This window comes from Equus caballus, chromosome 19, assembly GCF_041296265.1.
Source record: "Equus caballus isolate H_3958 breed thoroughbred chromosome 19, TB-T2T, whole genome shotgun sequence".
NCBI classification, from domain to species: domain Eukaryota; kingdom Metazoa; phylum Chordata; class Mammalia; order Perissodactyla; family Equidae; genus Equus; species Equus caballus.
Genome location: NC_091702.1, coordinates 60,801,520 through 61,060,593, shown reverse-complemented (window position 1 = coordinate 61,060,593; position 259,074 = coordinate 60,801,520). Strand labels below are relative to the sequence as shown.

The 259,074-nt window shown below is 38.0% G+C and overlaps 1 protein-coding gene and 1 long non-coding RNA gene across 12 annotated transcripts; one reads left to right on the top strand and one right to left on the bottom strand.

Annotated features, from left to right (window-relative positions):
* Positions 1-49,407: 49,407 nt before the first annotated feature.
* Positions 49,408-244,287, bottom strand: CBLB (Cbl proto-oncogene B). 10 transcript variants are annotated; one of them, XM_023623831.2, is made up of 19 exons: positions 242,913-244,287; positions 241,396-241,577; positions 228,025-228,275; positions 156,127-156,273; positions 140,068-140,224; positions 134,704-134,825; positions 131,758-131,895; positions 128,279-128,366; positions 125,560-125,691; positions 113,931-114,134; positions 95,903-96,088; positions 93,949-94,314; positions 85,591-85,685; positions 73,111-73,257; positions 69,967-70,064; positions 69,720-69,851; positions 66,990-67,130; positions 62,303-62,422; positions 49,408-53,146 (listed from the first exon to the last, which is right to left on the bottom strand). In XM_023623831.2, exons 1-19 carry the CDS (start codon positions 243,514-243,516, stop codon positions 52,887-52,889), a joined length of 3,570 nt encoding a protein of 1,189 aa, XP_023479599.2. In that variant the 5' UTR covers positions 243,517-244,287; the 3' UTR covers positions 49,408-52,886. The 10 variants fall into 10 exon arrangements, with proteins under 10 accessions (XP_023479599.2, XP_023479601.1, XP_070098987.1 ...); XM_023623833.2 differs by lacking the exon at positions 242,913-244,287 and adding an exon at positions 242,602-242,886; XM_070242886.1 differs by lacking the exon at positions 242,913-244,287 and adding an exon at positions 242,257-242,313.
* Positions 90,011-96,822, top strand: LOC138919005 (uncharacterized). Of its 2 annotated transcripts, XR_011428880.1 has the most exons (5): positions 90,011-90,330; positions 91,464-91,777; positions 92,342-92,462; positions 93,087-93,463; positions 94,307-96,822. It is a non-coding gene; the product is annotated as an uncharacterized lncRNA (long non-coding RNA). The 2 variants fall into 2 exon arrangements; XR_011428879.1 differs by lacking the exon at positions 93,087-93,463.
* Positions 244,288-259,074: the final 14,787 nt, after the last annotated feature.

The window sequence follows — 259,074 nt, the reverse complement described above, 5'->3', positions numbered from 1 at the left end:
TAAGATTCCTTCAATAGGTAACAATAAAAAGTTTAAAATGATAAAACACTGTGTGATGGTTTAATTGAGAACACTTTTCTTTCTTGGTACCTGAAAGAATTCTAAGTCTTGCAATGGATGACATTTTTTGAATCAATGAAATGTAGTATGTGATAAATAAATAAGCCAAGGACAAATCACAAAGAGCTATTCTCATTAGCTGGAGAAGTGTAAGCAATCTTCTCTTCAACGAATTCGGTATTCTACAGTCAAGAAAGTAAAGACATTGAACCTTCAAAACCTCTGCTTGCAAGTGTGGGGCGTCCTTGGGGAAGTTATGCAAACCTTTCTTAAGTCCCAAGTTCTTCATCTGTAAATCAATGAAAATAATGCCTCCCACAAAAGATTTTTGTGAGAACTAAATGAGTACAAGAAACCCAGTACCTTGTCCCTAGAAAGCACTCATAAGTGATTGCCATTATTATTTGTTTGTGTCTACACACTTCTCAGCCAGACATTCAAGGTCTTTCAGAAGACAGCTCAACGCCTATCATTTCCACAGGAACCACTTGCTCCTCCTTTGCTCTTGTGGTTTGTTCCCTGCTTCTCACACTTTCCTCTCACCCCTCCCTCCTCCCGTCAAACTTCAAATCCTGCTTATCATTCCAAATTCAACTCATTCATCATTAAAAACATTCACATTGTTACACAACCATCAACTCTATCCTTCTGCACAACCTTTTCATCTTGTCAAAGTGAAACTCTACACCTATTAACCAATAACTCCCCATTCTCCCCTCCCTCCAGCCCCCCAGCAACCACCATTATATTTTCTGTCTTTATGATTTTGACTGTTTGAAATACCTCATATAAGAAGGGTCATACTGTATTTGTCTTTTTGTGACTGGTTTATTTCACTTAGCATAATGTTCTCAAGGTTCACCCATGATGTAGCATTTTGCAGAATTTCCTTGCCTTTTAAGGCTGAATAGTATTCCATTGTATGTATACACCACGTTTTGTTTATCCATTCATCCTTCAACGGACACTTGGGTTGCTTCCACATTTAGCTATTGTGAATAATGCTGCTGTGAACATGGGTGTCAAATATTTCTTCAAGCACCTGATTTTAATTCTTTGGGGTATATACCCCAAAGTGGAATAGCTGGATTATATGGGAGTTCTATTTTTAAGTTTTTGAGGAACTGTCCCAGGTCTGGCTCAAATCAGCTATTTCACGAAGAGTCCTGGAATATTTTAGCAGAAATCATATTTACAACCATACGAGTCCTCATTGCTACTAGGCCTTTTCTGTGGACAAAATCAGGAAATGTGGCTTTTGTAAGAGAAAAAACTTTACAATTTAAATGTAAGATTTTGCAGCTTTTTATTTAACTTGTTTTACTTTATGTAGGTATCTCTTTTCTGTCTTATGCTGAAAATTTCCTTCCTTTGCTACAAGAATGTAATTACCTACTTTTATCTTAAATATACCTGTTGTTGTTTTAAAATAACAATATACTACTAAAAGTAGTCACTTGAAGTTTATTTTTAATCTGAAGTTACTTTTGTCTCTGTGTTGTTATATAATCAACAGTTGAGGTCATTTGTTTCAGTTTGTTTTTAATTTAAATTTTTCTTCCTATTTAATATACTATTTTTCAATTATATAAAATATTTACATGGTTCCAATGTCACAATTGTAACACAAGATCATATTTCAATCCTCTGCATACCTCCTCCTATAACCTATAACTTTCCTTCCTGAGAGGTAATCATTGTTATTGGATTTTTTAGTTATCCTTCAATAGTTTCTTTTTGAAAACAAATGAATATGTGTGTACATATATGTACATACACACGGGTACATACATGCATACATACATATATATGTTTATATTTCCATGTTTCCTCCACTTTTACAGAAAATGTAGCATACTATCAATACTATTCTGCTCCTTGCCTTTTTTCACCTGACAATACAGCCTGGCAACCTCTCCAGAGAAGCGTGGAGAGAGCAGTCTTCTCTCTTTTTACAGCTACACTGTACTCCGTTATGTGATGGCATCGTGCATGATTGATTCATTCAACTCTCTATTGGTAACTATTTTGATTGTTTATACTTTTTTGATATTACCAACAAAGCTTCAATGAATAGCCTTGTGCACACCTTACTTCATATTTTTTACCGGTGTATATTTGGAATATATTCCTAGAAGTCGGATTGCTGAGTCAAAGGGTAAATGTGGGTGCAGTTTTGCTCGATATTGCTACTACTCATCACACAGTTGTGTCATTTTTTAAGTCCTGCCAGCAATGTATCACCGTCCTGTTTCCCCACAACCAATGAGTGTGACCAAGTATTTCATCTTTGTCATTCTGATATATAAGAAATATATCTTAATTTAGTTTTAATGAGAATTCTCTTATTTTGAGCAACATTAAATATCTTTTGCATATCTTTTTATGTCAACAGTCACAGAGCAGTCTCTTTTTTTTTTTTTTGAGAAGTCTGTCTTGATTGGCCGAGCAGACTTCCTGAGGGGGAAGAAGTGGGAGGAGAGGTGGCCCAGATGCCGCGGGTCCTACCGGGAAGCAAAGGCTTGTCGGTGATGGAGAACTCTCCCAGGTAGTGGCCCATGATCTCAGGCTTGCTTTCCACCTGGTCAAATGTCTTGCCGTCGTAGACGCCCACCATGCTGCGCCGACCTCGGCAGGATGCTCAGGACCAGCAGGTGCGTCTTTATCACCTGGGCTTCTCCACCCGGGCACCTCCTTTTCGGCGTTCGGCAGGCGCCTCAGGAGGGAGCAGAGGCTCTGCCGCGGGCGGGGTTCAGCCATGACGCTGCAGGCGTGGGACAGGGGCATGGACTGCCCTAGGACACCGCCAATAGCGATCCACCTCCAGCCATGGCTAGGGCGACATGCGGAAGGTCCGCTCCGGCTTCTGCTCCACTTCCACAGCTCATTTTATCCTTGGGTTGTCGGCTTTTTCTTCTCAATTTTAGATACTCTTTACATTTTACAAATATTGTATTAGTCAAGATTCTCCAGAGAAACAAAACCAATAGGATATATATATATACACAGAGAGAGAGAGAGAGAGAGAGACTTACTTTAAGGAATTGGCCCACATAATTGTGGGGCCTTGCCAGTCTGAAATCTGTAGGGTACGCTGGGAACTTACGCAAGGTTTCCATTCTGCAGTCTCGAGACAGAATTGCTTCTCTGAGAAACCTGTCTTTGCTCTTAAGGCCTTCAACTAATTGGATGAGGCCACCCACAGCATGGAGATTCATCTGCTCTACTCAGTCCACTGATTTAAATGTTAATCACATCTAAAACATACCTTCACAGCAGCATTGAGCCTGGTGTTTGACAAACGACTGGACACCATTACCCAGCCAAACTGATACTTAAAATTAACCATCATAAATACTAAGGACGTTTTTCCCAAGCTGTCAACTATCTTTCGACATCGTCTAGCTTAAATCTTATGCATAATGTTGTCGAATATTTGTTGAGTTAAAGTGACATCTAATTACAGATAGCTATTTTTACCTAGCTTACGATGCCCATTGAGAATTATTAAATCTTAGTCTTCTGTGCACTTCAACTGGAATATTAATAATTTGTTTATGTGAAGGTTATTAATAAATAATACTTTGCATTAATTTTTGTTATAGGACTGAAGTTAAATGAAAACTTTTTACATATTCTCAGAAACATTGGGTTTCTTTACTTTAAGAAATGTCTGTCACAAGATATTTCCACAAGAGGAAGCATCCTTTTAATTCTCAAATCTACAGATAATGTGGTTCTTCTATGGTGAACAAAAACCTTTGAAAATCTGAGAGAGAATTCCCACAAAATAATCCATATATTTGAATTTTGTCTCCCCAGAACCACACTCAAGCTCCTTTTGTTCCAGGAAGTGTTTTTTTGTTTTGTTTTGTTTTGTTTCCTGCTCTATGACATGCAAGTGGTCCCCACTAGCATCTTAAATACCCTGCCTGTTGGACGACGTGATAGGTTCTGTGATAGAAGGGATGATGAGTCTCCTATTCTGGGCCTTCTTGGGAAGACAGAAGACAGTTTCAGTTCCTCTCTAGAGTGGGTGAAGTCATCGCCCAAATCCGTACTCCTCAATGTATTTCCAAGAAGCTGGTCAGCTGTGTAAAAGTGGATAATGCCCACCTAAGGAGGACAAAGAACCACTAGGTGGAGGGAGTGCCTTGGCTGTATTCCAAGCCCTGGTTCCGCCTGTTCCCAAGGTACCCAGGCTTCCACCTGTACTTTCCTTATTTAAGCTCCTTCTTGGATAAGCTAGTATGGTTCAGTTTCTGTCACTTGCAAACCAGGGAGTCCTAACATAGACAGGTGACCAGAAGTTTTCTCATTGTTTCAGGCGATTCATGGGCTTCCTGAAGAAGCCATCTTTGGATCCTTAGCCACAGTCCTCAGATATGAACCTCTGTTCAAAGCTATCCTCCAGTTCTGTGAACATTAGTCCCTATGTGCTATTTATCTGGGAGAACACTGATTATCATAAATTCTTTCACCTGGTAGCTTTCAGACCCTCGATTGCATTCAGTTCTTATAACCACAATTCAGTTGAATAGGCATCTCCATCCTTGTGTTATATCTGAATATATTGAGGCTGGAAATGTTCATATTTTCTAAAGTGGTACAGCTAAACTAAACCTAGTATTTTTGTCTCAAATCTGGAGTTCTTTCTTCTAACCAATATTGACTCTGTTGGTTGTTTTTAATTATTATTTTAAGTTACAACCTTGAAACTTGCCTTTTAAAAAAATATAATTAGTTGAAACAGGAAAGTATGCACTGTTGGCAATATAAAAATGTAATAATGGAAACATAAAATGTAATTTTAAAAGAAAGTTTCACATTGCTTATTTGCATTCACCTTACACCAATTTTTAAATAAATAAGCTGTGATGAATAGCAATAACTTTCTAAAGCACATTGAAATCAGCAGATCCTTAGGAGAAAAGAGCCAAAGTAATAAAAGTGCCATTATAAGTAATTAAAAATGCCTGTCACACATCGACCTTCAAAGGTCTGTATAAAATGACTGACATGGAACCCATCTGGATTAATCTTCCTGCTTCAGTTTAGTTTCTACAAGAATCTAGTATCTCCAGGGAGAGTGAGACCCTCAGAAGATAACCACGAAAGCATAGCCCACGACTGTGTGCAGGACCTTGGGTCTTTTTCCTAAACGCAAGTACGTGAATTGGCTCTTGCAAGATTGCATTTCAGAAATAATTGAGACAGCAGGGGAAGTCATGGTCCACATTATCTCAGAGTGGAACAACCCGCTCTTCAGAGTGCTCTCTGGCCAGGCAGAGGGACAGATCCCCGGCAGAGTGCCACCAGCCCACCCTCTGCCTCTGCATGCCTACCCTGCCACTCCCTCCAGCCCCAACCCTCTCTGGGGAAACAAGAGATTGTCCTGATCAGGCAGTATCCACAAACGACAAATCAGAACATTTAAAAAGGACTGAGTAAATAAAGACAACAGGAGGACTTTGGCTTCGCTGTGGCTTTCTTGTCACTGCTGTCCTAGATTCTGGCCTCTGTGTGATGCGTTTGCAGAGCATCCACCTTCACTCGGTTTCCAGAAGGCTTCTGTGCTCCTTTGTGACTGACTGGAACACATCCTCTCGCTGTATCAGCGGAGTTTTCAGGTTGCTCAGCAGGTCTGTGATTTACAAGGCCCGCCGGTGCCCTGGATCTGGTTAACTCCCCATTCTCTTACTCCAGGAATGAATATTTTCTGTGCTAACACATAGAATATTTGCCAGCTTAAAATTAGCTCCTCTCTAGTAGCGCGCATTGTGCCGTGACATCCTTCCAGCTAACCTTGACTTCCCTGCTTCTCTCGGGCTTCTAAGCGGTAGCAGACAGAGCAGCCAGGCAGGAGGCCCTCTTCTCCTGCTTTTTCCATCCCTCATGGAGCCTAATCAGGTGCTTTGAGCCCAGTGGGTGCCCAGGAAGTGTTCTTGTCTGTCAGGCCGCCTGGGGTCTCACAGAAGGTGGCACCATACTGTCACCCCTCCTTCCCAGAAAAGCTCTATTCCCATCCCCACCACCAAGCGCTAAAGCTTTGGAATTAGAAGCTGGAGGCGTTTCTACAGCCACTTACTTACCACGTGCTTCTCTGAAGCTGTGACAGCGCTAGCTGAAATAAGCAATAGGTTCAGAGTAAGAGATTTCAACAGAAGGCGGATCAAGAAGATAGACTGAGCAAGTCTATGTGTAAAAAAAGAAGGAGATTAAAAAGTTGAGCACCAACTCTGAGCTTGTCATTTTCCATTCATGCATTCACTTAAGCATCAATAATTCTTTACCAGAAAGCATTATTATCTCCAAGTCACAGTTGAGAGAATCGAGGCTTTACTGATGTAGGCCCCACACAGATAGAAATAAGAATTCACCATACTTTAAAACTCAGGCTCTTGCCTCCAAGATCCCTCTGCCTCTTTTAAGAAGAGCTAGTCCAGGACCCACGTTAGTATTCACCTTAAATCTAACAGCCAACATCTGGGTGGGAAATAGAGCAGGACAGGATTGCGGAAGGAGATAAAAAGTCATACAATAGCTTAAATCCAGAGAGTGGCTGGAAATTTCTTGGAAGAAGATTTCCAAAAAAGATTTAGGGATATGATTGGCTTTAGAGATAAATATAAAAACTACAGCAATTTTTAGGTGTGCAGTTATAAAGAATGGGTTTTTCAATACTACGTAAGCACGCAGAGTTGCTGGAAATGGGATAGTAAGGATGTGATCCCTCTTGTATCCATCCAGGACCATATTCTGAATAGGTTGGCAGCATTGGTTCACACACTTTATTTGGGTTTCTCACTCCTCCAGAGAAATGGTCAGCTGACTGTAGGCAATAAAACATCCCTATCTGCTCACAGCACATTCCGGGGAATACTTGTGTGGCAGTCAACAGCAGCTGCTGCTCGGGAAGAGATAACAGGCTTCCATCAATCACTCGGAGTAGCAAGGAATGTCTGGGGCTAGAACCCACTTAGTCAAGTGTGGCATCCTCTTGTCTAGAGAGGGGGCTGTCATAGGAAAGACTTAGGAGGAAATAGTGAAGGGTACTGACATTTATCAATTGCCACCTGCTTCCTGGTGACTTTACATCAATTCCTTACAACAATCCTGAGGGAAATTTTACTGCCCCATTTTACAGAGGAAGGAGTAGAGATTCAGGGAGGTTGAATAAGGTAGCCAAACTCTCCGTCATCAGTAAGTGAGTTCAAATCCAGGCTGATGTGATCCTAAGGCCAGCTCTTTTCATTATACCACAACTGACTCATTACAGGTAATTGTTAACCCTTCGATTATATATTAGCCAGCCCTGGTGGTCTAGTGGTTAAGATTCGGCGCTCTCACCACCACGGGCCCGGTCCGTTTCCCAGTCAGGGAACCCCGCCATCCATTTGTTGGTTGTCATACTGTGGCGGCTGCATGTGGCTGTGATGCTGAAAGCTGTGCCACCAGGATTTCAAATCCCAGCAGGGTCACCCACGGTGGACAGGTTTCAGTGCAACTTCCAGACTCAGACAGATTAGGAAGGAGGAAGTGGCCACCCACTTCCAAAAAATTGGCCATGAAACCCCTATAAATAGTAGCGGAGCATTGTCTGATAGAGCGCCAGAGGGGAGAGGGTGGGGCAGAAAGACAAGGCAGGTTCCACTCAGCTGTCCACAAGGTCCCTAGGAGTCGGAGTCCACTCCATGCCATTAACAACAGTGAAGATTATATAGTGCCTTGGAGCCAGGCCGCAGCAACAGCAGCAACAGTTTGTATGAGATTTCCACGTGCTAAGCATTTTATAATGATTGATTCATTTGATAATCAAAACAACCAAATGAGGTAAATATTTTTTATTATGATTCAAGACATGAAGAACTTTGTCATTCTTCCCCTTGAGGCTGGAGTGAGTGTGTGTGTGCGTGTTTTGGAGCAGAGAGGGATACAGATGACTGCTTGGGCTGGAGCTGATAGCAATGGAAGGGATCTGATGAGCTCTGGGCTCCATCATTGAGAACTACATAACAGGAGGGTGTCTTTTTAACCAAAATTTGGAGTGTCAATGAATCTATGGAGCTTTTCCAACCTAGCATGTCTTGCTTGTCACGTAGGACATTGATAGTCATTTGGGTCTATACATATCATGGTCTTGTTCATTTTCTCCTACCTTCTGGGCTATGAGCATTAACATAAAATTCTTACTTATTACTACAGATTATTTCTTCTGGTGTTGTGTTGGTCTTATGTATACACTTTAAAATACATATATTTCTAAGGGCCATTTTCTAAATAAACAGTACTCCCTAAGCACGTCCCGACAAGCCTCTGTATTGACAACTATACATTACAAACCCCAGGGGATTATGTGACATCATTACCTAGTTTTGGAGAGGCTAGAGATTCCCATCAGTGGACAGTGTCCCTCCTCAAGTCCTGTCACAGCCCAGCTCATCTGTCAGTGTCAGCGTTAGATGCCGTGTCTAGTTAGGGTCCTGGCTTTCATTCTCTTCCAGGTGGGTGATAGGTATCACTCTCTGTAGGTCACTTGTGTTTTTCTCAGCTAATGTAGCATTAGCTTTGCACTCAATGTCAGTTGTTACCAGTTTAAAACTCCACCATAGGTCGTGTACCAACCTTACACATATCCGTTACTCTGTCCTAATTATCAGCTGCCTTCTGCTCAGATGGGAGCTTTCCTGAAGAGGAAGAGCCAGTACCCCTCTGAGACTCATCCACAAAAGCGATTTTGACTTCTGTTCTCAACTTGCCCTGGAAACACAGATGCTGTGCTTAAAAAACTAATTGATCATTTTATTTCAATTGCACAGAAATGATGTTGAAAAAGTGAGCAGGCCTTAGGCCATTGGAGCTTAGTACTTGGCAAAAAGCAATCTGCTTATCAACGAAAATTAGAAACTCAAATCCCCACTGTTTCCAATAGTCATAGCGATAAAGCAAAATGGACCCCCAAGTGGTACAGGATTGACTACCAGATTTATTCTTATGAATTTGTGTCTAAGGCACTGTTTATGATATTAGCATTGTCAGTTGCAGTAGAAATCTGCCGGCTCTAATAGATAACGATTTATACACATTCTCCTTCACGGCAGTCCAGGAGTCAACCGTGATGTTCTTTATACACCACAGATCTGCTTTCCCTTTCTGCCACATACTTTACATGAAACCATTTGCTATTGTTATCATTTGTGTAATTTAATGACTTTCTCCTCAAATTGGTATTTATGTTTTATAAGTGAAATAGTGTTTGGGTCATTAGCCATGAAAGAAGACCAGGAAATTCAAATGACTTAGGAAAAAAGGCAAGAAAAGATGACTTTCCTGAGTGGATTATCACATCTCTTCTGTATTTAATTACTATTTCCAATCAGCGTTCACTCTGTTCCGGTTATATGCCTTGCCCCATGCTTAGCATTGTGGTTGAATCAAAGAAAGTTAAGACAAGGGACTGGCCTTCAAGGAGAACAGATAGAAACAGATGGGAAGACTGAGTACAATGAGAGGCCGACCAGAATCAATAAGGTCCTTGCAAGGTGTCGTTGGAATGCAGAGGAAGAAGGAGTCTTTTTGACTAAAGTATACTGACAGGATGTGTGGAAGGAGTAATCGAGTCTGGTGAAGAAATGAAAAGAACTTTAATACACAGAGAATGGGAGGTTGGGAGCTCCCAGCTAAGGGAAGAGCATCAGAAAATGCGCCGGGGTGTAGAAATGCGGTTGTATTTAGGGAATGGTTGGGAATTTCTAGGTCATTGGACGGGGTGGCCTGGGGAGATGAATTAGAAGATACGTCTGGAGAGTAAGCTTTGGCAGATTTTGAATGGTCTTAGATGCTGTGATAAATTGCAAAAGCGGTCGTAAATTTTTCTTATTCCTTTGTGCACACCCCCCTCCTTTTTTTAAGTAGGCTATTTTTTAGAGCATTTTAGGTTTACAGAAAAATTGTGCAGAAAGAGCAGAGATTTCCCACAGACTCCCTTTCCTCCCCTCCTCCCACTCTCATACACCCACACACATGCACACACACACACAGTTTCTCCTGTTGTTAACATCTTGAATTAGCGGTACATGCGTTAGAATTGATGAACCAATATCAACATGTTATTGTTACCTAAAGGCCATAGTTCACATTAGGGTTCACTCTGTGTTGTACATTCTCTGGCTTTTGGTAAATGCATAATGTCGTGTGTCCACCATTTCAGCATCATACAGGATGGTTTCACTGCCCTAAAAATCCCCCGTGTTCCACTCATTCATCCCTCCTTCCTCACATACCCCTGGTATTCATCGACTTTTTACTGTCTCTATAGTGTTGCCTTTTCAAAAATGTCATATATTAAAATCACACAGTGGGGCCAGCCCTGGTGGCCTAGTGGTCAAGTTGGGCACACTCTGCTTCAGCAGCCTGGATTCCCAGATGTGGACCTACACCACTCGTCTGTCAGTGGCCATGCTGTGGTGGCAGCTCACATACAAAAATAGGGGGAAGATTGTCAGTGGGTGTTAGCTCAGGGCAAATCTTCCTCAGCAAAAAAAAAAAAAAACAACAAAAAAAAAACAGAGCCAGCTCTGATCGCCTAGTAGGTAAGTTCAGCATGCTCTGCTTTGGTGGCCTAGGTTCAGTTCCTGGGCATGGAACTACACCACTCCTCTGTCAGTATCCAGGCTGTCACAGCAGCTCACATAGAGGAACCAGATGAACTTACAACTATACACAACAATGTACTGGGGCTTTGGGGGAGGGAAAGAAGAAAAAAGGAGGAAGATTGGCAACAGATATTAGCTTAGGGTGAATCTTTCCTTGCAAACAAAAAGAAAAATTTAAAAATCACACAGTATTTAGTCTTTTCAGACTGGCTCCTCTCACTTAGCTCCATGCATTTAAGTTTCCTCCATGTATTTTTATGGGTTGTTAGTCCATTTTTTTTGATCACTGAATCATACTACACTGTCTGGACGTACCACAGTTTGTTTATCCATTCACTTATCGAAGGGTGCCTTGGTTGCCTCTGATTTTTGGCAATTATGATAAAGCTGCTATAAACCTTCATGCACACCCCTTTTTAATGTGATTTTGCAGTTACCCCCAGCAAGACATGGTGCATGTTTCTCTACCCCTTGAAGCCAGGCTTGACCATTGACTAGTTTTGGCCTATGGCCGTTAGGAAATATGACAGACACACATTGGGACCTGCCTGCTTGCTGATCTTGGAACCCTGCAACTGCCATGTGAGGAAGCTGGGCTAATCTGCGTGGTGAGACATGAGGCTCAATTGTCCATTGTCCCTGGCAATCCAGGCTGACAGCCAGGGAGGCCACCCTGAGTCATTCAGCCACAAGCTGATCTGTCAGCTGCCTTCGAACACATGAGAGAGCAGCAGAGACCTGCAAAGCCAGCTCAGATCAGAGGACTCACTCGAATGCCCCAAGAATCTGTCAAGTAAACGTATGGCTGTATTTTAAATCCCTAAATTTGAGGGTATCTGTTACCTAGTGAAAGTTAACATACCAATGCCATGCTAAATGTAAACTAGTCTGTGTTTTATGATGAATAAGAAAAATTAGACCCTAGAAATAATAAGATTATTTTGGAAGCTATTGCCACTAGGAGAGATTATGAGGATCAAAACTTTTGGAGGATCATCAGAAAAATGGCATTAAAGAGATTGTAGGAGAGAAGAGCGGACAAGAACACTAATCCATTTCTGCATGGAGTTTAAAATAATGCCTCATTCATAAACGAGAAAATCTGCAATATCAGTGTACTATATAAATATCAGTCTCATCTTATTCAAGAAGAAACATAGGACTATGACAAGAACATTCCCACGGGACTTCTTTAATAATCCTGACCAATTTTTTTTGCATGCATATGGCTCCTGGTATTGGAGGACCTCTGCCAGTTTATTGTGGAAATAAGCATTTCAAGGCAAGTGCAAGATATTATCTACGTTCAGACAGAAGAAAGCTTGAAATGCCTACTATGCTTTATCCCAGAGGCCAACCCTAGGGCAAGATCAAGAGATTAGAGTTTGCAAAGTGGTATAGAGAGATTAATAATTAGAAAATTAATGGACACTTTGGGGGAGGACAGATTCCCAGGGGCAGAGTTAGCCACAGGATGGGGGAGACAAATAAGGCAAGTGGTGCACGGTAGCACAAGAGCAGAGTGAAAGGTGGCAATTGACCACTGGTGTTCTAGAAAGGTCAAGGGAGTCCAATAAGGGCAAATGTGGCACCTGGCACGCAGACCGAGCCTGGCCACAGAGAAGCCTGCTGATGTTTAACAGGCAGATAAACAGAACTGAGTTGGTGATAAGGTGACCTGGTTAATGAAAGCCCACCCACTGGGTCACTGAATCAGATAGATATTGGGTCTGAGAGAGTAGCTTAATCCTAAATCTCACACTGCCTGCAACGTCCTCCCTCCATGTGGGCACATGGGCACTCTGCTTCGATTAAATGGCCTCTCAAATGTCACCTATCACAGAGACCTTCTTTGACTATAGTCTCTAAAGTGTCCCCCACTCCCCACAGACACAGTCTTTATCTCAACCCTGCTCTGTTTGCCTTCACACTTAGCCCTTCTGGTATATATTTTCATATGATTCATTTATTGTCTCTGTCACATTTGTCCCACAAGAATGCAAGTTCCATGAAAGCAAGGGCATGGTTCTCTGGTATGTTGTCAGGGTCCAGTACAGGACCTGGCCTTAGGCACTGAATTATTGATCAAATAAAACAATAATAAGTTGATGAATAGGGAATTGAGTGCAAGCCTGGCAGGATGTGGAGCTCTGTGGTACCTGTCAGGAGTGGCTCGGGTCCCAGCAAGCCCGCATACAGGCGGCATCTATGGGTCATCTGTGATAAACTGAGGCAGACTGAATCGGGGGCTGATAGGACAGACAACAAGTAATGATAATCAAATTTTCACTCACCAATTTTATGATTCTCCTGGTAGTAAGACACATCATGTGGAAAGGTGTGTGTGGAGGGGTACACCTCCAAATTGGCAAAATGCAGTACCATCAATTTTATAATAAATCTCTTAGTTAATTATTATTAACTGGAGGTTGAAGATGGTGAGAGAATTCAGATTGACATCAGGTACCAACTGTGGCAGAAACTGCCATTGTCTTATACAATCTCCATTCTTCCCGTCCTCCTTGGAGAAAAATAACTGAGTTTTACCTTGAGCACATTGCCTCTCAGAATTAAAGACTACGTTCTCCAGATTTCTCAGATTTCACCCTTCTAGTGAAACGTGGTCATATGTTAGCTTCTGACCAATGAAACATAGGTGGAAGTGTTGGGGGGGACTTCAGGGAACGTCGCTTGAAAAGAGCTGACTCAGGTGGGAAGTGCTCATTTTTATCAGTATTCTGAGATTCTCCATGTAACCCTGAAGTAGGAGGTGATGGTGGGAGACCCTAGAAATCCAGCTGTCCTCTTGAAAGTAAAGAGACATTAAGGATGGCAGCCACGTGCTAGGGTGATGAGGAAGAGGGATAGGAGCCTGGTCCCTCACGATTCCAGAGGCACCAGTGCAGCTCAAGACCGCCCACCTCCAGATGGAGGCCCAAGGTAAAGAGAACTTCCTTCCCGCCGTTGCTGCTGCTGTTGGCGTACGCAGCTCTCCTGCTCCGAACTGATACACTTGGCTTCCAGACTGATAACAGCCAGATTATTGATGGGAAAAAGACTGGATTTATATTCAGAAAACATGAGTTCCCGTGGCAGGTTTCCCAGACAACTGTTGTCACTTACAACTGGGAAAATAATCTTTCTGAGAATCTGTTCCTCACTTTAAAACTGGGGAAAATAATACGTACTTGTAAACTTGTGGTGAGAATTAAGTGTAAAGCTGTAGATGAAAGTACATTATATACTTTAGAGTATTAATAGTAATTACAAATTAATGAGAGGTTTTTGCAAAAGAAAATTTAAAAAGTCCTTGCTTCTGCTGGCTCACGTAAACATTCCCAAGAACGATCAATCAGGGTCCCACCATACAGTGTAACTGACAATTAGGAACCCCATTATGTGCAAATCAGTATTGGATGCTGGGGTGAAAAGAAATTAATTATGATACAAGCCACCAGTCATGGCCAATAGAAATAAAAAGGAGAAATTTTTTTAGACAACTGTAAGCTGGTCATGAACTACTACTGCTCCCTTCACAAACAGACTAAATGATGCAAGTGACGAAAATTAATTTCTTTCCCATTCACCACAAATCTACATCTGGCTAGCTCTTATCATTCCTTGGAATAACTGACTGGAAGAGACTGAGAATCTGCTTTTTTTTTTTTTTTTTTTTTGAGGAAGATTAACCTTGAGCTAACATCTGCTGCCCATCCTCCTCTTTATGCTGAGGAAGACTGGCCCTGAGCTAACATCTGTGCCCATCTTCCTCTACTTTATATGTGGGACGCCTGCCACAGCATGGCTTGCCAAGCAGTGCCATGTCCAGACCCAGGACCGAACCGGCGAACCCCGGGCCGCCGAAGCGGAATGTGTAAACAACCTCTGCACCACAGGGCCAGCCCTCTGCTGATTATTTTTTGATAATTCTCATGCAGGGAAGCTTTCAAACCACATTTTACAATGAACTTGGCAAAATTCCACATTTCAACCTCAGGCTCCTTGATAGCGTGGGTAAAATATCTTGTTGATAATCCTTAGAAAAAGGAAACCAGAGACAAAGGAGAGAAAGAGGAGGTAATATGGAGGGCAGAGTAGAAAGAGCTGTTTTTGCAATGCATCCCTGCAAGAAATAAAATAAGTGGACAAGGGACAAATAGTGCCATGACCTGAGAATGACACATCCGCATCTGTGGGGGAGAAAAATGAGAGGTGAGTTGAGAAGTTACTAACAGTGTGGTAGTCACTCGTGATGTTTACAAGTATTTCTGGCTTCCCACCTTTGGGGCACATAGAACAATGGGCTTTTTGGCCCCTTTATGGATGGGTGATGAGGTATGAGAAGAAGAAATATGTCACCTCTGAGCCTAAGCATTCAATTATTGTGGCCAGGCTCCCCCCCAGCTCTCTTTCCCTCTCCAGTGTGACACCCGTGTTTGAGATGGTGATTGCTTCATCAGGCTAGGTTCTGGGGTGTGGTCAAAAGGCCTGAAACTCCAGTTGACCCACAACAGAGGTTTAGAATGAGCAAGACAAGGATTTAGATTTTTTTTTTTTTTTCTGTCAGTGAGATTTTGTATTTCTTTCTTACTGCAACATAATCTAGCCTTTCCTGACTAATCTATACAATATTAGAAAGATTTCCATAATATGCCATGGAGAGACCATAGGTAGATGTAAGGCTATGAACTATATAATTAATGAAAGAGACAGAAAAAATTCATAACTGGCTGTCAATGGAGATTTGGTCCACTAGTTACGTGAAGCTGAGTAAGTTAAAAACATGATAGAAAAAATTCTGATGGAAAAATAATCAGCCATTCACTGACTTCTCAAAGGAATGGAGTATAGGGAGGTTGTATTGTTTGCTGAGCAAATGGTGAGGTGGGGCATGACTGTTAAATTGCTCTCTACTAGGGAACAAAGAAAGGGAAGAATTACAGCCAGACCTGGGGGTAGGAGTGGTGGGAAAACCGAAGCCAAGAGAGCTGGGAAAGCCGGGTTCCAGAAGGGTGGGAGAGAAATGAGAGGCTATAGAGAAATTAGAAATTTAGAAGTAAAACTGAGATGTCTAGTGGGGAGTTATAATAAATATTTTTGTGTGGCATGCAAATGCAACTCCCCCTTTTCTCCTACAAAATCTTTACTGAATCCCCCAACACAAATGTAATTTCACGAAGCCTTAGAAGCTACTATGGGTTTGATGGAAATGTTGAGTCCTGCTTCCAGGTGGGTGTAGGATAGGACAAGTAAGTCCCCATGAGGCCCAGACATAATGGCAAACAAACATTTCATCCCTGTTTCAAGCATTCACATTACTCGGTGCTTCTAGAATCATAACTGAGACTTTTTTGAGACTGCAAAAAATGAGTCAGGAGACTTGTAACTACAAAAGTTGTCAAAGCTGTAGAAGAAGAATTTATAACTACTACCATTTTATAGTTTTCAAACATTTTTTGGGAAAACTTAGGTTGCCTTCCATTTTAAGTGAATATTATTTTTTAAAAATGCATCAGTGATCTTGCTCTCAATAAAAACTTGGACAAACACAGATGGTTTTCAAATCAGTACAGCTTAAGGGGAGGGAGGAAGACAAGACAAGGGCACCCTCAGCTTCCACCATCCCTCCCATTCAATCAGTGTCTTTGCTTTGATATATTTTAAATATTAAAATTCCAGATAAAAACTGATAGTGTTTTAAAGAAAAAATTTAGAAGTTCAGTGCTTTTGGGAAGGTTTGAATACTTCTGTGTGTAGTCTCTTTATCAGATAAGAGTCAATAATATCCAACCTAACCTCAAATTTCTTTTTTTTTTTTTTTTTTGAGGAAGATTAGCCCTGAGCTAACTACTGCCAATCCTCCTCGTTTTGCTGAGGAAGACTGGCCCTGAGCTAACATCTGTGCCCATCTTCCTCTACTTTATATGTGGGACTCCTACCACGTGGGACGCCTACCATAGCATGGCGTTTGTCAAGCGGTGCCATGTCCACACCTGGGATCCGAACCGGCGGACCCCTGGCTGCCGAGACGCAGAACGTGCGAACTTAACCGCTGCCTGGTCTCTTCTGAGAAATCTTCTGGTAAGTTCTTTACGTACGTTTTCATCCCAATCAACTTTGCTTTACCTGTCATGAAGCTCCCATCGTTGTTCCCTCAGACAACTACAGATCTGCCCCACTGACTGACCTGTGTGCTAGGAACATCTTGCATTTATCCTGACTTCTGCATCCCTCTCTATTTTCCATTAACAATTTTCATTTCACATTTTGATTTTAGACTTTTATTCCAGGTTCGGTATTCTCCCACACGTCTCTGACCCCTTCAGCCTTGTGAGCGGTCTGTGAATTTGTCAAAATCCAGCACTATGACTTCAGCGACTCCATCTTCTATTATAGAAAACCAAAATCAAAATGTTATCTTTAAAGCAGAAATTAATTACCAGTTTATACATGTGCTTTATGGCTCAAATTAGAGCTCTGAGAAGGGATTCTGCTGTATTTAAAATACAAACAATTCCCATGCCAGGAAAATTCTGCCAGGAGAAATAACAATAAAGGGACAAATCTTCCAAGTCTTCCAGGAGGACATCAGTAAAGCAGGCTGCCAATATTTGTTCTTCAGTCAACCTGTTGTTGGGAACTTCCTCATGGAACCAAAATGTAGGTTGAAAGAGAGAAATCAATGTGTCGGGTTTAAGTGTGCTGTGAGTATCAATCACTTATGCAAATATCTTGTGCCATGAGGAGCTGCTCAAGCCGAGTCTCATACAAACCACTTCCATTGGATAATGGACAGCTGCTGCACATGCCCAGATACAGCTTAGTGGCATAAGTGACACTCAAGACAAGATGGGTAGCTCAAGTTCCTGGTCACTTGTCCTGTGGTGACTGATTTCTTCAGCCTCTACCAGGACCAGAAACAATCCAGAGCTACAACTCAAATGGAGAGGAGTTGCTGAAGAGAGCGTTTTACTGCTCAACACTCTGAAACACGCAAATGGAGGCTTGTGGCAGGCTCCATTTAGTGTTTCAACAGCCCACAGGAAATTTAAGCACCATTAGATCAGCTGGGTGTTAAGGCTCAAGTGACAGAGCACTTGTAACGCAGCCTGGGACCGCCGGGGAGCCTCCTCTAGGCCAGATTTCAAGTTGGACAAATTACTAGGTAAATGGTCAGAGCAGTGCATCCAAATATGATTTATGTTGCATTCAAAAGCAAAGAGGCCTAATAAATGTTTAACTTTCTCTATGGTTGGTAGGACAAAGTGCGGCAATTGTCATCCCTTTGAAGAATATAACTAGACGTGAAAACCAGACATCCAGAAATTTCACTGAACTGGCATGGCCTTAAATTTTTTCTCCCATTATCTGATGTGCATTTTTCTTTCAAGAATACTATGTGTACTACGCTCACCAGGTCCAATATGCATGGTGTCTTAATGTAGTGGACAGCGTAACATTCTGTGGAAATGTGAGATGATCAAAATGCGTGTGGACTCAGTTATGATAGAGAACCAGAAAGTTCACAAAGAGGGGAATTAAGCTTGTAAGAAATATTGTTGGCTCTGCCAGGTGAAAGAAAATTGATTCTGCTGGTCTTGGTTTACTATTATTAATAAAAATCATTTGCCATCTCAATAACTTCACAGCAGTTGCTAGAGGCTTTATTGATTTTCCCCAGTCAGGTGCCCAATTGAAGTTACCACCTGATCTGTTAAGATATTCCAATGTTATTCTCCAAGACTCATCTAAATTTTTCAATGAAGAAAGAGGAAAGTTAAAGGAACATGTGAAAGGAATACCACCTGTAGTAGTTTCCTGGGGCTGCTGTAACAAAGTACCATAAACTAGGCAAAACAAGAGAAATTTATCTTCTTACAGTCTTGGAGGCTAGGAGTCCAAAATCAAGGCGTTGGTAGGGCCATGCTGTCTTCTTTGCCTCTTCCCAGCTTCTTGTGGTGGCCATCAATCTTTGACATCCCTTAGCTTGCAGCCGTGTCACTCGGATCTCTTCCTACATCGTACATGGCATTCTCCCTCTGTGAGTGTCTGTGTCTTAACACAGCATTCTCTTCTCTGTGTCTCTCTCCTCTACTTATAGGGACACAAGCCATACTGGATTAAGGACCCACCCTACATCAGCATGACCTCATCTTAATTTAACTAATTATATCTGCAACAACCCTATCGCCAAATAAGTTCACAGTCTGAGGTACTGGAGGTTAGGAGATCACCATATCTTTTTGGGGGACACAGTCTAACCCATAACACCACCCCTATATCTTCTCAAGACTTTGATGTTGGTGCTCATTTCTAGAGTTTCTCTAAAGATTCAATATTGTGCTTTGTGGATAAGAATTACTTCAGGGGCTTCAAATAAGCTCTTTCTATTTTAATAGTGTCCATTCCACTGGTCAGGGAGCCAATATTGGGATCCAGCTAGTTGTGGTTTATGTGTATACCAACTATGCATTTGGAAACAAGAAAAATAACCTCAGAGTGTATTTCCAAACTCACTAGGCCTATTATGGTATGGACTCATGCTGAAATTCTGTTTATCTCCTGACCCCATGCTCTAAGGCCTCAGTCTGACTTGTTTCATGGTGGCATTCTGCCTCCCAGAGCCAGCATCTGAGTGTTGCCCTCTCCTAGTTGACAGTAACTCCAGTAAAAACATGCAGGACCTTTGGAGGAAGGCCATAAAGAAACTTCATATTTCACAATTGTGGCAATGTCAAAGGGACACGTTATCTCTTGATTCGAAGGTCTCTAGATAAATCAGTCTCTAGAACAAGTCTGGGAAGAGGGTGTGAGGCAATGACACTTCACCAAAGTGACAGCGATTCAAGTTAGAGGTACTCTGGCCAGACCTATAGTTTGATAGTTTTTTTGTTGTTTTTTATAAAAATCTGTATGGCAACAGTCTTCTGCCCGAATATTTTAAGTTACTGCCAATGATTCCTAATTATCAAAGAATTTCAATTAACAATCTGGACTTGATTTCCATTACAGCAGCCATGCTTATGGATTCTGGTGCTGTCATTCATCCTCTTTCTGCCAGAACCAGCAAGAGAAAGAGATTTCAAAGACTTAGCTTCCATGACTGTGGGGGGAGGAAAGTCTGAAATCTGCGGGGCAGGTGGGCAACTCTCAAAGCAAGAGTTAACTGCAGCCCACATGTGGAATACTTCAGTTTTGCTCTTTTTTTTTTTTTTTTCCAGTTTTGAGAAATAATTGACATACATCACTGTATAAGTTTAAGACATACAGCATGATGGTTTGATTCCCATGTGTTAGAAAATGGTTACCACAGTGTGTTCAGCTAACATCCATCATCTCATATAGGTACAATAAAGGAAAGTACAAGAGAAAAAAAATTTTGTCCTTGTGATGAGAACTTTTAGGATTAACTGTCTTAACTTTCCTACGTGTCACACAGCAGTGTTAACAATAGTCATCATGTTGTTCGTTACATCCCTAGTACTTATTTAGCTTATGATTGGGAGTTTCTACCCTTTGACCACCTTCATCCAGTTCCCTCATCCTCCACCCCCTGCCTCTGGTAACCACAAGTCTGACCTATTTTTCTATGAGTTTGGTTTTTTGGGGTCTTTTGGGTATTTTTAGATTCCAAATATAGATTATATCATACAGTATTTGTCTTTCTCTGACATTTCACTTAGCGTAGTGCCTTTAAGGTCCATCCATGTTGTCATAAATGGTAGGATTTCCTTGCTTTTTATGGCTGAATAATATTCCATTGTATTTATAGACTTCAACTTCTTTATCCATTCATCCTTCAATGGACACTTAAGTTGTTTCTATGTCTTGTCTATTGTAAATAATGCTGCAATGAACATGGGGTTGCATATATCTTTCCAAGTTAGTGTTTTCCTTTTCTTCAGATAAATACCCAGAAGTGGGATTGTGGGATAATAGGGTAGTGTTATTTTTAAATTTTTGAAGGTCCTCCATAGTATTTTCCATAGTGGCTAAACCAATTTACAACCCCACCAGCAGTGCATAAGTGTTCCCTTTTCTCCACATCAGTGCCAACACTTCTTATCTCTTGTCTTTTTGATGATGGCTATTCTAACAGACATTAGTTGATATCTTATTGTGGTTTTAATTTGAATTTCCCTAATGACTAGTGATGAAAAGCATCTTTCGTGTACCTGTTAGCTTTTCAAATATCTTCTTTGGAGCAGTGTCTCTTCAGGTCCTTTGCCCATTTTTTAATTGGGTTATTTGGTTTTTTTGCTATTGAGTTGTATGAGTTCTTTATATATTTTGGGTATTAACTGCTTATCAGATATATGGTTTGCAAGTATTTTTTCCCATTCTGTAGATTGTCTTTTCACTTTGTTTGTTTCTTTTGCTGTACAGAAGCTTTTTAGTTTGATGCAGTCCCATTGGTTATTTTTTATTTTGTTACTTGTGCTTTAGGTGTCATATCCAAAAAATTATTACAAGACACATGGCAAGGAGCTTTATTCCTATGTTTTCTTCTGGAGTTTCATGATTTCAAGTCTTACATTTAAGTCTTTGATCCATTTTGAGATAATTTTTGTGAATGGCATAAGATAGGGGTCCAGTTTCATTCTTTTTCATGTGAATATCAATGACCTCAGCAACATTTATTGAAGAGACTGTCTTTTCTCCATTGAGTATTCTGGGCTCCCTTGTCACATATTAGTTGACCGTATATGCTTGGGTTTACTTCTGGGCTCTCTATTCTGTTCCATTGGTTTATTTGTATTTTTTTATGCCAATACCATACTATTTTCATTACTTTAGCTTTATAGTATAGCTTGAAATTAAGACGTCTGATGCCTCTTACATTGTTCTTCTTTCTCAGGATTTCTTTTGCTATTTGGAGTCTTTTGTGGTTCCACATAAATTTTAGGAGTGTTTTTCCACTTCTGTAAAAAATGCCTTTGGAATTTTGATAGGGATTGCATTGAATCCTTAGATGGCTTTTGATAGTATTGACGTTTTAACAATATTAATTCTTCCAATCCATGAACATGGAATACCTTTCCATTTATGTGTGACTTCTTTGATTTCTTTCATCAATGTCTTGGAGTTTTCAGAGTAGAGATCTTTCACCTCTTTAGTTAAATTTACTCCTAAGTATTTTAGTGTTTTTGATGCTATTATAAATGTAATCAATCTCTTTCTTTCTTTTTCAGAAAATTCATTGTTAGTGTATAGAAACCCTACTGATTTTTGTGTTAATTTTGTATCCTCAAAATTTACTGAATTCATTAATTAGTTCTAACAGTTTTTTGATTGAGTCTTTAGGATTTTCTGTATTTAAAAACATGTCATCTGCAAATTGATACAATTTTACTTCATTTCCAATTTAATACCTTTTATTTCTTTTTCTTGCCTGATTTCTCTAGCTAGGACTTCCAGTACCATGTTAAATAGGAGTGGTGAGAGTGGATACTCTTGACTCATTCCTGATCTTTAGAGGAAAAGTTTTCAGTCTTTCACTATTGAGTATGATGTTAGCTGTGGGATTGTCATATATATGGCCTTTATTATGTTGAGATATGTTCCTTCTATGCCTAATTTAAGAGATTTTATCATGAATTTTTCCAAGTACTTTTTCTGCATCTATTTAGATGATTATATGATTCTTTTCTTCCATTCTATTAAGTGATATAACACATTCATTAATTTATTTATGTTGAAACATCCTTGCGTCCCAGGGATAAATCCCATCTGATCATTCTGAATGGTCCTTTTAATGTGCTGCTGAATCTGATTTGTTAGTATTTCATTGACAATTTTTGCATCTGTATTCATCAGGGATATTGGCCTACAGTTTTCTTTTCTAGTAGTGTCCTTTTCTGATTTTGGGATCGGGATAATGCTGGCCTTGTAAAATAAGGTTGGGAATATTCTCTCCTCTTCAATTTTTTGGAAGAGTCTGAGAAGGATTGGTGTTAACTCTTCTCTAAACGTTTGGTAAAATTCACCAGTGAAGCCATCTGGTACTGGGCTTTTCTTCATTGGGAGATTTTTGATTACTGATTCAAACTCCTTGCTAGTAATTTCTTCCTGATTCAGGCCTGATAAGTTGTATATTTCTAAGAATTTTCCCATTTCTTCTAGGTTGTTCAGTTTGGTGGCATGTGGCTGATCACAGTAGCCTTTTATGATCCTTTGTGTTTCTGTGGTCTTAGTTGTAATGTCTCCTTTTTCATGTATAATTTTGTCAATTTCAGTCCTCTCTCTTTGATCCTTGGATAGTCTAGCTAAAGGTTTGTCAATTTTGTTTATATTTTTAAGGAACCAACTCTTAGTTTGGTTAATCTTTTCTATCATTTTTCTGTTCTCTATTTCATTTATTTCTGCTCTAATCTTCATTATATTCTTTCTTATAACTTTGGGCTCAGTTTGTTCCTTTTTCTTTTAGTTACTTAAGGCATAGAGTTAGTTTTTTATTTGGGATCTTTCTTGCTTCTTAATGTAGTCATTTATTGCTATGAACTTCCCTCCTAGAACTGCTTTGGATACACCCCACAGCCAAGTCACCATGAGTTTGGAGCTTCAGCTGAGTGGTCCATGAGCCCTGTGCATGGTAGGCCACATAGGGTGAGCACAATGCCCTCCAGAGGTCCTGGGCTGTTGCTGATGCTGAGGCAGATATTCACTAAACTTCTTAAAGAGGATTATTCTGAATTCTTTATCTGACAGTTAACCGATCTCCATTTCTTTGAGATCGGTTATAGAGTGTTAATAGTTTCTTTAGGTGGTATCGTATTTATGTAATTTTTCATGATCCTTGATTCCATATGTTTCTATCTGCGCTTTTGAGTGCTTAGACTCCTCTTCCATATTTTACAGGTTTGCTTTGGCAGAGACAGATCTTCCCTGGTCAACTCAGTTTGGGTTTCTGAGCACGTCTGCTGATAATGTCCTTGGGCAGGTGGGGCTTGCTGTTATGGACTATTTTGTGGGCAAGTCAATTTTTCAAGCTCTGAGGTCGGGGATGGGGGTCTGCCTCTGGCTGAGAACAGTTGGATAGGATTGCTGGCTTGGTTCACTGCCCAAGTGAGGCTATAGGACGGGCTTCATGGTTGCCTGGGTTTTCTAGTCTTACTAGATGGTTGGGACTGAGTACTATATTCAGTAGAAGATGGAGCTTTGGATTAGCTTCCTTGTCCTGGCAGAGCAGTAGGACAGGCCCCAGGAGCTGTACAGCTCATTGTTTTGGGACTGAAATCAGGCAAGAGTGTGCACTAAATTCCTTGGTCAGGTGAGACCACCAGTTTTGCCCTGCAGACAGGAAAAGCCACAGGCTGTGCTCTCTGTTCAAGTGCCAGTGCAAGAAGGGCTGTTGGATGGGCTACACAACTTCCTATTTGCTCTGATTAGGTCCTCTGGTTGGGAAGGCTGGAGGGTGTATTATTCAGCAATAAGAGGGGCTACGAATTAGATTCCCTGCCTGGACACAGAGGGAGAAGCATCTCTAAAGCTAGGAAAGCTCTTTGTTTGTTGTCTTAACTCAAGCCCCCCCATGCCCCAAGTTCCCTGGTAAACAGGTCCACTGGCTTTGCTCTGCAAACCGTCAGTTCTACCTTCCCTTCTCTTGGCTCAAGCACTGCTGGGATACACAGCTTCCAGGTGTTCTCGCCAATCTTTCTAGTCCAATGGGGCTGGGAGCCACAGCAGATGGGGTCGCGTCTCAGTTCCCTTGCCTGTGTGTGAAGAAGAGGGGCTGCTCCAGGCAACAGTCAACTTTTTGCAAACAAGCTCTCCAGGTGGGAGGGGCTGGGCACTACCCTCAGCCATGGCTGTGAATAATCTCCCTGCCTATGCATAGCAGGGGAACTCTCCACACCTGGTACTGGCTTTGCTCTGGGGGCAATCGGCTCTGCCTGCTCACCTCTTGGCGCGAGCGCTGCTGGGTTACACAGCATCCAGGTGTTCCTACCAGCCCCTCTAGTCAGATGTGGCCAACACTGCTCTCCACAGTGAGCGGGCTGTGACTCTACTCCTCCCCTGAGTGTGGGCAAACCGGGCTCTAGAGCCGGCAAAACTCCTCGTTTGAGGATCCAAATCAGGTAGACATGTACCCCACTGAGTTCCCTGGTCAGAGACTTAGTTCTGTGGATGAGCAAAGCCTCTGGTTGGGATTAGTACTTGGGCACTGCAGGTATGAACTCAGTCTGCCAAGATCTCCCTGCGGGTTGTTGCAAACCCCTCCCCCTTCTCCATCACAGTCACATGCCCAGTGGTTGAGCCCCACAGATTCCCTGCAGTTCCCATGGGGTGAGATCAGAGTAAGGGCTCCCACAAAGTGACCCACAATGCTGGGGGTGGGCTGGTTGTCTCCCATGGGTTCTCTTTTCCCACTGGAAGAACCAGAGGCTCAGGGGAGACCTCTCCACAGGGTGCTGCGCTGGCCTCGGGGAGGGGCAATGCAGTCAACGTGTAGTTAGTTCTCTTTCCTTTCTTTTTTTTTAAGATTGTCACCTGAGCTAAGAACTGTTGCCAATCTTCTCTTTTTTCCTTTGTCTTCTCCCCAAATCTCCCCAGTACTTAGTTGTGGTCCTTCTGGTTGTGCTATGTGGGATGCTGCTTCAGCATGGCCTGATGAGCTGTGCCATGTTGGCGCCCAGGGTTCCCAACCGGTAAAACCCTGGGCTGACGAAGAAGTGGAGCTCTCAAACTTAATCACTCGGCCACGGGGCCGGCCCCCTCTTTCCCTTCTAATGCAGTCTGTCTTGGTCTCTGTGGCAGAGAGAGGTGCTTCAGCCTCACCTGCATGTTCTGGGATTCTCTCAGTGGTGTCTTGTTCTTAAGGAGTTATTAGTTGTTCTTTCTGTGAGGGGAAGGGAAGTCAGACTACATCCAGGTGCTAACTGTGATCCTCCCAGGAGCCCAAAAAAGCCAGTGTGAACTTCCCCTGCCTTCCCTTCTGGCTCTCTCCAACAATAAAACCTAGACTCCACCTTCTCCCTGGAAGGACCTCGTTCACACATCTAGTGCTCCAACTTTTGAGCAGCCGCCTGAGGGACAGGCCGTTAAATCACCTAGCTCTGATGGCCAACAGTGTCCTACAGTACCATGTTAAACAAAAAAAGGGCTTTCAAATGGGCAAAGCCTTCCTGCAGCTACCCCCCAGGGCAAAGCACAGAGGAGCAGGCACACGTGTCTGGCTCAGTTTCTCCCTGGAAGAGGTTTGACTGCACACTTTCCCAGCTGCTGCCTGAGGTTCAGGCTTCCACACGCTGCATGTGCTGACTAGGATCCTCCAGGGCCTGATGGAGCTGGTGGGCACATCCCTTGCTGTTTTCCCCAGGTTGCTCCAACAATAAAATCAGATGTCTGGTTTTTCCCTGGAAGGAGCTTGTCTACATATCTAGCACCCCAACTGTTATGGCTGTCACCCAACTGTTATTGGCTCCCACATCATCTGGCACTAGGAGCTGACAGGCATTGACATTCATGAGTCCCCAGGAACCACACAAAACAAAGAGGCAGCTCTATTTGGGCACATAGCAAGTTCAGAGACTATTCTCTCTGGCTCAGCACAGAGTGAGCAGGAAAAACACCCAGCTCACAGTTGCTCCCTGATAGGGACTAGACTGTGTATCTAACATCCTGACTTTCCCAGCTGCTGCCTGAAAGTCAAGCTGCCAATTAGCCTGCATCAGGGAGCTGAAGGAGCAAGCAATTAGTAGTCATTCTGGAGCCTGCACAGGCATACGGGTATTTCCCACGCCTTTGGGAAACTGGTGGGTCTTGGCACATCCTCAACTTCTGGGAGCCACTAATAACAAAGACGTAGCTTGGACAATCACAAAGTTTGGAGAGGCAACCATGAGCTCAGCTGGGCTGAATGACGAGTTTCATCTACACGAGGCCAGTCTGTCAAGATAGAAGAAACTGTTTTGTCTAATGTGCAGAAACTAATTCAGAGAATTATAGAAAATGAAGAAACAAGAGACTATGTTCCAAACAAAAGAACAAGATAAATCTTCAGAAACCAACCTTAATGAAACAGAAATAAGTGATTTACCCAATAAAGAGTTCAAAATAACAGTCATAAAAGTGCTTACCAAGGTAAGGAGACCAATGCATGAGCAAAGTGAGACTTTCAACAAGGAAAAAATATTAAAAAGTACCAAACAGAGATCATAGAACTGAAGATAAAAATAACTGAACTAAAAAATTCAATACAAGGGTTCAGCAATAAACTAGATCAAGTGAAAGAAAGGATCAGAAAACTAAGGACCGTATGTTAGACCACGAAACAAGTCTTAATAAATTGAAGAAGATTGAAATCATATCAAGCATCTTCCCCTACCACAATGTTAAGAAATTAGAAATCAATTACAAGAGGAAAACTGGAAAATTCACAGATATATGGAGATGAAACAACATGCTCCTGAACAACCAATAAAAGAAGAAATCAAAAAGGAAATAAAAAAATATCTTGAGACAAATGAAAATGGAAACACAATGTACCAAACTCATGGGCTGAAGCAATAGCACTTCGAAGAGGGAAGTTTATAGTAATAAATGCCTACATTGAGATAAACAAAAGATCTCCAATAAACAACCTGACTTTAAACCTCAAGGAGCTAGAAAAAGAACAAACTAAGCCCAAAGTTGGTAGAGGAAGGAAATAACAACAGAGTGGAAATAAATGAAAAAGAGACTAGGAAGACAAAAGAAAAGACCTATGAAAGTGAGAGCTGCTTTTTGAGAAGATAAACAAAATTCACAAATGTTTAGACGAACTGAAAAAAAGAGAAGGCAAATAAAATCAGAAATGAAAGAGGAGACATTACAGCTGATAACAAGAAATAGTAAGGATCATAAGAAACTGCTATGAATAATTATGTGCCAACAAATTAGATGACCAAGAAGAAATGGATAAATTCCTACAAAGATACAAGCCACCAAAACTTAATCACGAAAAAATAGAAAATCTGAACAGATCAATTACTAGTAAGGAGATTAAATCGGTATTCAAAACCTTCCCAACAAACAAAAGTCCAGGACCAGACAGCTTCACTGGTGAATTCTACCAAATATTTCATGAAGAATTAATACCAATACTTCTCAATTTTCCAAAAAAATAGAAGAGGAGGGAACACTTCTGAACTCATTATATGTGACACCAGAAGCCAAAGATGCTGCAAGAAAAGAAAATTATAGGCCAATATCCCTGATGAACAGAGATGAAAAAATTCTCAACAAATTTTAGAGAACAAAATTCAATAGTACGTTAAAAGCATTATACACTATGATCAAGAGAGATTTATTCTTGGGATGCAAGGATGATTCAACATAAGCAAATCAATAAATGTAATATTCCACAAAATAAAATGAAGAATAAAAATCATAGGATCAACTCAACAGATGTAGAAAAAACGTTTGACAAAATTCAACACCCTATCATGATAAAAACTCCCAACAGATTAGATATAAATGAAATATACCTCAACATAATAAAGGCCATAAATGACAAGCCCACAGCTAACATCGCACTCAAAGGTGAAAAGCTGAAAGCTTTTCCTCTAAGATCAGGAACAAGACAAGGATGCGCACTCTCGCCATGTTTATTCAGCATCGTACTGGAGGTCCTAGCAGAGCATTTAAGCTAGAAAAAGAAATAAAAGCCTTCCAAATTGGAAAGGAAGAAGTAAAATTGTCTCTGTTTGCAAATAACATGATATTATTTGTATATATAAAACCCTAAAGACTCCACCAAAAAAACCCTGTTAGAACTAATAAATAAACTCAGTAAAATTTCAGGATACAAAATCAATACACAAAGTCAATTGTGTTTCCATACATTGACAATGAATTATCAGGAAGAGAAATTAAGAAAATCTCATATACAATAGCATCAAAAAGAATAAAATATTTAGGAATAAATGTCACCAAGGAGGTGAAAGGTCTATATACAGACAACTACAAAACATTGATGAAAGTAAAATGAAGAAAACACAAATAAATGGAAAAATACTCTATGTTCATGTATTGGAAGAATTAATATTTTTCAAATGTCTACGTTTAAACTACCCAAAGCGATGTACAGATTCAATGCAATTCCTATCAAAATTCCAACGGTATTTTTCACAAAAGTAGAAAAAACATTCCTAAAATTTGAATCCAACTTCAAAAGACTCCATTTAGCCAAAGCAATCTTGAGAAAGAATAAAGCTGAAGGCATTCTTTATTTCAAACTATATTACAAAGCCATAGTAATGAAAACAGTATGGTATTGGCATAAATACAGACACATAGGTCAGTGGAACAGAAGAGCCAAGAAATAAACTCATGCATGTATGGTCAATCAATTGATAACAAAGGCACCAAGAATATATAATGGAGAAAATATAGTCTCTTCAATAAATGGTGTTGGGAAAGCTGGATATCCACATGTAAAAGAATAAAACTGGAACACTATCTTAACAACATACACAAAAATCAACTTGAAATGGATTAAAGACTTGAACATAAGACATGAAACTAAAACTCCTAAAAGAAAACATAAAGGATAAGATCCTTGTCATTTGTCTAGCAATTTGATACCAAATTGCAAAGGCAAAAAAGGCAAACATCAACATAAAAAGCTTCTGCACAGCAAAGGAAAGCATCAACATAATGAAAAGCTGGCCTACCAAATGAGATAAAATATTGCAAACCACATATCCAATGAGGAGTTAACATTGAAAATATACAAGGAACTCATACAACTCATATGAGTAAAAACAAAACAAATAACCCAATTTAAAAATGGGCAAAGGACCTGAATAGACATTTATCCAAATAGATACAAATGGCCAACAGGTACATGAAAAGGTGCTCAGCATCACTAATCATCAGGGAAAGGCAAATCAAATCCACTTCAAATGAGATATCACCTCATACTCGTCCTCTTTTCCCACCTTTAAATTGCTATGATGTATAGAGAGCTATGAATTTCTCCAAGAGAGACAGAAAAGAAATCTAACCAAAAGATAACCTAAAATTAATTTCAAAAACATTTACTGCAAAGAGTCAAAAGTAATAAAGAACACTGGAACAGCGGATGAAAATGCATATTGATTGTCAATCTCATCAGTTCATCATAATTTAAAGATTCTAAGAAAAATTCAAAACACTTTTGGACAAAAATTTAGCCTTACAAACTAAATCTGAGCAACTCAGTTTGTGGGCTCAAACAGTCTCTTCCCTATGTTGTGTCCCCTAACAAAGACAACAGTAATTGATCAAGAAACTTTGTAACTGTAGAAAAACCGTAACAGGTAAAAATCTTACAATACGGATTGACCTAAAACAGAAGCCAAGCTCAACTGAAGTTGGATTTGCAGTATCTGGGGATATTGGGGAAAATATGTAAGTACTAGATGTGAGGTTGATTTATATGATTTATAGAGCACTCTTCTACCCTAATATTCTATCTCCACACAAAAAATGAAATGATGGATGTTTTAGTCAATGGCCTGTATAACAGTATCTACCCAAGTGGATAGAGTTACCTGATTGTCGACACGTCTTGACGTCAATTTATAAGCTTCATAGAGTCATGGAATGTCCAGCCCCCTTATTTTACAGATGAGGAAACTGTGCTTCCTCCAACTTCGCATCATCACCTTGAGGCACTCTCAGGGCTATAGAACCATACGCAATTACAGTGATAGATACAGACCAGATGTCCCGATTCTAACACCAGAAGTACAATTTTTCTGCTACTCCCCCTTTCATTTTAAGTTATGGTCCCTTAAAGAAAAGAGACCATGTTTATTTAACTTTCCATGCTTTCAGAAAACAAAATATGTTTGCCACTCCTGCTGCTGCTGAAAACGTTAGTGTTTTTAAATTTAGAGTTGGGAATTTTGAACGAGGCAAATAGATCCTCTCAATCCTTACCCCCGCAGGACCTTCTGTGATGCTGGAAGGGAGTTTCACTGCACAGCAGTGTGGAGGATGGGGCTAGCCCAAGCGTATAAGATACCAAGACCAGTAAGTTCAGAGATAAAAAATGGTTATTTGTGAAAATTACTGTAGAACTTCCTTTTGTTTTGGAAACTCTTGAAAGAGCTGTTTAGAAACTTTGCCACAAGATAAAAGAGGCTCTCTAAATACACTTTTAAAAATACAGTGCCCTGAGAATTAAATCACCAGGCAGCTCCAAACTATAAGGCAAATGAAACTACAAATTACATTTATAGGATCCATTTCATCCGGAGGGATCCCAGAGCCCTTCATAACCTGATTAGAAAGCACACGTCTAGGAGTCAGCGCACCTACAACTGAAATACTGCTGCCTCTGGGGCCTGTCTCGGCAGCTCTTTAGCAAAAGCCAGCCATGTCACGCTCAGACAGGGGCACGGAGGCCCAGTCCTAACCCAACCACACTTCAGCTCCTGAGTCAGTGCCATGGAGCTGTGTATTACAAAGCACGGTCTTGAAGGGAGAATGTCTAGGAAATTGCATTAGGACCAGCCATCCGGGAAATTAGGGCGTATCTCTCTCATAGCTCAGTGAATGGAGTACCTGCTTTGGAGTCAGACTTTGCTGGGGGGCAGAATCCAGTCTGACCATCTACTGGCTGTGTAGTCTTGGGCAGGTGATCTAACTGCTCCAAGTCTCCGTTTCCTTGTATGCCTTACTTTTTATAGTCAAGAGATGATGTAAGACCTTAGCCTAGTGCTTCGGACGCAGCAAATGTTCATTGTTCGCTTCTTCTGCTTACTGATTAGAGGAATTATCTTTTCTTTTTAAATATGATTATATACCAAAATTTGCTTTCTTATTCAAGTTGGTATCTTCCTCACCACTTTAGATACACACACACTGTATGACACATGATGTATGTATATCAATATAATATTATTTTACTACATATGAATTCATTTATATGTGTGTGTATGTGAAATATGATGTGCAGATATGTGCGTGGGGTGGGCTTCTGTTTGTACTCTTGTCCTACACCCCACCATTGTTGGAGGAAGGCCTAGAAAGAATGAAATCTAACATACATGTAGAGGGATTAACTTCACCTAGGAGCTAAGGGAACTCTCCTATGTTGTCAGGTAAGGAGGCTGAGTCTAAAAGCGCAGATGCTCATACAGGGGCAGATGCTCATAGGTGGGCAGGTGCTCATGGAGGGGCAGAGGCTGATAGGTGGGCAGACACACAGAGGTGGGCAGATGCTCCTGGGTAGGTAGACGTAGTAGTGGGAATGTTAGGGAGTTTTTACTGATTGCTTCAGTTTTCTCATTTCTTCAAGGGAAGTAGAAGCAACATCTTCAGCTGAGAGTATAGGTAGTGCAGGAGGCTTTGGATGTTTGGGGAGAAAGAGAGGGATATAAAAGAATTGTCTGGACAACAGCGAGAATAATGGCCAGGGTAGAGAAGACAGGACTCACGGCCAGCGTTAAAGGCCCTCTTGACATTTGTAGTCACGATTTTAAAGTGAGACCAGTCAGCATGTTTATATGGGGGTTTTTTTGCCGTGTTTAGCTGCTTGGCTACAAACATGGAGTAGGCAAAGAATCTGATCTAACCAGGTCTAAATTTAATTTAATCAGGGTTTAGATGACCAAGAAAATATAATGATGAGAAGGATAAGGGAATGGAGAGTATGTGCAATGAAGGGATTCTAAAGTTGGGCCTAGAGGGGCTGGCCCCGTGGCCGAGTGGTTAAGTTCGCGCGCTCCGCTGCAGGCGGCCCAGTGTTTCGTTGGTTCAAAGCCTGGGCGCGGACATGGCACTGCTCATCAGACCACGCTGAGGCAGCGTCTCACATGTCACAACTAGAAGAACCCACAACGAAGAATACACAACTATGTACCGGGGGGCTTTGGGGAGAAAAAGGAAAAAATAAAATCTTTAAAAAAAAAATAAATAAAATAAAGTTGGGCCTAGAATTTAAGGTTTGACGGGAGAGGAAAAAGGACACCAAGGATTTGAGGGAAAATAGGGGAGTTAGGTATTTGTCCATGCGTTACGTACACACATAATTTATCCCATATGTTTTCTGGCTTTAATGTCTTGTTTCAAAAGGTCCTCCCCAAAACAAGATAGCATATTTTCCCACATTGTATTCTAGCACATTTATGGTTTCATCTTTCATATGTAAGTCTCTATTCCAGCTCAAATTTGTTTATGAAATAGCAATTTAAATTTACGTTTTAAAAGTTCTTAGTTGTCCCGAAGCCATTTATTAAATAGTCTAGATTTTCCCCATTGATTTGAAATCATACCATATATAACCCAGAAATGAGAAAAGGTCGCCTTGTCTTTTGGGCATCAAGTGAAATGGTCATGAATTGGAAACATAGAAGCCCTTCTACACCCTGGATATTTTTGTGGAAATTTATGTTCTTCTGGTCCTCTTGGGCTTAAATTGAATGACCTCAGCTTTTGTTTGCCTGAAAGAAAATTGTATTCAGTTTTCTTTTTCTATTTTGGCGGTATATAGATTTTAGATTGAGAGTTTATTTCTTTTATCACTTTAGAAATGTCATTTCTCTGTATGTAATGTTCTTTTTGGACAGCGAGGGAAGTGTAAGATTTTTCTCTCAATATTTGTTTTTCAGAATTGAAAATTGTGTGACTTGGTTTGATTTTCCTGGTGTTTATCTTACCTAGGATTTGTTGAGCCTCTTGAAACAGTGTCTATAGTTTTTACCAAATTTCAAATTTTTCAGACAATATTTCTGCATATATTTTTTCTATGTCTCTCTCTCCTCTCCTCCTGAGTCTCCGATTATATACCTGTTAGAACATTTGGAATTAGACCCCAGGTCAACTGATGCTCCTTCTTTTTCAGTCTTTCTCTCCATGCTTCATTCAGATGTTGATATATCTTCAAATATTATGTTTGATTTGCTGCTAAGCCAGCCCAGTGAAGTTTTCACTTCAGATATTGTAGTTCTCATCTTTAGAAGTTCAATTTTTAATTTTTTAAAATGTATATTTCTCTAATTTTATCCATATTTCCCTTTAAATACATAAATAATATCATATATAAAGTTTTGACAGCTATTATAATTTCCTTTGTTCTTATTCTGTCATCTCTGACATTCCTGTGTCTGAGTCCATTGAATGAATTTTCTCCTGGTCATGAGTTATGTTTTCCTTATTCTTGGCCTAACTAGTAATTTTGATAGGATGCTGGACATTACGCTGATTACTTTGTTGAAGGTCTGGACTGTGTTGTCCAACTTGAAAGACAACTGGGCTTCCTTTTAACAGTAATTAAATTATCTATAGATCAGTTTGATCCCTTTGAGTCCTGCTTTTAAGCTTTGTTAAGGTGAGTCAAGAGTAGCCTACACTCTAGGGGTAATTCAGCCCTATTGCCAAGGCAAGATGCAGCTGTGTGTCCACTGAATGACCTCATGACCACTGAGAACTTTCTATTCTGGTTGGAACTCAAATAACCCCCTACCCATGGCGAGCTCTGGCAATTGCTCTCTTTACAACTCCCTGGTCATTCTTTATTCTGATTTGTGGACTTTTACTCATACATGTCAGGTGTGGTGCTTAACAAAGACTCAAGGAGGAGTAATGTCTGGGGCACTTTTTCTGCAAAACACTCTCCTTTTCTGGAACTCTGCCCACAAATTTCATCTGCTTTGGTATCTCTTAGCACTGACCTCCAACTTCTCAGCTCTCTAAGACCACCACACACTGGTCAGTTTCCACCTCTCTCTGTCCCTGGTCTGGAAACTGCCTGTTGTCCTATGTCTGCAAACAGTTGTTTTTCAAACATCTTTCAAACATGCAGGCTTAACTTTCTGGTTATGGACGTCAGGAGGTTAATTCTTGTTCTTGTTACATCTTCATCACTGGAGCAGAAGTCAAACATTTTCTATCACTTTGCTTGTCTATTTGCACGTGATCTGTCTTTCTGCTCTGTTTGCCTTTAAACTCTCTTCCACGGCCCTTAGGAATTTCACTGTAATGTATCAGATTCACCACCAGGTTATTCAAATCTATTGCTGGATGTTCTAACTGCTTCTTATTCAATTTTTTTCTTTTTCTTTTCTCACTTTTATGGTTTTTAGTTTTTCTTTACTTCTATAAATATTATCTGTATTTATTTTGTGCTGTTTTTCAGATTATATCCTATCAATTTAAAGGTATTTTCATTTCAAGATCTCAATATACAGGATTTTCAAAACTCAGCTCTTCAAATTTTCAAGGGGTCCTTGTTTTCTATCTGGAGTGTAAGTCAAGACAGGTAAGCTTCCTTTTCAATTCCCTGTGTTTATATACAGACTTCTTCTTATAATTTGCCTTTTGCTCACTTTTTAGCCCTTTGAGATCCTAGTTTTATGTAGGAGTCTCAGATTTAGCTGTCACTTTCCATGGGCCCACAGTCCTGTTAACTCTCTCTGCACGAACCCCTCCATGGCTTAGAACAATAACAGCCCCTTGGGCAGGGACAATATAAGGTCACATGTTTATTATCTTAGTTTTCATCTCACTATTTGTTTCTTGCACCTTGAGATTTTCTTTCCTTTCTTGTAAGCTCTGTCATGAATTCAAAATTATTTTTATTTTATCGTGTTCAGCACCTCTACTTACTATTAGAAGGAAATGTTTGCGTTCCATAGACAACCACAGTGAGTGACCAGAAATTCTATATTATTTTCTAAAGCATCAAAAATGAAAATTGTTTCTTATATTAATTGCATATAAATATGAGAGTCATAACGGGAAAGGAAGATTTCCTAATCCTTCTTTATCTTTAGAATTATCTAATTAATTTTATTTTGGGAGAAATATATTCACTACCTTTTTTGATTAATAGAATATCTTACAGAAGTTGAATCTGCATGTGTGTTTTGTGTTCAGTTTTTGAACGCCACTGTGCAAATTAAGGAGTGATAAAATACAATTGCTGGTTTAAAAAGTGGTTTGTGAGACTCTACGTCAGGAATGTTTTGAGAGCTTGGGGAAAATAATTTGAGAATGTGATTCAGTAAATCTGCAGCCATGTAGAAACGGACAGAAGTCTTAATCCTACTTCAAACAACGTGTCCTGAAACCCTCATGGCCTCAAAACCCATGTGCCCCACTCAGTCTGAAATATTACTGACCAGCCTCCAACTAGCCCTAGAATTTGATAACGGGAAAAAAGGAAATACAGAAAATTCTCAGTTGAACCATAACACTTTTATTTAGGGCATGCAAACTAGTGTGTTCTGTCCTACCACCCAATGTGGTTAAAGTGCACGTTGGCACGATTCACTTTTTAGAAGGTGAGGAAGTTGAAAATTTTTATCCTGTTGATACTTGAAACTAACTCTCCTGCTCTTTCATCATTCACTTCAGCAGATTTCAAATGGAGATCGGTTGAAGCTCAGCATGCTGAGTTCGACTTTGTCCTTCTTTCAGAAATCATACTATTGCTATTCTAAACTGCTATATAGCCCTTGAATTTTTATTTACAATTTTCCATTTACTCTCTTTTTCTCAAGAATGCTATTAACTTCTTGGGGTCAAATACCCCAAAATAAATAGCCTTCAGTTCTACCACTATATCTCGTATAGCACTTAAACACATTTTTAAATGTTTAATTGACATCATGGTCTTTATTTGACACGCATTTTCCACATAATTATCAACTTCCTACTCTCTTTCCAGTTCATTTACTCATCCTTTTTCTCAGTGTACACTTTCTCAAAACCCTAGCTATGTGATTATCAAGAGGCTATTTCATGTATGTCTCACCAGAACACTATCCCTGAGGTCACACCCATCTAGCATATTCCCAGAAGCACCCAGAATTTCCACGAAGATTGTCATAGTACCAGAGACTCACACTCATTCACACTATTTGACCAAGGCAATAAAGTCAACCTGCCATTAAACTTCAAATCGAATCTGCAGGGAATCACACTAATACATTAAAAATAGGAGCTGAGAAGTAAGCACTCATTCTAGTCATGAAGGAGTAGCTGATATTGGATCAACCCACTGGCCAATAAACCACAAATGAGAAATGGAAGGGGTGTGTGTGTGTGTGTGTGTGTGTGTGTATTTGATAATGCCGGAGAGCAACTAAGTAGGAGAATAGAGCACAAACCAAAAGGCTAGATTTGAATGGGCTGAGGATGCAGACGTCAGGCTACCAGGGGGTAAAATCCAGAGAGAACGGAGCCACAGAGAAGAGAGGATAAAAATCCAGGTACAATTTCCCCTTAAGTTATTGACTCCTAAACTTCACAGATGTAGAGAAAGATCCCACAAAACCAGGAGGAGAGCAGCAGCTGGAGGTTGAAGAGCTGAGCAGAGACTTCAGTGCTATGCAGCGGGCATGTGATGGATGCTCAAATCCCATCAAATTCGGGGGCCCAGTAAACACCGAGGCATTCTTTCCCTTGAGGCCCTGAAAGATCGTATCCTAGAATTGAGAGCAAAACCCAAATAGCAGACCTATCACAGACTAAAACTAATCTTCAAAAGAATAAGTGATCTACTCAAACTTGAAATACTTGTAAACAGCATTGTAATGTGTTTTGGAGAAAGAGTATCATCACAGGCTCTGCACTTCCTCCTCCACAATGTCCGGCTTCCAATCAGAATTATAAGGAAAGGCAGAAAAAAAGGCCAGATTGACTGTATACCAAAAAAACCAACAGATAATAGGAAGAGACATATAGATGATTCAGATATTTATATTTTCAGGAAAGAATTTTAAAACAAATGCAATTATTAGTTCAAGGAAATACAGGAATGTATTTGTAGTTTCAGAGGATACCTAGAATTTATAAAAGAAAATCAGAGAGAAATTCAGTTTTAAAACAGAAAAACAGAGTCAGCCCTGGTTGCCTCGTGGTTACATTCAGTGCACTCTGTGTCAGCAGCCCGGGTTCGGTTCCTGGGCCTCGTCTGTCAGTGGCCATGCTGTGGCAGCAGCTCACATACAAAAAAGAAGAGGAAGATAGGCAACAGATGTTAGCTCAAGCAAAATCTTCCTCAGCAAAAAAAAAAGAAAAAAACCCAAAACAAAACAAAAAAAACCTTAAGTATTCAACAGTTGTAAAACATGTGTATTGCAATCTCTAAATTATTTTTAACTTCCAAGACAATAATGAAAGATGAGCTCATTAAAAAGCTGATAATGAAAGAAAAATGGAATAATTTTTAGAAACTTGATTCATGCAAAGGAAGACAGGTAAATAAGAATCACATAAACAAAACCATATGAAAAAAAAGAGCAAGACAGTAGACTTAAATCCAAGTGTAAGAGTAACTAATTGAAATTCCTCCGGACTAAATGCTCCAGTTAAAAGACAAAGATGATCACTTTGGCTAGTAAGATAACTATATACATTTAGATGAAATACACTTTAAATATATGGACAAAGAAAGGTTGAAAGTAAAAGTATTGAAAAAATATATCATGAACACATTAAGCAAAAGAAAGAGCATGTGGCTTTCTTAATATAAGAAAAGCAGGTTTTAAGGGAAAATATTACTAGAGATAGCGAGACATTTTATAATGACAAAAGTTAATTCAATAAAAATATGTAACAGCCCAAATTTACATGCATCTAATACCATAGTATCAAAATATATAAATAAGGTTAATAAAACAAAAAAGGAAACAGAAAACAACATAATTAGCTAGAGTCTTTAACAATCAAGAAATGAGTAAATACATATAAGATTGAAGAAACGTGACTAACCAATTTGACTTAATTGGCACCCATTACATTCATAGAACATGGTAGTATGCAATTGCAGAAGGGCATACTAGGGTACGTGGAATACTTATAAAAATAGTCCATACATAGGTATCAAAGCAAATATCAACAAATTTCAAAGGATTAAAATTATTCAGAGTATGTTTCCTAACTACACTGGAATTAAACTAAAAATAAATAAGAAAAAGATACCTAAAAAATTTCATTTGTTTTTAAATTAAGCAATACACCTCTAAATAACAAATTCCACTCCAGAGAAATGAACGCATGTGTTCACTAAGAGACATGTATACGAGCATTCATAACAGCATTGTTCATAATACCCCAAACAGAAAATACCCCAAATGTCCTTCACTGGGTGAATGAATAAACAAATTATGGTGCATTTATACATAGCAATTAAAAACAAGAAACTGCTATATGGAACCAACGTGGATGAATTTTATAGATATATTGTTAACTAAAAGAAGCCTGACACTAAAGAGTACACACTGTACGATTGTATGAAGTTCAAGGACAGACAGAATTTGTCATGATAGAAGTCAAAATCATGATTATTTCTGGAAGAGAAGATAGTACTGATTAGGACAGCACACGCTGGAGCATTTGGGGTGAAGGAAAAATTTCTACAGCATTTTCTAGGTGGTAGTCACACAAGTGTGAGTGTTTGTGAATGTAGATTTACTTTACTGTAAGCATGTTATACCCCCTGTTATAGACTGAATTGTGTCCCTCCCAAAATTCATGTGTTGGAGTCTTAACTCCCAGCACCTCGCAATGTGACTGTATTTGGAGACAGGGCCTTTAAGGAAGTAATTACGGTTAAATGAGGTCCTATGGGTATGGCTGTAATCCAATCTGACTGATATCCTTATAAGAGGAAATTTGGACACACAAAGAGACCCCAGGGTCATATGTGCATGGACGGAAGACCCTGTGAAGAGGCAGCAAGAAGACGGGCATTTGTTGGCCAAGGAGACAGGCCTTTGGAGAAGCCAACCCTGACGGCATCTTGATCTCGGACTTCTAGCCTCCAGAACTGGGAGAAAATAAATTTCTCTTGTTTAAGCCACTTGGTCTGTAGTATTTTGTTATCACAGCCCTGGACAACTAGTATAACCCCCCAAACAGAAAGTAATAGCTAACATTTTAAGCATTGACTGTACGCTCATTTAACCCTTTCAACGATATTTTGAAGGAAATACGATTATTGTCTTTATTTTACAAATAATACTTAGAGGAGGTGAGTAACTTGTCAAAGATCAGGAAGGTAGTAAGACGCAGTCCAGTGACTGGACCGCATGTTCCTGACTCCGAAGTCCACGTGTTTAACTCCAACCTTATAATTCACCATTTCTTTTATGTAGTTAGTAGCAGACAGCGATTGTTCTGTAGAAATTTCCAGGACTGTTCTTGGACACCAGGCACTGAATAAGAGAGAATTCCAGAGCACGGAGCATTGTCAAAAAGAGTAGAGACAAAAGGACCTCTCACGAGAGTGTGGGTGAGGTTAGGCACCTGAGAGCACCTACCCTCTGGGTCATGTGTCAGCACTAGTGAAGAGGCTGCTCACACTGGTAAGTAGATGTCTGCTCATTCCCATCAGTTATGAATGTTTTCTGACAAAACCCCACACTCTGAACTCTGTGAGGTAAGGCCTGAGTCTCATTTCCATGATCTTCTATCATATGGGACATCGAGTAGACACTCAACAAATGTGTGTTGAAGTAACTGGAAAGGCCTGACAGACCTTCCTGAATGACCTTGCCATACTTTACATTTTTTCCTTGAAACTCCTCTCAAGTCTCTAATGGTAGAAAATAAACTGCAGGCTCACATCCTACTTCTCAAATTCTAAGTTTTATATATTAATGCTAATCAAATATGCTAAATCTGCCAAATGCACATGTTGAAAATAAAATGTGATCTAGCAGTGAATTTTTGGTGCCATATTTTCTCTGTCCTTTTAATATCTTTATTCTCTTCTGGAGCTTTGCCTTATCTCTGTTTCTTGCATTCCCCTGCTCCCTTCCTCTCCATGCAGTTGTCTCCCTGTCTGTTTCTTCAATTTCCACTGATTTACTCCCTTTTTGGGGCTGTCACTGGTTCTAGAGATTGATAATAATGTCTTGTTCCTGCACTGTAATTGCTGTGTCAAGACGGCGGGCGCAGCAGGCTGCCACAATTTCAACGCTGACTAAGGAGCAGATTTGCTGCCTGCTGATTAATTTGGGGGGGAGTGCCTCAGATGAGGATGTGACTATCTCTCAAAAATACCTCCTTTCCTCACTTGAAAGACAGGATCACTAACCATATACTGGCACACTCATTGCAGTGGTCAAAGAAGTGTATCTCTCAATATATTATTAATTGGTTTTGAATAATCTTTTCAGAACTTTTCAAGATAGTGCTTGTTTAATTTTACCCAAGTTCTTTTAAGTGAGAGGCTGTACTACCACTTTTCCTTGTAGATAAGAAAACTAGGTCACAAATAGTTCAATTATCTTTCTCACTGTCATGTGAAGAATTGTTAGTGATGACACAGCTAGAATTGCAGAGTATTTTTCCATTAAATCACTTTCAGACTATGAATTCCCCCTCAACTCACACACACATACACATAAAGAGTTAATTGATATACAAAATAATAAGGAGATAGAGATAATTTATAATGAATTGTCTTTAACAATAATATTAAAGTTCGTCAATAAAGATCTTTAGTGTGGAAATTTTGGGGGCTGAGGCACACATTCCATTCCATCAGACCATCCCTAAGGTGGATATTTTTGAGTAAAGCAATTCCCTTTGGGGTCTTCGACAGTAGAAGTTGCATTTGCAAAAATGAAGCATGAGACTGTAACTGGTACCATGTCGTACTCATAGTTTGAACTAAAGTTTGACAACATTCACTGATAATATTTGAATTATAGTCAGCCAGAATATATATTTTAACCTAAAGGGAAACTTAATTGTGTCTAAATATACGTTACAAATTTGCACACAACCAGGATGTTAGATCTTGCAATATGTCAAGAATATGTCTTTGTTTTCAGTTTACATGACTGAAAACATATTGTGAGTGCTTTGAACTCTCCTATAGAGATGGAGGCAAGTTATGAAGTGACCAAGAATAGCAAACAGCTCTTACTCAGAAATCCAGGCAAGCTTGGGTCTGGATGGCATGTGGTGCGCATATCCCTTGAGATAACAAGGACAAAGTGATGAGGTCAGGAGTTGAATAGGATGAGCTCTTGAGGGCCCCTCCAGTTCTATCCATCTATGAAAATCGTGCATCAGGGATGCCCCAAATGAGTTCAGGGGCTTTAAAGGTTTCTTCAAGGGGCAATGTTTTGTACTATGTGCTGTGGGTGTCTTAAGATAACAGGAGAGAATGGAAAGCCCTCAGCAGCTGCTTATCTCTAGGTTCCCAGAATTTAACACTTAGGGATTTATAGCAAACCCACTGCCCTGATGGAAGCAAAAGGTCACTCATCTCGCTCAGAACTAAACCAGTAAGTGCTTCATCTCCCTAATAACATACCAAAGACAGCAGTGTCACTGGTGCAGGAGTCTCCCAGGAATTCTGCCTTAAATTGTGTTGGCTTCCAAATTCCTGTATTGCTGAAGTTCAGCTGAAGTATACCCTTGTCTAAAAAGCTTCCCACGTATTGCTTCTGGAATTTTATTCTTGGGGGTACCAACAATCAGATTTAGGTGTATTTGTCCCATATGTCATTAAGCTAGCTCCACCAGGGCTCTCATGGAAAGGAAATACAAGTTTTTAACCTCAAAGAAATGTAAAGTTTGACTGCCTTCAGTCTTGTCAAGAAGTTAAGCTGTTTATACAGAGTATTTTTTCCCATGTAGATTTGTTTTTTTATATCTCTAGTTTTTCCAGCTTTATTGAGGTACAATTGACAAATAAAATTATATTTAAAGTGTACAACATGATGATTTGATATACATGGACATTGTGAAAGGGTTCCACAATTGACTTAATTAACACATCCATCTGTCACATATTTACCTTAGTTTTTTTTGGTGAGAACAAAAGTTCTACTTTGTTAGCAAATTTCAATTATTCAATACAGTATTATCAACTATCGTTACATTGTTATACCTTAGATCCTCGAACCTTATTCATATTATAACTGAAACTTTGTTCCCTTTTACCAACTCCTTTGGTCTTCAGGGAGGAGCTGGGAGTTGGAGTTCCCTCCATATTGAATGGTGCTGTGCCAGCGTGAGGTGGATGGCAAGAGTGCATCTTAGGCTTTCCCACCTGTTTAGATGTAGGAATCTTCTCATTGCCCGATGCGTAGGAGTCACTTAACTAATTTTTGGAACTCTCTCAGAGAGAAGTGATCCATGTGCGGCTGTATATTCAGTGGGTCTGTGGGAGGAGGGAAATTCAGGAGCCTCTTATGTCATCATCTTGGTGACATCCTCCTCCCCATAGAGATTTAGATTTGAAGAACCTATAGACAAGACTTGTCCAAACTTCCTATGTGGTAGGTGAGGAAATGGGCCTAGATAGATGACATGAGTTACTTATGTGGTTCAAAACCAAAAATGGCAGTCACCGATCTGATTTCAGTGAGTATATAAAATTTCTCCAGTGTCTTTATTGATGAGAAAATTAAGAGTAGAATGAGATCATGGACTAATGATTTCTGAAGATATGTGTTAGAGGCCAGAACTCTTTCTGGGGGCTTTTCTCCCCGAGATGAGTAAGTTTCTAAAACTTCCCTCTAAGAACTTGGGTGAGATTGACCTATATATGGAAGCAGTGTATTAGGGCAGTTGGGAACAATTGGTCTGTAAACAATCAGTGCAAGAGAGTTCTGGTTCCTGATCTTTGTAAAAAATGTAGGGAATCTAAGAATATATTCTAAAAGATGTAGAGAGCATCACAAAGCCATTTAAAGTCTCTTAACTTGCCTGTGGATTTTCACAATATCCTGTGGCATACATTTACTCTTCTTTCTAGGTGAAGAAATTTGAGCAGGAAGTAAAATCTGACAATACTGGAGTTTCACTTAGCTAAAGAACACAAAATTAAATAAAGCTTGAACATTGCTAAGTCTATGCTGCGATTTAGCTTTTATTTGTAATGTTTTGTCAAATCCCTGACCATTCCCCTGAGGAAAGTGAAGCTTGAATCTCCTTATTGAAATCAGAACAGGTTTTAATCAACAGTGGAGGGTTTGAATACTTGTGAATTTTCCAGGTGGAATGATGGTGTGTGCTCTCTAAGGTGAAGCAAGTGCTCTTGTTCCCATCCACAGCTCCAAGTGAGTTTAATTTAAGGAGTTAATGTCACAAAGAATTGACAAGTCACGCGCTGAAGTGGTAGTGGTCCACTGAGAGCAGAACAAGAAGATTGGTTTTCTGAAGGCGCTGAAGTGATGATGAGAGGCATAAGTGTCCTTACATGCCATTAATGTGAAAAGCAAAGTATATTCAAGCTGAATTTGCAGTGTCCTTAATATGACAAGTTTATAGCCTCTCAGAGATTAATAGCGAGGCGGCCAAAAGTGCTTCTGTGCTGCACATTGGAGCTTCACAAATGAAACAGATGCTCCTTGATTTAACCAGGGAGACTATTTATTTGTTCCCTTTCCCTATTCCCTGGCTTTCCACTGAATCAAGCAATTAACTGCTTTTCTGTTGCTGCAAAATGGCATGCTGTAATTTTTTCTTTTCTTCTTTTTAATATACGCAGTAAATTAATAACAAGATAGGTGTTTCTACCTGTCAAAAATGGCTAGCTGGAGTGATCCATAGTGCTCAGCCACTTCGGAACGCGGACTAACTCCTGCGCCTCTTCAAGCTGCTCACCACTTCGTGGAACGTGCAGTGTGTAGTTCAGCTTCAGCTGCTTGAGTCTGTTTACTTCGCAGGATAGTGTTGACGAATTACCAAGCCAGTCTTAATAAAACGCACTGCTCAATAAGTAAACAAAACATATTTATCTTTCTGGCCCACACCTGCTGCAATTTGTAATAACGGTCACAGGTGAAGGTCACTCGCTCATTTTCAATGCCCTTTCTTGCCCACAAAAGGATTGCTTAGATCATGCCTGATTGTGTTTTAGGTGTAGAGTGGGACTAACTGATGAATTACAATTCTAGCTCTTGTGAATTGTTGAGTGACCCAGGGAAAGTTATTTTTGCTCTCTGGCTTATAAATTATCTTTATGTGCAAAAAGAAGATACCAAGTGGGATATACATATTTCAAAAGAGTTCTGAGAAATATAACTTTGAAAACAAAGTATAAAACTTTCCCAAACCCAAAGTGCTATATAAATGTTTAATTATGTTAGCACTGATTTAAAAGCCCAATAGAGATACATTAGTCTTGCTTTGACCATCTATTCTCCCTTATTTTGCAAGAAATTCCAGATAAATAGCATTGTGCATCGCTCTTGATTAAACATTTATGCAAATAAGTGCCTTGGTACTGCTGGTATTGATTCATGTCTGAATAGCCCAGGGCGTAGGTACTTGTGGTTAAGCTTAATTTTTTGCAAAGATACTTTGCATCCTACATTGGAACATTTCTTCAGGGGAACATGTATTTCCTTTTGAGAGTAATTTCAGCACAGTCACTGATACTCTAGGTAAGTCACTGCCAGATGTTTTATTTTGTGCCCCACATATTTACTTGATAAATAAGCTAACAAATGAGGTTTGAATAGTTTACTGGAGGGGAAGGAGTTTGTGCAGAGAAGGGAGAGTTGGGGATAGGATTGGACCCTGCACTGTGGATGACAAAGAGGAGAGGGCCTCTGCTGGAGACTGGGAGGGTTAGCCAGAAGTGGCAGCTTGAGAGCTGGACAGAACTGAGCTCGCTAGGCAGGAAGTTTTTCCAGAGAAACAAAATGGATCAGCCCAGCTCACAGCATGTTCCTGGAAAGCGACCCTCTGGTGATGGCCATCTGACTTTGAACTTTTGTTTCTAAGCTCAGGAAACCACCGAAGTCCATTTGAAATGAAATTATTTTTGTTTTCTTTTATTCTTAGTAACCAATTTACTAAATACTTTGAAACTGATGGACTGCCAACATAGGAAGGTGTAGGTTTTGTCAGTGATCACCACTTTTGACTACTGAGTCGCACTTTTCTTGTGTGGTCACCAACATTCTAATCCAGTGTAGTGTGTCCACTGTCTCCCAGGCCTGGCCAGGCCTCAGCCTCAGGGGCGAGGAGAAGAGAAGGAGCAAGAGCTACTGTTTACTACATTGCTCTTCACTCTCAGGTTTCTGCTTCTTCAGGATTGGGACAGGGGAGGAAGAGTTATAGAAAGGGAGCACAATTCTCTCCACATCACACGTGCTATTGTATTGCATCTCGACTTTTTATTTCATCTGCCTGGTGAGTCCCTAACTGTGGATTCTGTCACCGACTTCATGTGCTAGTTCTGCAGGAGGTCACTCGCTGGCTTATGTGTGACACACAAGCTCTCCACTGGCTAGACGCCCTCATGCCTGGTCTGGTGGCATACACCCCAAAGTCCTTTGTTGCTTGGATCCTCGTGCCTGGCAGGCAGCCTTCGAGGGCAGGGCGGGATGGCTCAAGCTTGACAGGGTCTGCTCGTCCTGTGGGAACGTGGTGTATCCTCGCCCTCCCAATGGTGGGGCTGCTTGTCAGGTGACTTACTGCAGACTCCTCTCAAGCATTCTGTGTTCACTCTGCTCAAATACTCACAGATGGCAGATGAGAAAGTCCACTGTGTAAGTAGACATCCAAGGGAATAAAATGACAGTTCCCTAATCTCCATGATTGGCTCTCTTCTGATACCATTACTTGGATTGGAAGAGACGGATTCAATTCAGAGCATTCTCACTCATCACTCACTTCTCCAAGGTCAACCCTCAAATCCATCATCTTCTGCTTATGTACTTTGGGGACTGCAGAAGAGAGTTCTGCCACCGCCCTCTTAATGGGTCCTGCAGAGGTTTGCTAGGTGGGTTTTTAGACTATGGAGGTACTTAGCATCTGTTGTCTTCAGCTTTGGGACTTTAGCCTCATTTTAGAAAGAGAGGAAAAAGTCTTCAACACCCAGTTACATTTGGTATGAGGAACAAAAAGAAACCAATAGTTATGCCACTTTTCTCTATAGCCCTAAGATAAAATCATTTTTGTTCCTGAACTAGATTTTAAAATTAAAAAAGAAAATCCTTCCATCTGCTAATAAAATAGAGATTGCCTTTTGGTCAAGGTAGTGGTCAATATGGAAGAAAGCAGCTCCCGAGGAGCCCAGACTGGCCTTGGGGGTCCGGCCCACCATCTCTAATCTCTACCTTCATTGCACTGGGCTTTGAGTAGCAAGTATAGGAAGAGTGTATGATGGGAGTAAAGGTTTTATGTTAAAAACTAAACACTGAAATTTGTTGGCAGAGTGTGTAGCTCACTACTCTTCAAAGTTTCAACTTTCCTCAGTTTAGCGAGAGCCATCTTCTTCCACTGTTGTCTACCCTTGCCATGTGAAGTAACAGGACAAATCAGACATGGTTCTCTTTGCTGTCTACTCTGGGGATTCTGGGAGATAAAATGTAGCTGAAGTTCCCTGGGTAGCATCCATGGTCATGAGAGGTGCCATTTACTGCACATCCAATGGTACTAGGCATGTTCTAAATTCTGTCTGTATTCACCCATTGACTCTCCCTATTAATCCTTTACTGTAGATGTGGTTGCTATTCCCATTTTACAAATGAGGCTAGTGCACAGAGAGGTTACGACACTTGCCTCAGGCCACATAGCTTGGAAGTGACAAAGGTAGGAATTGATTCTAGGCAATGTGGCTCCGGAGCCTGTCCTCTTCCCCACTATCACATTGCCATGGGAATCTGTGAGTAGTAGTCTCTTGAACAGACATGTTTGTCATAACCTCTTTATGAAGAATTAAGAATTCTCTTAGCTTCTCGTTACTAAAAAAATGGTTTGAGCTTTACCAAAACAAACTTTAAAATCTCCTAGCTTTTACTTTGTGAATCTGATTTTTTTGTTATTACATAATTTTTCCTGCCCATCCAACAGTGAATAAAAACCAAGGCATCTACCGTAATCACATTAGTGAGCAGACTCTATCTTCCAGGCCACAGGTGAGGTAAGTAGGATCAGAGAGATGCCATTGCACACAGGTAACTAGTGGCAGAGCCGAGACCAGAACTCAGAACTGTTTCTACTACTGGCTACTTCAGGGCACAATTTTTATGATTTGAAGCATTTTGTTGTGTACTATGTGCTGGGCTCTGTATTAGGAGCTTGGGACCCAGACATGAATTCGACACACTTCCTCTACTAAAGGAGTTGTCTAGTTGGGGCCATCTGTGGAATGAAGTCCTTGCAAAACCACATGGTAAGCATTATAATGTTGGTGCCGTGTGAGACATAAACGGTGGCATGGTCAACCCAACCTGTGGGATACACTAGGGAATGCTCCGCAGAGGCCACGCTTGAGCTGGACTTTGAAGAATAAGAGTCGCCTAGGCTGGAGAAAGGGAGAGGACTGTTCAGAAGGATTGGCATGTACCTGGAGCATGGAGCACATTGGGCCATTGCAAGCTCGGCAGGAGTGAAGAGGGGCTGGGGCGGGAGGTGACGATGAAGACAAATGCAGACAAAGAAGCCCCACCGTGTAAAGCCGTCCAGGGTTTTACACTGAGGAGCAGCATTGCATTTGGGTTCAGAAACTTCATTTTGTCTTGCACTTGAGCCATGGCAGTCAATTAATTAGAAGGTATTTAAAATTCTAGGGGAGTCATAATTCAGACCCAAAAGGGGGTAGTGGCAGTAGGGATGAAAAAGAGGCAGAAATAGATAATTAAGAATACTGCCCAAGTTTCCTTTGAAAATCAAACAAAAGAGGGACATGAAGAAGAGTGATGAAACTTAAATTTCCCTTGGCTTGTTGCCTGATTGTCATTTGATGTGGATTCCTGGTAGGCACACCCTTTCCTCTGGGTGTGTTCATGGCTCCTGTCACCTCTGATCCCAGCCAGGGATTCTTCATCTTGCGGACCTGGGTCATTGAGTGGCTTGCATGGTCCATCAGGCACAGCTGAGCCCCCCCAATCTCTTCTCTTCCTCAGGCCTCACGGCTTCTTGCCTGTGCCTAAATAACAGTGTCACGTGTGCTGATCCTAGCTGAAAAGCTTTACCTCTCGAGTTCTTAACAACGACAAAAACCCTGCTCCTCTTTTAGGCTGACAAAATGCTATTCGGCCTTGTCACATGGCTGCCTTTCCAGAAGGCATGTATCATGCTCTATTCTCCTTCCACAGTCCTAGAAGAGGCAGGATGGTTGCTGACAGGATTAAACGCTTTAATACTAAGTTCCTTGCATACAGTAAGGGCCCAATAAAAGTTCTTAAGCACTTACCGTAAGCACGTAATTCCAGTAGAATGTGATGACTTGTGTACAGCATTTCTTGTATTGGAATTACTTGCTTATGTATCTCCCATCTAATTCTATGCGCTTTGAGGGTATAACTATTACTACTATGCATGGGATTTTGGATGTACCACGTACTTTCACAACATTCTGCTGTGGTTCTTGATATAAAAGCAGTTATTAACATTGTTCTCTCTTCACTATATTCTGGGAGTAACAAATGGTTAGAAAAATCAAGAATTTAGAGAACAGATTCCTTGTTGATTAGGAATGATCGACTATATGCTATGTCAGCCGAGGACCTGAAGCCTTTCCCAGATCGGGCATTCCTTACTTGGAACCTTAGTATAACTTTGACTTTCAGTTCGAAGACATGGGAGTAGCTCATCTATGTAGGATTCTTAAAATGACATGGTTTTGATATTTAATAGCAAAATCTTCTGGGATGGGTACTTTGTACCACTTGGTCCAGTGAGCTTTTAAATCAGATGTCTTTTGCTTAAAATCAAGAAGAAAAATCACCAAATAGAAATGCTCTGAAAGAAATGTTTGTGCTCATTTGAAAGACAAAATACCAATTCTGCATTTTGTTAACATTCATTTTATAAAATACCTTAAAAGAACAGATAAAGTACTTGAGTTTACATAATAACCAGAATTGAAAAAGGGTGAATAAAATATAAATTAATTGAACACATAACTATTTGCCACATTAGACAAGTTTAAAAAAGGCCTTTAAAAAAATAAAACAGTAATTGGGAAGAAAACCCTTCACTCTATTGCTGTCTTTTTCTGGAAACTTCTCCCAGAAGCACTAAAATTCCAGGTCAACAGGTAGTACCTGTATTTTTGAAACACACTGTAATTTGCTTCCAAATCTGTCAGCTTAATAAGAGGAAAAATTAAAATTTTAACCAGGTTAGGCAATTCAGTGCAAATTAAAGCTTCAAGTTGAAAATCCGAGAGGAAAAGTAATGTCCAAACTGTAGGAAATGCTTCTGGAACTGAAAAACAAAAAATTCACATTATGAAGAAATCTTTGCAAGTGTTCTTGTGTGTGAAACATTGAGTAACAAATGGGCCCTTTGAAGTTGCCATTAGGGATCTATTATTAAGACGTTTTGCAACGTGGGCAAGGGGAAACGGATGGAGAGGGGCTACAGGTCGTCTCTGTGGAGGGAGGTTCAAGGCAACCAAAAGCATTGCTCTGATTCTAGACAATTGGTCAGGATATTACATGAAAGGGAAAAAAAGAGATTATGGAGATTAATTTACTGGACTATCACTGAGGATCAGTACTTTCACCCCCAGAACATGTTGCCGGGTGGGGGAGAGCAGGTTACTGTTGGCCATGCTAAGTTTTAATTTTATGGACATGGCACAGTGGCTTAAAAAATCATCTTATTACCAAGTCTGGAGAAATGGGAGGAATGTCTCCTTTTTGGATCACAGTGCAACTAAGTCTGCTTCATTTACAACCAATAATAGGTAGTCACTTTTATAATTAAAAAAGCATTTTGGATTAATTATTTCTTCAAAAATTTTTTTTTGGAGTTTGGTAAGTCATAGGTAATAGGTAGCAACGGGTTTCCATGACAGTGTTGGATAGAAAGTTTCCTTCTTTCCATTTGATCCTGTACAACTTTCTGACTCATTCTTTTTCATGACAAAACTAATGGTTGCTATTGAGTACAAGATGCAGAGAGATTTTGGTGGAGGCTAGTTTTCTTTGCAAAATAGATTTTTAAAAACATTTCAGGTCTAAATTTACTACGTCGTTACCAGTCTTTTTCTAATTCTCACGGGAAATTTTCCATATTACTTGAAAATTGTTTGAGAATGTACTAAGTTTTCTAACATTCATAATTTTACATCATTTCCTACTCTATTAAGAACATCATAAATATGAAGTGGCAACTTCTGGCTTTTAGACTATACCTGTAATCAGCAAGTCAAAAAAAGCCAAAATATACAGTGCTATTCCAATGTGACATCAGAAACTGAGAAAACAAGTGAAAGATCATGAGGACAGAACATGGAGTTCACAAAGTCATGGAGAATTAGCCGATACGATTTTAAAAAATTGTAAAAAGCTATACTCGAATATGTATGTACTCACAGGAAGGACTAAGGCAAATTGAAACTTCCCCTCTAGGGACCTTAACCAGCTCAGAATCATCTGGAGAAATTAAAACATGAGCACAAACTACCCAAGGCCTGTGACTCCTCAAGTCCCCCAATCAAGACAGCCAAACTGTCAGGAAAGGCCACTGTCACTTGGCAAAGGAACGCAGTAGCTCCCCTCCCCAGGTCGCCCTGGCTGATGACAGTCTTGAATGGCATTCACTCCCCCGGGGTCTGCTAGATGTCTGGTCATGTCAATTCCTGAAGAGAGGCTCGCTGTCGGATGCATTTCTTGGCATCACACTGTGTTTGAAACTAAGAAAGGAGTGGCCGAAACAGGCACAACCCCACAATTAGTCCATATTTAGAAAACCTACTGTTGGTTCAAGCATTTTACACAGACCTGGTTTTGTTTCATTTCTCTACTAACTTCTCATTAGGAAATAAAAATAAAAGCAAACTGCCTGAAAATTCTGAAGCCCTGATGGGAACCTTCTAGGCTTTGTCCATCAGAAAGACTTACCATCGAAAATGCAGATAAAGAATCAGAAAACATTATATTGGAATCAGCTTGCAACAGTTTGTGCTTTAAAAATACAGTGCCTAACAGCGCCGAGCACATCATAAATGCTCAATAAATATTTGTAGATTTACGAAAGGTAATAACACGGTTTCTGAAGAACCAACCACCATTTTGCAAAAAAGGCAAAACTCTATTAATTTCTTTCACCTGACTGGATGGAGCAATGTGGAGCAATGAATGAGAGAGTCTACAAGTTAGATATGAACTCTAATTTGATTGCAGAGAGAAGATGACTAAGGACTTTGCAAAACACATTGCCACAGTAGCATCAGCACTTAACAGTGCATCGAAGAGTTAACGTTTCCACTGAAATAGGAGCTGGTTCCTAAGCCGGTTAGGTACCAGAGTGTAATAAGTCAAACAGGAAATGAACTCTATTCCACTTCGGGGAAGGAATGACCATAATTTTATCTGCAAATTATTAATATATTTCAGGGAGCTGGCCCTCTTATTCAGCATGCCTCAGAGTAATGCGGGCATAAATATCAAGGGACCTCATCATATGACTTCAGTATGGCATTGTCATGTGTAAGTGTATTTCTCCCATATCTGCAGTAGTTGCTTTCTAATATTTTAGATTTTTACAGAGTCGTGACACGCCTGAGATGACAGAGATGAGAATATGGAAGATTGAGAATCACAAAACTTACACTAAAAAGGGAAGCTCCTTTATATTATATGAAAACCCCTTATAAAAGGCAATTCATTGACAAAAAAAATGCTTTATACATTCAGATTTTCTCCATCTCTCAACAGCGATGGTTTCCAAAAAAAGACTCAGTAGTGAAGGCCACACACTTTTTTTTTGCATTAGTTTCATGAGTCGAAAATCAGAACTTTTAAAGCATCTTGTAAATGAGAGAAATGGAACTAGACCTGGTGGGGGTGGGATGGGGATATGATGGGAGAGACCAAAATGAAGAGGTGACTAGCTGCTGACATGGACGGTGAAGGAACGGGTGGGACTGTTACAGCAGACCTGACCACGCTACAAAGGGTCCGGCAAGAACACAGTACAGGTATCAAAAAACCCAAAACAAAACTAAAAACGAGAACAAACTGCAACGTCGCCAACTTGTAAACAAGGAAAAGCATTTCACAGATTCAAAGTTGAAGGGAAGTAAACGTCTTTAAATTATTTTTGTCAGTTCAACCCTGATTTAAAAGTATGGCTAGCAAAAGAGGAAGCCGCGGCCGCTGGCGTCCTGAGCGCGCAGCTGTCTTTCGGGCGAGGCAGGACGTCCAAGCCTCGCTCTTCTCCAGATGCCACGTGAGGCGGCGACGCCCCTCTGGAATACTTTCCACACTCCTGGAATACTCATCGATTGCTCGATGTTTTGGTGTTTAGTCCTGGCTGCTATAGATTTAAACGTGGGGAGACTGGAGGGGGGAAGGCAAATTCTCGGAGGATGCTCCGGGCCACTTCGACATTATTCTGGGCTATCTCTAAGGCTCTCTTCACTTCTTCAAAGGCGTAACCCTCTCCCATGAGTTTTGCAATTTTTGCATCGACGTTTTCCAAGGCAGCCTCAGGCCCATGGGGTTTTCTGTGGTGAACTTCCGGTGCAGTCCTGCGGGGCCGGGGTTTAGGGGGTCTGGCTGGTGCTTGCGAACCATCTGTAGATTTTCAGAGAGAGATCGTTTCAAGAATGAGATAAAGAAAAGACTTAACATATTAGTATTGTCTCATTATTTTATATGAAAACACTATTTTTCATTACCTCTACAAATAAACTTTTTCCATTTTTACATCCTATTGAGGGTAAGTTATATTGTTCCCCTTTGAAACATTAGAAAGCTGAAGTAGAATGTGTTGGAAATTCAACTTAGAAATTAACACACATTTATTCCCAATTCCACATATTATTCTTCAAACCACATGAAATAAAAGAGATACAAAAGGAAAAAAAATAAGAACAATTGTCTGAAGAAGAAAGGCTTCCACTCAGTTTGGTAATACAGCTCCTCCTCCTCTGCTGTGGCGGAGGAACTTTCTTGGGTAGTTTCCACCAGAGGAAGAAACTCTATTACAAGCTCGTAGACATCGGGGCAGAACATCCCCACAGGGCGCTCCATCCCGCCCTCGTCACAGCAGAAGTGCTCTGAGACATAGGCTTTGTAGTGTCTCTGCCTGTCTGATTTTTCAGGTTAATAACGCTAGAAAGTGATGCCTTATTCCGATGCGGGGGTGGGGCGGAACGGGGAGGAATAGAGTAGATGTCTATAGTCTCACGTTAGTAGGTTGAACAGAAATAACCTCCGTGCTTTGTTCAAATGCTTTATCCAGATCCCAGTGTAGGAAGTTCTGCCTGAGAAACAGCAAAGCCAGCAGAAACGCGAGCAGTGGAGAGCTAGCTTCCAGGTCAGTCCCCTGATGACAGTGTCTTAAAGTTAAACCAAACGACACTCGTGCCCATGAATAATCTTATTAAGAGGAAAGAAAATTAATTACAGGCCATCACCCCACACAGATCACCAGGGTATGGGCTGGTAACTTGAGAGGGTACTTTTTATCGCCGATTTCCACGATTCTACGTTTGGTGCTTTACTTCAAGAGCCTCCATTTTAAAAAAACGTTAAAATAAAAACTGTCAAATTTGTGCCATGAAACATTTATGGATTTAAGACTAGGCAGATATCAACACTTATTTAATATCTTTCTTCTTAGAACACTGACAAATGATACATCTAAGGACACAGGTAAGTAAATGAGGAAGTGAGGCTAGAAGCCAACTGCCTGGTGACTCTTGTCCCCACCCTGCCCCTCCTGGTCTCTGCTGCCTTGCCAACTTTCCCAATGGCTTCAGGAGATATTGTAAGTTGATATTTTCAATAACAATCAAATCTAAATCATAAAAAACTATTATTTTATTATTTTTTCCCTAAGTATGATATTTTTCTATGAGGAGGTAACTTGTAAAAAACAACATCCTGTTCACAATTCTGGCAGTATCAATATAACAAACACAAAATAAAAGCCTTGAGGATGAAAATATTTGGCTCCACCCCAAATTGGATGATAGTTCTATTTTTAATTTTTCCTTTCTTCTAGGATAATGTCCAGTTTGAAAAAAATATTATAGCTGTAGATAAAGCTTATTAAATTATGCTTATATACAAGAACGCACATTAATTTCTGTTTCTTGCTAAAGTCTGTACTGTTTCTTGCATCTGTACCTAAACATCTCAAATTATTATGGTCTGCTAAATTACATTTCTTACTGTTTTGAGGTTCCATTTATTTTTCTATTAAGTATTTCCATTATATCATGCAGAGATGGACAATAAATTATACTTTGCTTCTAATCATTTCCAAAACACATTAGAAATTCTAGCAAGCTTTCCTTTACTCTAGTCAATTACCACAGAATTTATACATTGAAATCTTGTCTGTCCTGATTTACTATTAAGTGAGAAAAGTACCTAGACTTAAATACAAGTCTAAATTTCTTGCATTCTCCTGGTAATTTTCTAAGAGTTTTTCTAATATTATTTTGTTTCTGTCCAAAATACTAAGAAGGGCACATGAATGTCAACCATCTTTAAAAAGAACAGCTATGTATACTACTTGAGTGGGAAGGAGACTATGGCAGCTGGAGGCACATGTAATAGCGTAATTGGCAAAGAAGTCTTAGATGTAGAACTTTTAGATTTAATAAACATAAGTATTTTTGATCTTGGTAGATGACACTAAAAAAGATGGCACCTGTCACCAGGAAAAAACTCCAAGAAACCTATCTACTCTGTGAGGCTGCTACAATTCATACTGGCCAGAGCAATCTTGAGAAAGAAGAACAAAGCTGGAGGCATCGTGTTCCCTGATTTCAAACTCTAAAATAAAGCTATACTAATTAAAACAGTATGGTATTGGCATACCAAAGGACACACAGATCAAGGAAACAGAATAGAGAGCCTAGAAATAAACCCACACATATATGGTAAAGTAATTTACAACAAAGAAGCCAAGAATATACAGTGGGGAAAGGACAGTCTGTTTAATTAATGGTGTTGGAAAAGCTGGACAGCCACATGCAAAAGAATGCAATGGACCTCTATCTTACACCATACACAAAAATTAATTCAAAATGGATTAAAAACTTGAATGTAAGATCTGAAACCATAAAACTCCTAGAAGAAAACATAGGCAGGAAGCTCCTTGACACAGGTCTCGGTGATGATCTTTTGAATCTGACATCAAAAGTAAAAGCAAAAATAAACAAGTGGGACTACATCAAACTAAAAGCATCTGCACAGCAAAGGAAATCTTCAACAAAATAAAAAGGCAGCCTACCAAATGGGAGAAAATATTTGCAAATCATATAGCTGATAAGGGGTTAATATCCAAAATACATAAAAAAACTCATATAACTTAGATTAAAAAATGGGCAGAAGATCTGAATAGACATTTTTCCAAAGAAGATATACAGATGGCCAACAGGCACATGAAAAGATGCTCAACATCATTAATCATCAGGGAAATGCAAATCAAAACTGTAATGAGACATAACCTGTTAGGATGGCTGTTATCAAAAAGACATGAAATAACAAGTGTTGGTGAGGATTTGGAGAAAGGGAACCCTTGTGCACTGCTGGTGGGAATTTAAATTGGTGCAGCCACTATAGAAAACTGAATAGAAATTCCTTGAAAAATTAAAAACAGAACTAGCAAATGATGTAGCAATTTCACTTCTGGGTCTTTACCTGAAGAAAAGGGAAACACTAACTTGAAAAGATTCTTCCCATTCTTCACTGCAGCATTACTTAGAACAGACAAGACATGGAAACAACCTATGTGTGCATCAATGGGTGGATGGATAAAGAAACTGTGATATGTATGTACAATGGAATATTATTCAGCCATAAAAAAGAATGAGATCTAGCCATTTGTGACAACATGGATGGAGGTCAAGGGCATTATGCTAAGTGACATAAGTCAGATAGAGAAAGACAAATACCATATGATCTCTCTTATATGTGGAATCTAAAAAAGAAAACAACCCAGCTCATAGATAGAGAGAACAGATTGGTGGTTGTCAGAGGCTGGGGAGTGAGGTTGAGGGAACGGGATGAAGTGGGTCAAAAGGTAAAAAAAGAAAAAAAAAAGTTGGTTAGAACTGGAGTGCCATCTAAAGGTATTTAATTCACATTTAAATATATCTATACATATATCTATGTATGTATCTATCTATCTATATTAATTTTGTGCCAGCAAAAGAAAGAGATAATAGAGTGGATCCAGCGGCCACTGGGCCTCCAGTCTGTATGCCCCGGTCTAGCCTTGCGGGTTGCACTAAAGGGGATCAAATGCTAGCTCAATTCAATCACTGGTTTGTGTGATAACAGCAACACTTACACACCCTCCCTATGGGCCAGGCACTGTTCTGTTTTCTATCTGTTAGCTCATTTAATCCTCACATCTGCTCTAAGAGCTAAGTGTTCTCTATTTCATGTAAGGAGAATTAAGGCTCAGGGAGGGTAAGCAGCTTACCCAGGCTTGCACAGCTCATAAAGAGTACAGCCAGGCTTTGACTGCAGGCAGCGTGGCTTCAGAGTCCATGCTTGTAACCTCTACTCCACACTGCCCGTTCTGGAGTGAACAGCACAACCACCACCACCACCACCACGAAAATCGTAGATGCTACAAGGGTTCATGGCTCTCCAAAGGGCCATGAACTAGAGATAGAAAGTATATCTGCACCCTTACACTTTCATTGTTGCAGGGGGGCAGGAGACACTAGTGACAGAAGTTCTAAAAGGCCCTTAGGCAGACTATAATTAAAAAGAAAAAGTGAACACGTGCTGTGCGCCTCCATCCACAGGAGTGGATGGTGCTCCCCTCAGTGGCCGCCAGCGGCTTTACTGTAAGAGGTCCTTCTTACTTCCCTCAGCATCTAAACTTTGGGGGGATTTTCTTTGGTCCAGGAAATATCATCATATTGATGAACAAATTTTCCTATTTTCTATTTCTGTTATATTAAGGCTTATTTAACAACAACAATCACACCGAGTTTCTAGATTTCTAGACAAAAGAAAAGGGATTTAATGTGTTAGTTTTCATGCATATAAAGTTAGAGTTTGTTAGAGTTTTAAAATATTAGTGTTTGACAGCACATACAAATGATGGACTGTCATACAATAACTGAAAATAACATTTACTTGAAAATGTAATGATGTGATAAGGTACTTATGATACTACATCAAATGGAACTGAGGCAGAATCGACATATTATGATCTCAACTATGTGCAAACGCACACAGACAGCACATCGGAAGGAAGCCCTCCACAACGGTAACGATGTTCCTTATTGATGGGACGGTGATGGATGACTCTCTTTCTTCTTGTTTTCCTGTAATTCTTTTTTATTCTCCAGTGTACGTATACCCCTTTCACAATTAGGGAAAAAAATAGCCTCAGGTCCCCTCTGGGGGTTTCACAGCTCTGAGCTGCTCGAGGAGCTAAGATGAGAAACAAAGACTGATTTTGCTGGTACAAAATGTATAAAAACCATAAAAACCCTACAGTGAGTGGCTTGCTAAGGTCACGTGAGGAGTGATCAGAATCCAGGTTCTGAAATTCCTGGTGGAGCCAGGCTCCCTCCAACGCCTCCTCCATCCTCTCATCACTCTTCCTTTGCTACTCTCTACTTGATCTCATCATTGGGCATCTCCGGGTTCAGTTTAGCGATTGCTGGTATAGACACATGTGACTGTTCAAACTTAATTTTGGCTTAGCTACTGGTGAGATAACAACAGCAACCTTGCGAACAAAAACATATGTGTGTGCATAGTTGACTGAGGAAAGACAGAAGTGAGTCAAATCCTGTCACAGTGATACTTACTAGCTATGATGCTGTGGTAAATTACTAAACTTTGTTGTGTCTTACTCTCTTCTATACATTGACATTAAATTACCTATTTCTGATTGGACGTGAGGAATAAAATTACATCTATATCTATATTATATATAAAATTTATATTGTATATAATCATATAATGTAATATGCATTTATATAAAATATTCAATATATTATCAATGTACAATGTAAAATATATAAATATATTTCATATGTATAACTATGTAAATTATATATGTTATATATGTGAAATTAACTTTCTCTATATAATCTGTATATCTATATCTAAAGTACTCATCATAGAATCTGACCCATAGTAAGTGCTTATTAAAAAGTTTTAAAAATGATTACTATGTACAATCTGAGACATAATCTCTAAAGTTATTTAGTAATTCAGTGACAATACTTGGGATGGATATCAAGATTCTTAGACAACTGATCCTCTCAACTATAACAATATCTGAGAATTAAAAGAAAAAACATAAATTTCACTGATCAAAGCATAAAACAAATCTCAAACACATCATCATTATGACTTTGTTATTACTATAAGTTGAATCAATTAATTCTGGAACTTAATAAACTCGAATTGCTGCCACTATAGATATACTGTCTACTTTTAGAGGGACATGTTTCATAGTTTTCCCTAACTACGAATGAATAAAATATCTTCACATATACTGTGGTAGGTAATTATAATAGTTAAAGCTGAAGTTATAACATACAACTTTTTGAATACATCCAGAAAGAAAATGGTCATAAAAGAACTACCTTTGTATTAGATATGTTAAAAAAAAAAAATCTAGGTTCTACAGCTTTAAAACTGAAGCTATATGTAAGGAAAAACATTTCAGGTTGTTGAATTGTGGTAAAACTCTATGACATTGCAAATTCCTTTGAGACACAAAACAAAACAAAATCTTAAAAACACATAATTTATCATAAAACTTATCACTAATGACAATACACAATTCGAACCCTTGTATGAAGTGCAGCCATGATTTCCAATTGAGATCTTAATGGAGATAACTACAGAATATTTGGTCTTAATATAAAATTGATTAAACATTCCATCACTCTTCCTTTCAATGAGTAAAAGACAAGTAGTATTGGAACCAATTCCTTCTATAATGAGACCGCTTTTATTTTGTTGGTGTACTCGGCAATTAGATCTTTTACCAGCTACAAACACACATAATATGAGTCATGTGAGGAAATTCCAGCATTGTTTTCGAGTGTCACCTTGAACTGCCCTCTAAAAACTAAGTCTATGAAAGATCTCCTCAAGGGCTAATGCTGGCCCTTCAGCAGCATGAGCACAAACACGTCGTCATTATGACTTTGTTATTCTATTATAAGTTAGATTCCCTGGGTGATTAAAGAATGGTATTCAAGTTGTAGCACATTATATCTTACCATAAGAGAAAAGTAAACTGGAGAACTTGTAAAAACTCACACAAAGCTAGTATAGATTTGAACACCATGTGAATAACATACCCATGTGAAGAAATAATCAGATTATTAGCAAAAAGGTTTGCCACATATACAGTTATATGTGAATTTAACACAGTCTTGTAAAATCTACTTATTTCTAATTATCATTCTGACATACTCATATCATTAAATATCAATTGTTATATCTAAAAAACTTTAAGGAAATTATAGAATATTTTTGGGGGAGGAATAAAACATTTGGAAGGCTCTTTGTATATGCTACATACATATACATGCACAGGTCTTTTTTAGATAAGAGGATAAGCAAGATACTTTAAACCAATGAAATTATATTTTTGAATTCTTTAGAAATATTCTATTCACAGAAAGCTTATACATAAAAAAGTCACCATCAATTATTTAGCCACCATAAAAGATAAGAGAAATTGAATTTCTAAGGTGCAGCAATTATATTTGCTCAATGGTCATCTTAAAAATGTCTTATTAAAAACATGTTATTGCCTAGTAAGGGTTATTAGAGTCCTAAAGGCACAGAGCACTCCGTCTGAGGTTTTTGATGCAAAGACCTAACCAAGAAGGCTATCCCAGTCCCCTGCTGGGATGAACTAAACTCATAGACAGCATGGAAGCCCTGCAAACTGCATGTGAGCACACATCTTGTTGGATAAGAAAGTATCTTATTTTCTGTGATTGGACTGTGTTTGTAAAGAGAGTTCAGGGAGAAGGGTGAAATATTTGATGTCACAGGCAGCTGAGGCTCTCAGGGTAACAATCAAGACGATTTTAGCACTCAGGTAGAAGCCAGTTCAGGCTTCTGGTAAATGCCTCTTTGGGGATATTTCAACAAGGTACGTGAGTCAAAGTTCTTCCTTGAAATTTCCAGTGCAATGCTAATCAGAATTCCTACCACTTGAAATCATATATACGCATGATGTTCCTCTGGGCTCTACAACCCACAGATTACAGAACAAACTGCAGAGGAGCTGTGAAAATAGTGTTTTGGTCCCAACTCTTCCCATAACCTGAGTCTATGTTTCTTTTACTCCAGAGTTGGTGGTACTGACTATGTTATCTTACACTACTCATGCTACCTTCCTCAAAGTTGTATCTCAACGTTACTTCCTTCAGGGATTTGCTTCCTTCTCTTACACAGAGGCTGTCAGATATCATCTCCCCTTCTTCTTGACTTTCACATTTTTCCATTGATCTGGAAATCTACCCTTTGGACTAGAACTACAGTGTTTCAATGCCTACACGTGGCTATATCTGAAATCTTGAAATGACAAGAGGTATATTGGTAAGAGATCATGGATCAAAATTTGAAAACTTTAATAACATCTTCTATGCTTTCTTGAGTTATATTCAAACGTGAGAACTTATAAAACTCTAGAGGGATTCTGCATCTCCCACGCATGTCGTCACGTACATAAGAACTACCATGCTGATGATTCTCAAAGCAGCTCATTAATGATCTTGATTCAGAAGTTACAGAATGTGTGGCTATCACTACTAAGTCTTCTGTGACTCGGTTTGAGCTTAAAAACAGAAAATAAAACTCTTGAAATTGGACAAAAATCCACATAGGAAAAACTTCGGCTATTCACAACTATGAGACAACAATATTGTTCATATTGCTCGAAACGTATGTGTGTGTTCACCATAACATAGACATCAGTTACCCTTCCTTCTACTCATCCACCCACCCACGAAACATGTGCCAGGCAGTCTTCTGGACACTCGGGGACACAGCAGTGAACCAAACACGCTCCTATCTTCAAAGCATTAATACTCTAACAGAGGAGATGGACAAACAACAGTCAAGCAAAGAAAATGAGCGACATTTCAGGCTGTGACAGGTTCTACGAAGAAAAATAAGGCACAAGAAGGGGACAGAGAGTGACTGTGGAAGATGGGGACTGTTTTAGACAGGGTCTCCAGGAGGGCTCTGGAAGAGGCAGAGACGCAGCATTTCATAATTCATGGCTATGAGTAAGACTTGTATTTCCTAAAATGAGACTTCCTTCTACCCAATGGCTGGCAGTGGAGCACTGCACAGGAGCCATAAATAAGCGATGAAAATTAATAGTTTGGTGCTAATATTAATTCTGAAGAGATTTCTTCCTTTAATGGAGAAATAAGAGAATTCAGCATTTCAATGTACAAAGAGATTTCTCATATCTAATAAGGCAAAACAAAAGTTAGAGAATGAACAGATTTCTAATCAGAGAACGTGCTTGACTAACTGATCAAAGATGGTATTAAGGCCTGATTTTTTCTCTTCCATGAGGCAATTTTGTAGGTAGTCCTCTCATAATTCAAGCTTTATAAGCAAAATGCACAGGCAATAAAAATACTTCCTTAGGCTGGCGGTGCTCATTAAGTTACATAATGAAATGGTGCCCTGAAAGGCAAAAAGTGCTCTGCAAACATAAGGTTTTATTATTACTATTATTAGCCAACTCACCTGCAGATGAAGGAAGCTGATCATAGTCCTGCGACGTTCTGTTGGATTTGACATTTTCGCCTGGTAATCTCCTGGCAGGAGGCAAAGGAACTTGGTTGCTTGCAGAATCAAAAAAGGGATCTTAAAAATAAAAATAATTTTCAAATTAAAACGATGATCTCTGCCAACTGGCTGAAGAAAAAAAATTCTAGAACTTCTCTATAAGGATCACATTTTTTAAAAAATAAATTAGAAAACAGATGACTATTAGCCATTTTCTAATTTATTCATCACTTGCTCAAACATGCTCTTCTCATTCATTCCTAGGTGATACGGACTACTGATTTTATATTTTTATTTTTCAGATCTCTTACTTATTGTAAATTTGTTGATAGAATCTGCTTCTAATTTTTATTTTCTCTCCCAATCTGTCTTGTACAATGAACAGAAACTGTTCTAAAATAAAAGAAAAAAATGGGTTTTGGATTTTGCCTGTAAGAGGTATCAAATCACTTGATCTCTCCAAGTGGTAGGCAGACATCATCTCTAAAACGGTCCTGACATTTGGAATTTGTGAGGATTAAATGAATTCACATATGTGAAATTTCCTGTACATATAAGGCGCTTTATAAGATAATATTACATTGGGCATCACGTGCTAAAAATCATTGTTAATTGGCTCACTGAATAGAATAGTAAATTCACTTGTTAAAAACTGTGCCATTATAAAGATTAAGGTTTGAATATACAATAAAAAGTGATATTTTTTAACCATTTGGCACTCAAAAGAGGGGAATCTAAAATAGTGAAAAATATGAATTGTAGACAAAAACTATTTTAACACTCCTAGTGATATTTATTAACTGGAACTAAAGGCAGAAAAAAGATTTTGTCAGTGCCACTATATTAAGTCATTAGGACCATAAACCTAACGGGTTTAAAATTAGTAGAAAATGGGTTTAAATCTACAGAACTGGTCCCCTGATGAGCAGATGAACTTTATCTCTGCAGTCTCTGGTTCATGGTCATTTATGTGCCACCACTTCCATCTCAGGCTCCTCTCTTCTCCTCTCTCACATTGTTCTACATTACGTCTGCCAGTGTCTCCAAAGGCAGCCTATGTTCTTCTGAAGGCAGGGACTCTCTTTCTCGTCATGTTTGAATTATGTCTCTTATCACAACACAGTACCAAGCACATTGCTTGGCAAATAGCTTGCACTTAATATCTACTTTTCTTTCTTTTTTTTTTTTTGAGGAAGATTAGCCCTGAGCTAACATCTGCTACCAATCCTCCTCTTTTTGCTGAGGAAGACTGGCCCTGAGCTAACATCCATGCCCATCTTCCTCTACTTTATGTGTGACACCTGCCACTGCATGGCTTGACAAACGGTGCGTAGGTCTGCACCCGGGATCCAAACTGGAGAACCACGGGCCGCTGAAGCAGAATGAGTGAACTTGACCACTGTGCCACCAGGCCAGCCCCAATATCTACTTTTAAATGACAAAAATAAACCTAGACAGATTCAGATTTTTCATAAATTCAAAATCAGTGAAATTTGAACTGCTAACATAAACCTAAAACTGCAAATATTAAAGATCTGATTATATTTCATTATTTTAACTTCCATTTAGTTTGACCTTAAGAATATGTAAGAATTTCGTTATTTAAGAAGTAAATCCATGCCTATACTAATTTTTGACTAGACAGTGGAAGGCAAGAGTTGAAGTCATTGATTATTTTCCCCTATTGGAGTACAATAATTATCCTCAGCTTTGCTGGCAACTTTTTGGCCTAAGCAAGGCTATTTAACTTGCTTTCATTAATTTCAAGATTAAAATGAGCCTTAGATTTTGAGCTTTCAATATCTGAAGAGTCAATGGTTCAGCCTCATTAATTTTGCTGAAACATTTTAGGAAGGAATGAGAAGATAAATCAAATTCCATGCAAAAAATGTTAATCTTTTGATTTGGAAGAGTAACCAAAGGAACCAATCATGGCGATTTCTCCATAAATTTAGAAATTTCCCAAAGATTTAGATTTAAATACTCAATAAAATTTACTCTCACTTCTTGTGTATTCTAAAACATCACTGATACATTAGGTCAGAGGAAAAATTGTCATTTATAATACATACGCTTTATTTCGTTGGGGTAATTCAGAGGTTTGTCAGCTATACTTATGCTATTTCTAATCAACTATTATCTAAGACTAAACATCAGATTCTGGATACATCGCAGAGTCATACATAGACCACAACATATACAGCTGTATGATATTGCTCCAATAAACTATTTCACTTAAAATGTTACTAGGGACACGAAAAACATTACTATAAATAGCAAAAATACTTCTTTACACTGTAGTTCAACTCTGAACCATGGTAATGTTCTGTCTTGCTTCATGCTAAGTTTGCCACTGGTCAGGCAGAGTGTAAACCAGGCTTCTGTGTAAACTTGTAAAGTTGGAAGCATTCACGCTTCGTTGGGAAAAGATATTATATACAACACAATTACTACATGGAGTACAATAATTACCAACTGTCTCCTGACAAGGAAAATCTGAAAGCAATAAAGTTTTTAAAAATAAATTCTTTAAAAACTAATTAAAGTAAAATTTCATATCTACACTTAGGATTAAAACATGTAACAAGAATAAAAATATTTCGTTTGAAAAGGAGGAGAGCTAACACATGTGGTTTAAAACAAGAGAAACAGTTGTCTCAATGGATCTCATAAAGAATCTGGCAATGGACTAGAAATTTGTCACATCAATGACATGAAGGATTGGAAAAGGAAAAAAGTTGTCATTTTTTCTTTGAAGTATTTATTATTAAGGATGTCAATGCTATTGGGAACGGAATTAGAATACTTCTATGTATAAAAAGAGGTCAAGAGAGCAATAGGTCCAAATGACACCGTTCTGTCCATGTTAGCCCCACACCACAGACTAAGGAAAACTGCTGCTAAGCGTCCTGGCAGCCAAGTAAAACCCAAATGAGCAAACTCTCTGGAACAGTTTATACGACTTTTGTTTTATCTAGACAAAAGGAGGCATTTTCATTTTGAAGTAGTAATTTTTTAAAATATTTAATCTTGAGAGGACTTTTTATGAAGACTTCTACATAAAGCACAATGAATAACAGAATTATGATAAAGAATTAAAACATTTTACACTTAGTTCTTTCGATAAAAACAGGTAAAAGTGTGTACCTGTGTAAAATGTTTGTTTCCAGGTCCTGGAAAACTTGACTTAATTGTAAAAGAAGGCACTGCATTAAGCTTCCATTTAACGGGGCTTAAATCACATACATAAAAGGTGATAGGTACATTGTAGGAATCTGGCCACAAATTATCCAGAAGTCAACCTTGTGAAAGGTTAAGTCAACTAAGATTCAGAATGGCTTATTTTATTAAAATGGTAAAGTTCATGACAAGACAAAGATCTGAATAAGTGTATGTGAAAAAGATAGCAAAATGTTAGTGTTCTTAGATTGCTATACAAATAGAGCCCAAGAGTTATCCGTGCTTTCTGCTTGGAACAGAAGGGTGACAACCCTCCTCAGCTGGCAGCATCCAGTGAGTTCCTGTGCTCCACGAGGGCAGGGAGCATCCAGCAGAGTGGGCGACACAGGGACAACTCAATCAATATTTACTGATGAAAATTAAAATCAAAATTATTTCTTGAAAATAAACTACTTTTAGAAACTGAAGCTACGTATTCCAATTATATGTCTATAATTTTTGCATCTTATCCACAAATCACTTTCTAAGCTATCAAACCAAGTGAAAAAAAACCTGAGAAAAATGAATGCTAAAGGTGAATGATCTTAGCTAAGATGTCCCAGTTTTCAAGGAGGCATCCAGGTGCCAAAGCACTCTTTAAACACTGCACATTTGCTCTCATACAGAAATGTAAAGCAGTTGCTAATAAGGGAAATCTTCAGCCTGTGTTTAACCAAACCAAATGGAGACAGCACACGTTCCAGAGCACAGGTCACAGTGTCACCAACAGGACAGACTGGAACAGTTCCTGTCAGCAAATCCAACACAACTGAACTCTTTCTTCTGACTGAGGGAGCGAACGGCTTACTATGTCTCTTTATTCTTATTTCTACTCCTCATTTGAGTTAAAAAAAAAAAAAAAGCTATGTAGTAATTTTTCCTTGCAGATGAGTAATTTTAGTAGTTACCTTGACATATTAAAAATAACAGTATCAAAACAAAATGCAGACATTTCAGAAAAATTTGTCTATTAATGTTACAACGCAATTTACCAAAATATTATGTTTTTGAATAAAATTATGATCCTAAGGCATATCTAGTAAAATTGAAAAATCTTATTAATAGAAAACAAATACTGCACTCACAATCCAGAGACAGAGTCTAAATTTTGTCCTCATCACTCTCCCAATCACAGAGCCCTCTGGTTCTCGGGACACCTTCTGAGACATAAGGGTGTTATTTGAACTGGATCATCTCTATAGCACCACTTCCAAATTCTCTGATTCCTCTTGCTTTGCCACTTTTGTGATCTTTTTGGCATTAAACCAACTAATTGACAAACAAATCTGCCCACTGCGGTTGCCCCACCCACGGATTCTCCTGCTAGGGAGCTAGAAACCAAGAATTATTAATACATATTTGACAGTGTGATGTTAGAACTATTTTTCCTTTAAGTGAAACGTTTCCCTTGGCTTTTCTCTCCTACCTGAAGGAAGAAGGAAAAGCTCCTGTCCTGAGGATGGTCGGCTACTGGAGCCAGAAGGTTTTGAATGTTCGACGAGACTGTGCCTTGCGGGAGGTGGGGGAGGCGGGAGGGACGGGGGGAGGGCATCGAAAGCATCTTCACCTGCACGTGAAGAAAGGTCAGTATCAACAGCAGAACTTCATTAATCAAAACACAGTATCAGCCAAAGTAATGACTGACTTTCTCTTGCCGCTTATCAAGAACTTCCCCTGCAGGGTTTATCCAGCAGTTCACTGACTTTGATAGCAGAAGCCAATTATTTTGTGGGAGTGTTCGGAGAGAAACACAGACACACAAACACACATGTGCAGGTGTCAACTTTTCTATCTCCCAGGCCTTTCTAATAAAAAGAAGCATTGCACGTTATGAAACAGCTTCTTATTCGCTTGCAATCTTTATATTAAGACACTGGAAGCATGCACTAAAAATTATAGGTCATACCATTAAAATAGAATTCTTTGTGTAACAATGAGAGTTCACTGCCTCTAAATAGAAAATCACACCATGCACAAAATATTTAATGTCACAGAATACTTCAGATTATCTTTTGAAGTTTATTCCACTGGATTTTAATTCATTTAAACTAATGTTCCATATATCTTATTGTCAAAACATATAGAAAATGCACCTACAGTAGGAATCTGGTACTTGTCTACTTATCAGATCTAAAGAGAAACAGTTAAATATAGAACTACCTTTTGTGGTGCCAAAGCTAGTCACTTATATTTGCATATTTCCCAGCTTTAGTAACTACAGAATATCACAGCATGCTTTTATGTCTACTTATTTTTCCCCTGCTACATCTTACTATTCTACTCAGAGTTTCCCTTGACTCTAAAAAAATAAAATAAAATTGCGGCGTATGTATTTTTGTAAGTGATCGCAAATATCTGTGAATGAAACAGAGTATAAACAAACACCTACATATTACAGTTAATAAAAATTTACATGCATTTAAGTTTATTGACTTAAACACAAAGGTATATTTAAAAAAATGGTTTTACCATTCATCCAGCTTGCCTTGCAAAAAATATTCAAAATATTTTCTCCAAAGATCACAAATCTTTTTCTAACTTAAAATATTTGAAGGTACAGGAGGCAAGAGTGAGCTTCGTTATCATTCCAACCTTCAGCTATCTGCTACATTATTTTATTCATTCAAATCCTCTTTCAGCCCCTCAGTGTCAGGCACCAGGCTAGGCACATGGGTAACGTGAAGATCAAAATCACAGGGCCTGAACCAAGGAGCTTAGCTTCCACAAGGAGATCTAAGAAAAGTTCACAAATGATTCACCAGTGAATGGCCCACAGGTCCCACAGAGAGTGCTATGCCCTGTACAAGGGAAGGGAAACGCAGAAAGTGGCATTCAGCAAGGTGTCACCAGGAACAAGGTGGCCTGGGATTTCAGGGGCTCAAAACATTTCCTCATCAAATGCGAGGATGGTGCCTTCTGGGCAAAGTGACTAGTATAAGTAAAGCTTGAGATGCACATGAAGAGCTAGAGGAAGGCCGGGTTAAGAAGACAGGTTGGAACAATTATATGTACTGTGCAGTGTGGTAGTCACCATCCACATATAGCTATCTAGTTTCAATTAGCTAAAGTTCAGTTCCACGGTCGCACAGGTAAATACACTGATCCTTCACATCACCACATAAAGTTCTACCGGACCGTGCTCATCTAGGTCATGAAGCCTGGGGAACAGGCCAACAACCAGCGTATAAGAGGATGTGGAAGGGAGAAAAAGACTGGAGATAAAGAAGGAAGTTAGTGGGCTCCTGTAATTCATGGAGGTGAGAATAAAGCACTGAACTACAGAAAGAACAGGAGCAAAAGACATTGCAGTTATATGCTGGAAACACTGGTCGATGGCGTTTGTGGAAAACATCGAAAGGTTCATTTCATACTTCTAGGAGCCTAGTAACCAATTCCGATAAACTAACAAATGGACTTTCATCATACATTATTTCACATTAGGGTGACTTGTTATTGCGAAGCCTTAAGGTGCGAGGAAGTTCTCACTGTCTTCCTTTAAAAATAAGGTGAGAAGCTTCCTACTTAAAATTAATGAAATAAACACAGACACCTGCACCAGCCACCTGTAACATACACACCTGGGTGTACCTTCACGTGTACACACACAAACACACGTTACAGTACTTCATATTAAAATTGGAAACAAAGAAATTGAGATTCTTTGGGTGTGTTGTAGTTGCAATGATTATAAGACAGAGTTTATTCTCAGCTCTCGACAATAAAATATATAATTTTCCATAATGTAATTAGCTTAGTGGAAATGGGTCATTTTATGCTGAAAGAAAAAGTAAGTACACATTCATTAAGAACTGTACTTAAAATCTTAGATAACACTTGAAATCTACTATAAGAAAAGCACCTGGGAGAAGGAACAATACTCCCACAGGTTTTATAGACTGCATTTAGTACATGAAGAATATGACTTGATAAAACACTGACTGATGCCCAGCTATTTACATTATTGCTTCAATCATCTAAATGGAATAATGGTCACATGAACTTGAGAGCCAGCAACACGTGGAGAATCCATTCTAATTCAGATGAATTCACAACCCTGTGAGTCTGCGTTACACTGAAATCTGAATTCTGATAATTCAGATATTAACGGAAAGAAGAGACAGGGTGGCTTGTTTGAAAATTTTTTAAAGGTTTCAACCTAATGGAGGGATGAGAAGATCATAATCAGAGGGCGTCCTGTTGAGTGAAGAACCATGCTTTGGACTGTCGCGAGTTGGAGGCCTGGCAGGTGGTAATGGCACTGGATCAGAGGCTGAATCAAAAACATCTCCTAGAGGATAACACAAAATCTTAATGTATTTTCAGTACAACAATGGGATGAAAATTTGCCTTTAAATTCTGACCATTAAGATGTAGAACATAAAAAGAATACGTTGCATACATACCCTTTAAATAGATGCCTAACTCAGGGATGTTTGATTTCTTCATCTCTGAAGATGTACCATGTGTTCCATTCAATATACAATGACCATTGTCACAAGACCTAAAGCACAGATCAAAGGACAAAAATCATAAGGAGAATTACTCTCCGTTTAAAATTCAGGCGGTGGGTGATGCGAACTAGCAACTCTGTTCATATAATAAAATTTGAAAATAAATATAATTAATTTCCTTTTCTGCAAAAAGTACAAGTAATATTATCTAGATACTCTTACTCAAATACTTTTACAGAAGTAAATATTCCATGGAAGACAGTGCCTCTTTTTTTTTTTTAAAGCGAAACCAAGAATTCCAAGGGCCACAAATATTGTTGATACCCTAAACATATCTGCGAAATTCACACATTGTTTTGCAAGAGTTCAATAATACTTTGTCAAGTTTTCGGAAAAAAAAAATGTAATAAAGTAAAAAATACATAGTCCCAATGGCTTCATTATTTGCTGATGGTATTTAACATATTTTTATTTCTCTAATTTAAGCTTTCCTTATAATAAACTAGAGGCCATCAAAGGAGAATCATTAAACGCTAAGTAATTTATTAAAATTCTGACGGGCATATTCAAAGACCTAGAGTCTAGGTATAATTTCACTGCTGCCGTGAAGAAAACTCTGGCACTTCTGACAACTGTAAAAAAACGACTTTAGCAAAGGCCTTGGGTACATGACAAATATTTCAATCTGGTGTCTGTAAAGGATAATACTCACTAATAAGTATTTTTGTTGCTGGTATGAATACTTTGGAGTCATACTATGAACCACAATGAACAAAACTGGGGCATGGGAAGACAGTGGCAGGAAGAGAGGACACAGAGTGCATTTTGTCTTCAGGACACAGCCAGGAAACAATGAGCTCTCTGCTCACCACACCATTTTGCTCACAAAGAGCGATAGAAAGCAGAGTTCATATTTTACTTTTCTCTGATTTACTCTGAATTCTTGGGGCAAAGTAAAAGTACACAAACAATGGAGGAGACTGGATATTTGAATAGTCAATGCAAGTGTGCTGCATTGGAAATTCATTTCCATTCTCTCTGGTGGCCTCGTCTCTTTAAGGGGCCAGAGATGGTTCATTTAAAAAGATTTACCATGTACTGAATTTTCATAATACTGATAGATTTTTACTGAAACCGAATTTAATTATTTACCTACTGTTTAACTTTTCCACATACTGGCAATTTACTTCTCCTGATGTTCCACAGGGGCAAAAAAAACAAAACCAGAAGGAAGGAAGTGTTTAAGCTTAAAGAGTGCTTTGTAGAGGACACAGAAGATACCTCATCCATCACTTTTCAAGAACAAATTAGACAAAAAATTCACTCCAATTAAATTTAGGGATTATCAACATTTATTACTTCTCTATAACAGCAGAAAGATGGTAATGGTGGTCATAATTCAAATTTACTTTCAGGAGTTGGGAGGCCTGCCACTAAAAATCTCATCCTGTATGATATGACAAATAAAATTTAAAGTATTAAAATTATCTCTCTCACTTCTCCACCAAGGAAAAAAATGAGACTCCAAAGGAGACCAAAAAAGCCCAACTTATCTCAGTTTTTAAAAATTGCTACACATTTGTAAAAGCCAAAGGAACGGAAAGTTGTAACAATTATATTCGATGTCAAGGAATAACTTTCTTCTCTAATCAGAGCAGTAGACATTGGTTCTTCTGATATAACAAATTGACTCTCAGTTATTTGCCTTCTCGATGATACTATTTTATCAACAAATGCCTTAAACACCAGCAACTAGGGAGAAATGCTTTGATTCTTGCTTTGAAATATGAAGCCCTGGACTGCAGAGTGTTAACAATCCTGGTTAATAACTCTGCAGTGTTGATAATGCTAACCAGGATCACTCATTAAGACAGATTTCTGGCTAAAATGAAGATCTACCTCTCTTTTCCTAGTATTGCATTTTCTACCTCATTGCGATACTCAAAGAAAGGCCTTAAAGTATTTTTTATAGTTTTCATCTGAAAAGAACATTCCACTCATAAAACACTTTCCGTTGATTGACTTGACCTCAAAAGGAAGTGGCACACTAAGTAAAGATGACACAGACGACTGAAGTGCTCAGTGCTCTCCTATCCTCCTGTCAACCAAGAGATACTGGGAGGCAGGAAGGCCAGGCCACCAGCTGTGGTTGAGCACTAGTCTGTGTGCCGAGCACAGCTCCAGAGATGTTGTTATACAAAGGAAACTGGAGCTCAGAAAGTTCAGAAGCTGAGACTGGACTTACTGAGTACCTCATATATGTCAGATTAAAAAAAATAAACAGAAAAATATTCGGTTACAATTTACTAATTCAATTATATAAATGCAGAATCACCCTTCTACTTAAAGACAACTAATATTTCAATACACAACACTCATTTTTAATAACTCCTATATACCTCAATGGGGCAGGCACTTCAGAGACCAAGGATATCGCCATTATAGTGAGGATAAACAAATTGTCAGGAAGAAAAGAAAAGAAAACACTATTTCTCAGATTCTTATCTGATCCAAGGAAAAGTAAAACAGTACGTGATGAGAAACACTTAAAACAATTTTAGGTTTTTGTTTTTACTTCTTTCTTCAAGATCTGAATAGGAGGAGGTAGCATATCAAGAAGGGAAATGAATATAAATTACACTGGTCTTTACAGCATGAAGAAAAATCCTAAGGAAGGGTGGCATAATACCTTGGTTTCTAAGCACTAAGTTTTCTTCATGACATATGTGTTCAGAACTGATAAAATGCATTGAAAATAGCTTACTGAAAATTCTTGAATCAATCACCACTGTATGTAACCTAGAGCACAGTTTTATTGAGTATAATTTGTTTTTTGGGGGGAGAAGGGCCACAAAATGTTCCGTTAGACTCACTAGTCAACTAATTTGGAGAAATGACTTTCTGATTAAGGAGAAATCTCCATGTTTTAGTTCCGTCTGAAAGTAATGCAGAAAATAGTGTATAGGAAGAGGAGGCTTTGAGCAAGAAATCAAGGAATTTTAATTAAATAGATGTGATTCCATTGCTAAAAACAACCACCACAAGTGATAATGCTCATGCAGATGTGAGGTGACAAAAAGCCGCGCATTTTCTTACCTAAGAGAAGGTTTCAGGTTATGACAGTGAGACGGTTGTGAGTTCAGGGGAACGGGGTGGGATGAAGGAACCTTGTACTCCTCATCCTCCTCTTCTGCTGGGTCTCTTGTTTTCTCTGAAAGCGAATTTGCTAATGGACCAGTACACCTACCAGAGGAAAAAACAAATCCAGTCTAACTTAAGCATTGTAATTTAGAATAGGCAAGGCTGACGTCACAGACTAAAATCAAAGAAGCTACTTTGTCACTTGTGTCATTTTCCAATTACAGGGTAACATCAGAAGAACTGTTCTTATACTAAAGACAGACGAAGAGGAGTTTCAATCTTTTGTGAAGACTCTATTGATGGAATAAAAGAATTTCGTACTTATGATTTTAAATGGCACACTAAGGAAAACTAGTAACCTGTCAAAAAAATAAAAAGATCTTGGAGCAGCAAGAGAACGCATAAAATTATTCAAACCAAAGCTATTAAAAATATTACTATTTTGTTCCAATGTAACTTAAATGGGCAAATTAAGATGATAAATAAATAAATAAATAAATAAATATATATATATATATATATATATGCACTGGAGTTTTACGTAATAATGAAGTCTTTATAGAAAGGTCAAACTGTTTCTTGTGAATATTACCTATAGTTGGAAAAAAAATTCACTTGAATTAAATGAATCAATACTTTCTCCTGTGAAGTTACAATTCAAATTCTTAATTTTCTTCCAACAACTAAGAACTAAAAATGACTGGAACAATTAAAAGAAGATAATAAGAGAACTTGAGTCTTTGAGGCAGAGTACATTATTTTCTGGATTAAATTCTATGGCTAAAGAAAAAAAGAATGAAAATGAGTAAAACAATCAAGTAATATCAAAAGAAACGTTAAGCATTTTACTCATCCATGAGAGTAAATAAAATAAAACAAAGCCAAACAAACAAATCTTCCTGGTTTCACAGTTGTTGCTCCTGGAGTTTACCCTACCCCTTGCTGAGGCCAGTGAAAACACCACAGCGGGAAGGCAGACAGCTGCCCTGGGCGACCAGCGAGTCTGCAAGACCCCAGGGACACATACGGACCCAAAGCTTTTTGCTCATCATCACGAAACTCAAGATAAATCTGTTTCAGTAAAAAAATCAAAAAAAAAAAAAAAAAAAAATCTTTGTGGCTGCAATTTTGAAGCACTTTCTGTAGAGGGAGCAAGAGGCCTTTGGTATATGAGCCATTAAGCCTGAAATAACTTTTCCATTTTGATTTCTTCTCACTAGTTAGAATGAAAACACATTTAAGGGCTTTTCTCTGTGCCCATTACAAGACCTTTTGAAAAACCTGAAGGTTTGCAAGTTTCAAATACATATCTGAGTCTCTAGGAAGCTCAGGATGAAAGAAAAATCTCTCCTAAGATTTTTCTGAAGTGTATTTTTACCCGTCTTGGAAGACTTTTTCAACACTGATTCTTGAATTCTTGTTTGTTTGAGAGACCTTGGAATCCAAATGACAGTTTATGGCGTGATGAAAGCACAGTGATGCAGTGACAGAAAGTCCACCATCACCGCCCAGAGCACAAGCTAATAACTTTATTGATAACCTAAGGGTTACAGCAACTATGGTGTAGCCTTGGAAGCTGGACATCCCAGATAAAGGCCATGAGCACATGGACTGCAAAATAGTGACCTGATGGGCATTAGAGAGGGATTTCAAATATTACTTGCTCACAAATTCTTATAAACATGGACATCAATTTAGCTAACTCAAGAATGGGTTCTAATAGCAAATAAGAAAAATATGCATGCTTTCTATGCCCTAATATACTTTCATTCATAGCCAATCTTTCTTCCTATGCAATTCAATCACATACTGAATAAAAGAAAAAGACTTACTGAGCAAATATTCAACAACTACATCAATGTCAGGAATCTTCTACTACCTGCCTGTTGCAGGTTAGTTCCCAAGATTTAAGACTTTTCAAAGCAGCCCTGCACTACGAAATAAGAATGGACAAATTCTGAGATCACATCTGGTGTGGCTGATTCTATATTTTCTCTTCAGTGATAAAGAATTTCATCTGGGTAATTTCCCCCTACTCTTTTGCTTTGCTGCAAATCAACGGATGGAGTAGGTCTGAAGGAAATGAAAAGCAAAACCCATCTAATACTTTATGGAATAATAAGGGCTTACCACTAAAACTTACGAGTCAGAGATTACTAGCGTAAATGGATTTTAGTGAATTGTATCTAGAAATGAAAAAAATTTCCAAGTGGCATTTGCATTTAAATCTGAAAAAGAATGCTTAGCTATCCCCTTTATCATCATTTTAATAAAGTTCTAAAGAGTCAGATTTTATTTTTCATTATATTTTTAATGCAAACTTCTTATATCAGTATAATATTCTACTGAGATTAAAAATATGCCAATTTATAAGAATATCATTCCAGTGTACTTTATTCAATATTACATAAATTTTTATACAAAATTGATCTTATCCAGTTCTGAAGGGGAAATAAAAGCAGTTCCTATCATAAAAACCTTGGAATATAGCCTATGGATTTAGGATAATCATGTGTCAATGTAGGTCCATCAATTTTAACAAACATACCACTGCAGTGGAGAATGCTGATAATGAGAGAGGCTAGGCATGTGTGGGGACAGAGAGTATATGAGAAATCTCTGTACCTTCTCTTCAGTTTTGCTGTGAATCTAAAACTGCTCTAAAAAAATAAAATCTGAATAAAAAATAATAGAAGAGGAAGGTAGAAACAAGATTAAAAAGTTGTATATAAAGTACCAAAAAAGAAATCTCAATTCACGTAAATAATTACACTATTTGTAATTATGTGTGGGGTTTTTTCCCCTTCACAAACTCATGCAAAAAGTAGGTTCTATTTTACCACTTGCAACTAAATAAGTGGTAAAATAATTAGCTTGAGAAATTTCATAAGCTATCATGTATGTTTACTTTTGGCAGTGGAGAAAATACCTAACTTATGGGACATGGGAAAATTTTCGGTCATTGATTTAGCTTATGGGAAATTTTTAGGATACCAGAAATAAAATAGAGCAAACTGTATTTGGCTGGTTCCAAGTTAAAGCTGCCAAGTAATCCATCCTCTCATTTTCACCCATGACTTCATTCCCTTTCTATTATCATCATGTATGCACAGAGTGTTCTGCATTGTTGCTGTCATTCCTGAGTCAATACACTGGTAATGCACAAGGACACATACTCCCAAAGAGGCTCAGCCATCCCTGCTGTAACTGCTACCTCTTCTTAAATTCACTGTGTGTGTGTTATTGGAGCCTTCAGTGAGAAATACATCCATTTTCTGCACGTGCACACTTGAAACAAACCAAGAATATATTTTCTAACGCCGTTCTTAATTAGTGGTTTTCCATTTTGAAACTGAAGGCTCACAGAAGCATTCCTCTACAGCTTCCTATATTCCTGATGTGAGAGGCACAGAAATCAGAGGGGTGACCTTCGGCACATCCCACTGGCTTTACCTATACAACTTGTACCTCAAACGTCACCCTTGACAAGTCCTTTTCTTTCCTTCATTTGAGTAATTCCTGATACCTCAATTAATCCCATAAACTTTTTCAGAAAAAAAGCAAAGTAGATATATCTATCTTTATTGTCTATATATGAACCTCCTGCGACATCACCCTACAAAACAATAATGTTCTTTCAACTTTAATCTTTTCTATTACGTACATTTAGTGTATGTTCATTCACTGATATTGTGTTTTTTATACATTCATCTATGTCTTTCATCTATTTCTGTCTTGAGTTGCAAAACGCTTAAGGGTAGACCCAGACTCAACAAAGGCCTGGCATGGTGTGTGTCCAGGGGAGCACTCACAAGCTTTCAGACAAAAATAATGAGTGATGATTAAGGAAATACATGACCAAGCTGTTAAGGAAAAGAGGTCACTGTTAGGATCCTTTCATAATCTAGAAAAGCATTTTAAATGTGATAGATTATTTTGTTTTATACATGTAAGAATTTTTCTTTATTTAACAATATCTGAAGGCAAGGTTTTAAAAAGTATCTTTTATTAAAATCAAACTTTCAGAGCCTGCAGCATACATTAGCCCATATTTCTTACATTAACTATCCCATTCTAACATGGACAATACCTAAATCAGAGACATGAGAGCCAAGAGAGGTGGTAACAGAAACCATAGCTCTATTTGAGATGACAATTACACATGTGCCACACACAAGCCATTTCCCCAAAATATCAGAGTAAGTTTTATAATAGACATATTAATTTTGATAGTTCTTTCATGATATCAAGAAGAGTCAGTGTGGTATATTCCTGGGTTTAATATAAACTTTAATTATAAGCATTTTCACTGACTTGTTTTTAAATTGGAGAAACAAATTTTGTTACATTTTTAAATTAACTTATTCCAGAACAATATTCGTTTCTAACACTTTTTGGGGTCTGCTTTGGAAATCAAGAGGATAGGTGTTGAGGAAACTCATACTTTTCTTGAGAATCTAATTTTCCAATACATGTTGAACATTCAAGACTTTATGATAATATTTGAAGTGGCATTATTTGTAATTGCCAAAAACTGGAAACAACCCAAATGTCCTTTAGTGGAGGCATAGATAAAAAAAAAACATGGTGTGTTTTACAATGGAATACCTACTCTGAGTAATACAAAGAAACAAATGATTGATCACTTGGCAACATGGATGAATCTCAAATGCATTATGCTAAGTAGAAAGAAGCCAGACTCAAAAGGCTACATACTGTATGATTCTATCGATATAACCTTCTGGAAAAAGCAAAGCTATATGGACATGAATCAAATTGGCAGTTTCCAGGGTTTAGGGTGAGGGGGGAAACTGACACAAGGCACAGAGGTTTTAGAGTGATGGAACTCTTCTGTATCTTGATTGTGGTGGTGATTACATGACCATGCATTTGTCAAAAGTCACAAAACTGTGCATTAGAGTGAATTTTACTGTATATAAATCATGCTTTAACGTAAGTGGAAAAATTTCATTTTAAGCTTAAAAACTCATTTTAACTCATTTAAGATATTGCAGATAAGCATATTTCACAGACAAATATGCTTAATATTCTTAGTGGCCTTGAAATCACTTATTTAATTCTATTTGAGCCTAACAGAAACATAAGAGACGCTTGAATGTGGTGGAACACATGAAGATGCCCTCACTTAATATGAAAAGAAAACCTCATTCTAACGCTACATACTTTCTATCAATAGATCAAAATGTTCATCGAAAAATGGAGACTATATCGTAGATTATGTCTCTAATATGACAAGAAAGAGACAGTATAAGAAATATAATTTGGATTGTATATTTAAGTAGAATCTAATGGCTCACATTTCTGTTGAAGGCTACTTAAGTATTTGTGGTCATTAATCAGTTTTACGGTAAATTACAAGTAACAGATTTGTCAGACTACTGGGATTAATGTTAATATCAGTTCCCCATCACAGCTTTTAGCCAGAGAAAATGAAAGATTAGTTGAATTAGTGGCATTCTCTGACCCAGATTATAGCCATCCTCTAAATGTTATTTTTCAACAAAAGATGACAGGGGGATTACAATTCTATCTGAATTTAGAAATTATAATAATAAAATGGAGAAAAATAATGCCCACAATATTTATTTTTTACTCCTTCCACACATTACTGCTCTTTCTTTTGAGACCAGTTTAAAACGATATACTTGCAGGCCTCAATTCTTTTCGTCAATGAGTCAACACGTAGATTCTAGAGATTCACCAGAGAACACTAGAAAACCTGTGTTAGGATGGTCAAGCTGCCTTTACAGGAGATTTTAACAAAACTTTATTTTTTCTGCATAATCTCCCTGATTTATAAATTAAGTCTGAGTTTCAAACACTGAGTCATACCAATAGGTCAAACCAAATGTACACCATTTCTACACGATGCATCAGTGAGAGGAGGCCACAGTGATCACAGCGAACAAACTGAAGGACCCGTTTCCACACCATCCCCTATATATCATGTCAATGCTACTTACAGGGGACTGCCATCTTCGATAATAGCCACTCTTCCATCTACCCGAGGTCAGGCAAATAAAAATAGTGCATCATCTTGGCAAGTCTTAAAAAGACTTCAAGGTACTAGAATGAAAGCTGGTGAAAAACTAATAAAGAGCAACAATCTTCACCCACTGAGTCAAGAAAATAGAGTAGCTCTTAATTACAGCTCTATTTCCACTAAACAGTTTACCATTTTTTTAAAAATTTAAATCAATGATACTAACTTATCACTGAACATAAACAAGATTAATATAAAACTGAAGCAATTATTGCCTACACAAATCCTCAGGTGAACAATAACCGAACACGTTTTCCTGATCTTCTGACATTAAGTGCAGGTAATGAAGCCTGGTATGCACCATACACAAGATGAAAATTTCCATCAAGCTCATTCCCCTTAAGTTTTTTTAGATTACAATGTGATATTTGTTTTAATAGCTCCTGTGGCTTAGCACTTTTTCCTCTTTCTCTGTCATTTTGCTCTCTAGTTAAAAATAAAGCAAAACAGAACAAAAACTTTCCCCTCTATCATGAATTTGTCCATCATTTCAGTCAAATTGGTCTAGCTTCACAGTTTTACATTTATCTATCTACAGCCCATTTTGGCCACTAGTTAAAGATAACCAACTCACACACGCCCACACGCACAGATGCCGAGGTCGTTTGGGGGTGTGGACCTCCTTGATAACTCTCACGGGAAGGTGGCAGCAGTTGAAGCTGCATTCACAAATCCACAGGTCTAGTTTATTTCCCCCAGCAATTCGGCATATACAGAGAGAATATGATGATAACCAATAATAGATAATGTTTACCAAATTTTACTAAACAGAAATGTTCTAAATACGTTTTCCACAATATCAACATTTTAGGGGTAAATAGCCTTTTTCAAGGTAATACTTTAATATATAAGTTCTTATATTGTTAAAAATATCACAGACTTACATTCATATGTCTAAGAGCGTAGCCGATCTACTAAATTTGAACACTGGGCACGTAGAAATGCATTTATCAGCTTTAGATAGCACCTAGTGAGATATTTGCCTGAATACAACATAAAGTTTAAAAGCTCAGATGATATGTCCACCTGTCCCCACAACATCTCTAATTGGACGTGTGTATGTAACAGGATCTCAAACTCAACAGCTCCATAAGTCTTCATTTTACCACCTCTGCCCCTTTCCCACACCTGCTTCTTCTCCAAGCTCCCTCACTTTGGTAAATGGCATCAGCCATTCACCCTACTTCTTTAGCCAAAAACCTATGTAAGGGTCATCCTTGGCTGTCACACCCCACAAATAGCCAATTTATTAACTGGTATTGTTGAATCAAAATACAACCCAAAGCTGACCATGTAACTCCAGTCAAGCCCCGCCTGTCTCTCACTGGCCAACCACATCACATGACCACACTCTCCACTGGTCTACCCGCTGTCACTTCTGCTGCCCTAAAGACAATCTTCCACATAGCAGTCAGTGAAACTCGTTAAAAACGCAAACCAGAATCATGTCATAATGCTGATCAAAACCTTCCAATGGCTCCTAAAACTAACCAAAGTTCTTACCATAGCTTTAGAGGCAGTGTAGGATTCGCCTTATTCAACTCCAGCCACTTTCCCTTCTCGCTGTTCTTCAGATACGCCAAAGGGATTCGGCTGCCTCACTGTTTTGCACTTGAGCTCTGTCGAGCTTTCATGCTCTTCACCTGCTAACCTCGTGGCTCGCTCCCTTCCTTCTTTCAGGTTTTTGTTCAAATACTACGTTTTCTGATGACCTCATCTATCACTATTTACCCCCTTTCCTGCTTTATTTTCCCTCCTAGTGCTTACTACCACCTGACAACATACAATCTAGTTATCTGTTCACTTTCTGTTCTCCCTAAAGAGAGCCATACATTCCAATGAGGATGGGATCTCATCTTGTTCATGCTGAACCTCCAGCCAGGGCGTGCAACTGAATGAAAATAGGATACTTAGGAAAAATCTGGATTCTCTATTCATGGAACCTGAAACATCACCACCCGATCTGTTTAGAAAAGCATATATAATAATGATCACCACCACCACTTCCAACAACAAAAAACTTTTTACAAAAATATGAACCAAGTAATATTGGTTCACAGGTATTTGAAAAATTAAGATTAATATGTCAAAAGTACAAAAAGTCCATTTCTAAAGGACAAGGCAGGAAACAAAATTCTAAGGAAAAAAAAAAAAGACATTCCTCAGCTTTCCAGAACATTATCTTACCTGGAAGGAATTACTCTATTATTACTTGCAATAATTCCTCTGCTTATTTGTCAACATCTTGCGTCAAGCAGAATAAATATTTCTAACTGTTTAAGGTTCATTTGGTTTAATTTTCAAAGATCAAATTACTTCAAGATAAATATAATTTAGTAAAAATTTACACTGTAAAGTTAAAATTTCATTCTGCCCCTGAAAAATATTACCCATGTTTCAAGCTTTTACTTAAAAATTTATATTTATAGTTTAAATGTCAATATTAAATAGAAACCATTTAGAAAAATAATTTCAGAAAAAAATTAGTAAATCTATACACAGTAGTTTTAGCTTACTTTCACAACAGTATATTTTTTAAAAATAAATTCTATATTCTAAGTTACATAATTCTAAATTACATAATAAAAGTCACCTAATTGCAAGCTTATAGTTTTATAAGAAAGTAAATACTATTGCAGAGTAGCCTCCTACAGCAAGTAAATGGAAATCAGAGTAACAATATCAAATAATTTAACACTTACACTTCAGTTAGTATTTATAACACCAGGGTATAGATTTAAAGGTAAATACTAGCTTTGACATTATTGAATTCAACACTGGGATTTTCAACATCTGTGAGAATTGCAAAAGTCTATGTTAGGTAGTAATTTGTAATTTTGTTTGGCCTGATTTTGAAACATGCACTAAGAGTCTAACATGGAAACAGGTCCTTGAACACTGACGTGTCTCTTCAGTGAATGACATTTTGCTAAGACCTCTGTTCCGCGCCCCTCCAGGCCTGAGGGTCTATACTCAATTGTACTCTGCTTATACATGCTAATGAGGCCAAAGGAGACAAAACATAAAAAACAAATATCAAACAAATATAAAGAACCAGGGTACTAATCCAGCTCACACTGGTTTCAGCAATGGGTTGAAATCAACCAAATATAAACGGACATTCAAGTTGCCAAATATTTTCTACATAATTAACACCATGGATGAGCACTCCTTAAAAAACAGGTGTACTAGGGCCGGCTCGGTTGTGTAGTGGTTAAGTTCATGCACTCCGCTTCAGCAGCCTGGGATTGGCAGGTTTGATGCTGGGTGCAGACCTACACCCCACTTATCAAGCCAGGATGTGGTGGCATCCCACATACGAAACAGAGGAAGAAGGTAAGAGATGTTAGCTCAGGGCTGATCTTCCTCACCAAAACAAACAAACAAACAAACAGACTGCATAGGATCTAAAAAGTTGAACCTCAAAAGGATTTTTGAAATCATTTAAGGTAAACAGCTTCCCTCAATTATCAGATGGAGAAAGTGAGGCCCAGAGAAGTTACCTTGTTCAAATCAAGAGAAACACTTAATGCCGGAGTCAGGTCTGCGACCAAGTCTGATTTTACTTTAATGTTCATTTCAAAATTCCATGCTGGTTTCATAATAAATACAGTGCATACATGATTAAGAAAAATATTTATTAAAAAAATTTTTTTTGAGGAAGATTAGCCCTGAGCTAACTACTGCCAATCCTCCTCATTTTGCTGAGGAAGACTGGCACTGAGCTAACGTCTGTACCCATCTTCCTCTACTTGATATGTGGGATGCTACCACAGCATGGTGTGCCAAGCGGTGCCACATCCGCCCCCAGGATCCAAACCGCGAACCCTGGGCCACTGAGAAGCGGAACGAGCAAACTTGACCGCTGCGCCAACAGGCCGGCCCCCTATTTATTAAAATTTAAGTGACAAAGGAGGGCATGAAATTATCTCTACAGTCAAATCATGTAAAAAGAAGTGCAAAAAGAAAAAACGTCAAAATGTTAAAACTCTTGGCATTGATATTTGGGGTATATATATACCTGTGTTTTTGACTTTAATTTTTCCTTTCTCTTCCATACTTTCCATATTTTCTACAATGATGTGCTACCCTATATTGTCAGAACCAAAAATAAACTGGAGAGATAAATGTGCCATTAAAAGCCAACACTTGGCTGTTAACTAAGGTTAATAGTAAAATAGAAAACTAACTTGCTGCTAAGCATGCACTATTAAAATACTTCTCTGGTTGAGTAAAGCAAATGCATTGTATCTGAGGGAAAAATCAAGACTAAATAGGGAGAAAGTATATCCACCTGCACTTACAAATTGAAGTATTAAAAAAAAATCAATAAAATGCATTTTACTATGAATTTGTTCTTCTCTCTTTATAGGAGAAACAAGGACTTAATATTAAATACAAACGAAGCAAACTGCAGCTCAGCTTCTTATGCCTCTCGCCAACATGAATTTAATAAACGGAATGTGAAAATTTCATATCTAATTAGCAAGATTTCATTTACTTCATTTTCTAACATTCTCTGAATTATCAGAGGTATTTGAGCTTAGATGTTTTATTACATATAAATATACCAGAAGTTCATTTGGGGCTAAAATATCATATGTTCTTACTGGTTTAGAGGCTACTACACGGAATATGTCTATTTGCTTCCAACTTCTATGTCTGCTACATATCTGGCAGTTCCAAGAAAAGTTCCCACTAGAGAATGGTCCAATTAGCTTAGTTTCCCACTATCCCTTGAATGATGTCAAATTTCATATTCTTGCTTTTTCTCATATACTATCTTTTCCAATTGTGCCCATCCTTTGTGACTCAGGAAATTTCCATCCTCTCTATGAAATATCCTTGACTTACAAAGTCTATAACAGCCTCTCCTCCAAGCTTATATAAAAAATAACAAAGTAGAATCATACAATTTAGTGCATAATGTTCTCTAGTGATTTCATGTACACTAATTTTATATCTTAAAGTAGACTGTAAATTTCCTGGGAGCTGGGAGCCGGCTTATCATTCTTCTGCATTCATATGTACAGTGGGAGCCCAGAGACCAGCAGAGGAAGGAGTGAAGAAGCTCCTTCAATCGGAAATGAGGATCTTAAGCTGATAAAATTAAAGTCAAGCAACCAAGTATTCTCGGTGTACTCAATACAAAGCAAAAACAGGGAGGTGTTACGGGAAAATCAGAGAACAGCAGGCTTTTGCCCTCAAAACCTTATAATCTTTTTAATGTGGAGAGGCACTTTAAAATTAGAACAGAGTAGAGCACAGTAAATAATTAAATGTGTAGAAAATACACTCCAGGAAGAGGAATGAGAATCAGTCTTACTATCATCATTCTGACTGAAGAAGTCACAGAAGTTTCCTAAAGAAATAGAGCCTGAGACACAGACCTTTAGAATAAGGATTCTGAAAAGGTAATGCAAGGGAGGGAATAGTATGAAAAACTCACAAAGCCAGAAAATTATCAAGACACTAGGAGTTACTGAACAACATTTTAGTTGAATAAAATTCTGTGGCTCTTACTGCTAAGCAGGAGAGCATAGAATCAATTTAGAAGGAAAAAAAACAATGTTGGGTTTTGAGTAGGAAAGTCATCAGGGGAAAGCAGAATTTAAATTAAATCAGCTACATGAACAAAATATACTGGAGGAGAAGCAGGCAGCCAGATTTAATATAAAGAATAAGAAAATGGAAATCAGGAGAATTGCTTTACCGTGGTTTGACTTGCACAGACATATCACTTAATTGTCCAATGTGCCTCTTGTGCCCTCGTTTTTCAAATGAGACACCCAGGTTAACTCATTTTCTAGGTTTAAAATCCACTGTTATTACCTCTGAGACCATATCATATGATCAAGTATAAGGCTCTTTCAGTTGTCTAGCTATGAGGTGAAGCTAGGGCAATGGGCAAGATCAGCTGAATATGAAAAACTTCCAAAGAACAGTCAACAGGACTTAGTGGCTGAACAGATTTGAGAAATGAGAAAACGGGAGGAACCAAAGATTATTTTATATCATATAGGGTAGTTGGGCTAAATGTGACCTGTCTGAGGAAGAGAGGCACACTGTGAGGGAGAGCTTGCTGTGCTTGCTACGCTATCCTCTTCCTGGATGTGGGGAGAGTCAGCTTTCTCTCCCGGTGGCTCTACGTGTAATCTCAGGGTTTAGGTAAGTCTCATGGATGCTGTGGTTACCAGCAACGAATCAGGAAGGAGCTTGATTACTGGCACTTTAGTTTATAAATCAGGCTGGATCATTTTTATTGATGCTTTTTTTATTCACCCTGTACTTTCTGTACTGAGAACCTCAAAACCACTATTTACCGTATCTTTATGCATGGACAAGCGGTCACCAAATTCAAGAAAACTCACTTGATGCTAGGGAGAAGGGTGGTAGCTGGAGGAGGAGGAGAGAGCCGGGGAGGAACATCATATTCTTCACTTCCCAGGTGGCCATTGGAGAAGACCTGAAAGGAAATCAAAAGGTTAGTTCGGAATTTAACTTCTGGAGGACCTGAAAATAATAGCAGCTCCTAGAAAATCTATACGTTTGAAAAGAATACACAATTTCAGTTTATTTAAACAAGTGGAATACCATATAATTAACTTAGGAGGCAGGTGCACCACAGTGATTACTCACCACAACCCAAAGCAGTACCACGGTATATGGGAAAAATACCATACAACATGGTTCTTAAACATCTGGAGAAGGAATGCTATAATTTCTATAAATCAGATCTAGATAGCTAGATAAATAAATAGTAAAATTCCCCAAACATGATGAGTTTTCAAATGATTCAGTAAAAAAAAAAAAGGCAGCACTGATATGATTCTTATTTCAACTTCTCCCAAATAAAAGTGCTCTAAATTATACGTCTCTGGGGTTAGCAGAACATTTTCCAACTTCTCCATAAAACAGTGCATGAGTAGAATCAGAAATGCCTTTGTTCTTTCGAGGGCGAGGCTTTGGCACTACTGGGAACTAGAGACCTGTCTGGCTTTCGAAGTGCAGACAATTTTAAACATAATTTTCAGTGTGTGGACAACACACACCAAAACTGCTACCTTGCTCATAAGGTACCACTGAAAGCCAGAGTTTAATTACTCAGAATTCAGAAATTCTGATTTCCACCTTGCTCAGTTACACGACAGGAACTGTCTGAATCACTCCTCTTTACTAATCCAACAACTGGAAATTAAAGCAACTTAAAAAAAAAGAATAACTTTTCAGAGACATATTTACAAGAAAAGATTAAAGATATTTTAAGACCTTTAAGTAATCATTGGAGTTTTATTATGGGGCTCTTTCCCACACCCTTATTAACTCATATTTAAAAGGTATAGGCTGATGTTGGGGCAAAAAGTATGTCACATGGCTTGAAGAGTCCTCGATAATCCAATCAGTGACCTACCAAGTGCTTCTCTTCCCCCTCACATTTCTAAAATGGTGTTGAAGCTTTAGAATGCAAAAGTGAAAAGGCCATGTCTTTCTCTATCAACTCAAAATAAGTAAAGGAATATGTTTAAAGAATACTTTTGAAATATATCAATGTTTGCATTTCAAAGCTACACAATCTAAATTTTATAGCATTAAAGTTTCACTCTAAAAACTAGGTCCTATGCCATAGTGTAGATTTTTCTTTTTCATGTCTCCTTTCATTAGATTCAATATATGACAATTACATTATGACAAAACACATCTTTAAATGAAATGATTTTATCATAGGTTTCTGACTATGGACCACATAACAGAACAAGGCAGAGTTTTTTGAACTTTGCTAGAGAGAAGAAATTTCTAAGCAGATATTAATCATTGCAAAGTTCAATGAAAACCTTTAACATAAAAAAATGCCTTTTATCCAACAAATACATGTATCAAATCACAAATGCTCATTGTGATAATGAGCATTTAAAGCCATCCTTAGTTGGGGTCCTGTGCATGTTGCCAGGATGGATACAATGTAAGATTTTTGCAACGGAATCTCCTCGATGTTACTGTTTCACAACACATTTAAAGTTCATTCTGTAAAATGTAATATGGGTTTTATATGGAATAATTTGTTTTATTAGGAGAAAGTACCTAATGTACTGTTAATACCTAATAAAAGTTCAGCAATTATTAAAAAAAGGGGAGACATGGGAATATTTCTGTTGTATTACCTCTAATTTAACAATAAGACAACCATAATTTTATACTCAGAACATCGTGAACATATCTGAAAAGGAATATCAATATATCCAAACATTTACTGATATTAAAAATGCTTTCACCTTGCACATTAGGTAAATAGGAGAATAAACATATTAATAACAGAGCTTGCACAATATTTTTGCGTACTACCATAAATTTCAACAAGTCATGCAGGCAATGATGTCTATCATCGGTAAAAACCACGAAGCACAGTTAATGACGCAATTTATTGTCTAGGAAAGCAATAACCGAAGAAAGTTAAGTGACTTATTCCTAATTTTGTGAAACAATCTACTAACGTGGTTTAAAACGCAAATAGCACTTTCTCTAACTGCTTTAGAAACACACCGTTATTAACGCACAGTAACTCAAGGATTTCTCCTGCCTCTGAAATGCCACAGTGTCTCTTCTGAACCATTCATTTGGCACTTGGCCTCTGCTGATATTTTGCTTATTTGTGTAGTTATGTTCTGTGGAAGAGCACTCAGGCCACACTGAATCTCTTTCAGCACAAAGACTCTCTGATTTCTTCATTTTATAGGACGTTCCTCAGCGCTTTACACACAGTAGGGCTTAAACGAATACTGACTGCTGATGGGCTTAGATGACCTTATTAATGGAGGCATTAACCAATGGAGTGACTTTCCTTTGGTACTGCTGGAAGAAACTCATTAGTTTACTGAGCTTCTCTTAGCAAATACATCCAATTTGTTAATGGCTAATTTTGTATACTGTTCTAAAATATGTACTGAGAGTTAACAATATGCCTAATACCAAACAAGTAATTCTTCATAATTCTTTCCTAATTGGTAGACTGAGATTACACTATGTGCAAACGGCAAAGGACCTAGATATGCAGGTAGTACTATAGCGATGTTCGTATTTGTGTTCATTTAACGTGCTCATTGACATTACTTGATAGTGGTTGGATGACAAGATTTATTTCATTCTGAATTCTATGTTTCCACCTGCACCCATTTCATTTGACTTAAAATCATTTTTGTTGCCACTAATTGAGGGAGTGCAGTAAGTCGCAACCTTTTGAGCGAAGAATAAATAGTTTTTGTTCTCTGGAAATCTGAGAGGCCTGTTTGCAAACAGGGGAAAACAACAGTTCCTCAAATATGAAGGCTGATACTATCAACTGAAGCAATTCACACTGAAATATCCCTGGGTCAAGCCTCCTTAACTCTCAATTAAGGAACCATCTTTTTCTTCTGCCTTCCCAGCTCTCGGTCACAAATCTACCACAATTCCATTGCAAATGCTACCAACTTAAATGTTCTGATCCTATCACTCCTCTGCCAAAAAACTTTAAAAGCTTTCTCCTGTCTATCAAATTAAAGATAACTTAGTGTAGAGGAGAAGACACTCCATTACTGGTTTCCCTCTACACTGCCATTGTTTGACTGGTCCTTCTTACTGTATGTCCTATACTCTATCCAAACTTGACTTCCTACACTATGCATGTTGTCACACCTCCATGCTATCCGTTCCTGTCACATTTACAAAAACAACACTTACCAATCTTTGAATGTCTATAGTCAGTGACCCTCTTGCATGAAGCTTTCCTTATTCCTTCTTTTACCTGCACCTCAATCAGAATGTCTTCTTCCTCTTGGGGATCCCACACTCTATTTTCTGGATGCTTCTCCTATGCCTTATCTACACATACACCTGACTCCTCCTCATCAGATGGTGCTTCATTCATTCGTACTCCCCACCATGAACAATGAACAGCCTAAATTCTCATACAGCTGACACAGGCTAAAGGGATAATAATGTGTTAAGGGAAGTTTAGACTTGTGGAAGAAGTATAATCTGAGTTATCACATAATTTAAATTCTAGATTACCCTAGATTAAAAGTTTTCTACATGCCTCAAGATGGCATTTAATCCTAATCTTGAAGTTTGAAATGTTTTCTCGTGATCCAGATACTGTCTAAAAATTAAGGTTAAAACATTTGGGACCCTTGAGAGACAGGGAAAAACAGATACTTTTGTGATAATCTTGCCAAAATTAAGAAAAGCCTTTGTATTGGTAAAGAATCCCAAGCACAACCCTTTTCCCCATCCCACGTATATAAACCCACACATACACGACCACAAAAATATTGCTATAATTCTGCCTTCAACAGTATCAGATTGGCAATGAAACCAGTGTACACAGAGGACTTATTTTCTGAAAAACAGTCCTTGAGATTTATAGATAAGTTTAAGGTCATTCATATAAACATGTGCCTTTCCACCAAAACAGCAGAAGCCACAATCTCAAAAAGGGGAATTGTTCGGTGTATTTATCTAGTGGCATCTAACAGATTATTGCATATAGGGAAGGTCACTTTAGAATAACGTCACTTCAAGTAACATGAGAGGTCAGAGATAGTTTTATCACATAAGAAACAGCAGTATTCTTAATCTTTCAAGAGGAACGAATAAAGATAGATGGACACAATGTTACTATCTAGATATAAGTAGATAAATTTCAAGTTTCCAATGACATTTTAAAACACGTTAGTGCAAATATTTTAACCTCAGGTAATTAAAACACACAAACCAACAACAACAATAAATAAATATCTAGCTGACAAAATATTTATTAAGGAACGGGTTTATAATGTGGCTAGAACCTGAATTCCAGAGGATGGAAACCGAACCACAGGAAAGAAATGTCTTGCATGTAAAACAGATAAATAAACCTAAGGCAGTAAATGAAAGTCACAGAAAATCCTCACACTTCATTTTAACTATGAATTACCGGGATTTTCCCCTCAGAGCTCTCTACAATTACCAAATGGAATAATAAGAACTGAATTTATTCTTGTTCTCCTTACCATTTATCTAGTGAAGATGCAAATAAAAAGGGCAATAGTTCTAATGGACGTTGGGAACTGGCACACTGACAGATGACAAATATGAAGGTGAGTGAATCTTTACTCCATTAATGGGGGGGTTTCGGTTTTGAAGTCCCCTTATGGTATTCCATATGCACATTTAATTTAAATGGAAACTTTTAGTACTTACCCAAGTTTACGTGTCTTTAAAATGAGAAGATATTTAATTTGAAGCATTACCTCTGATGAAAACAAGTCTAAATGATTGTTGTTACTATTTGACACAAAAACGTATTTGCTTGCATTTGGAGACTGATGGGTTATTTGAAAATAATAGATCAGCCTTCAAATATATAAATCCCCAAACACTTTATTCCTATGATAAAATTTTTAAAAAATTGCACACTAGGTATGGCAGGTGAGAATACATGGTGACATTTACCATTTTCATCAAGAATATGAATCCTTTTTCATCAAAATAATTTCCCTTTCCTCTTCAGGCCTTCTACAGAAAACTACTATTCTGGTGTAAGGAGGAAAAAAACATTCTATTTTAAATAAGAAAATTACATTCTACCTTTGGTTGAAGGTCACTGCTGGAACAATACATCAAAAACTGTCTATGCCCCTTGTGTATCATGGATGTCCTCTTTCTCCAAGTCCTTTCCTGCCTTACCCAAGACTCCTGACAACCCCGGCACGCACACAGCCTTTCACCTCTATCATCCGCTTAAGTACTGGAATAACTCAGCAACCAAGTTACTGAGTGCTGACCACGTACTCATTAGGAAGGACGCTAAATAAAAGGAGAGAGGAAGGGCGGAATGAAAAGATGATTTGGGTTTTAAACTCTAAAAAGAAAAAGCACAACTATTTTGAATGAAAATGTCAACTGTTCCAACTTATTCTGATACTCCGTGCCTAGCTGTTATTTTGGTTTTATTCAGAACCAAGAGGTACGGGGATTTAGATATTTGGAGGGTAACTATTTTAGATACTAGGTACTCGTATTATTCCATTTTATAAAGTAAGGAGAATAAGTGGAGTTGGGGGTGAAGATGTGGCAAGTTGCTCAAATCCACAGAGCCAGTAAATTCTAGTGCAGGAAGTAAAATTCAGGTGTGATTCCAGAGCCTGGCTAATCTATGTTGATAAGATGTTTTAGTTCTGTTAAAACGCAGCTGTCAGGTTTGCCTTATCATTTTTACTTCTGCCTGAAGGAGCTGAACGGTTCCTCTTCTATGAAGACACTTTGTGAAATTTGAAAGGGGAGAGAACACTGGGACTCTGGTTATCCCAAACACCAGGAGAGTCTTGCCTATAGAAGGGCCTTACAGATGTGTAATTAAACCCATTTGGACTGAGGAGCTACAAAGATAGAGTTGTGAGAAACAAACCCCAACCCAGGATCACAGAAACCAAGAACTCAGGATCCCAGATGGACTGACTCAGTCTTTCGCTGTTGTTGTTACTTGAAGCCAGCCTCTTCAGTCTCCCACCAGTGAATTGAGGAATGAGGCTTTTTCTACTTTATGTAAGTTGTGATATTCTCTGTGGTCTGCTGAAGTGGGACCATTTTTTCTTTCATAAAGATAATGAAAAAGGAGAAAAAGAAGAGACATGGTCTGTTTTATAGCACTTAATACATTAACTATATATAAATCCTTCTTTATAATCCACTTTAGAAGTCAAACAGCTAGATTAAATTAGAAATCTTAGAAGTCTAATTTTCTTTTAAATGCTAAGTCTAGTTGTAACATGAAATTAACTTTGAGAATATAAGCACTGCAATTTCATACACACAATGTATATTAAAGACCTTAAAGAATCTTGATGAGGATTATTTCCAGAGAAATAAACAAGATTAAAATCCAGCTTTCAAGGAAGAGAGAAATTTGGCAATTCACTCAGTGTTCTCTGGGATACTGATATATATCAATGATCAGGACAAAAAGTTCACATAGAAAACATTTAAAGGGATGTTCATAACTGAAGTCCCTATTAATATTTCATAGCTACAGTTAGTATAATAAAAATAAGCTTTCATCCCTATAACCTAAGAAATTTAACCCCAATTTTGGAAACTCTAACTTTCTAGACAAAAATTAACAGCCAGCGTCCCAGGGCTTATGAGAGCAAGTCTGTTATGAGCGCTAGAAGTACATAACGTATGACGTAAAGGAACCCTGAAACAAGAGGTCTTCAACCAATTGGCTAAGGTAATTATTCTAAGTATTTCTAAAGTCCTTTCAGAAAATAAACTGTAACATGCTGCTGAGATGTAACCAGGCAATTCTGTCGGAGCTCACTCCACCACTCTTCTCAAGACAAGTATGATCATATATGAATGAAAAGTGATAGAAGCTAGAGAGAAAAAAAAAAAATCACTGAAAAAAAAAAATAAAAGACTGGCAGGTCCCTCCAAGCAGGATTCTAGTCTGTGGAAACATTGTTCTAAGGCTGAAAAGCTCTCCATTTTCAGAGAGCATTACAAAAATTTCTTTTCTAAGTGCTTTCTCTTCCACTTACATCGTATTTACATGACCTCGGAGGAAAGCTTTAGAGCTTCTTGTATATAACAGACGAGGAGACTGACAGTACCAAGCCGAGTCACTGACAAAGAGTCACGGCAAACCACCAGCACTTCTCGCCTCTGTTTTGAATGCCATACTAGACGGTTATGACTCTTCCTATCCTGGCTACCCTAGAATATCACTGAGGCTAAACATTATCATACACAGTTTTCATTATCACTTTACCTTCACACGTGCACACATACGCACGTGCACACAAGAGTCGAGTACATGTCACACTTTACACTTCATTTCTTGAATATCTTATAGGATTAACTCACCAACTGCAAGCCATTATTTTGAAGGAACAGATCAGTCACCTCAAGTAACAATTTAAGATCAATAGAGATGAGGTCACTTTAACATTGCAGTCTTCAAACGAGGCAAAACCCCCTTCAGCTGAGAAAAGATGGCAGCGATCTGATCGCAGAGCCAAAAATGTCATCGAAGCAGATACCAGAAAATATTATACCTCTGCCAAAGGCCTACAAAGAGTCATAAACTCAATGATTTCTGCTGCTGCCTCTTTGGTTCCCTCTACACTTCAATTCTTTCCTGGACCTATGAACGACAGTGGTGATGTCCTTCACGTAAGAGCTCAACAAGTGTGAGAGTCTCGCTGAGTTTTATGGAGGAATACTTGCTCGGTAAGAGTGCAGTGGACTTGGTGTTTTTAGGTATGTGAGAAGTTCATTTTACCTGGCTGCCTCAGGTATACTGTGCTGGGCAACATCAACTCCAGTGACTGATTTATGATATACTATAAATACACAACTCTTTTTCAAATTAGATAGAGCTAGGAGAGTTAAAAAAAAAAAGAGTGCTGGTTCTCCCACCAACAAGTTGTTAACGGGAAAAATTTTTGGCAGATGAAATAAGGGAGAGTGAAATAAATCTCTGGCAAACTGTCTAGTGTCTTCACATTAAAATTAAATCATTTCGAACCTTCTTCCTGACAACTTCTTTTAAGTTCAAGTTTTAATGAGCTTCTGATTATTTATAACTTGGAGATAATTAAAGACCTGCAGGGAAGTGCCACACTGGGCAAAACGACACTGTCCAACCTTTGACACTACCTCCGATCAGAAGAGTTTAAGCAGACTGTTTATCTTCTGCTTTGCAGATTTCTTACCTTGGCTCCTTCTGCAGGCAGATCGTGGCGTCTGTGTTTCCTGATAAGCACTGGGTCAGTGCCCATTCTACTGTGCCTTCCATTTACATTCGAACTAGCTGTGATTCCAGGCTTCGGAGAGCCATCCCCTAGCAGTCGACATCCCACAGATTGATTAGTCCCAAACACATCCCGAGGGCACCAGGCTTCTAGAGGCATAGGCTGGTCTCTGGAAGGCACACTTTCCATGTGATGGAAGTGACGACTCAGTCTATTGTCAGGTGGGACGGGGGGAGGTCTCTCAGGTGGAGGGGGAGGAGGATCTCTCAAGGGAGGAGGTGGTGCTGGCAGCGGTTTATCTTGTTTTCTCACCATGCAGGGAGAAGACTAAAGAGACACAAGAGGAAAAAAGAAAATCAAAAGTTGCCCCATGCACTGAAACGACTTCCAGACCAGTATATCATTGCTTTTGTTTTCTAAGGCCTCATGGAGCTTTATTAGCTTACTACGCCATCTTTCCATAAGTTTCTTTTTATCAGCAGTTAATGAAATTTTAAAAATTTAATGAACGACTCATATAAATATATTTCTTTAGGAGTTTTGTAGAAAATGAGTACACAAAGTCAAATAGTAGGATTATAGAGACCATACAAGAAAAAGCAGAATATCAAAATTATTTGATGATTTTGACTGGTTGACATTAAAAGAATATTGAGTCATTAATTAATTTATTTGCACATTTCCATGATTTAGGAGAGAGAGAAGAGGCTCATCAAAGTCATCGTAGTTCTACCTTTTTAAAGAGCAACCTAATTTGTAAAGTCTCTGGAAGACTTAGCGGTTTTGCCATTTTTGCGTCCGCCATGGCAATACAGAGCAAATGGTAAGAAGCAAATTTGCTATGGTTCTTTCTTTCATCAGTTATTAGCAGAATAGTGAAAAATCACAAATAATAGAGGAGCATCATTTATAGATCTTACTTGAATTTTATGAATCCTTAAAATGAAAAGAAAACCCCACAACAGTCTGATTCTTCCATGGAAATATGAAGGTATACGCCACTGAACTGAACCCCTGTGACTTTTTTAGCTTTTATTTTTATTACTATGGTTCATTTGATGAATGATTTGTGCCTTTATTGTTAGAAAATACCACAGAAAAAAGGAATGTGTTGTGTACTTACATAATTCTGACTAAATAACATTCCAAAATGTCTTAATACGATCTTAAAACCAAGTTGACTATAATGTAGAAAAATCAAACACTACTAAAATATTGTGCTTCCAGCTAATTTTAGACTATAAAGCATATTACCAAATGGAATTAATTTCTAAAATCTTGTATTTAATAAAGCAAAATGATGTGCTCTTATCAAATCTGGAAAAAATTTGCACAGAATTAGAATAAACTGTGGGCTTAGATTCACAGAATTAGAATTATGTCTTTAATATTAAACAGTAATGTAATTACTTTGCAAATATTGTAATTCTTTGTAATTAATTCCTTCAGGTATTAAAAGTACATATAATTTCCTCTTCTGAGTCACCTTGAAACATGGGTGATAATTTATCACACCTTAAGCTCTTATGCAAATACACTGCCATCATATTTTTCTTGTCCTGACACTACGAAAATGAGTGTAAAATATCATTTGATAAGAGCATGCAGTTTATTTTAATACATATAATGACTTTTAAATCCATTTTATAGAATAACTATTCTGACTCTATTTATTTTAGCAAATCAGGGGGCTGTTACAGACACATGCTCTCTCTGAATAACTCTGTTAACTTTTATAGTAATAAAGCCAGAAACACGATCGTGGGCTCACCATCAACAAAATAAGAAACCCATCAAAGTTATTCATAAACAATTAAGAGCACAAAAAATATGAGCCATGGAATTTAAAAGAAGCTGAGCAGTCGATAATTGTCACATAAAATTATCGTGTGTGTTTCTAATAAAATTGATTTACCTTTGGGGAACCAGTTGGGCTGCCACAGGGAGACCGCACTATGCCCTTCTGAATCAGGTCCAGGCGAGGGGGCACGGGGGGCAGGCTCAGATGTGGGATCTGGAGAGGGTCTGGATGTGGTTTTCTTCTCTGTGCAAGGGGAGAGGATCCTGGTGATGTGACCGGTGAATTCTGCCTGTCAGTGCACTAAAAGAGAAAAACGTTGTTTATTCAATGTGGAAAGCGTATGCCTTTCAGTTCTTAAAGACAACATTTAGTTTTGAGAAGGTGTCTGCCACTGAACGTCTGTTAAACTCAGTTTACTCTGATTAATAGACGGAAAGAGCTCACGTTGTCCCTCAATGGCAGTATTACATAAAGAATAAATGAATAAGTTTCTCCTAAACATTGCTTAGAAAGGGCTTAGGAAAAAAGAACAGCAAAAGCACAGTTTAAGAACAATCAAACGCAGACATTCTTCTGGAAACCCATCCACGTTTCATGAAGAATCCCAGAAATTCACAATGCAGTAATGCACATTGCTCTTGGTTATCCATATTGTAGAATTTTCTTCAGTCTTTGATTTGTAGTACATTCTAGCACTCTAGAACTTAGAAATTATTTCGTTCCATACAAAATATATATCCAGTGCATTGTGTACTTTCCTACGAACCAATTAAATCAGGTAGAGTTTAAAAAAAATAGTGATTTAAAATAAACAGATTTAAGCCCAAATGTTTTCTTCTCAAGCCTTCACATGGGAAAGAAATCCTCAAGTTTAATGTTTTTTTCCTTTAAAAACAATGAACTAAATCTAGGAAAGTTTGTACTTCTGGTAAAAACTGATACAGTTCTATGCCACTACAGGTTTTCCATCTTGTCTGATAGACAAAATAGCATCAAAAAGCCAACAAAAAGTACTTTGATTTGTACATATGTAACCCTTTCTATTTTGGAAGCTTGTTCCTGTCTTTTTTTTTTAACGCGATATAACCTGATTGCTACTTGGTATAAAAATCATACTGTTTAATCAAATAGCCTCACTAGGATAAACAAGAATCTGTTCTGAAATCGTGGGCAGTGTCCTTTTCAAGGCCACATTACTAGCTCTTTGGAGATCCAGGCTTAATTTTTAAACCTACTACATTAATCTATCACGCTTTGATATTCAGCTGTTTCCTAATGCTACTATTTATAAAGAACTCTAAGCTTGTTGTTAAGCCATTTCCCTCTAACATTACTCACATTTATAAGAGTAGTTGATGTCAACAATTGACACTTTAATTCGAACTCTAACAACAGTGAGAAAGATTTAGCCATAGCGTCTTTAACTAAGATGGGACAATAGATTTGTCAGCAATCTGCGCTTAGTTACACGGCGTAAGGCTTTTTCTCTAACGAACTGAAACTGGGGTTTCCCTGATGTTTTTCTCATCATTAGACTGGGGTTATGGAATTTTGGAAGGAAGACCTGGGAGGTAAAGTAACATTTAACCACAGAGCTTCAAGGGTCCTTGTCATCCCTGTGACTCGTCACTGTTGATGCTGGCCCTGATGAGCCGGCTGAGGGACGACCACCCAGGTTTCTTCTCTGTAAAGTTCCTCTCTTTTCTCCCCCTTTCCAAACTGTACTCTTTGCAAGGAAGTTACTATGTGCAGCCTGCACTTAAGGAGTGGGAAGTTATGCTCTCCCTTGTAAAGGCTTTTTAGAAATAAATTTGAGTAGCTAAACAGAAGCTACTCAATATATTTAGACATAATTTTACACGACAATTTTAAGAAACTTCTCCTTCAGTAATTTCATGATTCTTTTTCATATCTCTTACCTATGATAAGGCAAAACAATTTCAATTGCTACTAAATTGAAGAAGAAAAAGTAGAAATTCTACAGTCATAAAATGATTTTAATGCAGCCAGTGATTCTTAAGACAATTCTACCCTAAAATCATGGGGCCCGACATGATCATGAATTTGAAACTTAGGGAGTAAAACCAATCCCAACACGATCATCAACAGAACAGAAAGATCTCCTGATGTAAAGCTATGTGCGTCACAGAATCGTAGCATTTCAGATCACATGATGTCTAATTCTCCACAGTTCCCAGTAGCATAAATCACATTCTCTAAGAACTAGCAAAACTGTTACCTGATAAAAATGCTTTGTGGATCTGTTTACTATCCTTCACAAAAAAAGACTCAAGAAGCCAAGCCGTCCACAAGTTCCTGTCCCAAACAGTTTGTTATATATATACAGAGAACGCATAGTACTTCACTCAGTCAGTCACCTGCAGAGAAATCGTTCCATGCTTGGTGCACACCCTGCAGAGACTGTCAAACCAGACCTACTCTCCTCCAAGCACGTTTATTCCACAGCCATCTTCCTGCTTCTCTCATTACTGGAGATAAGAAAGAGAATTCTCACAGAGCCAACAGCCCACCCTCACTATCAGAACTTGACTTCTAGCTTTACACTGAATTACTTATTACCATTTAAGCAATTACTAAATTCTTAGTTTGTTCAAATAATGGAATGGATTTGATTCGAAATGAGTGAAGGACTTGTTAGATAGTGAAAGGGTATACTGAAAATCCTCAGGACAGACGTCCAAACTAATGTGTGTGGTGCAGCAATAACCTTGAACTTCTAGATACTTCCAGAAGAACACACTTTGTGAACGAAGAAGAGCAGCTTTGTGAATGTAAATGGAAGCAGACCTTGCTTAGCACAATTTATATTGTGTTCTCAAGGTGATTCCACACTGTCCTTCTGAAGAACTAATTCATTTTGAAGCACGACAATATCTGTAAGTTGGCTTAGTTAGAAGGATTTTATGGAGGATATGTTAGTATGTGAAGCATCAAAAAACACTATCTTTATTGATTATTTGGACTAAATTCACCATAACTTTTTCACTTTCCCAAGTTCTCCTAAATACAGTAAAATTCCCATGTAAGAGTAGATAATTTAAGAATACTCTATTTAAGATATTTAAGACTGTATTATTTTTTGCTGAACCTTTTGCGCTCTCTATCAACTATTCTGCAACTAGAGCATTGCAACTTTACACTAACTTTTATTGCTGATAAAACTGAATGCTAACTATGAACATCTGGAAACATTTTTAGTAGACGGTGTCAGCAGACAGTCACATGAAGAGGTCACTTCTCATTTATTTGAATAGCCTCCCTTTTTCTTTCCTTCCTATTTGAAAGTCTAAGGTGGAAAGAAGCCTAACACAATGCTTTACTCTCCAGCTCATAATTAAATTCTTAGATGAGACATTAAAAAATCACTGGAGCTGGGCTGGGCAGGTGGTGTAGTGGTTAAGTTCACGTGCTCTGCTTCAGCAGCCTGGGGTTCACAAGTTCCAATCCTGGGCATGGACATACACACCGCTCATCAAGCCATGCTGTGGTGGCATCCCACATACAAAATGAAGGAAGACTGGCACAGATGATAGTTCAGGGACAATCTTTCTCAAGCAAAAAAAAAAAAAGAGGAAGACTGGCAACAGACGTTAGCTCAGGGCCTCACCAAATAAAAAACAAAAATGCCAAAACAACATCATCCAAAAAATTCATGACATCAAAATTTATCAGTTCAGGGGCCGGCCCGGTAGCACAGTGGTTAAGTGTGCACGTTAGGCTTTGGCGGCCCAGGGTCCGCTGGTTCAGATCCCGGGTGCGGACATGGCACTGCTTGGCACACCATCCTGTGGTAGGCGTTCCACATATAAAGTAGAGGAAGATGGGCACAGACGTTAGCTCAGGGCCAGTCTTTCTCAGCGCAAAAAGAGGAGGATTGGCAGCAGTTAGCTCAGGGCTAATCTTCCTCAAAAAAAAAAAAAAATTATCAGCTTAACTTTAAGAATAGAGAGTTTGCCCATTTTTGCCTTCTGAAAATAAAAAGCAAAATAGATTGATTTAACATAGATTGATAGTATTTCTTGCATAAACTACACCTCTGTCTCCATATAATATTTAAATATTTAATAGCCTTTTAAAGGACTTTGATTTCTAGAGTATCACAATTTCCATAGTTATCAGGTATAAAACATATCTTAAAGCTGAGGTGTGACAAAGGGATGTGACCAGTCATCTTTAGTCTATGCATTTATATTATTCCACACGTAGATTCCACAATCAGACATTTCCCCCAGGCTTCTTCTCTGCCTTCTCCCACAGAGCTAATCCCCAGCCGAGGAACACACAGGCCACTGATCTTTCTCTACTTCTGACAGGCGACAAAGAGAGTTGTTGGGGAAAAACAACAACAAACAAACCTGGACCCCATCCTCTGGCTCAGGTTTAAATTCTAAGACTGTGAACTGTGCTAACTTAATCACCTCTTACTGATTTATCCAGCATGCCTCATAATCTCTAATGTCCATTATGTACAGAAACGCAGATTTAATACATATACATGAAACATCTTGAGTAGAAGAGTAGGAAAGCACATGTTTAAATCCTGAATAACACCAGGTGAGTGTTTTGTTGATAGGGATACACTGGATTGGAATACGTGAATTACAAGTGTGGCTATCAAACTGTAATGCCAACTGATTACAAAGAATAAGGATGTTTTCTTTAATAACCATATAACTAAACATGTAGTCTGACTTCATATACACATATTCCCTATGATATTTAAGTTTCAGCCAGAACTTTAAAATGACATGTAGTCTTGTATAAATCACCACCTGTTGATATTGTTACCTGCAGATTATAGAATAAGGTTAATCCGTTTTGTGGAGACTTTATGGCTTAAGATAATTAAATGAAGTATGGTAAAATAAAGGCTGCTATAGAGCATTTAATTTTTATTTGGATGACACAGTTAGGAACACTGACTATTTTGATATAGAAGGGACAGAATGCCACCTATTACATCTCCAAAGTTCCAGAGCTTGCTCATCTTCACTCCCAAAAGATAACTCTATTGGAGATATCTTTAACTCTATTGAAGGTTCCCACCCTTCTTATTTTGTCATAGACAATCTGTCTCACTATCAGACCCAAAAAAAGCAAGAGCAACAAAATCAAATATTTAAACAAATAATTAGACTAAAGTCTCACAATGCATTCAAAAACCAAACAGAAATGTCACTTGGATTATTTGCTGTAATTAACTCTGACCATTAGCACAAAAATCTAACATTGCATTTAACACCAATTTTTGTTTTTTCATCTTGATCTAGACAGTGTCTAAGTATAGAGAGAACAAATAATACGAGGAAGAGGAGCTGAAGAGTGTAAGTAGGTCCATGAGTTTAGGGGATGCCTGCTGTCAAAGTGTTTACCACAGCAAATGAGTTTCACAGGTGTGGGCATGCCTCTCCTTGTGTCTTTTCAATGGTGTTTTCATTTCACTTTTTTCCTCATTATTAACAACACAATTTCACTGAATAAAATTTTGGAATTATAGGAAAATATAAAGATGTTTTGAGAACATCTACACAGCCATTGGTGATGGCTCCTAACCACATACACAATTTTTAATCTGCGCTATATTGGTCAATATCAGACCCAAAGAACTTTAGCACCATTAAACATTCTTCATGAATATAATTTTAAAGGGTGAATTTTATGGATACATCAATATTTACATAACTCTTCCCTTGCTGTGAACATTTACCAATTTTTCTCTTTTAGAAAGCAACAATATAAAGAAGTCTTTGACCATACATACTTTAATTTTTAAGGACAAAAATCATAGAATTTTTTGAGCATAGGATAATATACTCATAACTATGTCAAAGTTCATGAATATCTCTAAAACCCTTTTGCTGTCAAGATGGTAAAACCAATTTATTCCTCTACTAGTCAGGTGTGATGGTTACCAGTGTACAAACTTCAAAGGCATAAGAGTAATTCTAGTTTTGATTTTTTGTTTGATACTTGATTGGCATTTCAACGGCCCAAGTTGATGTGTAAATTTGAAGTTTTTTGACAAATAATTAGCAAAAAAAAAATACACTGTTTGCATTATTTCTTCTTTGGATTATTGGCTTTTTCTGTTTTATTATCTATCATTTTCTTTTATTTACCCCTCAATGATTTCAACGAGCTCTTTATATATTAGGATAGTGAACCTCTATGTTACAATTGCTGTAAATTCTTTTTTCCCAATTTAATTCATTTTCTAATTATTTTATGGTAGAGATTTCACCTCCACTCTTGTGGTTTTAACCTCTTAATGAATAAATAAAATCTGATTAGTATAATAAAAAAGGCATATTAATCCAGAGATTCTTAAAAGGATCATGTCCTTTTTGCCATTGCCTTAAATGAATTCCTTCTTTTGTCACTCCTTCATCTTTACCTGTCCGCTCTGTTAGGTTAGGATAAAGAAATGGAAAGCTTCAGAAAAATTAATTAGTAAAGTATGGGAAGTAGGATGTGGACACAGAACTAACTGTTACAGAATTCACTGAACAATATTAAAAAGAATCATTTATATAGAGATAACTGCAAGAGTTTGGAAGAATGGAGCCATCCTTTCAAGTTACAGGACAGCTGATTTATATAATTCCATTCCTTTACTTTGATTTTCAGTAACTCTCACTTTTTTCTAGTATTATGCTTGTTCTCAGAACTTTAGAAAAAATTGTCTTTTTTCGTTTTAGCTCTTTTCAAAATACAAAAGCTGGGCGCCTTAATTCCTGCCTACATCATTATCATACCAGCAGACTTGTCTAGCAACTTCTCTCAAGTTCTTTAATGCTGGTAGCTGACGAGCGCATCTTGAACAAACTGGAATCCTGGTGCTCTCGAAGTTTAAAGACCATATTTCATTATTTTATGTCTACATATTCAAAAATTTTTCCCAGCCCTTTTCTTCATGAAATGAATAAATGCTATTCCTCATTTCTCTGACAAAATTTACAGAATTCTTTAGTACTTAGAATAGGATGCTAATGACTACCATAATGAATACAGAAATATGAATTTGCAATTTTGACAGAAAATCCTGAGAGAAAAGGCCCAAGACGTAAAGTAGTCAAAAGCCCATCTCAGCATGCTCAGCAATTACCAATAATAATCGGGGACTTGTCCTATTTTAGTCACTCTTCATTTTACCCACACCTTTTAAAGAGTGATTTTATAAAAGCTTTAATAAGGTCCACTATTATGGAAATGGAAAAACATTTGGTAAGAAACTTCAAACCCAGCCAGGCTATTATTAAAAACAAGACAAGAGAAAACCTCTCCAATTACTAATAAGATGAGAGTTCTGACAATCCCAGAGATAATCAAAGTCAACTTTGTACTATTTCTAACAAGATTTTCACTTAATGAATTTTCATACCTGCACAAAGTAGATGCACATATAAGGATGATGAGAAGGACTCTTACAGGATCAACATTTTGCTCTAAATGCATGAAAATTAATGAAAGATACTGATAAAACTTTTATCACATAAAATATAATATTCTAAGTTTATTTCCCTTGTGAATATTCTCTTGGTTCTTTTTTTCTCATATTAACTTGTGAATATAAAATCTAAAGTCTCTAAAATAATACCCTATACAGGATACTATTCAGAAGGTATCTATTACAAAAACAATTACAGACACACACACATATACCCATATGTAATTTACAGTATAAGTGACTTACATTATCTATTTTGGAGTACCTATGCCTTTGTTCCCTTTAGACAATAAACAGAAGCTTATATGAGGAATGTGGTGTAAGAACAATACAATCATTTCCTGCTTATCCACAGTCACACTTCCAGAAGCCTTATCTGCAGGAATTTAGGGAGAAACTCAGAGTGAAAAAGAAAAGTCCTCCCAACTTGATCTGTAGATTCAATGCAATCCCAATCGAAATCCCACCAAGTTATTTTGTGGATATCCTCAAAAGGATTCCAAAGTTTATACGAAGACAAAAGACCTGGAATAGTCAACACAATATTGAAGGAGAAGAACGAAGCTGAAGGACTGACACCACCTGACTTCAAGACCTACTACAAAGCTACAGTAATAAAACTGAGTGGTACTGGCAAAAAAAAGAAAATAGCTAAATACATCAGAGGAACAAAATAGAGAGCTCAGAAATAGATGCATACAAAAATAGTCAACTGATCTCTGACAAAGGAGCAAAGGCAGTCCAATGGAGCAAAGACAGTCTTTTCAACAAATGGTGCTGAAACAACTGGACACCCACACTCAAAAAAAAGAAATCTAGACACAGACCTTACAGCCTTCCCGAAAATTAACTCAGAATGGACCACAAACCTAAATATAAAATGCAAAATTATAAAACTCCTAGGAGATAACACAGAAGAAATACAGATGATCTTGGGTTTGCTGATCACTTTTTTTTTTTTTTTTAAAGATTTTATTTTTTCCTTTTTCTCCCCATAGACCCCCGGTACATAGTTGTATATTCTTCATTGTGGGTCCTTCTAGTTGTGGCATGTGGGACGCCGCCTCAGCGTGGTCCGACGAGCAGTGCCATGTCTGCGCCCAGGATTCGAACCAACGAAACACTGGGCCGCGTGCAGCGGAGCGCGCGAACTCAACCACTCGGCCACGGGGCCAGCCCCTGCTGATCACTTTTTAGATACATCACCAAAGGCATGACCCATGAAAGAAAGAATTGATAAGCTGGACTTCATGAAAATTACCAACTTCTGCTCTGCAAAAGAAACTATCAAGAAATTAAAAAGACAAGCCATGGACTAGAAGAAAACATCTGGAAAAGACACATCTGATGAACGACTGTTATGTAAAATATACAAAGAACTCTTAAAACTCAACAATAAGAAAACTAACAATCAGATTAAAAAATGGGCCAAAGACCTTAACAGACACCTCACCAAAGATAGACAGACAGCAAGTAAGGATATGAAAAAATGCTGCACGTTCTATGTCATCAGGAAAATGCAAATTCAAACAACGAGATCCCTCTATAGTAGCGCCCCTCCTCCATGGTTTCGCTTTCCGAGTTTCAGTTACCTGCAGTCAGGCGGGGTCCGGGAGCAGACGCTCCTCCTCTGACATATCTGATACATCATCAGAAGGTCAATAATAGCCTAACCCTGTGTCACAAGCCTATGTCATTCACCTCCCTTCATCTCATCACGTAGGCATTTTATTATCTCCCATCATCACAAGGGTGAGTACAGTATAATAAGATATTTTGAGAGAGACAGAGACTACATTCATAACTTTTATTACAATATATTGTTATAATTGTTCTATTTTATATTAGTTATTGTTTTTAATCTCAGACTGTGCCTAATTTATAAATTAAACTTTATCATAGGTATGTATGCATAGGGAAAAACATAGTGTATATAGGGTTCAGTACTATCTGTGGTTTCAGGCATCCACCGGGGGTCTTGGGACACATCCCCAGTGGATACAGGGGGACCCTACTGTACACCTTTTTGAAGGGCCGAAATCCACAACACTGACAGCATCAAGTGCTAACAAAGATGTGGACCAACAGGAACTCTCATTCATTGCTGGTGGGAATGAAAAATGGTACAGCCAGTTTGGAAGACAGTTTGGTAGTTTCTTTCAAAACTAAACATACTCTTACCACACAATACAGCAATCAGGCTCCTTTGTACTTACCCAAAGGAGTTGAAAACTATGTCTACACAAAAACCTGTACAAAGATGTTTATAACTGCTTTATTCTTAATTCCCAAAACTTGGAAGCAAACGAGATGTCTTCCAGTAGGTGAATGGATAAATAAACTGTGATACATCCAGACAACGGAATATCATTCAGTACTAAAAGCTATCTAAATGAGTACTAAATGAGCTATCAAGCCATGGAAAGACATGGAGGAACCTTAAATGCATATTACTAAGAGAAATAAGCCAATCTGAGAAGGCTACATACTATATGAGTCCCACTGCATGACATTCTGGAAAAGGCAAAGCTAGGGAGACAGTAAAAAGATCAGTGGTTGCCAGGGGTTGGGAGAGGGGAACAGAGGATTTTTAGGGCAATGAAAATACTCTGCATAATAGTATAATGGTGATACATGTCACTAAACATTTGTTCAAACCCACAGAATGTACCATACCAAAAGTGAACCCTAATGTAAACTAAAGACTATGGGTGATTACGATGTGTCCACATAGGTTCATCAATTGTAACAAATGTCCCACTATGGTTGGGGATGTTGATAATGGGGGAGGCTTGGGGTACGTGAGAAATCTCTGTGTTTCCTTCAATTTTGCTGTGTACGTTAAACTGTTCTAAAAGTCTTAAAATACAAAAACAAAACAAAATGAAACAACCACCAACCAAACCAAAGAAAAGCCTTCTAAATGAGGGGAAAAATTCTGCTGCATCTCTCCCTGTAGGAACGGAATGCAGGCACCTTGCTCCCTTACTAAGAACATGGATATTTGATCTGTGTATAAAATGAGGTTCACTATTTTAAGTAATTATTATTGTTTACATTCCACTAATAACTTCTGGAAATTTTCGATACTACAAACAAGAAGCAATGAAGAACAGGAAAACGGTTAGAAACTTATACTTGGAGAAATACTGACGGGAGTAAGAGCTGACTTCTCCCTGAGGTTTGACAGGAAGGCGGTCAATAAAATTGCCAATAGGGTCGACTTTAAAGAAGTGCAAACAGCCTCACAGATGGAATAATCCCAAGGCACCGCTCCATTAAAAAGTTAAACATTGTTAACTACACAGAATTATACTGCTTCCTCTTGAAGTACCTTTTATGAGAAGGACATAATCTCCTGGCTTGTGACTAGCCTCCATAACCCTGAAGTTTCTTTGAAGTTTCATATTTCACTTTAAACACTTATATGAATTTCGCATCCTGATCCAAATATATATGTGATTTTAATTTAAATTTACAGTTCCTTTCTCTTTATGCAACTTTCCCTTAAATCTTGTTGTGAAATGTAAGCTTCAAGAAGTCTGTCATGTGGACTGTCGTGGCTTCTTATGCCCTTTGGTTCACTCAGCTGCACAGGCAATTTTGAGAAGTCAGGGAAGGGTGACATATAATTCAGAAATATTTCCATAAAAATGGCTGAGAAACAAGAACATTCTGGGAATTAAAGGAATCAACTGCAGTCACTGAAAAATGCTCTCATGTGAAACCCCTAGCACTCCCCAAATACCAGGTACAGCTGGTTTGACCAACAAGCAATTACTACGTACTGTAGTTCTTCATCCTTCTTTAGAGAATGCTTAATCATTTCCATTTACTTATGTCAAAAATAAGACTGTTAGAAGCTTATCTAACTTACTTAGTCACTAAAATAGCATTTCCGCTGACATGTTGGCAACTGTGTATTTTCTCTGAGTTTTAAACCTAAAGATTGATTTGATAGTAAATTACTTAATGTGACTAGGCAATGAAATAACTATGTAGATATTAACACATTAAAGAAATCAAACCAAGTGCTTGTCAACCCAATACAGTTTTGTCTAATTCTTCCCAAAGAATGATAGGTAACAGTAGCCAAAAGAAAAAACTTTCGTAGACATTTCAAAAATACTGATATTTAATGCTCAGAAATACAACAGTATTTCAAGAGTCTTAAATAATACTATATATAAAAAATGTTAATAACAACTAATACTTAACATTCACTAGGTACTAGCACTGTTCCAATGATTTCACATATATTAATTCATTTACTCTCAACTCTAAGAGGTAGGGTTTCAGAGACAAGGTCACTGAGGCAGAGGGAGTTAAAGAAAACCAACAAAAGGGGCTGGCCCCGTGGCCAAGTGGTTAAGTTCACATGCTCCGCTGCAGGTGGCCCAGTGTTTTGTTGGTTCGAATCCTGGGCACGGACATGGCACTGCTCATCAAACCACGCTGAGGCAGCATCCCACGTGCCACAACTAGAAGGACCCACAATGAAGAATATACAACTATGTACTGGGGGGCTTTGGGGAGAAAAAGGAAAAAAATAAAATCTTTAAAAAAAAACAAAACCCAACAAAAGGCGCATAGATACTAAGTAGCAAAACTTGAACATGAACTCAGGCAGCTGGAGTCCAGGGACCACAGCTCTCCTTGAGTGCAGTGAAGAACAAGTGTCACCAGTGATCATGCAGGAAAAAGAAATCTTTCTCAAAGGCAGACTGTGCGTCAGGCAGCATGCAAGGCTCCAAGGACGAAGAGGAAGGCCGGCCTCTGCCCTCCAAGGCTCCCAGTCTACACAGGAGGCTGACCCCAAACTGAGAAGCAGAGTTCTGTGCTTCTCTAACTACTACACATTCCAACCACTCTTGAGGAATATGTAACAATGTTTACAGGGTCCCCTATAACATCATATAGCACTCAGAGGAGGCAGTATTTTCCCTTGTTAATCACATACTAATAAAGAAAATGCTACTCTTTTGCATGGAGAGCTTTAAGAAAATCAGTAAACAGAATGCATTTAAATGGCAAACAAGGAAACCTGTACCTTTGGATTGTTTACTGTCATCAATGACTCATCCACGCACAGCTGGAGAGGTCAGGACTACTGGCATCGTGATTGGATTCATTCTTCTTGGGTGGGGCTGTTCCATGGGCTGCAGGATGTTTCCCACTTCTGGCCCTGCCCACTAAATGCCAGTGGTTTCTCCCACCACTCAGCCACTGTAAAAATCAAAAATGTCCCTACATATTTCTGAGCACTCAAGAGGCAGAACTGCGAGTAGCTGAGAACCATGTTCTATGATGTGAATGTCTACGTTTATCTTTGTATCTCACTTTCGCTGTAATTTTTGTCCTTACTGTCCGAGCATGGACTCTAGCCCTGTGGCTGAAATCTAAGTCACAATAAAAAGGCAACACTCTCCTAAAAACACTGTGACCTGTACACGTGAACTCTTTCCTCAGGATCACGGACATGATGGATCCTTTTTTCACACTTCTTATTAGGAAAAGCAAGAATCAGATGACATGTTAAGTTTTCAATTAGCAATATGCATTTTAATTGGTGACAGCAACATTAGGAGAATGTACCAAAAAAGACAAAAGAAGAATAGGTCCCTTGACCTCTGGCCATACCCGTTTTTGTTCTTATATGGCCATTCATGCAGATTTTGAATATTGTTTTAAGAAAATATAATGTTTGAGACCAAAGGAATTAATTTCGGTTCATATCCTAGGTCAGTCTGTCAATATTTTTGCTTTGTATGAAAATCTTTATCTGTTTCTAATTTTATGTCTTTGGTGAATAATATGTTCTATCAGCATAACTGCTAAGGAACTATTAAGACTCCCATTACACCTTTGGCCAAATGAACAAAACTCTGACTAGCAACACCTTTTGCTAGCTCTGATCTGACTTAAGTCAGAGAGAAGGATGTGACCGTACCAGTCACACCCCAGACTTCATCCAGGCTCACATCAGATCCAGTTATCCTAGAGATTCTGACAGCTCGGGAACTCAGCCAACAGCACAGTTCCAAGCAAAATCTAAAACCTCTATTCAAAATCATAAAAGAGCCTATATCCAAGAAGGCAACCAATACACCGTATTACGGATTTTTTGGTTCTACTTGCTTTTATAAAGATTAGCATTATTAGACATACCTAACTTCTTATAAAAGAAATAACAGAAATATATTCTATATGTCCAGATGCTACTATTTATCCACTCCAGCTGCAGGATATCTCCATGGTAACAGATATACAAACAACTCAGTCCTCTATGCTACAATAGAAGCGCTACTAGTTTAAAGAATGCAAGAAGCTTAAGACAGGCAGAAATGATTTCACCATACAGTTATCAACCTGCTCATAAAAGAGGAGAAAGATGAGATGAATATTTCAAATGGCAGATAAAGAAAATTGAATCATTCTGTTGGATGATGACTGACAGTCACTCTTGGAGTTGAGAATGAAATGTTTTAAAAACAAATAAATGAATGAATGAATGAGGCAAAGGAATGATTTAAAAATAGAGAGGAAGAAAATTCAGGCAGAAGAGCTATTATGTCAAATGACCATGTGATATTTGTTTATAACCTCACCTGTAAGACAGAACTGGACAAAACCTATAATTTTAAGTATTGTACATATTTTTTCATTCAGTCCTCAGATTGGAACAAAGATAAAAAGATGCATAAGATCAGGTCATTGATCTCAGAGAATATGTGAGCATGCAGGTACATTTATTATTTCATTTAACAAATATTGACTGAGTGCATTTAGGTGCCAGGAAACACAAAGATAAATATGACATTGGCCCTGGACTTAAAATTAATAATCCTATGGAGAAGATAGTCCTTTAAATAAAACATTAACAATGGAGTCTAACTCCTGAAATAGACGTAAATATAAAGTATTACGAGAATATAATGTCATAGCAACATTTTTCCCAATTATTCAGAAAGAACTGATGTTTTGCTTTATCTACACTAAAATTTAGGTTTTACTGACAATTAAGCGGCCGAGATTTATGAAATATTACAAAGTTCACAATCTGTTTAATTGACCAGAGGCACTTCAGTGCACATAAAGGCATTTAATGGAAATACGATTTTGCAACTTAAAAACAAACAATTACAAGTCCTTTCAATTTCCCCAATACCTAACTGCCACAGGAAAGCACAGACATACTAGTAACTGGTGAAGGCTTCGTTAGGCAACCCTGTTGATGGCCCAATAAGCCTCTGAAGTGGGACTTCCAGGACAGTTAGGTCTGAGTGCGCCAGTCCTATCTCTTACAGGTCAACTAAAGAAAAGAAAACTGTAAAAATCTTTCAGTTCCCTCGACAGAAAGCTCACCAGTGTGGGAGAGAGAAGAAAACAGGTACGGTCTTGAGAGTGGGTGAAAAGCTCAGGGAAAGTCAGAGTCACCTGTGAGCATCTGCTGCCCATGTCACATTAGCAGAGTCTTTTCAGGGTCAGTGGCACTACGGAAATGAGGCTCAGCTGCAACGTAAAGTGTGGCTAACAGGCCGAAACTGAAAGTTTCCCCAAACTCACAGAGGGCAGACGCCGTTTTCCCCCAAGCAGTAAGGAACACAACGTTCTTGGAAGAACTACTCTAAAGGCCCCACTCCCCTCCCCTGACTTGAATCACTGAAAGAAGAAAACCCATTTAGTAAAGAAAACTGAAATGCCTTTTCCTAGCTGGAAAACATTATCACCCAGGTCACATGAACTATTTGAGCTGTTGTATGTTTCTCAAATACTTTTCTGTCATTCCCTGTTATCCATGCATTCAATAAACATTCTTTAAATGCTTACTGGGCCCTAGACCAGAGATTGCAATCCTTTTCTTAAAGGGGTAGCTAGTAAATATTTTAGGCTTTGCAAGCCAAGACGCAAAATCAAGGAAATTATGTAAGTACTTATAAAATCATTTAAATATATAGCCATTTAAAATGTAAAATCATTCTTGGCACACAGACAACCAAACAAACCAAAACAGGCCACAGTTTGCTGATTCCAGTGCTAGATTACAATCAACTATCCAGGCCAAACTAAGACCATTAGGTTATTAAAAGCAAAGGTCTTTTGCACCAAGACCTAGCTTCTTCCAAGAAGAACCTACAGGAATGATCTAATAAAGCTCTGTCCAATAGAAGTACCTACTGGCCAACAGACACTTCTATTCTATCTATCTGTAGTAGATTTCAATACCAATAGAAAATGTTCTGTGCCTATACAGTTCAATATGTAGCCATCAGACATAAGTGGCTATTCAGCATTTAAAATATGTTGAGTGTGACTGAGGAACAAAATTTTTAAATTTTATTAAGTTTTAAATTTCCGTTTAAATAGCCACATATGGTTAGTCTATTGGAGAACAGATTTAATAGTCACTTATATACCAATTAGCAAAGCCTAATTGAATTTGCTTGGGTTTCTGGTGACTCATTAGGTAGGTATAGGGCATAAATATTTTTATAGGTTAATACCAACAGATCACAATTCACATTATTTTTAACTTCTGGGTAAAAATAGGGAGTTACGTTGTGTAAATGATGTACATTATATTACAGAACTGAAAAGACCTTCAGATGACAGGTAGTTACACTCTCTCTATCAAGTACAATGTGTGTGACATATTCCAAAGAGGGCAAGAGGGGCAATATTGCACGATGGCTCACAACTAGATTTCTGAAGTTACAAAGACCTGGAATAAAGCACCAGTTCTGTAAAGATTAGTACTGGGATCTTAGGCAAGTTATTTCACCTCTTTCTTCCTCAGTTTCCTCTTTTATAAAACAGGACAATAATAGTAGCTTCTCCACTGGGTTGGTGAGATGATCAAATGAGATCAAGGATTTAAGAACCTAGAACAGTGCCAGGTCACTAAAATCATAAACGTTACTATTTTATTACCAATACTAATTAAAATTAATAATACTACATGATAAATATTCTGGGATACACTCCATAATCTGACTTAGGAGAAATCATTTCGTCACTCTGCATGTGACAGAGCTGCATATGGGGTGTGGATATATTGCTGTATTGTTATCCAGACAACATAACTTTGAATCCTGGCTCTACAATCTACTAATACAGCAAAGTCAGCTGACTAGTCTGAGCCTCACTTCCTCATCTGAAAAATAAGGAAAAGAATACTTCCCTCTCCAAATTGTTAACAAAATAAAATACGTGAAAAACCTTTGCTCATATAGAAGATATTAATATTGGTTTATTGATTGAGTTCATCTTAAAATCAAGTCTCAATTCCCTGTTTTGATTTTTTTTCTTGTTCATTCTTTAGGATCACTGAAGAATATTTCCTTTCTCCTATCTCTTGGGTCAAAGATCACACAATTCAAAACTAAAGACTAAATGTAGTTGTTGGGATTAAAGGGTGGAATCCAGAGCAGTTTCTCTGAGAGTTAAGTTATGACATTTATGAAAAACCACTGAGGTGAAGAATAAAAATGATCCCAAACCAAAGAAAAATTTGAAAGTAGCCATGTTGGTGATGTTAACGTATTTCCATGTGAAAAATTTGTACATAAAAAATCCTAAGGGTGGTATACCTTTGGTGAGCATGGAACACTGGAACATAGGAAATGCAGGATGCCAAGAGATAAACTTGATGCAGCCCTAAAGAAGGGGTAACCCAAAGAAATGTTTCATATGTTCACTGCATCAAGTGTTCCCCTACCACAGAGGGAAGCACATGGCAAATACACATTATCATCACTCCGCCTAGATGGCAAAGAGGGTTCATGTTACCTGCCAAATTCTAATGAATGGCAGTAGAGGTTCCATAGGGTTGTGTAGGCCAAGTCTGAACTCAGCAGGGATGAGTCCGTGATAGATTAGCCATGTCTGCCATGAGTCAGGAGGAAGGGCGGCACCTTCATACTGTACTTGCATCCCTTTCATACCACTCACTGTCATTTCTCTGGTTCTGAGAGCACAAAACTTCCAGGTGTAATCTGAACTTCACGTATCTTTCTGTACAGAGAACAGCCTGGTATCTAAGAATCCAGCTGTCTTGATCATTCTATTTCTGGTTCGTAAATTACTCAGTTGGCATTCTTGTTCATTGACTAGTCTCTTGTGAACTTGGTTATGTAAACCCCAACTGGGCAGCAGTATCCATTCTCAGTGAACTGACAAAGTCAATTTTTCGAGTTGGCAATATTGATGAGCAAACCCCAGACTATGATAAATACACAAAATAAATCTATGTAACCTCTTAGTAGGCTGCATTCCTGATAAGAAAATAACTCTATGAGACACTTCTTTTAGACTTTAACAAAGACTATTTTTAATCAGTTTCATCACTTCCAATTTTAATAATTTCTTTTCTTAAATTTTTCTTCACAGATCTGCTATGGCTAGTCTTAGACGATGTCTAATTCTATACAAAAGCTCTCACCATCTCTCACTTTGAAGTTTCAAACCAATGAGAGTACTCTGAGTTGAGTCTAGTTCTTTCTCATCTATGATTTCATCAGCCTGTCAACATTACTTATGTTTTCACCTTTCTTTTGCTTCCTGAATCTTTCTTTCCCAAACCCAAACCCACTCAGTTATACTCCATTTGTGACAGCAGCATTTCATTTCATGTCCACACACTGCTCTATTTAAACCTATATTTTCTATTTTTACCTTTCGAACATTTGCCAACCGATTCATCATCAAGGACTCCTCTCGGTCATCGTCGTCATCCAAGTCCAGCATTGGCATTCCAAAGGGGTCAATGATGCTGCAGCACCTGGAGCCTTCATCTCTCGGATCAAAGGGGTCCACAATGATGGGCTCTGTTCCTTTTATTTCGCAGCGACAGAAGGGGCAGCCCTGGCCATCTGACTCCTGAACAAACACAAAACATGTGGTGACTCGTCTTTGTTCAAATAATACAGTACTCAGAGGGGCCAGTGTTCTACAACTATAAAGAAAAGTAAAAAAAGAAGTTTTAGGGGAGGGGTCGGAGGTGAGGGAAGATAGGTCTCAAAGACAGAGTGGAGTAGGAGAGAGAGCCAACAGAAAATATGATAAATGTTCAGTATTTCAAATTTTCAAAGAAAAAAAATTTCTTTTAAAAAGAAAGATTTCCATTTTCCAAAGAAAAGGAACCTAACTTTATTTTCCTGAAGGCTCACTTACAATTTTAATGTATCAAAACTTTAGAGTCTGACAGAAAACTAGAAATTGAATCATGTCTCGTCACCAAAAGGCAGCAGTGCTAATTAAACATCCTAGAAAAAGGACATTTTGATAAAAATCCATAATAAATAAAGTAGTAGAATCATTAAGAACAATCTATTGCAAAATCCATTTTGGAAAAGTTCCTGTGCCAATAACTGTGGCTAAACGTTTCCATTTTAATTGCCTTGGTCTTTTAAAATCTTGATTTACAATCAATCAGTGGGAAAAAAATAAGAAAGTAAATTTATATTCAGAAAGCATCATCTGTCCTGAGAGCCTGTCATCCTGACACAGCTCATTTGGAATATAATACTATATATATTACAAAATACTAAGATGTTAAGTTGTGCCCCTCAGCTTGCTTTCAAACTAGACAGTGCAAAAAGATATGTGCAAATATTTTGGGGCCAGAAATTCATTTACTGGTAATTATTGAAGGTTTTGTTTAGAGTTTCCCAATTCCATTTCTGAAAACTAACTGCATTAAGAATTCACAGTTGGTAGGGAAAGAGGACAAGATGGTTTTCTTGCCATGCAGATAATGCTGCCTTCTAGAGACAGACTATATAATATTCTCCACCATATTTCAGGTTTTGTGTTATATCCTGACTTTAGTAATGCGTTATTTAAAAAAAAAGTAAAAATCATAAATCATTTTAAGGCAGAAATGAGATGAATTAGCACCACCGTAGACATGAGACAAGGGATACAAGAGAACTAAAATCTTCAAAGAAATCTCTCAGTACTTGACTCAGGACTGCAGCACCCATCGGTATCTACCTGCCCTACAGTGGTACCCTGCTGAGCGGTGGAGCAACACGCTCCCTCTCCTCTCATTGCACAATTACTGAGTATCTGCTCTGTGGCAGATCCTGTGGTAAGCAGTTTATTCTTTCCCAAGCACCACTTGGATTAATAAATTGAACATCTCCTTTGCCACACAAATTGTCAAAAAAAAGAAAAACAAACATTTTTTGAATCGGTTAATGAAAAGAAACTGCAATGTTCCCTTATTCATCTACTGTGACATAATTTGGGAAAGAAACTTGGAATGGTAAAACAGTTGAACTAAGGTGATGTTTAGAAACACAGACAGGCTAATACAAGAACGTTTGGTGTTTACTGCCCCACACACGGGTCTGGTGGGCTTCAAGGCAACTTAAATATTATTTGCTCATCATTTTATAGATAATAAAGCTGCGAGTTAGTTGTTCTATTTTGGAAAACGTTCTCACATTGATATTTTCTAGCACAGGAGTAAATATTTAAGGAAAGTTAATCCTTTCTCCTATCTCTCAATAACAAGAACATTAAATTTAAGTGCATATTCAACATACGTTGTCCTATAGGTAAAATTTCCTTATTATAAAAGCTAAAAGGAATCCATGTTGCGTGCCTGTAGTAAAATTTTCTTACAAATCTACATAAAATAATATCAAAAAGATAGTTCTAATTTATAAGAGCAGAATGTGAAAGAGCTGATGTTCCCAGTGTCTTTAACGCATGAAAGATGGAAAGCAGCATTCGGAGGCCTAAGTAGACACTTCATTCCTTCATACATTTAAACAAAAATTACAGAAAATTTCAAACACATATAAAAGCAGAGAGAAAAGTGTAATGAATCTCTACATACCTATCACCCAGCTTCAACAATTATTAACTGATGCCAATTTGTTTCATTCATACCTTCGCTTCCTCCCTCCATCCTTGGACTATTTTGAAACACATCCTACACATTACATAAATTCACCCATAAATGTTTTAGTTTGTGTATCTAAAAATAGAAAGTCTTTTAAGACTTAACTACAATTATCATAACTTAAAATCAATCCACTTGATCTAAATCAGTAAAGTTACATTATTTTTTAGTGCAGTGCCTACAATGTGTAAGCCACTGTGTTCAGCTACAAAGTCTTCTCTTAGAACCTCCATGAGTCAACTTGCACGTTGTTTTGCTTACAGATGACTTCCAGTTGATGTGATTTACTTCCTGATAAAGGGTAACTGAAAAGATTGAGTTTGGAAAGGGGAGCAGGTGAAAGGCAATAATAGCATCTTGATGGTACAAGAAAGAGACTGGAAACAGTTCCTCTAAAACCGAACTCAGGTTTTTCTCTCTCTCTCCTACCCGAAAGTTAATGCTATACAAATTACCGAAGCGTGTTAGAGCAGTTGTGTTATAAGCATATATTACAAAAGACATTTTTGTTCAGCTGTATCTTTGTTGAGAGTTTATATTACTCACTGGATCAAAAACCAGCTGCAATGTATATCCATTCTGAGTCGCAAACACAGATTGCACTGAATGTGTCTCCTTAATGGTATTTACTCTAATATGATCCCACCCATCACTCTTTCTCTGTAAAGCGACTACTGTTATATGCAAATTAAGTTTAACCAGAAATTCTCAAATGCCACTTTGGTACTCTGCCCTAGTTTCTGTCAGATGGTTGACTGAATACACAAGAAGAATGTCTTCGATAGACATGTAACTCATCAAGATTGTGCCTCAGTAATTAAAATAATGTTTCTGTCAATATATACTTAATGCAAGATCAAGGAGCATATGTTAATGAAGACAGAGCAATAAATAACTCCTTTTCTAGTCCCCAAAAGTCACATTCCGAGAATATTAAGTAGTAGTACTTTGGACTCCATCCGTTCTAATTGACTCAGTAGATTTCACTTCCTCAAATCAGAAATACTTCTAAACCAAAGGATACAGAAGTTACCAGTGAGTACGACACTCACCTAAAAGTTAACTAAGTAATATGCACATGATAAAACAATTTAGACTCATTAGCCAACCATTAAAACTGTAAGTTAATATTAACTATAAATATAACTTTAGGTAACCTGAGAATAAATTGACAGAAAAACAGAAAAAAATTTTTTGACTTCCCCCAAAAATTTCCCATTCCTCAATAAAACCCTGTGTAAAAACCTAAATAAATATTATCAGTATCATCTCATCACTATCACCATTATGCATCAGTTACCTGCCATATTCTTTGTTTAAATATTGTTCAGATGGATAGTATCTCTTAAATAAATGCTTTACTTTAATTCTTTAAACATAAACATTACATATAGTACAATGTATTTGCTCTCAGCATGATTAATTATTCGAGGACACATTTTGATTTAAGGTCAATCGCTTCATGCCTTCCCACAAATACAATATACATGGAGGGCCCTGGAGAACACACAGGACTCCATGAGTCTCAGCTTGGAATGCATTTTATATTTGTATTGTGTATGTTTTCTGTATCAGTAACTTTTAATTTACATTATCTTGCTCTTCATGTAGATTTGAAGTGACCACAAATCTTTTTTTAAAACATGGAATAATTATAAATAAATAGATAGATAAATATAAAACATACATACACACACTGAGAGTAGACTGGGTCGATACTAAGCATTTTCAGAGCACAAAATTTCCCATAGAAACTCAAAACTTCTTGTTACAAGAATGAATAAGGACAGTTAATAATAATCTTAGACTAAACAACCCAGAGTGGGAGAGATCTTTGGCTGTGGTACTCTTTTATGATGGGCAAGGGAAGAGGACTCTGGGGAATCCAGACTCTTCTAGTGTTAATATGGGATGCCCCTAAAGGCATGCAAGTGAATCAGAAAAGGAGCATGGATGTTCTGAACCAGGACACCTGGACTGCAATCCAACACCCACAATTACAGCTGCCTGACAGTGGATAAGCCATTTCATCTTATTTGTAGAGTATAGTGAGAAGTATAGTGAGAAATGCACATTTTAAGGGACATCATAAAGTGAGATAAATTAATTCAAAACTTTCCAAAGTGCTATGCAAATTCCAGTTGGTATAATTACTATAAAAATAGTCTCAGGAACAAAGAAACATAGTAAGATAATTGAGGAAACATATCATAGCATCTGAAGCAAAATTCATATATCCGTAAGACTTTCATCTTGTAATGAAATGAATACAACTTAAAAACTGTGTGGGCCAGCCTGGTGGCCTAGTGCTTAAGTCTGTGCACTCTGCTTTGGTGGCCTAGGGTTCACGGGTTTGGATCCCAGGTGCAGACCTACACATCGCTCATCAGCCACACTGTGGCAGTATCCTACACACAAAACAGAGGAAGATTGGCACAGATGGTAGCTCAGGGCCAATCTTCCTCACCAAAAAGAATAAATAAAATAACCTACAGAATTTTCAGTGTACATAGATTAACAATAATAAGAAATAAGACATATATTCTTAAGAGATTTCATCAGTTTACTATGTTAGGAACAATAACAATAACTAAAATTCCAGGCAATGTTGTAAGCACTATTTATATGCTAACTCATTTAATCCTACAAGGTAGGTACTGTCATTCTCTCCATTTTGCCAATAAGACAATTGAGAGCTTACATAATTTGATAGAGGTCACACAGCTAAGCAGCACTGAGTAGGATATCCTGTCTAGGAGGTCTGTTTCTAGAGCCCAGTCTTTTTGTCAGTCCACCTCACTATACCACACCACAGAATCAGGATGTGGTAGAGTTCCTTAATCTCCGATCCACTGCTTAGGTTAAAATAAAGGGGTTTAAAAATGGCTGTCTAGTATTGATCATTCCAAAATGGAAAAAAAATTGTGAACTACTTTGCTCAAATTGCAAGTTTCAAAATAAAAGAAACTACTATAATCAATGAATTTTCTGTTTGCTCTAATTGAAAAATTTCAGCTTTAATAGGAAGATGTAAAACGTGTCCTAGTAACTATAATTTTCCAGGAGAAATACGTTTTACATACTAAGAGCTTTTCTGTTTAAATATTTGTTGCTAGAATCCAATTTAAAAATTTAATGCATGAAGTTTGTGAGTTTGCATTCTGAAGATGTTTTATTTAATCGAGTGAACTTTTAAAACACCTATTAAAGGCCCTCGTTGAAGCCAAATGAAACTGTTTCCAAAGGGCCAGTACTGGCCATCGTCCAGACACCCTGTGATACAGCAAGCATCCACTTAACTCACTCCCAAGACTCAGAGTCAAGCATCTGCTCTTCCCAGAGTTTATTTTCTCAAATCTGTCTCCTCCTTTTCACTCCTACTGTCATCACTGTTCATGACATCACTGTACCACTTTTGGACAATCCTAGTAGTCCTTATATTACTCCCAAAGTGAAATAGGAGCTGGAACATTTTATTTTATCACATTTATACAAAAAGATACAACACATAATCAAAGACAGAAATACCAACTTATAACATTCTTAAAGGCAAATATTTTATTTGTAGTACTAAGGTTACAAAATTTCACTGAGTCTAGAAATTTGAAGGTTGGTTGCTTCTGATGGAAGATACAGTAAGACATTCTGTCTTTAGGCCTTAAATGTGATCAGTTGAGCTCACTTCTCAGCACTCTTAGACAACTACACTTTTTTTCCCTAATGATGCTCTCTAAATATGGGACATCCATAAATCTCTTTAGTCACATGTCATATTAAATCAAGATTTACTGATTTTCACCTATTGACTTTTTTGCGAATTACTATTTTGAACACTCCAATATTTTTTGTTTAAATTATTCTGAAAAAATATGCAGAAGGAATAATCACAGGAGAAAATTAATTTTCCTTTTAATTGAATTGAAGTCCTTGGCAGTAATTCAAAACAAGGCTGTATGTTTAATTGACATTTGTGTATCCTTTTTCACTTTGAAAGGAAGATTGGAAAACCACAGAGTTTGTGCCATTCATGAGCTCAGAAGCGATTTTCTAGATTCCTGGAAAAAACACAGAATGAAAACAATTCCTTACTTTACACCTGATGTGATAAGGTGACCCTGCAACAGCACCGCGGTATAACATGCTACATAAAAAGAGAAGACGTGGAGGAGCTGAGGGTGAGGAAGAAAATGTTTTGTTAATATCCATGGAATAGCATGGAAGGGAAAGAAAACTCTCCAAGTTTCATTGTCAAGAGTAGAACCTAAAGGCCGCACCCAGTGATACTGCCTCAAAAAATGCCTCTAGAGAGGAGATTATTCAACTTATTTAGTATTCTGTGCAAACTCTGGCTTGCTTATTCAATTTATTAAATAACACAGATGTTTCAGAAGGAGAAAAAAGTATCTGACACCTCTTCGGAGGCATGACTAATGGGCCATTATGACAGCAATTAAAGAGGAACCACTTGCAGCCTGTAACTGACACTACTACCATGCATTTCTTAGGGTTTCTGCTAATTACATAAAATCTTAGTCTCCACTGAATTTCAATTAAATCAAAGTGGGGCATCAAATGGAAGGAAAAGTTGGTGAAGAATGACTTGCTAAAAATGCACACTGGCTGAACACATAATGTTTTATGGTCAGGGTTTAATATTTCCTATTGGACTCTGACTGATTTATCAGCACTTCTTGGCAGACACACAGCCTTTAAAATCCTTTTCATACCAGCATGCCCAACCAAAGTAGGAGAAAGTCACAAAAAATGTCTCCCATCCCTAATTAAATCTGAAGGATAACTGGATGTTCATTACAAGTAATTATTAGTATCAAGCCCCTTTATAAAACTTTCGAATTTAATTCTAACTTCTTGAGGGTGGAGGCTGTGTCTTGGTGTTCTTCTTAGCTCAGAGATTAGCACAGAACCCGAGACACAGCAGCTGCTTAAGGAATGCTTCCTAAATAAATAAATGAATAAATGGATTTGAGATCTTGGAGGACAATGGATGAAACAAGTCATGTCTGCTTCTACCAAACCAGTTAGGGGAAGCAAAATAACAAATTATCCCTGTGCATAATTAAGTTTGAAAACTTAATTTTTTTCTCTATAGAAAAAAACAACGAGCATATAAAACAGAAACACAGGCTTTAAAGACAGAAAAGATGCACTCTAGCCCTGTACCATTTTGAATATGGAAAAAATTGAAAGAGAGAGACATATATTACTGCAAGTACTCAATCCAGAGACTTAATACTCACACAGTTCCCATTACATCTACAAGCTTAGATACAATGTTTGACAATACATTGCAGAACTATGAAAATGCTCAATAATTTTGTTCTTTTTGTTCTCATATTCACCATCAACTGGGTTAAATCTAATGAGCAGCTCATTGAGGCTATGATTTGAAGTTTTTAACATATCTAATGTTTGTCAACTGTGTTTTAACTGGATTAACTTTATAAGACTTTTATTTTTGTTAAATAATAGGGGCATTTTGCAATAACACATTTAAATGATTGTCAGACACTGTTATTCATACAACAATATGTAAGCTGCCACAACAGAGCTGCTGGTTGGCAGGAAGCACCACTCTGTGAAATCTATATGTAAATGCAGAAATATTCAGGTCATCCAAAAGTGGAAATGTTGAAAGTTGAAGCTTCCTTTAACTGCTAAGATCCCACTGAAATATAGAGACTGTGGAATATCACCTTGAAATTCTCAGACCTTGGTCTCAGCACAGTTTTCCTCAGAGTAGAGAAAACGTGAACCAGGGATCATCGTGCATGGTTCTTGGCGTAAAAAAGCAATATCTAGAAACTCAGTCTTATTGCCTTTAGGTGAGTGCCAGTATTATTGTAAGCAATAAAAGTATAATAACGTGGCTCAAAAATAAGTGGAAAAAATCAAAATGTGAAAAGTTGAAGGGAATTCCCCAGCAGCTACTGAATGGAACAAATGGATCTGAGGTTTAAAATTCTTAGGGTTCATTCTCACATCAAGCATGATAAAAAGTCTTTGAAAAGATCATAAATACTTCTCAGAAGAGAAATGGACAGAACTAAGACGTTACAAGGGCTTTCCACAATTGATCTACAATACCAATGTCTTTTTATTTACTGTAATCTTAGTATTCTTCTTCTCTTTCCTTTATACTATTGAGCATTTACTGAGTAACTATTCATGTGTCGGTAGGGAGCATGCTAGAGGAGAGGGATCCTAAAGAGGTAAAGCAATCCACCTTCTAAAGGAGGAGCAGGTAAATATGTAAATGCTTACAATGCAAATACAAAGAGGTAGGAGCTTCCAGGGACATTCGCAAGTGTATCAAAAGAATACTTCTTAATCCTGAACTTCCTTGTGTGGGAAGAACTCAAAAATAATGGTGAAACAATGCCTCTGCATATTTCTCATTAATCTATATGCAAAATTCTATGATCTGGTCAGCATAATAACATTATTCACTAGTGACACAAGTGTGAATTAATTTGATTATTTCAACCTTCTGACTACTTTTGAATTTATCATTTTTGTTACTACTTAGTAAGCTACTTTCTACCAATATTACTAATCTCTCATACACCTTCTCCTAAAATTTTACTCAGACTGTTTTTAGTACTTGAAAATTTATGGACTTCCTCAATTCCTAAAAGTAAAACTGAGAAGTACTTCAAAGTTAAAAATAAAAAAAGAAACAGCAAATGGTAACAATTTACAAATATGACTGGACATATCTTCATACAAGGCCATTAGATCAATATGAAAAATCATGAAGTGAATGGAGGAACTGATTAGCTACCAGTAAGAGGAACCACATCATTTGGAGAATGCACAATAAAATACAGAAAAGTTGTGATGGTGTAAAGGGCAAAGAATTAATAATATAGTCATGATAACCAGGAAACAGTCCCGTGTCTTTTGCACATAACATACCTATTGTAAATATTTCATAAACTCACTAAAAATATATATATAGTATTGGCCCTGAAACTTTAAAAGATAAATTTCTTTCAAGAAGTTTACAGAAAGTAAAAGAAATAAAATCTTTTTGTTTGTTTTATATTAGCCCATTCTCTTTTACTCACCCTGAGCCACAAGGTAAACAGATATTTTGTACACCTTAAACAATAATCTTTACTAATCAAAGGTTTCTGCCAAACTAATGGGAGTTTCTGACTCTTAACCCACTTAACTTCCAATTACTAGGCAAATTGAAGATGCCAACTCCTGCAATACGTACGTGTGTACGTGTGTGCGCGCATATGCGGTCCAAGACTGGGGCCCCAAGAGAAGAGGCTGTGATACACAGGCCATGCCTGAAGGCAGAGAGGCCTGAGAGTTTGTGCCAGCCTAACATTCTGGTTTTCTTCCAGGAGAAATGCAAAGCTTTCGTTTTCTTGGTACCTGTGAGGACCAGCCTACCACTCGGAAGGCCACGTCAATCCAAAGGGTTGACAAACACAAGTAGCCTCTTTGGCAGTTTACTACTTGCCCTGAAATGCTGAATGGGTATCAGGTGAAGCGAATCACCCTAAAGCAGTCCCATTCCAGTCAGCCAGGCACTGAGTCCACACCATCTCTATAATAGTTCCTACTGATACCCTTGAAAGACACTTGCAAACAGTTTTGTCATCTACCAGTGGAACTAAATTTATTGTAAGTTATTTATAGAAAGACATTGCTAAGTCTGCAGAACTATGATTGTTAACATGATGAAAATAGCAATCAAGTGCCCTGTGTGTTGAGAACGAGCTTGCCAGTGCCATATTGACGTCCCTCTTCCTCCAGCTTCTCCCTGTACGATACAAAATCCCAATGCCATGAGGGATAAAGGGAAATTAGAGCAGCACATCAAGGAAAAGATAAAGCAAAATATAAAACAAATGCATCTTGAAAGAGGGAAGTGCAGCGATGCTGAACAATTTTTACTGAGGTAGCAAAGACGTCTGGGAGTTCAGAAATGGCATTGAAAATGTAAATCAATCGTAATTCAATTCCTAGTTCCTCCTCATTTTCTTCACCCATTTTTTAAATCTCTCCAAAGGAAGAAGGGGGCCCTTTTAATACGATTGTGAAAATGTGAAAATCATTATATTTTATTACCAAATAATGGGCTCAGCAGGCATCAACACTCCTCTGAGTCTGCAGCCCCTTCCTAACCCTCTAAGGCCATCCTTCCTCAGGCAATGCAGAGGTTCTGGGACGGAGTGAAGACAAGGACTGAGAGGGCACAGGAATAGGGTACGGATGTCAATCACATATTCAGTGGCAAAATTTTGTGTGTGTGTGTGAGAAAGACTGGCTCTAAGCTAACATTCATTACCAATCTTCCTCTTTTTGCTTAAGGAAGGTTGTCGCTGAGCTAACATCTATGCCAATCTTCCTCTCTTTTATATGGGATGCTGCCACAGTTTGGCTTAACGAGTGGTGCTAGCTCAGTGCCGGGGATCTGAACCTGCAAACCCCAGGCCACCGAAGCGGAGTAGGCAAACTCAACCACTACACCACCAGGCCGGCCCCTGCAAATTTTTTTAAAAGCCTTGAAATTTTTGCTTTCTAAATCCCATCAATAACATTGACTTCAATACTGACTGTGTTAAACAGCAGTTAAAAAAATGGCTTGATCAAAATATTCTATGAATCCTCCAAATAGTCAAAACCGGAAATCTGTCCAAAGATCCATTTAAAATCCCCAAACTTTATTACAGATAAAGAAATATAAGAAAGTCCTTGGGGAAACCAGTCATTCCCCAGGTCTTACTCTAAAACATCAAATCAATTTCTATTTATTGAATGTCTGCCTACAGAGAGGAAGGCAGTTTGTCTTAAGAGTCTGTTTCGGTAAATTTGAAAATTCAATGCCTGTTTCCATGGGCACCATAAATATTTGGGAGACTTTTCCTGTTTGATTCTCCTCCTTTAGCCTGACAGAGGAACTGGAGACATCTGTGAGACAGGAGCCACACCTCCTCAAGAGGAGGAGCGGGTGAAACACTCACACAGGATTTATCTACTGGGTTGACTGCTTCAGAATCTGACCTACTATAAATAGAATCTGACCTACAATTAACAATATAAATACGGTTAGCTGGTAATACTGATAAGCGACATTCTGAAATCAATAGTTACAGAGGTGGAACTACTTATGACTAATATCATAAAATTAAGTTATCCTCGCAAAAGAAACAAAATATAAAACACAGCAAAAGAAATCAAATTATATAAATAAATGAAACTCAAACACATGAGATTTTTGTAACAACCATTCAAAACAAAGCACTTAGCAGTATTATTGCCTGACTAATTAAGCTGAAGAAAACTGAGAGAGAAACATTAGCAGAGAATATAAGGAAGAAACCAATGTCCCCACTGAACCCGCGGTCAGACCTGCCACGCTGTCAGGCACGAAGTGCACATCAGATGGCCGCAAGGCTCGATCTTGACGTCTTTGTCGTTCTCGGCACAGATTTTACAGAGCTGAAAAGTGGAGCCCATTTCACAATACAATTCATATTGCTCCTGTAATTTGGGGGGAAAGAAAGGCAATGTTAATTATTTTTCTAGCAGGAATTGTTAACATTGAATTTTCTCAAGTACAATCACTTACAATAAATTCCTCACACTTGATCCTGTCAAGATTATGTCACCATTTAAGACATGTTTTAAGCTGATGATTACAATTTGGTCTACAAAATCAGTTTTTAAAAGTTTTGAGCTTTTATCAGCAATTGTATAGACTTCAGATTATTGAACGTCTCATCCCGTTCCTTTCGGAAAGAACTTGCTTCAATAACAGTGATTCAAAAGATAAAACTTATGGTTTTAAAAGGTAACATAAATAACTTTATTTTCTTTGTAAATGCTACATGATCATCTAATTTTACTGTCAAATTGCAAATATATCTGTATGATTCCGGCTGAACATTAAATTTTATGTCTTAGATAACTTCAGAACTTCTAGAATGGAAGAAAAGCAGCACGTCCCAAGTCCTTCCTGTGTGCTGGGGACCGTGGGTCACACTTAGGATGTTATGGGACGCCTCAAGCGTAATGACACTTATTGAATTAAAAGAATACCTGAGGCTCAGTAAGTTTAAATTGTTTTCCTCAAATTCTACATCAAACCTCTAACTCTAAATTGCATACTCCTCCCCCAATCTAACGCTGTCAAGAAAACTAATCACTTCAGCAACCCAAAAACTGTTTTATTAAACAGCTATTCTCTGGATTTACTAGTTTAGAACCTTCTGGCATAGTAAAATTCTCAGTGTTCAGATACTGAAAAGATCTATGTCACAAAGAATATAAAAATATATTGGTAAATGTCAAGAAAATAAGAAAAAAAGGGTTACTTAACAGGGATACAAAGAAAAAGAGTTACAGAAATAAAAATCTGTTTAAATAAAGCAATGTTTTAGTCTAGTAAGTGCCTACTATGTACCTGGTCCTGGGTAGGATGAAAAAACGAAAATTTTAATCTCTAACCTACTAAAAGATTTTACAATCTTGGTGGGAAAAATACATATACACATATACACACATAGATACACACACATGCACATACACACATTCGTACAGAAACTGTCTATCCTCATGTATGTAAAGGTGACTATATAAACAATTTTTAAAGAAATTAAGGAAAAAGATAAGAGAGAATGGATCAAGATGGAAAAGAAATAAATCTAAATAAATCTAAAGTTATCTAAAATAAATTATAAATTACTGAAGTCCCTGAAATAATAGATAAGTATTTACATTGGCTATGACACCCAAAGGACCAATTTGCAATTATAAAAAAATTACAATAAGCTACAATCGCAGATGCAGAACTCACTGCAACCTAAAGAGTAAGCTATTCACATCTATATGAGTAATGTAAGGGAATGCCACCACTCCTGCGTATTGTTAAACAATCGCCTTACAAACAGGAATTCTGTCTTGTGAGCGTTCTTTAACATGTATTAGAAAATACAGAATCACTACAAAATTTAGGGAATGGCAATCATATATTAAATTTAAAAAACCACCCACAAACTGCACTGTGTCAACAACTGTGTTTCACAAAATATAAAGAGCACTGGGACTGAAATCTGGAGTATTGAAAATAAAATCAAAAGTTATCTATTGTCTTCCCCAAAACCTGCAATTCCTGGTTTTTACTATTTATTATACAAAGCAGAAAAATACCTAAATTACAAAATATTTTGAAACTGGGTTATACGTAGAATAAAATATACAAGGTCTCCCTCTGACTTCTCCCTGATTTCCCACAACTTCTCACTTCCTCAGTTAAACACTGTTACCAGTTTGGTTTTTAATCTTTATTTTTAAAAAGTAGTTTCATATGTTCATATATGGTTATTTCTTATGTATGCATTTATTTACAGAAATTGAACTTACATAATGTAACTTTACAAAATGAAATGTTACACAACTGAGCTTTACATAAATGGAATTTTTTTACATAACAAGACGCAGAAGTTCTCACAGAGTATGTATATCTACTTCCTCCTGTTTTTGACTTTATTGTATAAGACAATAGGAGTGCCTTATGGTTTACTTAATCTATGATTGAGTATTTTGGTATGCAATTTTTCATTTTTATGAAAAATGATATAAATGGAAGCTAGAGTCAAAAGATATTTTTGTTTAGATTTTGATAATTACTGAGTATCACCCTCAAGAAAGGCTTCACTAAGCTACACTCCCACTCATAATCTGTGAGGGTGCCAACCAGGCATTTATAAGAATATAATTATTATCTTCAATTACTCATCCAACTCTAAAAGCTAATGCATATAATTACTCTGATTTTTGGATTTTTCTAATCCTACGGCTCTCTCCTCATACTACCTACCTACCAATGGATTTATCTATCTCCCCACATAAAGCCAAGATTGTATTGGAAACAAAAATATTAATAGCAGAAATTTTTATCCAAAAAATGGAGAAGTAATATAATTTCTTTTTAAACACCCTTAGAATTCCTTAAGTGTCTTTTGCATTAAATACCTATAGATGATTTTAGCTATAGTATGAGACATTTATTTGAAAGGCATTATAGATACTTATCAATTACAAATACATTTTCAGAAATTGTCCTTACCTGTGTAACTTTTATATGATCATGGGGTGTAGGTTCACACAATCCAGTTAAATCAGGATTATAACTCCTCCCATCAGGATAAAGATAGCTGCATTATAAACAGAAATCTTATTACCATAAAAATACAAGCTTTAATTGCATTTAAGTTTACTTAATTGAATTCTTCTATACTCAAACACACATTTTGATGTTTCCTTTTTATGTAACTTATATCAAGAACCTGTCCTATGACTGTTTCCATAATGTTACAAGTTATTTTTAGGTCATTTAAAATCTAGAAATCATTTTCATATAAGAAATATACAATGAATATGGACTCGGCCACTCAGCAACCATTTTCAATTAAACACCTTTACTGCATGTCCTTCACGTAACTTAAACAATTTATTTTTCTGGACACTCATGTTCTATTCCAAAATACTTTGAATATACACCTATTTGCAATTACTAGGTCTTTTACCTAAAGCATGGTTAATGTTAACTGTATCATTTTACACCATGCTTAATACCCCAAGGAGAGAAACATGGAATTAAAGCCCACAAGTTTCCCATATGGCTTGATGAGCAGTGTGTAGGTCCCTTGTGCAGGATCCGAACCAGCGAACCCCAGGCTGCTGAAGTTGAGCATGTGAACTTAACCACTCGGCCATGGGGCCGGCCCCGCCCATCCTCGTCCCTTCTGTCTCACCTTCCATTCATCCCAACACATACTCGTGTGCACATACACACAAGTTCAAAGAAATTAGAAAATGTTTCAATTTTATATTTCATTTACTTCAAATAAAGCTCCAAAGACAGAATGGTTTACAAACATAAGGTTTCATTATTAGGCTTAAAATAAGAACTAAAAGTTACAGTAATAATGCCTTCTTCTGTGCTAAAACAGTTTTTACGAATGCAAAAATTCATTAAAAACTGGTTTATTGTGTTGGTAAATACCTATCGTAGATTAAAAAATGGTAATATTACTGCTGGATTTCATCATTTCATTAAATCAGTTAATTTTAATATCTTTCTGTTCTAGATGGCTTGAATGAAAAATTAAGAATGTAATAGTACAGTGGTGAATATTTTAAAGGGCAAAACTATACCAAAACTATTCTGTGAAGTAAAAGATATTTAGCCTATAAATATATTAATAAGTGTTAAAATTTACCCAGGAAAACCAGAAAAAATGAACGTAGAGGACAGACAATTCTTATATGGTAAGGAACACATCAGTGAGATCATTTATTTTTAAGATTTAGGAAAAAGAGTTGACTACACCTGAATATGACACAAACGTAGAGTGTCATTATGGGGGTGAGATAAAACTCTACAAATATTAAATGAGGAGTGGTAAGCAAAAGTTGACAACTTTCTTTTCATATGCTCAAATGGCCAATTTTTAAAACTATTATATAACACTTTTTTCATCACACTTCAAAAACATGTAGAATTGTAGGAAGAATTCAGAAATGAAAGATTACAAATGTGATAACAAGGTTGCTGGAGGAAAGGTTAAAACGTTCTCTCCATGTAATGTCTAAGGGGCATTTCAATGATTCTCACCCTCAGTAAACTAGGGAACTTCTAGGCAGCCCCTTCCAACTGCAGTGAAGGAAGGAAGAACCCTGGCTGGTTATCAAAGGGAACTTCTTCACCACCTACTGGATTAACGATCAAGGAAGAACAGCCGATCCTGATCAGGACCAGATGATATCCCTTCCGTTTTTACTGATCTTTAAGGGGGGGAAAAAAAAACCCCAACCATCTGATTAATATAATGATATTTCAATCTAATCTAAAATCTGGTCTATTTAAAAATCAGGTCAAAATTTTAACCTAAATCTATTTTAATGTAATCTATCACTAAAGTTCAAATTCAACTCACCAAACCCCTCTGAAGATGTGTGTGTGCAAATATTAGCAGCTAATTTGTGTAGTTGAGAGGCTAGACTACTGCTTAGAAATTATAATTTGTCATTTTTTGATTGACTTTTGAAAAACAGATGGGAGGTATTATAACAATCAGCTATATCAAATTACTCCATTTACAGATTTGCCTACTCCTAACCTCTATTTATAAATTAAAACTTCAAAGCACATTTTCTTATAAACAAAACTCCTGCCTAGTAAATCAAAAGCTACACATATGAATCTTTGATGTACTAGAGATAAGGTATAAATAACTGAGAATAGCAAATTTATGATAATTAAAAGAAAAATAAATACACACTTGATACCACAGTTTGCCATACAATTCTTATATAACTATTTCTTGAAAGCTCACAACTTTAAAAAATGCATTCTTTTTCTTCACATAGATCCTATCACTTTTTTTCCTCAGTGTCTTTGCAATTACTTTTGAAAGGGTAAAACTTCAATCATTTGCCTTTTGCTAATTCTGGTGGACATTCTCCTGCTAGGTTTCTATCACAATCCATGCTGTGGCAAGTTTGATCACATCTGTCTCCAAGTTACTCAGCAAGGCAAAGGGCAATAAAAGCCAGTGTGACAAAGTGACACTGAAAATACAACAAAAGCATGAAGGGAATGGCATGTGACTAAAATGAATGAGATGTTTATTATGAGGGGGCCTAGCACATTGTCTAAGCTTTGGAGAAAAATCATTATTAGCCTATAAAACAAAGGAGAACTTATTTATTTTTAAATTTTATTTTATTTTTTGTTTTGTCTTGTTTTTTTGTTTTTGAGGAAGATGAGCCCTGAGCTAACAACTGCCAATCCTCCTCTTTTTGCTAAGGAAGACTGGCCCTGAGCTAACATCCATGCCCATCTTCCTCTACTTTATATGTGGGATGCCTACCACAGCATGGCGTTTGCCAAGTGGTGCCATGTCCGCACGTGGGATCTGAATCGGTGAACCCCAGGCCGCTGAGAAACGGAACGTGCTAACTTAACCGCTGCACCACCGGGCTAGCCCCGTATTTTTAAATTTTAAAAAAGAACCGCTTAAGATAAATTGAATTTAGTTATTAACATAATTCAGGAACACAAATTTATTATTGTATGAATAAAAGAAGGGAGGTACAAAGAAAAAAAGGGAGAGAAAGGGTGAGAAAAAAGAAAATCTGGCCTACTGGATGAAATAAAAAGTCAAAATAGCTATTTGAGGGTGACAAGAGACAAAGAGAACAATTATTTTTAAAGAATTATCTCTTAATATATATATTTTTACATTTATTTTAAAACTACTTTTAAGTTCCAACTTCTTCGACTATGAAAGATATAAACTCATAATTTGATGTTGGAATTTATTTGCTTTAACATATAGTTAAATTCAAATAAGTACGTTACCTTAAAATGACTATTTTAAGAGATGAACAATACAAACTAAGAAGCATCCATTTCTCAGTCTTGAAACGAAAACCAGCAGCCACATCCTCAGCCTCACTATCCACTGCCCGCCTCTCAGAGCGGTCTCTGGTTTTCAAACCTGTGACTACAAGCACCCGACTCCCACTTCTCATACTCACAATCCTTCCCTGCTGCCATCAATCAGGGCTTGGAATAAGGGCTTGTTATGAGGGATGGTCTGCAAGATATTGCCATCCCCCGTCACATAGCCGATGGCCCACTGTCCCAGTCGAGTGCAGCTTAACCGGAAAATGTAGCTGTAAAACACAAGAGAATTACATTTAACCTCATTCAAAACGTAAGGTAACTGCTAAACAATTTGTTGGGTTTTTTAAGCAAAAACAAACAGAATCATTTAGAATTCCTGATGTAAATTTCTATCTTCTAACTCATTTTAACACCACTGTACTTCTCCATTTATTGATCTATAAAAGAAACACTAATAATTTCATTTAAATATCTCCAGAGTTATATGAGGAAATAACTTAAGTTGTACACTATCAAGTGATTTACTGCCATCACCATCAGAGGGTGCTCTGTATGAAAGTGCTGGTGGTATGAAACAGCTATGACATACATCATTTTTGGAAAGTAAAAATAAAACAAGTAAAAATTTAATTTGTCCACTTCAGACAGAAATTGAGTCAGTTTCTACTGTGGAATTCAATATATTATTCTGTCATTTAAAAACTATGCATTTTTAGTTGTTAATAACTTGTTCAAAAATAATACTTTTTCTTTCAAGCATTCCAGCCATTCATCTTTAAATAAAAACTCAAAAGGGCTGAACTATACTAACGAGAAGGCAAACGAGATAAGTTCATGGCTGCCATCTAACTCTGTCAAGTTCAATGTCTTGCAATAAGAAGTCAAAATAGTTCAAAAATATAAATCAAATTAACAACAATTCTGTTAAAATTAATCCCCAATGACAGGAGACATTGACTTGGCTTTAAATTCATCAGTATCATTTATATACTAATTTAGCTATTTATTTCATTTTAGATCATTTCTATTTATTTAAATGTATTGCATTCCATCTTGCCATCATGATATCTATAACTAGATTTTATAACCCCTTAAGCAGACCAAAGCAGGTAAACTTAATTTGTTGGCTATATGTTTGAATACCCTGGCTGCTATATGTATGTGGCGGACATAAGTGTTTCTTAATCTACATTAGTTACTGATGAACCAAGTACTGTAAAAGTAACTTTACAAAATAAGTTAGCACAAAAAAACAGTTACCGACTTATTGGATTTAATTAACTTGTATATTTAGTCCTGCAACATGATTTCATCGAGGAAAATCGAAGATTTTTAAAGAAAGGAAGAAGTTGTGATTTTTTAAATACTAAGAACTTCATATTGGTTACAAAACCCTTGGAAAGGACTTTTCAAGAAAGGTTAAAACATTCTCTTAGAGAGTCTGAAAACAGAATATCAATTATTGGCATCTTTAATCAAATAAAATAATTCCACACAGACTTATGGCTGTCAGCTGGATCCAAAGGAGAAAACAGCCTGAGGAACCCACATGTCCCTGGAATAGACCCAATTATTTCTTTACCATAATGCCAAAGAGATGAAACACATTCCAAGAGAAAGGACCAGTTAAGCACAGATATTCTGCAAAGCAAATATTTATCCAAGTAACTTGATTTTTTCACTAAGAGAGTTTTCCTGAATACATTGTAAACACTCCATCACATTTTACATATTATAATTTACCATAGACTAATCATTTCATCTTTAATTACCTAAAACTTAGAATAAATTATTACAGGGGAAGTTGGGAAGAAAAGGAAGATATCCTCTCACAGGGCGCTATCCTTTTATTGAGAGCCTATTCCAATAGTAGTAAGAGCTGGCTTTTGCTTCCAACACTGTCATTAATTATCTCCATGATCTTGAACAAGAGAACACAAAAGGGACTCCATTTCCTTATTATATTTATAGAATTGGACAAGATAATTTCTGAAATAACTTTTGCATTAAATTCATATGATTGAATGATTCCAACCATATCACATCTTTCAAATCATACTCCAAGAACAAGAAGATACTCTGATGCCAATCTAGAGACTAAAAACTATGGAAAAATCTGGTTATGAGAGATCCTTGAATGAAACAAAATGACTCATCTAAGCTACTGTCAAGGTGCAAAATATCTGACCTGCTCTCATGGTCACAATGACAACCAACTCTCCTTAATCTAAAGAGAGGACTTCAACAGGAGTCAAATTATTTTCTGTACCCAATACCTTTTAATATACCATATGAACTCTTAAAAATAAAAAAGGTAGAAATTCTCATTATGGGATAGAAGAAAGGAGTCAACAACATTGGCAGATTTGCCATTAATAAGGTATGATTTCTTGGCAGAAGCCAGAGGGGCTGACCAAACAGCTAACCTCTGTGAATCCCACTCAGTTTCATCATCTGGAAAATAAAATATAAACTCTGAGGATTCAAAAGCGTGCAGTATTATGGAATAAATTTTCACATACATGACATAGGTTTGCATTCTAATAATAGGCTTATACAGGTTTATGTACTTACATGTGTTTATCATGTATGTATATGCATACTTATGCAATTATGCGTTTATATGTATTAAATGTACTTATGTGTTTTATCATAGAGCCAAGTCGAGCGTCTTGAAAAATACTCTAAAATAATGAACATGAAACTGATTTATTTCGTGTTTAGCACAATAATCAAGTACTAAAATATACACATACAATTTTATACACAAACAACGCACCATGAAAACAGTTGATATGCTAATATCCTACTCCAATTTGAAAATCAGAACTCTGAGACTTAATGAATCTTTAAGCTCATCAAACTACACAGTACCATATCCTTTCACTTTATGAACACTCGGTTTCAGAACATGCACAAAGTATCCACTTACAAGATTCAATTAAGAAGCATGGTTCTGGTCTATTAGCATTTGCCTCCCCCACCCCCATGAGTGCTACTGATTGACTTAAGAATGAACCACAGAGGATTTTTCATCTTTACATATATCACATAGTATTACTGCTAAAAAGTCTTACCTTCCAGGTTTGGTGCTGTATTTCTGTAGTCGTGCTTTAACTTCATCATATGTGAGAAATGCCATGTAACCCGGATGCGTTACAGCTAAGAAATTCCAATTCCGTAAAATAGAGCCCCAAGGCTAAAAATATAAATAAATTAAATGATATTATCTAGAGAATATCAGCTATCAATTGTATAGCAATCCATCATTTAATACACTTCTTGAAATTCTCTTGGGTATTTTTACAGTGAATGTGAGCCTGTATGCTTTAGGTCGACCTTTGTTATCTAACAGCAGACATGCAACAACTTATTCCCTTTTTGGAGAAATATGATTAGGCAGAAAACAGATTTCTTAGGAATAGAATACAGAGGGCAAAAAGGAAAACCACATAATCTCTTCTCTACAAATTCTATTCCCAAAGCAGCACTCAAGATCATTGTGAAACACAAACCACATCACTGCAAAATCCTCTAACATTCAGTAAAAGCCAAAGTCCTTACAAATGGCCTAGAGGACCTTCCAGGGTTGATGCTCAGGTCCCTTTCCATCCCCATCTGCTGTGACTCTCCCCCTTTCTGTCTCTTCTCTGGGTGCACTGCCCTCTCTGCTGTTGGCTTGAGAACAGTTGTGTTGTCTCATCTCAGAGCCTTGGCATTCCTCCACCAGAATTCTCTTTCCCCAAACATCCATGTGATTCCTCTCTCCAAATGTCACTTCCTCAGCGAGGCCTTCTCAGATCACCCAATTTAAGACTGTTACCTCTCACCCTGTTCCTTATCTCCCTGTGTGTCTGACTGGTCACTACTGTACCTTCAGACATCTCATTTTATAGAACAAGAAACCATATCGCAAAATGTAAGTGATTTGGCAAAGAATGCACATCAACCATAAGCTACAAGAGAGCAAGAACATGCCTGTCTTGGTTACCAAAGGGATGCCAACACCGATGCACTGTGCCAAAAACAGTGATCAGGCAGGGACAACTGTTGTTGAACAGTTCCTCTAATTAGCGACTTGTCCAAAAGGCCTCGACTCCCAGCATAGTGGTCTTTCCATGGTAACATACGACTATGCTCCCATTTGGTTAATTCTTGCACAGTTATAAAATTAGAAAAAGCTGATGGTTTAGAAGTGAGTTATGCAAAAATCTTTTACAGAAATACACACACACGGTTTGTATCATTTTCTCTTCAATGTGATTAGTTGTCCCTCCAATTACCATGGCTGGAGAAGAAAGGCAGTCAGTGACAGACAGCTTTGCTTGAGGACATGAAAGAATCATCTCTGCCATGTTTTTAAGGCTGAAGCTACATTTATTCCAAGGAATTGGCAGGATACTCTATCTGATGTGCCAGATTATGAACTAAAATCTTCTACATAAAAGAAAAAAAAGGGTACTTTATTTTGCCAAGTGAAAGTTGTTGAAAGAGTCCTCCTAGACATGATTATTGGTAGAGGGCTCCTGCTTTTGTTTATTTTGAGACTTGGTCTTCATCATTGTAAAGTAAGTTTCAAATTTACAAGGCAAATTCTTCAAAGATTATATCCCTTGAGATGAGGATAACAAGGGAAAGAACGATTTAGTAATGGAGAGTTTTTTAACCTTTTCTGACATAACAAGAAAAATCTTCAGGGTATTTCCCCATCACACTAAAATAACTAATTGGGCAAAAAGGAGCTCTGGAGAACATTATTATGAGAGGTTCTGTCCATGCACTTGAAAAAAAATACATGTTTTTAATTTTCTTCTTAAGGCATGACTAAAAATTGCATAAACAATACTTGGAAGAGTATCAGCATATGTTTTAAAAAAACTGAGAAATAACTGAGCTATTACAGGCACTGGGTTTTGACTTGTTTTGTTCTGCTTCATTTACAAAGGACAAGGATGGAAAGAACATAAAATATTCGAGTGACTTCCATTAAGCTTACACAAATTAATGGAAGAGCTGTTAAAAAAAAATGCTGACCTTTATAGGGAGCCAATGCACAGACCAAAATGCAAGTGAAGAAGAGATGAAATCAGAGTTTTGAGTCAACTGCTACGGTACTCATCAACCATTTCTTAGCATATAATCCAGAGGGCCAGCTTGTCAGTGCAAAAATATTTATGTAACAGAAAGAGTCCATGTACTGTTTTTCTTGTGAATGCAACCCACAGTCAGAAACACGTGGTAGTTATGTGTTTTTTTGTTTTGGGGTTTTTTTAAAAAGTATTTTGCCCCACTAATGACTTAAAGAAGGCAAAACAAAGTGCTTTGGAGAGTAAGAATTATTTTTGCCATTAGTTCTTAGAGTAAAGGAAATCTTTTCACACACAACAACACAAAATTATTTGAAGGTTCTTAAATGACCACAGAAATCAATGAAGTGAATTAAGGACAGTAGTCCCTCCATTCTCCTGAAATGTGATTATTTTCAACAAGAGCCATTTACTGACTTACAACTTATGCCAGAAGTGGGGCCTCACCGGTCTGCCCAGATACTCCCTCTTGTTCTTTGCCGCAATGGCTGAGTTTCCTCCTCTTCTTTTTCTCCCTATTCCATTGATGCTATATACTCCGTACTCACTATTATATTCCCCCACATCACTCATTCCTTATCAGGCCACCCCTCAAATTTACTGCTCCATTTCTCAACAACTCAGTCTTCTCTAGTAGTGGGGAAAATGGAAAAAAGGAGCAACAGCCCCAGGGAGAGGGAAGCAAAGTCCTGTGTTCCCATTCCAGGACTTCAGCACCTGCCAATCCCAGCATCTCTGAACTACCTGGAGAGGAGAAAGAGAGGGTTAAAGGCAAAAGAAAGAAGAGGAAATGAGGAAGGTAGCCATTGCAAGATCTTTCCAATGACTCCCAGGCATTTGATCCAGTTCTGGCAGAACACCAGGATGAGAGAAGAGAGGAAGAAAGGGTAACTAACATCCAGTTTTCTTACTTCCTTTGCTTCCTAAGCAATTCTCCACTTTATCTCCTAGCCCCTGCTGACACCTTCCTTCAAACCCTCATGCTAGCTCTCTATGTCAAACTCCAATCCTGAGGGTGTACCTGCCCACCTTCAGATCCTACTCTGCTAAAACACCCCACTCCCAACAATTGGGAGCTGCATGGATTCACTGCCAATCAACGACCAATATCACGGCTGCAGCAAAATACATGTTCACGCAGTTATAGTCTTCGCAGACTTACATTTCTCATACAGAAGACATCATTACAACTTAGGAAAACTATTACTCAATTATTAAAGTTACATAAAAATAAAAGACCAGTAAAAGTTAATATATCTGTTTTTCTATGCATAGAACCAATTTTACCATATTCTAAATCACAGGTATGATTATAGTCAAAGTATTTGAATAATGAACTAAAAGTAGTGAAGAATCTCCGAAATATATATGGGCTAATGAGGGTTCTTTAGCTACTTCTGCAATGTGTTTCAAAAGAGACTAGGTGTTCTTTGGTCCACAGGTAAGATTTACTTTTCACAGGAGCTCTACTGAAAAGATTCTTTTCCTCTTCCATCCCAGTGAGCATAAATAAAATACACAGACCTTACGGTGTTAAGATCACTTGGGCTGTTTCAAAGTGAAACAGCTTATAGGAAAATGTGTGCACATATTAAGTAGCAGTTTGGGTAAGCGTTTAACCAACATTAAGTTGCCCTCATATCTTTAATAGATAACTCTAAGCGTTCCAGCATTTAACAAAAAATAGCTCTTCCTAGAGTGAACAGTTAGATTTAAGTATGAAAATAACCTCAGTTCTCTTCCCTCACAAGGGGAAGAGGCAAAGCACCTACTAATTAGAACGTCTTTGTATCAAGTTAATAAAGTATTTGTAAAATGATCAGAAACCTTAAAAAAAAAAAAAAAAAGGAGAGGTCCCATTATAAAAAGGTCAGTATCAGGTGACACAACCTTTTCCTAAAATGTACCTTAATCACTGAAAAAACAGAGGCTGACAACCTGTGTATAATAAAGGATTCATGAAACTACTGTGAACTGACAATAGGCACAAGCACACTTTCTGCAGTCGCTTATCTAACTTCTTATCCCTCGCGCCTCGGCAGAATTAGGATTTTCAAGTTATAAGAAAGTAAAATGTATTCTATAAGTATCGTTGACAAGAGTTAATTTGCCTTCTGTTAAATTAAAAGTTAATCCTATGCAATCTTGTTTTCTTACATAAATCAGTCACTCGATCCTTGCAGGCTGATGCCAAGCAGAGGCATAAATCAGAGAAGCAAAACTCTACTAACAAGGGCAACATGAAAACCAATATTACACTCTAACATTCGTTGAGAGCATGTTTCAAACAGAATAAATCTTACTCCAGACTAAAATAATAAAAGACTGTGTCAGAATATAAGCAGTCTGGTTTCTGATCAATTTGCCTCACTTACTATACCTTACTATACAATTTATATTACTAGAATCGCAAAGATTTTGAGTGGGACTCTTTCATTTTGTGGCTACTTGAATTGAATCCCACAGATGATACACAATTTGGTGGCACAGCCAAATTCAAAACACAAATGTCAAGTCTCCATGTTTAGGGTAATTCCATCAAGATAGACCAAAGAACAAAACGACAGCATCCAGCTTTCATCACGATACCTGCTTCAGAATAGCTATGTGAAAACAATTATAAAGGAGTGATTAAGAAAAATAACAATAAACAGGACAAGAAGGTTATTCTCAAAGTCATTAGAGAAAAAACAAGAAAAAATCTAAATTTTCAAAAAAGAGAGATTTGTTAAATTAAGGTCATACTATTTTTATGGAGTATTATATAGCAGCTGAAAATTGATAATTACATTGATGAAAAATATTTATTGACATGGATAAATGTTTATAACACATGGTTGAATGAGCAAAGCAAGATGTACGACAGTACACACCATGACAACCCCTCTGCAGAACAGGATGAAGTTGCTGTTTATTTCCAAGTTCACCATCTCCCTTCTCACCTAATGAATGTGGAGGCAAAGGGGAGACGCTGGATACAACCCCAGTAAGCGCCCACCTGTAGATGTTACATTCTATCAGTTACTGGGCTAAAAAGACAAAGGGAGATACCAAAGGGGGAATTTAAAACAAAGCTCCAGTTACACGAATCTTCTCAAAGCTGACAAGCAAAGGCCAGGCTGACTGCGTCTGCTCCTCCAAACTTCAACCCCAAACTGACAGCAATGATCAAAAACTTACACCAATGACCTGCTTTAAAATTACAGACCATCAAAAATGAGACTATTTCCCATACGTTTGTGTGTGTGCACATGTATGAAAGAGAGACACACACACAAATGCACACATGTACGCCCACACACACACAAGGAAAGGAAGGGAAAGAAGGGAAGATTATGCAAACAGAAAGCTTACCTGAAACAGCCTGGTAAAAATATCAAATTCAAAAACTGAAATGTAGTCATTACAAGTTAAATCAATTGTTGATTTTAGAGCCATTGCTTCCAGGCCAGAGCTAATCTGATGGACCTCATGAAGACACTGTCTGAACACTTTCCACGGGACAATAGTTCTGTGCAAGAAAAAAAAATGAGGAATTGAATTAAGTGTCATTTAAGACATACCTTCCATTGAAACAGCACAATTCAATTATAACATTAACATAATTGCATTTGTGCTAAAAGACAAATAGTTAAGAATATTCTTCATAATTCAGAACACATATAATGGATTTTGCTAACAGAAATATTTTCCATTTGCTGAGAATGTGACAAAAATCTAAATCAATTTTTCTCTTAAACAGTCATTAGTTATCAAGATATTTTTAAAAGTACATCTAAAGAAGGTATTAGGTCAAAGTCCTGTGTGTCTGATCTCTGCATTTGTATATACAAGATTATTTAAAACTTTGAATCAAGCTAAATTTTCCCCTCTATTTTCATAAAATAATTACATTATGGGTTCTTTGAACAAAACACTCTTTGCTCATGGCACAAAAGGATAATTTGTATCCACTACTTTGAGGAAGTTCAGGTGGAAAGTCATCAAGACATTTGGGCCATAGCTGGACATTTTCTGCAGAGATGAAAGGCACATGTTATCCAACATATTAATGCAAAGGGAAATTTTAATGTGTTTTAACCAATCACACTGGCTATCATATGGAAATTTATTTATTCAACACTAATTCATTTTTACTAAATATCACATACCAAAATTTTTATCAGGAAATGCATTTACACAGTTAAAAACCTAGAAGAGCACAGAGTGGGATCCGGGCAAGTCTCCCAGCCTGTCCCCCACCTGACCCGACACTCGCCCAGCTCCGCCCAACCGTGAAAATAAGGAATGCTCATTATTGATTCCCTAGTTAATTTTCCTCCTTTTTGAATGTTAAATGTCTATTCCTGAATAGGTTAACGAAAGCCTTACTTCATATTTTTAACATTTTAAGCTGCAGTTTTCACGATAGGATAGCATAAGAGCTACATACACCCTCTTACAAGATTGCAAATATTTGTCTTAGGTTTTTCTTTACCAGCATCTCTTTAGAAATAAAAGACTCAGGCAGAATGGACTAAGTAGCCCCCATCCTATACCAATCCTCCTAGTGAAGCATCACCATAAATGTACAACTTTCGAATTCATTCAAGAATTCTCTCTTGCAGTGGTTGCCAAAGTTGAGCATGCATCAGAGCCATTGAAGGGTTTGCTAACACAGCAATTGCTGACCCTCAACCCAAGATATTCTGACTCAGTCTGACCGGGATGGGGCCTGAGAACTTACAGTGCTAACAAGTTCCCAAGTGATGCTGATGCTGCTGCTCGTCTGGGGACAACTCTGAGCCATTCATCTATTGTATCCATTAATGGCCAAGGCAAAGCACTGTGGAGCAACATAATTATGGCAATACAAGATATTCTCACTGACCTTGAAGAACATACTTTAGGGTAGAAATAAGATTTGCAATGCGGAAGAATACAGAGGGGGAACATTTAAGGAAGGGCTGGAGGAATTCCAGAGAATGAGCGGTCTGTGGCAAGATGAATAAATTAATGGTGAGACAGCCTGTATTTACAAGAAAGTTTAGGTTTGATATACCATTAAAAGAAAAAAAATATGAGGCTGAATACATCAAAAGGTTTTTCTCTATGTATGAAAAAAACAGGAAACCACAGAGAACCGAAGAGAGACACCACATCAGACACCATTTAGAAGAAACACACGTCAGGCTCTGATTAAGGTTAACAAAATGCCGCTGTTTTAAAAGAACAAGGAAAACTTCTGATAATGTTAGAAGGCTATTGATTTATGGTGAAGTGTAAATATGCAATTATGTCCAGCTTCATTATGGTTAGTGTGGAATTAGTGCCTGAGAAGTACATTTTTCTTTTCCAAATTAAAGTTTCAAATATTCAAGATACAAAAAAGACATGAACCATAATACTCAAAGTAAAAAGAAAATATTAAATAAAGAACTACTGATTTAAGAATGGCATATGTTTTATCTTTGGTATGGAAATGTTACGAGAAATTTGCCTCATGTTATAAAAAGTAAATTGGCCAAACAGATACCTTCAATGTCTGTTACTGTAAAAAAAAAAAAAAAAAAAAAAAAAATATGCATGCATACCATAACTCTTTTGAATGGTTTCTCAGGGTAAATTCTAAAAAAAAAAGTACAAACTTCTAAAGTTGTAGTCTAACATATCATTTTGAAACAACAATTTACAAAGAGGCAAGCGACATTTCCACAGTACTTGCGTAAATGAGCCTTCTTCACAGATCACTTGTGATAAACCTAAGGTCTACACAAGCATTCACTGGAACCGTAATTAAGGGTAGAAACAAAGCTTAAGAAGAGAGGGCATTACCTGTTTAACTTTCCATACAGCACATTTGTACACAGATAGCCCTCCTTAGATCAGCTGAGCCAAAGACCCACCACTGGGAGAAGGTGGCAGGAGGGGGTCTCATAGTGAAGAACAGAATAGAGTACAATGACTTGTTTAAAAAAAAAAGAAAAAGATTGTTCTAAACTGTTGCACTAAGGATGTAAACTTCCCAGAGAGGATTTCAAACTGCTACCACCTTCTTTCCTGAGGTGTATAGGGGGAGGGGAAAGAGAGAGGATGACTTTTCACACCTTAAACTGCAGCAAGGTGACAGAGTGGTGGTTTCTACGACCTCTTCCCCTAGTGACGAAGCAAGTGAGAGAAAACATTCGTACCAATTGTTTTACAAATATGTAGAAATTTCAGTATGCTGGCAGAGACCTGGGAAAAGGAAAGAGCAAGAAAAGAACAGAACAGAAAAGGGCCAGCTAAGCTTCACGCTCTCACCAATCTAGAAATACTTTAATCTGTACTTTTACCACTCACAATTATGAATCACTTTAACTACAAGTTGAATTAACTTTAAAATCCACTGAAAAGCACAAGTAACTGTCAACCCACAAAGAATGGAATACGAGACCAGTGAGTAGCCAGGTACTTGTAATAAGATGATTTTAGAATCTTTGGAGTTCCAATAGGAGTAAGAGCTGCCATTTACTGATGATTTACTATCTGCCAATCACCAAGTTAAGTACTTTATATCTATTGCCTGATTCTGTCATAGAAACACTATGAGGCAGATAATATACTGACCCTCATGATACAGATGAGGAAACTGAGGCTTAAAGAGGTTAAGTGACTTGCCCAAGAAAGACCTTTTATGTGCCAGGCATTGTGCTAGGTTCAAAACAGAAAAATAAATAAATCAAACCACAATGTAATAAGTGGAAAGACTTGTAAATAAATTATGTTGTACCATGTGCTAAGGTTATCAGAGAAAAAGACGCATATGCCACGGGGATCCCATGGGACGGAGCTGCTTGAGAACAGAAACTGTATCCTATTCACCTTTGCCCAAGACAAACAAGGTATGCAACTAAAATCTGTGTAATTAAATTAAACTGTGTCTAAAGAAGGCAAGGGAGTGTTTCATGGAGGAGGAGCCCAGATATTTGACTGTGCTACCACACTTGCTTACTACACAGCGGTCTTTTGATGATGGAAAAAAAGTGATAGTCTATTCATGTAATGTCAGGAGAGGTAAGAACTTGATAAATATAAGGCTATATTATAATTCTGTTATCAGATAATGGGTCCTGGTCTATCTACCAAAAAAACAAGACTAATTGTCTTTTTTAAAGTCTTGAAAATAGAGTGTCCTTTCAGAGAAAATAGGATCAAACAGATACAGGTAAACAAAACTGAAAAGGGGTCAGCAGGTCAGCAACTGACAAATCACTCCATCTTCCAGGCTTGTCCTCTCCTCTGTAGAAGTGGAGGATGGTATTATTCTAAATTTGAAAATCCTGCAGTTTTAAGACAAAAGTAAAAGGAGTGGAAGACAAACAATGTTAGGAGATTGTTACCAAAAAGAATGGCAAAATATTTTCATGAAACCACAAACTCATAAAAGGCTATAGGTTTTATTTTTAACTCATATAAAAAAAAATCCATAGGGACCAGCCTGGTGGCATAGTGGTTAAGTTCACGCACTCTGCTTCAGCAGCCTGGGGTTTCCCATTTTGGATCCTGGGTGCAGACCTACACACCACTCATCAAGCCGTGCTGTGGCAGCATCCCATATACAAAGTAGAGGAAGACTGGCACAGACGTTAGCTCAGCGCCAATCTCCCTCAAGTAAAAAGAGGAAGATTGGCAATACACGTTAGCTCAGGGCCAATCTTCTCACCAAAAACAAAAAACTCCAGAAAATAAAGGAGTGAATCTCAACAAAGGCTAGTGTGTTTGGAAACAGAAACTTTCAAATACTTCTGAAGTGAATGAGAATTTACACAGCATTTCTAGAAGGCAATTTGGCAGTAACTTTCAAATGCCTATAAATTTTGACCCAGAATGCCTACTTTTAGGGATTTTGCCTAAGAGGAAAAATCAATACACAGCAGTAAAAAGACTCATCTGTAATTCTCTTCAATACAGTGCTGTTCATAACAGCAAAATATTAAAAGCAAATATATTCAATAGTAATAATAAACAAACTATATCCATAGATTAGAATATTTTACAGCAACTAACAATTGTGTGGGAAAATATTTATTGTCATGGAAAAGTGTCCATGGCACACTAAATGGGAATAGCATTTTTAAAATTGTGTGTCTTTTATGATCCAATGCTAAAAACTATCTAGAATGTCTGGAGAGATCAACACAAATTGTAATTGATAAGTGTGGTAGGATTGTATGTGATTATTTTACTTTTTTCTATATTTCTAATATGCCCTAATGGCTTCAAAGAGTAAAAGGTACACTAAAACTGCTTTACAATACATTATATAATCATACAAAGAATTAAAAACCAAAATTAGAACACTATTTGCCTGTGGTTTTATATCTAGGAAATACAAAATAGTTTATAAACCATGAGAATTAATGAGAGAATTCAAAATGGTTGCTGAATATAAGACCAATATACAAAAATCAGTTGTATTTCTATATACAAGCAATATATAATTAGAAAACAACACTTGAAAATACTTGACCTTTACAATACCACCTGAAAACATCAAATAAATAGGAATAAAGCTAACAAAAAATGAGCAAAGCCATAACATAAACACACACACACATACACAGAGATTTAAAAGACATAAAGGGACATAACACTTTATTGGACTGGCAGACTCAACATTGTAAAGATGTCAATTCTCCCCAAGTTGATTCTTAGATTTAATATAACCCCCCTCAAAAATCCCAGGAGACATTTTTGTAGTAGGAATGGATAAGGTGACTCTAAACTTTATAGGGAAATGCCAAGAGCCAAGAATAATGAAGCCAATCCTCAACCAGAAAAACAGAGGCAAGCTTCTGCTCCTTTACGTTAATGAAAACAATGCAGCACTGGCACAGGGATGAGCAAACACACAGATGGGACAAAACAGAAAGTTTAGAAACAAATGCAACCGTATCTGGACACTGGAGGTATGACATCAATTATATATAAACAGCAGTGGAGAATGGACGATATTTTCAATAAATGTTGCTGGGTCAAATGGATGTACATATGGATGAAACTGAATCTTGACTCCTACCAAATAAAAATCAATTTTAGATTCACCTTAGACCTAAATATGAAATATAAAACAATAAAGTTTTCTGGAAGAAACTTAAGAGACTGTCTTATGCATGCATTACTTTGGAGCAGGCAAAAATTTAAACAGAACCCAAAATGGGGGTCAAAGGATAAAAGGAAAAGACAAATTAAAAACCTGTATTCATGAAAAGATACCATTAACAAAGTCAAAAAGAAAGCCACATATTGGGAGAAACTATTTACATACATAAAATTAACAAAAGATTCACATCTATAATACATAAAGACAAAAAAGCAATTGCCCTTCAGTATATTTTCTCTGAAAGTTCAGTGACACTTGGTAGGTTCCTAATACACATGAAACACAACAGCTCACAGATCACAGCAAGATGGCCTTGATTTGCTGAGGTCAGACTGAACAAAATTAAGAAATTATATACTCTAAAAGTAGAAAGTCCTGCCACAGCAGGGCTTAGGTAAGGCTTTAAAATGATCTTACCTTTAGCATTAAGAGCCCAGCTTGTCTTACAAACTAACAAAAAAGTCTGTGATAAAACAAAATTCCTAATAAATCTCTCTATATAGGTCAGTTAACAAGCAATGGGTGAAGTCCGCCAGATATTTAAGTTAAATTGAGGCAAAAGAAACATACAACTTCCAACAACACTCTTAAAAACGTCACAGGAGAAAACAGACATACTATGGTGCAAAATTCGATCACCAACCCCTCCAAATTCCTTTGCAATGGGAGAAACTACTGATGACTGCAGAATACCACAGCTATACAGGAAAAACATTTATTATTTCCTCCCGATAATCAACGTTCAGAATAAGGACGAACAAAAAGAAGAATCATTAGTAGGTCTATTAATGAAAAATAAATCCCCACATGCTGACTTTAAAAAGCTTTATTTACTTTGCTATTAAGTCTTTACCAGCAGAACTTGGTTCCAAAGAACCGGAGAGAGTCTGAGATTCTACCCAATTTCAAGCTAAGGAGTTAGCTGATCAGTTTCCTGGGTGCTGGCAGAAGACACAGCGTTTCTGGCTCTGAGCCAAAGGACTCTGTTCTCCCAGCAAAAGCAGTGGTCAGAGCATCAGCATTTTCTGGACTTGCCCCCTGGCCTCTAACTCCCATAGGAAGATGCAGAGAGGGCCAGGTGACATCTGCGCGCACAGTGGGTTTGTAACTGGAAAGGAACCAAGACTTTAGGGAGCCCAAATATTTTATAACGGTAAGTATGTCTGTTCTTTGATCTGGAGAGAATACTACCTCTATCTTCTGGGTCAGGAAGCAAGAGTGCTCTTTGTTCCAGAAGGAGAAACTGTCTCTCTACCTGCCAAGGTAGAAACATCTAGCAGAGAAGGGAACAAATGTTCAGAGGAATTAAAAATCAGGACCTTTTTGAATCCAGAGGCACATTATTAAACACTTTATACGAAAATAATTCTTGCTCTGAATACAACATAAGAACTTCTGAGAAGGAAAAAATAAGTGACTTAAAAACTCTGTTTTAATGAATTAAACTGATCAACCGACTAGAAGTAAGAAATAGAGAAACATGAAGTCTGGCTTTTTAAAAAACAGGGCCCTGCACAGGAGAGCTTTTTCAATGATACTTTAGAAACATAATTTCTGGAAGTTTTAGTGATTGGGTTAATGTTCAGAATTATTCAGGAAACATAAAGGGTCTCAGTAAATGGCATGAAGGCATCATCCTCATTTGGCAGAACAGATTAAAAAAAGGAAAAAAAAAAGGCTAACTAATTAATTATTTCTCAAGATGGGGCAGTAAAATAAGTAACCAAAGTCTGGATACAAACAGGTTAGACTTTGGAGAGCAAGGTTACAATTATATCATTAGGAAGCTCTGAAACTTCAAAGTAAGAAAAGATTTTCAGATTCTACCCGCTAGGGTGGCTGGCTGTAATTCACCAACAGTCTTGGTAGAGGGCCAGACACATTAATCACCTACTCAGTGCACAGAAAAATCCAACGCACCTATTCAGTGCACACCAAAAACCCAACATACCCACTCAGTACACACCAAAAACCCACACAACATGTGGAGCCTACTAAAGATTTGGTTATAAAGGAGACTTGCAGAATTTTAAAAAGAAAAAATAAATTACGTTACAGATGCCTTGTTGTTACCGGATCTAATGAAAGCTTTTAAGTCTGCATCCAGTTGATCTTTCGGTACTATCATCTGGTTCATCTCCCTCTTCCTTTACGTCCCATCTTCCTTCAGCATCTATAATACCACACTCGCCAGGTGTTCTCCCGACTTTCTGGTCACTCTTCTATTTTCTTAAATTCCTCTGTGCATACTTCATTCATGGGAATTCTTTAAGGATCCGTCCTCTTCCTCCTCCCTACACATTCTCCATGGGCTACGTCAATTAGTCCAATGGCTTAACGCAGCCTTCAGAGATTACAAACTCCAGTGTCTGGGGAGCGGGCAGATAACTACGTGAGTCAAGAGGCAAGGGTGGCCATGAACTGGAGGGGAGCACATCTAACCTGGGCAACTGGCACCCAGGTCGAGCTAATTGGGGCCCTGTCAGAATTCACATCTAGTGTTGCCCTCACTCTCAACTCTTTAGTGAAATTCAATACAATATTTTTGCGTAAAATCAATAATTTTTCAAAGTTACCAACTAACTTTTTTAAAAATTTAAATACTGCATAAGGCCAAGGAAAACATTCCACAGGCTGTCGATCTGCAAACTCTCATAAACATGCTGTCAAATTTAAAATCCTATCTTTATTTTATATTCTTTCCACAACCTCAAGGCCATATATGCAACCTACTAACAGATGTCGCCATGTGGATTTATCTGTATGCATGAGACTAAACACATGCCAAACAGAACTGATCTGATTGCCAAATCTCTTCTTCCTATTTTTACTGTCTCCGTGAACGGTACCCAATTGTTTGAGCCAGAGACTGAGGCATGGCATTGAACTCCTTCCAATTTCACCTCCCATATCTTGTAATGAAGCATGATTAATTTCATCTTCATGGCATTCTCAAATTCACGCACTTCTTTAATTAATTAATGTGTGTGTATATATAATTTTAAGTACATTATTATAATCTCTACTTAGTTTCCAGCAACAGTCTCCTTCCTCTCTCCTAATTTATCAGTTTCTAAAGTATGTGAGGGGTTAGGGTTGAAAGAGGCAGTCATAGATCCCAGGAGGTAGGCAAGATGATCCTTTTTAGGATGAGGAAAAAACACTGAAATTCTACTTGCATTTTTATATAATTTTAAAAATTTATACTATAATGCATCTTTTATTTGTATTACATATGAGAATACACATTTATTTGTAGAATAGTAGACATGTATTTTTCTGTATATGTATGTATGCAGACGATAGATACTATACGCTCAAAAAGTATTCAGTAATAAGTTAGTAATAAGGAATACAATTGAATGAGTTTGGGAACCACTGCTCAAATTCATTATCCGAACTTTAGCAAGAGCAACCCACCTAAAATGCAAGCGTGACCACTTCCCTACTTAAAACTCATCAATGGGTCCCCACTGTTCTCAGCACTCCAAAGAACAGAGTTTCAAAAGTGCAACTTTGTATATGGAACAACAAAATGCAAAGGCCAGAAAGAGACAGAGCTTTCAAAGCATAGTCCAAGAAAGAGAATAACAATTTTAAGTATTTTGGTCCTTGAGGCAGAGGAGTTCCCATGGTGGATCACAAACCACCACCCCTTATGTAGATTCCATGCTTGCCAAGAAAGGTTCTGGATAAGATATGGCTCCACATATAATTTACTACACTATCATCATTTGCCTGACAGTAGCATTAATCGTTGTAAATTAATAAAACCATTATTCTGGGTTATAAATCAGTTTGTGAGCTCAGTTAAACCGTGTCCATTCTCTAATCATACTCTTGGACTCTAAGGAAATCATGTTTCATGGGTGAGAACCAGAACCTACATCATGGTGATTTCACTGGGGTACATGTCACTTACTGGGGAGTACAGTGAAGAGAAGAAGGAAACAGAACAAAACAACAACCAAAAGAAGAAAAACACCGAACGCCGTTTACAGAACCTTGAAGTAACTCTATCTTTCACAATTCAGTCCCACTCATGGAATTCTCCGCTGAACGGACTGCATTCTCCTTATTAACACATGTGCAACTCATACAAAATACCAGCCCTCCGTATCGCTCTAGTAAGTAATTAACTCACGACAGTCGTGTGTCACTTAACGACATGGATATGTTCTGAGAAACGCATCGACAGGTGGCTGATCATTGTGCGAACGTCACAGAGTGCACTTACACAAACCTAGATGGTATAACCTACTACACACCTAGGATACATGGTACTAATCTTATGGGACCCCCATCATCCATGTGGTCTGTCGTTGACCAAAATGTCATTACGTGGTGCACAAGTGTATCTGTGACATACCTTAGGCACTTTCCTAATGGGACAGAACTGATTGTAAATTTTTATCATCTTTATATACTGTATTCCTCAAGTTGAATACATGCTGCTTAAAGACAGAAAGTTATAATTTCACAACTTATTTGCTTTTCGTTTCTAGGATCTTGTTACAATGAGCTGAACAAAATAGCCCTGCAATTTTATTTTCCTTATTGATATAAAGATAGTCTGATTTTTCAAAACAGGCAATAATAGGAATTGACCAAATAATAACAATATTAAATAGCAATTCCTTGAGTTTCTTTCAGTTCTTTTCTTCCCTCTTTCTCGCTAGAGCTCCTGCTACACAGTTTCTTTGTAACAGTCCTTGATTTCTATCATGCACCTCTCCTTTAATTAAATATGACTAAGTTGCCTTTTCTTTGATTAGAGGGAAAACTGATCTAGTTAATATGCTAGAAAAACATGTCTTTCTCTTACCAGAAAGGTAAAGAAACCATGGTCATTTGTTTCTTACTAAAAGTGAAAGGAAAATACAGGAAACCAAAGAAGGTCCATACCACTTCCCCAGGAAATCAGGGGTAGAGGCAATGAACTGAGCTATAAATAGATCATCATTTTTCCATGGTAAGCAGGTCAGTTTCTTACAGTCTACCTTACTTTTACATAGGGATACACACAATTTTAGAAAGCTTTCATCTCCTTTTGGATTTAGCTTTTAAATTTCTAGGAACTGTGGAACCTCCATTATACAAAGTTGAATATTGATTATATCAGTTGTAGAATAATTAATAAATATACTCATAGGGTTCTGAGCAAGATTGAAGGTTTAAATTGGTTAATTATTCTACAACACAGAGTGCTTACTATGCACCAGACACTGCTCTACCTGCCTTAGAGGTAGATTTCAGCTCTTTTAACCTTTGCAACAACCCTAGATAGTAGGTATTACTGTTGCTATCATCCACATTCCACAGAGGAAGAAACTGACGGCTGGAAAAACCAAGTAGCTTGCCCAAAGTCAGAAAGCTAGTAAATGCTGCAGTGGGCACCTGAACACAGACGGTGCGCCTGCACACCCACCCCCAAGCACACCGCCTCTCGACAAAGCAAGCGAGCACATTCCGCCTCTCCTCTCTCTCTCACATGCACAGGCTCACACACATTCCTCTACTGCTCAACTCAGTTGAAGGAAAGAGCAGCAGCTCCCGGAGGGCTAAACATGAGACACTGTACTGAGCTACTTCCGGAAACACAGACATGAATGAATAAGCCTGACTCCATGGAGTTTATAGTCTAATGGGAAGTAAGATAACTAGACAGACAATCTTGACAGAGTAACAAATACAGAGGACAAACAAGAGCTTAGAAGAGTAAAAGATCTAATAATATCAATAAGGGATAGAATCATGAGCAAGACAACTGTGAGGGACGAGTGAGAACTTTTATGCCAGAGATTATAAAAATCTTCAAGCAGAAGGAGCAACATGGGCAAAGACAGAAACCTGTAATTGCTGATGTGTCAGGAAAGAGCCAAATAATCCAACTTGACTGAACAACAGGACATAAGTAAAGGAGGAGAGAACTTAAATGGTAGAAAAATGCACGATGAACTCGACCCACAGTTACTGAGCGTCTGTTATGTAGACAGTACCCAAAGGACTCATTCAATAGCCATTGAAAGAATAATGCTTAAATCTTATACTGAAAATGGAGCCAGCATATGTGAATGCATCGATCACAGAGTTTGACATAAAATAACTCTAATAAATGTATGTTTTTACTAATTTTTGAATAAAAAATTCAACAAGGAGCTTCATAATCAAACAGGAAAACCCATATAGTAAACATAAATTCAATAATATAAATGTATTTAAAATATAACAGGAACACAAAGCATAAAGTAATTAAAGGCAAACATGTGGGAGGGTGCATATTAGTATGAACAATCCAGAAAAGAAGACTTCTGAACTAGACTAAAAGAGAGTCAAAATTCTACAAAGGTGGAAAAGAAAGGGGGGAGAGAGGCATGCCAGGGAGCAGAAGTGTAAGAACCGATGACAAAAAAATCAATTTGTAGATAATAAAGTTATTGAAAATTCTGAGCAGAGAACAAACACCATCCACCCAAGCACTCATCCATACATTCAGTCATACAGGCTGCTGACAGTAAGGAGAGCTTACACACTCCAGGAGATGTGCCATGCTCTGAGAAACAAAACTCAGTAAGGCACATCCTTGCCTCCCAGAAATCTTTCTAGTCTCCTGGAAAATGTGAACATGTCAGCAGTTCACTGCAGTGCAGTCTGACAGAAGTGCGCACAGGTCCCTGGGAGCACAGAGCAGGGGTGTCCACCTTAGAATGGGGAGTCAAGGAAAGCTGCCAGAGTGGCAACTCTGGGTAGGGTGTGGGCGACTGGCTTCCCCAGCAGTGGGTGTAAGAGAGGGAAACAAAGACACTGATGTGTGAAAAAAAGAAGCATGTTAGGAAATAAGTGTGGAGTGTTAAGCAGTTTACTTGTGTCTTTGAGGATGAGCGGACCACAAAGAGATGAACCCAGCAAAAACAGTTCCCGGAGCTTGTCATGTTAATGGGATTTTGGACTTTAACCCAGAATTAATAATGATTCATAGAAGCATTTCAGGCAAAACAAATTAGAATGATGAGTTCTGCTTTTTAAAGGGCTCACTGGTTTCACTAAGCAACACAACCGGATAGGTTACTGAAGATAGAGAGAGCAGTCAGAGAGCTGCTGCAGTAGTCCAGGGAAGAACTCAAACTTGAACTTGAAGAACAGAACTTGAAGGAAAGGAAGCATGGGGAGGAGAAGGTGCATAGAGAGATTCAGGAGTTAGAACCCTCGGTTCTTGCTGAATCATCATCTGCTTGGAAACGCATGTCTAAATCTCCTCAATGACAAGAAGTCCTCAGTACGAGCAGCCCAGGAGCTGCTAGCAGACTTGCTTAGAAAAATGACTGTCACCCAGAGTCTAATCACATTAATGTCTTTTTTCTTTTTTTTAAAGCTAATCATACATCTTTGGAGCCTCATCCTTAAGGTTTCTGAATTATAAACTACTAATCCAGCATGCGAAGACGCAGTTTGGTTTGGCTCATGTTACAGAATTTACTTAGACACATTTATTCAATAACGTCACTGCTCTTTTCCTACATATTTCTACTGTCTCCTGGTCAACAGACTAAGAGAACAAAAGCGGGATTCAACTATTAAAACATTCAATGAATTTGCATAAAAATCTAACAAATGCAAAACCTCCCAACCGGTTTCCCATGACACATGATGTGTTACTGATCCCTGGGGACTCCGGGCTGGCAGAGCCTCTTGGCGGCAGGGGCCAGGTCCTGAACAGAGGTGGGCCTGCCGTGACGTCAAGAAGGCCTGGAAGCAGAGAGATGAAGCAGGGGGCATATGACCCCTAAAGAGGTTTGTGTGCCTGCTGCCTGTGTTTACGAGATCTGAATCCTAACATCGCCTTTAGGAGTTTTACAAAGTTTTCTGAACAATAGCATTTTGCCAATTTTAACTCAATCTTAATATTCTGTTCTTGCTGACAATTGTTTTTGGGAAAAAAGTCACAGTAATACTAGTTAAGCTAAAAGCTGCTTTATAAAAATCATAATCTGTCTATTTTTAGAACTAACCTCTCAATGGTTCTGTTTTTGGAAAGAATACTGCTTTCAAGTTTAAAGGCACTTGGTTAGGTCAAATGAAAGCAGGCTTACATGTCCTCAATACGCAGCGAGATAAAGAACGGAAATACTTCCAGAGGAGAACTAAGTTATGCAGAAACACAAACTACTATTAGAGCTTAAGGAAGATAAAGGAATTTAAAGTTCTGAAATCATTCATTTATTGGGTTCATTCATTCAATAAAATATAATGGAACTATAAGGTGAAAATCCTCAGAGAATATAAAGATGGCTTCTCCAATGATCTAATAAAAGAATCATTAATTTTGATGACTATAGAAATACATCTGAGTTCCAGAAGGAGCTTTAAATTTGGCTCTCATCCAAAAATAAAAACGTTACAAGCAAATCAAGCAATTTTCTAAAATAAGTGAAGACAGGAGACAAAGGCATAGGGTTGGGAGGAAGGGAGAGTATTTAATCTGTATTTCAAGAATGCCCCATTTGATTCACTAGTGGTTTCACTCATGTAGCAGTTGGACAGAAATTTCAGCCTCTTGATGTCTGTGGTTATAAATAAAGGGAAATAAAGATGTCTCAATGCATATTCTCTGTGGCTTGAGGTGCCAGCAAAACTAACTCCTCTCTTGGAAAACGTGTGAGTAATCTGTCTATTTTTTTAACTGACCTTTTGGCAAGCAAACAATTTTATAACAGTAGAATTCTCAGTTTTCAAAAAGAAACACCACAAACAATTTGTCCTATAGGTTTTCTTAAAATTTTAAGATAAAGTTTATTTTGAAGTCACCAACTGTTTGCATTAGCTCAGTGCTAATATATGAGCTGTAACTTCAAGAACTCCTCGCAGCTCCTCTCTCCAGAAGGCCATCCCTTCTGCCTCCTACCAGTCACAAATATTTAATTAGCATACACTTGACCGCTATTCTAATAGATGAGAAGGAACGTTTTCTCTTTTTAATTTCTCATTTGTGAATGGATATAGGAGCATTACAAATAGCTAAATTTCTGGGACACAGAATGTCTGTGTTAATGGCAATAACCACATTTCCTCTTTTAGTGCCTAAGAATAATTCAGGATACAGTTTATTTAAGAAGTGGGTTAAAGGTTTTAATATTTTCAAAACCAAAACATTATGTACCTAATAAAATGTGCATTGCTTTATGTAAATATATTCTAATCATGGCGGTAGCTATAGATAAAGAGCACTTCATAAAGAAAAAGGAAAGAAAACCCAATGTTACAGTTAATTCACCAGCATCAGAGGGCTACGATCATCAAAAGTGTAGATCAACATTTTATATGTCTCCTATCATCAGCTAATGTATAAATACAGACTTTTAACTACAGGAATGAAAACAGAAATCTATGTGTAAGCAATCACTCTTCCTCCTTAACACTCAGCCAGGATTCTGCCTGTGTTGAAGGACATTCTTAGGGCACTACCTCATCAAAGGGATCCCTAAAAGGCTAGGCAAGAAACCATTGCCTCTTGATGCTCAGTTCTTGATCATCTCACTGAGAGATTCCCAAGAAAAACCGTGCAAGTTTTATTTAAATTATACTGACTTTAGACATTCAATCCCTAGTATTTACTTAACTCACCAGAGTTTGTGTCTGGGTAGGAAGTACCTAAAGGAAACATCTTTAGCTACTTTGTGATAGAAGGCAACTTTGTGATAACCTTATCCTCATTTTCATATCTTGTTTACACATGTATACTTTCTGTGCAATGAGACAAAGCAAGTCTAAATACAGGTCTTTTCCCACCTTGATTTCAGATCTTAACCAAGCTTAGACACCACCTCCTCCAGGAAGCAGTCCCTGATCCTGAAATCCTGAAGCAACTGTTCCCCTCTTGGAATCATCAGAACAACTTATTTACGCCGTTTTTAAAATATCTATCCCTTCTGCCTTTTATTCTGTGTATGTGTTTTATGCATGTACCGTTACAAAAAGTTATGAGCTTCCCATGTAGACAGACTCTATCTTACATACTGCTGCTTCTTAGAGCAAACTCTAACTCAAATGCTCATCAAATAAGTAAATGTCGTATAACTGACATTTACTTGGTAATGACATAAAACTATCCAGCTATTGAGGTATACTTTTGGTGGCTAACTTAACAGAAAAATTAGCAATCAAAACACTTATCAAAAACACTCAAGTACATTCTCAAAATACCCAAGTAAGATCTATACCATATGGAATTGGAGGCAGGATTAGGCCATTTTTCAAAGATGGAGCCAAACTGTGAAATGATTTGTACTTACTTGTCCCCAAAAAACTTTCTCCAGAATTCTGCAGCATCTGCTTTCGTGATTCGAAAGGTATCTCCCTGGAATTGCCCATTAGGAAAGATTGCCTTGATTTCTGCCAGCATGTGACTGAAGATAAGGGACAGTTTTGTGAGATTTCGTCTGTAGACACAAGGGAGGAAAAATGAAGGGAAAAAATAAATATATATATGCATGTCAGTTTTAATGGGAATATACATTATAAAAAATAAAATTAAGTACTGTATCAACCTAGATCTTGGTGGCTGGTCACGAACCTCAACTTAATGTCCTTAAAAACAATGTTGATAAAAACTGTACATTTAAATTCCTAACAGGCTTTCACTTTATCACTCATCCATACCCATGTGCTCACTCATGAACAAGATAAATTACATGAGTTTACTATGAGAGAGGGACACCTAAAAAAATCATCATCAGATATAAACGCTAAACACAAAAGAGAGTGTGACTATTTCTAGCAATGACTAATCTAATAAAGATTTGTCATTACAGGAGAATCCAGGAAGATAAGTAGTCGTTTGACAGATGACAGACCTGGAATGGACAGAAGGGGAGGGAGCGAAGGAAAGGAGAAGGTATTTTGGCAGTAGGAACAGAATGTTCAAAAGTACAGAGGGCTGGAATAGAATGGTTTGTACAATATCTTGCCTAAGTAAGGCTGGTGAAGAGCAGAAGGCGACTGGAGGAAATGGCCTGCGACAGGATGAGGACGTGTGGTTGGGACACGACATAAAGAGGCATCTGAAACAATGAACACAGCTTCTGTCAAATACACTTGCCACTCCTACCTAAAAATCAGAGTTTCTGATGTTGAGTTCCAGATATGTCATATTTTAGAAGCTCCCTGGGCAATTCTAACGTACTCCCCTCCTTAAGATCCACTGCTACAAAGAACTGGGAGCCAAAATTGATTAAAAAGCTTAAGGAACTGATCAAGTCTCTGTTTTAGAAGGAAGTTATGGTACTACGAAAAAACGGTTCGGGATGGAGGGAAATGCAGGTGTCATCTCTATTCTGATTTCCATGGTAAGTTCAGGGCATTCTCACGATTCAAAACAGGATTCCTACTTCAAAACGGCGGTATCATCGGCACTGCCTCCTACCAGAGCATACGTTTACAACATTAATTACGCTTATCAGTCCACAACTGCTAGTGCCAGATAGTAAGGAAACAACTGAAACACAAGATACTACAAAAAACTTTTCAGTCTTGGACCGACCTTGCTTCTTTATATTCCTGTTTACTCAGAACCACCAGAACTCAACAGGCACACCTATAACATCTTTTCCTTTGGAAGCTTCAGCTGCTTTTGTGTGTGTGTGTTGAGGGGTCGGGGTTGAGTGTGGGGAGGAGGCATCTGCTTCAGAACTAAAGTAAATATAGAGGAAAATTAACAGAGAAAGCCATCAATCTGCAATGCACACAAAACCAATGTTTCAACAGGCCTTTGGCATTGAAAGTTGTGGTTCTTTGCCTCATTTTTACTCACGTACCTGTGTTTAATTAATCTCAAATAAGCAAAAAAAGCCATTTTAGGTACCAAGGAGATCATATGGTATGCACCTGTCTATAAAGTCAATGGGTGTCACTCTTTCTAAAACATTTACAAAAGAAATATATAGCTTCCTATAGAAGAGGAAAGAGGAACACAGAATAAATGAAGGCATTTGTGATAAAAAGTGGGAAAAGTAGGAATGAAGAGCAAGCAATAAAGTATAAACTAATCTACATCTCAACAAATTCATCTCTATTGGAAAACCCAAAATGTCCCAATTTCCACAAGCGTTACTAACTATGAGAAGATTTATGAAAAACAAGGGTCAGAACTCAGGCCTTATTTTAGTGCTGAACGGGAACAATAAAAAATCTGCAAAATCATGATGGTTACACAGAATGTTCTATCATTTCTTAGACTCAGCCACACTTAAGCACAACTCAGCCTCATCCAGATGTAAAACTTTTTTAATTAGTTGAATCTTTCAGATTCTTATTTATGTCAACACACCCTCATTTAGATGATGGAAGATATAAAAAATTCAGTCTTAGGAAATGAAAAGCGAACTGCTGAACTATCAAAGGAAAGGACTGTGGCCAATGCACACTGCAACTGACTTTTGAAATCTGAGCTTAAGGAAAAACATAAAGTCACTTTAGAAAATCTGCAATAAATTTATTTCTATAATTAGGCAAAAGGGTTAATTTTCCACCAAACTTCCAATTGATACAGAAGAAAGAAGAGAAGTCAAGATGGCTATAATTAGGGTAAGGCAACTGTTCCTTATTTTCTGAACCTGTTGCTCTCCATCCTCTTGTTTCTTTGTTCTTTAATCATAGCCAAATGTTTTTCATTTTTATTTGTTAGCTCTCAGGTCTGAAGCACAATGCCAGTGAGCAGCCATCTGGGATATTAGATCCCCTGGCTATGTAGACACTAAAATTTACAGCAGAAATAATAACATCGTATCTTTATAATTTACAGGCTGGAAGCTCTAGTGATCACTGGTACCTATAACCAATCACTGCTTAATTATAAAATGTGCATATAGTTCAATTTTCTTGTTCCTGCAAGTGGATCAACACATTTTCATCTGACTTTTTGTATAAACTAAGGCAGTGAAAATATAGATTTTGCCTTTAGTTTTCAAAGAAATTCAAATTCAGGTTGTTGAAAATATGTGAATGCAACAGTTTCATATTACTTTATTTTTCACATATACAAGAATATATATATATATATTTAGTTTGAGGAAGATTGGCCCTTAGCTAACATCTGTTGCCAATCTTCCTCTTTTTCCTGAGGAAGACTGGCCTTGAGCTAACATCTGTGCCCATCTTCCTCTATTTTATATGTGGGATGCCTCCCAAAGCATGGCTTGATGAGCGGTGCCAGATCTGCTCCTGGGATCTGAACCTGCAAACCCCAGGCCACCAAAGCACAGCGTGTGAACTTAACCACTACGCCATGGGGCTGGCCCCTATATTTTTGTATCTAACTTTTAAATACATGCACACCATACTTATGTAAATAATCACTCTCCAAATCCACTGTTTAAAAGATTAATTTACAGAAGTTGCCATCCACACCAAAATATGAAAAGAACTGACAGCTAATTCTATCATCTGATGTCATTTAAATTTATTATCACAGCAAATAGGATTTGTCTCATGTGATTATGCGTGTGTGCGTGGGAGGTTTGTTGACTATATTCTGCTATACATTATGTGCTTTAATTCCCCACCCTATTCTGCACCATTTGATATCCATTTTAAAAATAATAACCACCTCTAATTTTGAAAATAAAATCCAAGAATACAGTCATCTTTATGACCACATAAACACAGGGGGAAGAAAGGCAACAATTAACATCTTCTTTGTAGACGAAATGCTTTTGCCTATTACGCAATTTCTCCACATTTAGCCCATTTCTCTAAGTCCACTTGATTGTCCCTCATCATAAGACCAAACCTGATGACTGCTTAATAAAGGATTAGATGCTTACTAATTACGAATGTGTTTCTATCATTAAAACTACCCCACTGCAAACAACTAACGAAATCAAAGTTTATCTGCAAAGTAACCCACAGTTTCAGTTTCCTGCTGTCAACCAAGGTCCAAAAATATTAAATGGAAAATTCCAGAAATAAACAATTCATAAGATTTAAACTGTGCGCCACTCTGAGTAGTGTGATGAAATCTTGGGCAGTCGAGCTCCGTCCTGCCCGGGACGTGACTCAGTCCTTTGTCCAGCACATCCAGACTATACACACCACCTGCCTGTGAGTCCAACTTAGCCTCCTGGTTATCAGATTGACTGTCGCGGTATCGCAGTGCTTGTGTTCAAGTCACGCTTATTTTACTAACAATGGCCCCAAAGTGCAAGAGAAGGGATGCTGGCAATTCCAAAACGTCGAAGAGAAGCCATGAAGTGCTTCAAGTGAAAAGGTGAAAGTTCTCCACTTAGTCAGGAAAGAAAAAAATCTCGTATGCTGAGGTTACAAAGATCTTTGATAACTTTTATTACAATATATTGTTATAATTGTTCTATTTTACTACTAGTTGTTGTTACTCTCTTACTGTGCCTGATGTATAAATTGAACTTTATATAGGTCTGTATGCATAGGAAAAAACATAGTATACATAGCGTTCGGTAATATCTGTGGTTTTAGGCATCCACTGGGGATCACGGAACGAATCCCCCAGAGATAACAGGGGACTACTGTAATTTTACAAGGAATTTTGCAACACTTTATTTCACATATAGGAGATACTTTATTTTGACTAATTACTATCACATATCTCCCATTAATCATCCCAAGCTAAGCCATTTTTAAAATTTGTGTGGGGTTTTTTTAATAAGAAATAATTTCAGAATAAAAGTAATTTGAAATACCAGGTAATCAAAAAGTAGCTTCTAGATGTCAACCGGGTAAATCAGTGAAGATGCTAATATTAGCAGAGACCTGAAGAAGGGCTGGGGAGGCAGAGAGGAGAAAAAAGCCAAGGAGGGGGAGGACAGCGGGGCAGCTAGCTACATTTACAAAAGAGAAAACTATGACAAATGTATCAGCAATGTCAAGAATATCACCGAAAAAGCAAGGTACCTCTTTTACCCTGGATTTAATCACCTACGGTTGTATTTCTTTAAAACAGTATGAATCAATTTCTACAAAAGTCAAGTCAAATGACTGCACAGAAATGAGGTTGGAGCAGAGTGACTGAGCATGACCGCTGGGATGATAGAGCCTCAGCGTTAATGAGTAAGTTTTAGGAGCCTAAGCTGGCGAAAGCCAACAGCATAAGGAGACCAGGGACACCAAAGGTTTGATGATGACACAATCCTACCTTTAATAAATTTATCACATAATATGGGAGAAAAAGACATGAATAGGTTATTATGATACAGCACAGTGGGGGCAAGGCACCCATTATAACTATCTTGATGTGATGAATTAAATTTGAAAAACAAATTAAAAATATCAAGATTTGATTAGTAGCCTCCACTCAATGTGGGAGACACACAGGAATGTAATCTAATTAGATGGCACACAGTCCTTGCATTTTCTCCATTCAAGAAACAGCTGTGCCATAAATCAAGGAAGAAATTAAAAGCTTTAAATGCTGAACTAGTGAAAACCTTTAAATGACACTTTATATCAGAGAGGTCCAAAGTGTGTGAGAAGGTACTGCCTTTGGTAGAAGAAATGGGAGACCATTTTTTATCCAAAATCTATTAATAATTCAATTCTCACATTTAAAAGCTAGAACATGCTCTTCTTAATCTTTACAAGGTGAAACAAATTCAACATAAAAAGAAAGGCAAGGAGGAAAGAGTATAAACAGTGCACTTAAAATGAGACTCAGGTCCAGTTACAGAGCAATTTCCATTCACTGTATTTCTGATGTAGCGCCCTCCAAGACGGGCTTAGAGAGTTACTTCACACTGTTTTTGACCTTGGGGACATTCTGATTCCTAAGAAATTGAGGAGACTAGGCTGATGGAAGCCTTGCCTTTCATTTATCCCTCTTGAGAACAGACTGTTATTAAGATAGATTCTGAGAGGCTTAAATCAAACTGGATCTTACCGATCCCCTACCCAAATGATTTAAAGTTTTCAATACTTCTAAGGGAGTATGAAGCAGATCTTAAAAGTCTAAATACCAATAAAGACTCAGTGTCCACCCTCAGGCATAAGAGAAGTCAAGAGTGTGCGCAGAAACAACCTCACCTGAGATGCAGGCAGCAGGGCAGTTTTCCAAGCTGCTTTATGTCACGTCTTAGAAACTGAACTGCTCACTTACAAAGGAATTTAGCAAACTATGTCAGCTCAAAACCTGCATTACAATAGGTAACCAAGGAAGGTCTTTTTCCTTTGTGAAAAGAATACATCATCCACCACTAACATGGCTAGGGAGGCCAAGCCCGAAAGTGTGGCTGGGAAAGGTGAAACATGGGCATCATTCGATCTCTCTGTAGTATGCTCTTGAACGTGTTGCCTACAAAGGTCTACACTAAGAGCAAGAGAATATCCCTCAAAATAAGGATGCTGCTCTCAGGGTAAACAGATCTGCTTGCTAAAATAGTTTTAAGCGGACAATTTGCAAATGCCTTACTTCAACATAACTCAAGGTGAAATATGTCTATCATGTTCACATGTAAAATCCTTTGACAAGTGCCCAGGTTTGAACAAGTTACTTAACCTCTCTCACGGAATCAGTTTTCTTATCTCTAAAAATTTTAAATAAAAATGCTTGTCTCACCAAGTTGCTGTGAGGAGTAAAGAAGGCATATAGGTAAGAGTCTAACACATCTAATTTTAAAAACTCTCAATAAATAAGGTTATTATTATTAATTCTACCTACCACTTCTGTTGAAAAGTATAAATATATATCATAGCAGTCTTTATTCTTTTCCCATACAATATTATTGTCCATTAAACTGATGACCATCTTAGTAAGGTAAAAATCACCATTCTAACCCATTAAGATCATTAATTGTCACGGAGGCCTTTTATAATTCCAAGGCAAACACCGGGCATATTTGATTCAGCCATTCAGTCTTTATTTCACAAAGTTTGATTGAGTGCCTATTACATATTAGGCTTGGTCTAGGAACTGATGATACAAAGATGAAGATGACACAATCCTACTCTTGATGAATTTAAGGAGCTCAGAGATCTCCAAAGGTGCAGAACACTGTAGTGAGAACAGAGCTGAGACAGAACCAGGGCCAAGGTGGTCATCAGAGAGAGGGACCGAGGAGTTTCCGATTTCTGGGGTGATGTAGTTCTGACCAGAATGTGGCCCTGCAACAGGCAGCTCCAGCAGAGGGAAGGTGAAGCAGGCTAAGAACTAGGTAACTCCAAGGTTGGATGGGGTCATTCAGGTGGATTTCGAAGTTTCCTACGATTACGACAGCTGTCTGCATGAAGAAAAGGACTATAATAAACCTTATCTCAATATATTCAATAAAGCTTCCCAAATAATTTTTTTAAATGTCAGTTATTTTAACTTTGCGGCAATGCCAAAGGAGGATTAACAACATCCCTTTGATGATTTCAACAAAGAGTTTTTATGGAAAATTTATTATGGGAACCTGCTACAGTATGATATGATCACTCATACTTTCATCTGGTTTTAAAGTTTAACAATATCTACTTCAACAAAGAAAACTCTTTTGTCTTTAGTTTTGGACTTCTTTTGATTAAACCTAATCTGTAACAAGTATCCTTTTGTAAAACAAATATTTAAAATGTAGACTAGTCTATTAGTTGAGAAAGAAAAGAAAAAATCCATTCCTACATTCCTTTTTATTTAAGATAAAACACAATGCAAGCTCTGTGAACTAAGTGGAAAGTCATCATTGCTATGAGATTCATATAGAAGAAACCAGAACACAGAACTTTGTTTTCTTTGTTTGATTTTCTTTGTTAGGTTCTTGTTCAAAAGAAAAAGAAACATCAGAAGTTCAAACTATACTTTTATGACCTGGGGTAATTTGATAAAAGAAAAGTCTCATCAACAAGCAAAACAATCTTGACCTTAAAGCAACATTCTTTTTTAAATCTATATTTACTTTTTGTTCTTTGCAATTCCCAGTAGATCGTAAAATATATATATATATATATATATATATATATATATATATATATATATATATATTGAAGTCAACCTGAATTATGTCAATTAGCATTTATTCCTTCTAATGAAAAATTCTTAATTATCTTTTACTTGTTACATTCCCTACTCCATTATTTTTACTTTTATTTTTTTTTATCACATTTGACACTTCAAGGATGGCTTTTGTTTGGTTTTTACTCAATAGCATATAGTTTAAAATTCTCCAAAAGAATATTTTCTTCAAGATTTCTACCTTTCATGGGACTAAGCTACCTTTCTACCATTTGTCACCCCACTTCTCTGTGCTCCTGTGAATGGTCTCCTGCTTTTCCTGATCCACACTGTCAGTTAATCCAGCTCTTCTTCCTCTCCCATGCCTCAGCCCAGGGAACTTTCACCTGCATCCGTTTTATGTCAAAATACTCCCAGGGTCTCTTTGCATAGCTCTTCCCAGATGTGATCTATCAGGTTATTAAATGCCACACCACTTCCACCACTTGACAGTACCTGCCACAGGACAAAGGTTTCTCTGAAGTGCATGACGGTTATTGTATATACATACTACACTTCACTTCTATCGAGAAAAAGTCTTTGTCAGAAAAAAAAAAAGTCTTATTATTCCTGTAACAGCTTCTTACACATAATAGATAGCCAATAAATCTTAATTTCAAGGACTCTGAAAATATTAAAGGACTATAAATAAGAAAGACTTTCCTGACCCAAAAACAAGTGCTAATCAACAGGCAGATAAGAGTAGTACATAGAAACAAGTCACAGAAACACCACACAGTGAAGCAGCAAATTTCAAAACCTTGATGAAAAGGAATTTTACCAAAAGTTGCTTTAACAGAGAATTAAAAATCTGGAGTTTGACTCTAAATTACAAAATAAAATCTTCGTTCTGTAAGTTTTAAGGTCTTGTCTTTTCTCTATCAGTTTTTTTTTTTAATTTTCTTTGTGAATGACAAAATATAATACCAGCAAGCTAAAAGAAATTAATGCTATATCCTCCATTTTTAGTTTCCAGAAACTCAAGTAAATTGATCACATTTGTCATACTTTCTGAGGAAATGTGACATAGTTTCCCATCACACTCCCTGTTCCCTGACAGTTACTTCCTCCTTTTGGCTCTGGAAATTTCCCTTATGGATACCTTTGTCCCACTTGAATCCGGCTCTCCTGGAAAGACAAACGAACCACAGAAAGAGGAAAGAGATAGCTCATCTCTCTGGTGCTCATACTGTGCGTCACTAACAGAAGAAAACTCAAATCATGAGATTTATCCCATCTTTTCCCCTGAGTTTAAAATTATCTTTATTCAAATGGTTGGGCAAATATAAAAATAAACACAATTTTGCCAAGTAATCCTCATTTTTTTTTTGTATAATCTGATATGGATACCACATTATACCATTGTGCATTTGTGTGTCTATGTGTGTACATGTGCGCTCCTGCACCATAACATGAAAGTGTGAAGTGAAAAAAGGATAATACATAGTATTCTCAGTACAGTCTTAGTTAAAGCTAAATATCATACTACAGATAAACAGAAAATAACATAGGATATACACAAAAAGACATAAATGGTTTTTGTCTTTATTTTTTTCTTTAAACATTCCTATTTTCAACAAGAAACAAAAATGTCATTGAGAAGCCAGCATATTGATTTTGTCAGGCAGACCTGCAATGTGCGTGTAGGGGACTAAACAGATTTCCAGATCCTCTGACAGGGCCCCTGGCACCCAGGCTGCTCTGGCTCTCAAGTCGAGAAGGTATCTCTGGTGCAGTTACCCCAAACCACTTAGCTGGCCATGGATTCCCAACGTTCTGAAAAGTATCAGCCCTTCCACCATAGTACATTTACCAATGGCACGCCAGTATGTTTCCAAATCCTTCCCTAAAAGAAGGACTCCAGCATAATTCACATGTTTAGAATATAAAGCAGGGAATACCAAGGTCCAACAGTCCAGTAACTGCTCAAGCCGAAGGAGGAGTCAGCTCCTTCTGTTTAAGTCTCATTATCCTTAAATCTAGTTGGTGACTTTATCTCCTACCTTTATAATTGTCTCCTACAGAATGCTTAAATTCAAGTTGAATTAATTTTAGGAGCAAGAAAGTCTCTCACAGTTAGATAGCTAAATTAGCAATCACATATATTCTTTGTCATACAACAGCATAAAAGAAATTTACAGTTATATATGACCAGAGGATTCAATTACCCACATTTTTTCCTTCACCTTATCAGACATATGATGTGTATGTATGATAATGGCTCAAGAGAAGGGGACTAATTTAGGCTGTCTCCAGCCTCACAGAGAAATACTGGGCTTTTTTTTAAGTGGTGAGACTATATTGGGACTTTTCTTTCAAAATGAAAAACAAAAGGTAAAACAGTCATAGAAAAACAGGGCTGCAATAGTTGTTAGCAGGGGCCAGCCCCGTGGTCGAGTGGTCAAGTTCACACACACTGCTTCGGCGGCCCAGGGTTTCGCTGTTTCGGCGCAGACCTAGCACCTCTTATTGCTGTGCTGAGGCAGCATCCCACACAGCAGAGCTAGAAGGACCCACAACTAGGATACACAACTACGTACTAGGGGGCTTTCGGGAGAAGAAGAAATTAAAAAAGAGGAAGACTGGCAACAGATGTTATGTTAGCTCAGGGCCAATCTTCAAAAAAAACAGAAACAGTCATTAGCAGTACAACTTGCCTGGACCACAATAAACTTCTTAAAGTTTCTAAATACAGCAACAAGAGATAGGCTCTTAAAAAAACACCTTAAAGGGCCTACAGTTCTCATGAACTGGCAAAAGTTAAACTGGATGTAGCTTATTCTGTAGCTGAGCGGTGATGGGACCTTCTAGGCAAGTGGTTTCTACATCCCCAGCCTCGTTAAGGAAACACTGGGATACAGTGAAGGAAAACATGGCCCGGGTAGCACAGGGTTCTAGACACATCTATCCCCATCTCATTACTCCATGATACGAAAAAGAGCTGAGAGCTTCTCTCATCTGAAGTGTTTTCCGCTATAAAATGAAGTGACTGTGGTACATAATTTCTGAGGACTCACTCCATTCCATGGGGTTTTCATCACTTTTATTCCAGCCAGTAAGAGGTGACTAGACAGCTCTGGCATGAAAAAGTCCATATGCTTCTGGAAAAAATTGTGACTCCATTTCACAACTAATATAGAAGTACACCATGCTATCTAACATTTTCAATTTACAGATTTTCCTCAATATGCCTCTGTCTGAGATTGCAGAAATCCTGAAGTTAGGCTGCAAAGCTTCAACATGTAAAGCCGAAATTACAGTAAGTATAAAAGTTCATTAGTATATTTGGAAGCCTTGATTTTTACTTTGTTCTTATCCATAAAAGACATCTGACATTTCTTTCTTTTCCTTTTTTCAACAAAGAAAAACCCTTAAGTAACATTAGCTCTCAAAACAAAGAAAACCACAAAGCAAAAGAAATTTTAAAAAAATAAAAGGTAATTTAAAAACTCTGTTTCATGTTAATGAATAGTAAACACTAGAATATTGAAACCATATGAAAAATGTAGACTACTAGAACAGAGTATGCCCACTGGGAAAGTCAGGGTTTTAAAAGCTGATTTTATTTATTTGTTCTTGGTAAGGAAATGTGCTAATATATGTAGTAGGCATAGCATAGTATCATGTCTAAGAATTTTAACTTTTATCTCAACCAAGAGTTTAGAAATATCCAAATGTAGAGAGACTATTAAGTTTACCACATGACAGCTGGTCAACACCATGAATCAAATCCCTTTACTATTTCAGTCTGATTGCAAATGGAATAACCCCCACATAATAAAATCATCCCCAGATATTGCCTTTGGGGTAGGTAGACAAATATATCTAACCTGCCTACACTCAGAAGACGATATGTTACAGCATTAAAAACTCCAGCTCTGGAGTCAAACTTACCTAAACTGGAGCTTAACCACTTAGTAAACAGATGGCCTTGGGTTGTAAGTTCACCTCTCTATGGTATAGTTTCCTTATTTCTGAAATATTAATTATAACAGTACTTATCTCAGAGGATTTGTGATGGATTACAATGGCCAAAAATTCTTTGCCACTCTTCCCATGATGGAATGGAGTCTACTTCCCTCTCCTTTTACCTAGGCTAGTCTGTGCCTTGCTTTGATCGATAGGATGAGGTGGAAATGATGCTGTGTAAACTCTGAGGCTAGGCCTTACAAAGGCAGCTTCTGCCTTTATATCTTGGAAAACACTCTTGGAATTTAGCTGCCATGCTGTGAGGAAGCCCAAGTAGTCATGCAGAAAGGCCCTAGTGAGGCCCCAGCTGCAAGGCAGCAACAAATGCTAGGCTGTGAGTGAGGCCATTGGACCATCCAGCTGAACTAACACCCCAGCCAACACCACATGAAGTAGAGTTCAACCTACAAAATCATAACAAATCATAATTATTGTTGAATTAAGCCCCGAAGTTTTGTGGTGGTTTAGTACACAGCAGTAGATAACTGACTTGGGGACTGACACACAGCAAGCATTGGACAAATCTTAACCATTACTACTAGCATGTGAGTGCTGCCAACTTATCGTTACCATTATCATCATCAATAGTAGGAGTTGAAAGGATAGAAGTCTCTTCTGTCAATATGAATAAGTAAATAAGTTACAGATAAAGGACCAAACACATTATTTAAAAGTGGTATTCTTACCTAACAAAGTATTTTTTACATCACAAATTATAAATTTTACATCCTCTACATTTTCTCTGATGCTAAAACAAATCACCCAAGAGAGGTTTTTAGAAGAAATCTGGACTATGCTAATTGGAAAGCAGCCTACTCAGATTTGGATCTGAAGGAATTTCTATAGTTAATTCCCAAAACATATTTATTTAAGTAACTGTACAATGAACTGAACTGTGAAAATACCATTAAGCTAATGCACTGATTTATACTGACAACAGACGTAATTTCTACAAGTCTTAAATGCTCACTCAAAGGTAGAGAATTTCCTTAACATTATACATACGTAACACGTAAGTGAAGACCTGCAATGTTTATAGGCGGTATAGCAGCGTCTTCTAATTGAGTTGCCATTTAAACCACATATTTTCTGAAGACAATCTAACATAACCAGATTTGACATTATGTCCAGATAAGAAATCGTCCTGGACGTTGGCTTGTCTAGTTCTATTCACTGGGGTCTCTGTTTAAAAGTAAAGCACTATTAATAATCCCTTACTTATCAACACTGAGGTATACACAGTGATTTTTTTTTCACGTAATTCTTTTGGCTCCCAGCCATACTAAACCATCACTATAATAATCTTGAGAATACATTTAAAAATTCTGCTGAACAGATCATTGTACCTGTTTACACACATAAATGCTTTTAGTGAAATGGTAATTCAACAGATGTGTTGCCATATTCAAAAGATGTAGAATTTAATTTATACACTAAGCATGAGAATCAATCATTATTCCTCTCTTGGAGATACCTATCATTGAAAACTTAACAAAAATAAAGAAAATCCAAATATTTAAAAAGAAGAAACCATTTTTAATATTTCAGTCAAACATTAGAATGATGGGGGAAGGATTGCATATATTCTCTGCTTAATCAAGTATTTTTTCAGGAATCAAATATTAAGAGAGAAAGAAAAGCTACAAATAATCCAGAAAGAACAGGCTGTAGATGCAGCACCGGGTAATCTTTTTGTTTTGTGGCACAGCTACTCAGGGTGCGGCTTGCTGCTTCTCATCCCAAAAGTCGAGTTTGTTTGCACAAATGTCAGTTCTCCCTATTTTTTAGAATAATTTTATATGCACAGAAATTGTAATCTACATACATGGAATTCCAGTGACTTTAAATACAGTTTATTCACTCAACAAACAGTTTTTGAGGCTCTGCTATGATCTGCCACCATGCGAGGCAATAGGAATAAGAAGATGAAAACCAGTTACATCCTTGCCTTCCAGGAGGTTATAATCTAAGTGGGTAATTAGATACAAAAACATGCAATTACAATACAGTGCGTAATTGTCTAACTGAGGTACATTCAAGGTGCTTCAGGAACACAGGAGCTAAAGGGAGAAAGTGCTCAACTCTGGGCCTCTCAGAGGATTAGGAGAGGCAGGGGCAAGCAGAACAGCCAGATGAAAGCAGCAAGCCTGTCGACAAAGGCCTGTGTGCAGGAGCAGGAGTGATTTGTATTCAGGGAAGCGGCTGATGGGGAAGGAAGACCACTGTGTCGATGTTAAACTGCCTCCCCCCCAGGCCTGCCCATCTTACCAGCACAGGCCACCACCTACTCAGGCTGCTCCAGGATGCGGAGGTCTATATATCCAACCATGATTCCTCCAGGGAGGACTACATGTAGGAGGAATTTGAAAAAGAAAACCCCTTTCAATCAAGTTTATCATAAGGCATAACTTAATATCTAGGAATTCTTAGATCTTTATCCAAATTTAAAAGCTTTTATTAAAGATTTCTCTGTTGTAAGATAAGAAGTGAATTTTGAGGGTTTCTTCCCTGCATCCTTGATGGAATATAATCTAGATTCAACAAATTGAGAAAACAAGCAAAAGAAAACAATGGCGCACAGAGAGGGATGCACCAGAAGCCTGTGTCTTAGAAGCAGATGCTCTCCTTCGGCAGAATCTCAGCCCCTGGTGTATTACCATTTGAAACCGACTCAGAGATCACACTGCTGATGCACATCCAAAAGGATGTGTTTCCATTTCAAAATACCACAGTAATTCCCTCACTTCCAGAAATGATTCACCAGATAAATATTTCGTGTAGTAAAGAAATGTATCCTTTTTCCATGATCTAAAATAGAATACTGAGCTGAAATGGCCAACCCCAAACACAACATTATCAACAACCAATCAGATACCACACTGCCAGGTGACAGTCATACAGACGATTCCCTGGGGAGGGAGACTCTGCAGAAGCTCTCAAGAACGACACCCGTTCGATTCCACTGAATGCAGTGCCATCTGTTCCTTAAAGATGGACTGTAGTTAAGCAATACATTTTTCCATTAAGTTTTATGGAGCCTGATGTATTTCCTGTGTCAAAATCTGTCACAAAAATCTGTTTCTCAGACATCTGTTTGGTATAACACACATGTGAATATGGTACTGCTTGGAGATGAGTACAGACAGCAGCATGTAGCCTAGCATTTGGCTTCTGATTAGGAACTATTTCCAGTATGTTTATTGGGGGATTTAATTTAGATCCTATTAATATCTTATTTATCACTGTTCTTTCCATCACAAACCTATAATATGTATACCACAAGGGATAATAAAGTATATCTTCTTCATTGTGAATAGCATTTTCATAGTCAAGTGCAAAGAAAGACAGACTAAATTTGAAGAAGAATGAGTGATAATACTTATTTTGTGGGCCTTAGATTTCAGTTAGGCATTCAAAATCTAGGGCAAGAACAAAAACAAATGTCTAACTATTATACTCAAAATCCGGTCCCTGGACCAGTGGGATAAATATCACCTGACAGCTTGTTAAAAATGCAGTCTCAGGCCCCAGCCCAGAGCTACTGAATCAGAAGCTGCCCTTCATTGAGACCCCGAGGTGACTCACATGCATGTTTAATGTCTGGTTTAGCACTGCTTTAGCAGCAACCTCAAAAGACGTTTTATTTTTCAATGCTCTGCCTCTAGATTAAACTGCACCTAAAGTGGCCCCAAGATCTAAGTACCTGTTCAAAGGTTTGTGAAAGATTCCACTCTTGTCTCAAACCATGTATCTACCACTCCCTCTTATGACATGGCCAATGTGCTGGAACATCATTGTTCTAGAGTGACTTAGCTTCTCTTCCAGGACAGACCTCCAAGGCAACTGCTGATGGGGCTTTCAGTTGTCATCCATCCCTCTTACTCACTAACCCTAAGGAACTCACCCCTAGTCCTTGAGGGCCCAGTCCTGGGACAGTCTGTACTTTCCACATCTGTAAATATCAACATCAGACTGATAGTAACTTCATCACCACACCCCATCTCACCCCCACATCTCTACCCTGGGAGAAGAACTAAATTCTTCTGATTGGTTAACATATTGCCAGAGGTCACAGAAAGGGCATGCATCCTCCTACTACAGGAAACAGAAGACGACCACACACATCACCAGTTCAGTGTAAGTGTGGTTCACCTATGCCTAATTTGAGAAAGGAGCAAATTAGTTCTCCCTTCAATAATCTCCCTCCATCACCACGAACCTTTGAGATCCCTTAATGCAAGCAACCCATCTGCAATGCTTGGTTTTATCTTTCAGAACAGCAAAAGCGGAAGAAAAGTAAGACCTGCCAGCTGAAAAATAAAAAACACCTTCTCCAAATGCCATTAGGTGTTTTCCCCGCCTAGAAATGATCTTTCCCACTGCTATTTATCTCCTTGTAACTTAATAATTAAAGAGCATTGAGGGCCTCCCTGCCTACCCACCAGCATAAATATCCTTGGCAAATGTCAATCAAGCACAGCTAACTAATTTTATCATGAGAACCTCTAATCAGAGAGAGCAAGATCTTGGCACCGGCTGTGGTGGAGTGATGAACGCACCACCACAGGCTGGAACACGGCCAGGGAGTGTCAAAGTCTGAAAGGAGCAGCTGCGAATCCTAAGGGGGATGCTGCTCCATTCTGGCACCGGAGAGAAGGAAAGCGAAAGGCAGAAAGAGGCTCTCCTGGCAGAGCACGTAAGCACGCCCAGCACTCTGAGAGGCCAGCTTCGTGTAATAAATCAAGGGTAAAATTAACCAAGGGGCTCTGAAAAGCTGTGATGCAGAGGAGCCAGCCTTTCAGTAGGAGAGGATTGATGGAAGAAGGTGTTCTAGTAACCACTGGTTTCCAGCTGCTTTTATTTAAAGGAACGTGAAATGTTTAACAACAAAAATAGAGGAAACTAACATAGGATTCCTATTTATTTCACTAAAAGGGTATTAACACAAAGCCTATCATCTATTTGTCATTAAATAATATTTTCACACCACAAGAACAAGGAGGACATAATTTCAGGGGAAAAAAAATGCATTCCTTTAAACTGAATAAATTTAACTCCATGAAAGACTAGGTAAAATGCCTGCCATCACTTTCAGTTCTAGGCCAGAGAGAGGTCTAAGGAACCCATGTCACGAGCCATTCAGAGAACCAGGCTGGTGTGAAGTTCCATGCCGCAGTGAGCCACCACAGGGCTAGTCACAGCTGAAGAAGTCAGCTAGGGCACGCTGCAGTCGCTTAGAAAAAGAAATGAAACAAAAAGGGACAAGGAAGCTTCTCACAAAAATGACTTAAATATGGCCTGCTAATAACTAGTTATTATTCACCTATGAAATATTAGCTTTTTTTTCTCCAACTCTGAAACTGACTTGCAAATATAGATTATACACAGGAAAAGGCTATGAGGAAAAAGAGGACTATTAAAATATACCTAGCCAAGACTCAAAATGAGACTGAAGGCAATGCCTCCCATTTAAATCATTTAATTCAACTGAAAGTTTAACACAAAATACTAAGATTTCTTTGGACATAAAATTCCAGGTTATCAAATTATTTGGATAGCAAAATTTAGTGCTGTAAGTTAATTCCAAATATTCTCTGTTAAACTTCCTGCCAACTGTTACCATGTAAAGGAAGAAAAATCATTATTTCAACATGGGTCTTACATGAATAAGCCTATTACTAAAAGTCATGCCTGCTTACTGAAAAACCCAAATAGATTTCTGCATATCTCAATACTGCTCAACTGTGAAAATGATGTGATCAGACATTAACCTTACTAGGTAGTTTTGTTCCCCCTGAGTTAGCAGATATAACAAAAGCACACATATGTACATTGTTTCAGGTCATTTCAAAATAATCACAGAAATGTAGAGATGAAGACAACTTAAAATGATATAAGTATTTCCATCTTCTTGTTTACAGAAGTGGAACCGCAAACTCAAAACAGTTGGGACAGGCCCAATGTCTCAGACCAACCAGAGGCTACGACTGAGTCTTCAAACTACTAATTATACTGAAACCACACAGACATCTTGCCCCTAACATAAACAGGCAATACCTTCTTGTGGCCTAACCAATGAGTCATCCATAACTGGTTTTTAAATAATAAAAAAAGTTAATAACAGATACCATATAACTATATTAAAATATGTTAAAAATATATACATATATTGTACTAAAATACATGCATACCCTATGACCCAGTAATTTCACTCTTAGGTATATACACATCAGAAATGCATGCATGTGTGCAGCACAAATGCTCTAGAATCTTCATAGCAACATTATTCAAACCAAAACCACTCAAATGTCCATCAATAGCGGAATGAACAAATTGTGAAATATTCACAAAACGGAATACTGATCATTAGTGAAAATGAGCAAACCGCAACAACATGCGGCAATGAGGGTGAATCTCACAATCACAATTTTGAGCCAAAGAAACCAGACTCAAAAGGGCAGACGATGGGATTTTGGTTCTTAAGTAAAGTTTACTTAATTATATGTGGACATATTGCCTATTAGGCTACAGACATCCATAAACACGTGGACAGATATGTGTTGAATATGTGTATGAAATATAGCTATGCCCCCCGCCCCCAGTAAAGGAGGAGGAAGAGACTTCTGCTCTTTTCTTCATACTCACTCCTTGAAACACAAGCTTAAGAGAGTGCCCTTCTCACCGCCTCCTTTTCCATCTCAGCTAAAAGTGAAACTGCCAAAGGCCGTGACTGAGGCTAACTCAGAAGGAAAGTTGTCTCATCGTTTTTTTCAGCCTGCCATTGTGGATATCATAATGGCAAATCATATGGTTTGATTTTTTAATTCATCTTCCTTCCACTGAAAAAATCCAACCACCAACTTCACAAAATAAACTCAGGATTTCAATAAAAACTCAGTTTTCCAATAAAACACTTTTGAATTTCTGATATAAATATGCAAAACAACACAGGTAAAATCAGGCCTAATTTACATCTGTAATATAAGTTAGGACATCAGGACAACATGATCTTCTTGGGTCTGAATCCCTCTTCCTCAGAAACCCCCTAATTCTACACATTAAAGCAGAAAGAAGAAAAGCGGAAAGTGGAAGCTCTACCCTCTCCATTACCTTATTCCTGCTCAAGAAGGCAGCTCCCCCTGGTTACAGCCATTCCAAACTGAGAAGTGGAAAAGAGTTCCTGAGCTGCCTCAGGTGGCATCTGAAGAGCTCATCCAGACCACCTCATTTCGGTCATTCCAAATTTTAAGGTGATACCCATTACCAGAAGCAGGCACACATGTAGTTTTTTTAAGAGATGACCAATATACAGCGTAATCTCAGCAAATTACAAAATATATTTCTTTTTCAAAAATGCCACTTTAAATATTATCAAACAGAGATGTAAAGTGCTAAAATTTTTTTTAAGTAGAGTTTTAAAAATACACAGATATCAGGGCCAGCCGGATGGCATAGTGGTTAAGTTCGTGCGCTCTGCTTCAGTGGCCTGGGGTTCACTGGCTCAGATCCTGGGTGTGGACCTATGCACTGCTTATCAAGCCATGCTGAGGTGGCATCCCACGTAAAAGAAGTAGAAAGACTTACAACTAGGATATACAACTACGTACTGGGGCTTTGGGGAGAAAAAAAAAAGGACGTAGATTGGCAACAGATGTTAGCTCAGGGCCAGTCTTCCTTACTTAAAAAAAAAAAAAGACCACACAGCTATCCCATAGCACCGTTTGAATTCTGCCCATGTGAATTTATTAGCTATTCAAAAGTTAAAATACATTTAAATGTAAAAATAAAATAAAAGGCCATCAGCAGCTGCATTAAATGTGTCTGTTTTCTATTGTCTCTAAAACAAGGCAGAAACACATGAGATTCAACAATAATTTCTTTCCTTTAAGGTTTCATTAAAGGATGATTAAATTTAACCCTATTCAGAGATGTGAAATGTTGACATGCTACATTATAACCACTCAGAGAAATACAAGGTGTTAGGCACAACCTTCTGAGCTCCCGTGACAGGTCATTAACCAAAATATTTGATCCTATAGCCCACAATAAAAATAGAAATCTTACCAGAAATCAGACTGTTTAGGGGTAAGAATAGGCTGAATGAGGATTTAAGTCTGGTTTTTTTCCCCATCTGTAGTCAGCACCAGATGTTAGAGGCTGAGATTAGGGGCGGGGAAGGAAACTTCCTCTTTTAAAACCCAAGAACTATGCTTTTTCTCCCATTACTGCTTATTTTGAGTGACAGTAGGTGTGCAAACATACAAGGTTTCAAATGAAAAGTTGCAGCCTAGATGTCAGACTCTCCTAACTGTGAGTGAGTGTGGGTGTAAGGAGGTCAGCAATTTAGGGAGGTATTTACATTTTGGTTTGGTTTGGTTTGGTTTGCTTTGGGGATGGGAGGGAGGGCACCACAGAGAAAGCCAAAAGGTGATTAAGCTGCACCCCTCAGAAAAGCACCATAGAGGGGCTGGAGCAAGCAGCAAGGAAACCCAGTTCCTTTTAAAGAAACATCAATACTCCTAAAGAGAAGAAATGGCGAACAGGTCAAATGAGACCTCCAGGGTAATCATTTGTAATCTCTCAAGATCTAATAAACAGCATGGCTAGATGGAACAATGAAATGTATAAAAGTGACCAGAGTCATGAAGATGAAAATGTAGGAAAGAAGAAATAGCAGTGAGAGAGAAGAACATGCAATAAATAACGAGAAGGAACAAAGAAAGAAAAAGTTCCCTGCAATTGGGGAAATGAAGGAAAAATAACAAGAGGGAATTAACAAAATAAATTAACAAATAAAATAAAGGGCAAGAAAAATGAAGAAGGATTTTAATGTACAAATTATAAAAGAGAACACTTAAGCAGGGAAAAGCTATCTTCTCGCAGGCTTTACATTTTTATTAACTACATATAATGGGCATCATTGGTATGCATTTGTTAACTAGATGAGGCTAAACCATGGCATCATGAAGTTTGTTTTAGTACCTTATATATGCAGATTGGTCCCATCCACAATTAAAATACTTATATAATAAGCAAAAAAAAAAGGAAGGCATTCCAGCATTTGATTCAGAAATAACATTTCTCTATGTTATCTCTGGGAAGTAAGACTATATACAAGCGATTTTTATTTTATTGTTTTGTTTATACTCATATATTTCCAAATTTTCTATAATGAGTACGTATTCACCCTATAATCCAGACAAGAATAAAATATAGTCTTAAACATTCAGTTTTGAGGTCCAAGGCAGACAGAGCATGAAAGAATGTTCTCCTAGCAACTAGGATTTTACCACACATCTTGAATTGGTGTCTACAACAGTCACCACTCCCCCACCCACACACACACCCTGGATCAGGTGTGTGGATTTAAGGCTAGTGCTATGACTGATGAACCCACTGCAAGGAAGACCCCTCCCAAGACTCCAAAATAAGCATCCATAGAATCATATTTTTAAAACTATGCTCTATTGAAATATCTCAAAATCTGAACCTGTCATTATTGTACCCATTTTTGCTATAGATCCACAATTTTTTTTAAAAAATGATATACCCAAAAACCTTTTTTCTGCAGAAGGCAGGAATAAAACAGTTCTCCGTGATAAAAAAGAGCAAGATGTTAACATAGTATCACAAAGATAATTCTCTTCAAATGTCCTTTTTCTTTTCAAAGGCTATCTATCTTGCACCTTTAGGCCATTTATAGTCTATGAAGAATAAACAAGTTATAATCCATCCACAAATATTTTCTGAATAAGTCACAAAGCACCTACGAATTCCCCCCATCCCTGTGCGCATGTGTTTTTGCAGAGTGACTGTTCCGTCCACCAAGAGGTGGACTCTCTTGCTCCATCCCTTTAATCAAGGCTTGGTCATGTGACTAGCTTAGGTCAATGAGTTGTGTAAATGCAACAGAAGCAAAGGCTTGCACAGCTCCAGTGCATTGGTGGGCCCCTTCTCCTCCTGCTGGGAACCATTACGCAATCATGTGAACATGCCCAGGCTCTTCCTCGAGGATGAAAGACACATGGAAAGAAGCTCCAGCCATCTAGCTGAGGCCCCAGACACACAAAGTGAGGCCATCCAGTCACAGCTGAGTGGCTCAGCTCACAGGATCCCCCCCGCCCCCAGCCAACCCAAAGAATCATGGGAAATAATGAATAATCCTTCTCTTAAGCCTCTAGGTTCACAGCAGCAAAAGCAAACTGACATAGACACTAAGTGCTAAACACCGTAACAATATCTGTAAAGCACCTAACACAGTACCTAGCATCTATGATTACCTTATAAATGCTAGCATTTTATTCTTTCTTCTAGGTCCTCCAGAGAGCGGAAAAAGCTATGGTGATGCTCACCTTATCACAGTGTCAGAAAATCTGGAGGGTTCTTAAAACTCTGATGACTGAGCTCCACCTGCAGGGTTTCTGCTTCAGTGAGTCTAGGGTGGAGACTGAGAATCTGCCTTTCCAACAAGTTCCCCAGGAGCTGCCGCTGCTGCAGATTCTGCAGGTCGGCAGAGCACACTGTGCAAACCCTAAGATTTACAGTCCACGTCATTCGTTCAACAATACTTCTTAAACACATCTATATTCAGGAAGACGCTGGGCTAAAGACTACAGAGAAACAACAGTGTAATAAGTAAAGCAGGGCGCAGGTGTTGCTGGGGCTAGAGGTGTGCCTAGAGGAAGGCTTCTGGCTGTGTGTGTTGGGGAAGTGAGGAGATGTGGCTCAAGGATGACAATCACCTCACACCCTCCATCTGCCCCAAGAGTACCACACACGTCTGCTTCCCAAACATATGAGGCTATAGAGTTAGCCTATAACATGTTCTCACTATTTTCCTCCTTTTCTGACATTCTGAAAATTCTATCAGACAAGGCCAGTGCAACCTTCTAGAGAATGGCCTAGGTTTTAAACACAAGCATTCATAATTCCTGCTGTAGAAATAATGACATGGAGTTAACCTGGCCTGAGGCATTTCAGTTGGATTCTCCTTTTGCCTAATTTGCTTCCAGAGAGTGTGCCCAAGTTCTAGAATACAGGAATGTGTCTAATTCCTAGTGCCTAATTTCTACTATGTCATGACTAAGGTAATGACTGAATCTGAGCTATGAACTTTCACATTTCCAGTGTTAAAAGAGAAAATGTTTGCCATTTTCTGGATGAAGAAGCCAAGAAACATAAGTTTGTGGGTACTTCTGACACGACAAAACCTACACTTTCCAAAAATACGTGATGTCCTGGTAAAAACATTTGACTACAAGTCCAAAGATCAGAATTCTGGATGTGTTCTGTGGATCCTGGACAAATCACTTAACCTCCTTGGTTTGGGCCTCAGATTCCTCACCTGAAAAAAGGAAGTTGGTGACCAGTGATTCTCAAATTTGCCTTTGTGTTACCATCACGTGGCTGTTTTGTAAAATCCTCATGCCCAGGCAATATCCTAGAACAACTAAATCAAAACCTCTGGAGGTGGTACCCGGATATCAGAGTTGCTTATACTCCCCAAGTAACTCCATTGTGCAGCCAACGTGGAAAACCACTGAGTGAGAGATCTCCAGGTGCCTTCTCACATTCGCTGGCTCCCATCACAATCACCTGAGGAGCTTACAGATCCTATCACTGCCAGGGGCCACGCCCGCCTAAGTCAGTCCGGGCCTCAGAGGGTATCGAGGCACTGGCGTTGCTATAAAAGCTCTCCAGATGATTCCGATGGATCGCCATTGACTGGGACTCAAAGTCAAGGCCCACATGCTTAATTTACAGAAAAATTAACCTTAGAATGCTTTAACTGGCAAGCTCTTATCTGGTTACAATACGGTTGTTAACAAAAACCTGGAATTACATACAAATTTCTAGGAAAACAAAATATATACAAAACCACTAACCACAATCCTGTGAGCCAAAGCAATATCCCAAGAATTATCCTACTGATAATTCTGGAATAAATCCCTGACATGATCTGACTTACTGGGAAATTACAATTACAGTATATTAGCAGAGAAATAAAAAGAACACATGTAAAGACATAATTTGAGTCTTAACAAGCTACTGCACAAATCAAATTCAGTAAACAAATATAAAAACAAACTGTGAAAGTCAAATGCATACTTTATTAAAAACGTCAACCCATTTGGCTTATTCAATCACTTGAAGAGAGAGAGAAAGAGAAAATGTTACATGTTAAAAAAAAAATCTCAGGAAGAGATTTAAACATTTACACTTCTTGGATCTTGAATGTTTGACAAGTTCTCATGAAAAAAAAATTTTTAATCATTCATGACTTGAGCATGTGGAAAGTCAGATTTAGAGGGAATTTACCCTTTCTTTGGTGCTGAAATACCAGATTATTAATAAAAATAATCTTTAAAGCACCCAGGAAAATAACAATAAAAGCAGCAGCTATTATTACAGATTATGGTCTATAATGTTAGTCACTTGCAAAATCTGGGTACAGGAGGCTAAAATGACACAATTTTAAATACTGTACTTACAGAAGTGGGAAAAGATAGTATTTTCAATGAGAAAGCATATAATATTTTTAATATTTCAACGTATTATAGATTACTCAAAATATGTTTAGCCACTTAAAAGACAATGAACTCAAAGGTTAAAATGAGTAATCCTCTAACAAATGGCTGGTCAAATTAGTCACTTAGCCTTTTAAGTAAGCATTAAGCATTAAGACAGGTCTGAACAATCTTAATTTTCATTTTGTAAAGAACTTTGTTGGGCTTAACCACATCACTGACTTCATTTACATGACATGGTTTTCTTCCTTCACTCCGTGTGGTATGGGGAACAGCGAGGGGACTTCCTAAAACGGGCTGGGCCTGCCCACTGCCCATCTTGAAGGTGCCTTTACAATTTTGTTGTTGTTTTAATATGGGCTAGAGACAACTCTAAGCTACTCCATTGCTAACAACAGCAACATAAACTTTGTTAAAACTCCTAAGGGTTAAGAATTAAGAATAATAGGATTTCCTCAAAAACATGCTTCAAAAATGGCGACCAGCTGAGGACTCCACCTCTGTCAGCATGACGCTTTGAGCTGTAACCTAGCACAGCCTCCTGAAAGACCCCAGGATGACTGGGGGAAGGTGAAGAGCTTACCTGGATTGTAAGAGGAAGGCGAAACAGATTTCTTCAAATACATAAAGGAAAATATACATACTTGAATCAGAGATGATAAAGAATATCAATTTGCCAAAAATAATTAACTGAATCATATTGATAATTTTCGAGATAATCCTGTAAGCAAGCCACTAATGTGCCATAAATCTACAATCCCTCCAGGAGAGACTCCCACACCCCCACAGGCCCACATCAGGCTGGCTGTCAGATTGCCGCCCTGCTTCATCTCTTGGCCCGTGCATCTAGCCTCCCTCCTTACTGCACCTTCACACACACGATCTGCAGTTACCTAAGGTGCTTCTGTTTCAGCCACTGGGGTCCCTTCTTCTCACATCCAGTCCTCTCCAGCTGGAACAGTTCCCAGTTTGCTTTTTACTCTCACTAAAGCCTCCTTGGCCTTATGCAGAATTGTTCATGTGCTTACACATATCTTTCTGAGAAAAAGAATCCATGGTCTCTACTAGACTCTTAAAGGTGTCTATGAGCCAAGAGAGATTAGGAACTAGCGCTCTCCAGAGCTGCCGACTAAAAGCTTAAGTGAAAGTTCTGTGCCGTGTGGGTGCCAAATACCTAAGTCACACATGCAAACACTTGCTACCAATGCAGGTCCCCAGTTTCCAAGGGACTTACCACCAGGAGCAAAAGATGAAAAGAAAGTTCAAATCCCAAAAGAGCCTACCCATAAAAATCATCACATGTCCCTATGTTTTGGGAGGCAAGGTCAGAAGAGAAAAGAGGAAGATGTTTGCCTGGATCCATCGAGACACACTTTCAATCTGCACTTCAGGCTGCAGCCAGCTCAGCGGAAGCAGCTCAGACATTTATACTATCAGTGGATTCTACTATTAAATTAATTGCTCCCTAAAACATTTAAAACACATTGGAACTTTCATTTAGTAATGGAAAAAAAATTTAGTGAAGTTAGCAAGGGGCTTAACATATGAATGAAGAAAATATTTTCTTGGCAGTTATAAATACATATGTATATATTTTAATACAGTATTCGATTTCGTCAGTTGAATTTAACTGCTTTATTCTAACAGGAGAATTCTTTGGCTGAGATACTGAGGGAGGTAACATCTAAACCTGTAGTGCTGATGAAAATTAAATGAGAGAATCTAGCGAAGTCTTTACTCCAGCCAATGCTCGCAGGCACTCCGTTATGCATAGCTCTCATGCACAGTCATTTGATGGACAAATTTTGGTTAGTGAAACATATTCACTGAGCAAGCAATTCCAGGTAATTTGCTAGTTGCGATTATTGCAATGTGTAATTTTTACTTGTGATAATGACCCAAGAGATTTAGAATACACGATTTGTAGAATAATGAAGGCAACTCTACGTATTTCTTTAGGCTACTGAAGAAGAGACACTGAATTTATGAGGCCTGAGATTTATCTTTCAAGCCCTAATGTACAGCAGTTTGTAGGTCTCCGCTTCCCCACCGTAACTGCTATTTGCTATTAAATACAGCTCCTTGCAAAGTGTCGAGGGCACCAGAGAGACCTCCAGGGTGTATGTTCATGGAGCGAACCACCTCCTCAGGACCCTCAAAGCTCAGGACAAAGGAGCCCCCTCAAGCACTCTGTCCCTGCCGTCCCCCTTCCTCGAGCTGAAAGTCGGGGTGGAGGGTGCACAGTGGAAGGCCAGCTCAACCGTGCCCTCCTCAGCTGTGTCCTAGAAGTCTCGCAAGTGCTAGTTGTAATTATCCGTTCTATTAGTCTAACAGGTGGGGTGGGTAGTGGGAGGGAAAGCAGTGCCTTCTTAGTCAAAAATCAAATTAAGATCATCTTGAAGTTGATTAATATGACAAAGTTAATAAAGCTGGGGTATATTCTCTAAGATAATGGAATAAACTTAAATTTATAGTGGTATACCCCTTGAAGTGGCTACCTGTTTCTTCATTATACTCTTTTTTTCAAGTTACATTTTCCCCTCCAAAATGTACTGCTGGCTTAAAAATATTTGAAACTAGGAGCAGTGCCTGGAACAGGCAAGCCATGCAATGACAGGAGCGCTTTCTAGGGCAGCGCTGACAGGAAGTGTCCCCCATGCAGCCAAGAACCTGTGCTTCTTTCTCTTAAGCTACAACTGTACTCCACGAACTTAGCAGTTCTCACATAGCACTCTGACTTCACACAAACTCCCTAACTCCAACATTTTTAATATGTAGAAATGTAAATGACTGAAAAAAAGCAACTTCCTAAACCGGCACTGCCCTACATGGGTGGTCACTCAGCACACGTGCTGTTCAGCAATTCAGATGTGCTAGTCTACCCAGATCTACCGTAAGGGCAAAAGCACACTGCACTTCTGAGACTTAGTATGAAAAAAAGGTAAATATTAAGAATTTGTTATATTGATTACATGTTGAAATGATAATATTTTAGATATTTTATTTCAGGTTAAACAAAATATATTATTAAAATTAACTTCATCTACTTTCTATTTTTTAAATACAGATACTAGATAATTTAAAATGACATGTGCCTTGCATTATATTTCTATTGGACACCATTGTCCTTTAGCTCATCTGCTCGCACCTTCTGTTTTATCTGTTGCTTTATTTCCATTTTTCTTTAGTTTCTGGCTGCTCCTTAAGAATCCTTGAATGCACTTAGATATTCTCCTGTAGCAGAATAGAGTCCCTCTGTCCCTGCTCCGTAAGTGAGAGAGCGTTCCACTTCTAATACCCTTCACTGCCAACTACCTCAAAAAAAATAAGCAACTCTACATCCAGCAGCTCCTCTTCCTCACCGCACAGCAACTTCTACATCCACCACCACAATAACTGTGCCTCAGAGTCAGACTCCCACCACCTCTCACCCAAATGACAGCCATGGGCACCCATCGGTTCCCCTGCCTCCCTTTTACCCCCTGATACATTTCCATGCTTTTCCTACGATCATCTTTCTAAAGGTAGATCACTTCACTCACCTCCTGAAACAAATGTCAATGGTATCCTAATTTTTATAAAGTTCACATTTCTGAGCATGGTATTCATTCTCTCTAGCCTGAACTGACAATCCCAGCCTTAATTTTCATTACATCTCTTCTTAAAACATCTCAGCCAACTTCTTATACTATTACTTGGAATTCCCTGGAATGCCAGGTACCTTCAGAAGCCCCTCTCATGACACATGCCATTGCTTCAGACTGCAGGACTCCTCCCTTGCGCGGTGCTTGCCCAAATCCATTCAACCCTTAGTGAGGCCATCACCAGCCCCAAAGCTGCAATGAACCCCCCTGCTCTCTAAGCCCCATCCACTCTGCCAGGATCAGCAGTGCAGCCTTTATATTTTTTCTTCCCTTGAATTATATTCACCTATCTGTCTCCTCTGCTATGATTCTTTTTTAAAGAACAAAAGAATGAAAGAGAGGAAAGGAGAAAGGGAGGAAAAGGAAAAAAAAAAAAAAAAAAACAGAACAAAAAAGATTCTTAAGGATAGGAAGCAGGTCATGTTAACCACCGTGTTCCCACAGCACCCATTCCCATGATCTGCACGTAGCGGGGACTCAGTGGGATAAACGTCTGCTAAATGAGAACAGTGTGAATGAAATTTGTCAAAAGGATAAGTGTTTGCTAAGTAAGAACAGTATAAGTGAAATTTGTTCCAGTTTTATAAACTCAGAAATTCAAAGAGATTTTTAATTCTCACTTTAACATGGCATTACACATAACATGTGTTGAGTTAATGAATAAATGAATTAACTTCTATATACACTCAAGACACCTTCTGCCCGGAGAGGTCTCAACAAACATAACTGTCCTTACCAAACAAATGATATTTCAGGACAAGAAACTCAGCCCTCCAAGGGAAGCTGCCTCTACTCTCAAATATTCACCAAACTTTACTTGAAAGCAAAAATAGAACTTGTTATTTTATTTATATGGTCTAATGAACTGACTCATTAAACTTCTCATAAAGCCGGAGTGAGTATGCAACCCCTATCTGCTCTCAGCAAGCGGATTTTTCTCCTTAAAGGTCACAGAGCCATGAGGAGCCTTCACCCCTCACTCAGCTTTGCCAACAGCTGGCTGAGAAGCAACTCAAAGAAAAGAGGTGCCACAGGAAACAGCATATGTTCCACCAGGTTATTTTTAAAGTTAAAAATTAATGGGTAGAAATTTCAAAAAGAGACAGCGAAAAAAATCTGAAAACTGTTAAAATATAGATCAACAAGATAGAAATGTTTAGAAACTAAATCTTAATTTACCAGAATTAAAGACACATAAATGAGGCCAATTCCAGCTATGGATTTGTGTAAAACATTCATTGTTGCTTCCAAAAATTTGCAAAAAAAATTTTTTTAAAGCAACTTTCATTTTCATTACAAAACTAAAAATGGAACTATATGAACTACTAAGCTACTGTTATAGAGCTGTTCGGAGACACGAATTAAGACTCTTTTAGGCTTACTTGCTGTCTAACTATGATAATGACTTAGTTTTGATTGAAACAAATACCAAACTAAATATTTATGTCAATTAGTGCATAGGGCGATGCATCATACATATATCTACTAGAGTACCATTATACAAAGGGAAACTCCAACTTTTCTAAGTAAATTTCTATTGATACATCCAAATTTCACTGAAATAAATTTTACCAGATAAAATTTTACAGAAAGGTTAATCACTTACTTTCCTAAAGATTCTAGTTTTCATCAAAAACTCATGATGGGTAAAGATATCTTCCATTATTGACAACTGAATGGTTGTACTAACTAGCAGTGTAATCTGGTAAAGAATCCGGAGAATTGGGTATATGTCCGGTAAGCAGTTTTAGTAGTTTTATTTGTGAAATAATATCACAATATTCAGAGAGACATATACAATTAAGGGAGAAATAACATACATATTTCCATAAAATATATTACAAATACATAAATAGATAAAATATATTTGTATAAATACATTTATACATATATCTTACAAAGAATAATAAGAATTTACAATCATAACACAAAAATCTTATTTGCTTTAAACAGAAAGAAATAAGCAACTGGGATCCTTCTCAAGATTCTGCTGTCAGTACAAAGATTATTCAGAATTACTGCTGTTGAAGCAGAATCTAACCTATCAATACAGAGCTAGAAAGGACTGCAGAGATCATGTGGTGTAACTCCATGAATTTCGAGATAAGTAACGCAGGACACTTGCCTGACATCACACAACCGGTTGGAAAGAGAACCAGGACCAGAAGTGGAATCTCAAGATACCGTAATCAGTTCTTGTTCATTATACTATCACTGTGTATGCAGTAAATCAGTCACTGCACTATGGAATGAAATCAGAAGACAAGCCACCAAGAAGGAACCTATGATTACAAAACTTGTCCCAAAAGATATTGCTGATCCTGGGTCTGTTTGGCCAGCTTGGCTATTTAGGTTTCGGTACTAACAATTTCCTTCTGCTGAGCCTTCCAAAACTGATAGCAAAAGTATTTTCCACATAAATGTAAATAACAAAATTTATTTCTCATCCTTCTAAGAAAATTCTTCAATTTTTCATCTAAAAAGGTGTTTTTGTTAAAATACTTCAGAACCCTAAAAAAATAAAATTTATTTTAAACATCCTTAGAGTATAAGGATAAAACTGTAAGACTAAGCTAAATTATTAATTTTATTCTCCCCACCCCAACTTTCTGTCATGCCTAATCCCTGTCCCATACTCCTTAGTAATACTTTTTCTCTAAGGATCTGTATGTGCACGTGTTTTGCCATCTCTTTTAGCTGTAAGCTGTTCAAGTAATCATTTGTTCACCAGAGATCTCATTAAGGCAAACTCTGTGTTTTCATAATATGAACTTTATATCAGTTTCATGCTATATCGTAGACTTTCTTATGTCATTGTACTGTTTTCATCCAACTATACTCAAGTTTCATAAAAACAGGAATCATAATTTCTATTTCCTTTGTTTTGTCCCACATGCTTTGTACATAGTAAATAACAACTTGGTTAAAGATAAAATCTATGACTTAGATCTCAATCTTTGAGGCACCAACAATAACACACATTCAGGATAAAGTACTTTAAGATGAGAATAGCACTAGTAGATATTATTCATTACCAGTATTTCCAAAAACTGTTGTTTATTTGGTTGGTATGTATTGATGTAAATACTTTCATGTGACAATTTAAAAATTATTTTAGGACAAATCCAAGACTAAACTATATCCAAACACTAGGAGCACTGAAAGTAAATTAAGACAAATTTCTAAAACTAAGTAATGCATTAGCTAGTTTCATTGTAGCTTTTAGATTATAAGACCAGCATCAACGCTCTGCAGCTGCTTAAATGAAAACACAAAATGACCCGCTATTTCAGTAGATTCATTCATTCATTCATTCGCTCAGCAAACATTTATCGAGTTCAGGTAACATGCACAATTCTGGGCAATGGTGATACAGCCATGAATGTATAGGAAGATACTCAGATAAACGAATGAATAGAGAGTCAGATGAAAACAGACAAACATACACATGAAGCAAATCTTTAAAAAATAACTTCAGGAGTCAGCCCCCTGGCGTGGTGATTGAGTTTGACACTCTGCTTCAGCGGCCTGGGTACATGAGTTCAGATCCTGGGCACAGACTTACACCACTCATCAGCCATGCTATGGCGGTGACCCACATACAAAATAGAGGAAGACTGAGATAGATGTTAGCTCAGGGCTAATCTTCCTCAGCAGAAAAAAAAAAAAGAACTTTGGTTTCATTACTCTACTTTGTTACAATAAAATCAGAAGTAGTTAAAAAAAAAAAAAGTATATAAGCAACACATTCCATCTATGAAGAGCTCAGGAAATAAATATACCCAATGCTTGAGTTTAATCATAGGAGATTACTAATATAGTCCAACTGAATGACACAATGGAATACGATTACTTGAAAACTGTGTCAATAATCACTTGACTTCTATGTGGAAGCCTAACAGCTGACAGAGGGTTAGCACGAGATGGTAAAATCAGCTCAGTATGACGCATCTGTCACCTGGCCACTCATAAGCCTACAAACAGTGCCTTCTGACGACTTCTTATTTTTAAGCATACACATAGTCTGTCAAGAATAACAAGCAAAAGAATAACCTAAGGCGAAATGATGGAGACAATAAAAAAGATCAATGGTTGCTAGGGGTTGGTTGGCCAGGAGGAGGAATAGGTAGAGAACAGAAGATTTTTAGGCAGTTGAAAATACTCTGTATGATACCATAATAATAGATACGTCATACATCTGTCCAAACTCACAGAATGTACACCACCAAGAGTGAACCCTAATGTGATCTATGGACTGAGTGATTATGACGTATCAATGCAGCTTCATCAATTATAACAAATGCACCACTCTGGTGGGGGATGTTGATAAGGGGGAGGCTGTGCTTGAGTGAGGCCAGCGAGTACATGGGGAATCTCTGTCCCTTCCCCTCAATTTTGCTGTGAACCTAAAACTTCTCTAAAAAGGCATAGTCAATAAAAAGAAAATAATAACCTCACCACCATCTTGCATTTATTTAAATTCAAACATGTCTAGTGAAAGGTCTGCTTTATGCTCACTCTTGTTTACGGTTATTAAGAGTCATAAAATCAAGGACTGGGAGATAGGGCTGTGTACAAATCCCAGACAGTTCCAGCAAACTGCCAAACACTGTTCTTATTGTTTTCCTTTGCAAAAGCTGGGTGGTTAACTGCTTTCCCAAACAGATGAGGGCTCAGATGGGGCAAAGGTCACGTACACTGTTTAATGGTATGTAGCTAAACAATGAAGCAATGGTAACTTACGCATGTGGTTTTAATGTCCCATTATCATCTTCTGAAATGAAGAGATTCAGTGAAAAATGAAGATGGAACATTCAGAAACAGAGAATCAGCACTCCCTAATAACTAAGTATAAACCAGGATAGCAAAAATAGCAAGTCTAAAATGCCTAGAGAAACACATTTGTAGACATTAGAAGAAAATAAAAAGAAACTTTAGAACTCTCCACTGACTTCAAGAAGAAGAAATCCAAGCTAATGCTCCACTGAGTACAGAAGGCATACACCCAGAAACACACTTTAAGTCTTACCAGGAGCTCTACAAAGTAAGTGAAACTGGTTTTACTGTGGATTTATGCCCGTTTAAAATCAATGCTGCCTGGAAATAATGCCAATTCAAAGACATTGCCTATTGGGAAATGTTTTTCCCTCATTTTTATTCAATAAAAGTAATGACATAGTTTTCATTTCTAATTATATTCACCACAATGTTCCCTATTTTATTACTAAAATAAAAGTTTCTTGGCTCAAAATCTTAAAAAAAGTATTTTCTTGCAAAAAATTAAAACACTCAATTAAAATACCCAGAATTAACTTTTGTGAATTAGATTTATTTAAAGTGGTTTAATATTTTTTATTCTAAATTCGTACAAGTCACACATTTAAAAATACAAGCTATATTCCATAGTCCACCAACTAGCCCAGCTGAGAGAAATCACAAAAACAAATTAGGTAGAAGGTGAACTTAGCAGAAAAATAGCCAATCCTGGTAAAACTTTACTTCTAAACCTCAAAATTAAAAATCAGAGGAAACCAAAACACTGTTCTAGTCAAGTCACATGTTAGAAAACTTAACAACCTCAAGCAAAGATATTCCACAGTTTGAGAAAACAATCCATCATGATAAGGCATTTTTCTACAATCATAAAATGTAGAAAAGATTAAATAGAACTGCTTGCAACACGGGAAGAAATTTGATTTTCGATCAGATTCCAACACCAAATCAAACTCTTATATGAATTTCTTTATGCTTCCTGTCAGGTCTAAAGGTCGGCTACTTCTAGGAATTACTAAGGTTGCCCGCTGCTCAATTATAAGCTTCAAGTACTTCATAGGTCTAAGTTTAAAACACTGCTTAATGCATTAAGTATATATATTCTGTATCATATATAGTTCAGAAACCACATGTTTAAAATCCATTAAGACTCCACTTCTGTTACTACTTTTTATTATCAAAGCAATTAGTCACAAGAAAAAAAGCATTAGCAGATACGCATGTGATTAAAACATTTCTTTTTTATTCTAATCCAAGTGATTAAAGAGTAGTTTCAGGAAACTTTAATTAGGCTTTTCCCTGTATATTGGAGGACTCCTGCTGGGCAGAAACAAAAGTAGGGCTTTAATTCCAATTTTTGACTTACATCCAAATTGATAAAACTAAGTTTTTTAGGAACACAGTTAGCTAAGAGGCATAGTTAATATCTTTCAATATAGGAAGATGAGTCAAATTCTGGCACTAATGCTAGTGAACAATCCTTGACACTTGCAGAATTCTATGATAGAATTCCACAGCAACACGGAGTTTAAGACGCAGTTATTTTGTCTCCTTTGGTGACCTGAGCAAGTCACTGAAGCGATCTAGAAACTTTTACTTTCTCATCTTAAAAATGACTGGCCTACAGACACACACACTCACTCACTCAAATGAGTGCACGCATAGCTGGAGAAATCTGAATGAGCTCTGAGGATGATGCCAATGTTGATTTTCTGCTATTGATATTGTGCTGTGGTTACACAAGATGTTAACATTGGGGGAGACTGGATAAAATTTCAAACTAAAAAGTTGGAACAAAAAACAAAGATTTGCCTAGATAAATTCCAATATTCCATCCAGCTCTGAAATTCTGTAAACCTGTAAAAATCAATGGTTTTTTTTCTACTTGGTTTCCCTCCCTTTCTTCCATTCCCCCTTCTTTTACTTCCTTATTTGTTTGCTTGTTGTTTTAACTTACGCTCTAATGACTGAAGCCTACCAGTGATACCCATCTTACTGTTTTGCAGTTAGTGGCACACAGAGCAAAGAGGACAATAGGAAAATGCAGACACTCACAAAGATGACTAGCTGATTATAAATGCTAAAATACTATGGAGGAAATTTCAGCAAATACAGTTTCATATACCTATCTACTCTCCAACAAGTATTGACTGAGGATGTGCATGCCTTGATGTCCATGCTAGTCACTGTGGGTACAACAGTGACTAACAACAGACCCTGACACATGAGAACCATAGCAGAATTTACAGGACAGTGTGAGAAAGGCAGGAATCAAACTATCATGCAAATAAAAGTCACAATGCCACTGTGCCAAACAGTGATTCCAAGGGACTGGGCAAAAGAGTGTGGACACAGCAAAGAACAAGGGACATCTGGAGTGAGATGCAGCTAGAGGGGTGATAAGGGACAGACCCAGACTCATACATGATGTTTAAGATTGGAGACCTATCGGGGCTGGCCCCGTGGCCGAGTGGTTAAGTTTGCGCGCTCCGCTGCAGGCGGCCCAGTGTTTCGTTGGTTCGAATCCTGGGCGCGGACATGGCACTGCTCATCAAACCACGCTGAGGCAGCGTCCCACATGCCACAACTAAAAGGACCCACAACGAAGAATATACAACTATGTACCGGGGCGCTTTGGGGAGAAAAAGGAAAAAATAAAATCTTTAAAAAAAAAAAAAGATTGGAGACCTATCAAAGATTTGACACTCTTCTTTGTTCTTCCTGTTTCTAGAAAAGTTGTATGTAGGAAAACTGCCAAGTTTCTCCTTGACTACTGTTCTAAATAAAATCAATAGCTTAACTTCAGTCTTAATTTCTTATTTTAACATAGTCCTCTTAGGCAGGTCACTTAAACTGAGAGTCTATCAATTTTCTTATCTATAAAATGTAAATAAAATCATTAAGCCCATTTATGTCTCAGAACTACTGAGAGAATTAAATGGCAAATTGCATTTTAAAGATGAAGCAAAGAAGAAGGTAGTATATGAATTAAAAAATGATATTTCAAACACTTAAAACTATCCTACAAAAACAGCATTGTTTAATGAATAAAATTCCATTAACTCAACAAACAAGACGATAAGAACAGTAGGCCATTTTCTCTGGAGGGAAGAAGAGTGACAAAATGATTAAATAAGAAAAAACTGTAAGGGGCCGGCACAGTGGCACAGTGGTTAAGTTCACAGGTTCTGCTTCGGAGGCCCAGGGTTCACTGGTTCGGATCCTGGGTTTGGACATGGCACCTCATGGCAAGCCATGCTGTGGCAGGCGTCCTACATATAAAGTCAAGGAAGACAGGCACGGATGTTAGCTCAAGGCCAGTCTTCCTCAGGAAAAAGAGAAGGATTAGCAGCAGATGTTTGCTCAAGGCTAATCTTCCTCAAAAAAAAGAAAAAGAAAAAACTCTAGAGAATATTTCACTATATAATAATACATACTTTCTATGTACGTGACAAACACAAACATAAAACAGGAAGAAGTCAAATTAACCATAGCAAACAGAATTTCCAACATGGGTATCTTAGGGCTTATCTCTGTTGGCTTCTTTCATGGAAGAAAATACTTTAAAAGACTGGTAATAACAGAGATGGGAATAAAAGAAAACCCACTATAGACAACAGTTATTGATTATTCTATTACTAAATACAAAGTGGGTGCGTGCTCCTTAACCACTTGATTATATTTACTACGTAATTTTTATGCAGAGGTTTTTTTGAGTAAAGTTATAAAAAGCCATCATTTCTCCTACTCCTAAACATGAGCATTTTTTGACTATTAAAATATTAGTCCAAATTACAATTACAAATTCAACGTTCAAGGTCTGTAAGGTTATGTCCCCAGGGGCCAAAAACAATATTGCATTTATAATTTATCACAGAAATATTAGAGAATATATCATTTTGTGAAGAAAAATTCACCTCTGAGGCACAAGGAAGCAGCTACACATACAGAGCCAATATTAGGAGATAACTGGTGAGTCTACACCACAAAATTCACTAACAAGAACTTCAAGTTGGGTATTACTCAACTACTCTTAGGAAATCGGCCGCTTGTCTTCGGCACTGCTGGGAAAGCTGCCTTCCTCCTCCTCCTCCTCAACGGCAGCATTTCAGTGAAGAAAAGCTGTCTATATGCTGCCTGCAAAGCCCATTAGACTCTCCCAGGAAGAGGAAGCCTAGGACGGGAAAACTGATTGATGGTGTTGAAACTTACATGCAGCTTAGCTTAAAATGCAGTTCAATTAAGCAATTTTGATTTTTTCACTTCTCTATAATGAAAATGAAAAGAAAGATGATCTGGCTTTTATGCTCAAACACTCATGCCTCAGAATTTGAGAAATCAAGGAGTGAGACTCAAAATTTGAATAGGATTTTGGACAGAATTAAATTCTCCCAACTAAAGCTTTTATGTGCTTTATGTTTATCTGTTCATCAAAGATAATAAGAAAAATAAATAATTTGATGAAAAATAAAATTTACAAGATAGAACACAGATATGCAGATTTGTCAATATACCTAAATCGATTAATTAAGCATCAGTGAGGTTAAGTAAACTGTTGCTTTCACTTTGTTTTGTTTTATGCAAAGTAGTACCTTTACTACTTGATTTAAATTCTGTAAAAAATTTGATCTAAGTTATTTGTCATGAGAATAAACAGACTTCAATGCTACAAGTGAAATCTTTTAATCAATTAGGTATCTCCCACCATTGACATATTTGAGGAAAATAGTATAAGTATACAAAACATGCTGAAAAAATGAATAAATAGATTCATGGAAGCATAAGGAGATGTGACACCAAGTTTGCTGATTCTTCTGAAGTCACTCTTGTGCCCATTCTTCTTTCCCATTCTCACCGGCACTATTATAAATTTTAGGCTTCAATTAGTTCTTATTTATATTACCACAACAGTCTCTATAGAAGTGTTCCGATTATCAACTTCATCTAACTCCAATTTATCCTGCACAGTGGTGTCAAATCCTCATAATCACACCTCTGGTAACATCACGGCTTTTCAATTATTTCTCATGTCCCAATGAATGTGAGGCATATTTATTAGTCTAAGATTCAGGTACCTCCAAGATCTGGTATCAATCACTCACCTCCAGAGCTAAGTTTTCTACCCCTCCCTCGGACTACCACAGACCTTCTATCTGCTGCCCCTGGGCCTGGCACAGTGCAGTCCTCCCATCTCCCATCCTCTGCTCACCAAGATCCCACCTGTTTCGGAGGTTGGAATCAAATGCTCTCCATTAAACTCGCCATGATCAAGCCAGCCTGACATAAGAAATCTCTCCCTCTTCAAAAGCTCTTTCTTTATGCTTCTTTCAAAGCACTTTTCATCACTCTTCTATGCAAAATGATACTGTCTTTTGTATGCCTACATTATTTCCTTAATTTCATAACTCCTTCAGGGCAACTGAGCTTTAAATCTAGGGAGAGTGCCTTATACACCTGTGGTAACCATGTCTTTATTGAATGAGTGACAGAAATATCTTCATTCTCTTTGAGTGTGACAGTAAAAGAGAGAGAAATAAAAGCATCCATTTAAGGATGATAAGCAAATCCACAGGAAGAAAGGCTATTAATAGATTTCTATTACAATGGAATATCAATGATAACTTTTATCAGTGCCACTGAAACATACACAGACTGCATGGCATCATCCGATTTAATCATGTTTTCTACTTTGTTAAACTATGAAATTAATAAGAACAACTTGACTTCCCCAAAGCCACTTGAAGCAAATCTGTCAATTAATTTCACCTAAACCACTTAGACAACTGCTAAGCAGGTTTGCCCAATCTTCATATTTGCACATAAGCTTCTCTTTCTTCATAAGCTTAATTTTGCTATGTTAAGCTCTTGGGTACACCTAAGGTTCCGGGTGCATTAATGGAACTCTTACAAATGCTATTCATTATTCCCTATGCTAAATACATTTTTAAAAATAAAAGCACTCCAGAAAGTCGACTACAACAAAAGAGAAGCAAAAGGGATCTTCTAGAAGTAAAAACAGGAGTAAATTGTGCATACACTGAATTCCACTTTATGTCTTTGCATCCATGGGCTCTTCATCTAAAGTCAAGTTAAGTGCTTCTAAGAAACAAAGTCTGTATTTGAAAGTTGAATTATCACCTCCTTAATTCAGTCAAGTTTGTAAACCGTCAAGTTTACTGAGCACCAAAATATGGGCCCAGCACTACTGCACGGACACCAAAAAGTAAATGATCTCTGCCAAAGGAATATGAATTTCAAGTGAAGTCACAAGTCTGCCACAGTTGCAAGCAACGTAAAACAAAGCATACTTTGACATACATTGGTATCAGTTCTTAAGAGCTAAACCAGGCTCAGGAAAAGGAGAAATCTGCAAGATTCCAGATGGGTGGGAGGGGAAACCATAACCAAAGGCACAGAGACAGGAATTAGCATGACATGTTTCTAGGATTATGAAAGAATGAAAAAGCGATGAAGACAAATCCAGAGTAGTGAGAAATGAGATGGGATATGCAAAGTAAATCCGATAACAAAGAAGACTTCCCTACCTTTAGCGCAATGGAGGAACAAGATGCTGAAGGCCAGCCATTACAATAATCTAGCCATGAGAGAGGGAAGGAAGGCCGAAATAACACAGCTGCAAGACTGGGGAACAAGCAGCAGCAGCAAATATTATTTTTAAGGGAGAAGAGACTCAACAGAACTTGGGACTAAATGAAGAGGAGAAAGAGATGAATGAGTAGTCACAGATGACCTGAAGCTTGATGACACTAACAGAAGCAGGATGTTGGGGAGTAAGAGGAGCTCAGGCCAATTAATATAAGATGATGTGCTGAGTTCCAAGCACACTCATTTAAGGTTCCACAGGCAATGCTGAACTAGACCCAAGCTGAACAGAAAGAATCAGAGACAAGAGAACCATAAGCCTGACAATGATAATCGAGAGTTCAATGAAATCAGGAAGAAGAGAGTAGACTTGGTGAGAGACTGAGCCTTGGGGAACACTGGCATTGGGGAGGAAGAGAACCCAACAAGAGGAATGCAGATGGAATAGTTCAGAGGTAAGAAAAGAACTGAAACAGACAATGTTACTGAAAACCAGAGAAGTGAGTATTTCAGAAACCAGTGGGAAGTGCAGCGGAGACCAAGCCACTGAGCTGAACAGTAAGGTCAAAGGAAATCTCAGGGCAAGTTCTGAAAACTGGAATATACTGAAGCCCAAATGCAAGAAACAGCAGAAGGCATTGTTTAGGAAAATTAGAGTTGTGTACACCACTAGTTTGGCAATAAAGGCAGGCAGAAAAGTGACTAATGCAAGTTTTCAGGTTGATGTAGGAAAGAAGCTGATACTTACTATGCAGTTTGAGTGTCCAAGGTATTACATACACATATACATAAAGCAAGACACATTGTCACAGTCAATAAAATCTAATTTGCATTGTTTTATGTCTATCAATTTATCATTTTAAATTATGATGATGAAACTTGTTTCCAGGAATAAAAATACACTTGTGAAAATAAACAATTATTATTTCAAAAGGTTTAATTATATAATCTCATTTAAATATTATAGTTTCCAGAAATCCATGTGCTTTCATTTAAATATGTCACAACATTACTAAAGTGGCTTTTAAAAAATACCACAAACTTCGTCATAATTAGTGAAAACTTGTCCTAAAAAAACTTCAGACAATAATGATTCCAAAGAATGGAAATTCATAGGTTGGAAATAATAAAATGTATTTACAGTCATAATCTTGTAAAATCAGATTCTAGACAAACATAAAAACTCTTCATTCCATAACTCAATTTAGTAAATAAGCCATTAATTTCAATGGTCCATCGTCATAAACAATCAACCCTTACTGAGATTATATTCCTGCACTGATAAAAGGAAGGCTTGAGTCAGCCCTGGTGGTCTAGTGGTTAAGATTCGGTGCTCTCACTGCTGCGGCCCGGGTTTGTTTCCTAGTCGTGGAACCACACCACCCATCTGTCAGTTGTCATACTGTGGCAGCAGCTCACATAAGGATTAAACTAACAACTAGGATACACAACCATGTACTGAAGCTTTGAAGGAAAAGAAAAAAGGAAGCCTTGAGACATAAAATCTCTAGGTATTTACAATGCAGTTGTTGGGGAAACTGGAGAGACATTAAAAAGGTAATCAAATGGTTTCATGTTAACAGTATTCCCTACTGAAAGTAAGAGAGCAATTTAAAATCAAGCACAATGACTACACAGTTTTTTCACGTCAAAAAAATGCTAAGAAACAGCACTGACATTTTTGAAATTAAAGCAACAAATTAAAAGTCAAAATTAAATTAAAAGCAAAAAAATTCATGGATGATTTTGATTACTTTTGATAAATATGCCATAAACACAACTGTGTATTACCCCTGAATTTAATGCAAATGTTGTTTAAATAATTCTAAATACAAGAAAAACTGTAAGAATTCTTCAACCAATAAATTAAAATGTGAAAAGCCTACAGAAGTTTAGAAAAACAGATAATTGTGAAGGTTAGTTTTACTTAAATAATTATAAACAATAGGGTATACAGCTATTTCAAGCTACTCTATCACTTTAAGACCTTTTAGTAGTTTACAAAGCACAGGGTATAGACAAATCGGAGTCTACAGACTTGGATTTAGAAAAGTGAGGATTTGGCCCATGCTATTGACTTATAAAAAGATCCTCAAAGAAACTGGCTATGGCAGTGAGTGAAAGGAAAGCAAAAAAAATCCATTTCAACTCGATTCTCTCTGACTTAAGTGCACAACTGCACCTGTCAGTCTGCAAAACAGAAATCCTCCCACTCAGAGGCAGACAGTAACCCCATTATGCTCCAAACAGACGTGGCAAATGTTAGATAGAACTTGACTAGGTCTAGACTCATGCATCAGCTAAATATAGTCCACGATTGTGGAAACCACTTTAGAAGTATAAACACAAATATTTAAGTTGGAGCATGAAGTTTCTCTGAAAGTCAAATTAATAGATTCGTCAAAATATATAATGAGGTGAAAGTAGGTATTACAACTTGGTTTCTACACAGTGTTGAGCTGAGTGGTTCTACAACTCAGTTTCTAGTCAAAAGTAATCAATAGTATAGTTTTTCTGTGGCTGTGTTCTTTGTGTCTTGATTTCCTTGCTCCTGAAAAGTTTCAACTCTCATTTCTAGAAGTGTAATATCATCAGAACTTTGAGCTAATTGCTATATGGCAAAATTCTTTAAATGGACGTCACATTTCCTTTCAGTTTTACTCACTCTACATATAGAATATCAAACAATTCCAAAATTCCTTTGATAAGCTATTTTCCTATTATTACATACAAAAAAATTCCTAAAATGAAAATATTATCTTTATTTGTGAACTCTGTTTATCCTAACTATATTAAGGTTCAAAAAGCAGCAGCTAGAAGAAAGAGTTTAATGTAGCAGAAGCTAGATGGGAGGGGAGGGAGGAGCTACATTTCATCTGATTCTAGGAAAAAAACTGATCATATATAAATGAATGGTCAAGATACCAAGGTTTATGCTCATCAACGAACAGTTCTCTCCCCTTGTCATCTCATCCCCTTTTTGTTCTTATAGTGATTAAGGAAAACAACTCGTTGCACCCTAGAGAGAGAACATCAGCTCACTTGTTTTAAACCAGTCACCATAATTAGGTCATATGAATGTCACATACACACAAAATTAAAAATGTGAAACCTCAAAGAGCACAGAAAAAAATTATTTAGGATAGTTTTTAAGAATTTTACACGAGATAATACATATAGAAAAACGAGACTTGGCCCCACTGTAAGGAAATCAACAGAACGATAACCTGAGAATTCATTTGACTTAAAAAGTCCTAGAAAGATTATTTTCCATCTTTGTTACTCCCCACTCCTTTTCTTTACTAGTGAAAGTGCAATTTTAATTTTAGAAAAACTAATAATTCAACAATTTCAATGGAGATTCATAAGATCTGGTTTAAAGAAAATATTTTACCTACGTCCTTAAAGGTAGGATATAAAGTAATGGTTGTGAGGTATCCATAAGACACCAAGATCTCCAACACTTAAATTTTTATATAAATGCCAAAAGAATTAAATATTCCATTCTTTCTAATTTCCTAATTTAATAGGATTCAGAAAATTGACCTAGGCACTCATTCTGTCCCTTACATGCAAACACAAGATAATTTAGGCACCTGGCTCAGATTATTCAATAATCCTAGTCTCCTAAAGATCAGAGACAACCTACTATTCGAATGGTGAACATCTGCCGAAGAGACTCAGCAATATTTCAGTGCCAGACAGTTCAAACGTGTACACATTCAGCTTCCTAAAAGTCAAGTGCCAGGGCAAACGATCTGACTAGTAAGTGCTGTCTATTTCTACCAGCAGGTAGCATCCTATCACAGAAATCAGTCTATAGACAGATTGTTAAAATTTCGCAATAAGAGTACAGATGCATACAATTGTTACTGCCAAAAAAAGAAAAAAAATTACTACAAAGCAGACAGAAAAAGAACCTGACTACGAAGGTCAGTGGCACTTCTGTACTAGTGCCAAGTAAGCATCTGTACTCTCCTCCCCGAACAAACGAGAAGATACTGCGAGCATCCAGCCAACGACCCTGCTTCCTCAGGATTCCTGGGCACGGAAATGTGCATTTAAAAAGATATGTAGGATCTGTGCTCACTGACCCTTTTTCTTCCTCAACTAATTTTTCATCATTTCAATATTTCTCTATATCTTTAACCAACTTCCTCTTTCCTCCTATCTCAGAGGAAGAAACAGAGCTTCTCATTTCCAAAGTCATGACTCCATTCCTTGTCACCTCTTCTCACCGTCCATATGTAAACAAGCATAGATGTGAATACGTGTGTCCATATATAGCCCTGTTCACATCACGTGACCATACTAAACACACCTGTCTGTATCTTATTTTATTTTTGTGTAAAACCTTAAAAATTGTTCCATACCAGCACAAACAGATACAACTCATTATTTTTACAAATGGAAATGTTCCATTTTATGTACAAAATGTTATATATTTTATGTATAATTTCTTTAACTGATTTTCTATCATTTGCTACTATAAATTACAATTATAACTTTTGTTTATAATTATTTTTATTTATATGCATTTATATACAAATTCATAAGGTGTGTGTACACACACACAGAGTGACAGTGCTTAACCTATTTAACAAATTACACTTTTGAATGGGATAACGCTAAATATCTCTCAATGCGAGAGGCACGGGAAGGCTGCTCAAAAACAGCTGGCGAATGTGAAAGAAAGAAAATGCCTTAACAGTTCTCAGGCCTGCTCATTCCTTATGAAGTCTGATAGCTCAGGTCCTATTCTTAGGATGAGCACGGTAACAGGCAGAGATTCTAAGTCTTTCCATGGCTGGTTAATTCTGGAATGAACTGGTTCTCTCTATTTTGGGTACTGTGAATGGGATCTCCTCCCTCCCAGAGTGAACTAAAGCAATGTTCTCACTCAGTGACGTTTGTTGGGGGTTAGTGTCCCTTCAGGCACACTCAGAGCCAAGGTAAACAAACCATTAACTCTAAAATACTAGAGTGAGGGTAACAGCAGGACCCTTCAGACATGGGTGGGAAAGAAACCTCCCACCTGACAGGATTTAAAATGTTCTTCAAAGTCTCCTCTGCTATTCTTAGTACCCAAACAATTCTCTCCCATTTAGTTTTGTCTTTCCATTTTGTGGTTTCTTTAAAAAGCAACGTGTTTAACCAACATATAACATTATTCACAAATCACCCAGCAGCACTGTGTAGAGAACCGAATGATAGCTAGTAGGGACACCAGCATTTTCTGATTTATAACTTCACTGCTCCTTAAATGAAAGAGGAGAGTTGCTCCCCAGACTGAAGCAGAGAGAGCTCTCCAGCCTTGCCCCTCTCATCATATCCCGTCTTGTTGACATGCTATCTTCGTGCTGCTTGTGTTCCTGTTTATGGCTCAGAGAAGTACTTGTTTATAAAACCCGTTCAATGCCCTATTCATCCCGAGAAGTTCAGTGTGTTGAAATTAAAGGCTGTGCTTGTATTTGATAAGTGAAATGACAGAGGACAGAAGGTCTAAACAGCTTTATCTTAGGCCCTTATAAAAGGCCCTAAAATTCAAACATCGCCTCTGACATTCTTCCTGCTTCTACCAAAAATAGATGGCAAGTTTGAACTTCACTGAAACAGCTGTTTCTGGCTATGATCAGTGTCACTGACAGACAAAACTGCACAGAACAGAAGGCTCCCGGGCCTGATCCCATCTCTGCTTCTCTTGGAGACCTTCCATCCCCACCGCTAAGGGGAGACGGGGGAAAGACAGCTCCCCCTCCAGACTCAACCACTGGGATGTGCATTCCTCTTGCTCCACCAGACTCCTTCGGAACCACAGCAGTTCAGCATAGACATTTTCAGATCCACAAACTATTGTTATTTTACAAGAAAATCTTGAGTTCAAAGTAATCAGTTTAGGAAACACATAGAAGACTTCATGTTCCTTAATTCACTTATATCCTACTTCCAAATCAATCAATCTATTCCAAATCCCTGCAAGTCAGTCACCTGCACTCTGATGAACAAGGTACTGCCTTTCCCACTGGGTTAGTCTTCCTACTGCCCACCATGGACGAGCCATGCACCGCGGCAGTGGTGACCTTTGACATGGAGGATGCTTTTCTGTCTTGGTCACAAGTACGTTCTTTGTTTCAAGTTTCACGTAATGTTCTCTTGTGCTGAGCTCTAAGGTGCCAACGTCCCCTAAGCTCCGCACCCAGAAATCCTCTGCTGCCCAGGGCACAAGCACCCCACCATGTTCCATGGGGCTTCCATCCTCATCATTTCTCCACTCTCTCCTTCCTCAATGACCCCCCCAAACTCTGGCCTTACTACTAATTAGCAATAGTTGACTCTAGATAGTCCACTATACTTTTCTTCTTTAAAAAACCCAAATCCCCTTTTCTCCCCATTTTTCCCCACACTGTTACCATTCCTACTTTACCTTCGGAACTCTGAGGTTCTCTAAAACTCCCCCTTTCAAAACTCTTCTCTCCATCATCAGTCCTCTTGAGGAGCAGGCAGCTAACTGGGAATCTTAAACTTAAGCCTAGTGGTGTTTCTTTCCTGCAGCCTCAGAATTTCCCAAACTCCAGATTTACACGTTGTCAAATTCTCCAGAACTCCCTCCGCAGCCCTGCTTACTCTTCAGGGATCAATGTGAAGTGGCAGCAGTCTCCTTTCTTTAAAGGGCAAATGTATGCCTAAGGGGTCTTGAAGGGGTACTAGTTGTGGAGACTGTTACCACAGCCTGGAATTCAAATGTCAAACCCCTCCCCTGCTTATGCATGTAAAATAGACCAGGGGCTGGGTTTCTGCGGTCCAAGGAAGGCTACTTTAGTTAACAAACAAGTACCCAGAACCTAAACCAAATGGCACATATTTCTCTCACCTTAAGAGGGTTGAATACCACAAACACAGCCGTGGTTCAAGGAAACTGTGACGTTCAGGCTGTCTTTGGTGAATTCTGCCCTGCACTCTCCGGGCCCCTTTCTTCTTTGTACCCTTCGCTGGTGCCCACCACACAGCCCATTCCTACTCACAACTGGCTTAAGGGATAACAACTTAAAAGAGGATTTTGATATCAACTGTGGAATTCCAGGCAGTGGAAAGAGAGGAGGAGAGAGACAGCTCAGGCAACACAGGAACCCCACGAGGGAGAGCGCACTGAGCACAGGGGTGCTCCCACATCCTCCCACTTCACACCAGCCACTGGGAGGGAGATTTCACTCTTCCGTCTTCTCCCTTTCAGACTTAGGAGGAGCTGAGATGGAAAGGGGAAGGAGAGGAAAAGGACAACAGGGAGACGGAAAAAGACATTCAAAGCAAAACGTGGAAGTAGTCTAGTTTTCCTGATGTCTTCTGCCTACTCTCTAAACCATACGGAAGAGGAATCAGGCTCAAGAACTCAACATGATGCTGTGTGACGAAAGCAGGGCCGGGACAGAGCAGGTGCTCAACCAGCAGGTTGAAGGAACCAATGAAAAACTAAATGACTTAGTAAACATTTGAGAGTAACGTAAATTAACAATAGATTTTACTGCCACATAACTCTTGCCTGTTTCAAGATTAAAAACAACTCCTCATTAAATCGTTTTAAAGGTACAAAGTGCTTTGCTGTTAGTTGAAATTATCCCCTGCTTTTGACTGACTGTTCCCGATGAAGAGATGTGAAGATAATAATTTAAGAAGCATTATGTCACCATCCAAGGCTGACGTTCAGTCTTCACGTTCTGGCATTCACTAACGAACATTCACTGACAAACAATGCACATCACAAAGTGAACCCCAATCTTCCCACTCATATTTCATTTCAAATCTGAATGGCATCTTTGAGAGTATTTTGATAACATATAAATTAGTAGAAATTAGACAAACTCAATTTAATAAGAGATAAATTTTTTGAGACAATTGCTTTAATTAAGCACTTAAACAACAAATCCAAATGATTTTGAAGTTTAAAACCCAGCACGTTAGGCTTCTAAAATGGCTCCAGCATGACATGTCCTCAATTTTGGTTATGGAGACCCAAGTTCACTGCACAACTCAATGAGGGCAACAAGGTAGCAGACACTTCAAAAGAAATCCATTGTCTCCTTGACCAGAGAAATGAACTCACATTTACTTGCTACATAAAATGGTCTCTATGAAGTCATTCATTAAGAAGTAGTTAACCCATGTGGTACAAAACCTAACAATACAGTATAAAACATGATCTCTACTAAAAAGAGATAAAATATTAAACAAGACACACGAACCTGGCAACACCAGAGTTTCAGTATTTAATCCAACAAATTTCCTACTCCATTCTCTAGTCTTTACCACCACCACATAAACTGTATTAATCTTCCCCATGCATTTTAAATGGTGCCACTTCACTGTTAAAGAACTACAATGGTTCTCCACAGCATTTAGAAGATCAAATCCATATTCCTTAGCCCTCCATTACTTTGCCCCCAACTTCATTCACCTTCTCATCATCTTTTATCATTTTCTCAAATAATAACATTAAAGATAAAAGCAGCTCGCATTAATTTAATAACCACTAATTGCCTGGAATTACATTAGGCAGTTAACCAATACTTATCTAAATCTTCTCAACCACTCCACTAGATGGATATTACAAAACCCTTCTTACAAGGAAGGACATTGAGACACAAGGAAGTTAAGTAAGTTACCTGAGTTACACAGTTAGTAACTTAGACAGAGTTTGAACTCAGATCTATCTGGCTAATGACTAATGGGATGATCCAAATTGGGTACGGAAATGAGTAAAGCCTGAAGAGAATGAAGAAACCAGAAGAATGGAGTAGGAATAACAGAGAATACCAACGAAGCTCAAGAGCAGATTTCCTGGGTACAAGGAAATGAGAGGTAGAAGGCCTAGGGGGGTGTTCACAGAATGAGATTTTGGAATTAAGGATTCCAAAGGGTAGCATGACGAGGCCAGGGACACACATGGCTGAGTGGAATAATTCTAAGAGTCCCCAGAGGGAAGTCAATGAGGCAGGAATTACAGTTGCCTAAAAGGAAAGGAACACCTGGAGTGGGAAAAGCCTGTGGGGAAAAGTTCCCTTCCAATGCTGAGGTAAGCTGTGAAGACTAATATTGACGTCTACAAGGACGTGTCTGCTACTGGAGTCATAAGATTGTGGAAGCCTTGCCAGGAAAGATTTTCCAAAGCAAACAGGAATAATGGTACATGAGTGGTTCCTGTAAAACAAGAGACTTCCAACATTGCTCCAAGGATCAGGATACGGAGACTGTGGTGCTAGAAGGTTTTCTATATTGATATGGAAGGAAACATTGCATTTTCCCATCATACATAAATGAATTTTAAAATGTGAAAGAAGCACAGGCAAGGAAGATTACACACGGAGACTTCCTAGTTTTCTATAAAATGCAAGATGCCTGGTATTGGCAGGCAGCTATATCTACACATACAAAATGTGATGGAATTTGCACAAGACACAAATATGGAGCTCGGAAAAGACACCAACAGGACAGCTTTGTTCTTGTAATGTACTACTACCCTTCTTTCAACTTTCCCCATCTAGAGCCTCACACGTAATTTATGATGATTCTGCAAGGGCGGAGTACGTCAATATAATGAAACATATCTAAGTAACTTGGGACAAAGGCATACTATTCAGTGAAGCTATGTCCCATCTCCAGTGTGATGATGTAAGTTGCCTTTTGAACTGAAAATGACAAACTAAACAATGCTTTCTGAAAACTTCTCACTCATCATTATGAAACTTCTTTTTTCCTATACTCATCTCCCACACAGAAGTTGGTTCCTATAACATTCACAATTTCTTGTAAGTGGTATCACCTAGTTTAAAAGGTTGCAAAGCATGGGGCATTTTTCCATCCATTATAATATAAGCCCACAAACTCCCTGAGTAAGTAAGGAATTTCACCAGTGTGTGTGTTCAGGACCAATGCCAGGCACCTGGTCTCTATTAAGGTCCTAGAGCTCTGGCGAGCGGGCCAGGCAAAGCTGCACCAGAGTTTCCCCAGACACCAGGCAAATGTAGAAGAGGAAGAGAAAGATGAGGGACCAAAAACGTAAGGAAGGTATGGCAGGACAGACACAAAGACTAAAACCACAGGAAATGTGGACACTCAACAGACAATATCCTGTTTAACCCTCAATGGGTCATAAAATCCAGCAGAGTCGGGGATAGTCACAAAATGACTTAACAGAGAATAACTTCATAAAATAAATCACAACAATGTAATACTAAAGAGTCTTATTAGCATGAACCTAGTGCTTGCTTTTTACCTAAGTAAGGCATCGTTAATAAAGCTTTATTTCTCACAGCCAAGCCTTCACTCACTACTATTATATAAATTTGGAACTTAAATCTCAAAAGAATGTGGCAGAAATGGTGCGTCCTTTCCAGACAGTGGTGGATTTAAGCTTTGGCTGTGTGACAGAGACCCAAAACAATAGTGGCTTTTGCGGATGTTTATTTCCCTCTCACCTAAAAGCACAGCAGCTCTAGTGTCCGAGGTGGTCAATGTTTTTCCCTTGAAGTTCTGCCATCCCTAAGCCATCGCTCTCCCCCATGTGGCCCAAGATGACTCATAACCATCTTCCCATTCTAGCCAGCAAGGAGCAGGAAACAGGGGGAGAGGAGGGCATGTGGCCTCCCTTTAAAGGCATGATCCAGAAGCTGCACACCTCACTTCTATTCACATCCAATTAGTCAGAACTTACTCACAGGGCCACATCAGCTCCATGCGAGCCCAGGAAATACTGTCTTCACTATGGGTAAATAAAAGTGAGGAAATATATTACGATAAACAAGGAGCAAAATGAATTTTGGGGGCAATCAGCAATCTTTAACAGATGACCATGGAAACTACAAAATGATTTTCATGAGATATAAAATGAAGTTTCACGGAGTGCACTGAGCCAAATTAGAAGTAACATTGTTAATTTTCATCTTTCCTTAAAGGGGAAAATATTAAAATAGATGCCAAGATACTTCAAAGGTAGGATCATATGAAAGACTAAACATTTTTAAAAACCAACACCAAAATGAACAGTTTTCCCATTTTAGTCTCAAACTTGTTCTAGCATAGAACAGCAAATAAATAAATATGCAACAACAAATTTAAGTAATACTACTCTCGACCCTTGGGCAAATACTTTCTACCTTTCTTTAAGTGATGAATTCACAAGTGAGAGATGATTATATATAAACCATAAATTTAAGTATTTTAACAAAGTTATTTATCTGAACACAATCTACTAGATTTTTAAAATAATCAGCAAGTCTAAGGTATCTTAGCCCTCAGTCCAGAAAAGGTCAAAGGAGGTTTTACACAACTTTCTCTGGGCACATTTCAAGATATCACCTACATGAGCAGTGATGAGGTAGTTCAAAAATGTGAGAAAACATTTCAACCACAATGGAACAGAAGCTTCTAGGGAACTTCTAGGCCACATTTCTAGGCCAGAAAATTAAACATGTACAACTGGCTGCAATTCTTTTTAAGTTATAGTCTTCCTAAAAATAACATACAATTTAAGTAACATCTTTTTAATCTTCTATCCCCCTATGTAGTAACTTCTAAAGATATACTGTAATATCCTCTAACACAATGATAATGTTTTAAAATATCGTTTTTATAAAGTTCACGAAATATGCTTACTTCAGGAAATATGTTACTTTTCAAATCCGGTTTTGTAGCTTATGACAAAATAAACACTCTAGTATCAAACACACAGGTGAACTAGATGTAATGAAAACTGTCTGTCTGTCTGTACAGCTGTTTTCTCACAGTGAAGGCAGACCAACTCCCACACACACAACTGCAGCTATCTTTACGACGTGCAAGAAGATCTCTTTCCCAAATCAAACTTTTCTATCTTGTTCTTCTCCTTTCAAAAAAAAAATCCTTTCAAAGTTAATGAGCATTCACCTTAATTTAAAATCTCCTATCACTTAGTCTAGCATATTGCACAAAATTTTTAAAAGATACATTATTATAACTTTGGAAACATTGCTTCACATTTCTAATTGATTATTCCTCTGCAGGAAAAATTCCTGCTGTCAAAAGCCATTACAAGAAGTGCAAATCATTTATTATGCTGAAATTTTAACTCAACACAGCCTTAATAACAGAATTTGAAGCGTTATCTTCAAATACTGCTTTAACTTAAAGAAATACCTCACTTTATATGTAATTAGCACACCAGTAAACCCAAGAACTCCAACGATCAGGTCTATTTTCACTGGAACACTTAGGAATTCTACTGCTTTAGATGTTAAGAAACAAAGAAGAGAGCAATAACGTACAGTTATAATCTGTACTTTCTACACCCGCCCCGCCCCCCAAATAATGCACTGCTGTCAACATCAAAACAACTTCTGTGATATAATCACCTTATAAATCCTTGAGAATCACGATAGGAAAAGCCTCCTAATAAAGGCGTTGAATAGGTGTTCAAAATTGCCTAATAAGGTTGTCCCTTGTTTATTTGACAGACATTTAGGTCCTTGTACTTCATTTCCTAGAGGAAGCAACATTTCCTATCAAAGGCTTTCTTCTCCCTGTAACACTTCCCCAAGTCAGCAATACAAGGATCTGAACGTTTTCCTTCTGTTGGGGGAAGCGTTGGGAACCTTGATACTGGATCAATCTTATGAAGCATCAAATAGTAACAAGAAAGATCAATCAGATTTTGTTGTGAGAGATAGGAGACAGATGAGAACTACACATTTTCTTTCTTTTAAAGAACCATCTCTGTCTCCAAAAGTTTGTTTCAGAAAAAAACCCCAAAAGACCTGCAGCCTGAGATCAAATTTTAAAGTTGAAGTTATAAGACAGGAAAATATCTGACTACATAATTTCAGAGACAAAGCCATTTCAGGGTATCAAGTCAGGCACACGCCTGCGTAGATCAAATGCTTGTCTCAGGCAGAGCCTCATGGGAAGCACAATGTCCACTGCATCTTCAATTAGGGCACAATGAGGAAAATCCTCAAGCCGAAAAGGCAAACCCTGTTCCCTGAAGTCGGCCGCTCCCTGCAGGTGTTAACTGAGCACCCACCGTGCATATGCACGTGGTCTAGCACACGGCTGAAGCAAGGCAGGATCGAAAACGCACCAGCAGCACCAAACTTCAAAATGAACAGCTAGCACGTGAAATACCCAAAATGCAAAACGTTGTCATTTAAATATGAAATTCTGTGGTACACTGTCAGAGTAACTTCCTTTCTTGTTTTTTCCCCCAATATATACTCCCCCACCCCCATCAGAAACAACCATGCTCATAGTGAGAAGTCAGAAGAGCAGAAGAGAAAAAGTATGAAAAGGAAACCAAAATCCCCTAATTCCCACCCTGCTAAGATACCCCAAACCACAGTACCCCAACACAATACCCTTTCCCATATTCCTAAACCTGGTGGGTACTTCCTACTCCTTTAAAATGTCTTCCATGACACCATCCCCTGCCCATCTCTAACTGCTCCTCAACCCTCGAGCCTCAGCTCACCCATAATTCCCCACTGCAGGTCTTCCCCAACCCCTAGGTGGGCTCGGGCGCCCTCCTCTGCGAGCACTGAGGACCCTGAGTGTCCCTCAACTAGATACAGGGCATCTGAAGAACCAACATAGAACTCTGCTTCTACACCACCAACTGCAGTGTTTTGACACATAGTGAAAGCTCAAAAGACTCAAATTCTAGCACTCGAGTATTCAGAAAATGCTTTAAGAAGGAGAACTTCAATTATACCTTGACAGACAGGTAACATAAGTGAGAAAAAGAAGAAACCATCAGTAAGCATTCCAAACACCATCCAGGACATCTATTTTAGAGGGGGCGGTCAAAGAAGGCCCATCTAAGGAGGTGATATGTGTACCAAGGCTTTGTCCCTGCCCTAAAAATGTAGAGCCAGAGAAACAGCTTTTCAGAAAGGGGAAGCAATCTGAAGAGGCAACAAGGTGGAAAAGATTTTGGCGCAATTCAGGAATCAAGATTAGACCAGTGAGGCTGAAGTTTAAATGTTAATCAAGAGGAAGCAAGACAGTTCCACGGTAGTTTTTTAATTATTTAAATTAAGGGAACCAAACAAACAAAGCTATAAAGAGGGAATACTATAGTATGGGATACTGATAGAGAATATAGGTCAGAGAAGTAGAGTGGAGCCAAAAAGCTGGTCAAAGCAGTTTTAGGTTGATACCACCAGAAATAAGGTACCATTAAAAACTTGTTATAAAAATAATCTGGCATGATATAATTATTCAAAAGATGGCAACCCTTTCAGAGGTGTAAAGTAATGCCTGAATACTATTCACCCGTTGCATGTATCAAAGACCCCCATATATGACACAGTCATAATATTATGTTCATTAACTTAAAAGTTAAGACCAAGAAACTACCCAATAGCACCTAAGTTATAAGGATTTTGAAATTTTACTTTAATTTGCATTAAGAAGAAATATAATATGGATGCATGGAGTTCCAATTTCATGCTTCTCAGTAAAACTTTTAAATATGCTAATTTTAAGCACTAAAGTACAACAAACAAATATGTGGAAAGTGGTTTCACTTGTAAGTCTGACTTTCTATGCTATTTAGTTCTAGGCTAAAACAGACTCTAGACACTGGTTCTAATTATGGATCAGCAGGCAAAAGAGTGATGCACGTGGCTGCCAGGTCCTTTTCATCCTTCCTAAAATGTCACATAAAAATATAACACTCAGCTGATGAAAAGAAATCTCTCTGGACCATACAAGATTAACAAGCCCAATTTAATTAACTTTCTCTGGCTTAATAACTACTAAATTTCTCCTTCCATTCACAGAAACAAAACTGAACAAAACAAACCAAAACCAACAATGGTTCTTGTCCATATACAGGTATAATAATGCCTGCCAAGTTTTATGATGCTCCTTAAACAGCATGTAGCTTGAGATTAGTGCGCACTCATCACTCACTCTTTTAATGCATCTTTGCTGAGTCCCTACTACATGCAGCAACTGCTGTAGGCACTGCGGAGAGAGTAGTGAAGAAAAGAACCTTATATAGATTGTGACAGGATCTGGAAAGAAGAAAACGGAGTACCAGGAGAGAAAATAATGTGCAGAATAATTTTGGGTGACCGGTCAAGGAAAGCGTCTCTGAGGATCTGACACGTAAGCTGTGATCTGAAGGATGAGCGAGAGTGAGAGAGCCGAAACAGCTTCAGGCAGGAGCAGTCACAGATATGAAGGTCCTGGAGGCCTTAAAAACTGAAAAATGTGAGTTGCTGGAGCAAAAAGACCGGAGGGAGACCGTCTTGAGATGGGGCTAGAAAGGCAGATAATGGAGAAATATAAGTGATGAACCACTCCTATGAATAAATAGTGCTTTTGTCGTGTTATTACTCAAGGTTATAGCCATCACAGTTTCTATTCATTTCAACCACATGGTCTTGTATAAAGAGAACAGATTTTGTGGCTAGCAAATAAAAACGACTCATTCTGCACAATGGTTCTGGAGAGCCTTCCAGAATCCTGCTTCAAGAAGAACAGTGAAAGCCGACCAGCTACCCTTTCCCTGGGACAAACAGGCTTATTAATTTCCATGACCAGTTAAAAATAAAAACAAAATTAAAAACTTTAATGTAAGATAAAGATTAGTGATTTTTACTTTTTTTACAACTCATTTGGCTTTCAAATACTCAGCAGGATATTTTCTTTCTGCTTGTAATCAGTTTTGTTTTCTGAATAAGAAATGCTGTTAAGATTTGTTTTCCATCCAGGGGTATTGTAAGCATAAATGTTTCAGTTCAATTCCGATGTAAAAAGTAAGATTCACATTGCTAGGCATTTCACTTATAATTCAAATAACTCCACTATTCATGGAAATTTCAAAAATCAAATATGCTTCTCTTTTAAATCCATTGACATCAATAATGAATAATCTAGAGATAAGACTTTTTTCTTTTTATTGTTGGAGCAGCATAAATTTTAAAACAAAAATTCTAAGCCTCATATAACAGTTCCTCTGAAACAGTTAATCACTAAACATCGGTATCCCAAAGGAATTAGAACTTGACAATTAAGCAAAACCTTTAATTATTTTTTAAAAAATGGGGGCTGGCCCCGTGGCCAAGTGGTTAAGTTCGCAAGCTCCGCTGCAGACGGCCCAGTGTTTCGTTGGTTCGAGTCCTGGGCGCGGACATGGCACTGCTCATCAGACCACGCTGAGGCGGCGTCCCACATGCCACAACGAGAAGAACCCACAACGAAGAATACACAACTATGTACCGGGGGGCTTTGGGGAGAAAAAGGAAACAATAAAATCTTTAAAAAAAAAAAAAATGAAAGTTACTATTCTTCTAGATCTTGAGCTTGCCAAGTCCAGAATAAACTGGCCTTCTCAAATTATCCACTAAATAGCCCTTCTATTTTATTACTGATTTTTTGTTTTCACGGCAAATGAGATCTTTAACTCTACATCCTGGAAAACCATATTAATCAAAATGTCCCCTTTGTACATTAAAATGAGCTCAAAAATTTGAAAACAAACTGTTAAGGATTGAATTAAGCTCTGTTCATAAAAGAACAGATGACATGGGGGAAAATCCAGCCCAAATGAGAACATCAGGACTCTGCACTTCTTTGCCCTTACTGACTTCATCTGGAGAATTACTTCTTACAACTCCACACGTAGAGGGGTACAGGAGACTTCCGGGTAGAAATTTTCTAAGGCTTTCACTCAGAATCCAAGAAACTATTTCTTACATAGTTGTAGACAGTCAGTGGTATCGCTCCAATGAAACAATGCTAAGAGCTCCTTAAACCAAGAAAAGAGCTGAAGGAAACATACATATATTTCTAGCAATTGAAGAGAAATCAGAAGATTCATATAACTAAATGGGGGAGGGGAGACTAAATCTTACCGACATCAGGTTTACTTACAATAAATTTTAGCACAAAATTCACTATGTAAGTTGATTACAAACCCCAAATGAGAAGGAAACAAAAAGGACTCACGTTAAAAAAACAAAGCACGTAACGTGCACAGGTCTTTTTCAAAAGCCTATTATTATCTTCTCTAAGTTTATACCAATTAAAGAAAGTTGCTTTTCAATTTTAACCACTACTACTACATGTCATGAGAGACTCTATATTCTTTAGAAATGCTGGAATCTTGAGGTCATCTATTGGACCTTTCACTGGAAGCTTTTCTTATTCACCAATTAAACGATGAATACATGCTCCCCCCAGAGCTGGGGAGTTGTACAAACTATGTAACATTTTGCAACTGAAGGACAGTCTGCGTCTTGCATATCACTTGTTAACCTCCATGAACTATCAGCACCAGTCATTTTTCAAGGCTCTTTATTTTTATTTTAATGGGTGAAAAGCAAATGTTTTTCCAAGATCTTCATATTACTTGTACAGATAAAAAGAAATATGTAATTCTACAAAGAATAACCTGGGAAGGGTTCATATACGAATTTATTTTCCTATGCTATGAACAGTTCTACAAACTAACTTCAGTCTGAAAAAAAAAAAGACCAACAATTTTGAAGTCTTTTCTCATAGAAAGTCTTTGTGAAACTGAAGAACTGAATTTTGAATTATGTGAAATAACTACTATCTCACAGTGAAGAAAATCTCTAGTAGAGCTGTGGGAAATTAAAAATAATCACCATAAAGAAAAACGAATGTGAGCTTACTAAAAAGGAGAGAGAAGATACTAGAAGAAACCTTACATGTTTAAACCAACTTGATTCTGAACTCCAACTAGAAATTTAAAATAGTGCTATGTAAAATTAAGTAAAAAAGTAATTTTACTCTAAGGCACACTGGCACCCAGAAAAACTTTTACGCTCTTAAAAATATACCCTGCTAGTTCCAGATGAACTTTCAACCAAATGCAGTAGATTGTTGATATATTAAAATACTTGGTGTACATTCTGCTTCTGTCCAAGCTTCGGTGACCTGCAGTGAATTGGAAACTTCCTAAAATAACATCTCATTAAAGTTCTTTACAGTAGTTTGAGATTGTAATACAGCAAATAAAGTCCTGCTCTCATCTTGTTTACTTGCCATCTGTCTCTCCCTTAATATCCAGTACTGAACAGGCTAAAAGAATTCTAGTTATTTTAATCCCACATAAATGACAGTTTACAATACATACACACAAAGAAGAATTTAACTTGCTGCTGGAATAATGACATATATATGGAGAGGAAGTAAATAAAGAGCAGTCACATAATGGAAAGTTATCAGGGACACAACATCTACACTGATCTTTACACGTAATGGTCACCTTGGGTGACTAAAGGAAAACACTGTTTGCCTTTTGAGTCCCATCTGTAAAGCTTCGCTTCCCAACCTTAAAGTCATGTCAAAGATGTACCAGGACCACCATATTGCACAACTCCTTGGAGGCCTATTTCTCTTAGGAAACAGTAAAAGGGTCAAGACAGATCTCGGCCACCTTCTCTTCACAAACGGTTCCTGAAATAAGAAGACCAATTCCATCAATTCCAGGATCCCCCATCCTCTTTCAGACAGAGGTCTCAAAGACTTCCTCATCCCCAAACAAAACAATCTATCAGGGTTATGTGTGTCTAAAAGCACTTCCCAGCAAACGAAATGTGGATTTGGGAGCAGCCCCAATCTTCCCATAATAAATAAAATTAAATTTTATTATGTAAGAAGAACTATCAGGATAAATTGAAAAGAACAACTCAAGGACGTTCCCAAACTAGTCTGGGGAAATACCATGAACACACCGCAAACGCAAAACGAAACAAAAGAGTATACCTCTTAAGGATCGGTTTTGATCTCCACAGTTATAAGAAGAGAAAAACTATTTGGCAAATATTTTTAGGCAAGTTTCAGTACTAAAATATGGCCTAAGAAATGGATGGAGCACGGCCAATCAAAATGGTAAAGTTGAGATTACTGACATCCCACATTAGTTAACTTACAAAAACACACAAAACCACCCCCACTTTGGTACAGTGAGTCAAAATAAACTGCTGACAAATCCTAACAGCTATGTGAGGGGGCGCAACAATAACACACAGTGAGAACACACATGCCTCTGTTTTCCTTCAAAGTCTGTTTCTAAGTCTGCACAGTTGATGTAAGAGAACGGCAATTCCTTTCTTTAGAAGTCCTGTCTACATGTTCACAATGTCTCAGATGTCCCTCGAGCTGGGATACTCATCCCACAAAAACACAAAAAAGCAGCATATATGGCAAGAATACCCGATCCAAATGTCTAACCCTGCCTTTTAAAAGGAAAGAAAAAGAGATGGCAGTTAAATACACAAATAGCTAAAATCTGAAAACTGATTTTCAAGTTTGAAAATCCTTATCTATAACAGGGAACTCCATCAATAAGAACACAAGATGATTACCATACTAAGACTTTTTTCACCTGTGCACATGTATTGACGCGCTCCCTGAAGAGCGTAAAGCCGTGCGATGACCCTATGCTGCACAGCAAGCTATAAAGAAGACGGAGCACTTCTGCCAACAATATATACCAAACGAAACTGGACTATTCATGTCGAAAGCATAGGTTTGGGAGGATTCCCCAGTTGCTGAAAAGTCCTGTGTGTTTAGAGTCATAAATACAACATAGCACAGAAACAAAAACCGTCTTTGAAGAAATGTTAAAATAAGAATAAGAGGAAGTGAAAACACTCATAAGAGCTCAGAGGGAGAACTAGCCAGTCAGTAGGAAGGCCATGAAGTAGGCTCACTGCCATGTGCGGTCTGTGGGAACAGGCGGAATGGGTCTTTCAGGGATTCATCTCACAGGTGCAAAGGGGAGTTACTAGGACACGCCATTAAGCAAGTGCTTCCAACCACAGTAACTTCACCAACTTTATCCAAAAGGGTAACTACATTAAAGATATTGTATATACACAAGGAATTCAAAATTGTCTTAAAAGATAATCTATAATAAATAACAATGGTGTTACAATGCTTATGGACCTTTCCTCCTTCTAAAATCAATGGCGTCCACTGCCAGCTCTGCAGGAGCTGACATTAAGAGGTTACCTACAATTCTAAAAGCAAGCCTTTGGACACCTCACAGGACACCTCCCAATGTGACATTTTCACTTTTTCCTGTTTCCAGGCCCCAGTAGCTCATAATCAAGGAATACATCAGGATGTTCAAATGATCCTACAGTAATTCTACAGAAAAAAATCATAGTTTTTTCATGAGTGTTTGCCAACTGTGAAGCACTGTTCTGGATACCTTGGGAGACACAAAGGAGAAGAAGTGATTTTTGCCTTCAGAGAATTTATAATGAGGGCCTGCCCCATGGCCAAGTGTTTAAGTTCTCGCGCTCTGCTTCAGCTGCCCAGGGGTTCGCCAGTTTGGATCCTCGGCACGGACACGGCACCACTCGTCAAGCCATGCTAAGGCGGCGTCCCACACACCACAACCAGAGGCACTCACGACTAGAATATACAACTATGTACGGGGGAGCTTTGGGGAGAAGAGGGGAAAAAGAAAAAGAAGAAGATTGGCAACAGATGTTAGCTCAGGTGTCAATCTTTAAAAAAAATACCTTATAATGAGACACCTAAGATAACCAGATTCGTCACCATTTTAAAAAGAGACCAATATTTGACAATATATCACTAAGTGCCACATGAAAGGCCTTGATAAATGCTACAGTTGGAGGAAAAAGAGACATTTTGTAATAAGAAAGAGGATCCGCATAAACGGGGGAGACAGGAAGGGAAGGAGAAATGGCAGGATTTCGGGCTGGCATGCAAAGATAAACTCTAAAGGTAGTGATTGGGCCAATCTAAAAAGAATATAAAAAGATAATTTCAATTCTTCTTTTCCAACAAAATTCCTTCAAAGGCATTACAGAAACTTATCTTTCTTGGAGCTCCTTTAAAATGACTCACACTAGGGAGAGGATCCCTACAGAGCTGATGAAAGAAGTGTATTCGAGTGAAGAGTTCTGAGCAGACGCAGGATTCCAGTCCCACCCGAGCCACCTCAGCGGCCCCTGGGAACTGTGTACACAAAGTGAGACGATTTGACTCATGGGGATTCTGAGAGCAGGCAGGGTATCAGAAATAGGTAGGGCACTTTTAAAAAATGTGTATACTCGGATCCCAACTGGTAAAGACAGAAGTACTGAGTGAAGTCAGGGATCTGTACTTCATCATTCCAGGGGACAGACTGCATTATCTGGCCCGCGGACTGTGAAGGGAAACCACTAGATAAGATCACTGCGAAAGACCTTAGTGACATATCTGGTGTTAAAAAAAAAAAACTATAAAAAAGCGTAAATTTATTGCACTTTAAAATGATCATATACATGAGAATACTGAGACAAGACAGGAAATAGGGGTCTAACGGGGTTTTAGCTCTCAATCGCCAAACACCTGTCATTACCATTTTATTGCCCTTAGAAGATCACCATGATCAGTGAGTCATATGGCATCACTGAAAAAAAGGGGAGAAAAGGAAACGAAAAGGAAGAAAATGCTTGTCTAAAAATGCCAGGTTTCTAAGACTGCCGTAGGAGAGGGTCTCAATAGTGCAGGGGTCAGTAAACTTTCTCAGTAAAGGCCCAGACAGTAAATGTTTTCAGTTTTGTGAGCCATATACTCTGTGGCAATACTCCCTTCTGTCACTGTAGCCATACGATGGGCACGTCCACGAGCCACTGACATTTTATTTACGGCAAGAGGCGCCGGTTGACCAGGTAGTGATAAAGTGGAAAACAGCACTGTAACCGATTACCAATTTCAAGACTTCATTTACTTTATAAAAACATAACTCTTACATATCCAATTGTCAGGAGGACAAACTAAAATTGTAATTATACAGGAAAAAAATCACAAAAAATTCATTAAGGAGAATTTTTTTGTTTCTTAGAACTTGAATCCATGCAAACCTACTTTAATCAGATAAATGAGACTCGCCTGACCAGAATTGAGATCTTCAGTCAAATTAAAGTTGTCTGAAATTTCTGGAAAAAGAATGAACTTGACAGCTCAACATGCTGTCACAATCATAGAAAATCAACATACCCCATAAAAACCCTTTACAACAAAAACTGAAGTGTTTGCAGCATCTGTAAAAGGAGTTCACATTTTCATTAATATATTTCAGGAAAAATATTTAGGTAACCTTTCCTATTTCCTTAAAGGGAAAAAAATAAAAACTTTGTTCATCTAGAGAAATGAAAAGCTTTAAGAAGTCACAGGCAACATTTCTTACACACACACATAGAAATATGTATACAAAAAGGCATGCTTGAGAAATGAAGCTTTAAACTGTCCTAAATTTAACTAATAATATAAGCTGTCTCGTAAAAAAAAAAAAAAAGCTGCATTTACTGACCATTTGACATACAACATTAATACTGGTTTAATGAAGATGAGAAAACACCTCATTTTCACAAGTATAAAATGTGCTAATTGTTCAAATGAGTGCTCCTGAAACAAAGCTGAAAGCGTTTACAATGCTGATACCCCTCAGATGCCAACAGCTGCGGGCTCACATTCGCCAACTGGTAATGAGACAGCATTTAGAAATACATCACATGCGAATGTATACAACTCCTGTCAAGCCATGTAACCTCCAGTCAATTTAGCTGCTCCAGATTGAAAATGGAATTAGAATACTTATCACTCATTTCTGAGGGATAGACACTGATAACAAAAATAAATATTTCTTTAAAAACATAATTTCAATCTTCCTTACCTACTAAAACTAATTATTTGCTTTCAATTATTTGGGTCTAAACAAAAGTTTACATTAGTCAACGTTTAAAAGAGAATGAGGTATTATTCAATGAAAAAAGAAAACAATTGTTTTCTCTTTTAAAGGATGAGTTTTTAGATAAAACTGTCTCAATTTTTGGATTCCTTCTTGCATTTTTAAATATTTTTTTCCTAGAAAGCCAACAAGAATAGGAAAAACTTCCACTAAAAAGTTCTCACTATTGTGCTGGATGTCAGATTTCTTCAGGACTAAAACGACCTAAGAGAAATCTGGAGGCAGCAAGTCGGGTGGAAAGGTTCCAGGACGGCTTTTTGATCATAATAAAAAGCGGACAGAAATATGTGGTGCTGCCCTTCTGTCCTCAGTCTCGTAGCCTTAAAAACGATGGAGCTGCAGCAGGAATTCCCCAACTATGAGGCGACCAGAATGAGGACAGACTCAACACACTAAGGAAGGAGACTACAAAGCCAGAAGGAGCTTGGGTCTCTAACCACATTGTTGAGAAACACAGACCTCTTATATGTAAACTACAGTTGATGGGGCATTGTCACTTTTATCCAACACATTCCTGATTGATGCAACTTATGTATTCAATCTATGTTGACAGAACACTTTTAAAATTCTACTATTCAAAATTTAGATTAATACTTTAAGCCAAGACTTGGGAAACTAGAGGCCCACAGGGCAAATTTAGTCTTCCACATGTTTCTGTACATAAAGTTTTATCAGAACACAATCATTTCAATTCACTGACATATTGTCTGTGTCTGCTTCCCTGCTATAAAGGCAGAGCTGAGGAGTTGCCAGAGACCATCTGGCAAAGTCTAAAATATTTACTATCTAGCTCTCTACAGCTTGCTGACCCCTGCTTTAAGCTACTCAACATGACATCTTTTGAAACAATTACTACTCTTGTCTTAACTAAAATCCTTCAACTGATTCTCTAAAATCTTAATTTGGAATCATACTTATAATACCTTATATCTTAATATTAAAGACACAAAGGGAACGTGAAGTAGCCTTCACTATGTCACCAACATGGAAAACACCTCCCTTCTCTTTTTTTAATTTGCAATACAGAAAACTTTGTAAACAGATTTAATGATGATGATGTAAGTCATAATTAACTATTTTAATTAATCCTCCAGAGTTTATCACAAAATAAAAGAATAAAACAGGGATTCTTAATCAAGGATAAGCAGAGCTATTAATATTCTAAGTTTTAATTAAATATACATATTTATAGTACTAATAATTTCTAAAGAGAGATGACATTTTATACTTCGAAATCAGTAAGAATGTCTGTTATAAGAAGGTACTTATAAATTCACTTATGTTGATGTATATGAAAATTTTCTTACCAATAAAAGTTGAATTCAACACACTTTTCAATACAGTCACGTGCAGCATAACAACATTTCGGTCAACAACAGACCACATATACGACAGTGGTCCCATAAGACTAATACCATATAGCCTAAGTGTACAGCAGGCTCTGCCATCTAGGTTTGTGCAAATACACCCTACAATATTCACACGACAAAATCATCTAACAACGCATTTCTCAGAACGTATCTCTGTCACTGACATGTCTGTATATCCACAGAAATTAATCAATAAATTAATTCACCATGCTTTTTATTACAAATCCAAAAAAACTACAAAAATTATTTGAGCTACAAGGCCCTTAAAAAATAATTTTAAGTAATTTTGTTTGGCATTTTCTTCTACCATGCAGTTTTTCACACTTAGGTCATACACTCTAACGAGTTTCAATTGTCTTCCCCTCCTTAGTATAAATTTCACACTGCCACATTTGGTCACTGTTATGGGTTGAATTGTGTCCCCTAAAAACATATATTGAAATCCTAACCTCAACCCTACCTGTCAATGTGACCTTATTTGGAAATAGAGTCTTTGGAGACGTAATAAAGTTAAGATGGGGTCATTAGGCTGGGCCCCAATCCAATGTGACTGGTGTTCTTGTAAGAAGAGGGAAATCTGGATACACACAGAGGAGGACACCACGTGATGACAGAAGCAGAGACATAAGTTATGCTGCCACAAGCCAAGGAATGCCTGGGGCTCCCAGAAGCTCAGAGAGTCATGGAAGCTTCCTGCCCTAGGGGATTTGACGGAGCATGGCCCTGGTGACACCTTGATTTCAGACTTCTAGGCTCCAGAACTGTGAGAGAATCAACTTAAACAACTTAAACTGTTGTTCAAGGCACTCAGTTGGTGGTATTTTGTTACAGCAGCCCTAGGAGACCAACACAGTCACAGGTCTAGGATTACACGTGGTTACAGGATCACATTATCAGATGATCAAAGTGACATATTTCAATATATGTGTCTAAATTATCTTTCTGTTTAATCTGTTCCTCAATGGCTCAACCAAAAATGACAGGCAACCTCAATCTTTCTTTATTATCTGAATCTATAATTGGGTACTTTTTGTAATGACCTCATATGTGCCTCCTGCTATAATTAGCACATTTATAAACAACTGACGTATAAATACAAACTCCAACAAGAACTCATGCTCTAACAATAATGAGCTTCAAGAGACAAAAGATTAACATTAAAAATGGATTTAGAAAACTGAGTATTTCCAAAGCACTTTATTTCAAAACAGTCAGACATGAGTACCATTTTATGAACTACCCAATTAGTGCTGGATGCTAATCTGTTTGGATTCCCAGAAACTCCACTTCTTTGTTAAATTACTTGAGGAAAAAAAAAAAAAGCAGGTTCTTGGGCTAGATTTCCAAAGACTCCTCAGGCTATAGGATTATCACTGCAGCCTGCCTGTTTTATAAACAAACTTCAATTTAGTTTTGTAAGAAATTGCCACAGGAGCTTTCTTTAACTAAATAACAAATCGGCCACTTGAAAGACATCATTCATGAACCTTCTTGGTGGGAGTATTGTTATTATGAAACTAAAAACAGGCATTCTTTCTTGAGTGCTTCTGGATTTTAATTATCAAATTTGAATGTCACCAGATATTTACTGAAAAGAAAACATCAATTTTAATAAGCTGCCTTAAGACTGAAAACATAAAAGGTATTCAACCAGAAAGCCAAGTTCACTCCAGTCTTGTGAGTCAGCTTACCATCTTATAATACAACTGTTATCACTCTCAGGAATTTATAAACATTTAATAAACTCTAAACCGCAGGGAAAAAAATTCTGCAATTTTAAAATCAAAATATGATGTGTGTATAATATAGTTTGACTTGGAAGGAATCTAAATAAATTGCAATAAAATTTTTAATAGCTAATAAACCAGGAGTTAAGGGCTGAATGGCATTAACACAGGGCTGGAAAAAGCATAAATAAAATAAGCGGCAAATAAATAGATTATATGTAAACATTTTATTTAAAATTTAAGAACAGTTCATTTAGTTTCAAGTTATATCTGAATAATTTTTTCTTTTGTAATTTGAAAATGTACCGCAAAGAAGAAGTTGCTAGAGAAACTCCTTTCACTTTTCACTTATATGAAAATCACCAAGAAAATTACTCTATAGCTAGTTAGCAAAACAGCATGGATATAGTGAGCCATGAAGTCCTTGACAGTCAAAGATGCATCCCGCAAGCTCTCACCTGCCCACTCTAACAGACTTCCTTTGTTTAACATTGAAAACGTTTGTCTAAATAACTTTCTTGTGGCCTCTACTTCCATGGTGTGTTAAAGAAATAAGCCTTTTCATTTCCAAACTTGAGAAAAATTATATTCACATCTCTCAGAGGCGGGAAATATGAATGAAAGCATTCTTATCAAGACTAAATAAACTTTTTATTCATTTATGATGTGTCAGTCTCAGTAAGATGTTCAAGTTTCTAAAGAAAATTCCATTTCCTACCTGACAGACACACTTCTACTTAAAAAGACTGACTACTGTTTGTCCTCTGAAGTCAAGTTACTTATCACTTTAAAATGACAGAAATTAATCTTTTCATTCCTGTAGACTTCCAACAAAAAGGAAAAAAATGCCTAGAATGCAAATAGAGAAAAAAAACTAAATAGCAATTGAGTATATTTCTAATACTTGTGTTCAAAAAAGATCAGTAACTTATTTTGACTTATTTAAAAGTCATCTTGTTTCTACTTGCAACTTGTCCCTTGTCCTCTTGAAACGCTAACTGAAACTTTTACCATTAAATAAAAAAGAAAAATAGGAAGACTAGGTTAATTTTGTAAACGTAAAATTATTTCTAAAAAAGAGTATAAACCATTCCCTCTCGTGCATCAATAAATAAGATATTCCATGGAATAAATGGAATGCATTCAATGCAGTACAAATTATTTATAAAAGACATAACTTCCCTAAGATGAACTCTCCTGCAAATGATCATTGTAATAAAAACAATATTTGTACTAGAAACTACTACTGGATTTGAAAAATTATTTAATAGACTGATGTAACAGTAGCATTTAGTCTAAAACAAACTACATCTTCATTGTATGATGCTGAAATGTCTGAGTCAAAAAAATATTGTGAATATCTAGAAAATAATTTAAAGACTGAAAACACATAGACTGGAGTCAGGAAACCAATCAAAGTTACAGAGAACACTTGGAGCAGAAATGGCATCAGACCACGAGATCCTTACTTGGTGAAACAGCACTCTGCCCTCATTTCCTTCTAACAATGTACAGAGCCACCTATGAGAAAATGTGGAACTTACTGTGGCATTATAAACAAGGCCACGAACCTGTGAAATCAAGTAATAATTAAAATTATCACATAAAGCCCAAACTTGGCATACAGGTCAATCTCTTTATATGGGTAAACTGAAAACCCATGATGAATTTCAAAACTACTTCCATAACCACGTAATCAACATGTACTTGTGTTTACAAAAATGTAAACATTTAAATTAATACAACATTACTCTTTGGTCCCAGCAATGCTGTCATCCAGGGGTATGAGGACAGCAAGCAGGCTTGTTTGCGCAGTGTGTTTCATTGCTGCTTTCATTCTTGTTACTGTTGCAGCTAATGTTGTCTGGATTCAACTTTTAAACCAACCATGTATATTTAATGTATCAGTTCCAAAATGTTCTTGGTACACTATCTCACAAATTACACAAAGGGAGACAGCAAGCACAGTGATTTGTGGTCCCTTAAGGGGAAAGGCACTTTATTAATGTAGCAGGTTATACATTTTTCTTTGTTCAGCCAAATGGTCAATGGAGAAAGAAGATTTTTGCCTGATGCTTCCGAAGGATTTTAAATAAAGGCTAGGCTAGCACCTTGTAGGACTAATTTTTCTATGTATGTCAAAATACTTTTTTAAAAGTCTTAACTGGAATGAATATTATTACAAAAGCTATTTAAACTATGAGTTGTTTTCTACAATGCATGTGCATAAGGAGTGGTCCAGGGGCTTTGAAATGGCATTAATAATATGACAACATCGATGAATTACTCTCTGGCATGAACTTTTTCAAAGCCTTTATTTTCTTCACAGCTAGGTCATCAAATGCAAAGCTCTTTTTCCACCTCGGTTGCCTCTGGTTTTGTTTCAGCGGTTGTAAACCAGAGTGTGGGAGGGAAAATTGGGTCTTAGCACTCTGGTTCACTGAAGCGGTTCTAAAATATGGAAAATCTGAATATCCCTGGGCCACCACCTCTGGGTATTCTCAAAAACACAGTGTCCAATCCCAGGCTTCACCGAACAGGTGATTAGTACATAATTTCTTCTATGGAAGAGTCAATTTTACTATTGAAATGGTCAAAGCATGAAAGTGCTAGTCAAACTGCTCAAGAAAGGTGAGATGTACAATCCTGTCAACTGTCCATTTGTCAGCTGTAACTACCTTCACACCCATTTAGACTTTTGTCAGGAAAACTTTAAGAAATCTGATAAATGTTTCTCCTCTTCTCTGCGCTTGAAACTATAAATTCTCCCTTCTCTACATGATCCCCAACCCCACTCCACACATACACATGAACACCTGATGCATGCCAGAAGTCAATGAATTACTCTTCCTAGCAATACCAGCTCAGAACAGTCAAGACACTCAGCTGGAAAAGCACCAACTCAGTGTGAGGTTCACTTGTTTGTAAGGGAAAATAAAAAACCCAAAAACTCAGGACAAGTGGTACTAGAGAAGCAAGAGGTTTACTGTAAAAGTCAAGTGGGGCACGCGCTGGCCTCTCCCAGAAATCATCATTCCACCCATTCGCAAAATAAGAGGCTTGCCCTATGCCCTCTGTACCTATTTCAGTAGCAAATAAATTTATCTAACTATAATTTCCAATCTCTCGCCTTCTACACAGGAAATACATTGTGCGCCATGTGTTATATTTATTTTTTTCTATTTGTTATTATATTTACCATATTTATGTGAAATTGCTTTAAAAATTCAGGCTACTCACATTTTAGGAATCAACTAAAACAGAGCTAGTTCAAAACTGATAACCAAATTTTCCCCATTTGCCCTTACATTTAAAACAAATCCACAAAGAAGTTTATTTTTGACACAACAGAAACATTAAAATAAACATTTTGATTCACAAACTCATCCAGCACAGTTTTCTTCAATAAAGTACATAACCACTCGGGGCAATGCTGGTTTAGTCACTGAACTTCAAATTACTATTTCTGCTATTCCTGTCCCCTTTACTTTTAACTTAATAATACAATGTCCCTACGGACATTATTTGCAGAACCAAAAAAAGACTGATCAGAGAATTTATAATATTCTCAATAATCAGTGTCATACAGGTTAGATAAGTCATTCTGCCACATACAGTACTCTTTTGTCTAACAGCCATGAGAACATTCTAAGAAGTTTCTTTTATATTCTGCTGAGCAAAATGCCCCAGAGCTCCATGTACAATGGCACACTTTAGCCTCAGTTTGGATATGAAATCCTAGTGGGAACCTGGAAATGAATGTGTAAAAATATATTACTACCAAAAGAAACATAAATTAAAAATCTACGTCCTTGTTACAGTGCATCAAGAATGGTACATTATGATGAATTATTATTAAACATGTATCAAATGTAAGTTTTGCATAAGTACAGCTAGTCACAGAACACAGAACATTTTCTCTTCCATCAGAAAATAGAACACGGATGACAGTAAAATTCAATGAGGAATATGCTCTACCAGTATAGAAACTAATAAACTTTGTCACAGGGTTGAATTTAGGAGAGTGAAAAAATTTACTTGAACACCTAAAACAGACTTTACAGAGCTGCTTCAAGGTGATCAGTGAGCATCATGCAATCTATCATTATCTATGGAAATCTACGTGCAATCAACCAAAATTTACAGAGATTCCCCCATGATATGCTCCCACATAAAAAGCCAAAAAATATCAAAATTTATAAATAAAATGGTAATTACACAAACATTTCAAGTTTCTAAAGCAGACAGTGATAGTGGGATACAAGTTTACCATAGCACATATTACTGCATCTAATTAAAACACTGTATCCACTCAAATTCCTAGACCTATAAGTCACACACCTCTCACTGTTTGGATAACCTAAAAAATAAAATTTAAAAGATTACTTTGTTGAATCAGGAAGAATTTCAGGGCTACTAAGTTTCAGTAAGAAGTATAAAGACATCTATAAAACAACTTAGTTTTACCAGATCAATGGTAGAACGACAAAGTGAAAACATAATTTTAAACATAAACATCTGACTTCGCATAACCTTGGCCATTTTGGAAAGGTTTGTAAGAACAAACAATCACTATGATATTTCTCCAGCTCACTTCTGGTACCTGGTGGCAATTCAAATTCCCCTTGGCAGTCCTGGAGAGAGTCTCAGAGCTTTAAAGCTAAAAGGCAACTGGAAGATTCACCACCCTCAAGATGTGTAAACTGTGGTCCAAGAACATTAAGTGATGAGCCCACAGTCACATAATCGGTTAGACTCCTAGGATTACGTGAAGGTGCATCACTAATTTCGAGGGTAAATAATAAATAAGTAAACATTTTACATTTGGCAGAGGGTTTTCTATGTTTGAATTTGATGGTTTTACTCACTCTGGCTACTTGTTTAGCTGGTATTTACAGACAACTTCAGACGTCACATACCTACATAACTGAATTTTCTATTATGCAATTCTATGGTTTATTAGACTAAGCCAGATTAGTTTTTCTGACCCGAAAGGAACATTAGAGGTCTCTTAGAGGTTTTCCTATATGTAAGGAAACCATAATTCAGAAAGGTTAAGTGTCTTAAACTAAAATTCAACTTAACTATGTTAAGACATTATACATTTTAATTAATATTTGCTTTCCAATTTGGAAATCTAAATTGACTCCTATCAGTGAATATTCTAGATATATTTAATATATCCCAGAAATGGAAAACTCTATTATTTTCTTTATTTGGTTTAAGATAGATGATGAAATTTAACATTGAAATAGCCAAACAACAAACTTTAATGATGAGTCTCTAAGTCAAAAGGCTATAAAATGAGGATTCAGTTGATGTCACTTCAGTATTTGCCACCCCAGTCCAGTTCTCACTTAGTAGTCAGTTAAAGTATGGGAACTGAAACTACACCACCACCCACATCTACACCCCGCCCCCAACACGCACACACATCCAATCAAGACTGTGTCTTAAAGACTCTGTCTCCAGTACCAAATGCTGGTGAATACAGAGCAACAGGAACTCTCATCCATTGCTGAAGGGCACGCAAAACAGTGCGGCCACTTGAGAAGACAGTCTTGGAGTTTCTTACAAAGCTAAACATAGGCTTACCACAAGATCCAGCAATCAGGCTCTGAGGTATTTACACAAATGAGCTGAAGGCTTATGTCCGCACAAAAACCTGCTTCTGAATAGTTACAGCAGCTTTACACATAACTGCCAAAAATTCGAAGCAACCAGGATATCCTTCAACAGGTGAATGGACAAACAAACTGCAGTACAGCCACATAATGGAGTATTATTCAGGGATAAAAAGAAATGAGCTATCAAGCAATGGAAAGACATGGGGGAACCTTAAATGCACATTGTTAAGTGAAAGGAGCCAGTCTGAAATAGTTACATATTATATGATTTCAACTATATGACATTCTGAAGAAGGCAAAACTGCAGAGAGTAAAAGATGAGTGGTTGTCAGGGGTTCAGGAAGTGTGTGGTGGGCGTCAGGGCATTGGGAAGCAATGAGCAGGTGGAGAACAGGGCATTTTCAGGGCAGTGAAACTAATCTATATGATACTCTAATGGTAGATACATGACATTATAAATTTTCAAAACCCACAGAACTGTGCAACACAAAGAGTGAACCTGAATATAAACTATGAACTTTAGTTAATACCATGTCAATATTGGTTCATCAATTGTAACAAATGTACCACACTATGCAAGATACTAATAACAGGAGAAACTGCATAGGGGCGTGGGGATATGTGGGAACTCTGTACTTTCTGAGTAATTTTTCTAAAAACCTAAAACTGCCCTAAAATATAAAGTCTATTAAAAAGAAAAGAACACTGTCTCATGAACTGGCTACTATCATAAAGAAATTTACGTAAAACTACAAGGTTTAAAGAATGTGAAAAGTGAATACATAAATGTAATGACATGTCCCCCAAAACAAATACAAAGTGACATTTGTGCTAACCATGAAGCAAAAAGCAACAGAGGGGCCAGCTCAGTGGCGTAGTGGTTAAGTTCGCGCATCTCTGCTTCAGAGGCCCAGCGTTCATGAGTTCGGATCCTGGGTTCAGACCTACACACCGCTCATCAGCCATGCTGTGGCGGCATCCCACATACGGAACAGAGGAAGATTGGCACAGATGTTAGTTCAGCAACAATCTTCCTCAAGCAAAAAGAGGAAAATTGGCAACAGGTGTTAGCTCAGGGCTGATCTTCCTCACCAAAAACAAATTTAAAAATTAAAAAATAAATATTTTTTTTAAAAAGCAACAATAAATGACCTTAACACTAAGAAAAATAAAATCTGAAATATTCTTACCTGTCCTGTGATTGTTCTTCGTACATCCTCTCCTTGCCTTCTTTAAAGAGTCTTATTGCCCGCTTGGACTTTTTCATTAGACTATCAATGTAGATTTTAAAATATTCATTCTCACTGAGTTGGGCAAGTTTCTGGTTGTCATCATATTTACTCAATATAAGTCGCAAATGCTGATATGTATCAGGTAAAATATCAAGTATATATGGTGGGCTATTTTTCAACTGAAGTTTGGGATTTTGGCACAGTCTGACCTAAAAACAAAGACAGAAATAAAATACTTTCATATGAACCATAATAATTTCTTTCATAGAAAAATCATAAATTTATGAAACTATGTATTATTTCTTTAGTTTCCATAATATAAATTTTGATCTAAAAATTACTATCTCCATCTACAAAGAACTGGTAAATATTCATGTCTTAATATAATTAGATACTGTTTTCTTCTCCTGCCATTCAGTTTTTTGTGTGTCATACCTTTACTTTCAACTCCTAAAGTTTTCATTCTTTCTTCTGTCCCATTGTTTGTGGCTTAACAGAACTCCAGTGTGCTAATTACTGTATGCCAATAATAGTCTCTTTCTAAAACAAAAATGAGGAAATAGGCCTCTTCTGCTGGCAACCAATGTCTCATGTTTAGTTATAATTTTACTGCACTGAACACCCAGCTAAAGCTCTTTCACATATTTTAATTACTGTTTTGGTCTACTGTTCCTGAACCCCGAGGAGAATGAAACAGAGGTGCAATTTTAATAACGGAGTCATTAGGTAGCAAATGGGTGTCAGGTCAGAACGAGTCTTCTCCACTCCCAGAGCGTCTCCCATGCCTATAAACACGTGCTACATAACGGTTTAGTCACCCATCAGGTGCCACCCAACCACTGGGGCGTTCAGGGCTGCCTGCAGAACTGAAAATACCTTCTGCTCACTGGAAAAGCTAGTAACTCAACTACTATATTCACTTCTACATGTTCACGTGATTCGGTCAAACGTAAGTGAACCCATCTCATTCTTACCTCTTGAATCAGGGCATAAGGAACCAGCCAATTGAACAATATTTTTATGATGTCATTGGGGATTGCACCAGGGCATACAGAGTGTAAGGGTGCTCACCCTTACCAAAGGCAAAATGTACACAGAAAAGCAGATTTACCAGGAAGCTAGTGAAGCGTAAGCTTCGGGGTCCCTCAAATACTCGGCTCCCTTCTAAGGTGTTCCTCATGTATTTTTTTGTAAAATTTTCAAGAGGAGGATATTTTAAGCACAACTGCTTCAGATTTCCATCTTTTTCCAGTATGACTTCCCTTCATTGCACTTAGCCTCCTGTTGGGTGGCACTGGGGTGGCCACGGGCATTTTTGGAATCTGGCTAATGGGAATTCGAGTTGGAGATACAGGTAGTTTGGCTTTAGTGGAGGTACATGTGAGGAGCGCAGTCACTTCTGTAACTAGTGACATTATTGTCAGCCGTTGTGATAAAAGAATGGCTTCAGGAATACTTCAGGTGCTGACCAGCCCCGCACAGGAGCAGGAAGGTCTAGTCTAATCCTGGTACCCAGGACAGGAAGCATACATGGGCAATGGAAGAGATCAAAGTACAAAATGCACAGAGTTGAGATTATGTCTCTGATGCTTGTGGATTTATCCTTCTTTTAAAAAATTTATAACTTCTTGTGACTTTATCATTCTAAAAAACTTCACTTTCATATCCAATTTTGTAATTGCCCTTTTGCATTCCTTCTCTTTAAAAGGACCCCTCCAAATTTCAGGTTCCACAAACATGGATCCACTCCTAGGTACTGATAAAAGTACCTGGGCCAAATAGAAAACAGCTGAATAGTAATAATTTGAAGAACCAAAAACAGAATAAACGAGGAAACAACAAATGGAAAAAGTACCCAAACTTACTATCTCACTTGCTTTCTTTAAGAAATAACCATATCATTTTTTTGTGGGGAGAAAAATCTAGCTCAAACTATCAAGCATCAGCCCCTAATTTAAGACAATCATCTGTCACATTGACCCAGGGCATCATATCTTCCTGTTCTTTGTATACAGTGCCTAAAACAGAACTGTCTAGCACACGGTACAGAACTAGTTAATGGACGTAGAGATGACTTGGTTAGTTGATTTTGGAATACTTTATACATATTTTTTACACCTAAATAGTATATGATTATATTACTTCCTTATTTACATGATGGAACTGTACTAGTATTCAAAGCAATAACTCAATGATATAAGCATAGTTTAAATGTAAGAACATTATTTTGATCTCCTAAAGAAATTCTAGGAAGGTAAGATGACATCTAATTTACTAAATAATGCCAAATCTTTACAGAAGTATAGTTAAAACGGCTGATAAAGCTTTTTCACCCTCTTCTCATTTTTGTGACACTTTGACATAATCAGAGAAACTCATTCTGCCCTAGAGACTGACGAAGTCCCAAATATGTCAATGATTTAACAAATCCTCATTGAAGTAGTTTTTCAATTCTTAGAACTAAAAGAGAGTATCACAAATATACCCAAATTCCAAAAATATCACCACCAACATCCTACAGCAGGCTACAGCTTAACTTCAGCAACATAAAACCTGGTACAACATGTCACAGATTGATAAATCATTAACTTGTAGTTAGGGAACTGGGCAGTTTCAAATTCATTTCCTCCACTGGTGAATTTTTTAACTAATAAATAAAAAGTTTCTCACAGGTAGTTTTTTTCAGACATTCCAAATAACTGTTCTTTAATAGATTTTTTTAAGTGTTACAGATTTTTAATTTACTATTCTCTACCTGACCTTTTTCTCATTAGCTTTACTTAAACAGTAATTCTATCTGGGAATTTCTTTCTTTATTCGGTAAAATTGTTTGAATAACTACTATATACCAGGCACTGAGCTTAGTGCCAGGAAATTACAGATGACTAAAACACACTTCCTGCCTCAAGGAGTCTGAGAGAAGAGACCTAGTTCTCTATAATTAACTTAGGAGCAATGTAATTCTTGCTCTAAGGGATCTTAGTAAAGATCCAGTCCAATCCATTCATTTTCAGATAAGAAACTAAGAACTACAAAGATTAAGGCACTATTAAAAAACCATTAATCCAGCCAAAGAGCCTGCAACTTCTGAATCTCAGCCTGATCTTCTTTTTAACTGTATCATGATTTAAGTAGAATTAGGCACATAATTAATGATCCCTGGCTAAACTCATTTACATTTTTATTTTATTCCATTTGCAAATTTACATGAACTTGAGGACCCATTTGTAATTCCGCAAAGGTTTATGTGTCAGACATTGTTTCAGGCCCCAGGGAATACAGGAGGGAATAAATCACAGGCCTGTCCTCTAGTTGTTTTCCGGTGAAAAAGACGGGTGGCTTAACAAAGAATCACAGGGGACTTAAAGGAAGAGAGCACAAAGTGCTGGGGGCAGCAGCGGCTCACTCACAGCTTGACACGGGAGTGTCCTAAGTCTGCAAAAGGAATATTCCAGGCAGAGGAGTTGAGAGGCACCTGAGAGCAGGGTGTGTTAAGAGAGGAGTCAGTGTGGTCATTCTATAAGTTGGGGGCACAGGAAGCCAGCAGGGGAGTGGTCCAAGCAGGTCTGAAACAGGCGACAGTCAGTTCATCAAGACCCTTCTAGGCCACACAATTGTCTACACCAGCACGTGGGAAACTGCAACATACAATGCCGAACTACAATATGCCGCTGAGTGTGCAGTCCATCAGTTGGATTAGTATCAAACTCTGATTTATGATGGCTCCTGCTGAAAATGAATAACCCTACACCAGGACTTTGACTTCTAAGCAGGTCAAATTCAATTCTATTCAATAAATATTTATTGAGTACCTGCTAGGTGCAAGGAGCAGCGAAAGCCAGGGAAAGAAAAATTGCTTTTCTAAAAGCAGCATATTAAGGAGAAAAACCAAGCTCATCATAAGGTTCAAGTTCAGATTCAAACACCTAGATCTCTTCTAGAAATATCTAAGTCTCTCCCTGAATGAAAGTACGTCCCAACAGAGAAGAGATTTCGAAAAAGAACAAGTCCACAGTCACGTTATACAAACAAGAACTTTTTAGGGCACCAACTGACGCATAAAAGGGCTGGTTCATTAGCAAAAAATGGTGCTTTTTGCTTCTGAACTAAAAGGCAAAACATTTAGTACTGGAATTAGGCTAAATATTCCATTATAGTCATTGACTGAAAGGATTTTACAGCTAAAGAAGACCTTGCAGATCACCAAGACCAACTCTCTCCTTTTGACATGACAACAGTGACAACACAGAAATGGAACCTAGCTGACTTTACTGCCCGATGTCTGGACTTCAGAACCAGGCCCTCCTTCCATAACAGTAGACAACTGCCTGTTGTATTTGCTGAAACACAGTTAAGACTTTTAAGCAGACCTTTGTGTATATGTCCACATGTTTCATATACATAAAAATATGTCTAACCTATACATACTACATATGTATTTCAATAAACACATGAATATATATCCACATACATAAAATATATATTCAACCATATCAAAGCAAAGGCATAAATATAAACATAGGATTTACCAGTACCATAAAACTTTTCAAAGCCATTAATTATTCTTGGAACACTTTCGCATTTAAAGAGTTTCCTGACTGTGCCTTAATTAAAATTTCTAGCCAAAAGGTAGCAAAGAAGTATTAGGTCAGCTAACATATTTCTCGCACACAAGGTTCAAACTAGCCCCTGAAACATACGGCAGAAATTCTACTGAAGCAAGTGGAAACGTCAACAGCCGACTTTCATTATAAAGCATACCTCACTTCATCGAGCCTTCAGTTACATTAAATCAAGTAATGTACCCAAGAGGTGAACTAGCCCATTTTTCAAAAACAGTATGGAAAGCCTGAAAGATCCTTTGTCTGTGCTCCTCACATAAATGTTAGAAGAGGCTCCTTATTGCAATTATATAAAGTATATCATGATAAAAAGCATCTATGAGCTCTTCGGGTTCTCCATTTTAATTCAGCAATCATCACTAAGTATATAGAAGTATAAAAATGAATACAGTATAACATGTAAAAAAGTCTAAAAATAATACAAAACTCTTTCTACATAGAATATTAATGGGGCAAAACAAGGTTAGCATATAAAATTGGTTATGAGCCTAGTATATTAATCATAGTGGGATTTAGGAGGAACTATCGATTCCTTTATGGTTTTTGATGAAGGTCTCTATAGAAGACTGGCATATGAAAATATCAATTGTGTATTCATTTGTTCACTATCTTTCTTCAAAATGAGAATGGAACTTCCTTCAGGGTGGAGCACATATCTATCTCACTGGTCTATCTCCATCACCTAACATAGAATCTTGCATATAATTTGTTGTTAGTGCTTTCAAGTCCAATTCCTAGCAACCCTGTGGACAGCAGAGCAGAACCATGCCCAGTCTTTTTGCGCCATCCTCTCCCCTTCCAGCGCTGCCCCTGCTATTCACAGGGTTTTCATGGCAAATTTTTTCGGAAGTGGATGGTGAGGTCCTTTTTCCTAGTCTGTCTCAGTCTGGAAGCTCTGCTGAAACTTGTCGACCATGCATGACCCTGCTGGTACTTCAAATCCCAGTGGCAGAGCTTTCAGCATCACAGCAACACGTCACTGCCACAGTATGACAACCGACAGATGGTGGTGTGGTTTCCTGACCAGGAAACGAACCCAGGCCTCAGCAGAGCCCAATCTTAACCACTAGACCATCCCTGGGTGACTGCCTTGCATATAGCAGATGCACAATAAATATTTAATGTGAGCAAGGAGGAATAAAAAGAGGAAGGGAACTAAGGAAGAACCTCTCAGAAGACGTAAGGTAATATTACAAATAGGTTATCCATACCTATATTCAACAAACCTAACTAAACATGAGTACAAAGTCTGGAGAAGACTTGATCTTACCAAGAATAAGGGGTAAAGATCCTTTTCATTTACTTCTCATGGAAAGAGGAAGAATCATATTATTTCCTAGAGCAGCGTGCTGGAATCTTCACACTATGAACAAGATTCTATCACCTTAGAATCAATCAAGCCCAGGACCTGGTCCTGACATTTGCTGGCCTTACAACCTCGGGCTAGTCTCTTCTTCTGGCAACCTCTTAGGATGCGACAGTTCCTACAGGAAGGATGTGAAGGGCTCTGCACGGTACCTGGCACATAGTTGGCACTCCCTACTTTTTAGTATTTCTTCTCCTTCCATATTTTGTGCTATATCACAACGTGGCAAGATCCCCACAGGTTTTGCAAAGGCGTGAGAATTAGACCAAGAGCGCTGACCACTTGGTTGGGGATCATTAAGAATTCTTTTAGTTCCTAAACTTCTTCATACTACCTGCAACCCTTAAAAAGTTTCCTGCTTCATGCAGGAAGGCAGTAAATGAGGCTAATAAGCCCAGGTCAGCACTCCCAGTGAGGCAGCAGTACAGCAGCACTCAGCTCATGTGGAGTCTTTTAACCGGCAGAACATTTAGTTTGATAACTATTTTTGTTATTGGTCTTAGAAGATAGCGCAAGTGAGCTTAACAATTATTTAAATATTACTATGTAACAGAGCTAAAAATTTAGCTGGATATTTTCAAAATGCTTCTTTCATTATTAGGAAAAAATCAGCAACTTACAAATACATTTTAAAAAACAAAGCCTTAAATATACGCCCAAGCAGAGTAGATAAAAATAGCAATGTGGTAGGGGGCTGGCCCAGTGGTGTAGTGGTTAAGTTCACATGCTCTGCTTCTGCGGCCCAGCGTTTTGCGGCTTCAGATCCCAGGCACAGACACAGCACAGCTCATCAAGCCATGTTGTGGTGGCATCCCACATAAAATAGAGGAAAACTGGCACAGACGTTAGCTCAGCGACAATCTTCCTCAAGCAAAAAGAGAAAGACCGGCAACAGATGTTAGCTGAGGGCCAATCTTCCTCACACACACTCAAAAAAAAACAGCATTGTGGCATCATTTAAGTTACAGCATGTTTTTAAGGTGATAATACAAGGGATGAGAACTGATTTCCATTTCAGTTTTTTACTTATTTACCCTCTTAATTGCTGGAAAACTAGTTAAAATACATATTGTTTACTCTATAATATACAATTTTAAAACACGGTTTAAACACTACAAATGTTATGCCTTAAATCACTTCCTGACAACCCAACATAAAATTTATAAATTTCCAGGCCAGAGCCGGTGGCCTAGTGGTTAAGTTATGTGTGCTCTGCTTTGGTGGCCCAAGTTCAGATCCCAGGCACGGAGCTACACTGCTCTGTTAGTGGCCACGGTGTGCTGGCAGCCCACATACTGAAAAATAGAGGAAGAGTGGCACAGATGTTTGCTCAGGGTGAAAATTCCTCAGCAAAAAAGTAAAAATAAAAATTTACAAATTCCTTCAAAACCTGTTGGTGTATTTCCTTACTCCCCTCTTGTCTAAGTGGAAGTCACAGTCATCTACCAAGGTTTACTCTTCCAGCTGTTTCTCGCCTTCACCTCCCACACTGTAATCCAGGAGGCCCCTTTATCAGTACTTCCTCCCTCACACCTGAAATCACTCCCTCCCTGCATGCCTTCCCCTCCCCCCATGAAACTCTCCACAGCACCCACAAACACACACAAAGTTGTGCTCTGCTCAAACCCTCAAACTATCAGAACTTTCTTCCTTTTCACTAGTTGTCGCAGTTCTAGAACAATTTTAAATAATCCACACGCCCTTTTTCATCTAGCCCTATCACATCAGCAAAACTACTCTGAAAGATCAAGAATGGTCTCTTCAATGACTTCTTAAATTTTCATCCTGTTCGGTTTTCTTCACTTGAACTTGAACTTGGTCTTCTCAGAATTTGAAACTCTCTCCTTACTGAAGCTGTCTCTACCCAGGAAATCAGTATGCTCTAATTCTTTTCCTACCTCTCTCATCACTGTTCTTTGCAGGATTCTCTTTCCTTCATTGCCATATAATTATAGACACAACCCCACACACAGCCAACAGTTCCAATCTCTGACTTCGTCTCTGACTCTCACCTTCTCCTCTGCCTTGCAAATCTCTTGCGGTTCTATGGCTTGAAATGCTACCTTTACTGGCATATCTACCAATCACATGTCTCTACTTTCAACTTCTCTCTTGAACTGTACATTCATTTTTCTAACTTCAAAATGGATTTCATTCTGACATGTCAAACTCAACATGGCCAAAAACAAACTTCTTATGCACCAACTCCCATGCTTCCTCTTTTGTTTCCTATGTTCTTTACCTCATTAAGGGCATCACTGCCTTCAGAGTCAACGAGGCTGAAAACCTCAAGAGTCACTTTCACTTCACTTCTCTTTCATCCTCTCTCTGAAGGGTCACAAGGACCTGCAGATTTTACTTCCAAAATGCCTCCCACATTGGAACCAACACTGGCTATGCCCATTGTCCATTCTCCAGCTCGACCCTTCATTATTTCTTGCCCGGCCTATTTTAATTCCTTTTGATCATTCTTCCTACTTTTAAGTGTCTCTTCTTACTCCGTCCTCTGTAGAATCAAGAGAGTAACCTATCACAGCAAGGCCTTCACTTTTCCCCATTCTGCTCAAAGTTGTTCACAGTTCTCTGTCTACCAAATAAAGAAAGTCCAAGTTCCTTGACGGAACGGTCAAAGCCTCTTCATCTTTCTCTAACTTTCCTTCTCTGGCTCAACATCTCCCTTTACCCATCATTCCTTCAGCCTGACATGTCCTCCACCTCGCTGGAATCCAAAACATCCTCTAAAAAATAGCTGGATGGTACCGCCACCATGCTGCATCCTACACCAACTTTTCATCCCTAGCCAGCAACATTCACCTCCACCACGTGCTATGTCACAGCACTTTATCAATATCATTTTACAGCACTTACTACATCCTACAGGATGGCATGGCTATTTATAAGTCTCCACCTTTCCATCATTGAGATATGATAAAGGAATGATGAAATCAACAGATAGCATATAAAGCAACTTTGAAAGAAAGGAAAATTTTGATTCAAAATCTGGATGGTTAAAATTTTGAGTTAAAAGATTACTAACTGATGAAGGCTTCTGTTAAGTGTAGGCCCTACATCACAAGGATAAACCAAGGTAGCTCTTGGAAGGATTGCTTTAAGTCTTTTCTTTTTATCAAAAGCTTTTCCTCGAAGTGGCAAGTAGCCAACTTTGGCATCACTTCATTTACCTAAGCACAAACTCAAAATCTAACTCATCGCGAAACACAACTGCCCAGACACTTACTGTGTTACCGTCTACCCAGTCTACCAGCGTCCTCTGATTCTGCTAACACAAGACAACTCCACTGAGAAAAAGGAAAGAGGGGAAGAAGAATTCAAATAAGTGCTATTCCCTGCTCCAAAGGCCCGAGAAGGTGACATTCTCAAAACCAAGAGACAGAAACAAGAGGCCTCAAAACTTCATTTTACTCTGCAAGCAACATTTTTCCAAGGTGTGAGGAATTGTTCTTAGAAAAGAATCCTTACTCTTATTGTTTAAACAGCTAATCCAAGCATCTCTGATTGACAAACTTTAAAGTACATTATGATTGCAGGGAAATTATAAAGATAGAGGACAAATTATATTCCAAGCTTGACAAATGTACTAAATGTACTGAGAGTAAAGGACAGGAAAAGCTGTTTGGCATCATCACTTTTTTAATGCTTTTAAAACTCTTGCAGTAATGTAATTTCAGATAAATGACAAGGACAGCAAGACAAAAACGTAGGCAGGTACTCAACTTGCTTTGCTCTTTGGCATCAATTAATTATTTTTTAATTTCCTGAATATCCATGTGTGCTCAGTACATTTAGTCTCTATTAGATAGAAAATTGTTTCTTCCATTTTCCATCACCTGGCTAAGATGTCTGTGAAAATCACGCTCAAGAACCTCACATTAATAAATGATCATTCCTACCATACTGATTAGCAATCATTTCCTTAGCCTCACTGCAGCATTTCCAACAAGAGTACAATAATGCTGTTCCTAAAGGCAGTGGCCAGCGGAATCCAGACAGACAACTGTCTGAACTCTGGCCAGCAAAACAAGGTGGATGTTCTCTACTTTGCTCCCACTGTACTTTGCATGGGTCTGTATTACAGCCCTGTCCATACTACATGGCAATTATCCTTTTCTGTGCCTGGCTCTCATCCTGGTCTTGGGTTCCTGGAAGGATCAAGGGCGGAGTGATATCTTCTCTAGCACTGCATCCCCAGTAATCGTAGGAGCGTAGCAGGCCCTCCACAAATGTTTATGGAATGTTTAAGAAAGTCCATCTCTATAATAGGTTTGGAACAGACTCCACATTTTGGCTGTATCTGAACCTAGATGTGTAGTCACGAGTCACAGTTCTGTCACTCTATCACACAGCATCCACTGACTTGAAGAACTGAGGGTCAGCTATTGACTTACACGACACAGAGAGCTAAGGCCAGAGAGTATGTCTAAATGGGATGCTGTGGGGCAGGCTACCATTCTTTTTCTCAGTAAAGGTACCATGCTAACTCTGTGGCCCTGATGTTTTGTTACAAAACTCTTTGTCTTACAATGGACACAACTGAGCGATCACTCCCGCCTATCCAGTGATGCTGTATAGGAAGCCTGCCCTCTGAAAACATAACAGTTGGCTGAAATTGAAATCTCAGTTGACCATTTTTAAATTCTGGAGGCCAGGGAATGATGAAACTACACACTTACTAGATATTTCCCCTACAGTCGAAGACTGCTTCAGACCCCCTGTAAAATAAGTTATTTTACTGTGCAAGTGGCTGAGAAACACTGAACTTGAAGCTTGTTTTCATATTTATACTTCTAAGATCTGCTCTCGTTGACGAGGCTTCATAAAGAAAATATGCTAACTAAACACTTAACCCTACCTTTTACATAATTACTAGTTAGACTTGAAAGTTACTATTTTCTGTTATTCACAAGCTAAGCTCATGCTCTTGCTATTATTCTACAAAACAGTTAGGTAATGTGTCAAGGGATTAACTTTTGGACTAATAATAAAGTTCCTGATGTAATTACCAGGACAATGTGGATATTATGAACCGCTTCCTTCACCACTGACAGAGAAGAAAAGATAAACACGTGTGGGGGATGCTTCTGCATTACACAAATAAAATACACTTCTAATTAGCAATTATCAATGCCTTTTCATTACTGTGCGAGAGAGTAGCAATAAACATGCTGACCTCTTTCACAATGATTTATGTGATTTCTCTCCACAAGGCCCATGAATGCATTCATAAATGAAGACAACAATTTTCACCCTTGACAAATAATGAAGACAAATAGGGGAGGCCATACAATGCACCTCTGCCAACACCTGCACCCGCATCCCACTAAGTAGAGACTGTAGATAATAGATTTCCTTATGAGTCAAGCTTCTCAATTGGAGAGGCTAAACCCAAACCCACAGAAGAGTTAATAAAATAAACAACGGCAGAAGCTTAACTATCAAATAACCATCTATTTTACCATAACTCATGGTGAAATAATTAAAAGCGGATAAAACTTACATTAACAATCAGCTACAGACAAACTTATGCACACATTTTTTAATGTTTCAAAAATAATGACTTCATGTCAACTATAGCTCACCACTTCCTTCTATAAATCCTTCTCACTTGATGTTCTAACACTCACTCACAAACGTACCAATTTTGACCACTCAAAGAGGGCGGGGAGGGAGCAGCAGCTCCCTGAGAGAATCTGACCCACTTCTTGCCCACTCATATAACAGATAAGTTAGAAAAACCTCGAATTCTCTCTCTTATGCCCAACTAACGATTTAGGCGATGAGAGCGACCTTCAATTGCATGCTCTTTAAAAAGGCAAAGACAGCTAGTATTGTGTCTGCCAAATACATGCACTTTTTCCAACTGCATTCTCTTCATTCTTAAGTATCCATCCAATGCTACCATCAAACCCTGACCTCAAGCAGCAAGTTGCAATGTTCTGACACTATGACATCATTCTGTCTGGAGCACTTTTAATATCACAATTTGAATAAATTGGCAGAAGCTTAAATAGGTCACGCTGAAGCCCAAAACTAAGGATATTTATCTGGCAAAAATATTCTGGCTCTGCATTTAGCGCCACGGGCCATAGAATGACAGGCCTATCAGTCATCTACCCATCTGTACTTTCCATAGGGGTAAATGAAAATAAAGTAAATCTTATCACCTTCCTGTATTGTTAATACCACTGCCAGTGGCTTTTTGCAGCAAAACATTTGCACACAGATACAAACTAAAGTAAAGGAGACAGCTACCATATGATTTCATGGAAGCTTCAGCACATCCCTACAAAGGAATGTTTCTTTAAACCTCCATTTCTGCAGTTATAAAAATATCAAGAGCTCTGCATTATAAATTTATAATTAGCCCCAAATATCTACGAAATAAAACAATAAGCTGTTACAAACATTTACCAACATATAGGTAAATATATTTTGCTTCAAAATATCTTGCTTCAAAAGCAAGAACTATTAATTTTGCACAGCAGCAGGCTACAGCTTAATCATATTTATTACATAATCCTACTTAGTAGGATAGGACATTGACAGTCACAGTTCTCTCATAGACCCCTGTGAAGTATTCTGGTTGCCCAGACTTCTCTGGGTACTGATATCCAGCTTCATTTCTTCTTGTGAAATTGTAAATCATCTGAAAGCAACATGCAGAAACCACACCACAGAGGTTTCTGATACTCTCAGCCCCACCACCTCCATCATAAATTTTCCTTTCACAATAAACAATGTGCAATCGAAAAGGTTTCCTGTTTCAAAATGGAATAGATGAAAGAAACTGTAACTCCTCCATTAACAGCAAAAAAAAAAAAAAAAGTTTCTTAATGAAGATGAATTCTCAAAGATGAAAATGGAAACTCTCTTAAATACTGCTTCCTCACTTAAGGACTAATCTAGTTCTTTCCCCAGTAAATATTCTCAGCACCATACATTGTGGTTGTCATCAGCGGTTCACCAGAGCCTTTTCTTAAACTGTTTGTATTATTTTTTTATCTAACAGCAACACAACCTCACATAAAACAGAGCACACACATCCAAACTATAAGAGCAGCCAACAGTAACAACTTTGCATATCTGAGTCATATAGAGGAACTTTGAACCTTGAAGAGTTGGACAAAAGGGAAAAAAAACAAGTCTTTGCTCTGAATCCAACTTTTCAAAACTCACAGAGTGGATGTAAGAAAAATGGTCAATCCGAATCAAAAGACTGTTGCCATAACAATAATTATTATTAATTAATAGTATAAATAGAACTGGAGAAGCCATACCCAGGGTGAATAGGGCTATGCACAGGCACAGTAAGACAGAACCTACCACTTTGTCCATGAGTTTCCAAGTTTTCTCCACAGTCCTGCGATCTGCTGCTGCTTGCTTAGGAGGTCCAACTGCATCCTGAATAGCATCAATAATACCCAAAATTCGTCCCTTTCGGGGGTTTCCTCCTCGACCACCAGGGTTTCTGCCATTCATAGAATTTGCCATCTGGAATCTTAGTTCTTTGAAAGGCAGATTAAAGAAAAAGAAGTTAGTTGATCATGAAAATATTTACCCAATAGAAAACTGAACAGGTTAACTTATACCCACTACAACCTACTCCATCAGTGAGCACAAAAGCCAGGGTCCCAGATTCAACTTTTCAATGGTAAGTGAACTGCCCTCTCAACCTTTACACACAACAAACAGGTTTAGCAGCAATGACTGGAGATTTGCTTTTGGAACACTAAGAGTTAAAGACGCATCCTTCTCACATTTCACGTAGTGAAGGCTTGATTAATACCCAACTCCTAACAACAAAAAATCAACTTACAGAGGTTTCCTCCAACTAGATTAAGAACACAATGTTCTCTTCCTCACTGCCTTAACTCCAATTCAAAATACTAGAAGTGAAGCCTCTACAAAACAGATTGGGAGCCTCACTCAAACAGCGCACTTTCACTGTTAGATTTCGCCAAGTTATGTAAACGTACAGATTATTCTACACGAGCATAAGGGTCACGTCTGTTGTCAACAAAAGCTTAGGACTTGGATTTTCCCCGCTAAAACCACCGAGTGCAGCCCCATGAACATGGACCCACGAAGACACAGTTCTTTAAACCAACGCGATGAGGAGTTATCCCCAAGTTAAGAGTCAAACAAACCAACAAACAACCCATTTCAAAAGAGTGAGAAACTGACAAGAGTGAGCGGCTCAGAAAGGAGGAGAGAGTTCGCTTCTTTTGCTCCTCGCCTGTCGTCTCACCCTAGAGGGCGGGGGGTCCAAAGCTTTGTTTCGGGACGTCTGTGTCCCCTCCCCGCTCATGCCCCTCCCCTGCCCCTCTCGGACCCCAGCTGGGAGAGGAGGCTGGACCGAGAAAGGACGAAGGAGCCCCTGGCGCCGCCGGCGCCCGCAGCCCGTCCGTGCCGGGCGCTGCGCTCTGGGCGCCCGGTGGGCGCACCGCCCGGGCCGTCTGCAGCCCAGGCCGCCCGGCTCCCGGACTCCCCTTCCTCCCGCGGCCCGGCCCGGTTCCGCTCTTTAAATACCCCTCTTCAGCGGTGACGGCGGCGGCAGCAGCAGCTGGAAGCCGGGGCTGTCCCCTCTCCCTCCGTGGCCCGCGCCTGGATGCCCCGGCGCCCCTGGCCGGAAAGACGCGTCGAGCCCCGCGGCGCCCCCTGCCCGCCTGGCCCGCCGGGGCCGCGGCCGTCCGGAGACACGCGTGTGCGCGGCCCCGACCCCACGCGCGAGCCCAGGGTGCGTGGGAGCCCGGGCAGCGAGTGTGCAGCCGCCGTGAAGCGCGCTCCCCAGGAAGGAGCGCCCGGGAGCACGGCCACCGAGACGCGGACGCAACAATTACCGTCAAGACCAATCCACGCCCGCGCTCCCCGCCTGCCCGCCCGACTCGGGGAGGCCGCGGGACGCCGCAGCGGCACTGGCTGGAGGTGGAGACCACTCGCTGGACACCCCACCCCTGGAGGATACAGAGAGACGGGGACGGGGCGGGGCAGGGGGCGGGGCCGCGCGAGGCCGAGCCAATCCCGCTCGCCCTTGCGCTGCCCGACAGCTGGCGGCACCAATGGGCGGGAGGCGCCCGTCCTCCTCGCACGGCCGCCCCGTCCACGTCTGCCACAGTACACAATGGCCCCAAAGGAAGGCCCGCTCGCCGCACCTCCCAAATGGAAAGGGCCTCGGGGGGGAATAGGGGGGCTCGACTCACCGAGAACGAAAGTGGGAGAGAGAAAGGAAATGGAAGAGAGGATGCAAGGACTAGGGAGGTGACCAATAGGAGTGGGCGGGTGGGCGTGTACGGTGGGAGCGGGAGCCGAAGCCGACTGGGGCCAAGAGGCGGGACTTCCTGCCTCGCTCACCTTCCTCGTCTTTTGTTTCATAGCAACAGAGTAGTGAGTGGCTGAGGGTGTTACTTCTCTGCTCTGGGCGGGTCCGAGGCTGAGGAATTTCATCTCCCTAGGGCTGCCAAACTCTTCTGCCCAGGACAGCAGCCAAACAGGTCTACTGCGTTGCCGCTGCTTGGCTATCCAAAAAGAGCAACAGTCACCACGCTTCTAAGATGAAGCATGAGCCTCACGTAGAGTAGAGTAGGGTTAACACCTGAGTGCCAACCAAAACTTCCTGAATTCTGAGTGTTTCCCTTTTACTGTTAGTTCTAGAGGGATTGCAGATCAAACATTAGGCTGATGAAAAAGCAAATAGTTGACAACGCTGGCCAAATAGTCTCTACTCATCATGTCAGGGCAGTGAAAGAACCAGACCTTGGGAGTTTATAAAATATGCATTGCACGTTATTAATTACTACAAGTTTCTGCAAAAATGACTGAAGAGGAAACAGCTTTCGTATTTTGTCTGAGTCACATTGACTCTACATAGATTTCTCTCCGTCTTAAAAACATCCTTATTCTATCTGCCATTCTCTCCCAGCATTTTTAATCTCTCGTAATCTCTCTGTGGCTCCATCCATATACCCTTAGAAAGGCCCACATCTGGCAAGTCTTAAAAGGAAAAAGCTACTGTGCTGGGACCCTTCTTTCAACAAGATCATAAATTAAACAAATGTCTTCTATTTCTTTCTATGTAACTTCAACCCTACCACAGGTGCTACTAACAATTGCTCTGGATTGTCCTGCTTTGGAATTTTCTTTCCACTACAGCTGATAGTATTGAATACACTTTACACCTTGGGCTTCTCAGATGATGTGATATTTTTGTGCCTTAAAAAAAAATTCTATTCTTTCTCTAACCAATTAACCTGATAAAATGTTTCTCAATGGTTTTAACCACTTTCTAGGTAAGTAACCATCTTAGTACTGTGATTATTACTGTCAAGGATCCTGAGTTGTTATAGACATACTTTACAGCCCTAAATTCATATGGTTAAGATTTTCATTTGATTAAAACAGGCAAAACATGTTCTTTGCAACTAGTCAGATAAAATGTGGTTCAGGAAGTAATTTTGTTTCTTTGCCATTATTTCTCTGCCAATAATTAAAGAGTAGTTCCTTGTTTTCACATTGTGTTTATCTACAAAAGTGCTGGCCTCTCGGTATCTCCTCCACCCATGCATATCTCCTTTACTCATAGTAACAGTAGCTACATTTACTAAGAGACTGCAAAAGGGAAAATCTTATTGGGTCACCTTTTAAATGAATCCAAAGAGAATATAAACTGTGTATAGAAGGTTTTTCAGCATGTAGGAAAACAGTGGCTTAAGGGAACATTCTAACTAAGTATATTATTCCTAATCATATCTGCATAAATGTAGAATAAGCAAAATATGTGTTCTAGCATGTGGCACTCCTTTTATATTAGTTTTGCAACTGAAAGAGATGACAATGAGAAAATGGCACTGCCTATGGTATCAAGCATATTATGTTGATACAAATTATAAGTTTTGTGGGATATGGTTAGACATATATGTAGATATACACACATAATACACATTTACATACACGTATAATATCAAGAAATGACAGCTTCATTCTCAACGAGCTATTTTATCAAAGCCATCTAGAGTCCAAGTTAGGTTCTGGTGTAGCCGGGTTTCCATTTAAGCCCAAACTAGGGACTCCGGGTTATATCTGATGAATTGATGGGGGGCGGGGGGTGGGGGGGGAGGTAGCCCTCCCTGCAAACTATAACCATGAGGTGATGAACATGGGAGAATAAAGACCTGTTGGGATAAAACTTCGTATCCCAGGTGCCTCTAATGGAGACACAAGAGAGTAAAGAAAAGACTGCATACTGAGGGGCTATAAAGGAGCACAAAGAAATGTTTTCATAGAAGACTTTGTGATACTCAGACCACAAGCAGTAGTGTTTCAAAGTGACAGAATTAGCTAGAGAAATATTCTCCTCATTTCTACATAGACCAAGTCTATCTCCAACATGGTGCAGTTTAACATGAACACAGCATCCTTTGGCAGCATGGTGATTTGTAACCTAGAGAGAACCTGGTACAGCATCTTTACAGGCGAGGACCGTTCTCCTGGAAGATCCTGACAGGCAGAATGGTGAGACTCCTACCCAAGAATCTTGCAAACACCGTAGCAACCAGTAGGGGAATAATATGAACAAACTGATCATAAGCACACGTGAGACCCTTCCCCCAGCACTCCCAGAAAAGACTGGGAGACTTCCTGGCATGCACTGAGAGATTTTGTAATGGCAGCAATGAACCCTTGTAATCTGAGCGTTAATATTTGATGTTAATATTTATATCATAGATTGGTGCCATCTTGGAAAATGCAGATTATAGTCCTGTCTTTGAACACAGGAAAAAAATTTTTTAAAGAAAAGACAACTATTTGGGGCAAATGTTTAAACTTTTCTCATTCAGTTCAATTTTTCTTCTTTTCTTTTTTCTGCTTTCTCCAAAATCAAAGGTGATCCATGTGATACTGGACATGAGTTGATTAAATAAGAAAACACTCCCATAATTTATTTGACCCTTAATAGCTACTCAAAAAAATATTTGTTGAATGATGCATTGGCTGTTTAAGGGTATTGCCTAGGAAGTGTAAAGCTGTCCCTGTTTCTGTGCTGTGGGGAATCCATTTTATTCACAATTCCAAGCAAGATGTCACTTTTCCTACAAGGTGGATTTACAGTACCCCTCCTAACACAGAAACAAGGAATGACACAACACAAGCAACTGATCTTCTGGAGAAAACGTGGATACAAATTCACAGGCTAGAGAGAAATAAGAGCAGTATTATTACTTAGTCATATTTGGGTTTAACAAGTCATTCCATGTTAAGAGGAATAGGTTTCCATCTGTCCTCACCAACACATGCAAATAGGGGGCGGTGATGGATGATGATCTATGGATTCATCAGATATAATCAGACTCTGAGTACTAGTTTGGGCTCAACTGGAATTCTTGCTTAACAATAACAGCGACAACAAAAATACCGAGGACTTAAGATAGAACCTTACTTCTCTCATACGTAGGAAAAGTCTGAAAGTAGGAATTACAGGTAGGAATGGTGACCCCTCAACTTTATCAAGGACCCGAAATTCTGTCTTTTTTCTGTATCATCCCAGCACCTGGCTTCCCACCCTCAGAGTCACCTTATGTTACAAGATGGCTGTTAGTGCTCCAGCCATCACTGCTGATTTTCAGGCTACAAACTAAGAGGAGAAGTGGAAAGTTATATCGAACTTCTAGCTGAATCAATTCCCTTTCAGCAATTTTCAAAGAACTCCCATGAATATTTCTCTTTAATAGTTCAAAGCCAAAACTCAGTCCCATAGCCAAACTTAGCTGCAAAAATGTCTGGAAGGCAATGTGCTTTTTATTATAGGAAGCAATATCACTAGCTAAAAGCTCGAGTTTTCTTTCTAAAGAGTAAGGAGTGAGTAGATATTTGTCAAGAAACCGGCAAATACTACCACAAAGGTCTTGTTCTGAGAATTAAAACTTATGATTAATCAGTTCTTGAAGCAAAAACTAGAGATTCCAATGCAGATGGTATGAGATAATGAAAATTTGGGATACCCAGATTAAACCCAGGACATATTATATGTTCTATATTATATATATATTAAATCCCGAACATATATATATATTCTATATTATATATGTGTGTATATATATGTTTATGTGTTCTGTGTTTACCGTCTGCAATTGGTTGAATCTGCACATGTGGAACCTGTGGATACAGAGGGCCAACTAAGGGATGTGAGCATCTGCAGATTTTGCTATCCACGGAGAGTCCTGCAACAAATACCCCACGGATACCAAGGGCCGACTGTATATATAGCATATGTAAATTTTATGCATGTTATGTGTAAACATATATAAAATATATATACGTTACAATGTTACTTTATTAGAAAAACTGGTGTCTGCTTTTACTGGACACAAATATTCTTAAAGTTTATTATGTAGAAGTTTATATAGCAAATTACATACAATTCTCACTACAGCATGTGGACTCAATAATCCTGAAGAATTGAGTATCACAAGGTTCGGAATGGGCAAAATTAAGTAAGCAATTTCCTTAATACCTTTCCTCCTAAAATTTATATCATATTAAAGCGATATATCCAAAAAAAATAACATCTTCAAAATTCCTTCCTTGAGAGTTTCTTTCCCAGTGTATTCCCAGATTAGTTCTTTTCCAGACAATGATTTATTTGGCATTTGTTCTTTTTAGTACAAAGAATTTATATTGAAGTGTTAAATACAGGTACTTCAAAACTTGGAATAAACCTACCACTTTGTCTCAGTTTTGTATTCCTTCATACTCTCATTGTATTCTTCATTCTTCATTGCATTCACATTTCACAGAACATTTTCCATGTTCCCCTAACATGCTTTGATTCAGAAAAATATGGATAATTTTCTTTTCCCTCAGGAGTTTGTGTGAAAAATGTAAAATTTGATGGAATTTGTCACAATAATTTCTCTTCAGTCCCTATGCGTTTTGATTTATACCACATGAATACAATATTGATTTTTTATTTTTATCTTTCAATTAAAATAAAAATTCAGAATTTCAAGGCTGAAGGGGATCTTGGTACTGATCACATCACTCAGTTTGGCAGATCTGGAAATTGGCAAATTTATCCGGGGTAATTGGATCCTGAAAAATATAGATGATAAACCCAAATTCACAGGAGATTAATGTATAGCTTAAAAACTATGTAATTGTCTGCATAATATAACTGCTAATCAGACCAATATTAATATAAACCAGTTATATGTTCATTTTTCTACCCAAAAAGCCAAATTAAGACTAGAAAGTTCCAAAATGAATGTATAACTCAGGAGCACATTACCTACAGGAGTAACTAGCAATGTCAGTAGAGATCTAAGATATTCTGAGCTGCAGAAAGTGTTCGCTGTTGCTTTACCCATGCTCTTCATTCTCTGTACGGACATTATCCTTTTCTAAGTTAAATCTCTTGATTGTTTCAGAGCACACCCTTTCCTAGGTGTTCATCTTTATCAGCTCTGACTCCTAACTGCTCATTCACTCATTTATTCAAAAAACCGTGTTTGAGCATCCAGTGTATGCCAGGTATATGCTAGACCCTGGGGAATGCAAAGATGGTTAAGCACCAGCCAGTTTCCAAAGAAAAAGCAGGCGTACAAGGAGATCATTATAAACTCAAATGGTAAAAACAATAATTTTTGTAGGCGAAGGTCGTTATGAGAAAGTGAGGAAAGGCATCTAACTCATCTTGGAAAAAGTGATTACAAAGCTGAGACATATAAGATAAATAGCGTCAACGGTTAAGCACAAAAGTGCCATTTTAGTCAGAGTAGATCTCATGAGCAAGGGCATAAAAGAAAGAAAACATCTGTGGACACAGGGAATAAGTGGGTCCATTTTGTGGGAAGCAGAGAAAGGTAAATAAAAGGCAAAAAGCAGCAAGTGATGCGTAAATTAAAATAAGGTCCCAGATGCCCAATTAAATAACTTGGATTTGAACCTTTTTTGGATGGGGACCCATTGAAGAGTTTTAAGCCAGGGAGAGTGCATTGGACTAGAAGAGCAAGAGAGGTGACACTGTGACCTTTGTATTTCAGGGTGTTCACCCTGGTGGTCAGATTGATAACAGATTGGAGAGAGATGAGAATGAAGGCAGGGTGGCCAGTGAGGGCAGGTGCCACAAGTGATGGTGAGAACCTAAAATGGGGCAGTGGAAGTGAAGGTAAAAAACAAGTGCCGTAGTGAGAAATTCTGAGAAAAGTAGTTTCCAATCCTCTCTGCCCTTTACAATTACAAATTTTCAGGCCCCACTCCAAGAGATTCTGCTTTGATTGATCTAGAAGATTTTTAAAGCTCCTCAGGTGATCCTAATTAGCAACTGAAGCTGAGAATCAGATTAGTTAATTTAGTAGTCACTGATAATTGTATGACTATGAAACATACAGAAAGTGGAGAGGTCAAGAATTATGGCCATTATTCTACCTCCGATGACTTGGTAAAGATATCCTCAACAACTAGCAGAGAGAATATCAAAGGACATTCTATTTAGGAGAAAGGGGGCATAAGTTTGGTTTTGAAAATAAAAGATTTAAGGCAGCTATGGAGTAAGCACAAAGATATTTTAGTTGGATGATTGGATATATATGATCATAGGTTTGGAAACATTCACAAGTGAGTAATACCTGAGAGTTATAAAGTCCCAAAGGAATATTATATGGGATAAGAAGAGCATTGAGTTGAGAGTTGAACCCTGAGAACCAACATTCAGAGAAAAGCGGAGAAAAAAGAAATCACAAAAAGAGGCTAGAATAGAATATCAGGGAAAAAACAAAACAAAACAAAACAGCTGAGTGTGGTATTCTGGAAACCAGGGTAGTACAGTATTTCCAAGAAGCAAACAACGGTTTCAAATGCAGGAGAGGGGTCCAATTAAAAAAAAAAAAAGATTGCAAAATATGCTTTGGAGTTAACAATTGAGAGATGATTTGTGACATTAGTGGGAACAATGTCAATTGAAGAATGAGTTGGAAAGAATGGGAGATGAGGAACTATAAAGCTTAGTCATTAAGAAATCTGTATAAGGATGGAGAAGAGAATTTAGACAGTATCTGTAAATAAACAGAATCAGGTGGGTCAGGGAAGGCAAATTTTTGGAATAAGAGAAATTTAAGCATGAGTGTATATTTTGAGAGACAAATTAGAAAGAAAGAGATAAAAGAGCATGTTATCCTATGAGCATGGAATAAAAGAGACCTCTGAGAATAAAAAGGGGACGCATGGAAATTACACATATAAATAAATTTCTAGAGGTGGTAAGAGGTTGAAGGCAATCACGCTTAATGCCTTCCAACTCTACTAGATGAAGTAACAGACCAAATTTTCTTCTCAAATTGGAGGAGACTTGAGAAGAGTGGTGGAGGCTTTGAGTTGAAGGAAAAGGACAAGTAAGAAAAAGAGTGAAAATCTTTTCTGAGGGCACAGGAGAGTTTGAAGACTATGAATTGGACAGTGATACCAACCTGGAAGAATTTGTAAATTTCTCTAGCAGGGTGCTGGGGAAGTAAGATTGTATCTTCAAAATAGCTTTGTGTTTCAATTGAGCAGACATTGCCGAAATACGAGAATAACAGCAATCAAGGCTTTTGGTGCGAGAGTATTTCAGATGACCAACCATGGTTCAAGATGGGTCAAGGAGGAAGAAATGGTCCATATGAAAGAAAAGAGGGTTATCTTTTTAACACAGAGTGTTAATGTGCCTCAGCCTGCCAGAAAAGCCATGTCATCATAATCTTACCCCCAAAAGAGATTATTTCGGGGCCAGCCTGGTGGTGCAGCGGTTAAGTGCACACGTTCCGCTTCGGTGGCCCAGGGTTCACCGGTTCAGATCCTGGGTGCGGACACGGCACAGCTTGGCAAGCCATGCTGTGGTAGGCGTCCCACGTATAAAGTAGAGGAAGATGGGCACCGATGTTAGCTCAGGGTCAGTCTTTCTCAGCAAAAAGAGGAGGATTGGCAGCAGATGTTAGCTCAGGGCTAATCTTCCTCAAAAAAAAAAAAAAAGAAAAGAAAAAACATTATGTCACTTCGTCATATGTGTGTGCATGAACATGTGTAAAATTTTACATAGTTATGTATCTTATTTTATATCATTAAACATACTTTTATGTATAGTCTATGTATAGTTAGATATATTTAAATACTATATTTCTCTTAAAGCAAAATTTTCTTTCCAGTAACCAAATTGAAATAGAAAATAAAATACTTTCTTATATTAATAAAATATTGATTTAAAATGTTCGTGGTAATATGTTTTTTACAAAACAATGAAACATTCAAAAACAATACTACTATATTCACTTTACTATTTGTAAATGTATGGGTTGCCCCAGATTACAAAGGAAATTAAAAAATCCAAAAGAGTTATTTGCTTTTTATCCATTTGTATGTTCTACCACTAACTTTGTATGTGCCTTTCACACTAAGTGAAGCAGTAATCATCTAGAAAAGAAAGTGGCTTTATAAGATGGCATGCAGAAACATAGGACACAAAAGGACAGCTTTCTGGACTCCCACATGGCCAACTATGTGCCATAGTTGCCATTTAATTTCTTGATCTATGAGTAAAGGCTATGTATTCACTAGTGGCATTCATTTCCATTATTAAGTGGGTGCTGCATGTTGAAGAGTCAGAACGGATACTAATCAAGCCCCTGATCTCTCAAAGCATCATCTGAAAAAGTCAACAGTATTAAAGCCCATGACCAAGATTCTTGTTTCAACTGTCAACCTCTCTCAATGGACATTTTATCCGACTATGCCATTTGTCAACTAGATTTGTAATGTTTTCAATGGGGGGTGAGGGGTGGATCTGGATGTGATCCCTACAGATCTACACACACACACACACACACACACACACACACGCACACACATGCTTTATGTGGCCCATCTGACCAAGCCTGCTTTGCTTAACCAACCTCAAGTTTCTAGAACTCAGCTGTCTGTGCTCTTTAGTGTCAGGGCTTACCCACATTGTACACATTGTGTTCAGATGGTATTCAGGTTTTTCAGGCCAGCTCCTATTCTCTCTTTCTGCCCCCTTCTCTCTGTCTTTTCCCCCTCCCCCATCCCATCCAATTTCCTGGTTGAAAAATTATGACAAATTTTCTCACGTGGTAGGTATATGAGCTCAATCTGTTATCTTTTTCCAAATCATTACATTTATTCCACAATAAGAGGATGTCTTCACTTGGTAGCATTTTATGAAGTGTCAGGCTTGTGCAGGGTTGATGATTTTGGTTATGTGCACTCCACCCCCACTCCCACCACATCAAACACCTCCCCAGCGGGAAGTCACTTGGTCCACTTATATACATTCTTTTTTTTTCCCGTCGCATCTTGTTTTGTTTCACTTGTCGACTAGAAGAAACCATCTATTTCCAACATTACAAGGGAAGATCAAGAAGGCCTCATGTTGCTATTTAATCTTTGGTATTAATGAAAAAACAGATGTACTTTTAAAATTTGATTTCATGACCAGTGAGCAAGGATGAGAGGCAGAGACCTCAGTCAGGAGCTAAGTGCAGATTATATTTTCTATAGTAATGAAAAGGAATCTTCACATGAATAATACTTACCTATGAAATATAGGTCAGAGCCTTTCTTACCAGGTACAGTTGCATCTAAATATGAATAAAAATGAATTTGAAAATAAAAAGCGACATTTGGAAGGCATCCTCTGGGAAGGGACTGAGGTGATGAACACAATTGATTTCCTAGTCTTCTTCCCTGGTGCCTGCTCTCTAAATGACCTCTTTTCAATTTCCATCTTACTCTCACAGGTCACCAGAAGATTGCTGAGAAGGCAATCAAAATTGTGAACATTGATTTTTTTTTAATATACATAAAAGGATAAATGAGGGGATTGTCTGAGTTGAATGTGAACAGCAGGAGAGAGAGACCTAACCATCGCCTGCTAAAGTTAGTCAGTTTCCTAAAGGAGCATTAGAAAAAAAGTTTATAAAAATTCTTGGGGAAAATAACCACTACAATTCTTCCCAGTTGCTAAATCTCTTGACAGGCTTTTTTTTTTTTTTTCCAGGTACAGATAAGTTTGCCAAAAGAGAAAGAAAGAAAGAGAGAGAGAGAAAGAAAAAGTAAAACCATTCACAACCTACAAGTCTTTCTTTTTCTTATATTCTTCCTTACTTGGTTTTCAAAGCACTGAGCAATTCTACTGTTGTGTCAACATATATAAAGAATAGCCAGACAGGCTTTGCTCAGGGTCAGGGGCAAGGTAATTCTTGCATGAAATTAGCTATTTCTTGGCAGAGCTAAAAATAACAAACTCTTTGAGATGCTACCATGGCTCATCCAGCTTTCAAGCAAGTTTCTTTTCTAAATTTCAATGTGGATAGCTTATCCTCTGCCTCTTAGCCATAATGCACCTGATGGAAGCATTTCCTCCTACCTGTGGATATTGATAGAGGATTGCCACATGTTATTTAGAGTCTAACGCGGGAAATAAATGTTAGTGTGGAACTGAGATTACATATGCACAATTAAACCATATTATTGGTAGAAAATGAACAGGACTATATTATGTACCTGGAGTTTCTCTCATACATACTGTAAATTGGCTGCTACTAGCTTATTCAATCAGTATTTGATATATATACATAATTACGATGCCTACTATAAAAATAAAAAAGAAATGAGTGTTTAACTTGGGCAAAAGAGGTAAGGGATGCCCCAGGGAGAAAGTAAGCTAGACTTTCAGGGAGGTTGAAAGAAGAAACTGAAGTTCGGAGATGGGGGTAAAGGTTGGGGAACGTAGGGTACACAGGAAGCAGAATAAATACTCGTCTCTGCGCCCAAGGGAAAAAACAGTATCCGCCCCCGTGCCAGAAAGCTCACACTGAAAATGACAAAATTCAACAGATAACAAAAACCAAACTATATGATGTTTGAAATGATATAATTGGGAGTATGTACTAATTCTGTAGTCAAAAGGGAATTCTAAAGTTTACTGAAGAGGGTAAAGATAAAATAAAATCAGTATTTGAGGGGCATTATTATTAGTATGGTGGACCATCTAAGAAAATACGGAAATGAGGAGATGAGCAGCGAGGGCTCTTGTTAGGAGGCTGTTGACCTGTTTGGGCTGGAGCAGTTTAGGGTCTGGTATGGTGTGGTAGCTCCGGCAGTGGGAAGAAATTAAAGGGATGAATGTTAGACATACTTTAAAGAAGAAGAAGGATCGTGACTTTGACTCTAATTGAATATGATTTTAAAAAGAAGCAAAAAGTAACATAATTGTCTCCACATATATGTATTTGATTAAAATAGAGAAGTCAAGAAGGGGAACAGACCTGGGGTTAGAATGAGCTCGATTTCGTACACCTGGGCTGAAGGCTATATTAGGTCATAAAGAGGTCTTTTTCATGGAGGTTCATTGTCTTCTTCTATATCATAATATCTAACAATATCTGGCTAAAAAATCCTCAGTTTGATAGATGGAGAAACATCTTAGGATACAGGAAATCTCGTCAATTCCAAATACGCAACCACACTCAGTGATATAATAGCCTTTGGGTAAGCACACTAAGAGGGGATTCCATTGGCACTGAGGCACTGCTGAATGTGGAGGAAAACTCTTCCTTACACAGGGCCAAAATCTACATCCTCGGAGATACCTCAGTGACCTCGTGTCTACCACTTGGAACCATAGAGAAAAATGCAATCTTCTTTTTGGTTGCAAGCTCTTCAAAGTATATTAAGATGACAACAAATAGTCTCCTGAACCTTCCAGGTTTCTTAAACTGGTCCTTAAGTTATTTGGTTTCTATCCTTTCACCTTTTGATATTTCTTCTTTGGCCGTACTTGGATTTATTTGTCTCACTTAAAATGCAAGATTCACCTACGGTAAATGATGGACTTTGGGTGATCATGACGTGTCAATGTAGGTTTATCAATTGTAAAAAATGTACCACTCTGGTGGGGGATGTTGATAGCGGGAGAGGCTATCCATGTATGGGGTCGCGGGGTCTACGAGAGATCTCTATATTTTCCTCTTAATCTTGCTGTGAAACTAAAACTGCTCTAAGAAAATAAAATCTTAAAAAAATATGTTGCTCAGATATGAATACTGTTGCAGATATGGTCTCATTACAGAACATAGTTGAACTTGGTCGTTTCACAGATTGTAAGTTTATTAAGGCAGCCTTCTATGCCATTAGTTGTGGTCTATCGGCTCATTTATTTAAGCTCAAGTATATTTCATCCAAAATGCTACTCAGCTATTTTTTACCTATCTTGTTGATTGCTTAAATAAAGTTATTAATTGTACCTTTCTCACCATTCGTCAGTTAAAACATGCACAAGCACCCGAATGCTATTGATGGATGGGACAATTACCCACACCGCAGGCCCAAATCCAAGAAAGTTTTTGAAGTTTGCCTTAAAGGACCTCTTTACCAGGATCGAATGAAGAGCCTTCAAATCCACTTCAGAAAATTTCTCTTACTGATTAAATTCCACATTTATATGACACAAGACATCAGATGACATTAAGCTAATGCTTGAAATGGGTAGCCTATTGGAATGCCTCAACTTTTTTTTGAGGTGTCAGCAAAGGTTAAGTTTTAATAAGAAACAGGAATTCAAGAGAAGAACAAATTTTACAATAGTTTCATATGCAGTACTTAAAGAGATCTGCTGAATCAGGATTTGAGGAGAATATTCTTATTCTGTATATTTTAGATTTGTGTTTTTTCATACATAGCGGCTTCTGATATGTAATACTTAACTAATTAAAGAAGCTTATTACTGTAGAAACAAAAAGGTTTACTCAAAGGCTGAAATGGAATGGATGGGATTCATTCCAAAGAGGCCTCAATGATGCTTGTATCATAAAATCCACAGTAAAAATGGAAGAGGAGGTAAGCATAGTCATGAAAGCACGATGTGGGAAAATAAGCATTTAATAAGTGCTAACTTGTCCAAATAATGAAAATATTGGGGGAAGGTGCTGATGGTGAAGGAAACTGCTTTATATCAGTGCAAATTTAATTAATAACCTGACATATAACAACAAAAGCTGGATCAGATTAGGCCAGGAAAAGTGCAAATAGAGCTTGAATTAATAACGTTTGATGGAACAAAAAGGACAGAGCCATGGAGGGAATGGGGTCTGCAGGGACTAAAGTTAACTGCAGAGGTTGGTGGCTTTTAGACTTCAATGGAACCCACCCTGTTTACAGCCAGAAACCAGATTCATTTATAGTTTCTGATGTAAAGACGTTGGAAGTATGGAGACTGGTAGGTAGAATCAGAAGATTAATGGGCCCTGGAGATGGGCACTTACAAATAAAGACCCCATAGGGTGCCACAATTTCACTACTTCCGTCCTTAAGATCATCCCAGCAAATAGCGCATCACTTTCCCTCTGGGAATAAAAAAGGAAACAGTGTCCGTCATTTCAGAGGGGAAGACAGTGGCACCAAGATGATGGCCACTATTTAACAGTTGGATACAGAAGTCAGGTTTTTCATTCTGATCCTAATAAAATGAGGAGTACTTGAAAATCCTATTCCATCCCCCACACAGTGGAGGACCCATACTTCTAATCATCTTCACTCACAAAATATATCAATACAGACTTACAGAAGCAGAATTTTCAGGAGAACAATGGGGTGTAATAACAATGGAAACACTGATTATAGCAATAGTCATAATAACTTTAACTTATATTTTCTTTCATAAGTTTAAAAGTTTATTTGCAATTTAGGGGCACAAAAAGCATTATACTAAACACTCATGGTGAAGAATAGGTTACCAAGTTGGATGTCAAGGGGTAGCACATGTAAGAAAGAAGGTAAATGTGATAGTATTTTAAAGACTAGATGGAAAGGCAAATGAAACTGTCTGAGAACATTTCCTCAAAATATTTGTTTGTCTATCCACCAAACTGTGAAAACCAAGGGGAGGGGGGAAAAAAGAGAGTGGTCTTAAATTAAAAAAATAAATAAACTAAATTATTCTTTTCTCAAAGTGTTGATGTTTTGAATAGATCAACAATTATGGTTGAAGCTATTTTTCTCACATAACTCAGTGTTTTTGAGAAAGAAGAAAAGCTTTTAAAATCCTTTAATTGGTCTATGTTAAATAGCTAAGCTGATTGCTTCATTTTAAATCAAGATGTCATCATTAAACACCATTTCAATTTTACTTAATGAATATTTATTGAGCATCTTTTGTGTACAAATGAAGATATGCTGGTATACAAAGTAAACAAGAAAAAGTATTGTACTAGAAATTTGGGGGTTTCAAGTGGTAAAAACCCAATTCAAAGCAGTTTAAACAAAAGAACAAGGGATGTGGGTGAGGGGAGCGGTGCTTGTGACTCGGGCTCAGCTGGGTTTCCAGGAGCTCGAACACTTGTCTGTTGACCCTGCTTTGGTCCTATTCGTAAGCAGGCTCTCCCCATGTGGTAGCAAGTTAGCCACCTGCAGTTCTAACCTTTCCTCATTCTTGCAGCTTATTATGCCTCTGAAAAGAGTCTCTCTTTCCCAATAGTTTGAAGAAACTCCCAGGGAAGGATCTGATTAGCTTGGCTTGTATCATTAAACCATCCCCAAAACAGTTACTGGAGCCAGAAGACTGAAGTGCTGAACTGGGGCCCTCACTCTAGCCACACAGAGTGAGAATGGAGTGGGGAGGTCTACATGCTGACAGGCAAAGACCTCGTGTGCACCTCGGGTATCTCCTGGTTACAAGCTCTGTATGTAAGCTGAATATGATCTGAGTTTAGTCCTCACTCTACGGGTTACCGCCTTCTCACTAGTCACCCAATCCCATTAACCTTCAGTTTCTCATAAAGTGGAAACATAAATAGCTGGTCTCACAACATGATGGAGTGTTCTGTTCATTCAACGACAATTCCAAGACAATAACTTCCCTAGCTTTATTTCTACTTTACCAGCCACTCCTTGTCTTCTGCTGCATCTTCCTCTTGTAGAGGATCTCTAAATGTGGAAGTGACTAGCGCTCTACCCTATATTCACCTCCTGCCCTTCTGCATCGCCAACATCTCTCTAAATGACCTCATCCACTCTCGTGGCCTTAAATACCATCTCTATATGCAGTTTAAATACCTATCTCCAACTCTGACCTCTCCCTGCAACATCAGATTCCTATTTCTAAATATCTATTTGATATTTCCACATGAAACTTTCATAGACCCAAAACAGAGCTTGTGATATCACAGACTCTCAAACCCACTTCTTCCCTATGCCCCCATATTGTAAAGAGCATTGCAACTCATGCAAATACTTAAGACAAAAATCTAGAAATTATTCTTGATGCTGTTTCTTCATCCTTCAAATCCACATTATTGGCAAGTTACGTAAATTCTACTCTCAAAACTTATCCCAAATTTATCCATGCTCTCTGTCTCTACTATTAACAGCCCAGCCCAAGAAACCATTGTCTCTTGGCTTGACTATGAGCATCCTAATTGATCTCCCATGCCTTCCTAGATCCTATTCTTGGCAGAACAGCCAGAGTATCCCATTAAAATGTAACTTAGCTCACATCACAAAAATCCTCACATCTCACACAGCTTCCCGTCTCACTTGCAGTAAAAGCCCTCAGCTCTAGTGTTAGCTACAAGACCCTACTTGACCTGGCCCCTATTATCTTTCAGATCTCATCTCTGACCATTCCAGTCCCTCACTCACACCAGCTCATTCTTGTCTCAGGGATTTTCTCCCAGTCTCTCCTTTTGCTTACTCTTCCCTTTCATCTTCTCAAGACTGATTTCTTCTAGTCAGCTATAAGTTTAAATGTCATCTGTGCAAAATGTGGTTGTCTAGGAAAAACTCTCCTGTTATTTCTCTACTATTCATTCAAAACTGCTGTACTCTAAGTGTGTCGGAGTTTTTCCCCACATCAAGCAGCTCGCCAACCCTGATGGGCACCAATTCGGAGTCCTAAATTCATTCAGTTCTGACACTATATACCTTGAGTTAGCATCAGATCCTAGAGGTTAGAGGCTCAGTCCC

Bases quoted from the DNA above. Each gene is read 5' to 3' on its own strand.
- CBLB (XM_023623831.2), bottom strand. From the start codon at position 243,516: ATGAAATTCCTCAGCCTCGGACCCGCCCAGAGCAGAGAAGTAACACCC. The intron at 128,367-131,757 runs GTGAGTATGAGA...TTTATAATGCAG, and splicing joins GATGGCAGCAGGGAAGGATT to CTATCTTTATCCTGATGGGA. The intron at 69,852-69,966 runs GTATGTATGCAA...GTTATCCTCTAG, and splicing joins GTTAGGCATCTATTTAAAGG to GAGATGTTTTTGATTCAGCC.